The following is a 222,779-nucleotide window of genomic DNA, read 5'->3' as shown; positions in this document are numbered from 1 at the left end:
GATATACTATTTCCTTTGACTGAAGACACCATGGATGGCGCTGCATTCGAAAATCTTGACTGTAACTCTATACCATACTATTCAATATACTCTATGCTCTACATTATCCCAAAGGTTCATCCTTGAGAAAATGAGAAAGGTCTGGCGGCTCTGGGTGGCTAGCCGAATGGCACAATCGCTCACGAAACGCTCACGAAACGAAGCGCTAGTAGATATCTATCTCTATCGCGCTTGCGTATTGGCGCGACAGAGCCAGCGGCGTATCGCTTTCGTTTGGCGTCGGAGAAATGCCATTCGGCTACGGGGCCTGGGCTCTTAATCCACAAGGAAATATTGACGGTGATTACGTTAAGTAACAATGTTACTGTGGTCAAATAGCCCTCTGTGCGCTATCCTTGATGATTGAGGGAAAAGAAATACACAAGTCTTATATTAACATTTATTTAAAAATCCTGACTACATTCACCCCAAACCAAGTGCATACCATGTTAATACAAAAGTTGTTGAAAGTAAAAAAAAACAACATTAACGAAACATAACGTCGAAGTTTATACAAATGGAATGATTAGTTTCAACAGGGAACTAATAAAGAAATGCATGAGGAATTTGTTCGAGATGGGAATAGCCCAATAATTTAACGGTTTAAAAACAAGTAGTAGTCATACCAATTAGCAGTGATTTTTACGCTACGCTGGTGCTATTCAGCGTCAAACTTGGATAAACTTTGCACGCGGGCTATCAAAATCATTGCCAACTTATGGTGCTCCCACATTGACTGTCAGGTTTAAAGATCATTTATTCTCATTAAGAATTTTACAATTCACTTATTATGAGAACTTAAATAATTATAAACCATACTAATATTATTAATGGGAAAGTGTGTCTGTTTGTTTGTCCGCCTGTCACAGCAAAACGGAGCGACGAATTGACGTGATTATTAAAGTGGAAATAGTTAAAGGGATCGAGAGTGACATAGGCTACTTTTTGTCTCTTTCTAACGCGAGCGAAGCCGGGCAAAAGATAGTTGTTTTATAACACTGTGTGACAAGGACAGCGTAATGTCAATGCCATCGCGCTGTCCCTGTCACACGTTATATAACATTTCTAACAGTCAATTTCGGAGCACCATTAGCTTGGTCTGACTCTAAAACGTATATTTTCGACAAGATTTGGACAGTTTTAATATTTCTCTAGAATACCTAGTGCTAACCTACAGTCTGGGTTCACTTGACAGATATTGTACTGCTTTCGTTTACCATTTAAATAGATAAACAAGAATAAAGTGCTAAAATAACAGCTTAAAACAACTCTGACCAAAATCGTTGACTCACACTTAAGTAAGATTAAACTTAAAATAATACCTTAGTTTGTCCCATTAAAATACTATCAATACAACAGTTTGATTCAATATAAACCAAGTTTTAAATAAATATGTCAGTGTAGCTCACAAGTGGACACACAAACGTCATTTACATATTTTGACATTGACATGTCACGTGACGTGACAACACAGATAATATAACATGATAGGACAGTCATTTAAAACAATATTTGCGACATTCGTAAAAAAGAGGAAATTAAAAAAGTTGCAACACTGTAATGTTCCTTTGAAATCAATTTGCGTGACAAAACAGGATTACAATGTTGCCACTTTTTATCTCCACAAATTTTTGCCATCTGCACAGTGCGATATAAAACTGTAGAAAAGAAGAGAGGGCGCTACTTTCTTCATTTTTGACGCAAATTCGTAAACATGGCAACTATTTATCATTAAAAAAAGGTTTATCGTCCCATAGGAAATTTGAATATCGCGCCTTTTTTCAGTGACAATATTTGCTTGATCGTCTATGTTTTGAATGATGTTTGTTTAATTTCCTACTATTTTATGTTGCACTATCAATCAATATGCCACTAGAAAATACATTCGATTTTTGAAAATTCTCTGCCATTTTCTAGTGGCATTCAGACATGAATACGCTCATATAGAGCCGTGCCATTCTTGCTTGTATCGTAGCCGTGTGGTAGAAAGAGACAGATGTTTGGTTGAGTTCTGGACACGGAGGTATAGTGTGAGCGCGCGACGAAGTCGCAGATGTCCTTATGTCCTAGTGACGCCATCAGCGTTATCTGGAAAGAGAAATATAAGTAGGTGAATTCTAGCAGTTTCTTACTATTTATACATTTTTCCTGGGGTCTATTTCTACTCTACTTTTCATATAAATGGGTTCAAAAAAATGTTCAGCTTGCACCGTACAAGAGCCCATACAGATGGACCCTCCAATAAACAAGCGGGTCGCTCTGCCACAGTAAATTAGACCACCGGCCACGGGGCTAGCCATCCCTGATGATACTGTGGCTACATAGGTCCTAATTTCGTATCACGCAGAAACGTCTGCAACCGATGTTATTAACCTCGGAAATAAATTAAAAGTGGAATATTTCACTGCCGTTGGTGGGACTTGAACCCACGACCACTGGATCGCTAGTCTACTGCTCTCCATCTGAGCTACCAAGACGCCAACCTACACAGTGAATTTTTGTAGAAATATAAGGAGCGAAAGCTTTAAGTATCAGAAGTGCACATATAAAAGAAAAGATAGGTGGCGCTGCAATCGCAGGTGCATAAGGATTTGACAATCTCTTTGCCTTTTCGGTAGTGACCCCGCCTACAGAGCAAGAGGTCCCGGGTTCAAATCCTGATGAGACCTTTTTTATTTTTTTCTACTAATATTTTTCTTGAATTATTTTATTTTTTTAATGTCCAAAAAAACTTTTCGAAATTTCATTCGCAAAACTTACAACATTACTGAAGAATCCTAAGATGGGGCAAACAATGTAAAAGGGCTTAAGTTAACATTTGTATGAGTAAAACAATAAATAAACACAAATAAAATACACAAAAAGAAAATTTATGTATAAAAAAAAACAAAAAGCAAAAATATCGTTGTCAGAATCGAACCCGAGAACATCTGCGTACGAAGCCAGCGCACTGCCACGGGACTACGTCTTGACTTGCTTAGTCTGACGAAATCAGCCTAGAGAAAAGAACGTCTAATGTCATCTCACATCGCTGATCATTGAGCGAGACATGCGCTCCAAGCGGAGAGATTTGTAACTGCAATTACAAAGTCTCAGCCGGTCATTTTTGCGACTGTTCTACTTCGACAGACTTTCCTCCTTATCTCTAGTCTCCCTGCATCTTACCTTCCTTTATGAAATCTAAAATGATGTCAAACAATTTCGGATCTACATGTCAAAATTGTGTTTATCTTCTCATCATGAGTCACCTCTAAAAATAATAATTTCCACTTTTTGATACAGACTCACTATACTATACCATACGCTCCATCACCACTCGCAGTTTTCGGAAAGTATCGGAGTCGTGTCTTGAGAATTCACTTTTTATCGTGAATTTCACAAGGAATGCACCAAATAGACTCAATTTTTTACCTTACCAAATGTTCACCTCTAAAATACTACTTTCACCTACAATTTGAGTCAACAGGTACCAGGCATGCATGAATTGTAAAGAGTAACTTACTGCGCCTGCTGGTCCATGGGCGGCGCGAGCCGGCACACGAGCTGCACGCCGCTGTTGATGGCGTTCTTGAGCGGGGCCGGCAGCCCCGGGCAGGAGGCTTGGCGCTCGAGCACCACTCGCAGTTTCGGAAAGAGTCTTACCCCCTTATTCATAAACGTACTCTAAAGTTATCAAGCAGATAAAGTTCGTTTGTCCTTTTCTATCACACTAATACGTCGGAAAGGGACAAACGAACTTTATCGGCTTGATAATTTTAGAGTACGTTTATGAATAAGGGGGTTAGTGCGTTTTCACATTATCAGATCAGAATCTGATATCGGATGTCGGAAGGATTTCAAAGGCAAAAATCAAAGATGGCGGCTCAAACGTATGGAATATCGGTCCTACATTCGGTATCGAATCGGATAATGTGAAAAAGCACTTATTGTGCTTTGAAATTTCACTTTTTAAAATATCGTAAATTTCACAAGGAGCCAAAGAGACTCCATTTCTTACCAAGTCGATGATATCTCCTTTAAAAACACAAATTTCTGCCACGACTTGAGTTCGATGGTACCAGGAGCTCATAACTCGCGAAGAGTAACTTACTGCGCCTGCTGGTCCATGGGCGGCGCGAGCCGGCACACGAGCTGCACGCCGCCGGTGATGGCGTTCTTGAGCGGCGCGGGCAGGCCGGGGCGCGCGGCCTGGCGCTCGCACACGACGCGCAGCTCGCGGAAGGTGTTGCGCGTGTAGGGGTTGCGGCGCGACGCGTAGCGCCACGTCACGAAGTAGTAGTACACGAACGGGGTCATGAGGCCGCAGTAGCCGCTGGAATGGGAACGGAATGATATTAGACACGACAATAGTACATTGTGCAACAAGGGGAGGAAGTTGAATATTACTAACGAGAGTAAGTTAAATCGCGACGGCTTGCCGGAGCGATTTAAAGACTCGAGTTTGTAATATTCATACTCCCCGAGTTACACACAATGTTTTTCATCACACTCGCAATGTAAAAAATATGTAAATAGATGTAAAAAAGTTAAGTACGGTACAAGAAATTTCATTATTCCCTTGGGAGAACGATTTTTCTATAACTCACGCTCCGCCTGCGCGCAATGGCACATTTAAAGTGCGGGGGTGATGAAAAATTACATTGTACGTAAAATTACATTGGATTACATAAACTATGGTTCGTCGGTCACTTAAGGGTGAGCATTGCCGTACCGAATAGGTGTTCCTTTAAAAATAACGACCGCCAGCTTAAACATTAAGCGGGTCCTTGTAATAAAAATAAACCAGCAAGTTTATTGCTGAAAATCATTCGCCATAAGTCCAGAACAAACTGTAGGGTTAGGGAAATATAATTAGAACTATCTCTCGAACTCGTTGTTGTGTCAGTTCAGATTATATTTCGTCGACTTGACTTCAAAGGCCAAGTTACATCGACCACAGTTAACAAACACATCGACGTCATGCAGCTGAAGTCTATGGAAATTTTAATACAAAAAAATGAACGCTAAATCGGTGAGAAACGGTTTGTTGCATTAGATCCTTAGGGCCGGTTGCACCAAACCGTCTGTCACAGTTAAAGCATTTGTTAAACTGCATTGTATGGGAAGTTCCATAGACCTCTGCTGCGTAGCGATGATGTGTCTGTCAAATGTGGTTGATGCAACAGACCCTTAAGCCCCATTTAGATGGTACGAGTTTCTCGCCCGTCTTGGTCGAGAAACTCGTATGACATAATCGTATGCGATAATCGCCTGGCGAGTATCGTACGAAAACGTTTACATTAGTGCGAGAAATAAAAACTCGCATACGAGTATCGTATGCGAGACTCGCCAGGCGATTATCGCCAGGCGAAATAGTTTAGACGGAGAGTAGAATTTTCGGGAGATATTTCCATAACATTTCTCGACTCGTCTAAACCGGTTCTCGTATGACATTTTTTCTCGAACGTGCGATTATCGCACGAATCGGAGCGAACCGATTTTCATACGAGTTTTGCCTGTCAACTTGCGTGCCTAGTTGCCAATTAATTAATTATATACACATATATTATATGCTTTTTTATAATATTGGGTATAATTTACCTTGGATTTATTTGAATTTAATAATATTAAAAACACTATAAATGATTTATGAAGGTCTCAATAATATACAATAGGGAAAATAATGATTTCGACCGTAGCGTTACCTAGCCTAGCTAATAAAATCTTGGTTGCGATACTTGCGATTATTAAACATAGAATATAAATAACATTTTTAAATTATCGTAGGCATTTTGCCCCATAGATATATGGGGTAAAATGTCAGTAGGTAAACATTAACTGTATAATATTAATAAGCCGAATTTATTTTTGGTTTTAGAAGTTAGCTATAGCAGGTAGCTATAAATATAAAAACACCATGTTTTACATGATTTCTACTGAATACATTTCGACTGAGTAGCGTATAAACTCGTATACGATTCTCGCATATGTGTTTTGTTTACACGGAGACATACAAATATCAAAGGCGAGGCGATTATCGCCCCCTCTCGTGCGATATCGTACGCATAGTTTACATGATACGATATTTTTTCTCGTACTTCGATAATCGTACGTTCGAGGCGAGAAACTCGTACCATCTAAATGGGGCTTTAGTATGAAATAGTGTCGTTACACGTGTACTCGTACTTACAAAAGTGCCATGAAGACCACGAGCGGGAACAGGACGATCTCAGCGAGCGCGGCGGCGCGCAGGATGTTCCGCGACTGGAACTCCACCAGCGAGATCAGGAGACGCGCCACCCATAATGAGTTCTGGCCCAACGTCTGTAGTGCAACAAGTTATAATATTAGTAGGAATGCCGATATTTATGAACTTGAAATTAATAATACATTGCGACATATAATTGAATGGCTTGAAAATAATAATTTATTAATTAACTTAAACAAAACGAAAATTATCCATTTTAACCAACGATCACCAATCAGCACCATTAATTGCGCTTATCAAGGATCTATAATAGAAGCAGTGAGCCAAACGAAATTTTTAGGGCTTCAAATCGACAGTGGGCTGTCATGGAGATCTCAAACCGACGCCATTTGTAAAAGATTGAACCAATTTGCTTTCGCCTTATATAAGCTTGCCAAGCGGGCAAGTGTTGAGACTGTCATGACGGCTTACCATGGGTTCGTGGCATCGATCTTACGCTACGGCATTATATATTGGGGGAACTCTACAAACAGAAAGACTGTCTTCAAGGCTCAAAAAAAATGTGTAAAAGCAATTTGTGGACTCAAACGTGAAGACAGTTGTGAGCCACATTTCAAGGAACTAAAAATATTAACGTTTCCATGCCTCTATATACTTGAAGCTGCTCTCTTCGTCAAAGCAAACTTAGGCCTCTTTAAAACGGTATCTGAAGTATTTCCCAGAAGTACAAGGTATGGTAAAAACCTATTCACAGAACGCGCAAACACCGCGTTGAAACGTAAAAGCGTATTTTGGTTAGCGAGCAAAATCTATAATAAATTGCCAGATAGAATAAAATCATTGCCAACACCACAATTTAAGCATAAGCTAGCACAAGTACTTGTGGATAAATGTTTTTACTCAATCACAGACTTCTTTTCGTGTGAAACACTATAGGTAATTAAGAATGAAATTATATGTATATATATAAAAAAAAAAAAATGATCTTGACCCGTGAATGTTAATAATTATAATAAAATTTTCTGTTGTTTTAAATTATAATAAAAATTTCTGTTTTTTTTTTTTAATGAATGATTTTATGAATATTTAAGACTGTACATATTTTTTATGATTTATTTTATACTTATTTTCTGTTTTTTAATGAATGATTTTATGAATATTTAAGACTACATATTTTATGATTTATTTTATACTTAGTTAAGTTATTATAAGAATTATCTTAAGGACATGTTTTTGTACGCCAAAAGGCAAAGCATAGTGATACCATTATTTATAATTTTATCCACCACTGTATACTGCACCTATGTTTTACAAATAAACACTTTGAACTTGAACTTGAACTAGTTCAAAGCTCATTACTGGACTTGTTATGTGTCCTTGTAATGATGTAGTTTTTTTTTATATTTTTTGCGAATTGTCCAGCTAAAATGAAACTTGTATCTTAAAATTGTAACTTGTATCTCTGTCTCAAATTTCTCATCCGAACCAACGGTCATCCGAGATCTCCACAACTTAGCTATAGTGACTCTCGGCCTTTGTTGGAGCACGCTTCAAGGGCCATCGATTAAGCCTCTAATTCAAGCAAAACCATATATTATTATATTTACATGGAAGTTATCCTACGCCGAGGCAGACGCCGCAACGGAGCCATACAGTTACGTCGTCGCCCAAACATAATGTTTAATTTGAGTCTCTTTTTATATATTTTTGTATTTATATTCTGTTTGTGTCTAATAAGTAATATTCAACTCTATTGACAGTATATTAAACGTTTACTTATGAATGACAGTATACTCACGTCGAGGATGGTGAGAGAGTAGGAGGCAGCGTGCAGCAGCGCGAACAGGAAGATGGGCGTCAGGATCACTGCGAGAGTCAAGGAGTTCTCGTAGTTTGTGGATCATACAATTAGTTACAGATGTAGTGCTAAAATGGTTTCCTTCGTATTTTTTCGGAAACGTTCGTATTTGTCACGCTAGTTCAGTCTATGTCAGTACATCTTGTACTGAGACTGACAGAAATAGCATGACACGTTCGTACGTTTCCGAAACAATACGAAGGCAAATCTTTTCGCACTACATCTTACTAGGTATTACTAATGAAATGTATCAATGATTTATTTGCATGTGAAAATTGGGTTTACATTAACAGATGTTAGGTGCCATTTTGTATATTTGAATCTCCAAGATTCTACCTACACAGGTGTACATGCACTTGGCTTGGCTAGCTACTAATAGTAGTAGAGTTTCGCCATATTACAGAAAACTCACATACAAAGAGACTTATGATATGAGAAGTTAGAAAGTTACCAATAGGCTAGTTTCCTATACTTAAAATAAAATATTTTATGCAGTGCACGAAATAAAGCACCACATAATTAGAAGAAAAATATGGACAGTAGTTATTTTTAAACACAATTTCTATTTAATAAGTCAAAGAGAAAGATATAAAGTAAATGAATTGACCGTGACGTCACTCCTCACTATTTCATAGTAATTCCATATTAGCAAATCGTTTTGACAGTTCATAAAAAGAAGCTGATTTAACTAGTAGGAAACTAGCCTATTTAAATCCTCAAACAACCCTAAACTAATGTACCTACAGTCAAGTGTAAAAATATGGGTGTACAGTACACATCTTACTCAAAAATATATCCCATAGCATCTTAGTCCGGTGTAATAAGAGCGTAGTGTAACCATATTTATGAGAAGATTTTTTCGATACATATTTATGCACTTGGCTGTACTATTTTTTCTCATTGCTTGGCATCACCGTGGAGTGATCGTGGTGGTATACATCATACCAGGCTTGGTATGGTTAGTGGTTAGTATGGTATAGGGGGCTCGCTTATCGTTAACATTATTATTGACATTTATAATACGGCTATATCATGTTATGTTCAATGTATTGGGCAAAAAGTCGGAAACAAACGGTTTTTTTTAATTTGTGTATCTTTATTCTTCACTACAAATAAGTCGTAATTAGAGTAACAGAAATAGCTGCTAGTAGCTTAAGAACTTAGTTCGATGCGTAGTTTAAGTGTAATTGTAAGTGACCTGACATGAATAACAAATCAAAGCAGGCGCAGTGAGCCGGCGATTCCGACGTAACTAACGAGCCGACAAATGGCCTGTTGCTGTCTAATGCCACGTTGCGAGCTACTTGCCTACTTGTTGACTCACAGTTACAACTAACAGCGCTATTAAATCTCAGTAATAGGTTTAAGTTAAGACACGAATTCGTTTTCAAGACTGTAACTTAAGTTGCACCTTGATATTTTTTATACATAGCCGGTCAAGCAAATAACGTCACTAAAAATGGCGGCAAATTTTAAAAATTAGCCCCCTTGCATAAAAAGCCTGCCTTTCTAAACCTTGACTTTTGTGGAATCATCGACGAGCCATAAGCACTTAAACATTAATTGAAAACTAGCTTTTGCCCACGGCTTCGCTCGCGTTAGAAAGAGACAGAAGTAGCCTAGCCTGAAGCCATCCGAAGTGAAAAGCACCCAAACAAATTTAAAACTATGCTAAAAAAACATTTCCTATATATATTACAATAATTTATATTATCTATTATTTAAGAAGTTTAATGATTTTTCTTTAAGTTAATTGTTTATGTAATTGAGAGACTGTTGATCCCACAGACAAACTCGTTCTGTTCCAGAGTTTTGTGGGACTATGTGTTAGACATAAGTTTGTCACTGTATATTAATAACAATAAATAATAATAATAATATGTCAACTATCTCACTTAAAAATCACGACAGTTCGTCCCTCCGTTTTGCCGTGAGGGACGGACAAATAAACAGACACACACACTTTCCCATTTATAATATTAGTATGGAAGTATGGATAAAGTTTAAAATTCGAATTTCGCGCCTTTTCTTGAGACCAGTGTCTTTCGTAGGGACTTCGTTTTGAATCCAACCTTTATCAAGCCATTTTTACTTCAGTAGAAAATGGTTTGGTAGATATTAACAATTAGGTATGAAAATAACAGCGTTTCACTTTCGCACCTAATACATATTAAACCAGTGTCTTTCGTGTGGGAACTTCGTTTTGAATCCAACCTTACTGAAGTAAAAATGGCTTGATAAAGATTGGATTGTACATAATTTTAATTATGTCTTCGTGACGCAAACCAAAAGGAACCTTCGTGCAACCTTCACAAACTCTGACAAGCGTAAACAGCGACCGGTTCCTAATGTCAAGCCGACGCGTGACGTCATAGCGTCGACGCATAATACATAATTGTTATTCACTACGAGAATTACTATCAATGCCAGGATAGTGAAAATACACTCTATAATACAAACATAGCCGGCCTAGCCGATGTGAGAATAGGCGAGACGACTAATAAAACTAAATAGTCCGTCAGTTAGATTATCAAAGAATTTTAGACACGTATTTTTTCTTTTTTTTTTCGTAAATGAAAAATGACGACGGTACAGTACGTTGAAGTTTCGCGTGACGTCACGCCTAGGTACAATTTTTACTTAGAAGTGACGTCGAGCCCCCACTCCGGAACTTTGATGCTCTATATCTTTGTATTTTTTCATTAATTAGAAAAAGCGAAAAATAAGTGTTCAGTATTTTTGGACGATCTAACTGACGGACTAAACAGAATGCCATTTTTTTTATGTGGTCGTCATCCCTATTGTTGCCGCTGCGTGGTGACGGAAACGCAGTCTGGCTCTGTCGCGCCACTATACACCGTGGGCTTAATAACCCGAAATATTTTAATAGTGTATTCCTGACCACATTTAGAGACTATAATGTCATATAAACTTTTCTGCTTCAGAGTTATTACCATATGAAAAAAATATCTTATCTTTACTCAGTACAAAAGGCCTTTTTAACGGCGTTGATGCCATTATGGAGTTTCACTACTTATCCTCATTGATACATGTCAAAAAGTGGGAATTTAGGTATTTAGAAAAAAAACGTTAAAACTCATTAAATGGGAAAAATGTTAAGTGCCAGTTTTCATGTGAAAATACATTCAGAAATAATAAAAAGCACAAAAAAAAAATTTTTTTTTTTCAAAAATTACAAAGCCATATCATATTTGTTGTTTGTTTTTACATCAAAAATGCGTGGTTTAAATCCTTCGGGTTATTCAGGGCCACGGTGGCCACGGTGCAGAGCGATAGTGAAGGCTAGCTACGAAACGGCTACGAAGCGTAAGCGTGATGTGATAGGTACCCTGGATGTTATACCTCCGTGTTATCTTTACGAATTCTGTAGCTCGTAGAAGTCGTAGATAAACACCGACCGGTTTTTATATCAAGACGCGCCGTGACGTCATAGCCTCGACGCATAATTACTATGAGAGTTACTATTGATGCTTAATGGGAGGCACGCGGGGAAATAATGATAGCGATTGATTCACTGTGATTTGTGTATCAAATTATTAAAAGTAGGTATATTTTACGCGTGGCCATTAGGTCTAAAATGGAAAGGAGCCCCCCTTTCAATTTGGTAATTTTAGTTAAATATACTCGAGTTATTAACTAGGTTTATCGAAAAAAAAAATCCATTAAGAACAACTCAGTTAAAAGATATTCCGAAAAAATCTTTAAAATCGAGGTCCCGCTCTCGACTGTTTCCTCCTCCAAAACGTAATCAATCGGAACGAAATTTGAGAATCTGATTCTGAATAACAATGAAATAGTCTGTGTCGGACCGTTTGTTTTTTCTTTTTGCTAATTGTTACCAATTTTGAATATCACACCTTTATGCGCCATAATGAAAAAGGCCGTTTTTGGAATTCTTTGATAGGCTCTAGCGTCTTTAAATATTTATCTAATAAATATAAATAAATATCAAAAAAATCAAAACGGTGCGACACAGGTAAAAATAAACTGTGTTGAAAAAATCATTGCTCTAGCTTCAAAAATAGCCGGGAGCGTTTGTATGGAAGAGTGTCCCCTCCTTTTGCGTCTTAAGAATAGTTTAGTTAGACGGTAACATAACGGTTAATCAAGTAAGATATTACTGGCCGCTAAGATGGCCCGGTTCATAAGTATTCCCACTTTTAAAAAGTTATACTTAAAACTGCAAGTTTATATCAATAGTTAGAAAGATAATAAATAAAAGGAAAGATGAGCAATATAAAGCGTAGTCGAGTGTTCACGAAACGCGTGTCTTCCTAAACCTGGACGTTGGCGGAATCATCGACGAGCCATAACACTTAAAAAATGATTGATAATGTGGGGGCAAAGATGTAATTCCTATAGAAAATTTAAATTTCGCGCCTTTTTTAGTGCCAAGATATAGTTGGCCGTTTATAGTTATACTAGCTTTTACCCGCGGCTTCGCCCGCGTAATAAAAGTATTCTTATTGAAACGTTTACAAAAAATAAGATTTTCATTTGGATCCGTAGGTTTCTTTGTAGGTACATCTGTCCGCGATTATTTCGATTAAGGTAAAGCGGGGCAATTCTCGACTGGGGGGCCATTGTAACTGATCTATTTGCTGTACGGTCAGCCAAGAACCTTACACTGCTTTTTGGCTGACTGTACCTTACACATATTGTTTTAAAAGAAATTCTTGCAATGATTGTAGAATTGTTACACAGCGACCACAGCGTAGGTAGTAGGTACGAATATGTATGTATTTTACCTATATAAATATTTATACTGGGGAAACTTCATACAACCCACATAGCCAGTATCTCGACGCTATGGTCGGTAGGGTAAAAAGTACTTCCTTGCATTATCGCTTACAATTTTTTCCATTTTGCTTATACTTATTGCAAACGTACACTTATAAAAGGCAAGCAACGATCTTCTTACAGCACATTGAATATAATAGTTATCACGGATGCAGGATACTCGCCGATGCCTACTTACTAATCCCTTCCCACTGAGCCACCTGCATTTTACACTGCCTAGATATCGATTGCCGACCGATTATTCCGACCCCAATCCCTATTCTTATCCCCGTCCCTATCTCTATCCTTGTCCTCGTCCCCGTCCCCGTCCCGTCCCTGTCCCCGTCCCTCCCCTATCCCTATCCCCATCCCCGTCCCCTATTCCTATCCCTATTTCTATCCCTATCATCTATCGCTATCGCTGTCGCTGTCGCTGTCGCTATCCCTATCCCTCCCTATCCCTATCCCTATCCCTCTCCCTCTCCCTCTCCCTCTCCCTATCCCTATCCCTATCCCGTCCCGTCCCTGTCCCTGTCCCTGTCCCTGTCCCTGTCCCTGTCCCTGTCCTTGCCCCTGTCAAATTATCATGCTAGGAGGTGAAAATCCTTTCTTAGTGCTATATCCTCTTATGGCTATTTTGCATATTTTAACCCTATTGCACTACGACAGGGGACAAAATTTCTTTTCCACCTCATTAGATTTTAAAATCGTTGTATTTATCGTAATCAACGACCCGATAAACAATAAAAACGATACCCATATTGTGTTTTTGACTTTACCCCCTTTGCACCCCTTTAGGGGTCAAATTTTCAAAAAACCTGAAACATGTATTTAGTCATATGTCTTTAGGAATCCTCCTGTGAAGTTTCGTATAAAATAGTCAAACTAATCTTGTTTCCCCATACAAACTTTGAACCCCCATTTGAGTCCCTTAGTAGGCGAATTTTGAAAAATCCTTTCTTAGTGCTCCTCTACACTATAGAAGGAACCTACGTGCCAAATTTGACATCTCTAGGACCAGCGGTTTCGGCTGTGCGTTGATATGTCAGTCAGTCAGTCAATATCTTCTTTTATATATATTTTTGATATTTAAACCCCATTGCACCACAACAGGGGAGAAGGTATTTCACTTCCGCCTCGTTAGATTTTAAAAACGTTTTATTTATCGTGATCAGCGACCCGATAAACCATAAAAACGATACCCATATTGATTTTTTGACTTTATCACCCCCTTTTCACCCTTTTAGGGGTTAAATTTTCAAAAAACCTGAAACACGTATTCAGTCATATGTCTTAAGGAATCTTCCTGTGAAGTTTCGAATAAAATAGTCAAACTAATCTTGTTTCCCCATACAAACTTTGAACCCCCATTTGACCCCCTTAGGAGGTGAATTTTGGAAAATCCTTTCTTAGTGCTCCTCTACACTACATAAGGAACCTACGTGCCAAATTTGAAATCTCTAGGACCAGCGGTTTCGGCTGTGCGTTGATATGTCAGTCAGTCAGTCAGTCAGCTTCTTCTTTTATATATTTAGATTTTTATTATGTAGAAATATTTGACACACTTAAAAGATGGTCAGTAACGATGGTCAATAATCGATAAACCGGCAGGTGACACGGCCTTGGCTAGACGTGGCCGTCGCTTTATTGACATTTGCATAAATGTGTTAAAGACCTACTTAATGATACTGGAATATCGAATACAATCGATGGCTAGATTATAGCGCGGTCTAAACTGTTGTTTGATGACAGGTCTGGCCTAGCGCGTGCGTAGTGACCTAGTGACTCTGCCTGCTAAGCCGCGGTGATGGGTTTGAATCTCGGTAAGGGCATTTATAAGATGAGCACAGATGTTCCTGGGTTACGGGTGTTTTCTATTTTCGATTCCGTGGGACTCAGCCAATCTGTGTAAGAATGTCTTATAATGTTTGATACTGTTCCTGTTTTATCTTATTATATATTTTTTTAACTATACCTACAGATGTAGTGCAAGAAGCTACGAACGTGTCATGCTATTTCAGTAACTGTATAAGTACAAGAAGTAAGTAGCATGACAAATACGAGCGTTTCCGAGAAAATACGATGGTAAACTATTATGCACTACATCTGTACTTGGGTGCAATGTCAATCGATTGAGTACCTAGTTGTTTAATATTTAAATATTTGGCCTCCACGGCGTTTGCATAGTTTCATACGAAAGAAAAATGTGATAAAAAGTTCGTACCGTTCCGTATCGTACCGTTCTACGGTTTAAATATGAAAAGATAACAGACAGACAAGAGTTATTTCTAGATTTATAAAATTTTAAGGATCGGATTCTATTTAATGATTTAATATTCAGTTGCATAATTTATAAGAGAATAATAGAACATCAACTCAACCGAGTTAGCAATAAAATAAATGGAGGTCATATGTGGTATAATTACGCCACTAATAAATTAAAAATGGATAAAATATGTTCTAGACTGTGTTCTCATAGGCAGAATGTCGAATCAATTCGTTATTAACTACAAATAGAAGTCAATTTAATCATGTGTGGCTGTCGCCGCGGTAGTAGGTATATTAGAATTATAATCATACTTAGGTATTTTAAAATATGTCTACCCTTGACAATGACCATAGAATTTTAAGCAGGTATTTAAGCAATTTATTTGTTTAATAAACTTGTTTATTTTCCCAAAACATGCATTTTACTTAACGCATTCACTACCAGCCAAAAAACTATAAGGGTCCTAGTTGACTACGGAACCCTAATGGCTCAGCCACGACATTGGTCTAAGCGCGACAGCGGTGAGCGGCAGCCATACGTGCGAATGAAAAGTCCCATCGCTGTGTTTCGCTCCAATGTATGGCCGCCGCTCCCCGCTGTCGCGCTTAGACCAATGTCGTGGCTGAGCCGTAAAAATGGCGCACGTCAGGAACCTGTCGTAATCTATAACCGCCCGCTTGTACGGCGATAACCGGCCCAGCGGGTTGTATGAGCAAAGTTCACGAGTGCCCACCAGCCCCTTTAACACAACTTGCCTTGTTGTACTTGAAGTCGCGCTTGATGTATGGACTCGCGCGCGACAAGGCAAGTTGTGCTAAAGGGGCAGGCGGGTTTTTGTTTGCGAAAGTGTTAAGTGTAACAGTGACGACTTTACCTACTAGTGTCTGTACAGTAAGACTACACTTTCCCTCCTAATTCGTCCGAATAATCGGCAGGTACATTAAGCACATGCATGGTAATGTGCTCATTATGAGTAGTTATTGCTTACGAGTGCAGCCAACGACGGCCAATGTCCTTACAATTACTTCAGCGACCGAATCGATATGTTTAAACTGGCGATTAAAACTCAATTCAAGTGATGTAAGATACCTAAACGAAATTGTGGTATTTTTTCCGATAAGTCAAGAACGCAAACAATAAATAAAAACTATGTGACAAAGCTGAAAATTGCAGGAATTAGTATGATAAAATTGAATTACTGATACGTAAATTAATTGGTGTATTATAAAACAGAATCCCGCCAATGAAAGCGATAGGTACTGGACGGACGAATGAGTCTTAATATTAAGTTGAAGTACGCAAAAATACCTGCCATGCCTAATAAAAAACTTAAAAATGCTATAGTGGAGTTTCGGCATTGTGAACACCTATAATTTTATATCTTACATTTTTGTCTCATTCAAGTTTACAATACAACCAATTACAATGAATTGATGTGCACTAACTTCTTGACTTTCATGAAATAGCTGTCTGCCTTGACCTTCTTAAAATAGCAAACAGCAAACAAAGGACCCCTACGCATGTACATTCGAGTTCAGATGTGATATAATTTCCTTCCTTTACCGTTAAAATAATTTCTAACTTTTATCAACCAAATGTAACCTATGTAAATATTTATTTATTTATTTATTTACAAAACATGTTAACAGCATAACAGTCTTCTAAATCACTTAACTACATAGAATAAAACATACAACACAGAAAGTAACAACAAAAGATATCTAAACACAATTTATTCATTTTAACTGTAGTTTATCAACCAGAACTTCAGACACTCATCAACAACAAAATATTTATTTAAATATGTAAATATATTGTTACCTGTAGTAAAACCACAGAACTAGATTTAAATAGAAGAAACAAGTTCATCTATTTGTATGGCGGACGAGCGTGTCAGATTTTGTACTGAAGTTTTTACTTGCCCGTGATTTTAAATATCCCAGGCAATTGAGTGTTCATTATTTTTCTGTTCTTGCAATTAAATATCACGTAGGGATATTTGTGTGAAAAAAGAGCATTTTCATTAATGTATTTATATATTATATATTTTGTTGACTTCAACTTACTGTGTAAGAACGTCCTATAATATTTATTTATTTATAACTTACAAAAATGGATGCCCGAAAGCTGCAAGCTGTGATTAAAGACGGACAAGTCAGTGGATTTTACCGAGTTCATTTGACACGCTAAGTAGATACGTTTGCTTGATCTATGGTATATATGACATCTGTGGGTAAAATGTTTATCAAAGGATACATAAATTGGGCGCCACGTTCATGAAGATGAGCGAATAGAGCAGATAGTGGGCCGAGTCCTCGAGGAAGAATCTCGCGAGGAATTCTCGCGACGGCCGGATCTCGCGCGCCGGGATTCTCTGGTGGAGGCGCAGCGCCGAGACCGCCGCGTTGCCGAGGAGGGCTTTGTAGAACGCTGATACCGGGCTAGGGGAAAATAATACAGACAATCTTACTCATGTCCCATAGCATATTCAGAATAAAGTATATTTATGAGACGATTATTTCGATACATATTTTTTCGAATGCAGAATTTACACATATGTATATGTATAGCAAGTGAATACATTTATTTATCGGTCATAATTTTCCCAAAGTCGATCCGAAGACAATTGTGTCAAGTGTCAAAGTCTAAGGTCCCCCTTTGTCGCATAACACGAGATTTGCTTGTCACTGACATAGTAGGACTTTTTGCTTGGAAACTACACAATTATAGAAGAAAGTACCTAAGGACTATATTACAAATGAAAACCATTTGTGCTTCATTCGAAAAACATGAACATTTCTGAAGTTATATCGGTATGCTGATGATGATCTCATGAATTGTATCGAAGTTTAGGTAATCAAAGGTACTAGGCACCCACTTTGTAGCTTACTCTAGAACTGCATTTGCTTGCATAGAACGTGTCATTCAAGATGACGCGTGTACTGGCTCGTATTGTCATGGCTTTAAAGGTTAAATTTGACAAATTCGCGCGCCTTCATTAATGACAACATCCATAACTTAATACGAAAAAACCGACCGGTTGGCTTCGTGAAAAAAAAAACGGCTTCGAAACGACACAATTGAAAGCATAAAATGGTAATTATTGAGTTGTCAACGAGAGCGTGTACAAGCCGTGAATACAATAAATACAATGTCAGCGGGTCACGGATAAACCAAAGCGCTCGTTGTCAGTGAGCTGAAACTAGTTTTACACAGGCGCGATAAAATATTTACCTTGTGATCCATAAAGCGCGACTTTATGGACTTTACAAAAAGTTGTTAGACTGATATAAATATTTTAATTTACAAAAATTACGAAAGATGTAAAAGGTTAGCTAGAGTAAGAATATCAGTACAGTGTATAATACCAATACAATACATATGTGTCGCTTAACTTTAAAACTAGGTTAATCCATTCTGCTACAAGGTTGATTATCTTTCAGATCGTATTATATTTTTTATATATTCAACCTTAAATCTAAACGGATTTTCCCTAATGTTTGAAGTTAAGCGACAAATATACGAAACCTTTTTTTTAGTTATAAATGGGCTTACTCTTGGCCACAGACTAGCCAAAGGTAACGAAAGAAAGGGAACGTGGCCTACGATGGAGTGAGCTCGCCCACAGAAGATGCCTGTTCACCCTAGATTTATTTAGAAGCTGGAACTAACTCTTATGAATTTACCTAAGCACACATATCTCAAAAAACAGAAGACAAAAAAATAAGTCATCTGGATCAAATATTGAAAGAGAAATTAGAATATATGATTGGGCCAACTTAAGAATTCAATAGGTATCTTGTCCAAGCGAGGATCCAGCTTCCTGCCCAGGTGGTCTATTTGTATGGCCAACCTAGGCTCCAGGGGGGGTCATGACCCCACCCCCCTGGATCCGCGCATGATCTTGTAATTTTTCTGCAGTCGCGCTACGGGATATTTTTTTTTTTCATGTTGCCGCCTCTTTTTCCACTGTGCTTCTCCAGGTGGTACGTGGGCGACCTTGCCCTCTTTTTCCGGGAATTTTCCAGGTCAACCCTTGCTTGGATAGGTGGTTGTTTGGCCTTCGTAAAACATGACCTATCCAGCGCCATTTCCGCAGCAGAATTTCTTTGTCTAAAGGGTTTTGACCAGTCAGTTCCCATAGTCTGATATTGGAGATGGTCCGTGGCCAGTAGACTCCTACGATTCGCCGCAAACACTTGTTTACAAACACCTGGAGTCTACTGGTTATCTCTTGCTTGACGGGCCATGTCTCGAGGAGGACCGACTTTATGTTACAGTTGAAAACCCTTAGCTTAGTGCGGCGAGTGATGACTGTGGAAGTCCAGACTGGTTTCAACTGCGCATATGCGGCGCGGGCTTTGTTGATGCGAGCTTCAACATCCGCTTCTGCACCTCCCAGGGGGTTCATGACACTTCCCAGATATGTAAATTTTTGTACTTCTTCCACTGGCTCCCCGTTTACTAGCAGTGGCGTTACATTCGGGGCGTGCAGACGCATAGCTTTCGTTTTGGCACAGTTGATACGCAATCCCTCTCTTCTTGCGACAGCAGCCAGGTCATCGGTCTTCGACTGCAGATGGTCTTGTGATGTAGCGAGTAGGCACAGGTCATCAGCGAAATCAATATCTTCAAGGGTTTTGCCATTGACCCAGGGCAGCCCCCTTTCCTCTTGACTGGTAACTCTGCGCATCACATCGTCCAAGACAGTTAGGAACAGCAATGGTGATAGCAAACAGCCCTGTTTGACTCCAGCGGTGACGGGTATCGGATCTGACAATTGGCCCCTATGCATTATTCGACAAGTAGATCCCTCATAAAGGCATTTGATTATTTCTATGACCTTGACTGGTATTCCTCTTTGGCTACGGGATATAGGGATAATAATAAATAGAGTTACAAGCCAAGTTGACAATGTGATACCAAGCATGGTTTATAGCTCGGCCACACATGCGCGTTTAGAGAGCGTAGGCGGAGCGTTAGCGGAGCGTAATGATAGCGATGCGCCGGATGAACGCTGGCTTTGCGCCCAGCGGACGCCGGTGGGAACTAACGGGCGCGGAGTTATTTTAATGAAAATGAAAATGAAATATTTATTTTTCAAGTAGGCATATTACAATGCGCATATGAACGTCAAATAAAGCTACGCCGGCTCTAACCCTACGCCTCAGCCTCGAGAAGATTTCAGTCCCCCCTCAGTTGGGAGGGGGGTATCCACTATGGGACCGGCAAGAAACTCGGCGGGCAACTTCTTTTCAAAACATTACATCTTATAACTAACATGCATTAAATAACAAGATACAATTTAACATGCAAAAGTATTCATCAAAGAATATGAACAGACTAGGTACTCTATGGAAATTAATTTCAATAAATTATATTATTGCTTAATAATACGTCGTTCTTCTTCAGAGAAAACATATCAAATTGTCACAGAAGAAAAAGATAATATGAACTTCTACCAAGTTACAACATTTACTTAAAAAAGACTATCAAAAAAATTATTTTGGCACTTACTTGCAGAAGAGCGGCAGCACGTATCCGAAGGTGCACAGCACGGTGAGTAAGCGGATGGCCCAGAGGGCCACGTCCACTTTGTTGGCGATGACGTGCGCTTTGAGCGCCGGGATGCCCTTCGGCGGGCCCTGGTCTCCGGCTTGTCCTGTTGTGTCGGCCATGTTTTACTGCAACAAATATAAAGGTTATAATTATCTAGTTGGGAAAGTCAGTCAATTCAGGCAGTCAATTTTTAAAACTGGTGCCAAATCAAGAGATTAGTTGGCAATTGGCATTTTCAAGTTTCAATCCCCAACAGAAAAATCTTAAGACCCTTGCTGGTCTAATCAAAGTGTATATCAACATACACTTTATGTCTCTCTATCTAGTGATTCCATATTAGTAAAACAGTGACATTTGCATTTTGTAAGCATTTGGCATGTAGGCATGCTCTGCCTGGTCTTGCTTGAGGCTATGTAGTATCTCAATAGTTTACCAAAGATTCACAGGCAATAAAATCACACAAAAAGAAGGCCATATTATTTCTAGAACCATAAGAGTTTGTCAGATATTTATGCAATCTTCTTTCTAACCCCCAACGCAAAAAGACAGGGTGTTATAAGTTTGACGTGTCTGCCTGTCTGTGTGTGTGTCTGTCAGTGGTATCGTAGCTCCCGAATGGATGAACCGATTTCGATTTAGTTTTTTTTGTTTGAAAGCTGAGTTTGTCGGGAGTGTTCTGAGCCATGTTTTTGTATGATGTTATTACCTGTGACTGTATACAATGGTCATAAATTGAGTGAGTTAAACAGCAATATGGCCTAGACTGCATGAAACAATTTGCGTGAAGCAACAGTATGACTAAAATTAGTCCGTTTTAGTAGTACCTTACCCCTAACCCCATTGTCGTGAGTTGACAGGGTGCCAGGAGGCAACAAGTGAAGCCCAACAGGTAGCAATAGGTGCCAGAAGAGTTGAGGTGAATGGTTAGGGGCTACACACACAGCTGTTGTAGAGCTGAGCAGCTGATTCTAGTGGGCGAGAAATAACAATTCCATGTGCGGCCGGGTGAACAACCATTTATTTTATATACTCACATCAACATATAAATCAAGAAGGTAATTAAGAAGACATTTTTTATATTGTTACCAAACGTTTCCATAGCAACCGCTACATAGACAAAAATAAGGTTTAATTTCTGTTGGATCCTCCAACACAGCTAATAACAAAAACTGTATTTAATTATAGTAACTTCAGTGCTTTGGGTCAACTTGGTAATGATTAAAATAATGCTAATTTCAGTTTTACGGCGCATAATACTCATTGCAATATGGCTATATTTTATTTTAATAATAATGCCATTGGACTTCATGTCTATCACTTCACACATTTCTTTGTAACAATGTATTTCTTGTGGTTAACCATGCTTTGTTTAAGGTATTTCAACCTGGTACTGCAATGAATGTTTTAAAAGTAGATTACTCTCTGTTTGAGATTAAGATGTTTTCTAAAGACAATGTGAAACTAAATTGTACCTATAATTTAAAAACAAGTTATTTTATGCTACAATTGGTTTATCCTAATTATTCATATTTTATGAATCTTTAGAATATCATTAGCGGCCAGAGCATCTCAATTTTTAGACATTCACTTACAGCAAAAACTATATTCAAACTGTTGTGTTACAGTTACTTGGACACAAGGCTGCAAGCAAGGATTTTAATTATGTAGTGTTATTATTATTCATGGGTAATGGACTTTTTTATAATTCATTGTTTTCATTAACAATGATTTATTTTTTATCATAAATGTAAAATTGGTAAATAAAAATCTTATAAGTATAACATTGATGGACAAAAAAACCAATTCAATAAAATTAATTCAGGTAGAACAACACCAATGGCTAAATTTATTTACTGAACTCATTAGTATTCTCAATGTAAATTGGCATAGACTGGTTGAATATTAGGCACCTACAAAATGTATTTTAGAGTCATCTTTGGACAACTTTGCAACTAAATAGGACTGTAGTTGTTTTTTCTGTTGTTTACACAATTTACAAAAAATGTATGTTATTTTGGAACATTGAAAATATCACAAAATAAACTTGATTTCAAAATTGTCTTACTTTGATGACTTTTTGCGTCGTAATTGTATTTTTTGCGAGTATGTAGTGAGATGAAAGTACTTTTCACTTTCTACAAAGAACTAGGTCAAACTGTGGAAAGTGCTCCATCAAACTGTACATAACTGCTGCTGGACATTTCGCAGTAAATTCAGTAGAAAAGTTTACGCTATAGTTACTGTGATTATAGGTCCCGTTATCTACAGATTAGACTAGAATAAAGAACTGATAACAGCTCTAACAGGCTGTAGTCTGAGAACTTTACAAATGTTAACAAAAGAAATAAAAATATAAACGATAGCTAACAGGAAGAAAAGGAGAAATAAATAATAAACGAATACGGAGCAGAAAACCATGGGAAATGTAGTCTAGTGGGATTAATAATTAAGAATTTACTTTTTGAGAACAGTTACAAAATCTGATGAAAAAAAACTTCAGATCAATCCCAAAGGAAAGACAAGAAAAGTAGTTAATACTTACGGAAATTATAAAACTAATAATAAATTAATAACAATTAATGTTCTAAACTATTTTAACAGCACAATTATATTATTTTCACAACGCGACGAAGTTGAACATGATTCGACAAATGACCACAGATTACTAATATGTAGCTAGCTACAGATAGGACAGTGGCCTTCTGTTAGTTACCTCTCTTGCAGTTGTGGCGCTGTTCAATTATATAATCTGTGGCGCTGAAATGACAGCTCTAGGGATGTGAACAATTCGATATACAGAGATCGATATTCTTTAGTGTTGTACCTACGATAGAATAGCACGATAAACGGCCACATTCATAGGGAAATGTTATTTTACTAAAGGTAAGAAAAAAAAACAAAAGATTTTTTAAAATATTTATTCGTCTGATTTAGTACATTTCATTTTCAGGCGGTGCGCTTTATATTTTTTCAATGCGGCCATATGAAATGGCTGCATTTTCGATACGTATTTTTCCTCAACCTTGCCTTTTAATATTTTATTAACTATGTTTGTCCAATTGTGAACTTGTAGGCGAATCACTAGGTCAAGGAAATACTGGGTTACCGGTATCTGGTGGTCTCTGCAACCTAACCAAGACAAGTTAAATCGAGATTTTATGATTTGTGTTATTGTCTTTTTCACATTATTCAGATGGCACGACTTATTTAAATAATCATGAATTATTTGGGCACACTCCCTATACACTATCAAAAATTTTCCATTGGGATAACTTAAATTATGATTTTTTAATCTTTTGTATTCCCTGTGACGTATATATTCATGGATCCCTTGGTGTTCTTTGGTGGTATAAGATTTGGAGCAAGCATCACAATTTATCTTTTTTGTTAGTTTTCTGCATAAATACCCTGCAGTGTATGCAGATATTTGGACTTTCATTCTTTCCGTGTTCGCAGATTCTCTTGTAAGTGAAGACGACGACGGCGTAATTACATTTTTTGACGCATTTTCAGTTTCGCTTTGAGCTGGGCTTTTCGGTTTTTTAGTTGTTTTAAATAAGTAATCTAACTTAATAATAGTATCGCCGTCATCGTCTTCACAATTCATTGCTTTTGATTGTGGAGCTATAATGTTGCTTAAAACTAAAGACTTAAAGCTATATATAAAGGTGTTGGCGTCTGGATTAACATTTCTATAATTAAGAGCTCTTATACGACCAAAGAAGTTCTCCAGGGGATCCTGATTCAGGAATCTGGTATAAAAGTACTCTACTTTGTGTTCGGTAAATAGAAATTTGGATAGGCCCAGAAAACTATTCAACGTCGTGATCCACCCTTCTAAGCAAGGAACTCTCACTTGTCTTGGTTGAAGAAACCGTTTAGCCAGCTTACTATTCTCGTCTATGAACGTTATATTTTGTAATATGTGTAACGCTCTTTCCCAAAATTCTATATGATCTGAATTTGCTTTGACAGCGCATCGAAGTTTGCCTTTTCCTTGCCCTGGTGATCCATTCACAGAGTCAAACAGTTCGTCAAAAAAGGTTACAGCTTCAGCTGTAGTCTGCATGGTCTCCATCGGCATATTCATTCGTTCGTCTGAAAAATTAAACATGATTTTATTATTCTCTTTATTTATTTTGACTATTAATTCATTAATTATATAATAGTTATTTGTTATACAAAGGGGCAAAGTTGTATTTTAACGCCGAGTGTGGAATTGAAAAACGAGCAAGTGAAAGGATTCTATAGTTGAACCACGAGCGAAGCGAGTGGTTCGAGAATAGAATCCTGAACTTGCGAGTTTCTTAACACACGAGAAGTAAAATACATTTGCACCCGGGTGTAACAAAACTTTTCCCCTCGCTACAGTGAAGAAACTACAACGCAAAAAATGCGTTTATCACTGCTTCCAGTAGTTCCACAGGTGGTAAATCATCTTTATTACTAGATTCACCTACTTTTATCAATTTTAAAGCAGTTAATTTAACTTTATTCAAGGTAAATTACTTTACCCACTAGTGGATAAAATGCATTTTTACCCGCTGGTATTAAAGGACAAAACACGTGTTTCCGAGCTAGTGAGGGGAAAATATTCATATTCGTACTTAATATAATTATATATTATATTTGAGTGAGTTTTTCTAAACTTATGTTGCGAAATGTCATTTGATATTTGCTAGTCGCTTGTCGGCGAAGGAAAATATCGTGAGGAAACCGGACTAATTCCAATAAGGCCTAGTTACCCTTCGGGTTAGAAGGTTAGATGGCAGTCGCTTTCGTAAAACTAGTACCTACGCTGAATCTTGGGATTAGTCGTCAAAGCGGACCCTATTTCGTGAAACTTAGATATAATTTGGCAAACTTACGAATACTGGCTGTATAATTGAGCATGGCAGCAGTTCGGGCGCTTAATACTTGAGCGGCCATTTTCACCTTCATCTTTTTAATTCTCTTCGGTTCTACGTGTTCTGCCGTTAATGCTGGAAGCGCTCTGGTGTGGCCTGCTTGCATATCCGTATCGTACACATACAAAATGTCTTTCCATGAAGCCCTTTTCCCTTCAAAGACAATATCCTTATCCATGAAATTGTTCCTGATGGATTTTAACAAATGCGGCGGATCGTGAAACATAAACAAGTCATGTCCAGCCACATGCACTGTATCTGAAAAATAAGGAGAATAGTATTAATCATTGTACGAACTAAAATATTCCTAATTTATTTATTTATTTATTTCAACTTTATTGCACAAATTATCAATAAAAAGTACAAATGGCGGACTTAACGCCTTAAGGCATTCTCTACCAGTCAACCATTGGGCAAAACAGAGATAGTTAGTTTGGTGCACAAGATTATAAAGCCAGTATGAGATTTTAACGATTAAATACAAGTCGATACCTACTATTATAAAATAAACATACACAAATACAATAAGTAAACCTACATATATATTAGTATAATACATATATATGAATAAAATACACATATACATAAATAAATAAATAAATGTACCTAGTGCGAGAGTCAAGACATCAAGTAGACTTTAATCTCGAATGTTTGCAAATAAGTGCTTACGCACTTATTATCACAATCAAAGGAATATTTCGAAGCGTAATTGCGTCGTCCTGTCTTATATTATTAAACAATTATGAACTATCACATAAGAACAATATAATTGGGAAAACACTGCCCACGCCAAATGTCATTATTGACGTTTTTTCGTCATTATTGAAGTCAAATAAGAATTTCAGAGTATAGGTTATAAGTATCTACGTCACTAGCGACGGGAAGCGTGATTTTTACCGTCGGATAATTAACCCGTCGTCTGTTTCCGTCATTAAATTGCCATAAAATAATTAACTTTGACATAATTTTTTTAAAGTCCAACGCCATATGTTAAAATCCTTATCAAACACAGACGAAGAGTTAAGCCCAGTTTTAATTACAATGAAGTGAAGAGGGATCATCTGTTACATCCGGTTATCACATGAGTCAAAAGTAAAACAGCGCCATTTTAAAGTAAAACTTACCGTATGGTCTTTGATCCGGAGTTTGTAACCGTGCTGTTGTAGCTTTAAGGTTTTTGAAGCATGATCTAAACGTTGAACCCTGGTCACATACCAGGGCAACAGGTTTCAAGCCAGCCTCAGAAAGCCTTGGAATTATTTGTTTGAAGATTTTCTCCAACTCTGGCGCAGAAACAGTTCCAGCACAAAAATAGTAGGCAATGCTTTGTCTCCATGATGAGCAAATGCCTCTGACCATAAAAACCAAGGCATGGTCGGCAAATTTTTGTTTGCGCTCTTCAGCTATTTCTTCAAACCCGTTTATAACATCTTTACTCTCATTGTATATGAGATGTGGCGTCAAAGCCACTTCATCAAACACCAACGAGCACAATCTTTTCTTGGTGTCCCATTTTTTAGTGCTGTGTTTGATGTAATTGAAAACATTTTCATTTATTCCACATTCGAAGACAATTTTTTCTGCCATTCTTGCTAAAGTTCTCTTTGATGGTAAGGCAAAAATATTTTCCAACAGCTTGTATCCTTTGGGGCTTTGTTTCAGCAAAGTGAGCGCAAATAATTTATCTTCTTCTGAATACGTTCTTGCCATCTTGTTCTCCCTTGCAAGTCTTAATTGCAATAATAAAAAGTTCCTGGCTTTTTTGTTGAGGGATTCAAAATTCAACATAATATCTTGGCTAGCAAGTTCATGTGCATTTTTTAACCTTTGCGCTGCAGTTTGACCAACACTGTCTACGGCAATTTTCGTAGTCTGCCTTATGAAGCGCCGCGTTTTTGCACTTAATTGTTTCATGGTTGAAGTGCCTGAAATAACATTGAAAATATAAGAATAGTACTGCCTAGTTTTTTTTTTTAAATAAGAGGTCTGTATCGTTTGTTGAAAAACAAATAAATTCTAAAAGTATTCAACTGGGGAACAAATCAATTTATTTTATTGAATATTTTTAGATTTGTTCTTTTTTTTCAAGTAGTCTAAAAGTATAGTTTTGTATTCTGAGGATATATAATAGTGTTTTTTTTTAATATTATCACAGAATATAATAAAAGTACAAGTACAGAAGGCTCACTGTCAACTGACTCCTACGACATATTGAACAAAATAAAGTAGTAATAATACCTAACCTACATTGCGTGCTGATTTATTTCGCATGAAAAAAAAACTAGTATTTTTTTATTAAACCTTATCAAAATACAGGGTGCCCGCTAATTAATGGAAAACCTTTTTACCACCAAGAGGGCACTTCATACTGGTCCAGAAAATCGATGTAAAGGTTTAGTAAAAGTCGCCTGGTTTTCGAAATTTTCACACTTAAAAATTTTAGGTTTTTTGATTTCCAATTTCACTCTAATGATCGTAGAGGCCACAAATAAAAAGATTTGTATGTTCTGTTTTTTGAAAACTATTCCCAAATAGTGCTTCTAACTAACTGACATTAACATCTCATCACAATCACTGCATTTTTTTTTGTAATTAGGCCTTGATTAAAAAAAATAACTCTTAGACTAACATTTTCTGCAAGTTCAATCGCCTTTGGTGAAAAAAAAAAATGTATAGAAATTAAAGTGGCCAACTTCCAGGATAATAGCTTACTTAATACTGAATCAGAAATGGTACAATACATGAAAGCTGTTATTGCACGAAAATGATTTTGCCGTTAATAATCATTAAGAGAAAGTTTTAAGTATCAGGACATACCTTTAGGAACGGTGCGGGGTGCCGCACTGCGTTGACTTGTAACTTTGACGTTGTATTCATGGCTAATGTCTTGTAGTGGTTTCCTTGTGCAAGAAATTCCTGCAAACAAAAAATATGAGTGTAAGTAAAATTTTACACAGGACATAAATGTCATAATTATAAGTCTCAGTATGCTATAGTGTAGTGTGGTTTCTCTTGAACACGATTCCATAGTGGATACCCCCCTCTAACTACGAATGCTTACCATTATGTGATTTGGAGTTACTTATATTTTTCAGTAGGTACATAAGGTTTATGTTAACAATAATTATAGAAACTTTCTCCAGTTAGTTAAACGAAAAATTTAAAAGTCAATACAAACCTTGAATTTTACGTTTGGCAGGAACTAATCTGGGATGTTCAGGTGAGACAGCATCATCTGCAAAGTTTACATAATATTATAACTCTATAAAAATATTCTTATATGTTGAGATAATTTGTCCTTGAAATAACAACATTGCGGAATTTACACATCTTTTTGCATTTGGTACTTCATAGAGGCATACTGTACATTCTAACAAGACATGTAATGATGTACGCTAATTTCTGATTTCTAAATTAGTTTTCTTATCAATCTTCCACGTTAGTTGTATATAGATAAAATGACTGCTGGCCTTAAATGTCTTCTATTATTTAATTAACACCTAAACACCTTTAGACATCCAACAACTAACAAAAATATGTAGTTGCTAAAGATAAGAAACAAATTACAATTAATTAAGAATTTGGAATTATTTAATTAAAAACTTATATACCCACCTTCAGGTCATTTTTATGACCAATATTAGAGGTAATATGTATTATTTTTATTTATAGTATGTCTCCAAATTTAATTTTAAGGGAATACTACTGACCTATGATGCCATGATTCCCGGTAGATGTTGGCAGCGCTGATGTTGAAGGAACTGGGTTTTGAAGTTCTTCTGGAGAGACATCCGCTGCAAAATAAATTTATTGCTTATTGAAACACTAGAGTCACAGCAACATGTTTCACATGTTTATGAAACTGAAGTTTCCAGAAATAAAGTAATATTCTTTTTAAACAATAAACATCATTTTTGATACAAGCTTTTATTGCTGACTTTACTTTTTAGGGTTCCGTAGTCAACTAGGAACCCTTATAGTTTCGCCATGTCTGTCTGTCCGTCCGTCCGTCCGTCCGCGGATAATCTCAGAAACCGTTAGCACTAGAAAGCTGAAATTTGGTACCAATATGTATATCAATCACGCCAACAAAGTGCAAAAATAAAAAATGGAAAAATATGTTTTATTAGGGTACCCCCCCTACATGTAAAGTGGGGGCTGATATTTTTTTTCGTTCCAACCCCAACGTGTGATATATTTTTGGATAGGTATTTAAAAATGAATAAGGGTTTTCTAAGATCGTTTTTTGATAATATTATTATTTTCGGAACTACCTAACTTTTGAACCATATGTTTAAAAAATATGAAAAAAATCACAAAAGTAGAACTTTATAAGTACTTTCTAGGAAAATTGTTTTGAACTTGATAGGTTCAGTAATTTTTGAGAAAAATACGGAAAACTACGGAACCCTACACTGAGCGTGGTCCGACACGCTCTTGGCCGGTTTTTTAAGAAAAGTATTTGCCAAGACAAATCAAACAAGATCACACTTGGCCCAGGTCCTATGGCCATCTTCCAGGTCCATTGTCAGATTTCATAATATTATATTATTGTCACACAATATACATATGTGTATACATGTTTGTGTCGTAATCATAATATTGATACTAGCAGGAGCGGCTCGCTCCGCATTTCTTTCATACATTCCAGCGGCCGACAGTACGCGGCCAACAAAGTTTGACGACCTTCTCGCTATGTAATAGAACTCAATGTTGCACGCAGTCCGTTGACATTGAGTCTTCTGTACTTATACTTTTACATACTCTGAGATACTAAGTAGGTATTTTTTACCTTTAACTAGTAGAGAAATACTAACAAATAATAAAAATATGTAGTTACTAATGATGTTAAACAATTTTTTTATATACCCAGATACCCACCTTCAGGCCATAACTTATGACCAATATTAGGGGTAGTATGTATTATTTTTATTCATGGTTGGAATGTCTCCAAATTCAATTTTAAGGAAACACTACTGACCTATGATGTCATGTTTCCCGGTAGCTGCCGGCAGCGCAGACGTTGAAGGAACTGGCGGGTTTTGAAGTTCTTCTGGAAGGACATCCCCTGCAAAATAAAGGCTATAAGTAGTCGGCCTTTCATACATTTGCGACCTTTGATTGTAGTTTATGCTTGGCAGTTTCTGACTTAGGTATATCACTTATACGGTTTTAAGAAAATAATGATTTTCTCAGAAACAACCAAAACAATTTTTTTGAAATTATTAGTCCATATTCTATCAACTAAGACCCATCTTTACAGAAAATATTAATATCACTTGTTTAAAAAAAGGAGGAAATAAAAGTAATCGAAAAGTTAAAACTTTTTTTTATGTGTTACGAGCTAGTTACACCTACAGCTTTTGTTCATAAGTGGTTGTCTTGTAGACAAGTATAAAGTTTCAACTTTTTACATTTGGTACTTCATACCTAAAACCTACAATGTCTGTGCATTAGGGTTGCAAAAAAACGGTTTTTTTTCTGGCTTGAAAAAAAATATAAAAAAAAACCGTGAAATAAACCAGTTTTTTTTCTGGAGTGTGTTTTTTTCCCTAAAGTACGAAATCTCAAAATTTGCAAAACAGTTAATACTTTTATATGTTAGACTTAATGTTAACTATTAAACGAATTTAATCAAATAACTTTAAGTTCTGATTTTATAAAAGTAACATTTACGAAATCTGTAGTTGGTACCTATAGTTATCACTATTTACTGTTGGCAACACCACCGCCTCTCCACGCTGCACGCAGGCTCGGGGATTCCCCAATAAACGTTTGTATACTGAATGTTAATCGAATTAAAATGTACGTTATTGTTATTGAAACACGTTACAAGTCACGAATAACCGTTATTGTCGAATTATTTGTTCATCTCAAAAACAAACCATATTTAGAAAAAAAAACATGGTGTTCGGTTTTTTTCATAATTCTGAAAAAAACATTTGTCTTTTTTTCTATTTGCAACCCTACTGTGCATACATACTGTACATTCAACAAGACATGTAATTATGTACACAAACTTCTGATTTCTTCTTAGTTTTCTTATCATTCCTTCACTTTAGTTGTACCTCTATATAGATAAAGTTACTGCTGACTTTAAATTAAATATCAAATTAAATTAAATATCATAGGACATTCTTACACAGATTGACTGAGCCCCACGGTAAGCTCAAGAAGGCTTGTGTTGCAGGTACTCAGACAACGATATATATAATATATAAATACTTATATACATAGAAAACATCCATGACTCAGGAACAAATATCTGTGCTCATCACACAAATAAATGCCCTTACCGGGATTCGAACACGGGACCGCGGCGCAGCAGGCAGGGTCACTACCGACTGCGCCAGGCCGGTCGTCAAATGTCTTCTATTATTTAACACCTTTAGACATCTAACAACTAATAAAAATATGTAGTCGCTAAAGATAAAAAACAAATTACTTATATACACACCTTCAGGTCATTTTTATGACCAATATTAGAGGTGATATGTATTATTTTTATTCATGGTATGTCTCCAAATTGATGACCTGTGACCCTTGCTTTTCGGTGAAGAAAAACATCGTGAGGAAACCAGACTGATTCCAATAAGGTCTAGTTTACCCTTCGGGTTGGAAGGTCAGATGGCAGTCGCGTTCGTAAAAACTAGTGCCTACGCCAAATCCTGGGATTAGTTGTCAAAGCGGACCCCAGGCTCCCATGGGCCGTGGCAAATCTCGGGATAACGCAAGGAGGATGATGACTACTGACCTATGATGCCATGATTCTCAGTAGCTGTCGGCAGCGCTGATGTTGAAGGAACTGGGTTTTGAAGTTCTTCTGGAAGGACATCCGCTGCAAAATAAATGTATTGCTTATTGAAACACTAGAGTCACAGAAACACGTTTCACCTGTTTATGGAACTGAAAATTGCAGAAATAAGTAAAGGAATATTTTTTTTTAACAAAAATCATCATTTTTGATACAACCCTTTATTGCTGACTTTACTTTTTTAAAGACAAATCAAACAAGACCAAACTTAGCCTGGGTTCTATGACCATCTTCCAAGTCAATATTATATTATTGTCACATGATATACATTTGTGTGCAAAGTTTTAGCTAAATCAGTGGAAACTATGCTTCGTAATTGAGTTGCAAAATGTCACCCCAGCCAATATAAAAATATTCTGTAACAAACCTTTGTCCATAGACTTTGATCTGACATCTGTTTGACTTGGCGAAGGTAGTGCATAAAGATGTTCTTGCAGGTGAACAAGACCTGCAAAAAAGGTAGTATGTAATTATTGTAGAAAAACCGCATTCACTTAAAGAGAGGCACATCATGAAGCATTGTGCAAATGTCCAATGTAGAAGTTCCTCGGGGAAGGCGGGTTGCTCAGCCGAGCAAAATGTGCTCACCTCTTAGCCGAGGCATGTCTACATAGCATGTTTGCCGCCCTAGGAAATTGCCTCATGATGTGCCTTGCTCTGCGTGGACCCCATATTCAGATCAAACAGTTGGTGTGTATAGAATAATATATTGATTTTATTAAATCTTCCAATTGTTTTCTTACCTGACATGCCCATTAGCGTAACTGGCTCTTGTACTGTGGTGTCATCCCCTTCTTCTTGATTCAAACAGTAGTTATGTTCTTTAAGAACATTGTACTCTGAAATGCATAATAGGAATTTATTGCCAAGCTTATTAATAGTAACTTATTACATTCAGTAGTATAATTAAACACCACGCAAAAGATTATACGAGTTGCGTAAACTTTACAGGTGTTAATTAACTTGACAAATGTAAAAAAAATACCACGCTATAAGTATGTGCAAACTTTCTGTAAAAAGAAACTTACCTTCGCAAGAGAGAGGTACACCATGTAGAATTTCCTTTTCCGTAAAAAGGCAAGGGTAAGAATAGCGAATTCGGGTCCCTTGGCTAAATTGTGTTTTGTCAAAATGTTTTTCACAAACACGTTTAGTCATTAACTGTCCCTTTGAAAGTCCCAGTAAATACGAACTAACTGGTACTAGTAACGACATCCACAAATTGCGCAAATTATCATTCATGGGCATGCAAAATAGTCTTTGTGTTTCACTGGTAGAGTCACAACCGAGAACACAACACCTTACCGGTGCCATATTCGGTAGTCAGAGCTCGGCCGCTACAGGAAGACACTATATCGTTATGCAAATCAGAGGAGAAGGCTTCTAGAGGAACTCAACTCAACCAAGACGGGAGGAGAAACCAAGATAACCAGTGCTCGACTCGATGATCACAAACCGACAGCGGAAGAAAAGTTTTAAAATTTACTTTGACACTTTTGACAGCAGTAAGACCACAGATTCGCTAATAAGTGACACGACAACAGCGCCAATACCATAGTAATGGAACTAAGGTGTCAGACCCCTGCAAATGACAGATTCACAGATAGCACAAAATGAGCCACCTGCGTGACGTACACTGACATGAACCGCCCTATGGTTAATGCTGTCCATTGGACAAAAAACCGTTATACGATTTTTTACGGTTGAATCTAAAATCTAACGCATTTGTATGATCGTGTAATCTAACTTTAAAAAAATGTCTATGCCCAGACTGATAAACACTGACACTTGACATTGACAGCTGATCACACAACCTGCAAAGTTCAGGATTTTCTAATTTGTTAATCGTTATGAAAATTATAACAGAAAATGTCGTTTAAAAACCTGCTCATACTGAGAAACCTCTCCAAAGTTTCAAATAGTTCTAGACACTACACTGCGATTGCTTCCGTTTTAGAGAAAGCGAATGTTGGAGAACTTGCCGAAGTCAAGGTTAGAAACAATATATAAATTGTTGTAATTTATTTAATTATGTGTAATACTAAAGTTTTATATTTCTAGGGGTGGGTGAAGAACCTCCGAGTGCAAAAGGAGTTAATATTTGCTGATGTAACGGATGGCTCCAGCGCTAAAAGACTACAAATCGTAATACCGAAAAAGTTGAAAACAGAAGCGCTGACGTACGGCAGCTCGGTACACATCACTGGCAAGCTGTCCTGCAGCCCGCGGGGACAGCTTGAGCTCGCAGCCGACAGTGTTAAGGTCCTCGGGGAGTGCGTAGTGGCCGATGGCTACCCCTTCAACCCGCGCACCACCCATCCCCCTGAGTACATCCGCCAATTCATGCACCTACGAGCGCGCACCAACTACACATCCTCGATCTTACGAGTCCGCAACGCTGTCACCAGGCACATACATGACTTCTACACATCTAAAGACTACATGCATGTTCATACTCCCATGTTAACTTCAAATGATTGTGAAGGGGCAGGCGAAGTGTTCAAGGTTCAGCCAGATAATGAGGAAACGGTTAAAGCAATGATGCAGGAGGGGAGAGATAAAGACACTGTTTACTTTGGTACTAAGACATTTCTGACAGTATCAGGCCAGTTGCATTTAGAAGCGGTATGCAGAGGCATGGGGAATGTTTACACGCTAGGACCAACATTTCGAGCAGAGAACTCCAGATCCCGGCTGCATTTGTCAGAATTCTACATGTTGGAGGGAGAAATAGCATTCTGTGATAACATTAAAGATCTTCAGTCACATATAGAAGAGTTACTCAAGTATGTATTTAGAAAGACTAGAGACACTAATGAAGCAGACTTGTATTCTCTTGACAAAGAGAATAAAGCACCTTTTGGTTAGACAAAGAGTTTATAACAGTGAGTTATGATGAGGCAAGAATATTATTAGAGAAGAAAGGAATGAGTGTTACGGAGGAAGGTATAAATAAGGAGCAAGAGCTGGCATTGGTAGACTGCTGCAATGGTGTACCGGTGTTTGTGGTGAGATGGCCTAAGGATTTGAAATCGTTCTACATGAAGGAATGTGAAGATGACCCAAGCAAGGTATATTCTGAGTCTAAAACAAAATTTCTTTACTAAGTTATTTGAATAAATTGTCTTGCACTCATTTTAAACTATTCAAGCACTGAAATTTATCATTGTCTGGTTTATAATTATTGCACTAAGGATAACTGGAAGAGGGCCCTTAACACCTTCGCTGCGGCAATTAACGTAGCTCGTAAATAACCATACTTTGTACGAGGTCTAAAGACCTCTGCAGTTAATGTGTTAAGAGGCATAAAAGTGAATTTTCTACCAATTCTAGTCCCATGATTGTACCATGGTTATAATCATGTTTCTATTGCACTAATTGTTGATAAGCTATAATTCATTTTTATTGCAGGTTGATGCATTGGATCTCCTTACATCAATAACAGGGGAGCTAGTAGGTGGCAGCCTCAGAGAGGACAACTACGACAAACTAAAATCCAAACTTCCCTCCGACAGCCTAGAGTGGTACTTGGAACTGCGAAAGTTTGGCAACATCCCCACTGGGGGCTTCGGTCTGGGACTGGAGAGACTCCTGCAGAGTGTGTGTGGTGTGCCTAATATTAAGGATACTCTACCCTTCCCTAGGTGGCCTCATAATTGTACCTTGTAAACTTTGTTAGATGTGTAGGCAAATATTTAATTTTGTTGTTAATAAATGTAATCAATTTACTATTTTGTTACTTATTTAGCCCTTAAACTGATACTTTATTATATTAGATTTTATAATGGGAAATATAATGTCTTTGCATCAGTAATTGAAATAATAGTACATTACGATACAAGTGCGAAAAAAAGGAAGTTCGAAACGAGTGGCGATAAATTAAAACACTACCAAGGGGAGTGTTTTAAATAGACACGAGTTACAAATTTCCTTTTCGCACGTGTATCGTACGACGTTTTTCAGTACAGATGGCCCTCCGAAGTCCTGACATATAATGAACCACTTCTCGCACTAGTGCGTATAAAAAACACCATGTACTGAAATAAGGGATTTATATAACAGTAATTCAGAAATAAAACACTGATATATCATTGTGAACTTTATTTACAAATTAAAATCTAAAGGAAACAAATCATGTTATGTAATTCTTAATTTAACAGAAAATAGAAGAAACAAAGGCATGCGTGCAATAAAAGAAAACCATATTTTTTAATTTACCAATTTTTATTAAAAATAGTTTGAGCAAAAGCTAACTAGAACAGGTAACAATTTCATTAAACCTAACATCCTGTAGTTTCGGATGAAACATACTTCAAACAAATATACACAAGTAAAATTGGCTACATGAAAAGAGATTCTAAATCCTTTTCAAAATTAAAATGAGAGCTTACATACAGGTAAGAAAAGAATAACAGCATTTTATTGCAATAAGAAAGACAGTTGTATGATGTAATGTTAACAATATTTACAGAATAACCCACTACTTGAGAAGCACACATCCAGCTCTCAAACGGAACACAAAAACTTAATTATAATATCACATTTTGTTTAAATTATAATTATACAATCACTACTCATTTCGTGCACACATTAGTACAAAAGTAAATTCCGTTGCAACTTCTATATAGTATGACTCTAACCGTGAAGTAATCCGGTCCCTATTTAAATTCTACATGCATATATACAAAATAGGAGTGGAACAAAGTAGTTAGTTACCACTAAATTATTACATAATAATACCGACAATGTTTTATGAATGTGAAAGTATACACATTTTACTTCCTAAACTTATTCACAAATTGATTTTGAAATTTTACGTTCGTTATTAAACGAATCAGTTTTTAAGATTAATTTACTTTAGAATTTATACATTAACTGTACATAATATGAAGCCAAATAATTTAGAATTTAAAGTCCAATTGTCAAGTTTTAGTTCAACGAAATCAAAGTCTAAATAAATTAGTTTTTATTAATTCCTGGGACAACACAAATTCCCTCATAACGTTTCTACCATCAAATAAAGCTCAGAAACAAAATACCAAAGTCTATTCCTAACCGTTCGAAGTATACACAAAAGTCACAGTCACTCGTAGATGATCAAATTCACTTCCATTTGAAACGTAACCACTTTACGCGCACAGCAAACGGTATCATATTTCGCACTCGATAGTTCACTTTCGTTTAACACTTTCGGAACCGAGAATCCGCCGGGTACGCACTCGTGAAGTTTTCTCAGATGCCGTATAAGAAAATTACGATCGGTTTCTGACGAAGTGCGCCACTTTTTGTTCAGGGGCGAACGTGTTGAGCGTTTTCCACGCAACTCGCATCACATGATGGAGCAGAGGCCGGAGAGCTCGGTTCCCCGCACGACGGGGGGTTGGCGGGCGAGCGCGACGGCCCGGAGCGCGGGCTTGAGCGTGAAGGCCAGCTCCGGCTCCTCGCCCGGCGGCGGCGGCTCGTCGTCGCTGTCCGCGCGCGGAGGGGAGCGCGCGCGCGCGGGCGCGGGCGCGGCGCTGGCCGCTGCCGGCTGTGGGGAGAAATGGATATTAGTTCAGAGTTCTTGGTACGTTAAACTAGAACGAAATACTCATAAATCTTAGTGACCGCTCTCAAAAGTCAGTGATTTTTAATTTTATAGATGGAAAGGAATGGACGATATTTTCAATGTCGCCTTTTGGATCGCGTCTCACTGGCTTCCTTAACCGTGATGATTACTTGATTAACTATGGGTCCCTAATAGGTATTAATCTGCATAATAAATAAATGGCTTTCCGCTATATTTGCCTAATCTATACATATGTGTGGTGACCTGAACTAAACTTACGCACATCGATATTAATTGTAATAGACGCAGTCAAACAGTAGACGTGACCGATTTGGCATTGTCATCAATAGATATTAAACACGACGAGACAAAGCACACCCGAGATTACTAAAACCGACCTTGTCTCATCTATAAGTTTGAAAACACCTTTGCAGTAAGTCCTAGTATTTACACAGAATATATAATAGTACAAATACAGAAGGCTCATTTCTTTCATATGCACAACATGCCGCCATTCTAAATTCTTAGCTTCAGTAACAAACGGCTCGCACGTCAACAGCCGACATTGAATTCTATTGCGCCGCGCGAAGGTCGTCACCACTGAATCCACAAACTCGCGGCCGCTGGCATGTTCTTGTAACGCGACGATAGAATCGCGGAGTGAGCCGCCCCTGGTGTTTATTTAAAAACCATACAAATGGCATTCTCTATTATCGAGTTGTCTGTAAATTACCTTGGCTATGGGAGCGCTAATGTTGATCCTGATGGGCGCGGGTGGTGGTGCGGCGGGCGCGAGGAGCTCGGCGTTGCCGTCCAGCGACGACAGCACGCCGGGCCGCGACGTGTCGGGCGCGGCGCGGATGGCCTGCTCCTCGGCTGTTATTATTGGCTCGTCATCTGGAAATTAAATGTTGATCAATTCAAATTCTGTATCAGCTACCATAAAAAATACTATGGTTTCCCCTAATAAATAACATAACTGTAAAATTACTAATCACAAATTATAATACTGACCAAAAATTATGTTTTTATTTTTAAAAAATCCTCAAGCTGTAGCTTGGCAAGAAGATCCCTTTTTAACCCCCGACGCAAAAACGAAGGGGTGTTATAAGTTTGACGTGTCTGTCTGTCTGTCCGTCTGTCTGTCTGTCTGTCTGTTTGTCTGTCTGTGTGTGTGTCTGTCTGTGGCATCGTAGCTCCCGAACGGATGAACCGATTTAGATTTAGTCTTTTTTGTCTGAAAGCTGAGTTAGTCGGGAGTGTTCTTAGCCATGTTTCATGAAAATCGGCCTACTATGTCGCAGTCGGGGGTTTTTTCAAAATTTTAATTTTGTGGTTAGGTTATTTATCAATATGTGTGAGAAAATGAGATGACTCGACGATGTTGCCACTTCTTAATTTCTACTCTTTTGCCAGGCTGTGCTTAATCCCAATATTCATATTAATTTATTTCGTAAATGCACAGATACATTACACGTCAACAGTTACAGTTCATATATACAAATTCAAAATTTGGAATAATAATTAAATTTTTAAATTATATTAAGAAATCACACAATAATAAAATAATAAGAATAACAATTGGATACGTAATTACATTAATATTTAAATGACACAAAATTCTTGTACATCGTAGAATAAAATTGTAATAGACTAAACGCAACATACCCGGATCGACAGGTTCCTGCTTGATCTTGATGTTCTCGTAGTCGATCTTGGCCTGCTCGTCGCGCTGCAGCCGCTCCGCGCTCGTCTCATCGTCGGTGTCGTAATCTTCCACCACCACTTCTGGTACTGGCTCCGCCTGAAAAAAGTACGTATTATTATGACAATGAATTTCTTCTTCTTCATAAATTTTGTCCCATTTATTTAGGGCCTTCCTTGTTCCCTTCTTCCATTGTCCACGGTTTAATGCAGCTTTGCGTCACTCATCCCTTGCTCTTTAGGTTTTTCTCCGTCGTTAACTATTAGGCAAGTGGTGGATCACGTCGTATCGTACAATAAAATAAAAACGTATTATGAGCATGCTCAATTGGCTACTTGCCCCCTATTCAAATCAGCTTCTTTTTAAGAACTGTCAACGAATTTGAAAGACTTGCTAATGTGGAGTTTGTATGAAATCGAGTTGAATGACGTCACGGTCAACTTAGTTACTTTATATATTTCTTCCTAACTTATTAAATTTATAGAAATTGGATTTAAAAATAACCTCTCGATATTTTTTAATTATTTATAAAATAGTTTATTTTAACTACAATCAAGTTCCCTTGATTATAAAATAAAAGATATAGGGTTCCTTAAAAATCACGCGTCATGAGACTCGTGAGTTTCGTACGATGTACACACGGACAAACTATTTGGAACACTACTTTACTGTGGCTTCGGACGCCTTCAATATCAGTGTGCGTAGCCGAATGCACAAACGCTCACGATAATATCTCTTTCGTAGCTATCTATCTCTATCGTATATGCGTATTGGGTATTGGCGCAACAGAGCCGGACTACCTTTCTGCGGCGTTTCGATTTCGTGTCGCGTCGCAGAAATGCCATTCGGCTAAGGTGTGAATGCGCTTTGTCGATCCTAACACAAATAGGTACCTATTAACAGTATCCTACACCGGGGCAAACGACGCAACGGAGCCACGCTGTTACGTCATCGCCCAAATCAATTTGTTTAGTCGTAAACTTTATTGTTTTTTTTTTTCTTTTTCATGTTCCTATTTACTGTTTTTTTTTGTTTTAATTTAAGTTTCATGACGCATTGGATTTATCTGTAATGTCAATGAAATATGTTTTCAAATAAATAAATAAATAAATTACCTTGAAGACCACGTCGTCCTCGTCTCCATCTTCGACCTCCTCGGGCGCTTCTTCCTCTTTGGGCGCCTCGGCCGCGGGCTCCGGAGTGTCGTCCAGGTCATCGATCTACAACATTGCGGTTTTAAAGCTCAGATGTCCATTGCTTCCATTTATCAAACGATCTGTCATTTTTAGGGTCATAGCACCAAGTACCCTTCTTACTACAACTACTCTTAATAGCAATAAGCAAAAATATTTTTTTCGTTACTGTTAAATATAAGATCTAAAATGCGAGGAAACGATATTAAACTCTATCCTCCAACGACCGAATATCCTACCTGCAGTACTTATTCAATTCGATCACATCCAAATCATATCAAATTGTAACGTTTTCTTGCCAAATTTTTAAAAGAAATAAAATAAACTCTACCCTCTGCACTATATGTTAAAATTTCACTGGCAAATATTATACATACAGTACCGGTCAAAAATTTAAGTTCACTCCTTGTTTTCAGTACAATTGACTGCTTTAGAGAGATAGTTTTTTGTAGTTCAGACATCAAAATTTGTTTCGTAAACAATTTATATTTTTTTAACATCTGTTTCCCTCAAATCTTATAGGCTAAATAATTATTTGGCCTATATTATCTGGCTAAAACTGTGTTTCGTGTAAAGATGTGTCTCAATTAATGGCAAAGACAAGGCCATAAATATAACTAGCATTTTGCCGTCATGTTTATTAGATTTTAGTGAAAGAAAGGTACGTGAATTGTGTCTAACTAGTAAAACAAATCTCCACAAAACAATAAATATAAGTTGAAAACATATTTCGACTACCAAACCGAAGATAATTATCGTACAAAAGCACTCATTTGTACCGAAATCAAAGGGTGAACTCAAACTTTTGACCGGTACTGTACATATAATCACGCCTGTATCCCACAAAGGGGTAGGCAGAGCACATGAACTAAGTTTCAGTGCCACTCTTGACAAAAAGGGATTGAAAGGAATCCAAATTGTGACATTACAGTGACAGATTGCCAGCCTCTCGCCTACGCCAGAATTTAACCCATAACCACAGTCGACTTCTACGACACCCACGGGAAGAAAGGGGGTGGTGAAATTCTTAACCCGTCACCACACGGGGCAAATATTAGATTTTTCATTTACATGGTTGTGCCTTAGGAAAGCTTGTTGATTTGCGGGATATAACATAATAAGAACATAATATAGTTGAAATAATTTGGATTTTTCATTTCTAAGATGATGCATGATACTTTAAAACTTTTAACTCACCTCGACAGGTTTGTCGTTGTCGACAACCTCGACGACGGACTCGTTGTCCGAGTTGTCTATGGTCTCGTCGACGTCCCTGATCTCGATGGCTGCCTCCATCTTTTCCTCCTCAGGAGTTTCCTCTTTGGGCGGCTCTTCCTTTGTGAGTGACGCCTGTGAATAGTGAATATTATAGTATGGCGAATCGTTGTATAATGAATATTTCAGTTTAACTGTGTTATGAATGAAGTATCGAACATTAAGATTTTATGGTCTTATAAAAAAAGGAAAACTAGATGAATGTAAACAGTGACGTCAGACGACAGAATATTTAAAAATACTAACATTAATTTTATTGTAACTACTCATTAACATACACACAATCACGCTTGTATCCCATAAAGGGGTAGGAAGACACATGAAACAATTCAAATTTCTGCGCCGCTGTTGGCAAATAAGGGTTTGATTGAAATAAAACTAAAACTGATTGAATTGAAAATAAACCTAGTTTGAAACAATTTGTTAGTATAGTTTATGAAATTGTCTAGTAAGTTGTTGACGGAATGTTATTGCTAAAAACAGGGCGAAATTGAATGGAAAATGTGACTCATCGAGACCTCGCAAAGCTCAGGCAATCTCTGTTTGCATCTGATTTATAATGATTTTCTAATTCAAGGAAATAAACTCACCTTGTAATCCTCGAGGCACAGCGGGTGGTAGTTGTTGTCCTCGTGGCGCACCGAGTTCCTGAGATGCCACTCCTCCTGGTCCTCGTTGTAGAACTGTAAGAAGGCGTCCCCGCAGAGAGCACACGACGCCCGCGCCGGCGCCCCGGCCGCGACAGACGGCGCTTCCACTTCGGCCACCGGGGGTTCGACGCCGGCCTCGGCGCCACCCGTCTCGAACCAACTCTTTTCTGTAAACAGACGTTATGTTTAGCTTTCATAGTAGTTTTGTGGGATCGGAATTTACCTTAGTTTGTATTTTTGTAATAATCTTGTGTAATTTCCGTAGTTAAGTAATTCGGCGCAACAAATAATGTATCAAAATTTCAGTATACATTTCAATTTAATTACTCGCGGACAGACCGACCTTTTTATTATATAGATAGCCTCCCGCAGGCGCAGTCGGTTCTTATGGTATCTAGGATACCGTTGTTGACTTTTTTCCATGTCAAACAGATAGATACATATAATTTTCTTCTCGATGTTTATAATCTCATTTCTCCTTCTATAATATTTTGTTGATGTGTAGTAAATAATAAACCGCGCTTCATTCAAGATATTCAGTGCATATTATTTACCCTACCGCATCTGCAGTTTCATAAAATATCCTCAATCTTATATTTATTGTTATCCTCGTAAGACCCTTAATTAATTTTTCCGATTTTAATATTGAAACTTGAGTAGTTTCATGTGCTCTGCCTACCCCTTCATGGAATACAGGCGTGATTGTATGTATGTATGTATGTAATATTGAAACTTTATTTTATGACTGCTTCCCATCAGGCGGCTCGCCTGCTCGCTTGCTGCCTATTTCATAAAAAAATCTATAAGAAAAACTCGAATATAATTTTCTTACAAGTACGCCGGGGAGGAAAATCGAGAAAAAGGTGGATAGACTGTGTGAAACGTGCATGAAACGAATGCAAGTGAAAGATGAGATGACGTCCGATAGAGATACCTAGGGAAGAAAGAGACATTCTGCGCCGACCCCAAGTAATTCGGATAAGGGCAGGCGAATGATAATGACAAGTACGCGAGAATTACGAGGATATAACTCTTTACTTTTTAAGATTACCTTTAAACATCCCTTTTTCGGTTTGAATACTCTCAAACGACCTACCGACTGCGCCAGTACTAAATATAGGACTCAGGCAAATTGTGTAAAAAGTCCTTTAATTTAAAGTGATACACATTAATACTGACTACTTATTGACATGTGTTAATACAAATCACAGACCAACCCCTATAGACATCTATTACAAGACGACTCGCTGTGGCCAGCCTTCCTAGTATTTGCACTGATATAAGCGCGGGCGCTCGCCGTGCCCGATCAGTATCGACCAAGTAACAGACCCGAAAGCAGCGCGTGTTTTTCGCACAAAAAAATTGGAAAAGGGTATTTTGATGCCTTAAAGATGTCCACCTGTAGTGTGAAATGGTGTGGAAAGGTAACAAGAAGCTCAAATTTAAAAACAGACGGCATTACATTCCACAAATAAGTCATATTTATAATTTATTCAGAGCCGGCATAGGTCAACTTACATTGGCCACTTACGCGTCAGTAGAGGGACAGTCATACTTCTGTCCCTTTTCATCTGGCGCGACTGCCCGCCGTCCTTGAAACGGCCAATCACAGCGCGCTTAACACATTCCCCGCCCGCTCCTCGCACCCCAAACACTGGTGACTCGTATCGCGAACCAAATATACAAGACTGCCACTCTATAGGAGGTTCTCTGTGATACAAATGAAGCGCCTCGTGCTGCACCAAATCTCCAAATAGTAATGCAACAGTGTTATGAATGCGTACTCCTTGCCAAGTTCCGTTATCTATAATAAACGACGTTGACTAGTATCGAACACGGACATAGATTAGTCTAAGTACAGTTAATAGTACAAATAAAAAACGCTCACTGTCAACGGACCGCACGCGAGCAGCCGACATTGAGTTCTACTGCGCAGCGCTATGGTTGCCAAACTGTATGGGTCGGTACAAAAGAAACGCGGAGTGAGCGTCCCTGCCCTGGTGCGTCCGATATCTTACCTCTCTCCTCCAAATCCTCAAGTTCCTCATACTGCACCCAGTCAGTCAGGTCAGGTCATAATGCCAGTGCCTTGAATGAGGCCTGCTTGCCGAATCTCTTTTACTTCTGTTTTTAACCCCCGACGCAAAAACGACGAGGTGTTATAAGTTTGACGTGTCTGTCTGTCTGTCTGTAGCATCGTAGCTCCCAAACGGATGAACCGATTTAGATTTCTTTTTTTTTTTGTCTGAAAGCTGAGTTAGTCGGGAGTGTTCTTAGCCATGTTTCATGAAAATCGGTCTACATTGTCGCGGTCGGAGGTTTTTTCAAAATTTTAATTTTTGTCTGAAGTGCCAGTCGAGATGCTAAGTACAAGTGACAGACAGTGTGTCAGATATCTCTTTCTCTCCTATTCTGTCTCAAGTGCCAGTCAAGACACTACAAATAAACAAGATTTGTTCTATTTTACTGTACCTCTTTCTTCCAAATCCTCAAGTTCCTCATACTGCACCCAGTCAGCAAGGTCATAATGCCAGTGCCTTGAATGTGCCCTCCTGGCTGAGTCTCTCTCTCTCCTGTTCTGCCTGAAGTGCCAGTCAAGATCCTACAAGTGACAGATATTGTGAGATCTTACCTCTCTCCTCCAAATCCTCAAGTTCCTCATACTGCACCCAGTCAGCAAGGTCATAATGCCAGTGCCTTGAATGTGCCCTCCTGGCTGAGTCTCTCTCTCTCCTGTTCTGCCTGAAGTGCCAGTCGAGATGCTGCGAGTAGCGGACGGTGTGCTCGGGCGGGAAGCGAGCGCCGCAGCCGCTGCACTGCATGCCGCCGTACAGTTTCGCTACGAGGGCTGGTTGTTTTCTAAAGAACAAACAAAAATAAATTATAATAATTATTTCATAACAGAAGACAAATCACCAAACAAGTTTTACAGCAATTTACAAACTACATCCACAGCGCAGGCTCCGTCAAAGTATGTTATACGTGAAAAACTTAAGAAAGTCACTTGTTGTATGTGTGAGTGACGTGTTCGAATAGAGAACACATATTTAAAATTAGTAACACAAACAAAACAAACGCCTATTCGAACACGTCACTCACACATACAACAGGTGACTTTCTTAAGTTTTTCACCTATACCTTATGTCAAATGAGTCACTAATACAATAAATTTTAATACCCTAAATAATTATTCAGCCGTGTATCTCTCTCTCGTCCACAAAATTAAAATATTTGAACCTCAGTTTTGACACTTTGGACAATTTGAAATTTGACATACTTTTTTGACGGAGTTATGAAGGGTCTTTTGCAAAAAAATAGACATGTTTTTTTAATACTACGTCGTCAGTGGCAAACAAGCATACGGTCCGCCTGATGGAAAGCGGTCACCGTAACCCATGCACGCCTGCAACTCAAGGAGTGTCACATGCGCATTGCCAACCCATTAGAAACCTGTACACTCCCTTTTGCTGTGTTAAGTACACAGCAAAAAGGAGTGTACAAGTTCCAAGGAGGATTCGGGTTGCCGACGACTCAAAGGACAATAGACGAAAACAAATTAGTTCCGTAGGTCCTTCCGTCACCAGCACACCGCACCCTCGTTGAGCTCTGGCAGCCTGACTCACCGGCAGGAACACAACACTATGAGTATAATATAAAAATAGAACTCACTGTCTCAAAGTCTCCGGCCTGGTCAAATCCACTCTATGAATAACATTCTTATCCTCCCTCGGCTTAACTTTCTCCTCCACCCGCGGTTCTTCCTTCTCCTTCGTCTCCTCTTTAACCTACAACAAACAAAACAAAAATGTTCAAACACAATCCAAGAAATCAATCAAAAAAATCTGAAATAGGTGATTTATTAAGGGTTGACATTGATAAGATATTTATTTTTGTTTCTCTCTTAGCCGGGCAGCAATGCACCCTTTGCTCGGTAGATGGACGGTAAAATAACCTTTTTTTTTGAAGTGTGCTGCGGGAATTTAGTGTTGGACTCTATCCTATCCTCGTTATGTATTTGACGCCGGAATGTCCCGAATGTTCCCCCGTGGACGGTAAAATAACATGGAATTGGCAGAATACTTATACAATTCTAGCCTCGTGGCGCCCAAATCGCCCAATGTACTTTCTAAAGTGCATAATGGTTTCAATGAAATTTTAACTTTCATGTAAACAAATAAAATATAATTCACCGCGATGTAGAAATTGGTACGGATGGTACGGTACAGCGACATCTAGCGGGATTTTCTTACACTTTACTATACTAGTTGTACAAACCTCCTGCGACTTTATGATCCCCGTGGCTACCAACTTGGCGAACAGGTCGTCAATGTTGCCAAGTATGGGGAAGGCGGGCTTCTGTTCAGCGGTGGGGGTGGGGGTGGGTGTCTCCAGGCCGGGGATGGTGTGGGGGCGGTTGAAGAGCGGCTCGGCGGAGGTGTAGTCGGAGGCCGAGGCGGGCGCCATGCTCGACGGCATGAGGCTGGCTAGCATGTCGAGGCCGCCTGGGGAAAATACACGATTAGGAGTTTCTAACAAAAATAATGGTTAAGTTCAATGCATTATTATATGAATTTCTGTTAGAATTTCAGTAAAATTATTTCGCTTAAAGTATAAGGACTCTTCTGCCATTGAAAGTCACAATGGTCACAAATATACTGTACGCAAGTTTCAAGAAATACATTAATAAATGGAAGGGTAAATCCGCCTTGGCTGAAACTATTTCTCAATAAAGAGCGTGCATGAACGGTAGGGAATAGCACAAAAGCCTCATGTTTATTGGCTAAGAGCACAAGTTAAAATATTCTATTTAGGGCTTAAAACGCTCAGTTATTGGCGTTATCGATCGTGTCAGTAACGATTATGCACCGGATTGATAAAATATAACCTTTACTAGCAAAACAACACAATCAGTTCAGTGAGTTTTCGTGAATGAAACAATGAAAAATAAGTTTGAGAGACAACCATAGTCAATTTCTAAATAAAGATGACTCACCTTGGTTAGACATTTCATTCTCGGGACTGGGCGTCTTATTGGGCCTCGGCGGTTCCGGATCCGTCTCCATCTTCTCCACCCTCGCCGGCGCCCACTTCAGCCGCCTCCGAGCCTGCATGCCGGGCGGCGGGTTGTGTCCCGGCCGCACGTGGCGCGGCAGCACCGAGAACCTGATGAAATGCTTCTCGTTCCCTATGAAATAGGCCGCGGCAACCCGCCAAACTCCACTTGGAACGGCTGCTCATTGATTAACACCGTTCTGAACGCGTCGACAAACCGTATAGTAAAGAATTGGTTGTTAATACTGAACTTTTGCACTTTAGCGTCTAAGAATACGGGGCACATCTGCGTAGCGTCCACTATTAAGTTTATCTTCCCGCCTACGAGATCAGTGCGCTTTAGTTTTCCTATATCTACTTGAGGTAGCGGGCCTTCGAGGTGGATGAGTCTGGGTTTTCCGTCGATTATGACCCGAGCGGCGCGCCGCCGAAGAAACACTCGTGCCATCTTCCGTTTATGAATAGTTCTCTCGTCGGAGCTCCAAATCTGATGTCAAACACTTGATCATCGATCTCAACTTGTTTGTAATCGTCGTTGAAGTTTAGGACTATAGAATCTTTATTGTCGAACGTGACTCGTCTGCTTCCAGGAAGGAATTTAATTTCTCGTGGGTCATCCCAATCCATCATGATAATAGCGGTCTCTCCATAGAACCTGATCTCTCGAGGGATTCCATCGATTTGGATAGTCTTCACCGGATCTCGGTCGACGTATTCCAAAGCTTGTATATTGGACGGCGGGATGATGACGCCGGGAGCGCCGAGCGGCGGTGGGGTGCAGGCTCGCTCGTAAGGTTCAGCGGGCACTCGCCCTGGAAGTTGCCCATTTGAGGGGTGGGGAGTTGCATCTGCGGCGCGGGGAAAGGTAGGCGCGACTCGAAGGGTACTCGAGGCGCTCGCTTATCGAATTTTCCTCTGAAGAAGGGCGGGACGACGCCTCTGGGCCTCCTCGCGAACTCGTCCCCTCGGGGCCGGAAGGGTCCACGCCACGCGGGCTGCGGGCCGGGGCCGGCGAACATCGGCATCATGGGCGGGCGCGGGAGCAGCCCTGGTGAGGGTCCGTCCATCATCCTCATGTCGGAATCTTGCATGAACTTCATTTCTGGCGGTCCGTCCGGCTCGACGAAAGGACCCGGTATTACCCTCTCATCGATATCCCCGAAGTTATTCCCTTTCGGTGACGATTTTGGACTTGGGACTTTATTGTTTTCTACGGCGTGTAATTTTCTTTTGGAAATCTCAAGGGATTCCCTCTGTTTCGCTTCCTTAAGCTTGAGCTTCTCATTGAGCTGTAGAACTTGGAACATGAGTGTGTTGTACTGATTCTTGTCTAGTTTGCCGTCGCTGAACTGTTCTTTGGCTTGGTTCATGATGATGGAGATGGTTTTCTTGTGGTCTTCGCAGTCGAATTCCTCTGAGTTTTCAAGTCTTAAGTCTACGTCTTCTGAGCTGATTGTTCGCCGCCTCTCTTTTTCTACACCTAGAATTAAGAAAACAAATTAATAAATGTCACATTGTCGACTTTTAAAACAACTATCGAACGAATGATTGAAGTAGAACTGTAACAGTGAAACTTAACTAGCCAAGTGGACCTATCTTTGAAATATGCATGTATGTAGTTACATGTTTAAACAATAGTCCATACAAGGATAAAATGTAACAAATGCTTACTTGACGATTCTGAGACAGTCCTTCTTAGGGGAGACGAGAGTAAGTCTCTTTAGAAGACACTAGTTATAATTCAGCTTTCAAACAAAAAAAAAACTAAATCGAAATCCGTTCATCCATTCGGGACCTACGATGCCACGGACAGACACACATACAGACAGACAGACAAACAGGCAGACAGACAGACACGTCATACTTATAACACCCCGTCGTTTTTGCGTCGAGGGTTAAAAATACAGATTACTTACTTGGTGATTTGCTGAACAGGAACGGTCTTCCCAATCTATCTTTTCCCTTCGTAGCTTCTGCCAGCTTCGCCCTGACCAGATCCAGTTTCGAAGGAGTTTTCTTGGTCTCCTCCTTCTCTTTAACCTCATTCCAGTCTTTTTTGGGGGAGACGTGGGGGGAATCTTGGTGAAGACTCCGCTGTCCGCTTTGGGGGAGGCGGCGGTTTCTTCAACTTGGGGTAGTTGGCGGAGATCCACATCCTCGTTGCCGAATAGTCTGGTGGAAGAAAACAGATCAGGACGGGCTATGGTATGTCTTCAAATAGATGCTTAATCGCTCATATTATTACAGTTATATACCCTTACCCTTTTGATACGATTACTCTTTTGATAACTTGTTCATACTTTTTTACCAGTGCTCTGATCACTGATGGTGAATTCATCCAAAAGTAATGTTGTGTTGATAAAATAGCACTAAATGGCATAAATGGGCCCAAATAAATAAATCTCTTAGAACAAATTTAGCAAAGCAAAATAAAAAAAAAAATTGACCGCAGACTCGAACTCGCAGCTCTGGGACAGCCTGTTTTTTTTTTCAACTTTGAACCATGAAAGAGAAGAGTAGTTTTCAAAGCTCATATTTATGACGGCTACGAAGAGACTGTTGATATGTAGGTACCTATGTTACCAGGACCTCCAAGTGAAAACGAATATATACCTGTCAAACTTATCAATCTTGTTCTTCTTAGGCTTTCCCTCTAGCAGTTCCGTGGACGATCGCTTAACCGCCACGGGGGCCGCCTTGGTTTCCTGTACCGTCGGCAACACGCGCAGGTCAACGTCCTTGCTCTCGGCTGCGTCATCTGCAAATTTGACTGTATTGTTATGTAGGGTCGACATTTGAATGCCTTTGCCTGCTTACCGGCGACGCGGTGGTTTTGTCCCGGCGGTCACAATCGATATTTTGATTTTGTGCCCTTTTTGGAGCATGAGAAGGTTTGCTTTAACTGATAGTAACATTTTTATAAAAATTTAATACTGGTACACATTTATAGAGGTATTTAAATGTATTACTAAAATTCTCTTTCTCTATTTAGTGCTGGTAAAATAATTGTAACTGATATAATCAGTACTGCTCAAGACATTATTAAATACAACAACTGTTTGCCAGTTTCAAAGCATTTCAGTTTAATTTTGAAGACAATTCAAGATTTAGATTAGTGAAAACAAGTTATTTATATTAAATCTAATTCTAATGCCAATTAAATCAGCACTATAAAAATTCTACATTTGCTCTACCTAATATAATTTTTAACCCTTGAAGACCCGCCGGCTCCCCAGGGAGCCAGCTTAAAAAATTAAATTAAATCTTAACTAATTTGGGCATAATTAAAAAATGGTTGTTCCTATATGACGTATGGGTTTCGAAAGGTTAAGCTTTCGTATGCGGCCTGTAAATTTTGATCATTGAAATGGTGACCTTGAGTAAAATTTTGTTGTAAACTTTCTCCCAGGGCCCACTATTCTACTATAGGTTTTTCCAAAAAATACAAATAATTAAGTTTTGATAATTCATTTAAACATAAATGATTCACGACCATCGATCTAATTTGAGCCTTACGTGAAATCCTTAAAGTTGATAATCTAATGACAGTGTTGTCGATAAATCCTAAGTTCTATGTTTGGAAAACGGTTAATTTAAGTAAATAGTTTTGTTCTGTTTACTCATTGATGATTATAGAGAAAAACAATTTGTTTTTTGAAAAAAATACTCCACTTCTTCGTCATAGTGTATATCACTCTTTGAGAAAAACAACTCTACACCTTAGATAAAGTAATTTTTGGGAAAAATTACCACATCTAAGATATAAATGCATTTTTCCTAGAATGATCTTATCTATGATATGTTTATATGCATTTATGCCGTTTTAAAACTATTGTGTATTTTTACTAACACCAAAATCCTAACTAGTCTACTTCTGAGGCTAACATAACGAGTAGGTACATATTATGTTAAAATTCTCAAATACATATTCTTTTTACAGTGTTATTAACTTATTATCGTTGTATGTATTCATTCTAGTTACTTGCAACCTCTCTCAAAATGATGAAATTAAGCTGACAAAATTAACTACAGTAGACCGCCATGAATTAAAAAAAAAGAAAACCAGCAGATACTGGAAATATATGCAGGATCAATAATTGAGGAATATATTTTAAAAAGAGCTTATTTCTCTATGAACATCGTATAAAAATAAGCTCTTTTGAAGAGATATTCATCCAATGTAAATCATATCAGCCAGAATATTAAATGAGAGAAAAATAATAATCAACTCTGGAGGGAAAACACCTTAAAACCCTAAGACTGATTGACAGATTCATCAAGGCAGAGCCGAAGCTAGACATTCTAGAAAGTTGAAATTTACACAATAGGTTGCATCTATGAAGTGTACAAGAGATAATAAGTGATTAAAAAAAAACCCCAAGGGGGTTAAAAAGGGGATGAAATATTTAATTTTATTACGAATTGAATCAGCTAGGTGATAGAAAATAGTGTTTTTTTAACGGAAAACTTATCCTATTCAATTCCTTGGCGAGATAAGCAAACTAAAAAATATTTGTAATGCAGTTTGGTTTCTATTTAAAAATAAATAAATATTTCCATTCGGTAAAATTACCTAGTTCAAAAGCAATATCCCTCCAGAGCCCATTTCTCCACCCTGTACTTTCCGAATCAAACTCTCTTTATACAAGCACTTTCTTAAAATGTACAAAATTTAACGCCAAATTAGCAAAAATGTATGTTACTACGTCAGTGGCAGCATACGGGCAGCCTTCGCCGTTGCCTATGGACGCCTGCAACATCGGATGAGCTAGGGTGTTACTACAATAGATCGATGGCGGCAATATATCGTAGAAATTATTGGTCGATAATTTCTCACCCAACACTCACACTCACGAGACTTACTTCGAAAAGCCCTTAAAAAATGTAGTTTAAATATATTAACATTTTAAAAAAGTGTGTCTAAAGAGAGTTTGCTTTTTGAGAAAGCAGACATCACAGAAAAGTGAAAGTATGCTTTCCGAAAAAGCGCGCGAGATCTTTACTTAGTGCACAGTGGGAAAAATATATCCCAACCAAGTCAACAGTAATACGAAAAAAGATTTAGGAAATATGGACGGTGATTCTCCTCAGTGAAGGTACTTGCTTTGATGACTCTTCGCCATATACTTACCAGGAATCTCAGCCCATGGGAGCAATTTCTTAGATTTTTATTTAAAATATTAAGATAGTACTTAGGCTACAACGCGGCACGCTGTTTTAAATAAGTGGTATGCCTCGCATAAAAATCCTAACTATTTGATGTATTTTTTTTGTGAAATTCGTGAAAAAGTATTAACTAAATATTATCTTGGTTGTCTGTGAAGATATAATCAACCATTCAGATAAATATGCATTATACTGCCAATTGAATTTAATAATTACTCATGCCTACCGATGTGGTGCGAAAAGAATTGCCTTCGTATTGTTAAGCCGCGTATCGACTGCGCGCGGCAAACCATCGAACATTGGCTCGCGCGGCGGCCGCGCAATATGGGGACGGGTCTGCCTCGCGCGGCAGCTTGAACATTGGCGCGCTCGAACGTGCCGCGCGGCGAACCAGTTCGTGTCGGTTTTTGGTGGCGCGGCAAAGGAGCGTCAGTGTGTTGTGCGTGCGCAATTGGGACGGACCTAAATGAATGTTTGGTCACGGATCGCCTGCCGCGCGCCGCTGCCGCGCTATATGAAAATGTTGAGCTTTAAATTGGCTCGCGCACCAAAACGCAGGTTTGGCGCGGTCGAACATGGCTCGCGCGGCAGCCGCCCGCAGTCGATACGCGGCTTTACGGAAACGTACGAACGAGTCATGCTATTTCAGTCCGTCTCAGTACAAGATGTACTGACATTAACTGAACTAGCGTGACAAATACGAACGTTTCCGGAAAAATACGAAAGAAACCCTATTCGCACTACACCTGTATATTCATGCACTGAAACTCCACTTCCCTTCATGTCAAATATGGACCGTACATCTGGCTCGTCTAATTCGTCATTACGACGTTTAACATTTTACTTAATCTATGAACTTTTACGAAGTCTCACCACGCTAAAATTATAGCACTTTCACAAGCAAATTAAGAAAATTAAATTCTGCCCGCATATCCTTCCCCATGCACAAATATAAATTATCAATTTTACAGTGCTGTTTTGTGCTTTTCAGCCCTTAGTTGAGACTATCCAGTGTAGCACATAAAATAAATTATCTTTAACTTTACATATCGTACTTACTATGAGTTACTACATAAATTGTAACTCTAATTAAGGATCCTATGCATTTTAAATATGGACTAGCATCAGTTCGTAAGTTGCGTACTGTTCGTGGTTTGAAGATAATTGGTTAATATGAATCCAAGAATTTGTGCATAATTTCAGTACATTCTGGAATGCAGATGCTTTTTGTGTGATACGTAGCTTCTACTTATCCAATGGCGATGTTCAAACCACATAGCGTCGCAGTCGGCCCAACATCCACGTAGCCACGGGTCCCCTCTTCCAAGCGAAATATGTCCATCTTGTCCACACAACTCCAAAAGATCTTCATCCCAGCACAATGGTCACTCATTTTTTAGTCCCTAATTGTACACTCATTAAGAGAGGTTGCAAGTACTGAACGCCCCATTTTGTTAGTTACATTAGCGTAAAACCCATTAGTTCCCCGTGTAGTGTCGTGCATTCGAAACGGTGAAATTCATGTGTACAGTGCATTATAAAAACATCTCAACGTCACACCTAAAGCTGACTTTTAAAATCGAACTTAAAACTATCGCAGGCTTATATTAAAGGGTACGCTATTCGTAAAACACGTAATATGAATACTCCAAGAGTTGAAAAATCTTTTATTTGCACACTTGTCCCGCTTATAACTATGATCACAGTGTCCACTCGCAATCGGTTAACATGGGATATCTTACTTGTGTCGCGGGGCTCTGCGGGCGCGGGCTCGGCGCTGGGCGAGCGCGCGCGCGGACGGTACCGCTCGGGGTGGTAGTTCTTGAGCTCCTTGAACGCGACCACCTCCGGCTCCTCCGGTTCCGGCTTCTCCTTCTTCTCCTTCTTGTTTTTAGGTTTTTTCTCGGGCGAGGAGCTCGCCGAGCTCTCCTTGCTGCTTCCGCTCTCGCGCTTTTTCTTTTTCTCGAGGCGCACCGCGTTTCTCTCCCGCTTCTCGTCCTTGTCCCTGTTGTCCCGTTTGATTTTGGGGATCGGGGGGAGTTTGCTGATCTTTTTCGCGTCGGCGATCTGGAGCTTGTCGATGTCCATCTCTGGATATTTGTCTTCGGGTTTGTCTTCGTCCTTGGGTTCATGTTTGCGCTCGCGGCGCGCCTCGCGGGCGGCGCGGCGGCGGAGCTCGTCGTCGCGGCGCGCCTCGAGCCGCAGCTGCTTGTCCCGCCTCTCCGTCCGTTTGTCGAGGCGGGGGTCGCGGCGCGCGGCGTCGGGGCGCACGTCGATGGTGATGACGTTCTTGCGCTTGGTGACGGCGCGCTCGAGGGGTTTGATGTCGAACACGTTAGGCGCTATGGGCGCGGGCAGTGTGACCGGTGCGGGTGCGGGTGCAGTGCAACGGGCACAGCGGGCGCCGGTTGTGGTTGGTGGTGGCGGCGCGCGAGGCGCGGGTCGCGGCGCGCGGAGGCGAGCGCGGCGCTGACGGGCGCGATGCGCGCGCCGGAGGGCGCCTTGTTCACGGGCTGCAACAGAACATCCACGTCACCCGTCTGTCCACCACCACATCGTCCAAATGATAAATCATACTACTCATATAAAACCTAAAACCGGTGTCTTCAAAATTTTAGTTTACACTGATGCATTGCACATTTTATTCGAAACGTGGTCAAAAGCTGTCTGCTCGACGTGAACGATGAACGACACTCAAAATCCTTAAATATGAATATGAAAATGAATGAATGAAATATAAGAAACAAAGTGATGTTCGTCGATTGTACTCTGGAACTTTCTAGTAACATAGTTCGATACTAATAGATCTCAAACTCAATGCCAATCATGCACGTCATCATAAACCTTGTCAAATAGCACGAAGGTTAATTACTACACTGTTGATGCGTGCATCGAGTAGCTTAGCACAACTAGCGCTCTCGCGCGCGAGTCCGTGCTTTTAGTCGCGCTAGATGTATAGACTCGCACGCAAGAACGAGAGCTACGCTACCCCGTCAATTGTCTTTGGCGATCTAAAACTTAAAAATAAACTTAACTCAGTTTGTCGGACAGAAAGGTGTACTGAAATTCACAATTAGCACCTACTTCAATGTATAAAATTAAACTCACCGGGCCCAAGCGCTGCTTGACAGAGACCAGCGGAGCCTCGGGTACCGGCGCCATGACGGGGTTCACGAGCGCGACTGGCATGTTCGGCACCACCGGGGGGATCGCTGGCATCTGTGTACAAAAAACAAGACTGTTAGCATGGGCGGAATTATAAACAACTAGCTTTTGCCCGCGGCTTCGCTCGCGTTAGAAAGAGACAAAATGTAGTCTGTCACTCTCCATCCCTTCAACTATCTCCACTTAAAAACTCACGTCATTTCGTCGCTCCGTTTTTCCGTGAAAGACGGACAAACTATCAGACACACACACTTTCCCATTTATAATATTAGTATGGACAGGGGCGGCTCACTCCGCGATTCTATCGCCGCGCTACAAGTACATCCTGGCGGCCGCGAGTTCGCGGCCTAATCAGGGGTGGCACGCGTTCTCACGGAATGCACGTTCGCACTTTCCGTTGTTACTTTACGTCGCGAGTTTTTTAAAGGTTTATATGCGATGTCCGCGTGTCGAATGGCGAATAATACTTAGTTAAATAGACATTTAGTTAAATAGACATCATGAATAAAATAAATACCATGGGACATTTTTACGCAGATCTACTACTAATTAAGTCCCACGAAAAAGTTCAATAAGGTTTGTAATGCTGGAACTTGAACAAAAATATATAAATACAGTATATACCTAGAAAGTGCCCAAGACTTTAATATAATAGTATAACATTTTGTGTGAGTATTAATTCGTTTTAATCCGTAGGTAACCCTATCGCCGGACGTCGCGCACGTGCGGCTCGTTTCTTTGTAAGAATTTTGTAGGTATTTAAAAAGGCGGCATTTCGTAAACATCAAAGCAGTGGGCCTTCTGTACTTGTACTATTATATATTCTGTGGTATGGATTGAAAGTAGGAGCTTAGCCAAGACGACGAACGTTGATAGAAAATTTAGAAAATATAAATTTAAATATTATATCAAAACTTTATCCGCTAATGAACCGAAACATGTTTTCGCGCACAAAGGGTTCCGTAGCAGCAAATATAATAAACTTATTATGTCAATTATCTCAAAAACTATAAGAGATACTTTGATCAAACCAAAAAAAAATATCAATAGATAACTATACCATTTGTAAACCTTCTTGCACCAGGCCCTCATTTTACTCTCGCATTTAACTTTGCACAAACATTTCGTACAGAATGTAGTGCGAAACGCTTTTCCTTTGTATTTTTCCGGAAACGCAAACGTTCGTATTTGTCATGCTAGTTCAGACAGTGACAACACGTCTTGTGCTGAGACTTAGGCTTGTGCCGTTTCGTTCGTTGATCGGAGCGCTCCGATCTCATTCAATCGCTCCCACGAACTAGTTCGCTCTTTTAGGTTTTTTGCTCATTTAGTTCAGCCAGACCAGCGACCACTGCGGTCGGAAAGATCAGAACGAATGGGACCCAATAGTGACAAAATGATACGAATAGTCCACAGATAGTAACATTCCGGGTCGAAAGGTTGTAAGTAACCGAAGTTTAATATGAAAACTTGATGATTTTGTGTTGCTCTGCTAAGTCTAGATACTTAGCTCTCGCTCTCAGTCGGCGCAGTCACACTCTCGTTCTCGATGCTCGCCGATCCTATACTGAACTAAATGAGCAAAGACCGCTTCTCAGAGCACGGATTCCTATATAGATAGACAACGATTCAGTTCATTTCGGTCATTAATGGGATTTTATTCCTAACAGTTCATAGTTCGTGAACGACGCTAGCCTACTGAGACTGACTGAAATAGCAGCATGACACGATCAAAACGTAAAAATACGAAGGAAAAGCTATTCGCACTACACCTGTACATGTAAAATGCTATTTCCTGTGAATGTACAGAGGGCTACTATCAAACTCTAGCCTACTGACAGGCTAGTGTTAGCGAAATCCTCCGACATAATGTTGCACATCTTGGCAGTAACACACCTCATGGAGGGAGGTATGCACGTAGGAGTTTATGTGCACTACTATCCGTAAATCACCTATGTGACTTTTAAACCGACACTACTCTAACAATAGTTATTTGTTTTACGAAGGTTTGGCACTTTGAGTAAAACACTACATTTTTCACCACACGAACACGAATAAAATAGTAACTGTAAAACGTCAAAAATCAAATCATATTCTAACAGCTAGCTTAGGACATCATATTAAAATTTATATGAAATTACTCTTGTGGATAGTGCAATTTTACTATATTATCTGTTTTCGAAGAATGAAATGAGCGTTTACGAGTTGATATGGTGAAAAAATTATTAAGTCAGGCCACTAATAGGATTTTAAAACACAATTACCTGTACAGTCCTAGCAACAGCGAATCGCTTGCAACATTACCTTCAGAACTAGAACTATAAATCACTAGCTTTTGTCCGCGGCTTTGCTGGTATTAAATTCAAAAATTTCGAAATGCTACATACAAACTTCCACCCCCCATTGTAGGTAAAGGGGTGTTAGAAGAGACAAAAAGTAGCCTATGTCACGCTCCATCCCTTCAACTATCTGCACTTAAAAAATCACGTCCAGTCATCGTTCCGTTTTGCCGTGAAAGACGGACAAACAAACACACACACTTTCCCATTTATAATATTAGTATGGATTACAGTTGCAAGCCCTCTCATCGTTTATTATTCGTTATTTATATGTGTAAATATAAATTAGGTATAATTCGTATAATGCATCATAAAAACAAGATTGAAAAATATGATATTGACTTGCTATATTCCAGTGCATCAGCACCCATGCGTGAATGCAATGTTATTATTATCTTCATCAATATTTATCATATCATTTATTGTTCGTTATAAAAGCCTGTCTGCGGTTGGTATGAGCATTACGATTATTATACTGAATACCTATGTATTAATGCGCGTCACAAGTAAATACATATATGTATACACAATAAGATACACATTTTTTCTTTAACATTTTCAACTAATTGTCCCAAATTATATTGATTTAAAACCACACTTTCAAAAGACAAGTTTCAGTTTAAAACTTATCTACTTCACACTATAATTTTCATTCCATTATTCAGCTTCCAAGTAGAAATATTGCAATTTCCATTAAAGTAAGTTGTAATTTCATAAATACCTACAATGATTTAATAATCGATAATCATTAAGCAATAGGTATATGAAATTCGTTGTTATCGTAAAAAGTGGAAACGAATAACGATAATGTAATGTTGAAATAATGAGAGCCTTGGAAAGTGACGTACAGATCATTACTGTTATTATCTCTCAAGGTGACGCTGTTGTTTACCAAACGCGGCTAAAATATTGTCACGTTAATGTGAACATTTCGTTTCAATTTTTGTATTTCTTGTATATTGTCACAACTTGGGTATAAAAAGTAACCTTTAAGGCACTCTCTGTCCCTTCTACTATCTCTACTAAAAAATCAAGTCAATTAGTCATTCCGTTTTGCGGTGAAAGAATTACAAACAAACAGACACATTCCCATTTTTAATACCAAAAGAATGGATTATACCAACCCCAATCAGGAAAAACGAAGAATAATATGTGTTATAATATTATTTCTTCGTAAAGACTACGAAATATAATATATCTAAAGACGGCCGATCTGGTTAGAAACATGATGACATGTCAAATAAACTAAAATAAACAATTTTTTTGTAATTATTTACAAAAGTATAAGGTCCGTTCTTTACCTAGTCGGGGGGTCTAGGGATCAACGGACATATTGACAAAGAAATATACACGGTGTAACCGAATAATTTTGACAGCGTATTCCTCATCATATTGAGTAAAAAGGCATATAAACTTTTCTAGATTTTGCCTACTTTAAGAGTTATAAACATTTAAAAAAATAACAATTACTTATTAGTTCTCAGAATACATCGCTGTTTTGATGGCGAAGATGCCGTTATCGGACATAATCTAACTATAACTATCCTCATTGATAGATATCAAAAAGTAACTAGTGAAGTAGTGACACATTGTCAAAAAGTATTATTTTTTTTTACTTTAAGTGCCAGTTTTACGAATAACATTTACTTTTTATGTGAGAATACATCCAAAATATACACAGAATAAATTTGCTTGACATCACAATTATAACATTTTATCTATATTTTGCCCTCGGAAATGTGTAGTTAAAATCTTTCGATTTCCTTATACTGTTACACCGTGTATAATATTTACACAATTTATTCGTCTAAATTCATCATGTAGAATAAATGTTGTTAAATCGCCTTATGTCAAAAATAATAAACCCACTCGTGTACTACAGTTCCAAGTGCTGTGGGAGGTAAAAACCCGGTGTTGTTGATAACAGGAAAACAACAAAGTACTGTTTGAATACCGGGTATTTACACATTCTGGATTGATAAAAAAACGGGTCAGTACCGGTTTCACATCTTTAATTTTATTATAAAGATGCTTACGATCTAGTTAAACGTGGTATTTTAATCAGTATAGATCCAAAGCTATTGTATATCCTATCTTTCGAGTATACCTACAATAAACAGGTATCCATACCGTTCAGAACGTGGTATTTTAATAATCTTGGAGAAACAAAAAATGTGTTTGTTTCGTATTAATCATAGAGAACAATGAGGATTATTTTAACACTACTCCTATCCTTTTGTTGTCTAAGAGATAATATAACACAAAAGCTAAAATAACCTTGGATTTTCTTTTCAAATAGGCGATTCTAATTATGCTATTATGGCCTAAGAAACTGTGTGGAACTTAATGTTTTCGGGTAATTCTGAACACTTTCAATTTACTTTGAAAATTGGACTTTACAACAATGGAATTATGGGTGATTTCTTAACAATTTTGAATTTACCCAAATAGTTATAAGTATATTATTATACATTCCCTATTATATTTTTCTCTCTTTCCAAGAATCAATAGTAGTATAAGACTATAAGTAGTGATTGTCCTTCCAGTCTAGTGTTTACTAAACAACTAGCTAGAGTCGCTATAATAAGAGATCTCATAGCATGATAGTTCATTGTTTGATATCCTCATTAACAAATGACCATGCGATCAACTGATTAGGTGACTAACACTTTGGTTAAGCTGGGTGATCTTACTTCTAATGAAGGTTCTAATCAGCTAATGACTGAATTTAATTAATTATTTAGACTACTACTGGCATAAACGTAGGTGAATGGTCACGGACTTTAATTGTTGATCCACTTCTATGATACACTTGATACATATGTGATGATTCCAAGCAAAAAACGCACCATCATGTATTGTTTTACTTATGTATTTTCTCAATTAAAAATCTCTTGCTTCTTTTGTGCAACTAACTAGTCACACATTATATTTGCTTAATTAATAGCGCATTTTTTACTGGAAATAATCACAAACATGAGTAAAATAGCAACATACCTTAGTATTAGTAGCGGCTGCAATCTCCAGCGCCCGCCTCGTCTTCTCTAGCTCAATCTCAATCTTCTTCCTCTGCAACATGAGCAGCTCTTGCTCCTTCTTGGCGAGGATCATTTTCATCTTCTCCTCCTCCTCGGCTGAGGGGGCGCTTGTGGTAGCGGAAGCAGCAGGCTGTGGAGGAAGACGGGGATTAGAATCATGTTTTTATGTGAACATTTATGTTTGTTTATATAAAATGTTTTAGCAAATATTATTTGAAAGAAACTTATGAATGGCCAGAATAGTATGTTTGATGTTTTAGAAGGCACTTGTGTAAATATTTTGAAGTAATCATCATTTTTCCTAGTTAAAATGTTATAAGTACAAAGTGTCTGACTTGGCAAATATGAAATCATACATATTGAAAAAGCTTGATGATCAAGGTTTTTTTACTGTAAAATGAATTTGCAACCAACATAATGAATAAGGTACTAATTCTCTGTATATACTCAAAATGAGCTGAACTTGGATATGTTATCATATAAATGATATCTGAAAAGCTACTCAAATACATACATACTTTACTAAAGCTTATAACTTAACTATATCTAAATCAAAACAGAAACAACTAAAAAACACCTTTTTCAGAAAATTGGGATTTACATGGATGGTTGACTGCTGCGGCTGCGCCTGTATCGGCCACGCCGGGTCGATCAGATTCACTTTAACATCAAGCTGGTACAGCTTTGTGGCTGGGAACACATCATGCCACGTTTCTCGTAGCTTGAACATTTGTGATCTGACTTTCTCATCCACCTGCCGGAGTAAAATGTATTAGTATGTTGAATAGTTTTAGGTAAGTGGTAGTAATAAAGAAACTCAGTTCTCAATGTATGATCACAAACGAAAAAGTTGGAGTGAGTTATGTGTCATAAAAAGTATAATCTAAATTCAAGAAACTTTAATATCTAAAAAATAGTCAGATATTTGCAACACCTATATTACATGTAAATAAAATAAATTTGAAAACTTGCATGTGGTATTTTCTAATAAACATGGTATGACATGGTATGGCTTTGAAACATGTTATAACAATGTGGTAATTTTATAAGATTTATTTTAGAAGGGTATTTTATGAAGGAAGTATTTGAAAAGTTAGCCACAAATAAGACCAATTAAATAAGACATTGAGAACAGGGTTTGAATATATAGGAACAGTATAATCACCTGTTTGAAAGTCCTAGTGAACATGTTAACAATGATCTGAGAGAACTTCTGCACGTAGGCGCCGCCCACATTCTTGATGATGGAATCTACTAAATAGAGCACGGGCAGCTTGATGTCCGCTTGGACCTGTACGGAGGAAACAAACTCTAGACTACTAGGCCCGGCCCCACCTGGCAAACCAGCCGTGGTTCGTCCGAGGCCGCCTCCACTTGTCTTCAGTAGAAATTACTATCAGTTAACAGTATGGGTAGGAATAATACAAAACATTTGCTTCAAAAACCCTTTTAATATCCGGCGCGTATAAATAAATAAGGACGAACTCAGTTTTAAAAAACTTTATTTCAACATTTTATACAACTGAAATAGATCAGTTTATGAAATTGCCCAGATAATTTAAGTGGCACATAGATGGTAATATCACTATGAACAGGTATCTCCGTTGTAATGTTGAGCAATCAACTTTCAAAATTAATTGAAACAGGTTTTCACTTACAAAACATTGCAAAATTTCATATTTCGTTTCATCATTCCCAAATTTCAGTATTTTAAGCACATTAAAGTAATCTTATCTCATTTCAAACAAATTTTAACTATAGGTAGAGATGTTATCTGGCTATTGGAAACATTTTCAAGTACTATGCGGGTTTTGTGTTATCACGATAAGCGACAGTTGTACATACGCGATTCTGAACAGAGGTTAAATGACTTGTATTAATGATAATTAGTTCTGATAGTACTAATAGCAGTTGGAGATACCTGTTTTTGAGCCAGACCAGTACAAACGAGGTCGGCCGTCACATCAAAACGTAAAGCACGCCACACAGGCGTGCGTCAACGCAAGACACTTTCCCTGTCACGTGACATAATTTCCGCGAATGCCCATCGCCTAACTTTAAAAATGCAAATTCACCTTCTCCAAGTGCTTCTCCACGGTTTCAACGATAACCCCCGCGTGGTCGATGTTCTCCTCGGCCAGGATGGTCAGCATGTTGATCAGCGGCTTGCTGTTCACAGTCAGGTCGGACAGACTCGACGCGTACTCGTCCGCGATTTCCTTCGACATCTTGCTGCACGACACTTGTCGCTTTTTTCAGCATACCACAATCTTCAACCGCACATCACTGCAAAGCACAGAATACTGAATTTTAGCTCGCTATTACGTCGGTCGCGAGATTTCAATATGGCGAGATAGTTTAAGGCAACACGTAGCAAACTTACATTAACACCGATAACACGCAACGGTTGATGATAATCTGAAGTTTGAAGGCAATCACCTCACGTACGAATACGAGCACATAGTTATGAAAAACTTTGGTCACGTAGCACTATCAGTGCTTTATAAAAATAGCTGCTAACGAGACGTTCGATTCTCAGACTGGCTCGATGTACAAATACAAAATGGCGACGACAGCGCGAACCGCGATCCCTCCCTTCACCCCACTCCACCTCGCTCCTCGCACGACCAAGCACATGCGTCACCATAGAGTATATTGAATAGAATGGTGCGTCACCTCTAGGGTAGTCCGGAATCCGCACCGACATTATCGTTATCGATATTGTTATCACAAAAAACATAGTGAAAAGTCTTTTTCTCCTCACTAGCTCGGAAACACGTGTTTTGTCATTTAATACCAGGGTAGTCCGGAATCCGCACCGACATTATCGTTATCGATATTGTTATCACAAAAAACATAGTAAAAAGTCTTTTACATAATATGGTGCTTTTTCCGCACTACTGCGCATAAAGTAATACATTACTTGTCATGTCGAAACTTCAAAGGTCCATATGCCATATGTACTGTAAAATTTCGTACGACACACGTGCAAAGACGGAATTCGTAACGTTTAATTTTCGCCACTCGTTTCGAATTTCCTATTTTCCCATTGAGGTAATGATCAAGTGATTGAAATTAGCATATTATTGTTAGGGTAACCCCATGGTCCTAATCATATCTATTGTTTTGGGTTTTGTTTCAGCTTAATATGATGACCTCGTGCCAGACACGTTGTATAATTAAATAAAATACGTAAAGATGTTGATGGGACATGTTATCCATACTAATATTATAAATGCGAAAGTAACTCTGTCTGTCTGTCTGTCTGTCTGTCTGTCTGTCTGTCTGTTACGCTTTCCCGCTTAAACCACGCAACCGATTTTGATGAAATTTGGAACAGACAATCTTTAGACCCTGAGACAGAACATAGGCTACTTTTTATTTCAAAAAAAAGGGATGAAGGGGTTGAAAAAGAGGTTGAAAGTTTGTATGGGATTTCTTAATTTTAAATGATAAAACCATGAAACTTTATATTTTAGCACTTGATAAGAAATCATTAAACATATATTTAAAGTCACATACAGGTCGAACGCGATTAATTAACATTATTTTTACCTTTAAAATAAACATGGTGGGAAATAAACATTAACTAAAAGCGGGTAGATTATATTTATTTGTCTACCCCGAACATTTATATAAATTAATATCGGGTAGTTTTGTGTTGTTTACATCTCCGGTGACATTTTTCTGGGACGTCAGTCTTCCGCGACCACGGCCAGTGCAACCTGGCCGAAACGTTGGGAAAAAAGGTAAAAATAATGTTAATTAATCGCGTTCGACCTGTATGTGACTTTAAATATGTGTACAAAGCGCGAGAACTTAAAGTGTTATATCATTAAACATCTTGATAAGGGATAGGGATAGGGATAGGGATAGCGATAGGGATAGCGATAGGGAAAGCGATAGGGATAGCGATAGGGATAGCGATAGGGATAGCGATAGGGATAGCGATAGCGATAGCGATAGCGATACGGATACGGATACGGATACGGATAATATGGGTATCGTTAGCGGGATACGGATAATCGGTCGGCGGTCTCTTACAATCAATGTGCTCTAAGACGATCGTTGTTTGCTTGCTTGAAGATTACGTTTGCGATAAGTATAAGCAAAATGAAAAAAATTGTGAGGGATAATAGAAAAAAGTACTTTTTACCCACCGATCATAGTGTCGAAATACGGGCTATGTGGGATGTTTATAAAGGTTTCCCCAGAGTATATAGAATTACCTACGCTGTGGTCGATGTGTAATATTTCTACAATCATTGCAAGCAAAAGTATTATGTGCAATCGAAATAATCGCAGATAAATATACCTACAGAGAAACCTAAGGATCCAAATGAAAATCTTAATGAATACTTTTATTACGCGGGCGAAGCCGCGGGTAAAAGCTAGTTATCATTAAATGGTAGTACATTACGATACAAGTGCGGAAAAGGGGAAGCTCAAAACGTGTGGTAATAAATTAAAACACAAACGAAGGGAGTATTTCAAACCGACTCGAGTTAAAAATTTCCATTTCGCACGTGTATTGTACGACGCTTTTCAGTACAGATGGCCCTCTTAAGTTTCGCCCTGACAAGAAATGAACCACTTCTCGCACTAGTTGGCAAAAAAACACCATCTGTACTGGAATAGTAATTCATAACTCGTGTGTCGATTTAAAACACACCCTTCGGTCGTGTTTTAACTTATCGTCACTCTCACTAGTTTCGATCTTCCTTTTCGCACGTGTATTGTAATGTACTATTTCACGCAAGCTACGACGACTGTTTAATATGTAGGTACCTACTAGGTACTTGCTCGGACATGCAGAGAAGGTCAGTTTTCAGTTCTCTTAAACCGAATTTGTACGATGAATACAATCCGTCTTATGGAACTAAAACGAGTTAATGATGAGACGGCGAGTGATAGATCTGTATGGATGAGAAAGACATGCTGCGCCGACCCCAAGTGACTGGGATAAGCGCAAGAGAATGATGACGAGTAGCTGTATTTTTGTAGTTCAGGATCTCAGGGAACTCAAGAACGGACTACGTTGGTGATACGGAATTATGGAATTAATGAAAATTGGGTTTAGGGAGACAGCACAAATCTTAAAAAATAAAAGCGGTGAAAAATGTGGAGACTATTAAATCCAGAAACTTATCTTAAATTAGTCATACGAATTACATGGACATCTCACGAGTTTCTCATAGTTTTTATGTGAAGTGCCTCACGTGTTAATTTAAAAAAACTCATTCGACCAAAATGCAAAATACAAACCACGCTGCGTTAATAACTTTAAGTTGCTGACCAATTATATATAATTATACATAATTATTTTTGCTCATCAAAATCGGAATATTCAAAGAGTATGTCATATATCCTTACTCTTTGTATGTCATTCTTTAGATGATCTCGATATCGATCATCGATATTCTTCGTACAGCAAAAAGATGTCAAATTGGCAACAAAAAGACATTTCCTTTTTTTTAGGGTGCGCGCACACGGGCGACAAAGTTGCTCGGCGACTTTCGTATTTGTATGAAAAGTTGCGTCGCCTCGTGTGCGCACCTTCATACTAGCCCATAGACCGAGCGACGGAGACAAAACAGTTTTGTCTCCCGTCTGTGGGGGGCCTAAGACTGTCTGTTGCCGGCCTAATCTTGCGTTTTTTACTGTGACTGAAATATAACCAAAGATAAATGACATGCGCGTTATGACGTTTTTTCCTTACAACATCATATCATACGCCTGTATGTTTTACTTTATTTACTTAAACTGTGACTAATATTTTAAAGAATGTCCTCGATAAAGACAGGGGAGCTACTAAACTTTCAAGATTATTCACCAGAACACAATGATAGGAGTGCACGATTAGAAGTAGAGGCAGTGCAATCGCATCAATACACTAGCTCGATGTCAAACCCGAATTACACGTATGATGAACCTAGATTAAACAATGAAGAGCCTGAAACACCTCCACAAAGTAAGAAATTTACATAATTTATAGCTTAACTTACGCTACATATAGTTTTAGAGTAGATTACAAACTAATTTTTTTCTTATACATTTACAAAGTTTTACATGTTAACTTTGTTTATGATAATATTTAGCGTAATAGTAATACCATCTAATCTATTGACTGTGACCGTTTTACCTACCTTTAATTGCCATGGAATATTTTTATTTGGTTTGGTTTCTACAAACCAATGAGTATACAGCTAGTGCCCATTCTGATAATGTTTAAATACTTTTTTTTTCAAAGCAAATCACAATTTCTGGACCATAGAGTATTATCAGAAATACTTTGATGTCCACACACATGAGGTGGTGGAGCGGATAATATCTTCAGTGGTGCCGCAGAAAGTGTCCCGTGACTTTGATGAGAGGATCAAGGGCAAACCCGACTTGTATGGGCCAATATGGATATCTGTTACTTTGGTAAGTTACATTTTTAGAATGAATGTAGCCACAAAGGGTACCACTATTAAAATAGTGTCTTGTGAAGTAGTGGAATGGTGCGACTAAGGTCAATCACTGGCCAGTTTATAATTAAAAAAAAAAAAAAAGCGTTTTTTGGCTGTGTAAGCCAATACAGACTTTGTAACTATTTTAGTCTTCGGTTTCCCTTTATGAATCTAGAACCGACCATGAAATCAGGGAATTAGGTATTGGTTTATTAGGATCAGACACTGAGTTATAATAGTAGATTAGTTAGTAAAGTATTGTACAATGTTTTTCAGTAAAGTATGATGATGATGATGCTATTTGAAGTTTCGACACCAGCACATAAAATACCACTGCATATTAGTGTAATTGAACTCTGTCAGTAAATAAGAACAAAGAAAACTATAGGTATCCTTTTCTCTAGCACCCTAAAGAAAAGGATGCATATAGTTTTCTTTGTTCTTATTTACTGACAGACTTGTTTGACAGAGTATAAGTAGTACTTAATTACTTACTTACTATTGAAAAAGGTTTATTTATTAACCTCTTGCATGTCACAATTTTTTTTTTTCATATGGTTTCCTCATATGCGGATCCACTTTCCGGCTTATGAGAAGTTAAGCACTAAGCTGAAACTTGTACATAATAAACAATTTTTTGTAATGAGTACCTTATAGTCTCTGAGAATCAGTTTAGCCACACATAAACAGTATGTGAGTGTGTTTAGTAAAACATCCCACTTTGTCAGTTACCATTAAGGCCAGATTTACTTGTATCTTTATATGAATAAATTGCCAAAATGGCTTTATAACAATCGACAAAGTGGGACATTTTCCTGTTCAAACTACCATATTCTTCTGAATAAGATAAGATAAGAAAAGTTTTTATTGACCAAATAGTTCCATTTTTCAAATTACATTTATATTCACATGTAATTTTTTCCTTAGATTATAATTTTTCTTCTTAAATACTTTAAAATAAATATGTTCTAATAATACTGTCGTCTTGTTACTTATTTAGTCTGCCTTCTTGGCATAGGCCTCCTCCAGCTCTCTCCATAGTTCTCTGTTCTGAGCCTTCCTGATCCACTCCTCCCCCGCATGCCTCCTGATATCGTCTGACCACCTCATTTTCGGCTTGACCTCTCCTACTTCCACCTGTAGGACGCCATTCCACTACCTCTCCGCCCCACTTTATTTTTCCTTCTCTTGCCATGTGTCCAGCCCACTTCCATTTTTGCGTTTTTACAGCGAGTGATATATCCTTAATTTTTGTTTTCTTCCTAATTTCTATGAGTCTCACCTTATGGATAAGATCGACCTTTCCATGTTGTGTTGGTAAACTTCTAATTTTTTAAGATCCTTTTTTTTTCTTCTGAATATGTGACCGTACTAAACAAATAATTCAAACATTTTCAGATCTTCACAATAGCAGTAAGCGGCAACATAGCCAGCTACCTCCAATCCGCCAACAAGGCCGTTCACTGGCGCTATGATTTCCACCTTGTCTCGTACGCCGCCACGGCTATCTTCTGCTATGTGTGGCTGGTGCCTATTGCATTGTGGGCCGCTCTCAAGTGGACCACGGTGTCAGATGGACAGGATGAGATTGAGACTCAGGTATACATATTGTTGTTATGACTAATGAAGTCATATTAAGTATATGGGCAGTAAATTATGTTATGTATAGTTAAAGCATCAGTACCTTACCTACATATTTGTAGTCTTATAGATACCGAATTGGCTGTTTTGACTTCAAATTCATGAAATAAGGTGCCTGTTTAAGAAAGTCTAAATAATAATGCATTACGATACAAGTGCGGAAAATAGGAATTTCCTTTTCGCACGTGTATCGTACGACATTTTCAGTACAGATGGCCTTCCGAAGGTTCGACCGTACAAGAAATAAACCACTTTTCGCACTAGTGCGTAAAAAAAACACCATCTGTACTGAAAAAAATATGTTTAAACATAATTTCTATTCAATAAGTCCAAGAGAAAGATATAAAGTAAATGAATTGACCGTGACGTCACTCCTCAATATTTCATAGTAATTCCATAATAGCAAATCGTTTTGACAGTTCTTAAACAGAAGCTGATTTGACTAGTAGGAAACTAGCCTATTGTTAATGCCCTAACCCATATGTGCCCAACACATATATTTTTTCCCCTATTTTTTGAGGTGACAACGTTATTCTTTTACTTATTATAATGAGTAGTAACGTGTTTTCAGCAGTGGGTCGAAAACGATCCTATGGGCATATATGGGTTAAAATAAACCTATGATAAAATTTCTTTTCCAGACCTCAACAACACCAACCATGATGTCTCTCTTCTGTCTCTACGGCTACTCCCTCTCCATTTACATCCCCGTGGCCATCCTCTGGACCATCCAAGTCTCCTGGCTGCAATGGCTCTTCGTCCTCATGGCCACCTTGGTTTCCGGAGCAGTCCTCATCTTCTGGCTCATGCCCGCTTTAAGAAAATCCAAGTACTACTTATTGTTGATAGGATCGATCATTGGATTTCACTTCTTATTGGCCACTGGGTTTATGCTGTACTTCTTTCATGTGCCGAGTGCGCACGTGGTGCCGACGGTCGCTCCGTCGACGGTGGCGCCGTAAGTTTGTGATATTTGACGGGTTTTGTTGTAAATTTAAGTATAGTCTGACAGGAAATTGTAGAAATTAAAAAAGGAATTGTAGTGTCGATGTCGTCCCGTTTTCTTAGGCCGCCTTTACACCTGTAAGTTACTTACGTAAATCTTTCGTAAGCAACTTATAGTTCCATTTACGCTTATGAAAAACTTCTCGTAAGTTTTGATTACGGAAGTTTTGTAATTTTCAATTTACCGAAAGTTTACATTGTTGGAACCAACAAAAGTTGAAAAAAAAACCGGCCAAGTGCGAGTCGGGCTCGCGCACAAAGGGTTCCGTAGCAGCAAATATAATAAACTTATTATGTCAATTTATACACCTGCCAAAATTACAGTTAAATCAACCTATCTCAAAAACTATAAGAGATACTTTGATCAAACCAAAAATCGTTGAAAGAGTTAATTAGCATGCATCACCTCTATTTTTTTTAGAATTTTATACCCCGTAGTTATAAAAATAGAGGGGGGGGACATACTTTTTACGACTTTGAGAGCTGATATCTCAAAAACCGTTCACTTTAAGAAAAATGTTTTTTAGAAAACTTTATATCATTTTAAAAGACCTTTCCATTGATACCCCACACGGGTATGTACATCGAAAAAAAAATTTTCATCCCTCAGTTACATGTATGGGGGCCCCACCCCCAATTCTTTTTTTTTACTATTTAGTGTCATAATTTTGTAGCGGTTCATACAACACATATTCCCATCAAATTTCATCACTGTAGTACTTATAGTTTCCGAGTAAATCGGCTGTGACAGACGGACAGACGGACAGACGGACAGACGGACATGACGAAACTATAAGGGTTCCGTTTTTGCCATTTTGGCTACGGAACCCTAAAAAACTACCGCCCTAGTTACTTATTCGTAAGTCCAAAACTTATCAATTTATTACGATAACCTGTTAGTCGCTTCCGTAAGCAAACTCGTACCCATTTACACTTGAGGTTTCAGCTTACGAAAGTAGTCAAAACTTACCGTAAGCTGCTTACAAAACCATTTGCATTTGAAAGTTATGCATAAGTCGCTTACGTAAGCGGTAAAACTCACAGGTGTAAAAGCGGCCTTACATGATATTAAGTAATTTGATAAGGATTATAATCATGATACAATGTAATTCATGCGATTTCTCGTCGGACTATATATATGGTAAATGGAAAATGATAAGAGTGAGATCAAAAGATAACACCTCTGGCAACCATAGGCTATGGTGACTTATTAGGATCAGGTATGCTGAATGCTTGTCACCAGTATCGAAAAAGCTAAGTAAGAATCAATGTTGATAGCCCATCCTGTGAAAATCATATAAAATAAATACCTTATCATGTTCCATGAACCCGTTTCTACCATAACATTTCCGATTACTGAGTATTTGTGTGTTAGATTGAGTCAGATAATATAATAGATAAAAGTAAAGTACACACTGTAACTTTTATTCTTAGATTATTTTCAAATACGGTTATTTAAAGTGTTCACTGGTACTTTTACGTTATAGGGAAATGCTTACCCTCTTATTCATAAACGTACACTCAAGTTATCAAACCGATTAAAATAGTTTTCACCACACCAACTGATAAAGGCTTACTTTGCTATTCGAAAACAGATAGCAAAATTGCATTTTAGGGATCATCCACATATTACGTCACACCAAATTTCAGGTTTTTGGACCCCTCCCCCCCTCCTATGTCACGCTTTTTTGTATCCCTTTAACAGGGATTGTCACATTTAGTATGACCCCCCCCTCCCCCTTACACTGTGACGTAATATATGGATGACGCCTTATCCACAAGAGCGCAAAGTAATATAATACAAATTTTAACTTGATATCTTAAGCTGGCTGATAGAAATTACCTATAAATGATGATGGTTTTGAATTATTATCGAACAAATTGATAGATTTGATTTAGTTTGATGTTTTATAGTCAGTATTTTGTTCGTGTTGGTGTGGTGAAATTTTTTGTTTCAATCGGCGGCAGTTTGTTTAACCTTCGTGCCTTGAAACCCTCGCAACGCTCAAGATTCCACTTTTTGAACCACTCGCTACGCTCGCGGTCCAAAATTGGAATCTTTCGCTTGCTCGGGCTTCAATATTTGCACGTGCGGTTAAACAACAACTTTGCCCCTTGTAAAACAAATAACTATTGTCCCTTACAGACGATTTTTATCGGAGTGTTAACTTTAGTCGACGTTTATTAATACGGGGATTAGTAAACTATCGTAGTCTAAAATAATAAAATAAATAATGTATTATTTCACTCTTTTACAAGTCTTTTTGAGAGGTACTGATATGCTGTGCTAATATTAAGCATTTATCTTATTATTTAATACTAGCTATGTTGCTAAAAGTTTATTTTGAAATCCTAATTTGTTTTATAATAATTTAAGTACAGATTTATTAGTTTGCACAATCGAAAGTAGAGTATTTACAAAATAATTTATAGTATTTGATCTTTTGGAGGTTAAACCGTTTCTAGAATATTAGATGAGGGGGTTTTGAAGTATTTTCTATTTCCACTACATTCCTATTTATAGATAAAATAAATGATGTGTGTAAAAATAAAACTTATTTATCATGAAAATAAATTTAATTATCGAAGAGTATTTTATTTATAAGTTTAAATTATACCCTTTACGTTTAAAATACTAGCAAAATGATATCAACTTTACTTCATAATAATCTAACCTTTAAGCCTCCGCGATAAGCCTAAGCGATCCACACATGAGCGTTTTGAGAGCGTGGCGTGAGCGGGGCGCGGCGCTGGCGGTACCTACGCTCTCATCGCGTCCCGCTCACACCACGCTCTCAGTGACCGGCCACACCAGAGCGTCGCGTGTCTCGGGGCGCGCAACGGGCGTCCGCGCCACGCCGCTTCAGTGTAATTCAAAAAACGTCTCCTCAGTACATTTTGTATAGGAAAGACGTAAGACGCGCCCCAGGTGGCGTGGCGGCGGCGGGGCGCGCCTTACGTCCTTCCTATACAAAATGTACTGAGGAGACGCTTTTTCAATTACACTCAGGTGGCGTGGCGCGGACGCCCTTTGCGCGCCCCGAGACACGCGACGCATAAGTGGGAACGCTGCCTCAAACGCTCATGTGTGGCGGAGGCTTTAGTACTTATGACTTTACGAAACACATCAGACGTCTTAATGAAAGGACCTATAATATGGAAATAATAAAACGCATCAAGGCATCACGTATTAAACATTTTAATCAACTAAAATAAATGTACAATATTTACAAGATAAATAGACAACTACTATTCATTACATTCAGTAGAAATTAAGAATTACCAAAAATAATTTCGTACATCAATAGTTAGTTTAAATTTAATTTATTTCATTATACTTGTACTTTTATATATTCTGTGATTATACCTCACTAAGGGTTCCCCCACATCTAGCGTAGCGTCGGGCCATCTATATGAAAAAGACGCCGCGTCGACGTCATACAGTTGACCCGACGCTAGGCTCGCGAGACGCTAGATGTGGGGGGACCCTAAGTAACAGGTTATTTTCAAAAGGTGCAGGCACTATCGGAATGAATAAATTTATGATTGTATGAGGGACACCTGTATTAGAGTCGTAACTATTGGCTACGTGCACCACAATTACGCCCACTACCATGTGAACTTGAAGTGGAAAATGTCAAAAAATGACATGTAAACAAACATTATATTTTAACGATTTTTCGTTAATTTTAAATAAATCGAATAACAAGAGCTACAATTTCAAGTGTAATTTAGGTAGATAGATTATAAACACATGGATATAATACCAAAAATCAGTTTCCAAAGCATTACTCACGGTATAAACTTCCAACCCCAGACTACAGAAAGAGTCAATAAATTGGTGCTGGCAGGGCATATAAGGAATCTTGAAGAACATAGGAGTAATGGTACAAGTTCTTCGAGCTAGTGATATGGTATTCGCTAAACCTCCGTCCCATTAATGCCATATATAACAAATCTAAACGTAAGTACCTAGTCATGTCCGCGGCCGCAGAAATATCCGACACGGACCTATTCCCAGGCTAGGCCTGAATCTTTAAGCATAATCTTTTACGGTAGGAAAAATACTAACAGCGTATTGAACAATATTAGGTAAACAAAGCTTAAATATAATTTATTATAATGGTTTGTTTTGACATGTCACTTACGTTTTCTTTTCACCGTAGCTATCCATTTAGTTCTTTGATCCAATTTCCAGTGTGCTCTAAGAAACGCATAGAACGTGCAACGACTATTTATGCCATTATTTTTACAATTAACAACGAAACAACATTGATGCCCCATATCAAACATTACACATTGTATTATATTTTATGAGTTTTGATAGATGACAACCACAATCAGTGTCGATTTTGACCACCGCAAGCACTGCGATCGCTTTGCTTACCCCCTCCATGCACTTCGCACGAAGCCAATAACTGTCAAGAGCTACCATTTTTAACCGACTTCAAAAAAGGAGGAGGTTCTCAATTCGACTGAATGTTTTTTTTTTTTTTTTTTTTTTGTATGTATGTTCCTCGATATCTCCCGAGAATTGTGGACCGATTTTCAAAATTTTTTTTTTGATCGAACGGGTATAACCCCGAGATGGTCCCATTGGCACCAAGTCAGGGTCTGATGATGGGATCCTGGAGAAATCGAGGGAACTCTTCAAATGTTATAGGCACATGTAATGTTTTTAGTATATTTTTCAAAGGTAAACCAGTATTTACGCCTGATGGTAATAATTTTATGTGGCTGAGCTGATGATGGAAGGTCAACTCCTCAATGGTTAGGAGTTAAAGGATAATTCTTTCACTAGTGTACATGTATTCGGACTGATACATATAATATCAATAGGAACCACTAAAAATCAACAAATAAATAAACTTTTTTAACAAAAAATAAAACCGCCTTCAAAAATAAGCGCGTTACAAAACACGGAGAAACTAAAAAGCAAAAAATAATAAACCTTTGAATTCAGATTTCTTATCGTATTGCAATAATCTAAATGTAGTAACTATGAGGTTACACACACTATAAATAAACGATCGAATAAGTTTGTCAATCAATTTAATTAACACTTTACAAAATGTTGTATAGTAAGTCTTATTACAATTAAGCACTATATAATTATAATATTTAGGGCACCGAGTCGTTACATCAAGTAGGTACTTAACATGCGCATCGAGCTGCGTGGTCGCGTGGTATCGTAATGGCGGGCGAGCCAGGACTGGTTGTGCGGGAGAGCGGGAGAGGCGTTCCCGGCGCGAGCGCCGCTCGCCGCCATTGCTCTGTTTGCGGCGCCGAACGTTGACGCTCTTATAAAACATAATATTTAACTTTAAAATGGAAATGTTAAGTTTGTGATGTATGATAATTTACATAATATATTATTATGATTTTTACATAAGTAAATAAATAAATGTGTATCAGTTAGGCCACACTACTCCCCCCCAGAGACCGTCAAGGGCGATAATAATCATTGTAATGATCTGGGAATCTTACCCGACGACCGGAACGAGTGACCTTATTTTCTGCTGTTACTGTAGGTGTAGGAGGCATTACCAGCTGATCAGGTTGCTGAGGTGAAGGTCTAAGGTTACTATGCTGCTGAGAGTCCTGATTTGATATCGTAGGCGGCACAGTAGGGTGATCGCTTCCAACTTCTGGAGATAGTGTGAAGGCCGGCTTAAGTCGGTCTATGGACACTGTCTTCTCTGTGTTGTGGAGAAGAATCTTGAAAACTTTGTCATCTCGAGATATTACCTTATGAGGTCCCGAGTATGCTGCTTGCAGTGGGCCTCGTGACGGGTGCTCTCTAAGAAACACGTATTCACAGGTTGAGAGATCTTTGTAAACAAATACCTTAGGCTTTATGTGGCGAGAAGCTGGTATAGGTCTTAGCTTTTCGGCGAAGCTCCTGAGCCTGGCGGTGAATACAGACATGTCTGTTGTACCTGCTGTTGAGTGGAAAAACTCCCCAGGAAGTCTTAGAGGTTCTCCGTATACCAGTTCGGCTGAAGATGACTGTAAGTCTTCCTTGAAAGCTGTTCTTACGCCAAGTAGGACCCAAGGTAATGATTCAGTCCACTTCTCATTCGCGTGACATACGATAGCGGATTTAAAATGCCGATGGAAGCGTTCTACTAACCCGTTGCATGCCGGATGATAGGCTGTTGTTCTTTTGTGTTCGAATCCAGCCAACTTTGACAGACTTGAGAACAACTCAGATTCAAACTGGCTTCCGCGGTCGGTTATGATGTCTGTTGGGGAACCGAATCGAGCTATCCAGTTTGTGACTAGGGCTTTAGCGACAGTTTCTGCAGTAATGTCCTGGATCGGTACTGCTTCCGGCCACCGGGTGAACCGGTCTACGGCTGTTAGGCAGTACCGATAACCATGCGAAGGAGGAAGTGGTCCTACTAAGTCAATATGTACCTGTTTAAAACGGACGCGTGGTAAGTTGAAGGTACCAAGCGGGGCAGTCACGTGTCGATTGACTTTGGCCCGCTGACACTGAATGCATGCACGCGTCCACTCTCTACAGTTCTTCTTGACGCCGGGCCACACAAACCTTTCAGCAACTAGCTTAGCTGACGCGTTGGACCCAGGGTGACTAAGAGAGTGCAAACTGTCAAAAACTTGCTTGCGAAAGTACTTACTGACATATGGCCTGGAGTTTGGGGTACTGACATCGCAATACAGAGGTACACTACTGCCAGGTACATGTAGCTTTCGCAGCTGCAACGATGAACCTTCGCTTAGGAGTTTCTGCAGCTCAGGATCAGAAGCTTGACCTTCGGCTAGAGCCTCGAGACTTACCGGTGCTCCCAGTTCTTCGATACGTGACAGGGTATCGGCGACAACATTATCCTTTCCGGATATGTGTCGGATGTCCGTTGTGAACTGGGAGATGAAGTCTAGATGCCTGTATTGACGCGGCGAGCAGTTTGTTTTTCTTTCATGAAATGCGAAACTGATCGGCTTGTGGTCTGTATATACGACAAAATGTCTGGCTTCAAGCATATGCCGAAAGTACTTTATGGCTTCATAAATGGCTAACAGTTCTCTATCATAGGGAGAGTACTTAACTTGAGCAGGTGTAAGTTTCCTCGAAAAGAACGCAAGGGGTTCCCATATGCCTTCGTTTAACTGCTGCAGTACCGCCCCGATCGCCTTGTCTGATGCGTCTGTGACTACGGCAAGATTTGCTGAGCAGTCGGGGTGAGCCAGCAGCGCAGCATTGGATAAGCTCTCCTTGCACTTTTCAAAGGCTGCTAGGGTATCTCCTTCTAGAGTGATGGACTGCGAACCCTTTACCGAACCAGTCAGTAAAGCGTGAAGAGGGGCCTGGGTCTGAGCTGCTCGTGGGAGAAATCTCCTGTAAAAATTTAGCATGCCCAGAAAGCCTCTAAGCTGCCGGACGTTTGTCGGAGGCGGGAAATCCTTAACTGCTTGAACCTTGGAGTCGAGCGGTTTGCAGCCTCTCTCTGAGATCCGGTATCCTAGAAATGTTACCTCTTTTTCGCCAAAAACGCACTTGGCTGCGTTTACCATGAGGCCGTAGTCCTTGAGCTTCTGGAAAACAATGCGGAGATGTTCCTCATGCTCAGCTTCACTTCGTGAGTAAATGAGGAAATCGTCCAAATAGGCATAAACAAAATCTAGACCTCTGGTGACTTCATCAACGAACCGCTGGAAAGTTTGTCCAGCGTTTCTGAGGCCAAACCCCATATACGGAAATTCGTATAAACCGAAAGGAGTTGTTATAGCGGTCTTTGGTATGTCTTCAGGGCTGACAGGTATCTGATTATACGCTTTTTCTAGGTCAATTGTGCTAAATACATTACAACCTGTAACACTATGCGTAAAATCATGAATGTGTTTAATCGGGTACCTGTCAGGTACTGTGCGAGCATTTAACTTACGGTAATCGCCGCAGGGGCGCCACCCGTTGTTTTTCTTCGGCGCCAGGTGAAGTGGTGATGACCACGGGCTTTCCGAAGGTCTAGCTGTGCCATTGGCCAGCATAGACTGGAATTCCTGTCGCGCGATCTTAAGCTTGTCGGGGGCTAAACGGCGGGGCGGGGAGGAGACTGGAGGGCCTGGCGTTGTTCGTATGTGGTGTACTGTGTTATGTGGTACTGTGTGGTGTACGCCGGCTGGTCGTGTAATTTCTGGAAAATCATCTAATATTTTATGATATTGAGACTCGCCGGTCACTACTTTTACCGATGCAATATTGCACCCGTGGGCTGAGATGGCGGCAGCCGTCAGTAATGTCGTATTATCGATTAAACGTTTGCGTCTACAATCGACAAGGAGATCATAGAAATTCAAAAAATCTATCCCGATTATTGGTTTAGTAACGTCTGCCACCACAAAGCGCCACGGGAACACTCTACGCAAATTAAGATCTAATGCTAAATTCACATAACCATATGTACTTATATTAGTGCCGTTAGCGGCGCACAAATTATAATCAGTTTTAGAGCGACGCTCGCGAAGTGCTAACCTTGGGTAGACGCAGAGGTCGCTACCTGTGTCGACCAAGAACTGCGCCTTCGAAGATCGGTCAGTCACGAACAGGCGGCCTCTTGATGGTGGAGGGCAATCGTCGGCCGCATTTACAGACCGCCCTTCCCGTTTTCCGCCGCGGCGTAGTCACACGGCCGGTTGCACTTGGTCGACTGGTCTCCGAATTTGCTATGGTACCAGCACACTGGATACTTCCTGTAGTTGGACTGGGAACGACGTCTAGAGGCAGAGCCGCTGCGGTCGCGTCGCGATGATGATGACGCGCGGGACCTGGGGGCTCTCGTGTGCCCCATCTTCATCTCGCGCAGCTCTCGCCGAAGCTCCGCGACCTCCCGGGCGAGATCACTTAACGCCGAACCGGGGACTGGGTTGCTGACGGCGGCGACCCTCGGCGCGGCGGTGGCCAGGTCGTTGACCCGGTCGGCCAGGTCTGCGAGGTCTTCCAACGTCGAAGTGTTGGGCTGCCCGGCGAGCACCGTCTGGATCCCGTGCGGCAGGCGGCCAATCCACAAGTTCTTCATGAAGTCGTCGTCCACGCTGACGCCAGCCAGCCCCTGCAGGTGTCGCAGGAACTCGGACGGCTTCCTCTCTCCAAGCTCCTCGTGCATCATTAGCTGTTTGATCCTCTTTTCCTTCGAGTCACTTAACCTCCGTATTAATTCTGTTTTCAGCTTTTCATATTTTCGCTCTGGAGGTGGCTTGACGATAATATCTTTCACAGCTCGCGAATGTTGGTTATCTAAGTGGCTTATAACATAATTGAATTTCGTCGAGTCACTTGTTATTTTCTGCAAGTCGAATTGGCCCTCTATTTGGGCGAACCAAATGTCCGGTTCCTCCGGCCAAAATGGCGGCACCTTAATGCCCACCCTGAATACATCGCCGGTATCCCTCGCCAAGCTTCCTTCAGATGCAGGCGTTTGTGCACTTGCCTCGTTAGAAGGCACACTTCCACTTGATTCGTCCAGTTTCGGTCCCATGTTCACGTCGGATTTCACCACTGTAGTAACTATGAGGTTACACACACTATAAATAAACGATCGAATAAGTTTGTCAATCAATTTAATTAACACTTTACAAAATGTTGTATAGTAAGTCTTATTACAATTAAGCACTATATAATTATAATATTTAGGGCACCGAGTCGTTACATCAAGTAGGTACTTAACATGCGCATCGAGCTGCGTGGTCGCGTGGTATCGTAATGGCGGGCGAGCCAGGACTGGTTGTGCGGGAGAGCGGGAGAGGCGTTCCCGGCGCGAGCGCCGCTCGCCGCCATTGCTCTGTTTGCGGCGCCGAACGTTGACGCTCTTATAAAACATAATATTTAACTTTAAAATGGAAATGTTAAGTTTGTGATGTATGATAATTTACATAATATATTATTATGATTTTTACATAAGTAAATAAATAAATGTGTATCAGTTAGGCCACATAAACATCCAAATTATAAACAAATCAATTATTTTTGGAGTCGGTGCCAGCCTGCGTATGGTTGGGTGGGGCAAACAGGCAATAGCAAGGCGACGAACAGGTCTGGTACCGACTGCGAAAATAATTGATTTGTTTATAATTTGGATGTTTAGATTATTGCACTACGATAAGAAATCTGAATTCAAAGGTTTATTATTTTTTGCTTTTTAGTTTCTCCGTGTTTTGTAACGCGCTTATTTTTTATTGGTTAATCTGTCAATTCTGTCACACACGCATGTTTTCATTCACCTTTTCGTTCCGTTCGTGCCAGCTCTTGTGAATTGACCTGTACAGGATATTTTACAAAAGCTGATAAGAATGGAATGAACGAAACTATATCTGAGTTTAGACCAGCAAGTTTTGAGACGCAACTATAGGTAAAAGTGAGTGGCAAATATCTGCATCTCTTTCTTGCACTTCTGTCTCAATGCTTGTAGCAATAACATGCACGTCTAAACTCACCTTATCATTGTATGGGATTCTAATCTAACCTAATCTATATTTCTGGCAACATTTCTTTTGAGTAACTATATAGTGCGTGATAGACTTACGAGCAAGTATCTAAAAAGGTCGTCGCGCCATAAGTACCTACGGCGTGATTGCTTATCAACCTAATAACATAACACGGTCAACCTAACACGCTCCTCCTCGCTTCGCTCGTCGTCGCACCTAAACCGACTCTGTGACGTATACGATTTCCGAGTCGTGTGAGTATTTTGTGTGGATGGAGTTCTAATCTAATGTACATTTCTGACAACATGACAAAATAAATTCGGCGGAACGTCTATTCGGCGCAAGATTACAGTCAGCAACATGAGTATTATGCGACATAAATAAAATGCTGCAAAATTAAAGTCGACGATATTAGCAGTATGCTATTACTAATTCGGTGAAATGTAATGTACACTATATACAATTCTTCTATATTAATATCGACAATATTAGTATTCTGCTATCCAGAATTCTGCCAAATGAATGATATGCGATGTGACAGTTATGCTATTAGTATCATTTGAGTAAAAATTAGGGATGTACCGACTAGTCGGGAAAGCCGACTATCCGGCCACATTTGTAGTCGGCGATTAGTCGGCAAAAAGGACCGATTAGTCGGCACTTCATTAGTGATAGAAAAACAGTACAAAAATAAATTACCAGCTGAAAATTATGGTTGTATTATGTAGCTATTAGTAATTCCTTTTTTTGCCAAAACAATAAATACCTGTTATCACCACAGAAATAAATTTCCTACCTAGGATTATCGACTTCATAGGCAGGGTCTACTCTACCCACTAAGCCAAGCCGGTTGTTAAAAATGGAAAATGTATATAAATATTGTCATAAACCTTTGAACATCTGTAAAAAATCATGAAAAGCGCGAACGAAGGACCAAAAATGACATTCAAAATGTGAATTTATCGAAAATTATGTTCTGGCCGACTAGCCGACTAATCGGCCACCCAAGCGCCGACTAGTCGGTAGTCGGCCTAGTCGGCCAAATCAATAGTCGGTACATCCCTAGTAAAAATGTTTCTGCGAAAGCTGCTATGCCAAATGTATTTCGGACAATCGATATTCTGCAAGATAAAGGGAACCCCTTATGTCAAAGCCTACAGGAACAGAACACTTCTTACACTGTAAGTACAAAAGTTGTATATTTTTTATTATTAATCACAAACATTAATCGGCCAGAGAGAAGGCGTCGAAGCTCTTGACCCAGGCTTGTCTATGGTAAGATGGCGGCGAGTCCTCCGCCGCGCATTGGAATGTCCCCGCTAACTCTGTCAACATGTTTTCTGCAACAATATTAAATCTTAGGTAAGCTTCGATTGACATTACACATCACACAATTAAGGACATTTATTTGTGTGATGAGCACAGATATTTGTTCCTGAGTCATGGATGTTTTCTATGCATATAATTATGTATTTATCTATTTAAGTATGTATATCGTTGCTTAGCACCCATAGTACAAGCCTTGGTTTGGGGCTAAGTTGATCTGTGTAAAGTGTCCCCAATATTTATTTAATTATTATATAAATAAAGATTGGGGGACACCTTACACAGATCAACGTAAGAAAAGCTTATCCACGGCCTATGGATCGATTCCCATTCCCAGCAGCCCCACCATACTTGTAAAATATTCTGGTTATCACATTTACCAAGGTTAGCGCAACGGACCTAGTGACTTTCCGACATAATTTGGAAATTCCGTTGCCATTTGAGAAGTGAAATGTTTTTTACGGTAGATGTCGCTACAGGTCTGATAGACCTAAATATATTATGATGAAAAGTTCTACCGATTATTGATAATAAATTATTGTCTTTTCATCGGCTTTGTGGCTATACAAAGAGGATCGAGTATTATAGAGAGTTATTGACAAAGTAAAATGTGTAATCACAGTGCATAGACTGCCATCTCTCGACACAAGCTTAAACCTTTTGAACCTCAGTTTTGACAATTTGGTCCATATTCTTAGCTTTATATGCGTTAAAATGTCAAATATTAATATAAGCGCCATCTAGCCGAGCGTCCCCGAAAGGTGTATCGCCATCTAGGTCATCGTACCTATTTCTGTATGGTATTGAGGTACGTTTTTTTTTTTACACTTTATCTGTCTATGCGGAGTTACATATCGTCGCTACTTTTAAAAAAACTTAAACGTATCTTCGTCTGTCAATGAAAAGAAAATTGTAGTAAGTATGTATGGAATGCATAAAGACTTACTGCGTTTTAACTTTGAGGAACAGCGTGAGATACGAGATTTTTTAAAAGTAGTGACGATATGTCTTTGTAGCTATATAACCCAATTTGTGATCGGCATCTGTGTATTAATAAATAAATAAAAAGGAATAAAGCTTACCAAACATCTCAGACTGTTTAAAGCCCCTCATAGTTTCAATAAACTCCAACGCAGGACCCTCAGCGCCCCCTAGCGAGGAGCAGAACTCCACGTCACGCGACGCTCGCTGGTGTAGAACCGCGATGCCGCCGCGACACACTGATGCTAGCTCCGATGATACATTGTTATCTGTTGACGATATGATTATTTTATAGGCGACTTGCCTCCTAGTCAAATCAGCTTCTTTTTAAGAACTTGCAAAACGAATTTGAACGACTTGCTAATATGGAATTAATATGAAATCGAATTGAGTGACGTCACGGTCAATTCAGTTACTTTTTATATTTCCACCTGACTTATTAAATAGAATTTGGATTTAAAAATAACTTCTGTCCATGTTTTCCTTATAATTATCTGATGCTTTATTTCGTGCATAATATAAAAATATTTTAAGTACAGTCAAGTTCCCTATTACAATTATAGTAAGGTCATAGATTAAGTATAAGAAAATCATACCATCGAATTACCTAGCAACATTGTTTGTAATAACCGTCTCTGATTGGCCGATAACGCGATAATCATACCATCCCATACATTAAACGCGCATACACTACACCACACATAGATGGCGCCACAAAAAAATCCTTGTTGTCATCGATTATTTGTAGATTGGCGTTAAGTGTCACTTTCGAGCCATAAATCTATGTCAAAAGTGACACTTAATGCCATCTACAAGTATAATCGAAAGGTACAAGACATTTTTTTGTGGCGCCATCTATGTATGGTGTAGTGTATGCGCGTTCTTAGGCGGTCGCATTTTAAGAGCGCTTTCAAAAAATCTGCTTGCTCGCATTTCGACGCCGGCGGCGCTGGCGTGCGCCTGTGTGCAGACGCACACTATAACCAGAAGCATAACGATTGTAGCCTGCGGTACAGACATAGCGTGCGATCCTCTTCGAACCAACCTTACGTGCGGCTAGAGCGAAAGGGATAGCATTCATGGTCGGTACCGCCACGCCGTCAGTGGCGTTGCGGACTAACCATTATTGATACTTGCGTAAAAACTCCACCATATATATTACATATTTGCATACATGATTTCGTGCATAAATACTTGACCTTTTAGTTTAATTATTAAACTTATCACAGTTTTTTTTATTAAAACGTGTGTAGCCTTGGAAGAAATAAATTAAAAAACTTTTATAATATAATAAATTGTGTATATAATATTGTCTTCTGTCACCGCGATAGTTACTCATGAAATAAATTTATGGAATCAGATTATATCGCGTATAATGAATATAATCCGTTTTCTTAGTTTTATTTTATTTTGTATATGATATGTTTTCTAGGTTCTTTTCGGTGAAGGAAAACATCGTGAGGAAACCGGACTTATTCCAATAAGGTCTAGTTTACCCTTTGGGTTGAAAGGTCAGATGGCAGTCGCTTTCGTAAAAACTAGTGCCTACGCCAAATCTTGGGATTAGTTGTCAAAGTGGACCGCAGGCTCCCATAAGCCGTGGCAAATGCCGGGATAACGCAAGGAAGATGATGATGTTTTCTAGGTACATATACAGAGTGGGGCCTGTAACAAAGGCGAAGAATTGAACTCTAGCCTATTCTTCTTAAGCCGTTTTCACACTATCCGATCCGACATCGGATGTCGGAAGCATTTCAATAGAAAAAATCCAAGATGGCGCCTGTAATGTATGGGATATCGGTCCGACATCCGATATCGGATCGGATAATGTGAAAACGCACTTATACTGATCAACATTTGTTCGGCGACTTTTAAAAATAACTTGTATTTTGATTTTTATCACCCTTGAAAGTTTTTTCTAAGAGGTAATGTATTGCGAATTTTGTTAAGTCTAAAGTGTGACAGACAACGTCAATGACAACAATAATGGCGTACATTGAAGCTAATATTTATTTTGTATGAAAAATTAAAAATTTAAAGACTTCATAATTTTTAAAAGTCACTGAATAAATGTTGATCAGTATAAGGAGAATAGCCTACAGTTCAATTCTTCGCCTTTGTTACAGGCCCCACTCTGTATATAATGGAACTAAGATCGGTTTTCTTTAATTTTAAGTAGTTTTTTTTTTATATTTAAAATCTAAGAGTTTTGAATGATTCACGGTTATTTTCATTAGACTTATATTCACGGTCTATATCCCGGTCAATATAAGTTTAATATTTAAAATGTGTTTTTAGGGTTTCGTAGTCAACTAGGAACCCTTATAGTTTCGCCATGTCTGTCTGTCTGTCCCTCCGTCCGTCCGTCCGTCCGCGGATAATCTCAGTGACCGTTAGAACTAGAGAGCTGAAATTTGGTACCAATATGTATATCAGTCACGCCGACAAAGTGCAAAAATAAAAAGCGGAAAAAATGTTTTATTAGGGTAAAACGTAAAGTAGGGAGTGATTTTTTTTTCATTTCAACCCTAACGTATGATTTATTGTTGGATAGGTATTTAAAAATGAATTACTGAAATCGTTTTTTGATAATATTAATATTTTCGCGAATAATCGCTCCTAAAGAAAAAAAGTGTCCCCCCCCTCTAACTTTTTAACCATATATTAAAAAAATATTTAAAAATCACAAAAGTAGAACTTTATAAACTTTCTAGGAAAACTGTTTTGAACTTGATAGGTTCTGTAGTTTTTGAAAAATATGGAAAACTACGGAAGAGCCGAGCGGCTATTTACCAACGCGGCTTTAAAAACCGGCCGAGAGCGTGTCGGGCCACGCTCAGTGTAGGCACTGAGCGTGACCCGACACGCTCTCGGCCGGTTTTTAAATATTATGTTGTTTTAATTGCATGGAGCACAGGAAGGTCTATCTAAGATCTATGTATTGGTTTTTTGTAAGGAAATACAACTCTACGCTACGCCTACCTGCTTTAGTTGACTGTTGACACACTGAGACAGTGGATGCGCCAGAGTATAAAAGAGTGATTACCATCTCTTGTCAAAGATCTTGTTGAGACGAATCAAACGAACCCAAACACGAAGTGGTTTCAAGACCTGGTCGTGGAATACTCTTGACTACCTTCCAGCTTCATCATCAGATCCTGGGTACCATCTCTTGTCAAAGATCTTGTTGAGACGAATCAAACGAGCCCAAACACAGAAGAGTTTCAAGACCTGGTTGTTGAATACTCTTGACTACCTTCCGGCTTCACCATCAGATCCTGGGTACCATCTCTTGTCAAAGATCTTGTTGAGACGAACCAAACGAGCCCAAACACGGAGTGGTTTCAAGACCTGGTTGATGAATTCTCTTGACTACCTTCCAGCTTCATCATCAGATCCTGGGTATCATCTCTTGTCAAAGATCTTGTTGAGACGAACCAAACGAGCCCAAACACGATATGGTTTCAAGACCTGGTTGATGAGAACTCATGACTACCTTCCGGCTTCATCATCAGATCCTGGGTACCATCACCTCTTGTCAAAGATCTTGTTGAGGCAAATCAAACGAGCCCAAACACGAAATGGTTTCAAGACCTGGTTGATGAGAACTCATGACTACCTTCCGGCTTCATCATCAGATCCTGGGTACCATCACCTCTTGTCAAAGATCTTGTTGAGGCGAATCAAACGAGCCCAAACACGAAATGGTTTCAAGACCTGGTTGATGAGAACTCATGACTACCATCTGACTTCATCATCAGATCCTGAGTACCATCTATTGTCAAAGATTTTGTTGAGACGAGTCAGTAACCTCAAATGATATTCAATAATAAATAATACTTACTAAAAATATTAGTCAAGTTAATTAGTTAGTTACCAAAGTCGTCAACCCAAGGATCAAAGTTTTCGGTCGCAGTATACATGCAACAGTACAGCCAAACACGCACACAAGTGCGGTTTTGGACACGGCGGGTGCCGCACACAATGACAAAATAACTTCGCGATCGTCGAGCCGCGTGCGGAGCGGACTAACATACGTCCTGCCTCTACAAGCTCTGCCGCGGTACTGACATCGCAAGCGCGCGTAACCGATAATAAGGAGGCATTTTTAAAAAATCGTCAAAAATATTAAATTGCAATTAATAGAAAACTTTTGCATAAAATCTGTTTGAGTAAGCGTTGCAGATTATTTTTATATTAAAACTACTTCAAAAACACGTAAGTTTTCGAAGAAATTGACACTTATTCTGAGGTGATTTCTGAAACAAATTGGATTCATCATATCCTCATTTACTCTATTCTAAAGCCTTATAACAAAGAAGTAGTCTCAGATGATTGTAGTACAGGATATACATAATACAAATTTACCACTTGAAGCATTCAAAACTATCCAAATTTTACAAATTAGACGGACTAAGTCAGCACTTTTCGCGGGTTTTCCTAAACATGCACCAAAAAAAATCATAATTTATTAAGTGAGTTAGTTTTTAAAAATCCAGTCTCACAACATGTAAGTTAAGAAGATGTCCTAATCGAATCCTGAACTTAATAAGTCTTTTAGATGACGGAAAGTGTAGCATTTTGCCGACTAAAACTATCAATTTTACATTATTACGACGTTTTCGTTGAATGCCCTCTTAATGTATGATCTTATATTTAATCTATGGTAAGGTACAGCAAAAAAGAGTAGGATTTAATACATTCACTATTCACTACCACAAAAATTGCGCTCTACGTCAGGGACCGGTCGTAATTTATAACCGCCCGCTTGTATGGCGAGAACCCACCTGGCGGGTTCTCTGGAATCTGATAAAAGTTCACGAGTGCCCAGCAGGCGGGTTCTTGGTTGCGAAAGTGTTAAAGTGTCAACATCGTCTGTCATCCCCTTCTTCTGATATGTGTGAGAAATGAGACGACACGACGATGTTGCCACTTTTTAATTTCTAGTTTTTAGCAATTATAGGAAACTTTACTGTAGTTAAAATCAAATCAGATAATTATAAGAAAAACGTGGACAGAAGTTATTTTAAATACAATTTCTATTTAATAAAGTCAGGTAGAAAAATATAAAGTAACTGAGTTGACCGTGACGTCACTCAATTCGATTTCATATAAATTCCATATTACCAAGTCGTTCAAATTCGTTTTGACAGTTTTTAAAAAGAAGCTGATTTGACTAGGAGGCAAGTAGCCTATTCGAGCGAATTTTAGCGATTCTTTTCGACCATAAGCTAGTTTTTATATTGAGCTAGTAACATGTTCAGTTGCGGTGCGCGAATTTATAAATAAGGATACAGTAAATATCAAATTTATTACAGAAGGGAATCTCATGAAAGTTGCCATTAAAAAAAAAAACATGGTTTTACCTTTAGATGACTGACAAGCCTTCAGCATGACGGAGCATATCCTCAGAGCGATCACTAGTACTTGTATCAGCAGAAGTTGACAATCACACCTGAAATTATACAAAAAGCTTGACAAATATCTGCATGTATGAATTATTAAATAGTTTTCCATGTATAGGGAACTTGACTGTTGTTAAAATAATAGTTATTTGTTATACAAGGGGGCAAAGTTGTATTTTAACGCCGAGTGTGGAATTGAAAAACGAGCAAGTGAAAGGATTCTATAGTTGAACCACGAGCGAAGCGAGTGGTTCGAGAATAGAATTCTGAACTTGCGAGTTTTTTAACACACGAGAAGTAAAATACATTTGCACCCGAGTGTAACACAAAACTTTTCCCCTCACTGTAGAGAGGAAACTACAACGCCAAAAATGCGTTTATCACTGCTTCCAGTAGTTCCACAGGTGGTAAATCATCTTTATTACTAGATTCACCTACTTCTATAAATTTTAAAGCAGTTAATTTGAATTTATTCAAGGTCAAATTACTTTAACCACTAGTCACTAGTGGATAAAATGCGTTTTTACCCGCTGGTATTAAAGGACAAAACACGTGTTTCCGAGCTAGTGAGGGGAAAAATATTTTATACCATGCACGAAATAAAGCATCAGATAATTATAAGAAAAACATGGACAGAAGTTATTTTTAAATCCAAATTCTATTTAATAAGTCGGGTAGAAATATATAAAGTAACTGAGTTGACCGTGACGTCACTCAATTCGATTTGATATAAATTCCATATTAGCAAGTCGTTTAAATTCGTTTTGACAGTTCTTAAAAAGAAGCTGATTTGACTAGGAGGCAAGTAGCTTATTAATCTTATTATGATGCACAAATAGTTGCTATGGAAGCTAAGTAAGGTTTTGTGCTGTAATCAGCGCTTCTGAGATTAAGATCTGTTTCTCTATCTCTATACACTTGGTCTATTCGATTGGATAAAAAAACATATAATAGGCTACTTTCCTTCTAGTAAAATCAGCTTCTTTTTAAGAACTGTCAAAGGGAGTTTTCCAAAATAAATCTCGAATATCGAATTTCACCAGATCTGGACGTGTTTGGGGGCTCATTCTTCTCAGAATCACGAGGTGATTCGATCCCGACGATAAAAAAATGTGTCCTATTTTTTTTCCTTTTACGTCAAGATTTTAGTACTTGGTCGAGGCGCCAAACTCGGCCATTAGCCCGGCCCCTGGGGAAGTAGAGCTACCTTCTCTGCTTCCCACTTGGGTAATTCTTGCTCGGCGCGTCCCAGCCGCGGGGGTGGGCACCCTTTATTTCAGTAGGCCGGAATAAAGAGGTGGCGAAGTTCGAGCGAGGACCCAGTGCCGTGGGGTATATCGCGGCCCCGTGCCCAGGGCTACGGGTGAAGACTTCAACGGCTGCGAAGGCGGAGACAAAGGGATGTCGGTACGGCGGAGCAGGCGGAAGAAGCACAAACCCCAATGAAAAGCTGCCCTTACATATTAAGGTACCAGGTGGACATTGGAGCTGCGCTGCCAGGCAGGGCAACGCAGTAGGGATGGCGCGGAAATCACTCCTGGTGTGACCCCGGCTCCCAAGCTCTTCAGAAGAGTTACTGCCTTGGCGTCAGGTGGCAACCGGCCGTAAAACCCCACGCCAACACAAATATCTCCTCACATGAAATGCACAAAGAAATGAGAAAGGGCAATAAGGCTAGGGCGTACCCCGGAAGCGACGCAAATGCGAATACGGAGATTCTCGATGCAAGTACCTCTAGGGCGTTCCCCCAAAGCGACGGACAACGAGACAAGAATAAAAATTCGCATTTGAATATAAGTAAGATAAGACTCGCAACCTGGAACTTGGGGTCTCTTACGGGAAGAAGCCAAGAATTGAGCAATACACTTAAAAGAAGAAGCATTAATATCTGTTGCCTCCAGGAAACAAAATGGAAGGGCTCAAAATCAAAAGACATCGGCAACGACTACCAGGTTCTGTATCATGGTACAGACAATAAAAGAAATGGGGTGGCGATTGTTTTGGATAAATATTTTAAAACCCGCATAATCAACATCACGCGGAAAAGTGATCGGATACTGGCCGTTAAATTGGCTTTGGATGACCAGCAAGTTACCAACATTATTTCAGCCTACGCTCCACAAACGGGCTGTTAAGAAAAAGCAGAATTCTGGGAGGACCTGGATGATGTGATGCACAACATACCACAAAACGAACTAAAAATAATAGGAGCAGACCTAAATGGCCACGTAGGAGCTACTAACACATCGGCGGCCCACGGAGGTTATGGAATAGGTGAAACCAACACGCAAGGGGAATATATCCTGGAATTTTCTACTAGACATGCCCTATCAATTATAAATACCAATTTCCAAAAAAAGGAAGAACATCTACTCACCTACAAAAGCGGGGGACGTAAGTCACAAATAGACTACATCTTAGCAGATATGGTGGTTAAGACGAAATTCAAAGATTGTAAGGTAATTCCGGGTGAGCCCCTCGCAACACAACACCGCCTTCTGGTTGCTGTCTATACCTTGCCAAAGCCGATAAAACACATCGTTGATAGAACACCAAGGACGAAATGGAAGGATCTGAATGGCCCCAAAGGCATACAACTAAAGAATGCAGTAATAGAATACCTCGAAACAGACATTAGCGTAAACTACAGTAGTGCTGAACATATGTGGTCTAAATTCGAAGCAAAATGTAGAGCTACAGCCGGAACCATCCTCGGAATTTCTAAAGGACCTTTCGGAAGCGGTAAAGATCCAAACTGGTGGAACGACACGGTAAAAGACTCCTTGGCCAGCAAAAAAGCGTGTTTCAAAAAGTGGCAAAGATCGCAACTTCAAGAAGACAAAGACCAATACATAGAAGCAAAGAAGAACGCAAAAAGATGCGTGGCACAACAAAGAGCACAAAGCAATACAAATTTCTACAATAGTTTGGAAAATGCTAAAAATGCAGACGATGTAATTAAAATAGCGAAATCGAGACACAGAGCAACAATGGATATAAAAATAAATAAATATATAAAAAATAAAGATAGCAAAATTTTAACAGATAATACCCAAATTAGAGAAAGATGGTTCGAGTATTATGAACAACTTCTTAACGAAGAATTCCCAAACGAAGACCCGATGCCATGCAAACCCACATATGGACCAGTGCCCGAAATAGAGAGTGGTGAAGTTAAACATGCAACGATGAAAATGAAAAGTAAAAAGGCTGCAGGGCCAGACGAGATCCCGGCGGATCTTTGGAAAGCTCTCGGACCGATAGGCGTAGCATGGCTTACGAAGCTATTTAATATCATCCTGGCCACGAAAAACATCCCGGATTCATGGCGTCAAAGCTTTTTAATACCGTTCTACAAGAACAAGGGCGATGTCGCGCAGTGCGAAAACTATAGAGGAGTAAAACTAACCTCACACACGCTTAAGATATGGGAAAGAGTTCTTAATAAACGAATTTCAAACATCTCTCAGACCTCTCCAAATCAGTTCGGTTTCACGGCTTCCAGGTCAACCACTGACGCAATACAAACTGTCAGGATTATGATGGAAAAGTTTCGAATAAACAAAAACGATTTGCATCTGACATTTATTGACCTAGAAAAAGCCTTCGACCGTGTGCCGCGGAAGCTAGTATGGGAGGCTCTGCGTGCCCAGAATGTCCCTGAATATTACATAGAATTAGTAAAAGACATGTATATCAAGGCCAGCACGAGAGTGCGAACACTAGCAGGCTTAAGTAGAGCTTTTGAGGTCAAGGTCGGCGTCCATCAAGGATCCGTGCTCAGCCCGTTGCTGTTCAATCTAGTCATGGACTACCTTACGAGAAATATACCATCTCCACTGCCATGGACCATTTTGTACGCGGACGATATAGTCCTAGCCGCCGACACCGCTACAAATTTGCAGGAACTTCTGAATCTGTGGACACAAGCACTTGAGAAGCACGGCCTGAGAGTTAGTAGGAGTAAAACGGAATACCTGAAATGCCCTTTCAGCAGATCTAATACACCGGAAACCATCTATATTGGAGACGCGCCGGTTCCATCTGTAGAAAAATTTAAATACCTAGGCTCCATACTCACATCCGATGCGAATGTCGACGATGATGTGACACATAGAATAAGCGTCGCATGGCAAAAGTGGCGATCGCTGACAGGTGTACTGTGCGACCCACGGATCCCAATAAAAATCAAGGGAAAAGTCTATAAAACGGCTATTCGTCCCGCGCTACTCTATGGATCAGAATGCTGGACAACAAAGAAAATCCATAAACAAAAGGTACATACTAACGAGATGAAAATGCTTAGATGGGCGGGAGGTGTAACCCGGCTAGACCGAATCCGAAACGAATATATACGTGGTAGCTTCAAGGTTACACCAATCGCAGACAAGCTCGACGAAAACCGCCTTCGTTGGTATGGCCACGTTAAACGACGGGAAAACGATCACATAGTCCAAGTAGCACTCAATCTACCAGAGACGCCAAGAGGTAGTGGCCGTCCCCCAGATACCTGGTGGAAAAGCATAGAAAGAGAACTCAAGAAAGCCCAGGTGCCCCAACAGACAACCCAAGATCGTAGAACTTGGCGCAGGACTGTGAGGAGACCCGACCCCAAATAATGGGATCAGGAGAGGATAAAGAAGAGACGTCAAGATTTTAGTATGAACTTACTACGTGCGTGACGTATTGGAAACTCAAATTTTGTATGGAAAATTTGGGACAATGAGCCCAGACACGTCCAGGTCTAGTGATATTCGAGATTTATTTTGGAAAACGCCCCAAAACGAATTTGAACGATTTGCTTAATATGAATTCGTGTTGAGTGACGTCACGGTCAACTCATTAACTTTATGTCCTGCTATCCTACTTATAAAACAGAATTGTGGTTTAAAAATAACTACTGTCCATGTTTTTCTTATTATCTGATGCTTCATTACGTGCATGGTATAATAATTTATTTTTAGTAAGGGCAAGTGCCCTATTATTAAGAGCGCTATGACAAAAAAAGGCGATATATTGTAAAATGTACAATATTTATCGGCAAAATTGTGCACTTTACTCATACTAAAAGACAGTAAAAGTACTTGTTTCAGTTAGAAAATCTAATTAACTGTCGGTTTATTAAAAAACATATGGAAGAAAAAGCTTTTTCAATTAGTAATGATTTTTTTTCTGATGCTCGTTTAGGAAAAACCGCGCGAAGCACAGATTTCGGAGCTCTTATTATGTACAATTTGATAAGCTCACTCTCATAAATGCGGTAAATTTAAATTCCTAATATCTTGTACTTTAGGCCCATTAAACAATATTTATCATTTAATCCTTTGAAATTGAGAAATTTAAAGTAAAACGAACTCAATTTTGTCTTGAAAATACATCGAAACAAGTGATCATTTCTCCGAAAATCTACATGTTATCGAAGTTATTTTAGTATATAAATAATCTGCACAATGTGCTTAAATTGCTGTTATCCACTTGTCGTTATAATATTTTATCATGATTTTTTGCCAATTTTTTGAAAACTAGCCTTCCTGTCGCTATTTTACCGGCGACGGACGCCTGCGATTTCAGTGCCGCGCCGGAGCTCGAGAAGGTGAGACGTATGTCGCTTCGCTCTCCGAGTTTTCATCGCAAACATCGAGAATATTTATCGTTGTGTGGGTCGGACGCCTTGTTTATACACGGGCTATCCTCGCATTGTGTGTGTGTAAACAGCGACCAACGAATTTGATCCTAGATCCGTAAATATTTGCTTTTGTAATATTTTGTTATGTTTGAATGTTAAAGTATTACAACGTTATGATGATAAATATGCGAAAATTACAATACGGTCAAGATGATAAGACACATCAAGATGGTACTCGGGATCTGATGATGGAGCCAGAAGGTGGTCACCAGTACCAGTGAACCATGTAAGTAAACGACTTCGTGTTTAGGCTCGTTGGGTTCGTCTCAACAAGACCTTTGACAAGAGGTGGTACTCAGGGTCTGATGATGGAGACAGATGGTTGTCACCAGTACCAATGAACCATATGACTAAACCACTTTGTGTTTAGCCTTATTGGGTTCATCTCAATAAGACCTTTAACAAGAGGTGGTACTCAGGGTCTGATGATGGGACCAGATGGTGGTCACCAGTACCAATGAACCATGGAACTAAACCACTTCGTATGTAGGCTCATTGAAATCGTCTCAACAAGACCGTCGACAAGAGGTGGTACCTACTCAGGGTCTGATGATGGAGACAGATGGTGGTTACCAGTACCAATGAACCATATGACTAAACCACATCGTCTTTAGGCTCATTGGGATCGTCTCAATAAGACCTTTGACAAGAGGTGGTACTCAGGGTCTGATGATGGAGCCAGATGGTGGTCACCAGTACCAGTGATCCATGTAACTAAACCATTTAGTAATCAGGCTCATTGGGTTCTTACTTCTTCTTAATAAGACCTTTGACAAGAGGTGGTACTGAGGGTCTGATGTTGGAGCCAGATGGTGGTCACCGGTACCAATAAACCCATGTAACTGAACCACTTCGTTTTTTTATGTTATTCAAATATGCGAGTTGATTTTTGGTGACCACAATCTCTCTCCATCATCAGACCCTGAGTAATGAGAATTATATTTGACTTATTTTATCATCATATTAATATATACTTTACTCTAATACTTATCATATAACAAAAGCAAACATTTGGGATGGGATCTACTTAAATATGATCACAGTTTATAATTATTACTTTAAATTTTTAAATAAATTTTAACGTAATTAATATTATTTTGCGCTATATTCTAGTCTTTTCGTACAAAATAATGTTTATTAGAAATCAAAAGTTTATATCGAGATAGTAGATTGTGGTTGTTATCAAAATTCCATAGGAAGGATCAAGATTGTTTTGTCCATTATTGTAGTGCGAGCGAGTGATAAGACGTGCTAGAAAGGGTCGGCATATTGGGCTCGCGCGGCGGGTAAAATACCTAATTTCGCCCGACGCCGAAATGTTATAACGCTCTTAATTACTACCTGTTTGCATGCCTAGCGCAACAGTTGCTATGTAATCCAAGTAGGTCCTGCGCTGTACTGAGCGCCTCTGAGACTGTTCTGTCGCACTATACATTTTAGCGCTACTTTAACTTGATTATATATCTTTTTTATGTAAACACTAATATAATCACCTGTTTTCTTGTGCGTTATGCCTAGCGTTGCAGTTGCTATGTACTCCAAGTAGGTCCTGCGCTGTACTGAGCGCCTCTGAGACTGTTCTGTCGCACTATACATTTTAGCGCTACTTTAACTTGATTATATATATTTTTTTACGTAAACACTAATATAATCACCTGTTTTCTTGTGCGTTATGCCTAGCGTTGTAGTTGCTATGTACTCCAAGTAGGTACTGAGCGCCTCTGAGACTGTTCTGTCGCACTATACATTTTAGCGCTACTTTAACTTGATTATATATATTTTTTTATGCAAACACTAATATAATCACCTGTTTTCTTGTGCGTTATGCCTAGCGTTGCAGTTGCTATGTACTCCAAGTAGGTCCTGCGCTGTACTTAGCGCCTCTGAGACTAAGTTCTGTTTTTCTATACATTTCAGCGCCACTTCGATTTGTTTCAAAAGTACATGTAGATGGCACGAATCTGAAATGTGGATTGAAAGATATTATTTTTGAAATGGTTGTTAGAAAAAAAAAAGGTACAGTCAACCAATTGGAACCCTAGGCCACTCTACAACCATGTCAAAATGACAAACAGTAAGAGATTTCTTCCAATCTGATTTATAACGTCACTATGACATAGTTCTATAGTGGCCTAGGGTTCCAATTGGTTGACTGTACCTACTGGTGAAAAGAATAATGTAAATTTGTAAATCAACTAGTAATTTTTGTGTCGATATAGGTCATTTTCTTTCCTTATTAAATCTGAAAGTGTTCTTGTGTCATAAGTTTAGGTACCAAGACAGTTTGGAGTTAGACTTATATTGACTGGGATATAGACCGTGATTACCTTTCTGATTTTTATTGAGGTCCCAATATTTCGACGCGACGCAGTTGCATGCATCACGATCACGGGAAACTAAAGACAGGTAAAGGAAAGGTAATCACGGGCTATATCCCGATCAATATAAGTCTAATGAAAAATCATTTAAAACTGTTACCTTTGGAGTTGTAACTGTCCACAGGATACTGTGTGTGCTTGCTATCAGCCTTATATGCTTGTTTGCTACCGACGCAGTATAAAAAAGTTTATCTATAGGTTTACCTTTCTTATAAAGCAGCACGCCCTGCTCCAAATCTATCCTCATATTCCCGCTGCCACCACAAATATTTTGTTGTGTCCTCCTCAAGACTCTCAATATCCGACACGAGACGAACGGAGAGGGCCGGGACGAGATGAGCGGCTTGAGGAGCGCGCGGAGGGGTAGGAGGGTCGCGGCGTAGAGGAGCCCGTTGTATAGGGTGCCGCAACACTACAAGTTACAAAAAAGCATAAAATTTCATCAATGCCTTTCGAATTATACATATTATACTTGTTTAACATTAAACTTAAAACTATAAACGCTTTAGTACTCGTACAAACCAATAAACTGTATCTCCTTTATCATACTTTGCAGTTCTCAATTAGTGGGAGGAGGGATGTTGTTCCTACATCCGGTAGCCGCGTAACGAAAATGCCTGGAAAGTCAGCAGGAGATAGCCGCTCGTACAAATATGTAAGAACCTTACACAATAAAGAAGCACGAAGAAGTTAACAGTCGTGATGCATATAAAAAATATCATCCATATTCTATTTTAGGTCCTATTACAAGAGAAATTTGATAAATACCTTTGTAAAAATAAAATTAACAGAATTTAAACGAATAAACATACTAACCGTAGCGTCCAGTAAACTGCATACATCATTTAAAGCTTGTAGAATTCCGTCGTGCACATTTTGAGTGACTTTTTTGATTTGTTCCATTGGAATTATCTTGGTTGAGCGGTCGAGTAGGAACGCTATAGTGGCTACCATTCGTCGCGCTAGTATGCCTTGTTCTTCTTTGTACAGCGCTCTAAAAATAATATATAATATATCATTACAAAAAAATATTCTAGTAAAGATGAGATCAACTAACATAAAAAAGTTTGTCTGTTTCTTTTAACCCTTAAATGCATAGTGATGTATATATGCATCATGCATTTTTGATTGACAGCATGTCAAAATTCAATTTGAATAAATCTTTGTCAAGGTCATGCATTTAAGGGATAACACCTTCGCAAGCAAGAACCCGCCTGATGGGCACTCGTGAACTTTACTCAGATGCCGGAAAACTTTACTCAGATGCCGCTGGACGGGTTCTCGCCATACAAGCGGGCGGTTATGGATAACGAAACGACAGGTTTCTGACGTAGTGCTCCATTTTTATTTGTCTAGTAGTGAATGTGTTAAAATCTGTGAACGCTAATCTTCATCAATTTGAAATGGATTACCATTATCTTGCATAATTTTTTTTGTCATATTTTACCTTCGCATAACAACGCTTGGCAGAATCCTCTTTTCGCAGAATGACTTTTTGCTTAAATTTCTTGGCATACTGTCATTTTGCAGAATTATTTAAGGCAGAGTAATACAATGGCATTTTGTTAAATTGTATAATAGTCGTATAATCGATTAATTGTTTTGTCGAAAATTGTGTCGCATTCTATTGACTTGGCATACTGTCATTTCGCACAATTCTCTTAGGCAGAATAATACATTGGCATAATGTTGATGCGCAGAATAATGTCACTTATGTTTTATTTAGTTTTTACACTTAAAAGGGTTTTCTGGTTTACTCACTGTCAACCTAACACGCTCCTCCTCGCTTCGCTCGTCGTCGCACCTAAACCGACTCTGTGACATATAAGATTTCCGTGTCGTGTGAGTATTTTGTCTGGATGGGGGTTCTAACCTAATGTACATTTCTGGCAACATGACAAAATAAATTCGGCGGAAAGTCTATTCGGTGCAAAATTACAGTCAGAAATATGAGTATTATGCGACATAAAATGCTGCAAAATTAAAGTCGACGATATTAGCAGTATGCTATTACTAATTCGGTGAAATGTAATGTATACTATATACAATTCTGCTATATTAAAATCGACAATATTAGTATTCTGCTATCCAGAATTCTGCCAAATGAATGATATGCGATATGACAGTTATGCTATTTGTACAATTATGCAAAAGTATCATTCGGGTAAAAATGTTTCTGCGAAAGCTGCTATGCCAAATGTATTTCGGACAATCAATATTCTGCAAGATAAAGGGAACCCATTTGAAATCGAGGGATGGCCTCCTAAGACTATTTTCCCAAAGCTGCACAGAATTCAATGACTCGATAATAAAATACAGACCCGTTGAAAGGCGGTCGTCGCTCGTGACTGTATTTCCTTTAGCTAAAGAATACGCCGATGGAGATTGTTTTCTGATTTCTATGAAATATTTAGTGTACTCACAACAAAAGGTCTCTTACGACATTTGAAATTTTCATTATCGATATGCACAGCGTACATTGCAGATTCCTGATTAATAGGAGGGATGTTGTTCCAACACCCAGTAGCCACGTCGCAAAAGCTGCTAATAGAAAACCGCTGATGTTGATATAAATAAATATTGGGGGACTCCTTACATAGATCAACCTAGTTCCAAACTAAGAAAAGCTAGTACTATGGGTGCTAGGCGACGATATACAGACTTATATAGGAACCTATACCTGTTTACATTCCAGAAGAAAGTGTTAAGTCTCTTCTGCTTCAATGCATTCTTCCATGTTCTATTCTTTGTCAGTATTTAACCTAATACAGCTACTAACCTGCCAGAGAGCAAGCTCCGCTTCGGTACAAAAGTCCCGGACACGTCGATGTACCGCTGGTCCATGTCCCGTTGGAAGGCGGTCGTCGCTCGTGACTGCACTTCCTTTAACTGCTGTTGCACTAACGAAAAAGCTGGTAGCGATTTTTTTCTGATTTCTATGCATATTTAGTGAACTTACAACAAAATATCCTTTACGACATTTGAAATTTCCAGTGTCGATATGCACATACTTTGCCGATTCCTGATTAATAGGAGGGATGTTGTTCCAACACCCAGTAGCCACGTAGCAAAAGCTGCCTTAGAAAACTGCCGATGTTGACATAGGAACCTATACCTGTTTACATTCCGGAAGAAAGTGTTTAGTAGTCTCTTCTGCTTCTATGCACGCTCTGCACATGGGGCTACCCGTTATACCTATGTTATTGAGGTGTTTGTTCAGTGTGTTATGTCATGTAATTATTCCTACTATTTTGCGAAGTTGGCCTGGTTATTTTCTTCGGCAACATTTAGCCTAATACAGCCACTAACCTGCCAGAGAGCAAGCTCCGCTTCGGTACCGGTACGAAAGTCCCGGAGACGTCGATGTACCGCTGGTCCATGTCCCGTTGGAAGGCGGTCGTCGCTCGCGACTGCACTTCCTTTAGCTGCTGCTGCACTTGTGTTAGCACAGCGCATGTCGCTTTCACGATCTGCAATCCAATGAAATATTACATTGGACAAATATTTTGACAATTTAGAAATAATATAATCACAGAATATATAATAGTACAAGTACAGAAGGCCCACTGCTTTGATGTTCACGAAATGCCGCCTTTTTAAATGCCTACAAAATTCTAACAAAGAAACAAGCCGCACTTGCGCAGCGTCGGAGGATAGGGTTGCCTATGGATTAAAACGAATTAATTCTCAGATAAAATGTTATACTATATATTCAAGTCTTGGGTACTTTCTAGGTATATATACAGTATTTATATATTTTTGTTTAAGCCTTCAGCATTACAAGCCTTATAGATTTTTTTCTGTGGGACTTAATCAATAAGATCTGTCTAAGATTGTCCTTGTCCTATTTTATTCATGATGTCTATTTAACTATGCATTATTAGCCATTCCACACGTGGACATCGCATATGAACCTTAAAAAAACTCGCGACGTAAAGTAACAATAGAAAGTGCGAACGTGCGTTCCGTGAGAACGCGCGCCACTCCTTATTAGGCCACGAACTCGCGGCCGCCAGCATGTACTTGTAGCGCGGCGATACAATCGCAGAGTGAGCCGCCCCTGATATAATAACAATCAAATATCCGTTTTTTTACATACATTACGAGTATACTGTAGTTCTTAAAAAATAAGGTTACATGACTTTCAAGGGTCAGTAAAGCAGTGTCCTTAAGCTTCGGTAATAATTTTCTGTCGAGTCACTTTTTGCCATCCACTTGATATAAAAACAATCATAGACTTAGGTAAACCAGTTTTTAGTATTTTCTTGCACTCTATCAAAAGGACTAAATACCCAACAGGGTGCTATGATTGGTCCATCTGTTTGAAGCTTACTATATAAATTACCTTGTCAAATTTCTCCAGAACATTTTCACCGTTAGCTATACTAGTCAAGTCCTCATGTATACACCCAATAGTCATCTTCCCATCTCTCGGCTTGGACACAGTAGTGGCAGGGACTCTGTGAAAGGTGCTAAAGACCCGACAGGGGCGCTGCGATTGGTCCAAGTCTGTTTGCAGCTTCTCGTTGGAATCGAGGAGCGTTGACTGTTCTGTTGTGGGCTCGAGGATTGCAGGGAGGAGGCTGGTTAGGTTTGGCTTTGCTGGAAAGAATATGAAAAAGTTTAAGATGCATCCAAACTTTGGACAAACTTGGCAATTATACTGGTATTTTGATACACTTTGGACTCCAAACCACCACCAATTACCACCACCACCAGTATTGCTTGAGTTGTGCTAATTAGAGAAAGAGCTTTGAGAGACACGGAAAAGACAAACTGAAAAATCACATGTATTTGATGGTTATCAATTTCGAATTCACAGAATTTAGAAAAGGTTTAAATGGGTAAGTAGCTATTTCCATAATTTTTCATTATTTTCCTTCATAACTGGATTTTAAACCATTTCAGTCTATTCATTTCAAATTAAAGTAAGTAAATCTGAAACACCTTTTTCTTGTATGGTCCACAAATATGGCCCATAGCTAAAACCTAGTGTTATCCATACATACCAGAATTGTGAGATTTGTGTAGCTTCAAGAAGTGTGTCTTGCTGTCTGTCTGAGCGGCAGCGACACATGTCTTCACTCTCCTCTGGGTTAAAGACATGTTGTGATGGGAATTCATATTGTGTCGGTGGCTGAAAATATATATTCAATGATTAGAAATACCATATTTGTGGTATTTAAATATCTGTCTTCATCACACAAATAAATCCTTCCTTGGAATTTTTTATGTTTTTGTTGACTTCAAGTTAATTGATACCCATAAGTTGCTAGCTGTAAGCAGCTTGGGTAAAGACAGGACAACCCAATTATTTTGATCTAGTCTTTGTTTTACACTCAAAGTAGATACATTGCCTGATATATGAAATACAGATATATGAAACGGTATATATGAAATCTGTAAGTTTGAATCAAAAGGAAAGGAAGAAAGGATTACCTTGAGGATATGTCATTATTTGGCACTGTGACTTGAGTTAATTTCACTTTTGAGGATTCCAGCATCCTACATCTCTCCTTGATGCTGATTATTTCCAAATTCTGTAAAAAATAATTCATGAGTGGTACAAATTATCAATTACTAACAAACTTATGGACCCAAGTAGTCCGAAATAAATACATTGTATTTTTATTTATTTATTTTATTAATTTTAAAAGATTCAAAGATTTTTTGTTCATTTGTTCAACATAGGCAAGTCCATAGTATGCCCACTCTGTATTTAAAAATCAAGAACATTTGCATGCAAGTCCTGAAATTGGCTTGTGTTTTATAAGAATTTGTATATTAAATTTGTACATATCATATTCTTATCTCATACTCCCATCCACTGAGATATTTTGTTTGATTACCCTTCTGTGCAAGAACTGGTTGAATAAATTATACAAGTGACAGTAACAGAAGACAGTTACCTTAAAATCCAACTGTGTCCTCAAATCATGCATTTGGCCATTCACAGCCGATAGTTTCTCAGTCCACTCCATCTGCACCTTCTCTTGAGCTTTTATCTTCTCCATCCTAGCACTATCCACCGCCACCTGACACGACTTGAGCTGAGTCCGCAGAATAGAAGCCTCACCTTCTTTAGTCACACACTTATCCATTAATTTACCATTCTCTGACTTTAATTTGGCATTCTCTTCTTGTAACTGGAGAAGTTGTCGATAAACATGGTCTGGGTCTTGCCCTTTACACACTTTGTCATTATAAATCAAATCATCATTGTATTTCATTGTCTCTCCGTTTGATATTACTTTTGAAGACATACCAGGTAGTGGAGAGGATATTCTAGTACACTTATCTTTTAAATGGGTAGATGTTAGAGCGGGGAGTTAACGGTGGGTTTTTTAAACGTGAATTCTTTACTAGGGCCTGGTTGTGGGAACATTTGGGTGCTGGTAGCACCTGGCTGCATACAAAGGCTGAAGTCGGGAAGGGTGGTGTTGTTGCCGTAGGCCTGCTCGCACGCCTGGCTTGCCATGAGCAGCATTTCGTCGTCATTGTCATCTCCCCAGTTGTCGAAATCTTGAAAGCAATAATATAACCTATAGTTCTTGAGAAAATCAAATCTGTCTAGCAAAAAGCCGTTAGTATTTACAACGTTGGGAAACAAAAGCTACAAAGTACAATTACGATCGAAGGTACATAAATTATGTGTGGTAAATATTTATTTGACATACCATTATTCGCTGCTGCATTTTGACTCAAAGGAAAATTGTGATCTGATATGGTAATATCTAACTTCGCCTTCTTTCTTTCGCCAGGCTGCTGAGGAAAAAATCTTTTTGACATTGTTATTTGAAATAAATTATTTAGTTCATCGTTTATACAGGAATTAAACAATAAATAATATTGTTTTCGTTCAACTTTGGCGGCACAAAGAATTGTCAAAACAGCTGAAAATGACTTATCTGTTTATGTTGAAGCTAAACACGCTTATATTGTTGACCAAATAAAACAATGATTGAATAAACTAGCGATTTAAATGATTACTCAAATAGCTTTGTTCGAACCATAAACAATTCCTTCATTTTTAATCATACGCTTAGTTTACACTTCTAGATTCGGTCCGGTTTTGGTCCGGTCGTGTAAGCTCGTTTCTCAAAAGTCGTGTATGTAGCGCGTAACTCAAGCGTGACATTACCGGTTTTTGGACAGCAACCATAGATACAATAGACGCGCAAAACGGCAAAACTTGCCCCTTTCCTTCAATTTTTTAATTTAGTTCGTCGTGGAAATTCAGTTTGAACAGTCGTGTATCATGTCTATCGAATATAAACTTGGTGATTTAGTGTGGTATGTACCAAAATAAGAGACTGAAATGAAGTATTAAAGTTAATATGCTGTCTACAGTTTAATGTAACTGGTTCTGTGTTTGTTTCAGGGCAAAAATGAAGGGTTTCAGCCCGTGGCCCGGCCGGGTAAGTTATCCTGATATTTCTGAAGACCTATATAGTAGAACGTTCCCATTAAAAACATGTATGTACTTGTTGATTGTAAACAGAATTTTCAAAGTTTGTTGATCACTAAACCCGGAAATTTTCTGTAAGAGTAATAGGCGGGAAATCTATTATTACGTGTAAGCTTGGCCAATCAGATTGGCGTTGGCGTCCCCTAGACTCTGTTTTGATAACGCCGTAGAGTATAAGCTTGGGAACTGTAACTCGGCATGTTATGATTCTTTGGTTAAGAGGTTAACCTCTGTCAGAACTAACAGGAAATTATGGTGGTTTCAGGTAGCCGTCCCCACCCCTGAGCTGTCCAAGCCTCCGAAAAAGTCGGCGGTGCAATGCATCTACTTCTTCGGAACCAATAACTAGTAAGTATCCTATAAATATTTACATTATACAACCATGTAAATTGCCTATGTTGTTATACTCATTGATATTTAGATCAGGTGTTTGATGACATATGTGTCAAAGACATTTGCTATCTCATTTAATATCATAGGATAGGGCCATCCTTAGCTCTTACAGACACAATTCGACGACAACAACGTATAGGGTACAATCTGCTACCTTAGGTGCTATCTGCTACAAGAAAAAATCGCAGATTGCACTTTGTACGTTGTTGTCGTCGAATTGTTTTAAATGAAAAATCTTGCTTAGAGTTGTTAAGAAACTTATTGCAACCAATAAATATCCATCTTGTGAGCTGGCAACATCTGCACCATAATAAAATTACCATCCTTATATAAACACCACTTAAATATTTGAAGTTTTAAGAATATATTTTCGTACCTTTTGAAATCTGTCCTAAATCTGATCAATTATGGCAATATATTATTTTGAATATTGCTTATAAGATATAAGTGTTGCCAGTAATAGTATGCAGCTGTTAATTTGTTGACATATTTTAATGTTTACATTTGTTGTTATGTTATTTAGATTGGACCTAACCAGGTTCAATAATCCCAGTTCACTTTATAATATATTGAATATATGCTCCGAAATAGTTGTCACACAATGTATCCACTGTACATACTTAGGTGTTGACTAGTTTTCTGATTCTCATAATTAAATTATAAATAACTATAAATGAACAATAATATAAGCCTCCATTAGAGATGGCCCGAATATGGACTTTGCCAAATACGAATATTCTGCCGAACATTCGGTTCAGATAATTGGTGCGCTATATTTTTAAAGCTGATGTAGAATTTAAAACATTTTAACGAATGGTAATGAATACATAATGTTATTAATGTTACTACGGCGCCTACTGTTCTTATTAGAGTTGGGCCGAATATGAGCTTTTACGAATACTCCTTAAAGATAAAACTTAGTAAACAATAATACCTGATATTGCTTCTTGTTAAGTTCGAAATATTTTTTAATTAAAAATAATAGAAAACTATAAAAACACTCTGTAGACTTAGACAGGACTAGAAAGAAAATGAGTTCAGGCAGGCATATAGCTGGAGCTCCATGGTTGACAGGTTCAAGACTGAGACGTGGAGAAATATGTGAGAGGCCGATGCCAAAGGCAACCAGACGAAATATCTGCCGGCCTAGTAGCCGAAATGACAATGAAATCGTTGACGCTAGACGCCGATTGAAATCTGTCGCGCCAATACGGAAGAGCGATAGAGATAGCTAGCTACGATAATGATATAATCGTAAGCGTTTGTGCATGTGGCTCTGCAGAGAAAGGCTAGCCGTAAAGAGTAAGATGGGACAATTTGATTGTCAAATAGAGTAATGGCAGGTGAACCTGACCTAAATGCTAATGGATTTTTGGCCGCTTTCAAATGAAAGAAGCATTTGATTTGTTAACTCATTAGGGGGATAACATACGGAAAATCGCAGAGCTCTGGATGAGGCCACAGAGAAATAGTTCTTATTTACGTACAGAAAGGACACTCCTAAACACCGAAGTTTACCAGCAGTTCAGGATCTAATCGTGTTGTCCCTTTCTAATGCATTGCGCTCGTATCCCTTTCCACTATTTAGGGTTGTCTAAAATCACGTAACTAGTACTGTACCTACGTCGTGGCAGAAAATCGCAAAGGGACGTCAAGTTGTAGCAACTCTAATAATTGCTACGTAGCAATGCGAGCCGAACGTGTCGGAGTCGTGTCTCCCTCTACATTACGATGTAAAGTCACTTGGCCTAATGGGTACGTAACCTAATGATTAATTCGCATTACAGTTACTTGCCATAGTGTAATGGCAGGGCTAATATTCATTTATTTATTATTTGCTATACCTTTGTGCCCTAATATGCTGTCAACATTCTATTCATTGTCTAACATATTAATTAGACCAAGCAACTTTACCGTAACAACCTACTAAGAGTCTGTTCGGAAAGAGAACAGTCCTGGAATGTATGGGGTCCAATATCATTCCACGACTGCACTTTCCGAACAGATTAGTTATATTTTGTGGGCCAAATTTTTAATAACTGCTGCGAATTAGGTAATGAATAACTATCGTTCGTATCGTCGACGTGGCCTTGAGCGCACGGACGTCCGGACGTCATCTGGCGCGCTGGATGTTTTAAGACTGCACACTTATGGGTCGCGGTCGTCAGGCGCGTCCGTGTGACGCGTCCCATAATTTGTTCCTAGCTTAATCCCAGCAGTACTCCAAAAAATGACTGAACTCGTAGGCAGTGGCGTATCTAGAGGGGGTTAGTGTTCGGGGCGCTGGCCAAGGGGAGTGCCAAAATAGACAAAAGCCGTGGTTTTCAAATTCATCCATGTAGATGAAGAATTGCGACAATTTCTGGCTGCGGCTCCCATTCGATTGTAAGCTTCGAGTGTTTTCACATACACGTCGTCCCTGTAAGATATTTCTTTTTTAGGGTTCCGTACCTCAAAAATGAAAAACGGAAACCTTATAGGATCACTCGTGCGTCTGCCTGTCCGTCTGTTACAGTCGATTTTCTCCGAAACTACTGAACCGATTAACTTGAAATTTGGCACGCATATGTAAACCTGTGACCCAAAGACGGACATGTAATTTAAATTAAGAAAATTTAATTATAGGGGCCACTTTTGAGGGGTAAAAGTGCAAATTAAAAATCGAAGTTTCTAGAACTATATTGTGTTACATATCATTTGAAAGAGGTTTTTATAAGTATTTCAAAAATATTTTTTTAATAATTTTTAGTAAGTTCATTTTCAAGTTATTTAAGAAAATAGGCAAAGAATTAGTTTTCAATCTATAGATTACAGGAAAACCTATTAGAAATCTACAGTAAAGCGCAAGTCGGACTTAAAAGAAAAAAACTCCAATTACGAATTTCACTCACTGCCGCTGCAAGGAGTTACCAAATCTCTTGAAATTGTGTGAGCGCGTTTGAATATTACATATAAACTTCAACTGTTCAAAATATCGATTTTTCGCAAAAATGACTTAAGTTCCGACTAAAAAGGAGGCGCTTAAGCCCTTCTTGTAGTATACGGAACCCTTACAACGCGAGTACAACTCGCACTTGGCCGGTTTTTTTTATATTGATCGGCGATTGACCGCTGGTGGCCTAGCAGTAAGAGCGTGCTACTTACAATCCGGAGGTCGCGGGTTCGAACCCCGACTCGTACCTAACAATGAGTTTTTCGAAACTTATGTGCGAAATGTCATTTGATATTTGCCAGTCGCTTTTCGGTGAAGGAAAAAAACGTGAGGAAACCGGACTAATTCAAATAAGGCCTAGTTACTCTTCGGGTTGGAAGGTCAGATGGCAGTCGCTTTCGTAAAACTAGTGCCTATGCCAAATCTTGGGATTAGTTGTCAAAGCGGACCCCAGGCTCCCATATGCCGTGAATGCCGGGATAAGGCAAGAAGGATGATGATTGATCGGCGATTGACCCTAGTCACCCCTGATGGAAAATAAAGACATTCGGAGCACAGGCAGCGCCCCTCCTCCATTAACTCACATCATAGGATTGGTAAACCGGATATATCATGTCTCCATCCATGTAACATTGAAAATGTATGCCTGCGGGGCCTCTTTTAATATGGGGCTGGGCGAAACCCGACATTTCTTGCTTTAAATGTCAATGTGGGGGGTTGGGGGAAATACAAGGGGCAAATCCACAAAATAAGCAGGGTTACTTGCACATGATTGCCGCGAGAGCTTGTCGCCGTATAAATCACACGTCTTCTAATTGTATTAATGACATAAGAACGGGAAGTGAGTTAGGTTAGAATTAGAACTGAGCCCCCACAAAACCATTAGGTACCAGAGAAGTGGGTAAGGTAAAATCGGAAATGCGTTTCATATAGAAACGAACTGATACCTAAAAAGTGGATTAGAACACAGAACTGCGACCTATACAGAAACGATCTGCTTTCAGAAAAGTTGGTTAATTTAGTACATATAATTGCGATGGTCGCATATACAGAAACCAACTACATACTATGCGAAAAATGGGTTAGGGTTAGGTTAGAACTGCCACCTTCACAGAACCGATCTATGAAATATGAGTTAGGTTAAAAGTGATCCCTACAAAACCGAACTATATAAATAAAGATTGAAGCAGAAAGAAGCTTACATGTAACAATTGTACGATTATATTATAGAGTAAGAATAATCGTATAGCATACTATTACAAGAGCAGAATTATGACACGCTATCAAAAAGGAGATACTGTCCCAGAGGCCCCGTTAGGTACGACGACGAGCGAAGCGAGGAGGAGTGTTAGGTAGCTGCATTTCCAACACATCTGACTCGCTATCAAAAAGCAAATTTCAACTTTATGCCGCCTAACTATTATGCACAAATATTATCTGCGAAAGTACTATTCGACTAGAACACTATTATGCTCATCAACATTATGCCAACGTAAGATTCGGTATTATAAAAATATGCGAAATGATTTATGCCAAAGCATATTCTGCGTAAGGTGTTTCTGCCAAGAACTATTATGCAAATCAAATATATGCGAAAAAAGTTTCTGCAAGATAATAGTAAACCGGGTATAAATGATAGAACTTTCTCTCTTCCCATACCTTACCATATTATCAGCCTTTTATTAAAATCTAGTTCACAAACAAAAAGACGGGAGAAGTGCATCCGCGGCGACTTGCGAACCTGTACTGACTTGTAATGTAACACTCAAAGGGATTCGCGTAAAAACCGACAGCCGAGTGGAGCACGCGGTGCGAGCGGCGAGCGGCTCTGCTCGCTGCACTGACTGCTGTAATGCTCAGGTTGTATCATGTTACACTACACCGAAATGTTACAAGTCAATCACCACCTTTACAATATAAGTGAGAGGTTAGAACTGATTCTTACGAAATCGAAAAATATCATGAAAGTGGGTTAGGTTAGATTGTAACTGCGACCCATATAGAAACAACCTGCTATCAGAAAAGTGGTTAAGGTTAGAAATGCGACCCACACCGAAACCGAACTGTTACCCGAAATTTGGGTTAGGTTAGAATACAACTGCGACCTTCGTTTTCTTAAAATCTACTTATACTTATACTCGTGCGTCTGTCTGTCCGTCTGTAACAGCCAATTTTATTCGAAATTACTAAATCGATTAACTTGATTTTTGGTAGACATATGTAAAACTGTGACCCAAAGACGGACATGTAACTTAATTTAATATTTTATCATTAATAATTTAATTATTTCATTTTTTTTAATATTTTAGTCATTTGTTGGGCAATGCATTCATTTTTATAATAAGTTACCTGACACTGCTTTGAGATTACCCCTCCCAGCTCTTAAGAACTACTTAAAAAAATCATTGATGTTAAAGGCTTATTACAGAGTCGAGGACTATTTGACAGACAAACATGCATGGCCCGAACCAGAAACTACAAAAAACGAATAGCAATTAAAATAATTGTGTTATGTATAGAGCTAGGACACAGTTCAGATAAGAAAGCAGATCAAATATTTTATATTTTATGTTGTGTAGGTAAATTACATATTTAATGACATTGAGATTCATATTATCTTTTTCTTTTGTGACAATTTGATATGTTTTCTCTGAAGAAGAACGACTTATTATTAAGCAATAATATAATTTATTGAAATTAATTTCCATAGAGTACCTAGTCTGTTCATATTCTTTGATGAATACTTTTGCATGTTAAATTAATTGTATCTTGTTATTTAATGCATGTTAATTATAAGATGTTAATGTTTTGAAAAGAAGTTGCCCGCCGAGTTTCTTGCCGGTCCCATAGTGGATACCCCCCTCCCAACTGAGGGGGGACTGAAATCTTCTCGAGGCTGAGGCGTAGGGTTAGAGCCGGCGTATCTTTACTTTATTTGACGTTCATATGCGCATTGTAATATGCCTACTTGAAAAATAAATATTTCATTTTCTTTTTCATTTTCATTTTATTTATCATAGGGGTCACTTTTGAATTATGCTGTGTTACAATATCAAATGAAAGACAGTTATGACAAGCATCTATAAACTATTTTTTTTCATAATTTTGATTTAAGTCGTTTAGAAATAATTGTCTTACAGAACTAACTCCGAAACTACTAAGCCTAAAATTATCAAAAAAAAGACGAGATAGTCCTATACCTGTAGATGACAGGGGAACCTATAAGAAATCTACAATCAAGCGTAATCGTGAATAATTTACTTTACTTTTCAAAAACTGCGGCCTTCACGGAGTCGAAGTTTAACCTGAAGAGGTTGGCTGGTACTGCTACCGCCCTAAAAGTGGCTTCGGTTGTGTTAGAACAACGAGCCACACAGAAACGAACTGCTGGTTAAGTTAGAACTGCGAAAAGTGGGTCAGGTTAGAACTGCGCCCTTTACGGAAACGATTTAATCAGAAAAGTGGGCTAACCTAACGTAAGGTTAAAATTTCTACCCTCACAGAACCGAACTATCACTGTAAAATATTATTATTTCATTTGATATATTTACCACACGGTATATGATTAGCTCGCGATTTTAGTGCAGAGCTTTACGTTGACGCCGAAATGTGAGAGCGCTCTTAAGGCCACTTGCACCAACGAAATTGTAGGGTTAATCCACCATTTTATATGGAATTTGACAGTTGACAGCCCACTAATCCTGAGTTAAGTGGTTGGTGCAAGTGTCACACTTAAAAAAAAGAAAAAATGTATTTTTTCCAATTTAACAATAGGTGATAGTAAGGTTCTGGACATATGACATTAAAATGTTTCGCGAACTTTTCGGAATGAAGGGATCAATTATTTTTGACGCCCTTTCCCCTTCTCGGTGAGAAAGTAAAACGGACTATGCGGGGTTCAAGTTTGAGAAATGTGAACGTGAGCGATAGGCACACTACGCATAACAGGGAATCATATTCGTATTCTCGACACACACATATTTATCAACTCAGGGTCTGGACGTGAGGTCTCTAAATTTTTTTGAAGCTAGACTTTAGCTGTCATTCTAATTAATGCATAGTTTCTTGCATCGATTGACTTTTCCATTGCATTGGCCGAATCCACGTCAAAAACAAGAATTTGCTGAAAGGAAGTCCATTTATCACCAGATTTTCGTTTTTCTGATTGTATCCATTGTCAACAGTGCTTGGATCGAAGACAATAACATCAAGCCGTACCAGGAGTTCAAGGAGCAGCTCATCAAGTCCTGCAAGACTGTTGCCTTCAAGGACGCAGTTAGCCAGATTGAAGAGTACATCGTCAACCCTGAGGTAAGTTCCATTATCACCAGATTACAATACCAAAACTACCATATGCTACCAACAGCTTTAGTATGCTTGGATCGAAGACAACTCCATCAAATCGTGCCACTAGGTCAAGGAAGACTGCTTGCCTTCAAGGATGCTGTCAGCTAGATTGAGGAGTAGGTACATCGTCAACCCAGAGGTAAGTCTACCATCACCAGCTTACAGTACCAAGTACCAATACTACCGACAGCTTCGGCTGTATTTTTTCAGCGAGACTTCAAGAAGGTGCTTTCAGCCAGATCGAGGAGTCATCGTCAACCCTAATAGTTTACAGTGATCAGGACAATAGTACCAAGACTTTAACCAGCTCAGCAAGCTGTTGTGACTGTTGTCTTCAAAGATGCTGTGAACCAGATCAAGGAGAATCTTGATCTCGAGGCAACGATGAACAGGCGCGATGGAGGGGTATATGTGCTCCGAGAAATTGTTCCAATTAATCCTTGTCACTTCTTTCCGCCATTGCCCTACGCGACAACAATTCCATCTCCATCCTTCGATGGCTGGCAGTTTCCAACTGTGCTTATTCTAGAGACTTTCTGCCTTGCACTGTTAAATGAAAACGTTAGTGTTAATAGAAAACATAATGCTGATTGGATCTAACATGCATTGACATCCAATGAGTAAGAGGGCTATCAACCCTTTCTGCGATCACCCTCAGGAGAGAGTTGGTGCTGTCCCTTACGCGCTGCCACAATGACGCCACCCTCTTACGCAACACTGCGTGGAAACCATCCGTGCTCCACTTGGCGAACATTCCCGACGCGCTGCAGTTAAACTGTGGAACGAAATATTAAATAAATGTCATATACAAAGAAAAAATGACCAATGCCTCCAAGTGTTCCACTGGACAGCTGGAAGCTGGACATGGAGGCATTGGTCATTTTTTCTTTGTATATGACATTTATTTAATGTTTATAGTATTATAGTAGTGAAACTGCTTAAAAAATAAAAATTAAAATATTTTCTATGAGAAAATAGTTTAATTTGATCTAAGATTATGGAGCGAAATGTTTCCGGCGGTATTTCCGGACCGATATGACATTCAAACCTTCAAGAAAAGAGCGTACACCCTTAAAGGTCGGCAACGCACGTCCAACCCTTAGGTGTTCCGGGTGTCCATGGGCCCACGGCAGTGATCGCTTACCATCAGGCTACTTGTTTGTCTCCTATCGCATGAACAACATTTTTTCCTATCAGCTGGCTACGATGTGGAGATACCCTAATAGCTAGTGTATCAAAATAACCGCCTTCTCCATTGTCCAGAAATTCGGCGACATCGACGGCCCCCAGCGCAATGCCGAGGAAGAGTTCGACAAGCTGAAGGAGGACATCGAGAGCGAGGAGCAAGACTCGCAGCCCGAGGAGCCCGAGCCCGAGGTCAAGAAGAAGACCGCCACTCCCAAGGTATGGAATCATTACGACCTAATATCGTTCTTAAAAAAAAATTGGAACAAGGTTTACTTAAGGGGCTGACAACACCCAATAGCGGAAAATTGATGTTACTTGCGCAGTTTTTTAAGACAAACTATTAGTCTTAGTAAGGCAAGTAAATTATATGTTATTATTCATTATATTTCAAAGAACATAGCCGTACTCGATACACGATTTAATGAAATCGGCTCGATAGAAAAAAATTGCAAAGATTGGTCTCGAGTTCGTCATTAAACGGTTGTGTGCCGTTCAATTATTCACTTAGTTGTCTTTAGTTAATATTATAGTAACAAATATATACATATCTAAAACACTAACGAAATATTTTGCACAAATAATGCTTCTTTCTATTTTATTTTAATATTTTTCCGCACTTTTCGTACCTATCCGCCCTCTTTTAGTGACATTGCGCTCTCTTTTGCTCCCATACGATTAGACAGTGTACGCTAGCGTCAAAGCCATTGGGTGCTGTCAGCGTCTTAAACTGTAGGTAGGGATATGTGCAATGCAATAATCCCTCGAACAATTATGTTTTAATGAGTTTGCTGTATGTTATGGTCCCTAAAATAAATATTACACGGGCTTAGAATTAATTTAAAAGTGTAAAATGTCTCCCTTGGGTGCGACTTGAACGCAGGACCTCTCGATCGGAGAATTGGGTGCTCTGCCAACTGAGCCACCAAGACTTCAACCAAACCGGTGTAATTTTCCACCACTTAGGTCAATGTGACCCCATAGCGTTTAGGAAGTTTAATACTAAATACTCTAAGGGCCACTTGCACCAACGAAAATGGAGGGTTAACCCAAAATTTTATATGGAATTTGACAGATGACAGCCCACTAACCCTGAGTTTAGTGGTTGGTGCAAGTGGACCTTACAGTTAGAAGCGATTTTTTGACACATTAGTAGCAAAAAAAGAAGCCAACAAACCTGTTCCAGTCCATCTGTATTGTTCTTTAGATTTCCACGCCTGCGATTGGCAATATTGGCATGTATTCGTTATACCTACCTAGACGCCTTTAGTTCCATCTTGATGTTTAACCGCGAAGCCCTAAGAATATAATGTGGCATATAAATATGCAGTCTAATTTGCATGGCGTGACATACCCGGGCCATTTTTTTCTAATTTGTCCACCCCACTTCTTTTGTAACATGGGTATTTTTTACGAAGTTTTTCGATCCTGATAGGAGAAAAAAAATGTCAAGATTTCCATACATTTTTCAAACCTTCCATTCCGTTACCGCCATATAAAAATGTATGAAAAAATGGTAACGAAATGGGGAAAAGCCTTGGGATACTTTTTTCTCCTATTAGGATTGAAAGAGCTCGCGCTTCTGAGTGGCAACCACATAAAAATATCCAAATCCAAACAAAATTGGGGTGGACAACTTTAAAAAAAATGGCTCACCCACTACGACCGGTCTGGCTCAGTCGGTAGTGACCCTGCCTGCTAAGCCGCGGTCCTGTGTTCGAATCCCGGTAAGGGCATTTATTTGTGTGATGAGCACTGATATTTGTTCCTGAGTCATGGATGTTTTCTATGTATATAAGTATGTATTTATCTATTTAAGTATGTATATCGTCACTTAGCACCCATAGTACAAGCTTTGCTTAGTTTGGGGCTAAGTTGATCTGTGTAAGGTGTCCCCAATATTTATTTATTTATTTATTTAATACTAATCCACCACTCACCCTTCTAACTATTTATAGATACGTTTGGGTTCAAAGGTGAAGCCAATCAAGCGGGCCTCCTCCGCCGGCGTCAAAGCCCCCGCCAAGAAGAAGAGCAAGAGCAGTCTGTCTCGCTCTTACACGGATCCCGATGTTGACGACAAGCCGTCGATGCTGAACCATTCCTTCTCGAAGAAGTCTAGCCTGTTGCACCGCCCGTCGAATATATTGAGACCTGTAAGTATCTAACCACCGCCTATTAACATTTCTTATAGGTAGATGTCGCTATACGCTACTCTAAGGCGTTTAGGAATTGCGCATTCTCGAAAGAGCAAGAGCAGTCTGTCTCGTTCTTACACGGATTCTGATGTTGAATTTCCCGAAGGTACGCAATCGAAAATGGCACGCAACCTGTTTCACAAAATGACAAAATGACTTATTGTATCACAAACATGTTTAATTGATAACAATTTTAATAATATCTTTAAAATTCAAATCAAATACATGTCATTAAAATTCTACAGGGGAAAGTTACAATTATGTACATTTAATTACTTGGTGAAATGACAGGTGTTATCTTGACTTCTAGACATTATTTCATCCGTACTAATATTATAAATGGGAAAGTGTGTGTGTCTGTTTGTTTGTCCGTCTTTCACGGCAAATCGGAGCGACGAATTAACGTGATTTTTTAAGTGGAGATAGTTGAAGGGATGGAGAGTGACATAGGCTACTTTTTGTCTCTTTCTAACGCGAGCGAAGCCGCGGGCAAAAGCTAGTATAATGTAAATGAGATTATTATTGTACAAGTCAGAGTAATGTACTTAAGCATTACAGTGACTTAAACCCTAGGGCGTCCTTTGGTTAAACGACGATTATTAGAGTTATACGAGTTATAATGCTTATGTCCATGGGCGGCGATGACTGTTTCCCATTAGGCTGCAGGCACCATGCAGGCTTTCCCATTCCCTAAAAAAAAGATGGATAGGGCGCTCTTATATTTGGCAAATTGCGAACGAGGCGAGCGCAAGTGTGTCTAGTATTTTCGAACGAGTTCATCGCGCAATCGTGTCGAATTCGCTGCGAGCTCGCCTCACTCGCAACTGGCCAAATGTGATAGAGTTGATAGATGGTCCTTCTCCTCCATTTTTACCTTAGTGTAAGGCCTGAGCGGACGCTTAGAGGGGAGCGTTCGGTGGGCCTTACAGCGGACCTGGTCTCCCTATGCAGGGTCGACTCAGGACACTTGTATGAGTGTCAATTGTTAGACATGCACGTCCAATATGAGCTTGCACTCCGGCCTTACACTTAAGGGGCTGACAACACCCAATTGCGTAAAATTGATGTTACTTGCGCAGTTTTTTAAGACAAACTATTAGTCTTAGTAAGGCAAGTAAATTATATGTTATTATTCATTATATTTCAAAGAAAATAGCCGTACTCGATACACGATTTAAGAGGCCTTATTCCTAAAGACGAGCGTTTTTTGCAAAATAGAACCTTTTCCATTCAAAATTATAAAGAAACTATAAATGATTATTAAAAAACTGATAATGTTCCTAAAAGTACATATCTTAAGCTAGAAAGTCAATTGGTACTACTTTAAAATATGTCTTTTTATACTTCCGAAAAATCAGTTTTTTCGGAAGACGTTTTCAATTTTCATAGTGGGATAGCTCGTTTAGAATCGTGATTGTGCTGTTAAAAATGTTATTTGGGGTAATATTTATTACCCCAAATAACATTTTTAACAGCACAATAGGATTGTGATCATTTGATCACAATCCTATTTGTTATATCCTGTACGAGTTAGCTAATACTTTGACATTTTAAGATTTACTTGAAATGGTGGATAAATAACCTTCCGTATCCTCCCCATTTTTTCGATAAAAAGAGGTTTACATTATGTATTTTTCCTGCGATTCTTGCATTTTTTGTAACTCTTAAATAATATTATCCTAAACTAGAACTTCTTATTGACCTATAAGAAAAAAATCATACATATAAGACATACCTTTCTGTCGATAGATATGTTTTTAAAATACCTAAAATTCGAATAAAAGACACTGTGCTAACGCGAGCCCGCTCAGTCTGCGCCGAGCGCTCGAAGACAACGGACCTGCGTTTGATCGTCCGGCGCACCTAGCTTTCGTAAGCAGCTCGATAGTTCCGAGAAGTGCCGTAAACTGCGACTAAACAAATCTTGATCCTTTTTACACCTTATGCAATTTTAGTATTCGACATGCTTTTCATATGATTTTGGATTTTAAGTTATACGTGAAGTTTGTTGAGAGTTTGAATTATTATTATATTTTGGGACCAGGATGAGGTTCTGGTTCTCATGATGATGGAGTCAGGCAGGAGATGTTCAACAGAACTGCTATTCTACTTATTATAACTCCACCATGTTTGGGCTCATTAGATTTGGGCTGATGAGCACCATCGATCTAGATGAGGTCCAAGGTCTCATGATGGAGTCAGGAGGTGGTCAACAGAACTGCTATTCTCCTCATCATAACCCCATCATATTTGGGCTCATTAGATTTGGGCTGACGAGCACCATCGAACTAGATGAGGTCCAAGGTCTCATGACGGGGTCAGGAGGTGGCCAACAGAACTGCTATTCTCCTCATCATAACCCCATCATGTTCGGGCTCATTAGATTTGGGCTGACGAGCACCATCGAACTAGATGAGGTCCAAGGTCTCATGATGGAGTCAGGAGGTGGTCAACAGAACTGCTATTCTCCTCATCATAACCCCATCATGTTTGGGCTCATTAGATTTCAAGATTTGGGCTGACGAGCACCATCGAACTAGATGAGGTCCAGGGTCTCATGATGGAGTCAGGAGGTGGTCAACAGAACTGCTATTCTCCTCATCATAACCCCATCATGTTTGGGCTCATTAGATTTGGGCTGACGAGCACCACCGAACTAGATGAGGTCCAAGGTCTTATGACGGGGTCAGGAGGTGGCCAACAGAACTGCTATTCTCCTCATCATAACCCCATCATGTTCGGGCTCATTAGATTTGGGCTGACGAGCACCATCGAACTAGATGAGGTCCAAGGTCTCATGATGGAGTCAGGAGGTGGTCAACAGAACTGCTATTCTCCTCATCATAACCCCATCATGTTTGGGCTCATTAGATTTGGGCTGACGAGCACCATCGAACTAGATTAGGTCCAGGGTCTCATGATGGAGTCAGGAGGTGGCCAACAGAACTGCTATTCTCCTCATCATAATCCCATCATGTTCGGGCTCATTAGATTTGGGCTGACGAGCACCATCGAACTAGACGAGGTCCAAGTTCTCATGATGGAGTCAGGAGGTGGTCAACAGAACTGCTATTCTCCTCATCATAACCCCATCATGTTTGGGCTCATTATAAATATGTGGAAGGTCGTTAATAATAATAAATGTTTTATTAGGGTACCCCTACATGTAAAGAGGGGGCAGATATTTTTTTTCATTTCAACCCCAACGTGTGATATATTGTTAGATAGGTATTTAAAAATGAATTAGGTTTTACTAAGATCGATTTTTGATAATTTTCATATTTTCGGAAATAATCGCTATAACTTTTGAACCATATGTTTAAAAATATGAAAAAAATCACAAAAGTAGAACTTTACAAAGACTTTCTTTGAAAATTTGTTTTGAACTTTATAGGTTAGTTTTTGAGAAAAATACGGAAAACTACGGAACCCTACACTGAGCGTGGCCCGACACGCTTTTGGCCGGTTTTTATTTTATTTTAATACTTTTCTGTGCTATTCATACAGCCACCCTAGGGGATTCAGTATTGACAGCTTCTTTTTTTTTCTTTCTGCATATATTTGTTTCCGCTTTTAAGTTTATTGTAAATAAGACTGCTTGCACTTACATTGAGATTATAATTACATAATGCTATTAAATTAAATCTAATGAAGCGTTGTTTTATTTCCTAAATCTCAAAACCCTTTAAATCGAATATGTATAGTAATGAGCAAAAATTTTACCGCAGGCTTTCCAAACCGACGATGCTTGATCAGCTACTTTTAGAACGAACATGTACACCGTGTCCAATAAGTCCGAATACTCACATTTTACCTCAGTTCTAAAGATATAGGGATCACAGGCCATCAAATTCTTATTTAAACTGAAGAGTATATTCCTTTTAATAAAATACAAGCACAAAGTTCATGAAATTTCCGAAGTGTCTAAGAAAAACAAAGAGGTAAAGTGCCAACAAAATACTTGCTCGGCACGCAGGTGAAGAGTTATTTTTTATAAGCAGAATCTGTATGTGATAAAACAGACGCCACGTGTCCAAAATAAACTATTATGGGTACCGAGGATAGATAACGTTCCGGGCAACTAGAAAAATGTGCTTATAAGAATACCAAAGTCACTATAAGTGTTCCGTTCAGATTTGAGAAGATCGGTTCTGATCTGACCATCATCAGCAGTTCCACTGCACCAAATGTCACTGTTCTGGACGAAAGTGCATGCTGTTCTTATAAAAATACCAAAGTCACTATAAGCGTGCCGTTAAGATTTGAGAAGTTCCGTTCTGGCCATCATCAGCAGTTCCACTGCACCAAATGTCACTGTTCCGTACCTAAATGCATGCTGTTCCTTTAAAAACACAAAAATCACCATACGTATGCCTTTCAGATTCGAGGAGTTCCCTCGATTACTCCAGGATCCCATCATCAGAACTGGGTTCTGAGAAAAATGGGACCAATCTGTATTCATATACATTCAATATTTTTTTTTTAATCGGTCCAGTAACAACGGAGATATCGAGGAACAAACATAAAAAAATGAAAAAAATAAATAAACATACAGACGAATTGAGAACCTCGCCTCAAATCTCTCAGATTTGAGGCGACGGTTAAAAAGTGACACATCATGAGCAGTTCCAATGCACCAAATGTCACTGTTCTGGACGTAAGTGCATGCTGTTCTTATAAAAATATGAAAGTCAGTATAACTGTGATAATTTCCGAAAATATTAATATTATCAAAAAACGATCTTAGTAAACCCTTATTCATTTTAAAATACCTATCCAAAAATATATCACACGTTGGGGTTGGAATGAAAACAAAATCAGCCCCCACTTTACACTTTACACTAATAAAACATTTTTTTCCATTTTTCATTTTTGCACTTTGTTGACGTGATTGATATACATATTGTTACTAAATTTCAGCTTTCTAGTGCTTACGTTTACTGAGATTATCCGCGGACGGACGGACGGACGGACGGACGGACGGACGGATGGACAGACAGACATGGCGAAACTATAAGAGTTCCTAGTTGACTACGGAACCCTAAAAAACAGAAATCACTATTAAACTATTCTCTAATTTCAAGTTCCTAACTAAAATTTTCCTAATAAAAAAAAAAACAAATTGATCCCGCTACAAACTTTCACCCCCTTTTTCCCTCTACTAGGGGTGTAAATTTTCATAATCGATTCTTATCTCTTCGAAATTTTGTTAATGCAATCTATACAAATTTCGACTTTCTAGCTTTCGTAGTTTCGGCTCAGCGGTGTTGGTTGTTGAATCAATCAATTAGGAAACCTGAATTTATATATGTACATGTAGACTACTACTGTACTTTTACTACATTCATATACCTTATTTACTACTACCATACCATGAATATGAAATTAAATAAAGAGTCCCCATATAAAATTGAAAATTATGTTATTAGCAATTTAATTCAAAACTATCAAGATTATTCATGTCTGCGTTGAAACGCGCGTTGAGTTGCCGGTGCTCGCGTACCGAGCGCCAACGCCATCTATCGATGGCCGTTTCGTGAAATTGATGAGCGCTCTAAGGAGTAAGGGGTCTTAATGAAATCGGCTCGATAGAAAAAAATTGCAAAGATTGGTCTCGAGTTCTTCATTAAACGGTTGTGTGTCGTTCAACTATTCACTTAGTTGTCTTTAGTTAATATTATAATAACACATATATACATATCTAAAACACTAACGAAATATTTTGGACAAATAATGCATCTTTCTATTTTATTTTAATATTTTTCCGCACTTTTCGTACCTATCCGCCCTCTTTTAGTGTCATCGCGCTCTCACTTACTCCCATACGATTAGACAGTGTACGCTAGCGTCAAGGCCATTGGGTGCTGTCAGCGTCTTAACCAGACACCTAACTTATCTATACAACAAACTAATTTCTCATTTTCCACAGGAAACTCCTCCTTTGGACCTGGAGAACGTCTCGGATACGCTCCTGGAGAAGAACATCAAAGCCAGCCAGATGAAGTTCGGGTTCCTGGGGCTCGGCATCATGGGCAGCGGCATCGTCAAGAACCTGCTCAACTCCGGCCACAAGGTCGTCGTGTGGAACCGGACTGCGGCCAAGGTAGGTGCTCTGTTATTCTCTAAACTGGTGTTTAAAGGCACTTCTGGACGTCTTTAGGGCTATGTGTGCTTTGCCACCGCGCGGTGGGACATAAAACGCCGAGAACGATAGACGTTACGGCTCAGCCACGACATTGGTCTAAGCGCGACAGCGGCGAGCGGCGACCATACATTGAAGCAAGACACAGCGATGGGACTTTTCATTCGCACGTATGGCTGCCGCTCGCCGCTGCCGCGCTTAGACCAATGTCGTGGCTGGGCCGTTAGGGCAAAGAATTTCTGACGATCCTTTTGACCGACCGGTCTACGACCGTTGTGCAGGTTATTTTATAATCTTTCTATCCACGCGTCTGGCTTTGAAAATAACACTAGGGCACACCTGGACACCGAAAAAGAGGCGCGTTCCTAGCACACATTCTATGCTCGTGTAGGTGAACGCGTACTACGCTACGCTTGTATGAGTGAAATATGACATGTCGACTGTTCGCGTTTTTGACAGGCGGTAACAGTGAGATAACTGAGAGGGGGTGGGCGGCAATTTCAGCGGGGAGCGAGAGTGGCCATACTGTACAGTACTCTTTATTATACTGTGACTAGGGTTGGGACACTTCTGTACTTCTAAACGTCTTTAGGGCTATGTGCTTTGCCACCGATGTGAAAACTCTTATAGATATTAGGGCAGAATCGTTGTGCTTCTAAGGTCTGACAATCCTTTTTGACCGATCGTTATGTATTGTAGGTTACATTCGATTTTTTTTTAATTCTTACATTAGGGCGAGGACAAACAAGTACACGTGCTTGGCGATTTTTGCGCTTCCGTCGACAAGAGGTTGACAAAACCGCGTGGTTGTAGTCTGTGTCTGTCGACTGTAATAATGATAACCTAACCACAAAATTAAAATTTTGAAAAAAACCCCCCACATAGTGGGCCGATTTTCATAAAACATGGCTAAGAATACTCCCGACTAACTCAGCTATCAAACAAAAAAAAACTTAATCTACGAGTAAATCGGTTCATGCGTTCTGGAACTACGATGCCACAGACAGAGACACACACAGACAGACAGACAAACAGACAGAAAGACACGTCAAACTTATAACACCCCGTCGTTTTTGCGTCGGGGGTTATAAAGCCAGAGGAAGTTCGGGTGCTACTGGGCATCGAAATACAAATGGTCATACAACCTTATTACCCTATTGTATTATATGTCATTTTATTAACCCCCGACGCAAAAACGAAGGGGTGCTATAAGTTTGACGTGCCTGTCTATGTGTTTGTCTGTCTGTCTGTGTGTGTGTCTGTCTGTGGCATCGTAGCTCCCGAACGGATGACCGATGACCCGCTTTGGATTTAGTTTTTTTTTGTCTGAAAGCTGAGTTAGTCGGGAGTGTTCTTAGCCATGTTTCATGAAAATCGGTCTAGTATGTCGCGGTCGGGGGTTTTTTCAAAATTTTAATTTTGTGGTTAGGTTATTTTACAGTATTTTTATAACATCGGTTGCAAAGCACGCAGCTCGTCCTAGCGAAGCTTTACTGTAACTTGGGTCAACCAAGCGAATTACAGATGTGGGTGAAGTCCTACGTCCCCGGCTAAGCTAAATATGCAGTACTGCACGCGTGTTACTGACGTTACTATGTAATACGTAAGTTTGATTCTACCAGTGGCAGGTTTTGTATGACATATTCCAAAAATGTTTACTTTGGCATACCCTTGAAGAAAAAGGTAAGTCTGATTTAGTAATTATTGCATGACGACATCACTTAGCGTCTAGGACATTTTACTAAGCAATAGAAGTCGTGTGTGAGGTACACAAATTATCTCTTTTGTATGTCTACTTGACAAAATCACAAGATTTTATCTAGCGCGACTTGAGTCTTCGTAGTCAATAGTCATGCTAGACACACTAACTGTAGTCAAGAGAATATACAATTGCGGCTCTATTCCTGAAACTACAAGATTCAAACTATCTGAATGTTTCATGTAGATTTGTTTAGACTAGTTGTTTGTCCAGTTAGTTATCGGTCTAACAATGTCACTACTTGCGTAAGGTTGTGTGGTCAAAATGCAGGAACCAGCTCAATGTGGTCTACAGAGTGGGGCCTGTAACAAAGGCGAAAAATTGAACTCTAGGCTATTTATTCTCCTTATACTGATCAACATTTGTTCGGCGACTTTTAAAAATAACTTGTATTTTGATTTTTGTATTGCGAATTCTGTTAAGTCTAAAGTGTGACAGAAACGTCAATGACAACAATAATGGCGTACATTGAAGCTAATATTTATTTTGTATGAAAAATTAAAAATTTAAAGACTTCATAATTTTTAAAAGTCACTGAACAAATGTTGATCAGTATAAGCAGAATAGCATACAGTTCAATTCTTCGCCTTTGTTACAGGCCCCACTCTGTATACGCTTTCACATTCAGAAATGTTTTTGTCGAATATTGTTGTTTTTTTATGCTCCCATTTTAAATATCTGTGGTATATATGCAGTTAGATAGATCGGATCAGTACTAGTACTAAAACTACAGTAACGCTCTTGTGAGTGCGTATTGTTTTGAATGATCCGTTTTGCAGTTTAGCTGTGTCATCTTATTACAACAACTTTAAACTTTCGTGAGACATATTCAAATAAAATTAAAAGTGGAAAATGTCTGCCCTGGGTGAGACTTGAACTCATGGCCTCTGGATCGATACTCCAGCGCTCTGCCAACTGAGCCACCAAGACTTCAACCAAGCCAGCGAAATTTTCCACTACTAAGGTCAATGGGACCCGTAGCGACATCTACCGTAAGAGTGTTAAACTTCTTAAACGGCAACCGGAGTTCCAAGTCATATTGGAAATTCACCAGTTACGATGCGCTAACCATGCTAAAGGCCATGCCAGGATAAGCTCAGTGAATCTGCCCCCAGCGAGTTTTGGCTTGAATTTTTTTTTATTGATTCGTCTTTGTATTAGTATCGAGTATGCCAAATTTCAGCTCCCAAAACTTTATAGTATAGTAATTTAAAAAAAAAACGAAATTTGAACTTTCTTCGATATTTTTTTTTCTGGGCAGTCGATTTCGACGTGCGTCACGTATATTGTGCATGTAGGTAGGACAATTATATTATATTAATTTTGTGTTATATTGCCATACAAAAACTTAAAAAAAAAGAAAAAAAAAATGACATTTAAAAAAAGGATGTACTCACGTTTTTATACTGCGACGTCTGTGACTGTTGTGACATGTTTCGAGTCATTTTGGAGACTGGTCATCGTGGCATCAGGCATGAATGCTCGCATATAATAACGTGAGTACATCAGTATGCGTAGCCGAATGCAAACTCACGAAACGCTCACGATATTAATATGTCTTCGTAGCTATCTATCTCTAACGCTCTTGCGTATTGGCGCGACAGAGCCAGACTACATTTCTGTGGCGTTTCGCGTCGCAGAAATGCCATTTGGCTACGGGGCCTGTTTCTTTAAATACATACATACAATCACGCCTCTATCCCATAAAGGGCCAGGCCGAGCACATGAAAGTCATGAAGCTACTCATGTTTCAGTGCCACTCCTAGCAAATAAAGAGTTCAAAGAAAACGAAATTGTGACATTGCAGTGACAGGTTGCTAGCCTCTCGCCTACGCTACAGTTTAACCCAATATCTGGGCGACCGAGCTTCGCTCGGTTCTGTTTCGTATCCTTGACATGTGTCGCCATCTAGTTCAAAAATGAATAGTACCTACATCGAGCGAAAGAATTCTCAGCCTTAACAACACAACTACTCCACACGAGATGGCGCGCATTTCGCCACAAAAACTCAAATAGTGTATTTTTCTATTCGTTTTAGCCTTGACCTGTGTCGCCATCTAGTGTTTGCAATAAATAGTACTTACATCGACCGAAAGAATTCTGTCTTAACAGTACAACTACTGCACACGAGATGGCGCGCGAAGAAAAACGCATGAAAACTCGATAATTCGCGTTTTCCGGGACCTAAGGATAAGTTAGACCGATTTTTCACCCCCAACATAACAAATTCAGCGAAATCGTTAGAGCGGTTTCCGAGATCGTCAGTGTAAATAAATATATAAATAAATATACAAGAATTGCTCGTTTAAAAGTATAAGATATCCCATAGGTAGTCGACTTAAAACAGAATATTTTATTCCGAAATCCATAATAAGCTAGTTTCCTACTAGTCAAATCAGCTTCTTTTTAATCACTGTCAAAACGATTTCCTCACAGTCAATTCATTTACTTTATAATTTATATCTTTCTCTTTGACATATTAAATAAAAATTATGTAAAAAAATAACTACCTACTGTCCATATTTGTCCTCTAATTATGTGGTGCTTTATTTCGTGCACTGCGTAAAATATTTTAGTTTAAGTATAAGAAACTAGCGTATACTTAGTCGTTGGCGTGCACGACAAAGGTATAAAGCTACACGTCATGTGTGTTGAGTGTTCTGTGATCGGCGATGTGTGCAGATATCGAGTTTCGCCGCAAAACGCCGACGCGTCAGTCATTCGACCAACACACTGACTAAATATACATACAACTATATGCGTAATAATTGCAGTTTATGGAATACTAAAAATTAAGACATATATTATCCTTTAGCTAGGCCTCCATTAAACGACCGGTCTGGCTCAGTCGGTGTGACCCTGTCTGCTAAGCCGCGGTCCTGGATGCGAATCCCGGTAAGGGCATTTATTTGTGTGATGCTGATGAGCACAGATATTTGTTCCTGAGTTATGGATGGTTTCTATGTATACACCGTGTTTCCGGTATCACTCAAAACCTCAGACACCCTAACTAGGGTTGCAAAAAAACGGTTTTTTTTCTGGCTTGAAAAAAAAACATGAAAAAAAACCGTGAAAAAAAACAGTTTTTTTTCTGGAGTATGTTTTTTTTCTAAAGTACGAAATCTCAAAATTTGCAAAGTAGTTAATACTTTTATACGGTTTTTTAGACTTAATGTTAACTATTAAACGAATTTAATCAAATAACTTTAATTTCTGGTCTTATAAAAGTAACATTTACGAAATCTGTAGTTGGTAGTTATCACTATTTACTGTTGGAAACACCACCGCCTCTCCACGCTACACGCAGCATCGGGGATTCCCCAATAAACGTTTGTATACTGAATGTTAATTGAATTAAAATGTACGTTATTGTTATTGAAACACGTTAGAACTCACGAAAAACCGTTATTGTCGTATTATTTGTTCATCTGAAAAAAAACCATATTTAGAAAAAAAAACCATGGTGCTCGGTTTTTTTTCATGTTTTTTTTTCACAATTCTGAAAAAAAACATTTGGTTTTTTTTCTATTTACAACCCTAACCCTAACTGATTTATATTTTTCTAAACGTATCTAGAATATTCATCTTTTAATCTGATGATTATTATTTTTTTAAATTGAATTTTTAATTTTCTGTACAGCTCTACTCGACTTTTAACTCTACACCCAATAAAATAATTGCTAGCTACCATCATAAACCTTAAAACTATTTATTTGTGTACGTTACTGCAACGACATAAGGTTTACCAATAGACAACTATGTCACTGTAAAGCAAGCTTTGTCACAGTAAACTTCAAATTGAACAGGTGACGAAGTAAGCAAATTTAAACCCAACATTCAAAGTGACAAGGTTGTAATTAGGTACGAGTTCAATTTGTTATGACTTATGATAAACTTTAAAATTAAACTGACAAAGAAGACGACAAACTCGTAGCGGAAAAAATAATCGTCCAAGTAACCAGCCAGTATTAATACCCCAAAATACAATGCAATATGCACAATGTTGTATTACGAATTTGTAGAATGGACACGTAAAAAATAACTAATAATACAAATTAAAAAACAGTTTTCAGGTTTTTAGTGTTAAGTGAAACACGTTGTATAAGTATGTATTTATCTGTTTGAGTATGTATATCGTCGCTTAGCACCCATAGTACAAGCTTTGCTTAGTTTGGGGCTAGGTTGATCTGTGTAAGGTGTTCTCAATATTTATATTTAAAAAAAACTTGAGAAAAGTGCAATTTTGAGTTATCAAAAAAATTGTAAGGTACAGTGGGTCTATTACAACTGGGGGCAATTTTCAACTGATCAATTTTCAATCTGTATCAACTGAACTCGCATGCAAAGTCAGGACGGGACGTTATGTACAGTCAACCAATTGGAACCCTAGGCCACTCTACAACCATGTCAAAATGACAAGCAGTAAGAGATTTCTTACAAGCTGATTTATAACGTCACTATGACATAGTTCTACAGTGGCCTAGGGTTCCAATTGGATGACTGTACATATACTATAAAGATACGTATAACATTATATATTATATAAAGAAAATTAATTTAATGTATAATTTTTTATCTTGTATTAAATAGAAGTTTATACTTTCATCGAGTGACAAATTAGAGTCCCGAGGAAGAAAAAGATGCTAACTATAGAATCACGAGCGTGGCGTTTTTTTCTATTCTATTAATTACGTTTTATTTTTATTTTTGACAAGTATGGTTATCATGAGTATCATGACATCGATATTGACTTATGGAACTTTATAAAAATAAGGTAATAAGATTGACTTATTATTATTACATTACATTACCTTACATCTGTGCAACTTATTTTCTATGAATCGCTTGCACTAATTAATTGACCATTACGAAAATGAATAAAACGCAAGTTATGCACACGCTAACGAATATTTCACCATAAATTAAATATAACAAGATCATACCATCCCATACATTAAAATGCGACCGCCTACGAACGCGCTTACACTCCACCACACATAGATGGCGCCACAAAAAAAAAATGTCTTGTAGCTTTCGATTATACTTGTAGATGGCGTTAAGTGTCACTTTTGACATAGATTTACGGCTCGGATTTGACATTTAATGCCAATCTACAAATAATCGGTGGCAACAAGGCATTTTTTGTGGTGCCATCTATGTGTGGTGGAGTGTAAGCGCGTTCGTAGGCGGTCGCATTTTAATGTATGGGATGGTATGATCTTGTTATATTTAATTTATGATTTCACTGACAATCTTGTGTTAACTTCTCCTTAACTGATAAAGTAATGAAGAACAATAAAAACGAGAGGATTAACTTTTATCCGTAGATGAGAATACTAAACGTATTTTTTTTTCATTCTTTAGTCATGTGGCTACTTATTATGAATGGCAATTCACCCCTTCCCTCCCTACTTCGTTTGTCGTTGGCCTCTTGACAGGCCTTAATCCACTTATGGTCACTTCACACTTTTAGAGCTAGTTTGACATTTTCATTATATTTGCCTAGAGTCTTCACGACGCGACGTCTTTATTTTTTTACATCGTTTTTTATTATTAGTGCATCGTTTTAAAATTATAAAAAATGGGACAGTTTTTTATGTGCTGGCACTTGTTTACCAGTAGTTTTTATTTTTGAGCCAAATCTTTTCAAAAGGACTTATTTCTATAAGTATAATGTTGATATAGAAATAGTCCTTTTAACCTTATATATTATCTATATATAGTATAACCACATCTCGGCCACTGGCGATCAAATATTATGAATGAGGCGCGTTCCTAGCACACATTCTAAGCTCGTGTAGGTGAACGCGTACCATGCTTGTATGAGTGAGATATGACAGATCGACTGTTCGCGTTTTTGACAGGCGGTAACTGTGAGGTAACCGAGAGGGGGTGGGCGGCACTTTGTAACTCGACTCGACGAGAAATTACAGTTCCGTAGTGCCATAGTTACAGCACAGTAGTGCCTAATTTTGACAACTAAATAAACAGTGTATGAAGTAATAAAATAGTTATTTTGTCTTTTAAGTTATATTAAACACCTACATTTTCATCTAATCTACTTAGTCGTCACGACACATTACGAACGACTGCTGAAATAGTAGTGTCTAATAAATAATAATCTACAAATCTTTTCTACATATATGGAATTGGCTATCTAACTTTTTGTGTTAGGTTTCACCAAAGTACAGCTATAGAGAGTAACATTACAAATATAATATGTTAAATATGTGCATGGATGGATATACTCTATATGTGTTGATGACCGTGCCAATAAATTATTATTACTAACATAGCGTTTCATTTACGCTGACTTAGCAGTGACCCAGTAAGGCAATTTATAAGCCATTATATTAATTTACGTCTAAATACATCACAAGTGTCAAATGACTAGCAAAATCTATGCATTTAATTCTATTATTGCAAAGCCATCTAAAATTGAAAGTGGCTTTACTTCATTGCAGAAAATTTACTTTAAATATATAATTGATTTAACTATAGATAATCTTCGTATCTCAGTAGGTTTATCGTCGAATAAAACCACAAAAATACATTGAAAAATATTTTTTTATTCTTCACGATTAGCCGTTTACTCTCGTTTATATATTTAGAAAATGTTCAACAATATTTGTATATTTTCTATTAAGAAACGTTATAATTATAATATGAATCGTCGCCGGATCGAAGTATTTGGCATATCACCGTAGGACTCACCGTATACCCCGTACGAAACGTCACAAAATAGAATCATCACTTTAACTTTATCACTTACGAGAGATTTGCTAAGCGCGGACGCGACCCGGAGCGGCGCGCGCCCCACACTTCCCTAAATACATCAAAACGGAAACAATAGAAACGGAGACTTATTTACACTAGAGACCCGAAGGCTACTTTCAAATTTAGTCTATCACAGCTCACTTAGAAGTACTCGAGGCGGCCTCGGCTCGGGGGCGGCGGCTAGCGCCGCGGCTTCAGCTCCAGCTCCTCGGCGCGCGGCGGCGGCGGCGGCAGCAGGCGCGCCAGCAGCCGGTACTACAACCGTCCCGCGCACGCCTCCACCGCCAGCAGCACGCGCGCCTGCGAGTGCGTCTCCGCGCACAGCTCCGGCGAGCTCGCGCTCGTCGTCAGCCGCGGGCCCGCGCCGCCGCGCTGTCGCCCCAGCAGCGGCTCGCTGGCCGGCTTGGCGTCCCCCGAGCCCGAGCCCTCCCCCCCCCGCCCCGCGCCACTCGCGCGTGCGCACCGGCAGCCCGCACCGCGACGTGGTCGGCTCCGGCTCCACCGGCGGCTCCAGGCTCGCCAGGAAGCTCGGCGGCGGCAGCTCGATCATGTTGATGTGCACGTCGGGCACGGGCGAGCCGCGCCGCGACGCCACCGAGCGCTCGGTCGGCGTGTAGTACACGGACATCTTGCTATCGGCGTCGGAGGAGAGCGGCGGCAGCCGCGCGAGCGCCTCGATCTTCGTCTTGAGGTACATGTCCATGTGCTCGATGTCCGGGTCGAGCTGCGTCGAGTCGCTGCGGCCGCAGGAGCCGGAGCGGCAGTTGTCGAAGTACAGCGACGGCAGGTTCTCGAGCACCTTGTTGAGCGTCTGCTGCTGGTACTTGTAGCTCTGCCGCAGCCGCAGCACCTGGTGCGCGCTGAACTTGCGGATCTTGTTGCGCTGGAACACGTAGTTCTCGCGCACCCAGTTCAGTTGCCCGGTCGAGTACTCGCGCACCCGTCTCACCTGCACATACACAAATACGACAACTAAAAATCCGGTCGAATACCTTTTGAAAATAATTACACTCCGAGATAAAGGACCGGGCTATTTCCGATAACTTATAGTTAGATCTTACCTGATCATGGTACTGATCCCTCATCGACGAGAGATGATTACTGCCGATGTCTCTAATATTGCGGAGGTGTGTGGCTTGTGACGAATAACTGTTCTGTATCCAGTCCATCTGCTGCGTGCAGTTTTCTTTTATTCGATGCACCTGTCGACAAAAACGGTCACTTTTAATAACTCGGAAGTTTAAACGAGGCGATTTATTTTATAGAATTTACGACGTGAACTCTTGACCCGAATGAAAAAGTCAATCTTACTTGGGTGCGATGTACTTATGAAGGCCACGCGAAGTAGATTTATTTATAGGCTGTTAAAAGGAAGGATAGATAATTGCGCGTCGCGTAAGATAATGCTCTCTGGGGAAACGAGCCATAATAGGACAGTAGCGTCAATGACTTGACGGTTACTTCCATTGAATATAAAACAAACGATGACCCAATAAGTTCTTTACGGTATTTGAGTACATGATACATTGATAATCTAAAGAGATTTTAAACGTCATTTGCTTTGCAGTGCAACTGTGAAAAATAGGGAATTTAGCAAACATGTGATGTTCCTTTTAATTTAATTTAATTTAATTTATTTATTAAAATAGGTAATTTAGCAAACATGTGATGTTCACAAAATAAATATTACATTATTAAATATATACATGTAGACTGCTCCAGTGTCTAGCTATCAGGGAGTAACGCTGAGTATAGTTCACCCACAGGCAGCACGAATAAAATGATTGGCAGTATGCTTTAAATAAAGTAATCTTTACATCCTTACTGCATCGTGCAAACCTGCGAGCCAACATATTTCCCCGAACAGCCAGCGCCCTGCGCTCCCTCTCTATATCCATATCATCAGAGAGGCACTCCGTGACCCAGTGACCCAAGTACTTAAAACTAGTAGCTCTTTTTAAGGGTACTCCATTTAACATAATACTCGGGACCCTGTCCACTTTAAAACCACGAGACTGGAATACGAGCACCTCACTCTTCGTCGTGTTGTACTTAAGTCCATGAGCCACTGCGTACCTCTCACACTTTCCAAGCAGCCTACCAACTGCGCAAGCAGAAGGCCCCAGCAGCACCATATCATCGGCGTAGCTAATGTTGTTTATCATTTTACCAGCTATACAACAGCCAACCCTGGTACTGCTGAGGTCCTCTATCAAGGCGTTAATATACAGATTGAAGAGCCGAGGAGATGACAAACCCCCCTGCCTCACTCCACTCTTCAATCTGTACTCCCCCGATAGTGAATCTGCCCACCTCACGATGTTTACCTGATGTTTGTACCAATAATCAAAAATACCAACCACTTCCTCTGGCACATTAGTTTCTGTTCTCAGCTTATGCCATAAAAGGTCATAGGACACCATATCAAAAGCCTTGGACAAATCCAAGAAACACGCGTAAACGGGTGTTTTTCGGTCTGTGTAGTACCGGACAGTATGCTTGAGACTTAAAATAGCTGCATCAGTTGACAGTCCAGGCTGAAACCCAAACTGCGCATCATTCAGTTTAATGTACTTGCTAAGCTGTCGATCAAGCATACTGTCAAGGACCTTGGCAATAGTCGTCGCTAAAGATATGGGCCTATAGTTGGCACTATCCGAGAAATCACCGGTTTTATTTTTGATTATTGGCACCACCACCGTCCTCATACATTCATCTGGTAAGTAAGAGTGCCTAATACACAACGTATAAAACATGGACAATACGCGCGGCAAATGGACACCTGCATGTTTAAGGTGCTCAATACTTATGCTGTCGTGACCTGGTGATTTTCCCTTAGTCATACTGCGTATCACAGAGGTGACCTCACTGGCCGTAAAGCTAATGAGTGGATCTGACGAACGCCCCAACCTAGTCTGGACGGTAGGTGAAACGACATGCAGCGGCTCAACTTTAAAGCTATTTTTAAACATATTAGCTATTTCAACTGGCTCACTGATACCATTAACACTAAGAGGGGCACTAGGCCTTGGGTTGAGATTGTTAGTCTGTTTCCAAAAATTGCGGAAATCCTTTTTAGCATGTTTCTCTGCCAGGATATCCATTCTTATCTGTTCGGCATTATCCTGGCACCACTTCAGTCTCGATTTAAATATACGCCTCGACTCTACCATACGAGCGTACCAAGGCCCTGACAACGGTTTCCCATACATTAACCAACACTGAAAATGGTGCCTAGCATCCTTATGTGCCAGGTAAACATGTCTATTCCACCCAACCACACCACGTTTCCGTCTAGGTATCACGCAACTACTCTCCGCCGCCGCACCCCTCAACGACTTCACTATATCTACATAAAGACGATCAATTACGGCTCTGTGACTAAGATCACTACACAACCTATCGCAGCAGTTAGACAGATCATGTGGGAAGTCAATCTCACGAAGCTTCTCATTACAAATACTCCTATACATTTCGATTTGTGACGCATTTCTAAACCCCCACCGTACTCTATCACAGACCGGTACTCTAGGGGCATGATGAGGTCTAAGAACATTTATGTCACACTCGACTTGTAATGCTAGGTGATCCGACCACGCTGTCCCATAGTGCACCTCTACGCTAGTAACAGACTGCACAGCGGCCTGTGTCACCAGACAGTGGTCGAGCCAACGTGTACTACCATGGGCATCACTGATAAACGTAAAAGTATCTGAATTAGCTCCCAGTATGTCCATATCCGCACAAGTCCACATTTGATCGTCACAAAATTTTAACATTTCACGGCCAAATAAACTATCGGGGTGTGCATTATAATCTCCCAACATAAATACAGATGAAACCTGACTATTTTCCACTATGGCATTCATCTCACTTAAGCAATCGGTAAATTCTATTAAATTGTCAGCCAAATTAACCGGCATATAAACAGAAAAGACTAAGAACGACCTGCCCTTCACCTTCACATTAATAGCCGCCAGACGATTACTCGCACAGTGGATCGCCGAAACCGAGTCAAACGCACTTTTTCTCCATAAAAGTGCCACCCCACCATACGGCCTCCCTTGTAATAGGCCAGCTGAGGTATCCATGGCAGACGAACCTATATACCCAAACTCACTGTCAATGCTTCCCAAAAATGGTAAACTGTGTAAATAAAGCCACGTCTCCTGTAATGCCAAAATATCCGCCTTCTGACATAACACTCTAATGTAATCCACCGAGCGAGTAACCGACTTGCAATTATAACTAATTAGTTTACATTTAGAATTGTTCATAATTGGATCTAATCTCAAATTTCAATTTCAATTAAATTTACTACTGAAATATCAAATAAAATAAAATATATTAATCAATTTTTTTTTTTTTGATAACTACAACTTTTTATATTTATTTATTTTACTATTTACTTATTTTTATATTTAAAATCTATAAAACGTCTGTAAGTCACACCCGTCGGCCACACCGCACTATCCATAAAGGCCGCAAACAAATGTCTAGGCACAAACACTTTATAAGCATCATACGATCTTTCATATTTTCTAACAATCTTTTCTAAACGGACTGTGACCCGCAACCGGTTCTCTATATGCTCCACTATATCACGCTCAGAAACGTTCTTATCTACAAAGTTTATAAATAAAGGAATCGTCAGGTCAACTCCTTTGAATCTAGATCCAGTGTTAGACAACGCGGTGCCCGAATTTCCGATAAAACGATTTCTATATCTCCTACGTTGTTCTTCAATAAAAGCTGCATCCTGTACATTTTGTTTTGGTACGACCTCCGTTCGCGCAACATCCGAAAAGCTCCTAGCCAACGTTCCCGTATTAGCGCGCGGTGACGTCAACCGATCTATTCCGTCAGTTATCTCCGTATTACACGTGCCGTGCGAAACCGCAGTGCGCCTCCCTAGATCCACCGTCGTCGACTCGCGCCGCGCAGGTAATAATTGCAACTCCACTGGAACGTCCGGAACCGCAGTCGGGGCCTCCTGCCTATCTCGATGCCTGTCGTGGGAAGAGTCCGGCCCTATCGATGCAGTGCGGTCGTGCGAGCGAGACAGGATTTCACCACTAGACGTAGCAACGCGGTCGATCACCTCGTTTTTTGCACCGTTCTTATCAGTTACCTGGTGCGCCTGACAACCGTCGATACTGACCATCTCCGTGTTTATTTCACTACCGTTATTTATTATCGACATGTTATTTAGGCTCACAGGTCCACCATCGTAACTAAAATTTAAATTTCCAGCTCCTCTACGATAATTCACTTTCTGTTGTTGTGCAGTATCCCAAAGCGGGTGATTACGACCCTCTTCAAATAAACTGGCACTGTTTGAACACATCATCATCTCGGTAGCTTGCCGAAGTTCGTCATGTGACACATAAGCTTCCTTAATAGTATCCAGGTCTTGTCTAATAATGGTAATGTCCTTCAACAGTTTTGAAACATCCAAATGATCCCAAGTTACAGGCGGTAGCCTATTTAAATCCTGTGCTACGAAAATAGGCACTTTTTCCACATCCGTGTGCTTAAAAACTGTGATAATATCTAATAAGTCTTTGTAGTTCTTCCCTTCCTTGCTATTAACTTTTCTTTTAATATTCCGCAGAGTCGTTTCAACCGACTGGAACAGAAGATTTTTGGCCAATTCTATGTCCTCTGTGGTAAACGCGGATAAGCATATTTTCACTAGGCTGTCATTTTCCATAATAACATGTTTATTTTGCACGAAACATAACAATTCACACACCACTATATTACATGAGTTACATTTTAGCAAGTTATTAACAGACATCTTGTCACGAAAGCAGCGTTAACCGCACCACGACCGGTTGCGATACGTGCACATTAAGTAGATGCGCGCGGTCGACTGTGACTTTTACTTTTTATTTTTAGCTAGCGTAGCGTGTAGTTATTCTCTATTAATTCTTAAAGGAACTGGTCTGTGGTGAGTCCCGATTCAGGCGTCTCACAATTCTGGACCTTCAAGGTCACTTGAATTCCAAATAGTTGTCAAGCCGGCGATGTTCGGTGAAGTTTACCTGCACCGCGTAGTTCTCGCGCAGCTTCTCGAGCTGCTGCCGCTTGTATTGCTCGATGTTGTCGAGCATGCTGTAGATCTGGCGCGAGCGCGGCGCGTCGGCGCGCACGCATGTGCAGCAGCTGCAGCACGTCTCCATCAGCCGGAACCTGCAATCGAGATGACGCCACGTCAATACCGCCAACTGACAGACTAACCAGGCTGGGACAAAACATGACGGTCAAAATCTAGCTAAAGACTAACTTTGCTAATCCGCGAAAAATGTTTATCATGGATTTTACGCAAAATAACGACTGATTCCATTGATTATTTGAAAACATGAGTACTTTTTAATAGGATGTCAAAGAAAAAGCCAAAGACAGGCCTGGGGACTGGTTGACAACTTGACGTTCTTTGATGTTGGGGTAATGCATAATGTCAAATACTAAAATAAAAAGTGTATGTAATAAACATGTTGTGTCTTTAAACTTCATGTGCAAGAATTACCTATTTGTCAGAATTTCTGTTGCAATCAAATGGACCCTTTAATTAAGCATGAAATGCTACATATTTAGTAAATTGTAAATAGACAGTCGGGAGTAAAATAAACGCACTACAGTAGGTATTTGTGTTACACTTGTTATGAAGTTGAAATGACGTCTCAATTGAAAATTGTATCCGTGGGTGTTACTTTCATTTATCTTGTGGATTGTATAATGTTTTGACCAATAATTGTCATGCGCCTTGCAGCTTTAAAGATTGTAGATATTCTAGTTCTCTTCGTGTTCTAAAATCAGTAATATTGTGGTAACGATTTAGAATAAATTCATCAAGCTTTTGACATGTTACAAAAAAAAATAGTAAAAAAGATAATGGCCAAACGCACAGATGCGTTCCTTGCGTTTGGCCATTTTTTTTATTTTTACTGATAGCCTCAATAAGTAAATTATACTAGTTTATAAAGCGTTTAAAATAAATATGATACCTAAGATTTTGTAGAAATGGATATATTATTCTCACCATGGTATCATTGTTGTGGCGAGCTATGAGTAATACATATGGATTAATATTTCAGTATGTGTGTTAGTTTATGTTTTCCCTATTGACAACAAAAACACAGCTATGAAAAATAAATCAAAGAAGTTTCTTAATAGAAAATGTACGAAGTCGTTGATTTGGCTTGTCTGTCGTGTCATTTATTTAAAATTTCATGCAAACCTAATTTGAATAAGTACGAAGGCGCCCGGCCAGAATAAATACTGCCCCGCGGTTACCCGAGAAAATAAACAAACACAAAATAAACTTAGAAATGTTTACTAAATTAACAATATTTAGAAGAGCGAGTAACTTTATCTAAATGATTAATTACTAACCTGCGGAATATGTAACGCAGCGCCTGCACCAGTAGAGTGATCGCCAGAAACGCCGCCGCGCTGAACGCACCCCACATTAAACTGTAGATTTTAATTTCATACATCGTCACTGGATCTATGTTTAAAACCACTTCCACAGACACGTTCGCAGACGGGTTCGAGGCGAAGCAGAGGTACGTCCCGCTGTCTTCTCTGTGAATGTCCCCTATCACTAGGGAACCGTTTTCGAGGATTCTCACTCGAGATTTCGTATTGTCTATAGTTTTATAGTGCTGGTCGTGTGCTATCCCGTGCTTGTGGAATATGTCCGGGATCTGCGGCTCCGGGTTCCAATGGAAGACTGTTCGTGTGGGTGTCACCCAGGTTATGGAAGGTTGCGGGTTCCCGTGGAACTTGCATTCCAGCATCGCATCAGTTTGCAGCCGGTACAGCATCAGCGGCGAGGCCGATATCAGCTGCGGCGCCTTGCAGTTTGTATTGTTCAGTATAATCAACATCTCATTCTTATACGTATTTCTACAGCTCATGTCCGACTTGACGATCCCCTTCCTCTTGTCCGCCCAGTTCGCGAACCACGCCATTCGACAATCGCACGCCCACAAATTACCCCCTATTCTAAAATCTTCTAATTTATCTAACATTTTCAACGATAACGGCAAATTAGTCAAACTATTGAAACTTATATCCAGATGTGTCACAGACGGGGCGTCTTGAAACACGAATGGTTCTATTTCTCGTAAATAATAGTTATTTCTAATGTAAAGTCGCTGTAGTCCGCTTAAGCCTTCGAAGTTTGTGTTCTCTATGACCGATATCTCTGTGTGGTCGAGGTAGAGCGTTCTCAGGTTTTCGTTATTCCGGAAGAGCTTCGACGGCAGTATTCTCATCCTGTTGCCGCCCATATTTAGCCACTTCAGATTCCACAAATTCTTAAAAGCATCGTGTGATATGTTTTGGAAGTGGTTGTAACTCAGATTGAGCCCTCTCAAGCTTACAAATCTATCGAAAAAGAATTTCGGAAAGTAGTCTAATTTGTTGCTAGAGATATCGAGCGTCTCCAATTCCTTGAGATCGACTAGAGCGTTAGATGTAATTTTGACTAGGCTATTATTGTTTAGGAACAGTGATTTCAGTTGAAGATTAGGTCTAAAGTAAAAATCTATGAAAGTGGCTAGCTTATTGTAGGAGAGGTCGAGGTACTGCAGGCGGTGGCAGGGCCCGAATACCTGGTAGGGGATCAGGTGGAGCTCGTTCCTCGACACGTCGAGCACCTCCAGGCTCTCCAGATCCGCGAACGTGTAGCGCGGGATGTCCTCGAGCCGGTTCCGGGATAGGTTGAGGTACCGGAGCCGCGTCAGGCCGGTGAAGAGGCCGTGCTCGGTTCGTCTGAGTTCGTTTCCGCTCAGGTCTATCTGTTCTAGCTGTTTGAGTTTGTGGAAGACCTCGCTGTCGACGCCGGAGAGCTGCGAGTCGGTCCAGGAGAGGTTCTGGAGGGTGTCCGGGTGCGCGGGCAGCGCCGCGGGCTGGAGACGGGCGTCGGGCAGCGGCGCGGCGCGGCAGGCCAGGCGCGCGCCGGAGCACGAGCACCCCGCGCGGCAGGCCGCGGCCCCCACGGCGCAACTTATTGCCAGCGCCAATAATTTAACCAGGCGCTGCATTATTTTATTACAACCTGCATAGTCTTATTTACTGAAACAAGAAAAAATATTTGCTGTATTACGTGCTCTCGTTAGGCTTATTTACGCTGATTAGTGACACGTGTAAACATACATACCTACTCGCATTCATACATATCTTACTTGTTTATATTCATTAGTGATATTTTTCAGGTTGGAACTGTTTACAATCGCAGTAGGTTAAACAATTTTAAAGATAAATAAAATAGTTTAGATATTAAACACAATGGGAGATCAGAGATAATTATTTTCATTGTTTTCACACAACTATTTACAAGGGAGCTGTAAAAGTCCATACCCACAGAGTGGAGTTTTAAGTTATTTTGCACTTGCTGCCTGGTTTTCTTGAAATTACTGTGAAAGCAGCTGCTAAGGACCTAGGTCCTTGTCCTTATTAATGGCTCTAATCTGAAGTGTAATTAAATTACTTAATTACTACCTATTATGTTATGCAACATTTGTCTTAACATTTTCCCATTTAGTGACTCAATTATGTATAACTTGTCTTTGAACTCATTTTATGCCAAATGATCACATCATATGTTCCGAAATTTACATTGCTTCGAGAACCTATACTTAAAAATCGCATGTAGGCATCTACATCACAATATGTTAACTCTCTTTGTGTAATTAGTAATTAGACATAGCGCTTAACGTAGGCCGTTGCCAACGGCAAAGTATTTGTCATTCATTCTTGTGCATGTTTCGGAACGGCAAGGCAGACCCATAGGCAGGTATCTCAGCTCTGCTGACTTGCTCACCTTTCTACCAGAACATTCCTACCCCCTACCGCGCTAATATCACTCAATATGTGGACAAAACGCATAGAAATGTGTATTAAATACGACATTTACCTAAAAACCGTCCACATTTTACTCCAACTTGCATAATCCTCTTTATTTTGTGTTGACAACGAACACTGTTAAACCAGACATACTTCACTGCGAACGAATCGCATTTACGCATTCAACACTCGCGTAATCATTGTAAATTCACACTCGTTATTTGTTCACAACACTTTTTATAACCGTTGCATACTATTTAATATATAAATTTCACAAGTAAAACGAATTTTAGCTCTCGCGATGTTGAAGTACGCTGTCACTAGGACGGCTGCGGGCACTGGAAAGAAATTAATGGCGGCGTCGGGAGTTGCGCGGCGCTAGGTCCTTGTCTCGCGTGCGCGGCGCCACTGTCGCGCGCTCGCTCTGGCATTGGCCCAGTCAGCTGTGGGGGGCGAAGATAGCCGATGCGGCCCGAGTGTAGGCGAAAGTGCTTTCGGAAGCGCGCCGTTGTCCACCGACACCGCCGTTCATTTCATTCTTGCACTTAGAATTTTCTTGGATCGGCGCGGCGGCGATCCACCAAATAATGTAATGTTTTTGTGTTCTAGTTTTTTTTAATTGTGAAATGCAGCATACATATTGAATCGCGAGAATTTGAAGAGCCTTTTAGTCAACATAGCGATTTAAAAACTATTTACGTTTTGTTACCAATGTTATCGAGGATTTCTTCGTATTTTACGATGCGCGAATCGTAAAAATATGATGTAACTTATCAAAACTTTAGTATTTACTAACGATACCAACTAGACGTAAAAACCACTTGTGGTTTGAAAAAACGGGTGGTTTGCAAGTCATCGTTCGACCTATGTACATGGCAATTTTTACTTAAATTTTAATACTTGTCGTCCTGTCCCTCTTTATCTTAATTAATAAGAAAGCGACAACCAGATGCCCAATAAAGCATTACCGTAAGTAATATAACCTTGAATTAAGTTAATTCCTAGCGGTGCATCCCACTACCTAAACCTACTACAGATCGTGTCATCCACAAAGACGCTCGCCTTCACTCCTAATGTGTTATTATTAAAGGTTAGATCTGACCAACCTGGATCTTGTATAACCACAAGGTAGAGTGATCTAGAAGCGAGCGATATGTGATACGAGGCATATGTAATGTAATGCAATGCTGCCGTCCTATCGGTGCCGTATTAATTACATTATCACGTTTTCTAAACACAGACAGGTTTTAACATAGAACGGTATAAAACGTATGAAAAACTTTAAATATGACCTTCCTTCTTCATTTAGATTAGACGTTTGTATTCGACATATTTTTAGAGTAAATAAATACCTATAAATCTTGGCTTCAAGTTCTGATGCTATGGTGAAAAACATGACATAGGCTCCCTAGATTCTCTTGTGCCCTAGTTACGTACTTACATGTAAATCCTAGATTTTTTCGTATTATCTATCAAAAATAATAAGAAGAAAACAAATTACTTTACAGTTCAAGTTCGACATTCAATCACAGTAATAATCGTTTTTATTAGAAAATGTGATTAAAATATATTTTTTAGAAAACTACGACCATTTGAAAATGATCAAGTGTTGCTTTGCAAACATTTGAAATACGAGGATATGTTATCATGTACTTAATCTGATTAGAATCAGTAACTTGTCTTTAAATAAACGCTAATTTGTTACACTACATATTATTATCAACAACACAAGCACAACAAATCGCACGTTTTTCGTTATCAGTCCCGACTCCCGATATTCGTTATCACGACAAACCACGAACCGTTCGACTATTCATATAATTAAATTGGCTCATTTATTGTATTGGTTCGTAAATTAATCTCGCGAAATCAATAATTCAATATTGCACTCTGATTTTTGTGAGATAAGTGCACAATTGCACATAGTTACTACATTCCATACATAGTTATGTGCTACATTTTTTTTTCATAGACAGGTGAAGATAAGTACAAGCGTTCTCAAGGTAGCGACGATTTTTCGTTATTACTCTTGATGGCCTTACAACGAGCCCACATCTTATCTGCTTTGGGTAATGGTTGACTAGTAGAGAATGCCTTATGGCATTAAATTCGCCTATTGTATTTGTGCAATAATGATTAAACAAATAAACTAGTTTGACACTTTGGCATGGCTTGCGTAACTTTGACACGTAGCATTTCATGTGCATTGTTCTTTGTGATGAATGAATGATAATCGAAATAAGATAATTTGACAAAACAATAATTTCGTCCTTTTCATGCGTTTTTTTTTTCATAATATCTCTTTTTAATATATGGGTGTGTGGTATATGGGTTAAATTGTGACGTAGACGAGAGGCTGGCAACCTTGCCATTGTCACTGCAATGTAAATTTCGTTTTCTTTCAACCCCTTGATTACCAAGAGTGGCACTAAAGCTTCAGTAGTTTCATGTGCTCTGCCTACCCTTTATGGGATACAGGCGTGATTTGTGATGAATATCTATGTTTTTATTTGTTATTTAACAAATCTAGATGGAGCTGAAAAGAAGAGCCCGGAGTTTCTTGCCGGTCCCATAGTTTACCCCCACCCAAAAATGAAATTTTCGAGGCTGAGGCGTAGGGTTACCGGCAGCTTTATTTGACGTTCATATGCGCATTGATATAACGTTCGTCATGTTTCGATCCATTTCCGAGGATCTTCATGTCGAACGTTACATCGTGTCAAGTCCATATACGTTCGTCATGTTTCGATCCATTTCCGAGGATCTTCATGTCGAACGTTACATAGACTTAACACGTGAGTAACCCGTATTTAAAAATTCCAGAATCCATTTTCGAGGATCTTTCTCAAGGGTAGGATAGTTAAAACGCGAGTAACCCGCTTAAAATATTTTTAAATATGTTTGAGTCTCAGGGGAGTCTTACAGTTAAGAGGGACGGTGTATGTCGTTTGTATTATATTATATTGTCGACGGAGTATTTTTTCCTTCTACTTTCCTTTGATCATCCATGGCCATTAGCCTCGTATTCGATAGATGTTGTTTTTCTTTCTTATAAAAAATGTTTTATCTACATACCGTCATTTCATTGGCCTCTTGTGCAAAACAACAGTTTCTGATTTTATTTAGTTGAGTCTACGTTCTCGTAGTCTCAACTTTTCTATATTTACACCCTGATGCCACGTCAGAATTGCTTATTCCGAGAACCAATTTCTTTGTGCTAAATTAAATCGCATTTCGTGTAGTGATGGGTAGGACATCATATTAAAATGAGTTTGTATGAGTACCTCATTTTCAAAAATGAGGTGTTACAATGTCTTACTTCAAATGAGGTGAGGTACAGGTACATAAAATTTTACAATCGGCGATTTGATAGACTCAATCGGGCAACAAATTCTAGTATGTATATGTATACTATGTAATAACATCCTTTATACCTATTAAATTTTATTTGCAAATAAATGTTAAGAATAGAACTTGAACAACAGAAGACTGAAATATTATTTAAGAATTCCAATCTTTGTAATAAGAAACTACATAAAAAGCAAATTGAGTTGATGGTTCTATGAAACTTTTATTCTATTTTAGCTGTTGATTATTGTTATTTATCGTATGTTATATTCTTGATATCATGGTTTCATTTACAGTTTAATAATTATATATGTCAATTGAAATTGTAACCTTAAAAACTGCATATTTTTAACAAACGTGAGTTCATATTGTTTTCTAATTAGATACAACTTTTGCGTAAAAAGAACCAACTTACCGCTGCGGATATTCTAACAGCAATATTATAGTAAATTAAATGAACACCAACATTCTCGACGCCGCCGCCGATCATACTTTTGACTATATTTTTGCACGTAAAAGACACCAAAGCAGAGCCACAAGCGTATTAAATCATGTATAAAATATCACCATTATTGTATTTTGGTGTATTTATTAGTAATATCACTGTATGACACAAATAAATTTGCCACTGAACTTTGGAAACAACAAACAACTTTCACAACTTACTTTTTTCTGTCTGTGTCAACTGACAACGTCAACTGTTTAGGAATTACGTTTCGTTTCACGACTCACGTTTATTATTCGATAATGTTGTCAAAATGTGTACATATTATATAATAAACAATGTTATTTTTATTAACAATGTTTATATACTCCGCGTCATAAATACCTTTTTATGGATAATATTAACCCATATTGTTGTCTCAAGGAAGGCTATAACTATAACGTAAAAACAAAATAGAAATTTCTCTTCTTTATCCGTTGAACATGCAATGCGATATGATGTTAAATATTATCCACCTTAAAATATTTTCAAACTTTTAACTTAGACAAAACAACCAACGAAAATTTAACGGATATATTATAGAAATAAGTAAAAATTGCAAAAATAAAATAAACATTTGTCACTAAGAAAAAGGAGAGAAATTCAAATTCAGTGAGACGCTTACTCTTCATGCTTACAAAGTTCATATTTTGTTGCATTTAAAATAACAACTACACCTACATAAGAATGTAAATTTAAAAAAATTGAATAATTTAAATAATATTTCGGTCATTAATCCTGTAATGTTGTCAAGCAAACTTCATAAATGCACATTTTGAGTCGTCCTTGGTATTCAAAACGCTTCGAAAACAATTATGTCACCGTCCAGTATAAGAGAGCTCCCTTATTACAAGTGACAACAGTCATACAAATCTGTTGGTCCGATAGGTCACCTTAAACTGGTCAAGTCGGTAGCTCAAGTAATAGCATCGAAACTATCGAATGTCGAAAATCGCGCGCCATTTTGACGAGATGCTTGGATCACAACGACGCAATATGTATGAAAGCTTGCGGCGCTTAAGACTGTTTTCTTTCGAGTCACGTGTAACGTATTTTGGCGAGGCAAAATTTTGAGGTATAGCGCGTGTCTGTCTCACTCACTCTTACGGTAAACCTAACTAACTGTTTCACTTTGAAAGGATTTTTGAAGTAATGTTGGTAATGTGACATTGTCGCGATGAGGTCTTCCGGTACAAAGCGATTTCCGGTACAAATCTATCGGTGGACCTTTTGTCTCGGCAATAAAGTTTGTAGTTCGGTGACAGCCTTTGAGGCTTGAGGAGCGCGAGGCGCGCGTGTGACAGATGAGTTTTTGAATGATTTGAAGTTTGTGTGTATTTGTGTGGCATGAGGTGTTTGTGTAGTGTCGACTCTCGCGAGGGAGTTTGAGAACCGCGAGGCGCGCGTGTGACAATGAGTTTTTGAATGATTTGTGTGGCATGAGGTGTTTGTGTTGTAAGACTTGCGCGCGAGGTTATGAGTTTTTACTCATTTTTGAGGTGAGGTGAGTTGAGGTGTGATGTAATACATTTTTTCCGTGTGAAGTGCTGCGACAAATCAACAATATGAGTGGTACAAATGAGGTGCCTCATGAGTGAGGAACTCAACACTAATTTCGTGACCAATGTGTCGTGGACTTGTGAAAATTAGCAACACATTAAACGTTTATGGACGTTATTTTGTAATACTTATTATATCAACCAATTCTCGTTAACCATGTGGACAAATAGTTTGCCTTCAGATATTTCATTTGCTCATAAAGTCTGGACACGCTTTTATGTCAAAACTTCGGTTTCTTTCAACCCTTTAATTGCTAAGAATGGCACTTGAACTATTAGAGCAATTTCATGTGATCTGCCAACCCTTGTATACACTATACAGGCGTGAGTTTACGTATGTATAGGTATATTGTACCTTTATAGTCAAGGAATACCTGTCCAGCTATTTTGAGCACCTCGGCTGCTTCGATACTTTTGATGGCGACTACACCCTTACCAAGTAATTATACTTGCTCAAATAAATTAAAAGTAGTAGGTAAATATAATACCCGAGTAAGGACTAAATACATCATTCAGTGACGCATAAAATTGTAGTTATCGCTATAGGATTGTATTACGTAATCTACTCAACCGACTGGCGTTCACAAAGGCCACCAGCCGCAGGACGTGACATTTAGTTGTGCAAAAAATATCCCTAAATGTAGCAAAAAGGGTTCTGACGCACTTTATATCACATTACGCGGTCTTCGTATTGGATGGAGATGTTTTAAAGCCGCATGTCGCTCCGAGGTGCGAGCGAGATGTTGCTTTATGTCCAATAAGGAATTTCTGTTGATCAGATAAATTACGATACACGAGTGGAAAAGAGGAAATTTGAAACGTGGCGATAAATCAAAACACGACTGAAGGGAGTGTTCTAAATCGACACGAGTAACAAATTCCATCTTCGCACGAGTACCGTACGACGTTTTTCAGTAGCCCTTTGTAGTCTCAAACTCGACCTGAGAAGAAAGTACTTAGCGAACTAGTGCGGGAAAAAACACCATATGTACTGAAAACGTACTTATTGAATGAAGTTAAGAATCCCTTAGGCATGGGATGCCGCACCACACCACACCACACTCGATATATTAATATAGTTTTTGCTAGGCAGGGTTGAAGCTATTTTATCCTAACAAGGACTAAAATGTAGACACAGGCTTTCACGATGACAAGGCCTAAAAGTTTCACTATCGCCCATTACTCGACACTAATGTATGTCAAAGGTCGCCTTGATATTCGGGGGGGTGTATAGTCGAGGCTATTCTGTTAGAGGCACCAATACCATTATCAGGTATTAGCTATAATCTATATTCCATCAGACAGTAAGAAAGTACTTACATCAATTTGTGTAGCAGCTGCTGGAGAGTCTAGAATTTTATTCTAGATGTTAACGTCACAACCATGTGTAGATGAAAGTTTAGGTTTTACATCCGCTAGCGTTCGTGTCTGTTTTTGTATAATAAACACTCGATAGAGTTTCCCCAAATGATTACACCATACGTCATGAGCAATTGGAAGTGAGTACAGTAGACCGATTATAACTGTTGAAGTCTCCATTGTCAGATACGGCAAGAAGGTACTGTGAGCTTGCAGACCGTGCGATAAATTCATAAAATTTAGAAATAATTTGTCTATCCCATCCCAGTGAATTCACAATAGCCTTAATTGCCTCACTCGTGTAAAAACCGCTAGTGTTTATATATTTCTGATCATCTTTGTACACATTTAGGAAGAAACCTTAGGGCTCACTACACGGCCTTTTGTGGACGCCATGATTGATGAAAGACTCGACGAGGCATTGTGATCGGTACGCTTGTATTAGTCGGATGATGGATATAACGATAAAGCCCGCTTCTAAGCCTAGGATGTTGACATATAGCTGGTGACGTCACAGATTGGTTATATGGTTAGGTACTTGATCTCGCTGCGAATGGAATGGCCTCACTCCATATGGTTTGACAGAATTCTTACTTCTCTCTAGTCTTGTCTATTGTAAAATTGAATTCGAACCGCAACGTAGGTACAATGTCAGTGTGGCTGTGGGTAGTGTAAGGTGGATGCTACGATCGAAGGCCAGATTATAGGCATTGTGAATCGGTACGTAAATTCCATATAAGTATTAGCTATCGGACGATGGATAGGATATTAGCAATACGCAGCATACTTATTAGCAATTTTACTTTGTAAAACAACGCGATTAAATTGTTTAAAAGATAAACCGACGGAAACGAGTTATGTGAATGATGCCACGCGCCGCTATTTATCATTATTTTCATTATACATAGCAGAATAAAAGCGATATCTCCCGTACTTGTATGTAATTAATTTATAATGAATGATAAACTGAAATAGATACCATACACTAAAGAAAAAGGCGGCTTTGACGGCATTGAATTGGAATGCGTCCCCACTTTCTCACTCCTCGGCATCACTATTGACACCCATGTAAATTGGAAAGATCATGTACAAAAAATAAAAACCAAATATAGCCAATTCAATTATGCTCTAGGACAACTAAAAAGGACCACCGACCTACAGACTGCCTTATCGGCGTATTATGCGTTTGCTCATGCATGGCTTAGCTATGGCGTGATCCTATGGGGCAACAGTACTGACGCACCAGATTTATTCATCTTACAGAAAAAGTCCATCCGTATACTCTCAAACACGAAACACCCAGAAAGCTGCAAAGTATATTTTCAAAACCTTGGCATCCTGACCTTGCCTTGCATCTATATCTTAGAGTCGTGTAAATTTGTTAAAAATCACCCAGATAAGTTCATTAAAATCGGAGATGTACCACGTCGTTTTGAGTCCCGTTCTAAATGTAATTTAGTGCAAGTGTCGTCTAAACTAGCGATACATAAAAATGGACCATATCCTTCTTCGATAAGGATCTATAACAAATTACCGAACTGCATAAAATCTGAGCCTAACTACAATAAATTTATACGACTGTTAAAACATTTCCTTGTCGAAAAAGCCTTTTACACCGTCACGGAATATCTACAATATGATGACATCCAGGATATTTAAATCAATACTTATAACATAATACCGTCACCTCTCTAAATAATTATATATTATATTATAAACATTGAATGTAATTATGAACGAACTAAATGTAATTAAATTATTTATCAATTATTTATTAAGGCTAAATTGAATTGTATTCTTTACTAACTTAAAATTAACTTTAACTGAAATGACATTCGTTGTGTAGAAATATTAACTTTAAATCTAGTTTTAGATCTTAGCTTTAGATATATTGCAATACCCTCACAGGGTGTGTTGAAACTATTCACATGTATACTTATTAAGACCTTTGTAACACACATTGCAAAATAAATGAAATGAAATGAAATGAAATGAAAGCGATCAAGCCCACTGGTGGCGAAGCCGGGAATCGAACCCGGGTCTCCAGCTAACGCGGCTGACGTGATAAACCGTTACACCACCGCGATCGCTTCGCCACCAGTGGGCTTGATCGCTTTTTCTTTAGTGAATGGTATCTATTTCAGTTTATAATTTATATGTTACTACTTAAAAAAACAAATCAAAAAATATTTAATAAAATAATTTGATTTGTTCCCTACATCGTTATAAATTATAATGAATGGTTCTATGTCTACCAGGAAACTATAATCCAGTCAGTTTATAATCTTGTTACACTGAGTACGGCCACAGGTACAGCCAGGCATGATATATTATTGTAACAGCAGGCTTACTAACGGTACCTCGAGCCTGCAATACTTTGTTTACTGTTTGTTTTCTATAATTATGTTAACATTTACAAACATTGTGTACCTTAATAATAGTGTACCATATTGACAGTATGTCAGTACGACTGAAGGATAATATTAAGAAGGCTATATTTTGTTAGTACTCAAGATTTCTTTCAAATTAGTGAGTGTGTTTAGTAAAACGTCCCACTTTGTCTTGTAAACTGTGTGAGGTGTGCAATAAATTCGATATTGTCGGTTACGATTAAGGCGAGATTTAATTGTATCTTTATATGAATAAACTGACAAAGCGGCTTTTATAGCAATCGACAAAGTGGGACGTTTTCCCGTACACATTCACAAATATACATTTCTGTTACTATTTGTAATAAACTTTCTTTATTGGCTTGTCTTCTCTTCTAGCGAAATTCCGAGTTTCAAACTTTTAATGAGAATGAACTGTAGAAAATCAGAAACATAAAATACGCCTGCGATTTACGAGAATAGTTAATACTTTAATAACTTAAACTGTCAGCAATTTCAAATACTAAAGCTATAAAGTATCGTTCGTTCACCCTATATTAGGGCGAAGCGTAGATCGCTGGTCTTAACTCTAATCCCTGATTTTAAAATCTCGGTTTGATTACCCTAATTCGTCGGCGCTGTTCATTTTAGTATTTTTTAGTACAGAGTGGCTACAAAAAGCAGGACAGATTTATTTAACTGACCGGTCGAATAATCAGTTACAATAGAACATGACATATAAATAATTAAACATAGGGCTAGACCGGAAAAAACTGGAAAAATGTGACACATTGGCACACCCAACATATCAGTCTGAATGAATTGTGCCAGTAAGTGCTCAGTTGAGTCCAACGTTGCAAATGTTGAGTTTATCGGCAAAACATCCTATAAACGCGACTATTGGTGAAGTTTTTTTTTATTAAAAAAGTCAATATCAAGAATATTGATCTCTTTTGAACAGGGTTCGAGGATATATATCAATGGATATATATATCGGATATATATCCAGCGGGGTTCGACGATATATATCAATGGATATAAATATCCGATATTTATCATTTGTTTATAAATATTGCAATACAAAAATGGTATAAAAAAAAACATTGTCGAAAATATAGTTTTTTGTGTTTGTTACTGTTTTTCTACTAAATGTTCTGTTTTTTAGTAGAATTTTCCTTATCTGAATTTGTATTCATAAATAATGCAACAAAATACTGCTATGCCTTCCATACAAAATGGATATATATCAAAGTTGATATATATCCGATATTATATCATAAATATCCGATATTTTGATATTTATTATAAATATCGGATATTTTCGAACCCTGCTTTTGAAATAAGGACATTTTATTGTCCTTGTGACAAGGTATGAAGAGTTATTGTAGATGTTACCGTAGATGACTTGGCGGTCATCGTAACGCTTCATAAAGCATCTATTGTGAGTAGTCGATGAGTCAAAACGAAGCACGAACGAAGTTAGCTAATTAAAAAAGTTAGACGAACTAGACGCAATTATCTAATGACTAGACTTCATAAAGAGTTCATTTACTAATGCTATATCTACTGGCAGGTGGCTCCATTTATTACCGTTTTCGATTTAGTCGCAGCTTCACTTACCTTCATTAGTATGAAAGCACAGTATAAATAAAAGAGTACTATCGTACAGTAGGGCCACTCCCGCTCCCTGCTGAAAGTGGCCCCCACCCACTCTCGGTTACCTCACAGTTACCGCCTGTCAAAAATGCGAACAATCGACCGGTCTATCTCACTCATACAATCATGGTACGCGTTCACCTACACGACCTTAGAATGTGTGCTAGGAACGCGCCTCTTTCATATATTTGATCGCCAGTGTCCGAGGTGTGGTGAAAGTGTGACTATGAGCCGATCTGATGATGGACACGGGATGAACATATGAAATAATTACTTCGATAAGTATTATTTGCTGGATGAAAGAAAATAACAGTCAGCTATAAAAGATGATGTCAAAAATGTGAGTTATTTTGTGTCAAGGTGTTCAAGCCACGTTTCAATTAGAGGGTTTTTATTATTAGATAGTCTCGCTGGGTACTTGGGTAGCAAATCGTTAAATTAAAAAGACATTATTGACGATGACATATTGACATGATTCACTATCATTAATTATCAGTTTTTTCTATTACGACGAGTAATATTCATAACTATGTAAATATTGTTGTGTAACATTAACTAATTTGACCTTACGGAATCTTCGACATATACTACCTTTACCTATTCATCGGCTTCGGAGATAAAACTCTTTATAACTTATACACATACGACACAGGCGTAACATATAATCACGCATGTATCCCATAAAGAGGAAGGTAAAGCACATGAAACTACTCAAGTTTCAGTGCCACTCTTGGCAAATAAGGGGTTTGAAAGAACAGGAAATTGTGACATTGCAATGCCTCTCGCCTACGCCACAATTTAACCCATATCCCACAATCGACTCCTGACACCCACGGGAAGAAAGGCGTTGGTGAAGTTCTTAACCCGTAATAATTTCATGTAAATAAAATAAAAATCGGTCGCATTGTATATGTATACCTACAGCTTCCATGACATATGTCCTGAGCAAATTATATTTATAACTCTCATCTTATCAGGCTAGAATCACAAGGCCGTTGGTTCTCCCAAGAATTCTCGCACTCAGTACACGGCCAGCTATTAATACAGTTGCACGTGACTTTTCTTCGACACGAGACTTTTTATTATCTACTTAGTTAAATTTATCCGTCTTCGCCTCATACAGTTCACAAAGCTTCATCTTTGATAGCGCCAATATAACATGAGCTCGAGATTCTTAAACAACTAAGGCGTTTGACAACATTGGATGCCGATTTAAAAAGTAAGGATATAGGTAGTTCATATCATTTCGACTAGAATAAACGAGAATTCGTTTGATGCGCCTTGTAGGAAGTTGGAACTCTACAACGGGATTTATCAATGAGTTCGCACCACGCGCACCATATACAGGATGAAATATAAAAGACCATTCGAACTTTGCATAATGACTTTTGATTAATAAGATTTATTATAGGACCAATGCTTTAATCCCAAAAAAAATTTTGCTGTTTTATACAGTTCGACTGTCGTAATGCCGCTCTTTTCTATGGGACAGCCAATTTTTTTTTCGTGATTTCAGCATTGGTCCCATAATAAAAGTTGTTCATTATGACCTCAAAAGTCACTATGCAAAGTTTGAACGGTCCTTTTTGTTTCACCCTGTATTTATATGCATGCACTGCATTGCATCAGTCTGTGCGCCATGCCACAATCTTAAAAAAGTAAGTAATAGTACATATGTACAAGATCACTATTCATAGTATATATATTTGTGTATATACATCAGTCGCCAGATAAATAATGATCACTAATTCATAGTATAAAGACAATGACAGCCAACATATATATTTGTGTATTAATAAGTTTTATAAACACAATTAACACAAAGTACAGCGCGCTGGGATTTACACTTTTCTAACAACCTTTGAAGTCTTGTTGAATAGCACTCCGTTCACAATACACCTCCCATCCCTCTCTGACTCGTAGTTCACATGCTGGTTAGAGCAGCGCAGAAAGACTGCATCGACCACCCATAACGTGCACGTTGTGAAACAGCTAGCCTTGCCCTGCATTCGCTAGGCTTCTCGGCTCAGGTAGACGAGTTAATACTAAGGATAGTTAATCCAATACTGCGGTTAAGAAATACTCTTTAGTGACCGACCCAAAACTGCACCATGATGGCACTTGTGCATTGTATCATAATATTTCGGGTACTCACTTTCGTGCAACTAACCATTTGTATACTACCCAAGTACCCATCCCTCTAGTTGCAGGTGTCTATGCGTGGCAGTAATCGCTTAGGGCCTCTTGCACCACCCGCTTAACTCAAGTTTAGTGGGCTGTCAACTGTCAAATTACATAATAAGACCGAAAATTGTGCAAGTGCCCATTAGTATAAGGCGATCCGTCTGCTCGTTTGAGTCTCGAAAATCTCATTCGAGTCTGACTCTTTAGTAAAATGTCGTCTAACGGAGAAGGAACTATACCTACCAATACGAATCGACATTGTTTTCTGGTAACTGGTCTCTAAGGATATTACTTTGGGCGCTCTAGTTGTTTATTACATCAGTGTAACAATATGTATGTATAGTATAGGTTACAGACTCATACTTGGCTATCGATCCGTATCGCGAAACGCCTACGTCCTGTTAACTGGAACAAAATTCAACAAACTTTTTTATAAAGCATACTTTACGTTTGCAAACGATAAGTATTATGAGAGTTTTGAATGATTCACGGTTATTTTCATTACACTTAAGTTTTCCGTGATCTTGGTCCATGCAACTGCGTCGAAATAAAGAAGGAAATATTATGAGAGTTTTGAATGATTACGGTTATTTTCGTTAGTTTAGGTTGAGAGGGGAGCTATAGATATTACATAGCTCCGTCCCAACTCTCAACCTAAACCGGAACGAGGTTCGCACGTCATGCGAGTACCCCCTGTTCTCATCTATGGGCAGGGGCACCTCAGTACCAGCTTCTCCCTCTGGACCGCATCCAACGACGAGCGAATCGAATTGTCAACTGCCAGCATATCTCTGATCGGCTTGACCCCTTGGCGCTGCGTAGAGATGTGGCCTCGCGCTCTGCAATCCCTACCGCTTCTTTCCGCCATCGCCCTACGCGACAACATTTCCATCTCCATCATTTAGATGGCTGGCAGTCCTCAACTGTGCGTTTCTCCAGAAACTTCCTGCCCCGCACAGCTGAACTGTAGAAAGAATTGTCGCCTAACCCGACAAAAATCAAAAAGGTAATCACTGTCTATATTCCGGTCAATATAAGCCTAATGATTAGTATTATATTTAACATGATGGTAAGATTCAACATGAGACGATCTGGACAACGCAAAGGTCCAGTTCCTCTGATCCACTTGACCTACCGATACTCATCAGAATCTTGCGATTTTTTACAATAAGGATTTGGTTCAAATCAACATTTTTCACTAATTTTCACTTCACTAATTTTCAAAATATGAAAGCCTTCATTCTCTCGTAATTCTCTCATACATAATTCTAATTTGTCTTTTTTTTTCATCAAGCGAAAATGAAATCATGAATTTACCGTTGAGTTACTAATTAATTAGGTACCTAACTTAATTAAGTTTGTCTCATAAGTTCTTCTTTTAGGTGTGTTTAAAAGTCAACTTATAAAATCTGCGATGATCTCCACTCTGGCTCTGGCGTCACCTTACGCCTTGGAGAGTTTTCTAAAAATAAGCAAGTAATAAATACACGGCTATTTATATATTCCAGGCTTCTATGAAAATCGTTTGAACTTCGAGACTCCCACATGCGTATTATATTCTAAACACATACATATTCTGATATAACGTATAGACCCGTGTGGCGTTATATTTTACTTGTAACTGCCGGACTTTCCTATATGTATTCTGAACATTTTGTAACAAACTATCGAATATATATTTATCGTAATAATAAATGAATAACCATAAATTAACTGTGTATTATGCTCCTTAAATTAATAACAACGACTAATACTATATTGTTAATTTTAACATTGTATAAACCATTTCAAATGTAAACGCATAATTATTTTTATCTTTTAAAAAAATATCACCACTAATCCCTAATGTGTATCCCGCCTTATAATAGTTGCAACAACCGGTCGACCGCATGCTCGCCGCGCGTTATCAGCTCAGCTGTGTCGCTAACCAAAATGCTCGAGTAGTTTTAAGAATTGAATTTAAAAATACCGACATCCATTTTTATTAAATACACAAATTGATGAAATTGTAAATTTTAATTTTAGTATAATTAATGTTTTGCTCGCTTATGGCTTACTTGTAATTTATGTAATTACTTAAATGTTGTTTGTTTCTCGCTTAAGTGATTTGTAATCTTAGAGAAATAAATATATTTGAACTGAACTGAATATACGAGGGGCGTTCAATAAGTAATGATAATGAGTATTAAAACATAAGAATGTAAGTATCCCTATATTTTTATAATTAAAAGTAACTCTTTTGTGATTTATTTACATAATTAATTTTGTCAATTATTATTTTTTTGCCCCCTTTAAAAATTAAAATCTTAACGATAGTCTAAATACCATGTCAGTAAGCACTTCACTTCATTATATTTCAGAGTAGCGATTATATTACAATTTTATTTAAAGGTCGGGTATAAAATGGATGGTGATAAGCAATAATGTGTCAACCCACACGCCAACCATTTTGAGAAAATGGCGTCTAAAGATTTTTTCTCATTTTTTTGTGTTTCTTTTAAAAAAATTGTTTTTTATATAGATTGTTATGTTTTTCAGCTATAATACGTTCAGTAGTAGTGATTATTGTAGCTTAATTTTAAAACAAACTTCAATTTGACGAAATAATGCCCTTTTCTTTTATTGCGAATTGTTCGACGACGTCAAACTTTTTCAAGACTGTGTTATGATACTTAACCCACTTTTGCTAATTGTTTAAAAATATCTATGAGTCTTACATAAACATGTTAAAGCACATACATTGTTATTGTAAAATACTCTACCTATGCATATTTTTAACTTTATAAGTGTTAAGTAACATATCAGTCATGGTCACTTATGTTATTAGGTATAAATAATAAAATAATAATAAATATTATAGGACATTCTTACACAGGTTGACTGAGACCCACGGTAAGCTCAAGAAGGCTTGTGTTGTGGGTACTTAGGCAACGATATATATAATATATAAATACTTATATACATAGAAAACATCCATGACTCAGGAACAAATATCTGTGCTCATCACACAAATAAATGCCCTTACCGGGATTCGAACCCGGGACCGCGGCGTAGCAGGCAGGGTCACTACCGACTGCGCCAGACCGGTCGTCATGTAGGAATCAATACATTATTTATTAATCAAACCTTTTAATGATTTTTCTACTCCCGAACTGTTATTCGTCATTTACAGGATTGTGCGTATCGAAAAAACTGAAAACGCATTGTTTGGTTCTGTAATCATGGCAACGCATTGCATTAACGATACTGCGTGCGTGCGCGGGAAGGCTTTGGGCAGCTGAGCTGACAGTGCAAACCTTTGCAATACAGGAAACAGTGTGAATTTCGCGAGAATTATTTAAAAAAACTATTAAAAACTAAGTGCATGGTCGTTGTAAAAGTATTGTATGCAATGGTGTTTAACTGACTCCAAAATACTCGTGGAAAGTACGCCACTCATATTTCTTGACCTCCTTTAAACGCCTGTTGAATAAAATACTATAAATTAACTATTAGAGTAATGATCATTTCTAGACACATATTTAAATTATCTGTGCTTTTTCAACAAAAAATCGTTACAAAAACCAAATAATCATCTTTAAAAAAAAACAAACTACTTATCTAAAATATACAACAAAATATTTTTTTACGCTAAGAAATAGACTAAGTCATTTAAATTATGAATAACTCATGACTTGTACAAGAACAAAACATAAAATATCTTTAACAAAATAATAAACTACCATTCAGTAAGTATTCAAAAATCAAACAATATTTTTATGCATACATTAACACGTCTTAATGTAATTAGTAATTATAAAAAAATAGTAGCTTATATTAGATTTTTATATAAACACGTACTTGTAAAAAATGTTTGCAAATTATAATAACGAATATGTATATTCATGACTTAAAATGTTCAATTTCGTACTGAATTTACCATTCATGTGCAAAAATATACTAATGGACTAAGTCATAACTTATTCAAACATAAATTAATATGAACAGTTATATTTTACAATATAGTGTCATGGTACTTACACCAAAAACGAACAATTTATGACCCGAATATAATTTAACAATAATGACTTATGTTTTATAACACGGGTCGTAGCATAAAACAACGAATAAAATATCATTTTGCAATAATCATTCAAGTCTCATAGTGGGTAACTATGTCATTTTTTGCGTTTTGCAAGAATGAGTCAAGTGTAAAAAAATCGTTGAGTCAACCCTCATAACACATTATTGTAATTTAAATATGTCTTCTGCCAATTACTATAATAAGTTAAGGTTCTTGACACATTAATGCAAAACAGGCAACACACGATATAGGATTTGTGTTAACCTATTTTTTTACTTTTGGGATAGTAAAAATTTTCAAAATGAAAAGGTCATTTTTGCAAATAGAAGTTTAAAAATCCAGCTATAACATGGCATTAAAATCTCATTTTTTTAGTTTTTGTGGGTTGACACATTATTGCTTATCACCATCCAAATATTAATGATCCTTATATTACCTTCAATATTAGGTATGTCACTTGTAGCTTTAAATGCACTAACTTGAGCAGCACCCTCGGCAATTTGGGGGTTCGGCCCTGTCGACTGTCATTTTGAAGGCCAAAAACATTATTATTTGTTTGTTTAAAATGTTCTTATTGTAACTAATCATTTTTTAAATATTAAAATTATTGTATGTTCTTCTTTAATACTACCGTAATTTTGTTTCTAATCTATATTCTCAATTTTCGTGATAATCTGTAAAAATCGTGAACATGACCCAAAACAGCACCTAGATTTTTTTTGGATACCATACCGTTTGAAAATGTATCTATACGAACTTTTTTTATTGCTGTTACTAACAAAGGATAAACCCAGCTTTAATTTAAAGTATGATTATTTTTGATATTTATGTCAGAAATGAACTCATGACATGTCAAATATTCATGAAAACATGCTCTTATTTTACTGAAAATGTTCATCCCCCACCTTGTGTCAATTATTTACATATCAAAGAAAAACAAATGAAAGTAGTAAAAATTTGAATTATGCAATTTCACTTTAATGAGTACTGCTACATGGACAAGTTAAGAAAAATTAAATCAAGATACAGGAACATATCCATTCTCATTACTTTTTGAACGTCCCTCGTAAAATACTGTGGTGTGGGCACGGGCCGTGCGTTTTCTTTCAACTCCTTTAATTGCTAAGAATGTCACTCAACTTGGAATCTTGGAAATAAGTGCAGGTGTGAGTTTATTTATGCTCCAAGTACAGACGATAGGACAGGACGTAGTTCTGCAAACGGAAACTCACACTCAATATTCCTGGCCGAAGTGTACGAAAAAGTCAACGCTATAACTCCATGAAGTACTGAACTGAACTTTCCATGTTGTAGGTATAGTTACTTACTATACGTTTTCATTGATCTCGTTTGTATTAGTGTACTTATCGTAAAACTATCCAATTTGGTCCCGTCTGGTACTAACCGTGCCCATTGCGGGGACGTTAAAATACCTATTTAGGGTTTAGATGAGGCTGTTGTTAATTATACTGTTTAAGCATACAAACTAATTACATTGAGGTCGTTTTCTAAATTCTCCAATGGGCAATTTTAATGTATGTGGACTTTATTTGAACCGTTTACATATTATAAGTTTATAACATAGGTATACAACGTTATGTGTTGCATTCACGTGTAATTTTAGTCATAATATTGGAAGTTCATCTAGGTAAGGTGGGGGAAGATTGAAGGGTTTTTCTTACGGGATAAGATGGAAAATCACCGTGGTGCTTCATTACCTACACGGAACATATTTCATCTTAACCCTCAAGAAAAGCCCTTCAATCTTTCCCCACCTTTCTAGGTAGAGGTACCGATAATGCGCTTCGCGCTTGGGTCGTGAACTTTCCTTTCAATTGTTTATCCACTGTTGCTAGTAGCAACTTTGTAAGCGAAAAAATTGAGTCATGCATTGGGCCAAACACAAAATGATTCTAACACACTTCTCTTAATCATTGACGTCATAAATGTTCGCAACCAAAAATGATGTACCTTAATGATCACGGTGAAGTCCTTTGCGTCATTCATTCATGCGAATCATACGTTAGTAGGAATAGTAGGGGTGGGTCTGTGTAGGCAAAAACAAAAACCAATATGAACATGTCACCCACGCAGCGGCGCCTGTATTGCCAACGCTGTGACGAGTATATCCGCCGTGTCGATATATCGTATCGTAACATTTCGGCTGTATTTCCCGTTTCGGGAATATCTATTTGCGAGTGATTTACTCTAGCAACTCTATAAGGCAATTTTCTTTATTGAAATAAATTCAGTTGTTAGATGTTGAGAGATGTCGGAAAATGGGAAGTGGCAATCCCTACTATGACATAGAACAATATAGGTAATGTACTCCTACATGTCAGGTACTGAATAGGAAGGTACCCGACACTAAAATATAGATAACGGTTCTTGATGGATCCGGTTTTACACAACTCTGAAACGGGTTTCATGAAGTAAAAAACAAACTCGTTTATTCACTGCATTTCAGAATAGCCTACTAATTTACTAAACTGAAACATAATGTTATATTATATCATATAGCAAATGTGACCATGGCCTCCAGTGCCTGATATTAGTGAAATAATTTGATTTGTCCATCCATAGTTAATTTTGCATCATAGCATGTAATGATCTTTGTCTGCCCAATTTTGTGATCATACGAACGTGATTTTATCGTAAACATTATTTTCTCAACGTGCGTATAATCTAATTTTAATACACGTTTTGTATCGTGAATTAGGTAACCTAAATCGATATCATATTGTATTAAATTAAACGTTAGCTCCAACTTGTTTTGTCATTAGTATTATTAAGTTCAGTTCAGCTTCGAAAGGTCGACAGATAATGAATAGGTCATCGTATGTATACTCCATGTAGTACATTTTTAATGTTTACGTTGTTTTTATAACAAGTACCTATGTTTCTTTTGTATTTAAAGATACGACCAATAAGATAGGTACGACCAATAAGTTCTGTTGTTCTCATAAACAGTCAGCTCAGAAAATTCAAACCTTTCCCTATTGTATAAAAATAATACTGATCAACATTTGTTCGGCGACTTTTAAAAATAACTTGTATTTTGATTTTTATCACCCTTGAAAGTTTTTTCTAAGAGGTAATGTATTGCGAATTCTGTTAAGTCTAAAGTGTGACAGACAACGTCAATGACAACAATAATGGCGTACATTGAAGCTAATATTTATTTTGTGTTAAAAATTAAAAATTTAAAGACTTCATAATTTTTAAAAGTCACTGAACAAATGTTGATCAGTATAAGGAGAATAGCCTACAGTTCAATTCTTCACCTTGGTTACAGGCCCCACTCTGTATACACACCCAGTTGTAAACAATCAATCAATCAAACATTTCTTTCAGATTTTTTACATTTCATAGCGTGGTTAGTAACAACATAATTATAAGATAATTTAACAGAATTAGAATTACAATCCATGGTTAGTAGAAAATAAAATAATTACAAATGCCATTGCCTTTTAAAATGTTAATTTGCATAGAGTAACAAACAAAAACAGAGTCACTCTAATGACAAACTTTCTTTTTTACAGGTAATTCAACTTTTATTAACACTATTTGTGTTCTGGATCCTTTTCCCTAAATAAGGTACGTTCATATTTCATATTCGTCGTTGTCACCGAGTTTCTTAGTAGAAATTTCCTTTAGGTCCCACGAGCTTAAGTCTTACAACGAAAATCGATAAGCTGTCTGCGTTTAGAGTCAGGTAAAACTAAGTTGACAATGGTTTTGCTACCACAAACTGCAAGGGTTATTCTAAACGTGAAACTTACGAAAATATGAAATTATGTCTATTACCTTTACATATACAAAGTGTGATATGTGGTACGTGCTATCAAACATGTTATCAACGTAGCTTGGTCTGACATCGCTGTTACGTCATTCAATAGGTTCAGGGCTAAGGCAGGAAGGTGAGCAAAACCCACCGAGCTATATACGTAGCGGACGACGTAAAACGTTAAACGACCCGTAAATCCTCGAATGTCTCGCTTGTGGCCAGTATCTTCCTCTAAACTGTTCACTGACAAAACGTATACCTTATTACAATGGCATACGGTCTATCAACAGTTATATGTGTCGCGGAATATAATCACTGTCGACAGTTTATTGACTTCACTGAGTCTTTGGTGATAAGTAATCGGATTGGATCCGGTCTCGAATAGATATAAATTTTCACTTCGGTATGACCGAGATAACGTTAGTTTGACTGGGATAAAGACGGTGATTAGGTACCATTTTTTTGTGAAGCTCCATAAGTCTACCAACTTACCAAGTAAGTAAGTTTTATAAGTCTAGTGCAACTAATTGTGAAATGTGAATAATTAAAAACTGAGGTAACGATATGTACACCAAAGCATTTTCCTGCATCGGTGGGATAGCTGTCGGAGGTTTATCTAGGTAAATAAGATATCACTTTCTGATATCTCTGACAATCTTTTCCTATTTGTTAAGCTTTTTAACTTAACACGTGTATTATTATATTAATTTTGTTATTATCTTATCTAATCTGCTGGAAAATGTTTTACGTTTTTATAATATGTATACATTTTTTAGGCAATATCTCTGACTGCTCAACTGTTTTAGTGAAAGTTCAGAATTATCTGAACATACCTTTTTTTAACAGTTTTTCTAGGTGGTTACTATCTATCATACTGTTAAAAATACTTCTATTGTGCCAGTCCATCGTTGGCCATAGTAATATTTTAGACATAGACGATTACGGTACCCGAGGTGTTTATTAGGAAATACGCTCGCCATAAACAAATCACTCTTGAGACCAGAGGATACTTCCTACAGGATTCTCGTTCACTAACTAACAAATCAGTTGTTACGTATGAAAGTGCTAGTCAGCCGGTCACGATAAATTTGGTCAAAGACACCTATCGCTTAGTTTTTCTAAAGCTGAATTTACACCAGCGAGCTATTGCTGCAAGTTTTGAGACACAACTACCTATGGGTAGACGCAAATACCTTTGTTTCAAAACTTGCGTGGTGTAAATTCAGCGGAGGATCATTATAAACTTACGTGGGGGACAGTAGTGGTCTGAGGCATTAGCAACGAAGACCACAGATCGAATCAAATCTCGGTCACTACCACTAGATTATGATGTCTATATAGTTAAAATATATTAAACAAGCGATTCATTTTGTCCCTCTCTAATGCACTGGTTTCCCGCTCTTGTATTCAAAACAATTGAATGAAATTCTACACCCGAGACAGGGCTAGTCAACTGCAGTGCTCCAAGCCAAGGTGCAGGCGCCCTACATTCAAGATGAGCCGCCGACCCATTATATTATGCCCCATTTATTCAAAAAACCTGCACACGTTTTCAATCCTTGTTTATAACTTGTAAAAACCGTTGCTTTAGACCTTTATTAAAATTGCACAAATACTGAATTGCTTTTGTGTTTGTCGTAAATGGGACAGGCAAACGGAACGAATATTCAGAATTTCAGATGTAGAAGCTCGCATTGAATGCGGCTTTTAGTTTTAAAATTGCAGTCATTTTATTACTTTCTATTTTAAAATTCGAAATGCAAACAGTAAGCGATCTATCCTTTTAAAAGCCCGATGTGTTAAAGCCTGATACAAGTAATATATGAATCTTTGCGCTGAGAGAATTCAGTTCAGGGTGGGTGTTCCGAAATATATGGAAAACCCGTTTTCAGTTTTCAATTTTGTTTAAATGAGAATACCTACTCTGCCATACTCTGGGTAGTGTATTAAAAGGTTATACTAATATTCTTTATTATGGAAGCAATGCCGAAATATCGAATACAAAAAGTATTTGTCATACATTCCGGCTAATGTAATGATGCCACGGATTTCTACGTTAGAACCAAGGACGATTATAAAGGACCAGCAGAGTCCATACTAAATACCGTACCCCGTTGGCAGCCGTAAATCTATGTCGCTAGATGTCACTAAGAGTGTCATTTGAATAAAAATGTCGTTTTTTTTTTAAATACGCACGCGGTAGTTCAACGGCATTACAAGTGATACAGTGAAAAGTATATAGATGACGCTAGGGGCTCGTGTCATGTTTCAGTCCCTGTTTACAACGCAAGCCATTGTTCTTATTTTGAATTATGACAATCATGCAAAAGAGTACCATACTGTCAAATTTTCTATCTCTTTCATTTTGAGCGTGACGTCAATGATTAGTAATATTACTTTCAATATATTTAAAATTTAGATTTTAATGAGGCCATTTCGAACGGTGTTTATGATAGATATCATGTTGACAATCAATCTCCTGACCGTCTCGCTCACACTAATCCTATCCTATATTTAAACGAGTGCGACCGAAACAGTTGAGTATTATTGAAGATTTTTGAATGTCTGAAATCTTATTGGTAGTTGTCGAAAACCCGCTTTTTCCATAAAGTGTTGGCGCGACGTCAAGTGGGTGATAGGCGTACGAGCAAGTACGCGTTGGATGGTCGACTACTATGCGCGGCGGTTTTTACGCGTACTTAGACCGTTTTCACATTATCCGATCCGATATCGGATGTCGGAAGGATTTCAATAGAAACAATTCAAGATGGCGCCTGTAATGTATGGATTATCGGTCCGATATCCAATATCGGATCGGATAATGTGAAAACGCACTTACGGTGACACACAATCGAAAAAGGTCGTCGAGCCATAAGTACGCATACTTGCTCGTATCGTACGTCTATCGCCCACTTCAGACTGCGTTTCGTTTCGATCGGCGTTTAGCGTCAATGATTATAAGCTCGGATTCATGGCTTTACGAACCTTAGCTCGGACCATCGAATATGAAACTTATAAATTTCTTTATACGCATGCAAAGGTATAAAGAAGTTTATAACCAGGTGCTCCATGACACCATTGCACCAATCTGTCGCCAGCACCGCTACACTTCAACGGCCAAGTCACACAACATCCATACTAATATTATAAATGGGAAAGTGTGTGTGTCTGTTTGTTTGTCCATCTTTCACGGCAAAACGGAGCGACGTATTGACGTGATTTTTAAGTGGAGATAGTTGAAGGGATGGAAAGTGACATAGGCTACTTTTTGTCTCTTTTTATATCCCCCCACTTCCTTAGAATGGAGGATGGAAGTTTGTGGAGAGATTTTCGAATTTAACGCGAGCGAAGCCGCAGCAAAGGCTAGTTAACTATAATAATAAAGAAATCGCAGTAAGGAACTTTATGTAGATTTCATTACTTTTTAGAGATAAACAAACAGCTCCATCGAGACGGCTATTTTTTACAGAATGTTTTTGGCGGGATATACATAGGCATAGGTATATAACACTAACAAGGTATCTATTGTCTTAGTCCGTTTTCACATTATCCGATCCGATATCGGATGTCGGAAGGATTTAAATGGAAAAAATCCAAGATAGCGTCTGTAATGTATGGGGTATCAGTCCTACATCCGATATCGGATCGGATAATGTGAAAACGCATTTAGTCTCATTAATTATTACTTATGTCAGAGTTTCACTAATTATTTCTTTTTATTCATTTATTATCTCAGTTTAGGTTTATACGAGTACCAAACGAGTAGTATACAAGTAGAAAATATATTACCAAAACAATACAAACTATCATTAATTTATTATATTGGGTTGGTAAGAAAGTAATGTGCGAATCATAACCAATATTGTAATTTTTATTTAATTTATTATTTTAATCAATTATCAAAAATATAATGGCCTTCGTTATCTACTACTTGTCTCCCTCGTTCTGGTAAAGAATGAATAGCATCGGCGAAGAAGTTCATAGGTTTAGATTCAAAAAACTCAGCTATGTACTGTCGTAGATGGGCTTGATCATCGAACTTTTTTTCATTCAAGGCATTGCTTAGCGATCTGAACAATGCGTAATCCGTAGGTGCCAAGTCTGGAGAGTACGGTGGATGAGGTATCACTTTCCAACCTAGCTCCAATAGCTTTAGCCGAGTCACTTTTGCAATGTGTGGGCGAGCATTGTCGTGTAAGAAAAAACTTTAGCATGCTGTGGACGATTCTGACAGATTTTTTGGTTTAAATTTTCAAGCTGATTACATTATACTGATGCGGTAACAGTCATTCCACTTGGTAGGAGTTCCCAGTGAATAATACCATGAATATCCCACCAAACGGACAGCATAACTTTTTTCGGGTGAGGCTCTGTTTTTGGTGCCTCTATTCCTTTTTCGTTTGGAGCTAGCCACTGACGTTTGCGTGTGTGATTTATATATAAGACCCATTTTTCATCTCCAGTGATAAGATGGTCCAACCAGTTGAATGTGCGGCGAAAAGACAGAAGTTGTATGCAGATATCGGCACGGCGGTTTAGTTGATCTCTATCAAGTTCGTGCGGTATCCAAACACTGTATTTGTAGTTTTTTCCCAACTCGTATAAATGTGTTTCTATGGTAACATGAGAACAGCCTAACTCGGTAGCAAGAGTACGACTCGTTAGCCTCGGTTCTCCTTCAATTAAGGTTTTTAATTTGGCTACATCAATCTTCACCGGTCTACCAGACTTAGGTTGATCTGATAATGAAAAGTCGCCACTACGAAACCGCTGGAACCATCGTTTCGCCGTGGCCTCAGACACAACTTCAGGAGCAACACGCTGACATATATTACGCACTGCTTCGGCGGCTGAATGGCCAGACTGAAATTCATATAGTAAGCAATGCCTTACATGCACTTTTAATTCGTCCATTTTATTCCTTATATTAGCTCGGCGACAGTTAGTGAATGACTGACGAGAAACTGTGCGACTCGCCCTTTATATACTTTCGACCATAGAAGATTCTAGAACTCTCTCAAAAATTTTATGTGGAATTCAATCGATCGCTCATTACTTTCTTACCAACCCAATAAATACGTAATCCAAAGTGCCACACCTAGTCGGCCAGTGCATGGCCTACGCTGCCGATGGTTAAGGGTGCTCGGAGTGACATACAAGAAACGCTGAACTATCCGCGTTGTGTCCAAGACGAAGCCTGACCGATGAAGCTAGCAAGTCTCTCTACTTGTTAGCTGAAATACTGTCAAACCGTTCACTGTGATTACTCAGATTATTATAAGCAAAATGATCTTCGAATGAACTTTCTGGACAATTGAGATGCATGGGCGCAGTCGAAACCAGCTCGCCCCTTCAGCCGTGTCCCGTTGAAAATCGGAAAGATTATTTTCCTTAGCACATTTAATGTTTACAAATTGGATTCGCCTTCTGTCACCTAAACTGGTAAATTTATGTATGAGGTTATTGGTCATACAATTATTAATTTATACCGTTATTAATTCTGTATCTCTACTCGCATTGCTGCTGCGATTCTAAAATATTTAATATCCATATTATGAATATTCAATAAATCATACAATGACATTTGTGATGTGATGGATGTCACATCTGTTGGCACAATGATTGCGTTTTGTTGAACGTATTTGAGTTCAACATATAGGTTTATTATCACTAAGTATATTATATTAATGAACAACGAAACGGATGTGACATTTTCCTAGTCCACCAACGTCATCTAGTCATTTTATTTGGCAATAATTAGACAACTTGCGAACAAACTTAGCCAGCGAAGCGATCACAACTACGTCGAGGACGACCAAAAAATATAATTTGTAAAAATTGTGTTTTGAACCAATATTTTGATATTAAAATAAAGTTTTTTGATAGTTATTCATAATATAATATAAAAACAAGTAAAAATATGGGTGAAAATATGTTTTTTTCCACTCCCGGGTTGCGAAACAACGCCATCTAGTTTTAAAGCAAAAATTAAGCTTTTTTCAGGGGTACGCTTTTTTGTATGGGCTATATCAGTCTAGTATTAAATGGTCCTTGGTTAGAACATTGTTTCTTTATTGTTGTGGCATTCGCCGCATAAAATTTGTTTACTTCATTTATAACAAAAACTATTTACCTGCCTATAAACGGCAAACGAAGTGCTTGAATCAGCATTGCATTGCCAAAACGCAATGACGTAAGCAAAAACAACTGTATTGTATTGATTATCGCCACAAACTTTGCGAATGTCACTTGTTTTCTGTACTGCTGCATACATAAATAAGTAGGTACCTAACGTGTTTACCTTGTCAACTTGTTAGTTACTTTTCTAATTGCTTTATAAACACGGCTCTAGTGTAAACTTATACTATACAATTTAAGCCAACTTAAATGAGAAATTCTACTCGCTCGCATTTTCTCAAGAAGATTTCTCTTGTGGCGCCTTTGACACCAACTTTCGAGAAAACGCAAATGAGTCGAAGCAGCACCGAGTTAGTAGTTTCCTCGGGTGCTTCCCAATTTTCAAATTCTGTTGGCACTGACTTTATGGGTGAATCAACTTTTTCTTGCTTTTTGCAAGAATTACCCTTACTTATTATTAGGTCTACTTTTGTGATTTTTAACCTTACCATCGTGAATAAAGATCCTTATTTCACGTATACCAATTGCGGAAAAATTTAAAAACGATTCATTTTTAATTAAAACAATATGTGACCCAGTGGAAGAGACACTTTTTTCATACAAAAGTGAGGGACAGCTATGTCCACTGGGTCACTGCTCGAAACAAAGTTATAAAATAGGAAATCCTATAATTACATGTTGTATTGCGTAGCTATTATATTTGTCTTTAATATAATAATTATACATTAATTAGACTAAATCCCAATTAAATTTTCTGACCACATGTAGTCGAAGTATGCGAAATTTTCCTGGCAAAGAAAAGTTGATTCACCCTTATTTGTTCCACAATAAAATTAGTTCCATGACGTCTTATATATGATAAATAGCGAATGGCAATGACCCAACATCTCCATAGTATTATTAAAATGATTGCAGCGACCGTTCAGAAAGGTGGGACGAAGTAGACGGTGACTAACACACGACGCGATAACGAAAAATAATCTCTGTCCCTGACGGTTCTTTCGCTGTATTACGCCACCCTTTATTTGTCATAGAAGTACACGTAGGTATAATACTGCCTGCACCTTTCATTTCTTTATCGGGGACCGAATTAGGGAAATTTAAGGAAAGAAAGAAAAGTACCACAAACGAGTATGACCTTAATATCACAGGGAGACGTTGACTATCGAATGTTAGATGTTACGAATTATTGAATTGAACGGAAGCCTAAGAATTTTACGATTTGGTTGCATCCTGAATAAATACGTGATGATACTGATGATAGCGTTCAAAAACTAATTATTTTATAGTTTAAAAAGCAATGATCAATGTTTCCCTGCAATTCTACCGATTCTACATAACCTCAATTTGTTGGAAATTTATTTGCTATAATAGCGGACAGACTAACAATCGACTAAAAGAATAAAATAAATTACTAAAACTAATTGTACCTACAACAAAACTGCTCAAGCTCAGCATTTGCAACAGCTCGGTGGTTGATCTTTTTTGATTTTGATAATTCTCCCTTTCTCTTGCCCTTCTCCACATTATGTGATTTCGGCGTATGTTTTCTCATCTTTCTTTCGTCACCTCGGCACTAATTCCTTTCTTTCTCATATCCTCTTTATTATCTTATTTTTCATATTTCTATTTTATAAAATCCGTTTTGGTTATACATATATATTCCTAACATTATTTCGTTCACAAGCAAATTAAGCAATTCGTTCCTCATTTCATTACATTATCTGTTTTGTTGACTTAATTTGATCCCAAATGTATTTGGTATCTTTTTTTTAATGCGATCCTCTTTATAGTATCAAATTTGCGTACAAATTCGCGCACAGCACGCGACGCGTTCGCGCCACATCATCAAGTTGTGACACCGAGTACAGCGCACATTGATACCGAATGTAGGCTACGTCTAAGCGTCACTGGCCATGTGGGGCGTCAAAAGCAAAAGTAGACGTGGGCGCAAATTTGCAAGGACGTTGCTTTGCACCAGCGTACCTATTTATAGTTATTAAAGCGGATATATTAAATGGAAAAGACCGCACGCGAAGAATTGGAGCAATTCGGTGATCTTGGCTTCAGTAATGGGCACACTACGGTATTTTTTGTTTCGAATGCGTTACTATATTGTACGTGTTTTTGTATGTGTAGAACTGTATTTAAAAACTACGAAGTTTTCAAATGAATTTTAGTATGTACTAGTCTCGAAATTCAACGAAAAGTGTCTGTTGTCCGGAATTTTGTCACTAGGCTGAAAAGGGAAGGTTTTAGCCTTTCGACAGACCCAAATAAATGTGACGCATTTCTGTGAACAAACATCCTATGCCAGCTCAAGCATCGGCTTATGTACCTACAGTGTTTTGTACCCATAACAATAATTGAAGCAAAAAAGACATTCTTTGATTTACACTAAATACCAATTGTCAGACCACGTCGGCCATGGCGGGATAACTTGGACTTTTTTTTGAAAGACTGGCCAGATATTGGTCTAAACAGGGATGAGTGGAAAAAGAGGGGTGAGGCCTTTGCCCAGCAGTGGGGTGGGACACATGGGGCTCTAAATAATAATTCTTAACCAATTGTCAAAAAGGAGGAGGTACCTGCATTAAGGAGTTACGTATCTTGTAACCAGTTTAATATCTTTTTTTAAAACTACGCTAATGAGAGTAATGAGTGTTTGCGAAGGCATCCTAAAGTTGAACCGCGAGCACACAGCGATAAGAGCCGTCTTACGCGTGATAACGAACAAACAACAGATTATGACGCGCGCCGCAGCCTCCGGTGCGTCAGCATTGTTGGCAATCAGCATGCTAATTTATTCTCACACTGTGCCTTTCCGAAAGATAAAACACTCAAATGCTGCGCTTATTATCAAATAAAGTAAATCCTGGATTTACAGTAAAGTGAGCGAAGAAATCCATGGTCAGGTCTTGAGTGAAATCCAAAATCGTAGAGACTATTATTGGTCTCGATGGGAAGATCAGCGCTCGAAGTCACCAGCAAGATGGCCAATAGGCTCAGATTCCAGACACCGTTTCGTGCACTTAATTGTTTCTATGATTCTGTTATAATGTGTAATTTGTTTTGTCTGTGTTCACGAATAAAACATATTCTATTCTACTGTTCGGTGGGCGTAGCATACTAGTTCGATAATTTTTATCGCATCGGTGCGTCCCTATCGCAATTACAACTAGTGCGAAAGGACGGCCTGACGTTATATCGTTTATTACGCGACCATGCTTGCCTGCCTGGTTTTGTTTTGTCAATTTTGCCGATAGGGTCTTTGTTTGAAAACCTCTATAAGCTATTCCTCTACAAAGCTCATGCACTTTAGTTAATTTTCGTTCAAGTTTAAATTCGCTCTCGCTCTTAAAAATGAATAACTAATTAGGTTCTCGCACCTGGAAGCCGGCCAAAGGAGCGAAGGTGCGAAATTACGAACTAACCTGAATAATAAATTAGCAGACCCATTTGATCTCGTTAGCCAAACTTTGCAGGCCATTGCCTAAGTGGAGGCTTGACGGGTGAGCATTTTAGCTGTTTCCGAGTGCTAGAATTCCTAGAAATAGTTATTGCTATATTTTAAAAAACGAGAAAAAGGCATTTCATAATCACTCACGAATATGGCTTTCACACTCCTGAGTCCGGAATATGGCCCGCAAAACATTCATGTACGCTATTATCGACTAAAAATTCGTTATTTTATAACATATTAGTTATATATGCAGTATAGTTGTTCGTTGTAATTGGTCATTTTCTGTAAGTAGACAGCCACTATTTTGCGTGAAAAAACAGGACAGCACTACTCTTACCACCCCACTGCGCCGGCCATACCTAGGGTATACCTATACATAGCTAGAGTACAAAATTGAGTTTCCACAAAAAATGGGTTAGGTTTTGTTAATTATATACTCGTGCCTGAAGGGCTAACCATGTGAAAACAGGATCTCCGGTCTACTTACAATTTGGGCATAATTACTGAAACTGGTTTTCTTACTTGGTAACGTCCTGAGAATAATGAAACATATTAGCAGTATGTCTTATAGATAAACTTTTTTTTTTTTTTTTTTTATACTACGTCGGTGGCAAACAAGTATACGGCCCGCCTGATGTAAAGCGGTCACCGTAACCTATGGAGGCCTGCAACTCAAACAGTGTCACATGCGCGTTGCCACCCCATTAGAAACGTGTACATTCCCTTTTGCTGTGTTAAGTACACAGCAAAAAGGAGTGTACAAGTTCTAAGGAGGGTTCGGGTTGCCGACGACTCAAAGGACAATAAACGGAACAAGTTAGTTCCGTAAGACCTCCCGTCATCAGCACACCGCACCCTCGTTGAGCTCTGGCAGCCTTACTCACCGACAGGAACACAACACTATGAGTAGGGTCTAGTGCTATTTGGCTGCAGTCTTCTGTAAGGCGGAGGTACTACCCCAGTTGGGCTTTGCTCTAGATTCGAGCGAGACGATATCCGCTGTGCTGTGCCCTACCACACAAAGCGGAATATCATTCGCTATGCCCTACCTCCTGTAGAAAACTGAAATTAAACCAGTTATATACATACTATAGAGATCGACCGTGCCTGATTTTATTAAAACATTTTGATAAGGGCCTATACTATACAGACAAACTGCATCGCACATCGTGACTACAACTTGTATGGGCACTACGCGCCAACGTTGTAGTTTGCAGTTGCTAAGCAGTCCTTCTGTCGCCCCGAACACCAAATATGCTAAAGAACGCTAAAACGCACACTTTATAGAAAAATGTATGTATTTATACAATGACCCATTTGATTCTCGAGTGCTATTTTACTCCGGCATTGTGAACGCTCGCGGTAATCCCTTGAAGACCCGCAGTCTAATCCCAGTTTACAAGTCCTGTACTCGCGAATTCTCGTATCATATGACAAAGATCACTCTTGTAGCGTAGCGTTGGTTGGTGTTGCCAGCATGTATACAAGATTTTGGACGATGTGTGGTAAATAGGGACAGTTTTTATTACAGGACTAAAAAGATTTCGGCAAGCAACTATAACAGGCTGACTTCTAGTTGACTTCTTATTGTTCCTAATTCCTATAGAAAATTAGAATCTTGTTCCTTTTGCTATTGACGGGTAGGGCGTGTTTCACCATAAAACAGAATTTATGCTTTGACACAAGTCACACCCACTTTGTCAGGAGATAAGGCGGCAACTTTGAAAATGACGGAAAATCGTCAATTTTGAGACGATCTGACACCGCTTTTGCATATTTTATTTCAAGTTTGTATCACGTGTGCGTCTCTAAAGACCGGTTGGATTCACGTTTTTACCAAATTAGCTTCACAAACATTACCGTGTTATTTTTGTTTGAAGTCTCGACTCGAGACCGCTCGCTCTTCGTGAATATTCATGGAAATACAGTCACAGCACAATATATCACTTTACGTATAGCGAGAATATCTTTTTGATGTAAGGTACAGCGGGGCAAATCTCGACTGGGGGACAATTGTAACTAATCCATTTTTTCCACTATTACACTATGATGTTGAGTTCTACATGTATCCACTGAACACGCCTACCATAAATAGCCGGTGGACACTCTATTTAATAATGCAAACATTGTAAAACATGGAAAAAACGCTGTACCTTATGTAGTAATTTAAACCCCGTCTCCATACGACTGAGTCCACTCTTTTTAGTACACAAAATGAGGGAGAAAAACTAAGCACTTTGGATTCGACAGAAATGAATAAGATAACACAATTTTATTATTATAATTTCGAGGGATAAGTGGTCAAACCCTGCAATTTCAGCAACTTATTTGAATGAAAAATAATTTAGATTTATGAGTTGGGTTCGACCACTCACTCCTCGAATTTTATAGTCGTTAAACTGCCCGCATTCACTCCCACTTATTAATCTTATGCAGCAGTGGCCTATATTATCAGATTATTACTACTATTAGTAGCATGAAATGCTATAATCCCTCGTTCTAGAAAGCAAGTAGAGTGTAAACACGTAAACATTGTGTTTTAATCAACCGGTCCGCACTCCTCAGAGGGCCTATTCGCTTCGTTCGCTATTTGTGTGCAACTTTTTCTTATACTCAGGTTCACATGCCAACACTGATATCTTAGGAAACCTGAAGAATGTCATTCGGACATCGTGCATTTCACTCGTAGTTATATTGGCGCACGATGAAGGAATGACATCTTTCGTATGTCGTTCTGTGGCCTCTTTCACCACAGTAACGCTTCCCCGTTCATTGCCTGTTCAACAAAGAAATATCAACCCAGAAATAGAATTGTCAGTGTCAAGTTTCAATGTCACTGTGGAGAATAGGCCACTGGCGTAAGTAGTAAGTAGTTTGAACTGGCCTGTCAGGCATTATTTTACAGAGTGGCAGAGATAGGTATCTTCTAGTTGCGATATCGGTATTCGCGGTAGGCCCTCTGTTTGGAAGAAAGACTTGGCAACGCCTGTTACGTCATTAATATGGACCTTTGGTTTCTTGTAGCAGTATTGTTTCTTTTTGCCTTGCTCAGCCCCTCTAGCACAACTTGCCTTGTCGCGCGCGAGTCCATACTTGAAGTCGCGCTTTATGTATGGACTCGCGCGCGACAAGGCAAGTTGTGCTAAAGGGTCTGGTAAACTAATTAGTTCGGCTTCTTTAGTTTATTAGAGGTGGCTATTACATTTAGGGAATATCGAAAGGCATTGGGACTATCAATAAACACGTCAAATGGACGAAGAACAAAATATACCAGAAAAACTACGTTTACTTCAGGTAATTATGGTGCTGTGAGGAATTGAATATCAGTAAAACTTAGATATTTATCAACAGTGTTATAAGTGGCCTTGAAGGTCATTTTATTTCCTATTAATAACAACCGCGTTGTATACATATCCTCTGATCTTTGGCAACAATTAGCAGATGGTTGCCATCATAATTCATCCCTAATAGCTTTCTTGACATTTGTACAAACAAATATTACATTTGTATAGGTATTTATTTACCTTTCGTTTAGCACCTCGGAGGAAATAGACTTTGCACTGGGCTTTCTTTCCCATTTGTGCAAGCTTTTGGGCAGAGGGGTAAGTAACCGAAAGGAGTCTCCTCTTTTATTTCCTCTGAGTTTACCACAAAATCGGCGTGAAGGAAAATCTGCGTTATGCTTTATTTGGTTAAATTGGCATTAAGAAAATTGTGAAGCCATATGACATCGGTGCCTTTATAAATATTCTTACGATTTTTATGGTAACGCAACATCAAACACGGCACAATAATATACAGATTAGCTGGAAATTTGTTGGAAGTCGAAAACCACAATGTATAATAAAGGACATTTAAATTTGGTTTTCCTAGTAGGTACCTATTCATTACACTTTATGTAGGTAACTACTAACTACAAGGAAACGTACACAAATGTAGTCCAATTAACGGACAAGGATATAAATTCAGCTTTGAATTTGATATTATTAGACACAATATGAGCAATATATATGTACCTAAGACCTCGTCCCGGACTGTTTTTTTTAATCCTATATAAATAAATCCCACTGTAGGGTTTAAAACAAAAATAAAGTATCTTCTAACAGTGCCTAGAGCAAAGGTCATCAAGCATGTTTGCGGTAATTATTTTACATAGCTTCCTTAACCCGAGAAAATCAATTTACACACATGTTAAAAAATTTTGGTTGCTAGCTCACACGAATCTCTTCAAAATAATATCCGGTTTTATTTTAACGAGTCGCATAGCCAGATGTGCGCAAGCAGATAGGCAATATGACTGCCAAGTTTTGGATAGCAACGTGCAGGCGCAGCCGGATGTTTGTGTAATTGTCGCCAATGCAGCATTGTGACCTTCAACAATGCACTTTTTACCAATAACGGGCTTGTCTTTTGCAGTGCGTTGCCTAACTACTACTACGCATCCTTTACATATTATATTATTTTACTGTAAGGGTCGGTTGCACCAAACCAGAGATTATGGATATAGTAGATATGTCCACCCCATACAAAAAAATGCGACCGCCTAAAAGCACGGCAAATGTAGATGGCGTTACTACAAATTTCTTGTTGCCTTGAGATCACTGTTAGATGGCGTTAAGTGTCACTTTTGAGACATAAATCTTTAAAAGAATATAATGTATGCAATAAGTTTAAAAATTGTTTTTCAGTATTAGTATTGATGGAAGGTAACCTAAGGTTCAACATCGTATCCATCGTACCTACTAACAGCAATACTCTGTTTTAGCTAACCATAGACGTTATGCCCTTGTAATAAGAATTACAAATGTACAGTGACAGTTGTCCAGTTGCATGTACCACATTGAAAGTTAGTCTAGATATATTAATATCGACAATTACAAACCGTCAACAGATGTTGCTTTATAATATAATTAATAAATAAAATATAATATAATAAATTAAAAAGATTTTTTTTGAGTGTAGGTGGATATTGTCGATTTTGGTTTCGCTCAAGAACCTTTGCGTATACGTTACAGACTAAGGTATAAATTATTTACGCATTTTGTTATGAAAAAGATACAATATACGCCTTAAACATAACGCGGAATATAAATACATAACAAAAATTGCCTTGTGTTGCTTAATTCCGTGATTCAATATATGTATTTTACAAAAGCTTTGCCGCCATCCACGTCTTACTCAGCTTTGACATAAGACTGAAAATCACTTAAACATTAGTCTTTGGAGTCAATATCTTTTTACTATTACAATGAATGAATGACAAGTCTAGCTAGGAGGTTTTCCACGAACACCAGAGTTTGCGCTATGTGGCTATATATGTCACTCTATATGCCTGGATAGGAGTAAAAGAGAAAGATATCCGCAATGTGTTAACCCAGGTGACAGCAGTAAGCCCTCAGTACTAGTACTGTCACTGGCTGTCATGGCCAACATACTGCGTTTCGATACTGGTAAAATATCGAAGTATCATTCATTATGTTCTTTTTGTATCTAGGTTATTAATTATATACGAATATCAAAATATCAAAATGATGATAATTGGTGAATATCAAGATGATTTTGAGTTTAAAGCAAGAAGATAAAAATATTTTCAGAAATATGTACCTACTCTTTTTATATAACAAAACGCATCCATCAGTCAAGCGCCGTATAGCCATCATCTTCTATTTCTGAATTGATTTTTAATAATAATTTACTAAGGTCTAAATCAGTTTACGACTAAACTAGAGTTATGCGACGTTGCAGTCAGCAGTCTGGCAACGTTGCATTTTTAAGTAACAAAACATTTAATATTCATTCAATTTGTCGTGAAAAGTCTTCATGACTTACTACTCATATTATACCTATAAGTTACCTAATTTCGTCACTCTGATTAAATAGAAGTTTGGTGTGGCGGTCAAAGATACTGCTTTTTAGCTGCGATAACTTGAGCAACAGAGGTTCGAATCTCGCCGGAGACCTCTTGCTTTTTTGTGAATCTTTTTGTATTTTTTTAATACTTTGTGTTTGATTTATTTTTATTCATTATATTTGATGGGAAAATAACTACTACTACCTACTAGTACTAATATTTCATATCTCAGATTTGACATGCTTTTACACCCCGAAATACCAATATTCAATGTTTTATCAATCTGGACCAACACTTAGTATGGTAATGGAGAAACTTTTCAAAGAATTTGGTGAATAAAATTGGCCTATTAACATAATTATTGTTTTATTCCCCAATAATATACAATATCTATCATTTTGACAACTTTTGTCTCATTCTGATCATAGTGCCGTCTGACTCTGTCGTGCTGATATTATGTAGTTGTTTGTGGTAAAACATTTTTATACTACTAAAAATGAAATAATCAGAAAGTAATACTTCCGTCTTAGTGCGTTTTCACATTATCCGATCCGATATCAGATGTAGGACCGATATCGATATCCCATATATTTAAGCCGCCATCTTTGATTTTTGCCTTTAAAATTCTTCCTTCATCCGATATCGCGGATAGGATAATGTGAAAACGCACTTAGAGTTGTAATATTTTACCTAGCATATTTTGGTTTTACTGGAATGTACGTTCAAGATAATTCAGAATTATCGTTAAAACTTATGCAAACAAAAATCAAAAACCATAAAATAAAAATAAAACAAAAAAACTGTTATCTTCACTTGTGTCTCTCCGCCGGGATTCGAACCCGTGACCTCTGGCTTGAAAAGCAAACCAACTTCAACCGAGACCATAACGTGTCTTGACAATTGGCCCGAAATTAGCCATCATCTAGCTTTCACTAATGTGTCAGGCGTTTCGATGTTCCTGCTGAAAAGTAAATACTTAAGTTAGTAAGTTGCACCTGTCAAATGATTGAAGAGAAAAACGTGAGACGGATGTATGGGATGACAAGTCTGTACTGTATTGGCAAGGTGCAGGGTGCAAAGCGGGTGGAGGGGGTAACTAAAAGGATGACAGCGCTCAATATGGCCAAAATTGACATTCCTGTCACTGACTTACGCTGTCAAATCCATAAATTGCAGTAAACATTTTCGAGATAAATTTAATATGGGCCTAGTAAAATTTGTTATGGTGAATTGTAATAACACTAAGAAAAATAGCGACTAAATTCTAGCTATTTCCAAGACTGTGGTGGAAACGAAACCACCGTTTAAGTGGATAATTGCCGTAAGAAGAAAAGTGTCATGTGTGTGTGTAACCTCTGAAGTTTTATTTAAAGTGCATAATCATTTGATACAAGTATTGAATTGAATTTACGGTGAATTTGTAATGCAAACTTTATTGGAGGTAGAAAAGCCGATGTGGAAGCCAATCCCAGTTACGAGTATGTTCCAAAATCATTTGAGTTGTTTCCTCATGTCTGCTCCTGTGTACAAATCGAAACGGATTGACAAAAATGCGTAAATATCGAAGTTTCAATGGGATGAAGGAGCACGAAAACAAGAAAAGCAGAAGCAGGCCATCCACCAAAGGCTTATCACATTTTAAATAAATTTCCTGAGAACTTATTTCATCGCATTGATGATTACATATTTGTTGTGATATGGTAAACCTCTAATATTTTCAAGTAAATGAAACAAGTTTTTGTAATGTAGATTATAATTAAAAGTTATTATAGTTAGTTTCTTTTTATTTTACTATAAACCCTGTACCCTGTCCCTGAATGATATAATATATTACCTACAGTTAGCCTATGAAAATGACATATCAACAATTTCAAACACCAATGATTTATTTATACTTTATTGCACATAAGTTCAAATGGTGGAATAATATCTTCAATCTCTAGAAAATTCCCAGCTAGAACCAATTTCTTGCCTTTATTCATTGACCGATATCGCATATGTTTAAGTCGCCATCTTTGATTTTCGCCTTTGAAATCCTTCCTACATCCGATATCGCGGATCGGGTATAATGTGAAAACGCACTTAAGGTTGTAATATTTTGCCTATTCTGGAATGTACGTTCAAAATAATTAAGAATTATCATGAAAACTTACGCAAAAAAATTCTAAACAAATAAAAAACCATAAAATAAAAATAAAACCCAAAAAACTGGATATCTTTAAGTGTGTCTCCACCGAGGCTTGAACCAGTGACCTCTAGATTGAAAAGCGAACGAACTTCTGATGAGACCATAACGTGCCATGACAATTTGCCCGAAATTCGGTATCATCTAGCTTTTACTACGTGTCAGGCATTTCGATGTTCCTACATAAAAATAAATAGTTAGTCAGTTCCACCTGTCAAATGATTGAAGAGAAAAACGTGAGACGGATGTATCGGATGACAAGGCTTGCAAATTTATTAAATATAGATATGTGCCAAATGGGACTATGAGCGACATCTATCAATTTCGGCTTCAAACAATAGTTTCGTTTTGACAGTCGCATTTTGTGGTACGGGGTGGCTTAGTCTGTATATATGTGGTTTGTGACCAAACCGTCTGTTACCGATATTAAAAATGTTTTAAGCGGGTGACTCACGTTTTAATCAAGTCAAAATAACGCTCGTCATGTTTCGATCCATTTCCGAGGATCTTTTTCAGTGAGTAAACGTCCCCACGTTCACTCGTCTAATACGCGGCGCTAAATTTTTCTGTGTGGGTATTTCCATCTTCTGCCCGACGTTGATATGTCTGTTAACTGTGGTTGATGCAACTAGCCCTAGGCACAGTATAATAAAGAGTACTATCGTACAGTATGGCCACTCCCGCTCCCCGCTGAAAGTGCCGCCCACCCCCTCTCGGTTACCTCACAGTTACCGCCTGTCAAAAACGCAAACAGTCGACCTGTCATATCTCACTCATACAAGCTTGGTACGCGTTCACGTACACGAGCATAGAATGTGTGCTAGGAACGCGCCTCTTTCATATATTTGATTTGATCGCCAATGTCCGAAGTGTGCCCTAGGTGTACGTAATGGTAGAAATATTTAGGCGACTCGCTCAGATCTCAAAGTTGCTACGCGGAATTATACTACTCGTACATGTGTAGAGGGTGGTAGAGGTACAAACAGCAAAAGCAACACACTTAACTAACCATCGGTAAACTTTATGCCTTTGTAATAAGGATTACAAATGTACTTACAGCTAACAGTGTTGCCGATGGTACTTACATGGAGTTGGAAGCGTCAAACAGTAGACAGAGGTCAATTTTAGCTTTGAGTTCTAAAACTTCTGGATAGATAAAATATTCCTTTCATTGTCGTGTCTTAAGGTGAACTGAAAGATAATCGTAAGGGATAAGTGTCGGGACAATAATTTAGGCTCTTCAAAGTAGAGATGGGCCGAATATGGACTTTGCCGAATACGAATATTCGGTTACGACATATTTTTAAAGCGAATGTTAAGATTAAAACTATGAAATTATTGATAATGGTTATACATACTACATTATTTTATGTTCCTCTCATCTAATCTAAGGTTAGCCTAGAAGAGATTTTATAGCCGGATAAGTTCGAACCTTTGAACCTCTGTTTTAAAGCTGTATATGTTAATCTGTTAAAACTATGAAAGTGATTGATACTATACTACTACTACTACTACTACAACTATGTTCTTATGATTTAGTGGATAACTAAAACTTAGTTAAAACAACTCTGAACTCTTCTCAACTCTTGAACTACGGTTTTTAAACTTTTTACAAAACAATTGTGTTTATATTTTGACGCATTGTTAGGTAGTTCCTTAGAAAGCTACTAACATAGGAGCTTATTATCCAATGGAATACGTAAGATCTTAATTAGTTATTTACTTTGTTTATTCGGTTAAATATTCGGCAATGCAACCGAATTATTCGGCCGAATACGAACATTGAAAAACTTGCCGATATGCCGAATACCGAATATTTACCGAATATTCGGCCCATGTGTACTTCAAAGAATTGATTATGATGAAACATGAACCTGTCATTTAAATTAAATGTAATTTGTTTGTTTCACCTAGACAATCTATTCTAGATCTCAGTCTATTTGTCACGTTACATAACACAAATTAAGTTAGGTAAGCTGCCTCGCTCCCAGCTCGGAAGTAAGATCAATACGAGAGACTTACGTAACACTAATCTCATAATTGTATGGACGTTAGTATCATCAGGTGCTTGATCTAAACGATCAGTATTCATCGGGGCATACTCGTATGCACCTACGCAGTATGAATCGCTGGGTGATGACGTAAACACAGGCACAGCTGAGCATTTCTTTTTTTATGAAGTGTGATATTTTTGAAAAAAAAAAATGCTATTTCTACTCAGAAGTACTAGCCTTTTCAATCCTAGTATTTAAAAAAATTGTCCCATACGATTTTTTCTTATTTTGTTACCATTTTCCGTACATGTTCTATGGGGTAACAAAAGAGGAAAGTAACAAAAATGTATGGAAATTCTGGGACACTTTTTGTCTCCCAGTAAGATTGAAAGTACTCGTGATTCTGAGTACAATTGACCTAAAATTCCCTAAAACAATAAAAAAAAATTATTGGCAAAAAAAAAAGAAATGCTCAGCTAGTAAAACTTTGAGATAAAACCAGGTCTATGATAACATTGATAACGGGAGATAACGTTGCTGAAAGCATGCTGTATAGCTATTTAACAAACATTTAATATTAGATTCACATCTCGCTGATGAATCATTTCAATGATCTTTAAGACTTGATTTTGATGAAAAACTTGTCTAGATAAAGTATAACTGTATCTTGTACATAATATATTTAGGTGTATGGATACTTAGCGAAGCCATTTTCTATAGTGGCTTTCTACGTCACCGCATTGATAGATTGAGTGGATACATGCGAACTCTGACTGCGTAGACAAGATGTTAAATGGTATGCTCCGCAACGAATGAAACACAACTGTCTCTTGCACTAATGCTAGTTACGATACGCTAAGGAGAGTGAACGATTGGTAACTTGTCTACGCGCCCTGATCAGTAGCACATGGACTGCGTCGGGACTCCCGTAGAGAAGCAATTTAAACTTTACCCATCCATATTGGCATTATTGGCACAACGCTTTTATGTTCCATTTTTGTGACGAGTAATAAAAATAGTGCTTTTTCATTACAATTGTCGTGACTGCCTACATAGGACTTATCGGTCATGATTGACTTTGAGGGGTATGAAGGCATTAAAATTATTTGTTTTTGTGTGAAATATAATGTATTCGTCAAAATAGCAATTCATGGAGACTCTCCGCCTCTCCATGTTGTTTATGCATTAACACCGAATGAATCTCTGGTTTCAGGTGCCTAAATTCCTACATTTTGATAGCCTTAAAGAGCCGCTATCTCAGATCCAAAGTGCCCGCCACGAGGCTATCCAGTTGTTTACCAGCCGCCGCTCTCTTATTAGCATTAAAGTCTACTAGTTATCAATGACTGGGCCACGTCCGCAGTGACCCGGTCGCTCAGGTGTGCCCTATATTTAGCACCATCCTGTTTGGCGTATCTACCGTCTTCGATTGGATAAACGCATTCCTTCGTTCCGCCTGCGGCTGCGTCTAGAAAGTTCTCTTATTCTGTCGCTAGTATTTGTGGGGTGGCCTATTTTCAGGGTTTGATGGGTGCGTTAATGCGCATAAACCGTTTATTAAGAACAATGTATGTACATTCGATTTCGATTGCATAATAATACCCAGTAGTAGTAGTACAGTTCTTAATACAAGGAAGGAAAAAGACAAATAATCAAAATATACACTCGTACAAAAATGTTTAACCCCGAGTTAGTTGGGAAGCGTATATTCAAACAAATGAAATATTGTCTTTACGTTCCTTAAAATGGGCTGGGAAGTACAAACTCGAGAGGACTGTAAAGGGATTTCATATTATTTTTTAGGCCTAGGCCTGCAAAGTAACTTTTTTTTATAAAATATTGTCCTTTAGAGCATTTTTTTTTATTTCATTGTATGTTTGAGAAAAGCACTATACAGTTGAAAACGGATTCCCGGCCTCGTTGGCTCGCAACTCGGCCGTATATACCCACTTGGCGTAATATACTTATTGTAAAACAGTCAATTATTTTCTCTCCAACGTCTAAGCAATGGAACTATTGTTTACGATGCAGTAACCGCAAAGCTGTTGTTTCCTCTTAATTTTCCTCATTACCTCGAAGTAATTAGCGTAGATTACGACCCGTAAAAAATAACTCCACGAGGCTATACCTATAGCGGCTACATCCGTTAAAAGAAATGGTTTATGTCTGAAACGAATGTGTCTTTCGTACTGGAAAAACTTGCGGTATGGATTTGGCACCGTGTGATGACTGGGGGCCGAATTCAGAAAATTGTCACTGAAAATAGTAGGCAATTTCGGTGACAATTTTCTGAATTCGAACGCCGTGAGATTCAAAAATCGGCCTCCTGGTTACGAATTTCACCACCCCCTTTCCTCCCATGTATTTTACATCAACTATGGTATGTGATGTGATGTAGCTGCCTAATCATCCTATCTCTGTAATATCACAATCTCGTTTCCTTTCAACCCCTTAATTGATAAGAGTGGCACTGAATCATGAATCATAAGTTTCATGCGCTCTACTTATGCTTTTTAAGAATACAGGCGAGAGTACTTTTTATTGTTTTGATTTCGTTATTCGCGTACTTAAAATGTCCAATAAATATCTCTTCGAATGAAAATTTGCGGAGTTCTAAATCTTAAACATAAGATAAACCGCGCCGTTTGTTCAATTCCATCTTTTCCCACCGCATGTGTTTCTTGTAGATTGGCAATCATAGCACGATCGTCACGTGTGAAGTCTCACGCGACTGACGCCGCCGCCGCCGCCCGCTCCGAAATTGACGGGTGGCAACATGCTACACATTATTTTGACGATTTGCTTCAACACTTGGTCACCTAACCTGTGTGATTTTCGAAGTTTCATAAGTACTGTACTGGTCCACTGTGACTTTTGATTATGTATCGTATTTTATTTAAGATTGTTGAAACCCTCTAAAATGGAGGAGAAAAATTGGAAGTCGTGTTGCTTGGACAAAATTTGCACGCATTATGTCAGTTATGTTATGTCTATTAACGGTAGTATATGAATTCTCATTGTAGAAGAGAACAGATTGTTTTTAGAATTGTTTGGTTATGTAACAAACGTACAGAAACTTAACGACAGATCGATAGTAGACAGATCAGACAGCTTTTTAAATTATAAATATATTGTTAATGTTGCAAAAGTTAGAAAGGATTTTTGAAATAGAAACCCTAGGGGTATGAAAATATGGATCGAAGACCTCTTAGTAAACAGAGGCGAATACCTAAATGTATAAAACGTATTGTAAATTGCTTCGAGAACTCGCTTAGTCACTGACCCTGAATATGCATTATTTACAAAGTTCGAGTTTTTCAGTCTCGCTGAAACGCGGGAACACTGCCAACGGCAAATAGTTCGACGTATCAATTAATTCTGAAGACCTCAATTAAAACTTAATTACCAAGTAAATTATACACCGATTGAAGAAGAGATTAATCGGTATTTATTTATGGATAGGTTGTTAGATCGTATCCACAATGATGCGCAAATTTGTCAAACTTTACTTGTACTTTTGTACTACCAGCATTTTTACACGACTGCCCCAAAGTGTATTGTTTTGTATTACATAATTAGTGATAAAAAGTGTAAGATTGTTATTTTCGCCTCTCTTGGCGTCTCGGAAACTCCTCCACACCCATATCCTTCTCTTTATGGCTTGTTTATAACCCATCACTAGGAAATGATTTGACATTTTACAACTTTAAATATAATCTTTATTAAACCCACTTTGCTGTAGGTACATACATGTAGTGTGTTCTGTTTCAATAAGGTTATCAGAGGTCCCTGGCTATGTGTTAGCTGAGATCAGGCTTTACCCCAATACAAAATGTCGGGCTAGTAAAAGTTAGTAACGCTGGAGTGGGAACCATAAATAGTTTCAGTGTCCGTTTGCCGAAGGCTCATTTGTCACCGACGCGTGGTAAGAAAGCGTGTATCCCGGTCTAAACGTATTAGTGATATTTTATGCCATCGTGGACGGGCGCCAAAAATGGGACGAGCGTCTGTGCTGTGCCTTATTAATTCCAGCGTGTCATACATACAAATAAAATTACATCTTACGGTTACTACGGTTATTCAATTTTCATTTTAATACCAGTATTTAGTGGGGTTCTTTGATGAGGTTATCGTTATCGTTAGTCCTCGGACGTCGGACCTCGAAATAATTGAATCGGCTACATTTAAGATTACTTTTATATACAGCCATACCTGCACAGCTTTTCTCAACATTAAACTTAAAAATAGAATAGATGTCAAATACGAAAGAAAAACCAGAGTCTTCAGTGTCTAGGTAGGTAGGTATTAATCACGTAACACGTCAGAGTTATAACAATGCTCGGTCAGAAGTCAAAACTCACACTTGTCAGCTTATTCGCAATAATATAAATAAACAGAATCGTTGACAATAGGGTTGTGCCTCTATAATACCCAAGGACCGCGACCCCTCTTTCGATATGCATCACATTTATTAGCATTTTTGTGGAGCCGTTGCTAGGGAAACGAAAAAAAGAGCAGGTGCTTAGCGGTAAAGCGGTATATGTTGGAGTTGTGGGAGTCCTGCGGGTGTAGCACACGAGTTCGATAAACTTTATTGCATCGGTGCGTCCCTATCGCGCTTACAAATAGTGCAGAAAGGACGGCCTGACGTTTTATCGTTTATCGCGCGACCATGCTTGCCTGCCTGCAATCGACTTTGCCTATTGTTTGCAACGGTATATTCAGTACTTATTACAAGTATTACAACGACACAAGATACATAAAGTGTACCGGTAAAGGTCAGATACAAAGGGCCGAACGGCGTTGTGACAATATATTCTTGTTTAAAGGGCACCTTTGTCATGTTGTTTGTGTGCTACGATATTACGAGCAAGCGAAGCAAAAACAACCAATGTTCTGTTCTGACAGATACATTTGTTCATCAATTCTCGCATTTGAATTCCATCCTATAGAAACCTAATGCCTATTCAACAGTTAAAGTTAAAAATTTAATTGTGGTCTGACCCACGACCCACGCCTATCCTCTGTCGTTTGATATAAGTAGGTATGTTAGCTTTAACATCTTGAAATCTTCGACGACTGGTCTGGCGCAGTCGGTAGTGACCCTGCCTGCTACGCCGCGGTCGCGGGTTCGAATCCCGGTAAGGGCATTTATTTGTGGGATGAGCACAGATATTTGTTCCTGAGTCATGGATGTTTTCTATGTATATAAGTATATTTATATATTATATATATCGTTGTCTGAGTACCCACAACACAAGCCTTCTTGAGCTTACCGTGGGCCTCAGTCAATCTGTGTAAGAATGCCCTATAATATTTATTTAAGTATATTTATTTACAGTTGAGCAACTGCTTAAAAGGACATATACTAATTATGGGAACTCTAATAATAAACAGAATACATATTGCCCACTGACACAAACCAGGCCACGGAACATAGCTGTTTACATCGCAAGGAATCCTCGGAAATAATATTCTATTCATTATTCAATTGCTTTGTTTCATTGTCTAGCGACAATTGCCGCTGGGAGCTATGTAACAACTACGCGAGGTTTATCAACAACGACACCTATTATTTGTCAACCTGCCCCACTGCGGGTCATAGTTCCTCGCCCTTGATCGCTCTGAGGCCTTCGTGTTTTTCCGCTCCGTTGCTAAAGAAGGATACACATATTTTTGGGTTAAATGATTTAGTAAAAAAACGTCACTTGTCACTTCTGTGGACAATATTTCAAAAGAACGACTCTGGTACATTCGCAACCCGTTTTTCGTATTTAAGTCTCAAGAACTAAAAATATGTTTCCCGTCATAAGAATGTAGTCTAAATATTTGCACTAGATTTCCTTAACTTTTGTAATGTCCTTTTAACCTGTTTAACCCTTTTACTTGTTCCTTGTCTTTTTTAGCTTCCTCGGTTGCATCGTAAGAGTATCCGTGGTCCGCTTTTGGTTTCTAATCTGAAGATTCACATTGCACTTTTTTATGTATGCGATTCACACCTCTCCATATCCACCGCTACCTACCTAGGCAACCAGCGTTCATTGCTAAAATTGATTTAGGTACCTATTAATTGTATGCTCTCTCTTATAGACTTGTTGCTATGCGTTCAAAAAGGCACACTCAATATATTAGACATGCGAGAGAAACATGAACAGCGTTCCTTATTTACAGGGGCTATCATACATTATCATTACTTCCAAGTAATGACAGTGCTTTAGCCTATACGATACGGTGATCGATTCGCCGGCTGCCATTATGTACATATGACCTTGACACTAATTTCATGAATATTGTAGTCTTCAACTCGTTCTTGTTGCGAAGAACTCTTGTTTGCTATTTTTACAGTTTATTTAATGTTTCTGTAAGCTAGTGTGTCATCATACCGACTGCGCACCTTATTGCATTGCGTCTGTCTGTCTTCAAAATGGCCTATGATTAGTACCATAAATTATTGATAATCTGTAGTCCTTACTGGTTTTTAATAAAATTGAAAAATGGTCGGTTAACTGGTGTTGCATGGTTTTCCCTGGTGTGCCAACTTCCGTCGCCGGCCGCCGTGGGTTAACGACACCGCTGCTTGTTAAAATTATTCCTGATCATTTTAATGGCTGGCTTAAGTCAGGTTGTGAGCTCTTTTGCTCTTGCTCTACAGCATATTAAAAAGCTCATAACATCGTAACATAATATGTAACGAAACGTGCTTGTTTACATTTAAATACATTGGCATCGATATTAAATTTGTAAAAGCCGCTATCTTCCATAAACGGGCTTCGAAGGGCGGAAAAGGGGTTCATCATTAGGGTGGTCCACATTTGTATGGAAAAAAAATAAATATGACTAATCCTTTCTCCACATGGTTCCCTTTGTTCTATTATGAATTAGTAGTTTATGTACCAAATTTTAACCCATTTGCTCATTATTTACAGGTCGCTCAAGATACATTTAAAATTGGATATCTCCTATAATAAAATAAAAACCGAAATAATTAAAACATTGCAAACTGCCCGGTTCATGTTTTATTTAGCTCTAATGAAATAGGGAAAAATATAATTAAACCATTAAAATACCTCCATGTAAGATTTTTTCTTTAGTCAAGTTCATTTCATACATTTCAGTATGGCATTATTGCTTTATTTTGAGCGACCTCTAAATAAAGTCTGATTGTTCTCAACATTTCATGATGAACATCAACATGATTTTAATAAGTTTTCGTGTAGAAATAACCATGTGGAGCTCAAACAATAAAAAAAAATTTTTTTTGGACCACCCTATTCATCATGGTTTCAGGATAAATAGCTTCTCCTAGATTTCGATCGAAAACAATCGATAAATTAATTCTGCGTATCGAAAATGGCAATGTCTGTGACATAAGTATATACCTACAATATATATATATGTATAGAGGTTCAATACATTGTCGTAACGTAACGCCTAACATACCAACGCGGGTTAAACACAAATGTCAATTCACAACATGACAAGGTGACTTTTGCAAATGTATAAAGCGCCTTGTGTCTGTGAACTGTGTCCTTACAATGAACAGATCGTCTTCTGTTTCAACTGGTTTTCGGCGACCTTAACCAGGTCTTTGGTTTGTAAGCATCACTTTATGTAACAGATGCCATTATATTACTAAAGCTTTGTTAAAGTTGACATTGCATTGTTAAGGCGGTCTTCACATTGGATATGGCTAATAGGATCCATGAGTGTAAAGATCCCCATTTTTAAACATACGTTTTCCCCTAGAGACGAGACGAATGGTGGCTCGTTTATTTTCATCGGATTTCAGCGACCTTTTATTTAAGCCCGGTCAATCTGTCTAGTAAAGCCCTGTATTCACACTTCTGCTAACCGTAGGTACCGTACTTCTTTAACTAATTAAGCCTAAGCCTGCAAATTCATAGAGACAGAACTGTCTTTAGGTTTTTAGAATTTGCATGATAAATTTGTAAGTATTTTGGGCTTAAAAAGGTTTCTCTAACCGAGTAAGAATAGTAAGATTGTCCAGTTTCGGAAGGCAAGCTAACACTAACACTTGAAGGCAAAACACTTATATTTCATCGAGCAGCCACGGCATCTGTGCAAACATTATTGACCTTCGTTGACACCAGACGCAAACTCTTGTAAACGCCATTTTGTTGATCGTCAACTTGTTAACGATCGGCCTGATAGAACGTGATGTAAACATTTTGAAATACCTACGTAATCGCTTTTTAGGGAAATCGATATGTTCATCCTCTGATGAAATTACAGACAACCTGTGGCTTGGGAGTTGCTGAGCGAGATAAGTACCTAGTACTAGCTCGGGTTATTGTGTACACTTTATACCTCTACGACGATTCGAGGACATCATTTGCTACGTGGCCTTGAAGATAGACAGTCTAAAGCCGTCAACTTTTCTTGGTTTATTTCACCAATTTTTGTGCACACTAGGACGAGGAGAAACTGGTGGTCTTAATTTTGTCTGTCGTGCTCTCTTGAATAAGTCGTGATTCTTATTATACCTCTATAAAGAATGATTCTACATTATGGCCATTGTCACCGTCTTTATCCACAGATATTGAAGTCTGCTTCTATTTTACATTTTGTTTTCTCCTTTTGGCTTATTGCTTGATTTGCAAGCGACCGCTGGAAGTCACCAGCAACATGCTTGTTCATCAACTGGTTTCATCAGTTCGTGGCATTCCTTTCTTTGTGCGCTATCTTTGTGGAGTATGCTGTTATGGTCTTTACAAGAAGTTTGTCCTGTGGGTTCATGACACGCCGCCTCCCCTTATTCTCTCCTGACCCTGTGTCATTGATAATCACAGGTTTCGACGTGATAACGGCTCGATAGCTTGCCAGTCGGCTCGACACAAATCGATACGTTATCCTGTAATATTCGCGACGATAACCGCGACCTTCTTATCGGTACTGTACTACTAATATCTCTGTCTAGTCTCGCATAATGTATCTAACCGAAGAAACTGTAAACCCATACAACTGTAGTATTTACAAGAGGTATATGCTTATTATACGGTACAGACGGCGCAAGGCCTGAGGGACATCAATATGGTTGAAATGTGGAATAGATTGTTAAAGACCCCGAGTGCAACGTTTATTTTCAAATAAATTAGGTACATAGTTTTATTCTACATTATTTCCTACTCTGCAGCGTTATTTATGTACTGATACTACTGATTGAGGGGGTTTTACCTAATTGAGGAGGATACTGCATAGAATTAACTGTTTATGTAACCAGGAATTATATTTTTAGTTTAAATAGCTGCATAGCATTCCAACAAAGTTGTTTCGACTTGCATGCGCTTCGCATTGCGGTAAAAGCGGAAGATTCATCTTAATAATGGCGTGCCTTGGGATGTTTTTAATTTAATATTCTTACAGATTCATGTAGACACCTAAATAATAGCTCAATCGTCTTGAGTAGAATATCTAAGCGGCTAAAATAGTTCTAATAACAGTATCTATAAACGCTGTCACTAATATTAGTGAACGCTGGCAGGTCATCAAAATGCAAATAACTCCATTACTCCTGTCTGCTGGGCTTATAATATTCCTCTGTCTCGTGCCCGCTATTTCCGTATTATCGGACAGAGATAACAGACCATTGATACATAATATGTCGTAATCATTCATAGCCCTCGCGAATTCCGAGTTGAGTGCCGCATGCAAACCGTTACCACGCTTTCCAACAAACCTTATATCCTATCGCATTGTATTAAACACCTCAACCAAAAAGAAGTAACAACGTATGAATATGTAGGTTTATAACTCCTTTTGGAATTGGTAGTGTTGTACGTTTGATGACTCGTTGGGTTTTAGTGTTTCGCACGAAGCGGCCATTTTCAAGATGGCGTCTCTCGCGTGGCGGTGGCGGCGGCCGGGCGGTCGTTGACGTAGCCGGCTCGTATCGATTCGCGCCGCGGGGCAACGCGCGCCGACATCTAGCGGCAGTTTGGACAAACTGTGGGGACGGTTCGGTGTTCATAGATGGCGTGATTACCAATCTTATGGCTGTGTATGTTTTTTAATAAAAATATTGACTATTTAAAGTTGTAAGTCTTTACAAACATAAAAATATATAAGAACTGTGTATTTCGTTTTACAGATGACTTACAAAGAAACAACAACAGACGTAGTTAGAAAATATATAGTTAGAGAGTTCAGTTTGTTCAAAATCTCTTGATTATTTTAGACAGAATACGTACTTGTTAGATTTGTTAGGCAGATGTTTGAGATATTAACCATAATGTCTTCTAAAAGCTTTATCCAACCAACTTTTAAAGGTCCATTTGGCTCTAGTGGCCAGTAGCCAATAAACTCTCTTGCTAAACATGCTGACATTGTTATTATTGTTGTTACAGTGCAAGGACTTCGAGAAAGTAGGAGCCACAGTAGCGGTGACACCGTGCGACGTGGTCGAAGAGGCTGACATCACCTTCTCCTGTGTGGCGGACCCACAGGCAGCTAAAGAGGTACCAATAATTACATACCAAGCGCGGATCCAGCTTCGTGCCCAGGGGGGGGGGTCACGTGGTAAAGGCCCAGGCCCCCGGGGGGGGGTGTCAAGTGGTCTATTTGTATGGCCAGCTCCCAGCCCAGGCCATCGACATTTTTCACCACTAAGCCAAGTGGCATCGATTGCAGACGTTTCTGCTAATCCAAAGTTAAAAATGAAGGCGTTGAAGGCATTTTTAGGGTTGTCAACTAGAACCCTTATAGTTTCGCCATGTCTGTCTGTCCGTCCGTCCGTCCGTCCGTCCGTCCGCGGAAACAGTAACCAATAGAAAGCACATGTATATAACACCATTTTTTTCATTAAAAATTCAATGAATTCTAGAATAAATCGTGTAAAAAATAATCTTTGTAATTATCGAACCTGTTCTGCATTTGTATGAGCGTTTGTTCGAGAAGTAATGAGACCTGTAGAAGGGCCATGTCTATTTTAGACTAGCATTGCTACCGAAAGCTATCAGTCCTCTCTCAATTGGATGAGACTATCCACTATTGACCAGCAAGGAACCCACTAATTACCGCCGTTGACGCCGTCACAGTTCAAGTTTCCCGAAGTCCCAGTAACCTATATAGCGGGTAAGGTCGCCTCGCCGCTCAACCTCACGCTTTACCTTTCACATTACCCGAGACTGCGGGTCCGTATGCCGCTGCGGCGTGCGAGCGAGATAAAACTGTACCCCTACATATGCCCTCTTGCTCGTCAACATACTGAAAGTGATGAAATCTAACCTAGCTTAACATTGGGGCCATGACATATGTCTATGAATATTGACTTAGACTTACTTGATCCTGATCCCAAAGAGTTATCTAGCCGGCACAGTCAATTTGCCAATTTATTTTTCAATAATTCCAATTTCATCAGGTTTCCAAAAGTAAAATTACAAATTTATATAAATAGTGGAATTTACAAGCCAGTGCTCTTGAATTCCATTCTTACCTCACAGTCAAATTGTCAATTTCATCAGATTGTACAAAATGTTCTCCCAACTTGGCCTTCTCCACCAGAGTTCAAGTATCCTGAAGTCCCAGTAACCTATATACCGGCGCAGGTCGGCTCGACCTTCACCTTCACATTAGCTGGTTCGTTTACATTACGCATTTGCTTATTGTTATGCCGTGTAGGTATAACTCTTGTGTGCATTGATTGACATTATTACGAGTAGCCGCTCCAGTCACTTGGATGGATGGAGCAGAATTAGAAGCAATGCTCGGAAATAAACCCATCGTTCTGAAAACACAAGTAACATGACCCTTTTAAAGTTCAGCACGCGGAAAAAATAAACTTTCACGATTATTACACATGTCTTGGAAAAAAATCTCCGAGACCATGGGGACAACGTCCCTGAAACGTTGGAGGTCAGTTTAACCCTTAATTGGACAGTGTTCGCTGTGGCGAACATACATTTCAAAAAAATCTACTGGACGCATTTTCATCTTTGTTTATTTTTCTTTTGACTCAAATTGTAGATTTGTATTTTTTTAATTGGTAGAAAATTAATTCATTACTGTCGCAATATTTGTATGCCAGCAGTGCACGCAAAATCGCAGCAAGACGGCAACCGCGAAGTATCCACCATCACCATCAGGCGACCTGTCTGCTCGTTTGCCTCCTATCCCATAAAAAAAAAAAAAAAAATCATCTAGTTATTTATGACATTATATTAGATTTTTATGGTATCACTTTAATAAAAACGATATTTATCGGTTACCAATTAGGTAATGAATCGAACTAAAGAGTTTCTAGTTTAGTGTAAGTCTTAATTTAGTGACAGTGGCACTTAAAAAGTCATGTTCGAGGTGCCGAACACTGCCATCTTCACAGTCAAATAGTAGGTTGGTTGCATGTTCGGCGTGGCGAACACCGCCAGCTACGCAGTGTTTAAGTTCCAGGCTTGCATGTTCGATGTGACGAACATTGCCAACTAATCGGTGGACTTTATACCAAAATATTTATTTCGCAAAAGAGCACAAAAGTAAATTACATTACTCTTACATCTGAATACGTAAAATGAATAGCTAACTCTAACCTAATTACGCACATCCCGATGCAAAAGTACCTACCCGTGCTCTTACCGCGTTACGTGTTGAACCGCGATGGATGCCCTTTGCACCAGGAAGGTCCTACAGCGAGGATTTAGACCCCTCTTCATCATGAGGACAAAGTATTTTAGGGGAAGTGGGAAGATTCCCCAAAAATACTTTGGCCTCCGTACACCAGAACCCGCGCTGTGAGGCATCCATACCCGAGGTTCGCTTCACTCAAAGTATAGTTAGGCGTGCAATTTTTGTCCTCGATGTCAATAAGTCCAACGGGCCTGATGTTATACCAGCTATTGTGCTGAAAACGTGCGCTGCGGAGCTAATCCCGGTTTTAACGCATCTTTTTCGGTTTCATACTGTTCAGGTAAATGCCCGTCATCCTGGAAGACTGCTTGAGTCCATCCAATTGCAAAGAAGGGTGATCGCACAAACCCTGCACACTATCGGCCCATTGAGGCCCAGATTAGAGAATCTCTCTTCTCTCCAAGGTAATGGATGGTTAATAACCAGCTCTTAGCGTACCTGAAGAGCACTAGCTTATAGTGACCGGCAATACGGCTTCCGCCATGGTCGTGGCGCTGGTGATCTTGTGGTATAGTTTACTCATAGTTTGGCCACCGCCATTGATACAAAGGAAGAAGCTCTGGCGGTTAGCCTAGATATCGTTACCTAAAGTTTTTGATAGAGTTTAGCATAAAGACGCATCTTCCCTAGTTCCCCTCGTACGGGCTCCCAGTAAGGGCTTTGCACGTGGGTAGCCAGCTTTCTAACTGGGCGGAGCAATTCAGTTTTCATCGACGATCAATGTTCAGAAATCCGACCCATTAACGGTGGTGTACCCTAAGGAGCTATCCTATCACCGACCTTGTTCATTAGGGTGGAGCGAAAAAACACTTTTCTGGAATTAGCAAATCTAATAGTTATTAATCAATGCCCCTTAGTCTATGAAGCCTTTGTGCAAATTTTCAGCTTTTTAAATCAACATCTTCTGCCTCTGCATTAGGGTTGAAATTTTGAAAATCTCATACAAACCTAAAAATTCAACTTTCAGATAAAAAAAAAATTTCGGCAGTATTATGTCCAGTATACATTATTGATACATATAATTACAAGAAACTACCAATAATTGCGAAAATAGCGTTAAAAATCGCCAATTTTCAGTATTTTAGCGGCTATTTTGGCGAATGTACTGAAACTAGACAAACTTTGGCGATTCTTGACGCTATTTTCGCAACTTTTTGTAGTTTCTCATAATGATATGTATCAATAACATATACTAAACATAATACTGCCGAAATTTTTTTTTTATCTGAAAGTTGAATTTTTAGGTTTGTATGAGATTTTCAAAATTTCAACCCTAATGCGGAGGCAGAAGATGTTGATTTAAAAAGCTGAAAATTTGCACAAAGGCTTCATAGAGTAAGGGGCATTGATTGATAACTATTAGGTTTGCTAATTCCAGAAAAGTGTTTTTTCGCTCCACCCTATTGTTCATCCTTCATAACAATGATATGCTAGTAACTAGCAATATCTATTGTTATGCGGATGACATCACAGGTGATAGACAGTAGACAGGTCGTGAAAATGCCTATCGTGAGCAGATTTTGCTATGCAGAATGCAACTTGTGTCTCAAGTCGAGGCCTCTTTTGAGCAGGTATCCGAGTGGGGTAAACATAATCTTGTCGAGTTGAACCCCAGTAAGAAGTTTTGCACATTTTCCGCATATAAAACCCCATTTGACATAACATAGCGCCTAAATTCCAGGACATTCCCCTTACCGTCTCCAAGAGTACCGGGATGTTCGGTGTCAACATTACGAAGGAGGTCCAGTTTTGAGGTCACAAAGTACACAAAGGACACACAAAGTGTAAACAATACTTTTATGTTCATTTTCTACAAATAAATTTGCATGTTTCTTAAAATTTATATAGCAAATTATTTCGCACTTTTTATTCTTGATTAGCTGGCAGTGTTCGCCACACCGAACATAATTTTCCTGAAAAACTGAAAGATTGTGATTTTTTTCATTATTTTTTCGGGGCTCCTTATGACCCACAAAAATAGTATTCAACAAAAAAAACGGTATTTTTAATGTTTTCTATGTCTGCCAAATTAAGGGTTAACATGTAGTGATACGCGATTAAGTCCCGATTTAAAAGTAATTACGTGGAAAAATTTAAACTCTGAAAATTCTAGAGAAATTAAATATCTATGTCTATGTCTGTCCATAGACTGAGAACAAACATTTCCAGTTCAAAAATATTTAATTTATGTTTTCGAAATGACGGACGTTTTGCCTATTTTGATTAGAATCTACTTAATGCAATACAACTTCGATGAATGTAAATTGAAAAGAACTTGAAATGTCCACCTACCTACGCACTTTTTTGCAATTGAAATTAATCACAGCCTAACGAGAATGGAATATTGTACACCGTGTCCAATAAGTTTGAATACAGCACAAATAGCCAATAAAACAAAATGAACAAATAGTTACTACATTATTATTATATTTTATGAATGGCACTCTTATTTACTACATTCACATCAAATGTTTTGGAATAACTCCAGCATTAACTTGTTTACCAGCCTCAAACGCTTCTCAAACGGATCACACGCGGCACGCACCGTTTTCTTCACATTTCATCCCAAATACTCTCAATAATCTTTTTGAAATGATCTAGGTTTATGATTTTATAAAAATTTAGTCTTCAAAGCATGTATGACCATACAAAATAGTCTAATACGCCTAAACCTGGAGGCCTGGGTGGCCACTCCTGTTTCGGATAAAAAACTGCCAAATTAAATAGTCTGAAACTACGCTAGAATACCATTTGCCGAATGTGCTGGAGGTGCGTCTTGTTGGGGCACATGATACTCATTCCCAAGCATCCTTTTTATCTTTAAGGCATTTTTTTTCTCCAAAACCTTGGTTTTAAAGAAAAAAACGTTGATTTTAACGCTTTTATCTGTAAGTACTGAAGGTAGTTTACCTCGCTTACATACTGCATCCCACACCTGGGCCGATGGTGAGCTCTGGAACCTAGGCACATTTTTCTAGTTGTCCGGAACGTTATCTATCCTCGGTACCCATAATAGTTTATTTTGGACACGTGGCGTCTGTTTTATCACATACAGATTCTCCTTATAAAAAATAACTCGTCACCTGCGTGCCGAGCAAGTATTTTGTTGGCACTTTACCTCTTTGTTTTTCTTAGACACTTCGGAAATTTCATGAACTTTGTGCTTGTATTTTATTAAGAGGAATATACTCTTTTGTTTAAATAAGAATTTGATGGCCTGTGATCCCTATATCTTTAGAACTTAGGTAAAATGTGAGTATTCGGACTTATTGGACACGGTGTAAATGTCGCGTCCCACACTTTTTATAATTTTGATTGAGTTCTGCTCAATAATGGAAACAATGTTTTTTCTCCTTTATTCATACTGAGTAGGTGTTTCCTATCATTAATAAATTAAAAACATATTTATGTTATGAATAAGCATTCACGCCAATAATCGGAGCAACCAAGCGTCATAGTTGAGAGCGATGCAGGTATTATTTGTCAAACTTCTGTGAACTATGCTTCATAATGTTTTATAAATGCTGCTTATTCTTCTGACGTCAGTCTCAACTCTCAAAGTACTAATTATCATTATCAACTTTGTCTGTTGTGAGTGCGCACAAACTATAAATACCTTCAAGTGTACACAAGTTGTCAGCGCAACTTAATTGGCTTAGCAGTTGTAAAAGTGTAACTTACATGACAACGCGAGACTTATTCTTAATTGCAGAATAATTGTTGTGTTGCGAGTTAGAACATAAATGTGACATTATCTGGGTAAAGGGACCTTATTATCGATGGTGCTTACGGCGTTATAAGCGATGTTCGTGTACAAAAACGACGAGGCGGGACGTAAGCGCCACCGACAATAAGGTTACCCAGATAACGTCACAAATGTTTGTAACTTGGTAACAATTTATACGCGTAACGACATTTTAATGTGTCCATTCTTATTTCCCAATAGGGTTGAATGTTTTGTATAGGTAAATTGGATTGTCCACGCAGCGATAGTTTACTAAAACTCTACTTGCGTACAATATTCAAAGATATGAAAATTACTTCGCCCTTAGAAAATGCATTTAGGCACTAACCTAACCAACCCCCTTATTCATAAAATAAGTTCCTGAACTGATTAGTTAAGAAGTGTTTGGTCCCTTTCTAAGGAATACATTAGTCAACACGATAGATAAAGTATTATTACATAGCTAATTCAGGGTTATAAAGCGTTTATGAATAACGCCATAAGGGTCACCCGTTGAGCCACCAAAAGGGACAATATTAAAAAAACGGACAACATTAAAAAAAACATTCGTAATAGCTTTGCAACTAAAACTAGCAAATAAAAATTGATTTATTGTGACGTCACAAGCGTTCTCAAACGAACTTCACAGTGACGATACCGTAGCCGATTTGACTGTTAGTATATTTCCGTCCGTAGATATTGAAATGACTACCGCCAGGGAGTGCCTAAGCCCTGGGCTCGGCCGGCAGGGCGCCTTGCCCTATATCCGATAAACTAATGGCAGCTTTGTCCATCAGAATAACAGCTAATATCGTGACCGGGTAACCTTTCCGCCTATTTCCGGTATTGTGGACTAAATAACTATTTGGCGAAGTGGACTTAATCATATCTATTCATTCGTTATTGAACGAAAGAAAATGTATTTCAATATTTACAGTCACCGGCATAAATGTGTGATGATTTCTGTACCTTGTCGCTTTTAATCGATTACGAGTCCCATCTTCTGCTCTGCCGATTTGTTCGTCCGATCTATATTTTTTTGCTAGAGTCAGCACTGTGAAGGAGACAATCCCTGTCCTAATACTTACATATTTAATACATCCTTTACTTCTATTAAGAATGCCACAAACCAACACCTACATTAGTTTTGTTCGATTGAACTGAGACACAGTGGATGTGCACGACCGGACTCATTTTTTTGTATGTATAATAATTAGACATACAAAGGTTAATTATTAACCTTTCATTCACCCGTCTAGTATGTTTAATATCTCGGGCATAAAACACGGCTTAGTAGGCTATGCTATCTTACCTTAATAAAAAGTATATTGCATCACTCTCCCATAAAGTGTTATCTAAAATATAGTAATCGTAAAACCACTATATAATTTACATATAACGTTAATATGGCAAAGCGCATATTTTATGCCGTCTGCGATAAAGGCTCAGGTAATCTAGGTTAAGTGCTCTGTGTCTAGTCTACACTCGCCAGTTGTGTGTAGGAGTATGTCTCATTTGAGTTGTTAAAGCACGTGTAGGTACTCTCATCTTATATTAACGTTAAAGGCTCTCTGCAAATTTATTAGGTAACCTCTGCAAAGAATAAAAGATTGTCTTTTTTTAAAGATTCTTAAACCACTAAGAAATGCGAGCGTCTTCCCACTGTAAATGTTGCTAACGCATTTACAAGTCCCTCTGATGTTGCTTGTGTTCATGGGCGACGATTACATCCAGCGACCGTATACATATCGCTCAGAAAGCTCTTTAACTTTTTACCGAAATACCGAGTTATGTAATATGTACATGAAATGTATTTAGGCTATGAAAGTCCTTAAAAATATTATACATTTTTCAATATCTTGCTATTTTTATTACCTAATTAAGACACCACCTAAATGATGTGATAATGGATACCAGAGAAAAAAATAAGATTTGTGTTTGGGCTTATTAAAATTACGAGTGTCTCGGTACTTATTGGCTGTTGAAGGAAAAGGGATAAAAAATTGTATCAAAAATAAAATACTGGACTAAAAACTTGTCGTTTTTAATTACAGATGGTCTTCGGCAATTGCGGCGTCCTCCACTGCCCATCGCTCGAAGGCAAGGGCTACGTAGAAATGACCAGCGTGGATGCCGACACCAGCCACGATATCGTCGAAGCTGTGGGAGGAAAAGGTGGTCGTTATTTGGAAGCACAGGTGAATAATATTTACAATTCGAAGCTGCTGTCGTGCGATTACTAATTGGATCTTGGCGTCAGACACCGAAGATTGAGATGATTCTCTAGTTAAATGCTACTTTTTTGTACAAACGACGGCATGGAGTTGGCCAAGGTCTTTTTGACCTTCTCTGTCTTTCTTATTTACACACAGAGACGCACACACACAAAGCAGAACTTTTATATTGTTACCGGATCGATTTTGTAATTACCTACTCAAGGAGCACTTCTTGACAAAAAAATATTTGATAGCCCAATCAGACTGTCTAACTCTAATTTGAGCAACTATATTATAAATTTTAAATTTCGTTACTTGCCATCATTGCTTTTAGCATATTCACGCAAAAGGAAGACAATAATTTTTTTTATTAAGTAATAGACATGCTGTTTATCAATTTCTAACCCTAATCCCTGTTAATTTCAGATCCAAGGCTCAAAAACCCAAGCAGAAGAGGGCACACTGATCGTGCTAGCGGCGGGCGACCGGTCGCTGTTCGACGACTGCCAGTCGTGCTTCAAGGCCATGAGCAAGAACTCCTTCTACCTCGGTAGTGGTCCACGTCTCCGATGCGCGCCCAGGCGCTTGCCCGCTCACGGATTTGATGCCGCACTGTGCTTTACAATCGCTCTACTAAACCATTTAATCTTGGCCACACTACTAACTCTCCATAATGATCCTATTGAGTCGTTCTACCACACCATTCATTCTTGGCGTAAACATTGACCTCAACAAAAGACTAATCTCTAGGTTCGATTTTGACACGTATTCCATTGTAGCGTCAAAACTACGGAGCCAAGTGAAGCGTCTATCGAATCGGGGTGACAGGCTTTTAATTGAACTGGCATGAAAAAGATTTCGCTCGTTTTTGAGACAGTGCGGTTTGAAATAAGTTTTTCTAGTCATTGTAGTATATTTTTGTTTCGTAGTAGTAGTATTACTTTTTTTTTCTTTTTCACTGTTAGCGGGCAACGCCGTTGAGCCTAATTTTAAGGTTAATTTAAGCTTGCATGTTTATGTTTATATATTGATCTAAAAACTTGATTTACGAAACATGTTCAACAATACAGGAACGTTGAATAATGTTGTTATTATACTGGGCCCATATTTCTACATAAAGAGTTCATTTTATTCTATTTATTTTGTTTTTATTGAATAAAAGTAATATGTTAGATTTGAAGCATTTTATATGTTAAGATATTTTTTTTTACATTCAGATATTGTTTGATTCTCAACCGGCCTCACTTTAATATCTAAGTTGTTATAAACGGTACCGTAAATTTGTCCCTCTCCGTTCCAGGCGACATCGGCAACGCTTCCAAGATGAACTCCGTACTACAAGTCGTGGGCGGAGTGTCGCTGGCGGCGCTGGCGGAGGGCCTGGCCTTAGCGGACCGCGCCGGCCTCAACCAGGCGGATCTGCTCGATGTGTTAGCGCTCACCCCGCTGGCTAGTCCACATCTCATCCTCAAGGGCAGAGGTATGTGTTCAAATACAATCAACTCCGTATTGCAACTTGTAGGCGAAATCTCACCGGCGGCTTTAGCAGAAGGGCTTGTCTTTGGCTGACAGAGTTGGGCTTAACAAAGCTGATCTACTCGATGTACTGGCGCTGACAATGCCGGTTAGTCCACATCTTATGTAATCAAATCTTATGAACTCTTTACTGCAAGTTGTAGGCGGAGTGTCACTCGCGGTCTTAGCGGAAGGCCTCGGCTGACCTAGCCGGTTGAGGAATCAGGCGGATCTGCTCCATGTGTCAGCGTTGACACCGCTGGCTAGTTCACATCTCATCCTTACGGCTCAGCCACGACATTAGTCTAAGCGCGACAGCGGTGAGCGGCGGCCATACATTGGTGCGAGACACATCGATGGGACTTTTCATTCGCACGTATGGCTGCCGCTCACCATCGCGTTTTCGAAACTGAAATGTCGTGGCTGCAACTGCCGTTGACAAGAAAAGGATGACGCTATAGGAATCGTATAAAGAGATATATATTAAACTAATTAAAGTATTATGGACAGAGTAATTTAAGTCTTAGGCGGCACTAGCAGAAGGCCTGCCGTCTTTATTAACAATTTTCGGCTTCGCCTCAAATTGTTACCCACGCCACTCACCTTTTTTGACCTCTTTTAACCACCAGTTGCATAAAATACTATTTAATTTTATTTTATTCTTAAAACTGGAAAAAGAAACATTTAAAATATTTAAATGTAAAATTCACAATAATTACAATGATTTTGTGTAAAATATCGTGTCTTTTTGAACAAAACTATAAATAAATGATAAATATATATATAATAACAGTTCGTTAAAGCTTATGTTTAGAACATTGCGCCCTTGACTAGTAGGTAATTAATAATAAAGTTTTTATTTATGTATTTGAAGTGCTGTGCTCGGCTATAGAACTCGCAGTGTTTGGATGATATTTTAACAAATACGTAAGTCATTAGTATTTGTAGGTAGCTCACTCGTGTCTAAATTTAATGTATATCGCTAAGTTATGCTAGACCTAGTTGATTCCTTAGCCATCCTAGGCATAGTTTGTCGCAAGTGTTAACATGACTCCTTGCATATCGACTAAAAAAGGATCAGACTTTTTCTCGCTCTTTTTGATTTGGGTTTTTGCGAAAGAATGTAAAAACGTGTAGTTAGTTGGAATAGTTGGTCCGTAAATATTACTAAACAAAATCATAAAACTTTATATTTTACTAGCTTTTACCCGCGGCTTCGCCCGCGTAATAAAAGTATTCATTAAGATTTTCATTTAGATCCTTCGGTTTCTCTGTAGGTATATTTATCTGCGATTATTTCGATTGCACATATTACACATCGACCACAGCGTAGGTAATTCTATATACACTGGGGAAACCTTTATAAACATCCCACATAGCCCGTATTTCGACACTATGATCGGTGGGTAAAAAGTACTTTTTTCTATTATCCCTTAAAAAAATTTACATTTTGCTTATACTTATCGCAAACGTAATCTTCAAGCAAGCAAACAACGATCGTCTTAGAGCACATTGATTGTAAGAGACCGCCGACCGATTATCCGTATCCCTCTAACGATACCCATATTATCCGTATCCGTATCCGTATCCGTATCCGTATCCGTATCCGTATCCGTATCCGTATCAGTATCCGTACCCGTACCCGTACCCGTACCCGTATCCGTATCCGTATCCGTATCCGTATCCGTATCCGTATCCGTATCCGTATCCGTATCCGTATCCGTATCCGTATCCGTATCCGTATCGCTATCGCTATCGCTATCGCTATCGCTATCGCTATCGCTATCGCTAACGCTATCGCTATCGCTATCGCTAACGCTAACGCTATCGCTATCGCTATCGCTATCGCTATTGCTATCCCTATCGCTATCCCTATCGAGCTAGGGAGAGGGATAGGGATAGGGATAGGGATAGGGATAGCGATATGGATAGCCCTATCGCTATCCCTATCCCTATCCCTATCCGTTATCAAGATGTTCAATGATTTCATATCAAGTGCTAAAATATAAAGTTTCATGGTTTTATCTTTTAAAATTAAGAAATCCCATACCCTGCCCTTGGCTGACCGAGCTGGCCTGAAGTAAGCTGGCTTTTTGATCTGAAGGCGCTGATACCATTGGCTAGTTTACATCTTAGAATAGAATAGAATAATAGTACATTACGATACAAGTGCGTAAAAAAGGAAGTTCGAAACGAGTGGCGATAAATTAAAACACGACCGAAGGGCACAGGAGTGTTTTAAATCAACACGAGTTACGAATTTTCCTTTTCGCACGTGTAAGTGTATCAGCATTAGTACCAAGATTTGTCCATAAATAGCTGACCGAGCTTAGTGATGGGTCGTCGGTAAAATACTCGTTACCAGTATTTTTCCATTTGGGAATATTACCAGTAAAATACCAATCTTACCGGTAATATTACCAAAACCGGGTAATATACAAAATTTGTGATTTTTATGACACGCGATGGTTATTTTTTTAATTATGTATTACTAAGTCGCCATCATAAAACTTACAAAAACTCGTAGAGTGCCTCGGGGAGTAAATTACCAATCTTACTAGTAATATTCCCAATAATACCGAGTAAATTACCAGTCTTACTGGAAACATTCCTTTCCTATATTGTCACCAACTGCAAATATACTTCGTATAAGTTTGTGGTATCTTGTGGCTTGTGGCAGATACGAGTATATCAAATATTTGGATATTTTGTCCCTGTTCCATTATATATAAAAACTACATATTTTACTACTGGGGTTACTTTGATACTTGGGGTTACATTGATAAAAACTTCGTTTTATATTTAAACGCAAAATTCTACATGTCCCAAGTCCCAACGCATCTGTCCATTTTTAGGGTTCCGTACCAAAACGGTACAACAGGAACCCCTTATGGTGTTTTTAACGGCGTTGGCACTATCGATAGTTACTACCATTAGTTGCACTAACGCAGTGAACAAGTATGGTCGTGGGCAGTGCAAATCTCTTGTCAAAATGTAAGTATAGTTTATCGCTATTTATCATGTTCAAATAACTTCTAAACTAACTTAGTGGGTATTAAAGTAAAAGGTTCACGGTGAATATTAGCTTGCCATAAATATGTTTAGGAATATCATTGTATTGAGTTTTGTGTTAAAATTCAAACCAGGCATTTTATTACTAATTATTTAGTTTGTGGGGTGTCTGTGGTCACCTTTAAATTGACCATACTTACACAAAGTTGATTATTGTGTATTATGTCAAGGTACTTATTGAGGCTGACAATTTGATCTCTTTTTGTGATAAATATTGAGACAATCTTAAATAAAGTTGATTTTTCGAAGATGGTAATTTATGTCTTTGATCAAAGTAACCCCAAAATAGCATTAAACAGTTGTAACTTTTGAACTTGAGAAACGATTTTTATGTTTCCTTGAGATAAAATACTTCTGCAAGGGGTTACATTCGATTACCAAAAAAATCCTAGTTTTCGTCATTTTTTTCTCTCCGTACATTATTTTGTTAGCCTTTCTAGATTTTTAGCAGCGAAAGACTAAAAAAAGTTGATGTTCCCATTTTTTTTTATTCAATTTAGAAGTTAGAGAAGTTTAAACTATAAACTGATCAATGTAACCCCACTTTACGGTAACTATCTATTGTAATACTTTAATGCAAGTCTGCATTAGGTACCCAATAACTTTGTCTTAACTATGTGTTGTTGTACCGAATAGGTAATGTGAAAAAAAACACGCCAAGTGCGAGTAGGACGGCCGCTTTTTTTCTCTCTCTTTTGTACTCGGAGGTACAGTAAGAAGTGAAACTCCATTATCGGACCATTTTTCTACTATTTACAGTTTAACGAAAATTTGTTAGATGAGATTTAAGCAAAAATAAAATACTACCCTATTAATTTTCTTCTATTTACAATACATAAACTAATCTGTATGCCTACGGCTGTGTAACCCTGCCTTACCACCTTTTGGTTCTATGGTCCTGGTTCTACTGGTGATAGGAAATATGGAGTATGCAGGAAAATTTATATTATTTCGCCTTCCGGATCTGCGGCCCTGGTACTACAGGTAATCAAAAATATGGTTGCTACAGATGTAGTGCAAAGCCAGCGGCTTTCTAACCCCGCCTTACCACCTTTCGGTTCTGGGACGGGTTATTTATTGCCTCTTTTCTTAAATTATTTCTAAATTAATTAAAAACAAACATTTTTGAGATGCCTATAATTCTATAATAAGCTCTTTCATGTGATAGTATGTAAGAAACTTTCATTCAAAAATCTTTAATTTTTAATTTTATTTCTAATATTAGAATGGATTGCATTTTTTTCCATACGTACGTAAACGTGTGAACTCTATTTTTAACCCCCGACGCAAAAACGACGGGATGTTATAAGTTTGACGTGTCTGTCTGTTTGTCTGTCTGTGTGTGTGTCTGTCTGTGGCACCGTAGCTCCCGAACGGATGAACCGATTTAGATTTAGTTTTTTTTTGTCTGAAAGCTGAGTTAGTCGGGAGTGTTCTTAGCCATGTTTCATGAAAATCGGTCTACTATGTCGGTCGGGGGTTTTTACAAAATTTTAATTTTGTGGTTAGGTTATTCAAATAGTGTGGCAGAGCTGTGGCCGACCCGTATTCTGAAAACCTTTTTAAACGCAATTTTTTGATATTTCCAGCAATGATCGAATCGTCGTACTCGACGCACCAGCCGCTGTCGCACATGCAGAAGGACCTGAAGCTGGCGCTCGCGCTGGGCGACGCTCGAGCAGTCGCTGCCGCTGTCCGCCACCACCAACGAGATCTTCAAGCACGCCAAGCGCCTCGGCTACGCCAACCACGACGTGGCTGCCGTGTATATCCGCGCGCGCTTCTAGCCCGACAAGGACGGAGACGTACACTAAACAAATACCACTTTTGACGATGCAATACTAAGGGCCGGTTGCATCAAACCCTCTGTCACCGTTAAAGCATTCGTTATATTTTATTGTATGCGAAGTTCCATAGACGTCTGCTGCGTGACGATGATGTGTCTGTCAAATGTGGTTGATGCAACTGGCCCTAAATGTGAAAAATAATGTCAAAAATCCACTACTAAACAGACTCGGTCACCTGCAATGAGATACTCGAGTACTCCAAGCGTATTTACTACGCTAAGCATGATGTTGTCGCTGTGTATATACGGTGCGCGCTTCTAGTCGGCTACATCGTCAACTGAGATGCGATTCTAGACGTCGACTAAACAAATATAATTTATCACTAGACAATTGCAATCTTTATATCATTTCTAAAAATGACATTTAGCCGATCATCGATAAACAGAACGAGTATCGGTCAACTCGAACGAGATAATGCAAACACGCCAAAGGTCTCGGCTACACTAACTACGCTGTGTATTTTGCGCGATTCGAGCCCAACACAGGAAATTAACGATGTGACTCTAGCTGGAGACTAAACAAATCCACTCAAATATCTTCCGATGATGATGCAATCCGCTCCTAGAGTGAACCGGCCCCTACAGAACTAGACGTAGACAAAAAGGCTATCCGTAAAGCATGATAGATACCGGTAGCTTGTGTCGTTTCCAACAATGATATAATTGACTCAATCTCCGACATATAGAAGGACATAAATCGCTGTCTCTCAGATCTTCGATCACGCCTAGCATTTGAAAAAACCGACGCGTGTACTATTAACGGTAAGGGCAGGGGCGGCTCACTCCGGCTCCACCGCCGCGCTACGAGCACATGCCGGCGGTCTATCGGCGACGACCTTCGCGCGGCGCATTCTAATTCAATGTCGGCTGCTCGCGTACGGTCCTTTTGTTGATGTAGGCAAGAATTTGGAATGGCGGCATTTTGTGAACATCGAAGGAGTGAACCTTCTGTACTTGTACTATTATATTTTCCGTGGTGAGGGCTAGACGTGATCGCTCGTATCGACTAGGGGGCCGATTTTTGAGTCTCACTGTCACTAAAATACCGATTGAAAACGGTGAATCGCCTATTATTTTCAGTGACAATTTTCTGAATTCGAACGCGTTAGACTCAAAAATCGGCCCCTAGGCCTCATGATTTCCTCTTGTAAATATGTAAAGGCCGCTGCCGAAAGTATTAGGAACAAAATATCAAAATCGACTGCGTTTATCATTACTTTTAGTTACATGAGATATAAATGTTGTTATTTCTACATAAACAGCATTCATTTTTTTATGAATGTTCAATATGTTTTAAATTTAAGTCGAGCACTCGAATTTAACATTAGTATTTCGAAAAGATGATTATAAAAATATTAATGATTCGATTATTTTAAAGTTTAAGTGTGACTCGCAATAAAATCCAGAATGACTGCTCATGAACCTGTGACAATCTATAAAGTGGTGTACGGTCGAACAATCTTTGAAATTATGTAGCGTGCATCCAGTATCAATAATATAGGTTAGTCCAATGTCACGTGTGTGGCCTTAGTGTACAGAAGTGTGGGTAACAGCCATTTCCAAAATTGTACCTCCTACTTTCGAATTATTTTCATACTAAGCTCTTCATTTTCTTGGTTTATTCGGTTATGTTTTCTATGACCGTAAGAAATAGAGAAACAAAATAAATAAATGTATGAATTTTTTCTAATCTAAATTGGAAGTTGGAGGTACAACTTACAGAAATGCCGTAAAATCAATTCAAGTACATTGTATTCTCAACTTAGTTACTTCATTTTATAAGTTTTAAATATTTTGACTGTATGAAATAGAAGATTGCATTTAATATCGTAAATCCTTAGTAATAAAACCTAAGGGTTGTGATTTATAAGGACATTTGAACCATACAAATAAATTTTATTAATATAGGTACTAACCCTTATATTTTTCGATACGAACAGCAAATTTAATTCTGTAAGTTACGTTTTACATAATTGTTCAATATTTGTATATTGTTGATGAGAGAAAATCTGTACCATATGTATTCTATTCATGTATATTAGTGTGTGGCGTGTTCCTAAAAAAGGGTCCACAGCGTCTTCTGTAGATAAAGTCGACTTATTTGGTTTTTGATAATAGCACATTGACTACCGACTGGGCCCTTTTGCTTGAAACCGTCACATTGACCTTTTCCATATGAAGTAATTAAGATATTATTTTAGTCCATAGCTTTTATGACAATGAATTGAATCACACTGGTGACTTCGTGTCTTGTACACTTATTTTTAATTTTGGTTAAGTTAAGCACTCGTTTTAATGTTAATAATTATATGTCCAAAGTAAACAATATATTTGTATTTTTATTGTTTTTTACTTCACTGTAATTGTTCCATTGTCCCATCCTAGGTAGCTTTTGACATTCAGCATTAAATATAATTTGTAGAAGTAGTGATATATTGTAAAAATGCTAACAAGTTCGTTCACAAGAGCTGGAATGAATGTGTGAATGAAAGTGCGGTGTGTATGACATCCACTGATGGCGGCTTTGACTGTACACCGATAGTACCGATACTATACCACAGTAGTCTTATTTCTTTCATTTAATTTGTGCCAGCTTTCGTGAACTTACATTTTATTAACCATTCATACATGTAATGAAAAAAAATAGGATTAGAGCCAGTTGCATCAGCCACCAGACACATCATCGTCACGCAGCAGACGTCTATGGAATCTACTATACAATAAAATTTTACTAACGCTTTAACGATGACAGATGGTTTAATGCAACCCGCCCTTAATCTAATTTGGAATCGACTGAGCAGGTTAACCACACCTATGTAGGTATGGCCGGTAAACCTTCAGTAACAAGTAGCATAAAATATAGGCTTAGAATAAATTTAAAATGTCTGCCTTGGGTGAGACTTGAACTCACGGCCTCTGGACCGATACTCCAGCGCTCTGCCAACTGAGCTACCAAGACTTCAACCAAAAAAAAAACGACGACGACGAAGACGACGTAGAAAAATCGACCTATTTAGTTATGGCTTAGGCACCTGCCGCGTTAGCTGAGAAAGCTGGTTCGATTTCAGCCTTGGGCACCCTTGGTGAATTTTCCTTAGTCTATTGCATTCAATTTCATAATACCTACGGGTATACAATCTTTCCACGGAAGCTGACTGCAGGAGCGCTCGATAATGACCTTCGGCAGAGACAGTTTTACAAGAAAGCTAAAAATACGGCCGTGATTTACTTGCGGCCGACACGACAGCGTTTGCGTTACTGCGGCAAGACCGGTACATAACTATAAAAAAATATAAGAAAAGAAACTTTAAACTTATCTTTGGGGAGTAATGCTTTATTTTCCTGTAAATCGTAATAAAGTGTAACAATTATATATTTTTTTCACATAACCTATTTGAAAAGGGGTTTATTATGCCTCGTTAAAAGGGATCAATGTGAACTTTTTGCGTATTTCTTTGTTAACCTATTTGTTTGTATCTATTACATTTTGAACTGTAATTCTTATTGTAGTGATGTGTTTTTGTTTTAATTATAGTAGCAAGTATATTACCGCTACTGATTAAAGGGTTAAATAATATTTTAGAACCAAAATTCAGTGGAATCCTTTGATTTATTTAGCATGTGACGCTATCTACTATTTAAAGGAACCTTTATTTCATGTGCCCTTGCGTAAACAGAGCAGGGCGTCAAAAATTCGTGAAGAATTTCATAGATTAAATAAGTTGTCGATACGCGAGATGCTCGCGCAACCCCGTGGCTCTGAAAAAAATCATAACACCGCGATGCACAAATGCTATGCGGACGGTACAGCGCCATCTAGCGGGGAATGTAAATACTAAACGTTGCGTCATCATCATCATCATGCATACTCTGGTACTTCTATTTACCGCTGTAGGCTGTACCCACCGTTTGGTTAATATGTTAAATAAGAATAGTAGTAAACCATACTATTTTGAATCCTTGTATTCAATGCTCTTTGCATGCTTGGTTATAAATACTGTCACAATATTCAGGTTTTTAATTTTATTCATTAAAGTGCGTAATGCTTAACCACCGGACTATCCTAATTTTGATTTAATGATTTCTTAACGCATTAAGTGCTACACGTATATATGCGTTTTCGTTACTTTCACCCAGTGCCTTCAACACACGCGTTCGTAGTATGTAGTGACTTCCATCCAGTGCCTTCGACGCATATATGAGTTCTGCATTTTGAAGTGATCCTGTATGAATTAATATGAATATAAAAGTGCATGGCGAATTCATCTATGAATTCATTCATAATTTCTCCATGCACTTTTGCATCTGATAGTACGTTGAACTGACTGGGCAATAGGTTGAACTCACATGTGCGTTTGGGGCCCACAGCAAAGTGTGAAAAGGAAAAGAGGGTGGCAGTGACTGCGTTAAGAACAATGCAACGTGCAAGTTGTGGAATGAGCTTCCTTCTGAGGTGTTTCCCTTGCGGTATGACATGGGGTTCTTCAAGAAGCAGGTATTTAGGGTTCTCAAAGGTCGGCAACGCATAAGTGGCTCCCATGATGTTGCTTATGTCCATGGGCGGTGATGACTGCTTACCATCAGGCGGCTCGTCTGCTCGTTTGCTGCCTATTTCATAAAAAAAAAATGAACAGCGGTAAATAGAAATGCCGACGTACCTCTTATGAAATGATCATTTTTAATATCTGTCTAATGGAATAGTGTAGATTTTAGGAAATAAAATAACCTTGCAAATGTTTCATGTATTTCCTAAAAAATATAAATGTTCTTATCAGAATATTCAAAAAATTGTTAATATTGCAAATAATTTAATTTTACTACGGGGTTATTATTTTTTAATATTTTTTTTCTGACAACGTCTATGACCAAGAATTTCCTAGATTTTTTCATTACACGTCCATCTTTCATGAAGAGCCAATGCCAAGTGATTGGTTCGCCAATGTGTAAACAGCGGCTCTTATCTTGGCCAAGGGGTTTCACAAAGGGCTGGTGGAACCGTTGGCCATGTGTGTACAGGGGCCATAAAGGCCCTCACCTAACACGCGTACCGTACCGGGCCGTGCCAAGGTCTTTTTTTTTTTTTTTTATTCTGTAACTTCTGATTCCAGTCCCCGCGAATGATACGGGCGGCTGAATTCAATTAATCTTTTTTTTTTAATATGTGAAATAATGTAATGATGAATTAATGAATGATAATGAGTTATGTACCATTAAATTTTTTGAGTTTGTTAATTACGTGCCAAGGTCATCTCATGGTGGGAGCAAAAAATTTATAATTATCGTCCACAAGTTCGGGGTCTCAGGCCCTGTAATCTTAGAGCTACTAGAGATGTAAACGAGTTAAAAGGGTTCAGCTGGGCTGTCGTACGGATGCGGTCGGTAGTCAGGCGGCCGGTATAAAAATGGTACGTCACGGGACGAGAGACCGCTGCAGACTTGCGGGTGTCGACAACCTTCGGCCACTCAGTTTGCTTTTGGTAGCTCTAGTCTAGTTATTCTTTATTCTTTCCATGGTAATTACAATATGGTTTTTACATGCGAAGTAGTCAGTACCTCATGGACCCAAGATGGGTATGGCAATTTAAATCTTAAAATTTAATTGTATATTAATTAAAGTTAAAACCAGCTGTCACCCTTATTTAACTTGATTGAAAATAAGAGCAATTAAATAAAAAATGCTTTTATTAAGGAATCAATAGCTCTTGTGGTTTTTCTTTGCGTTACAGGGACGTTATAGTGCACCGAATTCCAAAATAGACAAAAGGAAAATAAAAAAAACACAGACAAAAATGATAAGAAATGGGGTTAAACTATTCCTACCGAATAGATATTTTACGAAGACGTGTGTGTGCTCGTATTGTCATGACATCAAAAGTTCGATTTGTCAAATCTGCGCGCCATCGTGAATGAAGCTTTGTATTATTTTCATTATAGTAAACCATAGTAGACCCCACAGTATGCCAGAGTTGATGTTCAGTGACACCATAGACTAAAGTGACACTGACTGAATGCCGTACAAATTGATTTACGTACGATAAAAGGTTAATATGTCGTTTACATAATATAAAACGGTGCGGTTAACTTATTTAAAGATTAATAAGCCCAGCTTGTAGGCAGGGCGTCAAAAATAGAGTTTAGACTCATTCGAGTGTTCCCCTCCACGGAAATCTTTAGTAAAAGGCGAAAGATTTATTCGTTTTGAAGGGAAACCAGAGTAACGGTACGAGGGATGCCTGCGCGACCCCATGGTTCTGAGAAAAATCTTAACACCGCGATGTACAAATGCGACGCGGACGGCACAGCGACATCTAGCGGAAAATTGAGAACTTAATTTTAACGTTCCCCTCATGAACATGATTGTTATTATAATTGTAATAATATCTGGGTGACCGAGCTTCGCTCGGTTCTATTTTATTATATCACGTCTTTATATAAAAAAAAACTGTTTTAAAAAAAATAAAAACAAAAACTTCTGGCCGAAATTCGAAACCCTGACACATGCGATCTGTCTGTGAACATTATTAAGTAGATCGACCTCATCGCTGAGCTAAGCGCAGCTATATGGTCGTTAATTTCACCGCCCGAGAATTCTCTCTTAACAATACAACTACTCCACACGAGATGGCGATAAGGCTTCGCTAGATCGATTTTTCACCCCCAAAAACCCCCACATAACAAATTTCATCGAAATCGTTAGAGCGGTTTCCGCGAACGTCTATATAAATAAATAAAGGAATATACAAGAAATGCTCGTTTTTACTTGTTCATAGTTCTAAAATAACAGTACTTGCTAGTACGGATTACAATTAACAGATGGCGGTATGTGCCTATTATTTCCGGATAATTCTACAATGCACTTCTGTTTGAAGTATTTAATTTTAAAAATACTACTGAGATAACGGAAGAAGCTTAAAATTCGTAATAATAATTAAAGCACTTAATGAATACGCAAGTTTTGTCATCCGCGAATCATAAGTTAGTCAATGTTTGTTGTTTCGTATCCTTGACCTGTGTCGCCATCTAGTTTGATAATAAGTAGTACCTACATCGATCGAAAGAATTCTGTCTTAACAATACAACTACTCCACACGAGATGGCGCGCTTCCGCCACAAAAAATGTCATTAAAAAAATTTGTGTAATTTTCTATTCGTGGTAAGTATTTTTTTCAGTAATATGAAATGACTTGAAAAAATTATTACACCTCGCCCGCGATTCATAAGTTACTCAATGTTTGTTGCTTCGTATACGGGGCCTTGACCTGTGTCGCCGTCGCCATCTAGTTTTTGCAATAAATAGTACCTACATCGAGCGAAAGAATTCTGTCTTAATAATGCAACTACTCCACACGAGATGGCGCGCGAAGAAAAACTCATGAAAACTCGAAAATTCGCGTTTTCCGGGACCTAAAGTTAGATCGACTTTTCACCCCCGAAAACCCCCACATAACAAATTTCAGCGAAATCGTTAGAGCGGTTTCCGAGATCGTCGGTGTATATAAATAAATAAATAAATAAATAAATAAATATACAAGAATTGCTCGTTTAAAAGTATAAGATTGATAATCGGGAGATTTTAAAATATTAAAATAGTACTCTACTAATACCTTTAAATAATGGTCGGTTATTATAGGGTAACAAAGGGTTATTATCAATTTAAATGTTTAGCGATAGACCGCCTCTTCTTTTACCTCTTAAGTTGTAGTTTATACTTACTATGTTGTTTCCTGTATTGAGGTGTGAAATAAAGAGTATTTGTATTGTATTGTAATATTGTTTAGTTGTCAGGCCCCGTAGCCGAATGGCATTTCTCCGACGCCAAACGAAAGCGATACGCCGCTGGCTCTGTCGCGCCAATACGCAAGCGCGATAGAGATAGATAAACGTTTCGTGAGCGTTTCGTGAGCGATTGTGCCATTCGGCTAGCCACCCTGATGTTAGCGTGATAAAACGCGTCTTAAGGCATATTTTGCCCGTTTTCCAACAAAAAAGACAATCCTAATACCTAATACTTACATAACAAAAAAATAAAATGTTGAACACGCCTGTGTCATAATCGTGCAACATGCAAAACCGCGATAAGCCTTATTACGAAGGTAAAGTTCAAGAAAAACTCATGTCGTGCCATTACAGTGCGCGGGCCGCCGCGTTGTCAACCGCTGGTACCAAATTGCGATCACTTGTTCCATCGTAAATCGTGATCCATAAGAATATGGTACAGGGGGCCGATTTTGTAATTTTTAGTGCTTGATTTTGCCTTTCGAAAGCCTGCGGAAAGTGTGGAAAACGGTGAAATGGGTTATGGCGCGATATTTCCGCACTAGTTAGGTAATGAGTTTATTACGCAACTATGTCAAAAATTGAAATGGCTATAAATATGCACTGTAAAACGTCGTTCGTACGACACTCGTGCGAAGAGGAAATTCGTAACTCGTATCGACTGAAAACACTCCATTTACATACATACATAACATTCGTATCAGAGCACATGAAACTACAAAAAAACACTCCATTTAATTCTACTAATTATAGTTATATTGAAATATAAGACTATTATATTCCCAATTTATATCGCTCGCGTAATTCGCCGTTTTCAGCAGCTTTTCTTCTTTCGAGTGACGTAATCCTGCGCTAGAAATTAAAAAAATCGGTTACCGTTTTTTGTCGGTTGATTGTACGGGTTGATATTACCAAGATGAAGAGCAATCCAAAGAGCAAATTGAATCAATTTGATACGTTTTAGATTTACGTTATTAAGACTAATTGGTTGCTAATTAGTTAGTAATCTAACTCGCCCAATAAAAACTTTTGTGTTATGAATGTTATGATACTCGACCTCAATGACCTCACATGTTTGATGACATTATTATGACTTGGAACGTCAATAGGTTTACGGCTAGATTATTTCGTAAATTAATTACTATAATTTAACTAGTTTTTCTATTTATAAGCAAAATTGTGAGTGAAAATGTCTTTCCTAACTGAATATTTCGATGAGTACCGCGCGAAACCTATCAGAAAGACTAAAATGTAAGTATACATTCATATATCTATTCTTAACCCATACAAAGTACTTCGCCTAGGATTTTGTATATTTACAGTCAACCAATTGGAACCCTTGGCCACTGTAGAACTGTGTCATAGTGCCGTTATAAATCAGATTGTAAGAAATCTCTTACTGCTTTTCATTTTGACATGGTTGTAGAGTGGCCTATTGGTTCCAATTGGTTGACTGTACCTACAGCGATGGCTCAGCGACATGAAGTAGATCTTGGCCTCCGACACTTAGACTTCGCCATTGGATCCTGTCCTGTGCGACCTGATGCCATTCCATGGCTTGAACGTCACACAGGTCTTTTTGAACCTCAAACTTAAGATTTTTTATAGGAATACTCACAGTATATCTAATATTTATAGATATGTGAACTGTTTCCAGGTGTCGGCCAGAGCTGCGATGGGCGAAGCTCGAAGGCAAATGGTTGGATCCTAAAAAGGGTGGATCTGAAGAGGTAAGCACAACCTAAGCCTGGCAAATGTTAGACAATCAGGTAAAATAGAAAATTGTCGGTTCCCTTGTTTGAACTTTGAAGGCCAGTCACTCAGCATTGTGTTTGTGTCCTTATGGAATTCAAAACAAAACTTCCTTGAAAAAAAAACTTTTGTAAAAATTCCTTAGATGGAATAGAATAATCCCCGACTGAATAAAGAAGAGAACCTATTTACGATTTATGATTTTAGAGAGTGTGGAGTGATGAAGAAATCGAAGCTTTCATTAAGAAGACAATGAAGAGTCTTCGAGGACGATCTACGTATTTCAACGAGTACTGCGGACATCTCGACCCAGGTTAGTCCGTCAGTTCGGTTCAGTGGCTGCAAATTACTGCAAATAGGTATAGCTGCAAGATAAATAGTGTACTTACGCACAGAAAGGACACTTCCCACAAAATGGAAGTTTAGTTTCAGTGTCAAATCGTGTTGTGTTGTCAATGCATGGCACTATTCCTTTCGGCTATTTAGGGTTGTCAAAATAATTGTAATAAAAAATATCCGGTTTGCCTCCGAGTCTCCGACATATTACCTAATACACCGTGTTTCACTTAACACTAAAAACCTGAAAACAGTTTGTTCAGAATCGAGAGTAGAATCGATTGAGCTATATCTTGATGGGGGTAATATTTTTATTTAAATTAGTATTATTAAAACGTAAAAAATACGTGCCCATTCTATTGTACTCGTAATACAACATTGTGTATATCGCATTGCTAAGAGGTTGTTTACCTTTTTTCAGTATTTAGGGGTATTAATACTGGCTGGTTACTTGGACGATTTTTTTTTCCGCTACTAGTTTGACGTTGTTTGTCAGTTTAATCTTAATGTTTATCATAAGTCATAACAAATTGATCTCGTACCTAATTACAACCTTGTCATTTTGAATATTGAGTTTATTTGCTTACTGCGATTACCTGTCCAATTTGAAGTTTACTGTGACAAAGCTTTAAAGTGTTTTACAGTGACATCTTAGCTGTCTATTGGTAAACCTTATGTCGTTGCAGTAACGTACACAAATAAATAGTGTTATGGTTTATGATGGTAGTTAGCAATTACTTTATTGAGTGTAGAACTAAAAGTCAAGTAGAGCTGTACAGAAAATTAAAAATTCAATAAAAAAAAAGTAACGATCAGATTAAAAGATGTAAGTTCGGTTCAGTGGCTGCAAATTACTGCAAATCAAAATACTCTAGATGAGTTTAAAAAAATAAAAATCAGTTGGGGTGTCTGAGGTTTTGAGTGATACCGGAAACACCGTGTATACTAGCTTTTCCCGTAGCTTCGCTCGCGTCAAATTCGAAAATTGCGGAATGCTCCATGCAAACTTGCACCCCCCATTCTAGGGAGGTGGGGGATTAGGGAGAGACAAAAAGTAGCCTATGTCACTCTCCATCCCTTCACCTATCTCCACTTAAAAATCACGTCAATACCTACGTCGCTCCGTTTTGCCGTGAAAGACGGACAAACAAACGGACACACACACTTTCCCATTTATAATATTAGTATGGATTCTTGTTTTGATTTGTGGGTAGTATTTAAGTAGAATTAACACAACTAATTGAGGAGTGTCTTTTCAAAAGGACTTATTTCTATAAGTCTTAGAGAAATAAACCTTGTTGACTTATAAAAATAAGTCCTTTTGAAAAGACACTCCTCAATTGAATGCTTCCAGCCATCGCCACTCGCCCGTTCATCCCCCGCGTAAAGAAGCTGCCCCTCTGCAGCGAGCTTGAAAAGGGCAAGGTGGAGGAAGTGGCCCCCCCTCCGCCGGCGCCCAAGCTGGCCCTCAAGGACACGGAGGTCATGAAGATGGCCAAGGAGCTGTATGAACAGGACATGGACAAGCCCACCCTGGAGCCACTGCAGACGCATTTGAGAAGTACTGTCGCTTATTATCTTTGAACTTCTAATACCCTCGTAAGGCCCAATGTACATTACAATGTACATAGTGTTGCAATCTAATTTGAACCTTCCTTGAACTGAATAAAGTAGAATTTCCATTGTTACATTAATTTTTGAAACAAACGAAAATCTTACTAATTTATTTACAGAATAAGGTTCAAATTCAAAATGGGAAAACTAACTATGGTGGGCCTTACGAGGATACCAAACGGATGTAACACTTCGGAGTTACAAGCCTCCTTAGGATATGGAAACTCCTTAACACCAGGCGGACCGTATGCTTGTTTGCGACCGACATAGTATTAAAAAAAAAAACTACAAAAAATATTATTTACAGAGGCGAGAGTAGTCGATTATAGGCGAGATATATGTATTAGAATTATCTATATCTTCGTTCGAAGCTTCGCTTGTAATGCGTTCAGCCTTTTTCCTCCCTAGCATTTGGAATTCCAAAAAGAAATAGTTAACAAACCCTAAGAATTATCTTATCTTCGTTCGAAGTTATGGCGTTCAGCCTTTTTCCTCCCTAGCATTTGGAATTCACAAAAATAAATGCCTAACAAACCCATTTGTGATGGCACCAGGGCTGACCTTGAATAGTTAGTGTTGGAGATATCAGACTAATGAAGAAAGTAGGTTCATATTTACCTACCTATGTCGTCTATGTATTGCAATAAGAGGGTTAAGTACCTACATATTTTTAAGCAAGTAAACTTAATGACAATGTTTATAAATAGAAGAATAATCTAAGTACACTACTCAATGGAATTTGAATAGAATTGCAAATTCAAATGAGGCTTAAGTTTCTTATCTATGCGCTTGAAACTTTCTTCACTAACGCTAAGTTACGGCATGGCGTAGAAGTTTTCAAAGTAAAGCGTTGGAGCCCTTAGCGTAAGTGCGTTTTCACATTATCCGATCCAGTAGAAGTAGGAAGGATTTCAAAGGAAAAAATCAAACAATCAGGAAGTACTGGGGATGAGCAACTTTCATAATGGGGCAACACTGAATTGGCTTAATTGATAAAAATATAAAAAAAAAAAAAAAAAAAAATACTTAATTGATAGCTAATTATCAATTATAATTATGACTTAATTGATGATTAATAACTATCAATTAAGTCATAGTTAAGAAAAAAAAAAATCAATTTAGTGTTGACATTATGAAATCCAGTACCCTGTTCACTGTCACGACTCATGATCTGTATAGGATAATGTCCGACATCCGATGTCGGATCGGATAATGTGAAAACGCACTAAGGCCGGAGTGCCCAATTTGAGCGTGCAGCAAGCGACGCATGCGGCGTGCATGTCAAACAATTGAATCTTATTCAAGTGTCCTGAGTCGACGCTGTATAGGGTGTACGCCTCGCCCGCTCCGCTGCCCGCCCCGCCGATCGCTCCGCTCCGAGCGTCCACTCTGGCGTTACACTTATTTACTGTTATTCAAAGTTAAATAATTCCTCGAAGATTATCATAAAATGCTCCACAGTCTCACATTTATTATTAAGATGTTAAGTTTATTTGAAACGGTGTCAACGAATTAAATGATGTATCAATTTGTTATGCGGCCGGAGGCATGAGGTGAGTGATGAAAAGCCCTTAGCCAAGAGTACTATCGCTGACGCTCCGTAGCCACCGCTACGCAAATGCATGCATACATAAGAGCGATAACTATGATACTGATGTAGTGCATAATACTTTTCCTTCGTAATTTCAATGCTATTTCAGTCAATGTTAGCAGGTACTTCTTGTACTTACCTACTCGTAAACGATTTCAGCAAAATCGCATGACACGTTCGTGCGTTTCCGTGAAAATACGATGGAAAAATATTTTGCTAGGGTGCACTGGGTTAATTTCGAAGCACAGAAATGCTCGGGTAATTTCGAAAGTAGAATCTTAATATGATGGAAATAATGGTGATTATTATGATATGTGACTTTCGAAATGACCCCAATGCACCCCACTACTACGATACAATACGGACCGTGACTGATAGTTCTTTTGGCTACAGGTTCTGATGAACAATCGTTATAAAGTAATGGAAATAAACAAACGCCAGGTTTAGTATAAATCAACGCGCGATCTCAATTTTATGATCGTAATGTAAATCATGCTCGATATTGACGCGATTATCGACAAAGAAAACAAAGGAGTGTAAACATTTGTATTATTACTGATTTATCGCTTCGGTTTACTATAATGTTGGATTTGGAAAGCGATTTGAAATAAGGAGCGTTTTGACTTTAATGAATCAACTTTTCCTTGTCATTGCCATTCAAATAATAATATAAGTAGGTGTAGTTATGTAGGCAGGCACTTACCCACCTGCTGTGCTTTTCATAATGATTGACTTGAACCAGTTATTATTTTGGTAGAATACGTAACTATCTGCAAACTTTCATATTATATTTGAAGTGAACTCTCTGTCGGATGTCATTTTATTTTAGTTAGGCCCTTGCCACTTCTGCCAGTAACAATATATGATTTATAACTGCCTAACATTTAGTAGCAAGATATGACATTCACAGCTGCAGGATTTTTTCATGAAGCCTTTATCCTATACCTATATATCACTTCCCTACTCAAAATTATAGACGGTCAACCAAAAATTGACGTTGACGTTGACGGAATCATCGATGAACCATACCACTCAAAAAGATTTGGTTGATCGTCTATAAAAGTATAACCTGATACGAAAATCATGAAATAAAACTATGGAAACGGATTAAATCGCGTATAATGAATTTAAAATACATCCCGACGTTTCGAACTCTTTACAGCGTTCGTGGTCAACGGGTGACTGAGGAAAAATTAAAATGTGCAAAAACTACCCACTTACAAGAAATATTAACGAACCATGACCACAAATAATATAGATTTCTAAGTTAGTTCCATAGTTTTATTTCATGAGTAACTATCGCGGTAACCGAAGACAATATTCTGATACGAAAATGTTCATTTCAACTTCCAGTATACGGCTACGTGCGCCCCTGTCTCTGGAAGACGGGCATCAGCGACTACCAGGGCGGTGTAGCGCGACTGGCGTATGAGATGGTGCGCGACAACCGGCTGCCCCGCTACCACAAGCACAACGGCTGCCGGCCGCGCTGGGGGCTGCCGCCGGAGGGCACGCGGCAGCCTGAGCTCGACGGGGCGCCGTTTGACGGCGAAGACTGTATTAGGGAAAATGGAATTAAGAATGATGGTATTTTCGGAATAAACTGTACTGGATACTGACATGGGATTTTTCTTAAAAACCTCCATTTGTGACGTTTTCTAGGAATATAATGTAGAATTTTTTGTGACGTTCTCAAGTAAAATGTACCACAATGTAGCTTTTCGTTCGTGCCACAAACTCCAAAAAAAAAAACAGGTACACTTTATCTGTCGGTCCGTCTATCACAGTTCGTGTCTTTTCTATGAAAAACGCTTTCAGAAAATTATATGCCAAAACATGAAGTAGGTACCTCTATTCTTCATGTGCCAAAGCATAATTATTGTTTAATTTTTTAAATTTGAGTTAGGTAATGGATAACGAATAAAAACTATGCTCCGAAATGCTAAATTAAATTAAACGACCTACATATTTTAATTTTTTGTTTATTCAAATTGTGTTTGTAATAAATAAATATGACCGTTAATCATACTTCGTTAATTAATTTATAAAAAAGTTATAATCGATACATTCAAATTTAAAAGTTAAAGTTAATCGTTAATGTTAACACGTGAAAAAAATGAACTTTTCTTTAAATATTTAAGCTTAGGATTCACCGAATCAAAGTTAGTAAAATCAAATCCACGTGAAGAATACTTTTTTAGGTAATATTTCGGACTTTTAGCAATCGACATCGGTAAAACCTAGGATTTAAACCGGCATTTCGCAGCGCAGATGGCGCCTGTGCCCTACTAGATTAACGATTAACGGACTCGGAGAAATTTAACGGAAGTTAACGAGTCCGTTAACATTTTTTCAAGTTAACTTAAAAGTTAATCCGTCACCTGTGTGGTGACGGGTTAAGAATTTCACCACCCCCTTTCTTCCCGTGGGTGTCGTAGAAGGCGACTATGGGATATAGGTTAAATTGTGGCGTAGGCGAGAGGCTGGCAACCTGTCACTGCAATGTCACAGTTTCGTTTTCTTTCAACCCCTTATTTGCCAAGAGTGGCACTGAAGCTTTAGAAGTTTCATGTGTTCTGCCTACCCCTTTATGGGATACAGGCGTGATTGTATGTATGTATGTATGTATGTATGTTAATCCGTTAATCGAAATGTTAACTTCGTTAATTAACGATTAACGGATTAACGAGTTAATGCCCAGCTATGTAAATAACATTTGTAACAGATTTCCATTACACATATTCAACGTGATTTTTAAAACAGAATGAACTGAAAACGGATGTCTATTTTAATCCCGTCTAGGACTAGGCTAGACCGGATCGTAAATTGTTTGCATTAAGGTGAGGTGAGACCGAAGTAAAGGAATTTGTGTTTTAAATCTTACGTTTCTAGTGTGAACGGAACACCAATAAATTAACTGAAAATGAGGTTTAAAGGGTTCATCGTGGATCTGCACGTGAGGGATCCGTGAAAGTATTGTTTGTGTTGTGTTAATGTTTTATTTTATTTGTACTAAATTAGTCTAACATAGTTATTAAGTTTTAGAGCTACTAACCAATCTAACCATATTATGGAACCTGTCTTCTGAAATAAATGAATTTTATTTTTATTTTTTATTTTTTTTTATTTTTAAAGGGATGAACGTAACATTATTTTTTTCACCACACCAACTGTTAAAGATCAATTTTGCTATTCGAAAACGGATAGCATAATTGCATTTTATCCACAAGAGTGCAAAGTAATTTCATACAAATTTTAACTTGATGCCTTGAGCTGGCTGGTATAATTTACCTACAAATAATTATTTTAAATCTTAAATATGGAATAGATTGCTGGATTTGATTTAGTTTGATGTTTTATAGTCAGTATTTTGTTCGTGTTGGTGTGGTGAAAAAGTTTGTGTTTCACTCGGTGGCAAAGTTTGTTTAACCTACGTGCCTTAAAACCTTCGCAACGCTCAAGATTCCAGTTTTTCTCGCTACGCTCGCGGTTCAATATTGGAATCTTTCGCTTGCTCGGGTACCAATATTGGCACGTGCGGTTAAACAACAACTTTGCCCCTTGTATAACAAATAACTATTATTTGTAACAGCAACAAACAAATGCTCTTTCTGTAAAAGGATTAGCAGCTTTTGTTATTCAATACCCCGCGCGTTATTCTAGAGTGACATCATAGACATGAAATTCTACTTATTATCTTTGTTTTACATCAATTGGAATGTGTTGCAAACATGGGATCGCGCTGAAAAAAAAATCATCAACACGAGTCTTATAAATTGTGCTGGGATATTACTGATATTAACTAATTTTATATTCATCTAACATTAACCAAATCGTTGTTATCAGTTGTTACTGAAAGTTTAGTATTCAACCTTTCTTTAAATATATTCGTATTAGCGTGGCTACTGGGAGACAACAGTTTTTGCAACAGTTACTCTTCCACTTATATGTCAAAATCACTCAAAACGTAAACACAACCTTCAGTGTCAGTAGTGTCAGAAGCAGGTCAGAAGATTGTACCAGTAGGACGTAAAAAATCCATATTCATACTATATAAATATTATAAATGGGAAAGTGAGTGTGTCTTTGTTTGTCCGTCTTTCACGGCAAAACGGAGCGATGAATTGACGTGATTGTTTAAAAGTGGAGATAGTTGAAGAGAAGGAGATATAACATAAAGTGTGAATTAAATGGAGCGGAAGAAGGCGACAGTGATCAGAGTTCTGAGGCCTCAGTATATACCGAGGAGCGGAGCTGCAGCACACAGCGGTAAGCCAACGGTAAGCTTAGTTATTGCCTCTGGCTTAGCATAAAA

At 38.5% G+C, this 222,779-nt stretch overlaps 9 protein-coding genes and 1 non-coding gene across 10 annotated transcripts; 4 read left to right on the top strand and 6 right to left on the bottom strand.

Moving 5' to 3' along the window:
• Positions 1-425: 425 nt before the first annotated feature.
• On the bottom strand, positions 426-23,368 carry LOC125235815 (Krueppel homolog 2). Its single transcript, XM_048142404.1, has 7 exons — positions 23,255-23,368; positions 20,671-20,837; positions 17,410-17,594; positions 8,025-8,092; positions 6,209-6,342; positions 4,130-4,351; positions 426-2,127 (listed from the first exon to the last, which is right to left on the bottom strand). The coding sequence occupies exons 2-7, from the start codon at positions 20,829-20,831 to the stop codon at positions 2,124-2,126; spliced, it is 774 nt and encodes a 257-aa protein (XP_047998361.1). The 5' UTR covers positions 20,832-20,837; positions 23,255-23,368; the 3' UTR covers positions 426-2,123.
• Positions 23,369-34,089: 10,721 nt separating this feature from the next.
• Positions 34,090-36,179, top strand: LOC125235814 (probable asparagine--tRNA ligase, mitochondrial). Its single transcript, XM_048142402.1, is given in 4 exon segments — positions 34,090-34,425; positions 34,495-35,290; positions 35,293-35,504; positions 35,845-36,179. Coding segments are annotated over 4 exon segments (1,389 nt in total). The 5' UTR covers positions 34,090-34,302; the 3' UTR covers positions 36,103-36,179.
• A 1,583-nt stretch (positions 36,180-37,762) lies between these two features.
• LOC125235807 (pre-mRNA cleavage complex 2 protein Pcf11) lies at positions 37,763-64,194 on the bottom strand. The gene is given in 23 exon segments (XM_048142396.1): positions 37,763-37,963; positions 38,715-38,878; positions 39,650-39,785; positions 40,802-40,906; positions 42,077-42,229; positions 42,745-42,971; positions 45,437-45,663; positions 46,474-46,589; positions 47,080-47,306; positions 47,798-47,987; positions 47,990-48,279; positions 48,282-48,675; positions 48,678-49,336; positions 49,773-49,957; positions 50,470-50,614; positions 54,765-55,324; positions 55,366-55,535; positions 56,131-56,241; positions 61,524-61,694; positions 62,142-62,318; positions 62,730-62,855; positions 63,640-63,850; positions 63,948-64,194. Coding segments are annotated over 22 exon segments (4,887 nt in total). The 5' UTR covers positions 63,793-63,850; positions 63,948-64,194.
• A 3,076-nt stretch (positions 64,195-67,270) lies between these two features.
• Positions 67,271-70,885, top strand: LOC125236014 (protein YIPF2). The gene is made up of 4 exons (XM_048142695.1): positions 67,271-67,535; positions 67,815-67,990; positions 69,415-69,615; positions 70,299-70,885. Exons 1-4 carry the CDS (start codon positions 67,349-67,351, stop codon positions 70,617-70,619), a joined length of 885 nt encoding a protein of 294 aa, XP_047998652.1. The 5' UTR covers positions 67,271-67,348; the 3' UTR covers positions 70,620-70,885.
• Positions 70,886-79,271: 8,386 nt separating this feature from the next.
• On the bottom strand, positions 79,272-80,162 carry LOC125235806. Its single transcript, XM_048142395.1, has one exon. It carries the CDS (start codon positions 80,160-80,162, stop codon positions 79,272-79,274), a length of 891 nt encoding a protein of 296 aa, XP_047998352.1.
• A 2,120-nt stretch (positions 80,163-82,282) lies between these two features.
• LOC125236020 lies at positions 82,283-103,733 on the bottom strand. Its single transcript, XM_048142702.1, has 12 exons — positions 103,562-103,733; positions 102,794-103,406; positions 102,324-102,424; positions 101,894-102,021; positions 101,230-101,486; positions 100,194-100,354; positions 97,701-97,878; positions 97,089-97,296; positions 96,314-96,467; positions 88,782-88,870; positions 83,517-83,684; positions 82,283-82,448 (listed from the first exon to the last, which is right to left on the bottom strand). The coding sequence occupies exons 2-12, from the start codon at positions 103,145-103,147 to the stop codon at positions 82,333-82,335; spliced, it is 1,914 nt and encodes a 637-aa protein (XP_047998659.1). The 5' UTR covers positions 103,148-103,406; positions 103,562-103,733; the 3' UTR covers positions 82,283-82,332.
• Positions 103,734-104,063: 330 nt separating this feature from the next.
• LOC125236197 (putative oxidoreductase GLYR1 homolog) lies at positions 104,064-207,731 on the top strand. Its single transcript, XM_048142908.1, is given in 14 exon segments — positions 104,064-104,177; positions 104,266-104,302; positions 104,618-104,700; positions 111,862-111,988; positions 113,288-113,428; positions 115,168-115,365; positions 121,337-121,510; positions 190,748-190,858; positions 198,801-198,944; positions 199,389-199,512; positions 200,263-200,442; positions 205,139-205,220; positions 205,222-205,390; positions 205,521-207,731. Coding segments are annotated over 13 exon segments (1,551 nt in total). The 5' UTR covers positions 104,064-104,142; the 3' UTR covers positions 205,337-205,390; positions 205,521-207,731.
• LOC125236195 (leucine-rich repeat and immunoglobulin-like domain-containing nogo receptor-interacting protein 2) lies at positions 130,203-140,306 on the bottom strand. The gene is given in 7 exon segments (XM_048142907.1): positions 130,203-130,499; positions 130,502-130,602; positions 130,605-131,034; positions 131,147-131,287; positions 136,133-136,280; positions 137,484-139,172; positions 140,014-140,306. Coding segments are annotated over 6 exon segments (2,637 nt in total). The 5' UTR covers positions 139,142-139,172; positions 140,014-140,306; the 3' UTR covers positions 130,203-130,340.
• A 3,764-nt stretch (positions 207,732-211,495) lies between the features above and the next one.
• On the bottom strand, positions 211,496-211,613 carry LOC125236199. The gene has a single exon (XR_007178184.1). It is a non-coding gene; the product is annotated as a U5 spliceosomal RNA (small nuclear RNA).
• Positions 211,614-214,267: 2,654 nt separating this feature from the next.
• LOC125235805 lies at positions 214,268-220,083 on the top strand. Its single transcript, XM_048142393.1, has 5 exons — positions 214,268-214,422; positions 214,829-214,901; positions 215,131-215,236; positions 216,614-216,820; positions 219,818-220,083. The coding sequence occupies exons 1-5, from the start codon at positions 214,361-214,363 to the stop codon at positions 220,081-220,083; spliced, it is 714 nt and encodes a 237-aa protein (XP_047998350.1). The 5' UTR covers positions 214,268-214,360.
• Positions 220,084-222,779: the final 2,696 nt, after the last annotated feature.

Source organism: Leguminivora glycinivorella, chromosome 18, assembly GCF_023078275.1.
Source record: "Leguminivora glycinivorella isolate SPB_JAAS2020 chromosome 18, LegGlyc_1.1, whole genome shotgun sequence".
Taxonomy (NCBI): domain Eukaryota; kingdom Metazoa; phylum Arthropoda; class Insecta; order Lepidoptera; family Tortricidae; genus Leguminivora; species Leguminivora glycinivorella.
This window is presented reverse-complemented; position numbering and strand designations above follow the sequence as displayed.

What these genes read in the sequence shown, in the direction of transcription:
- LOC125236020 (XM_048142702.1), bottom strand. Translation starts at nt 103,147, where the DNA reads ATGTCTTCAAAAGTAATATCAAACGGAGAGACAATGAAATACAATGAT. An exon ending in GGACACAGTTGGATTTTAAG is followed by an intron (nt 102,425 to 102,793) that starts GTAACTGTCTTC and finishes TATTTTTTACAG; the next exon opens with AATTTGGAAATAATCAGCAT. An exon ending in AATAATGACATATCCTCAAG is followed by an intron (nt 102,022 to 102,323) that starts GTAATCCTTTCT and finishes ATATATTTTCAG; the next exon opens with CCACCGACACAATATGAATT.
- LOC125235806 (XM_048142395.1), bottom strand. Translation starts at nt 80,162, where the DNA reads ATGGGACCGAAACTGGACGAATCAAGTGGAAGTGTGCCTTCTAACGAG.
- LOC125236014 (XM_048142695.1), top strand. Translation starts at nt 67,349, where the DNA reads ATGTCCTCGATAAAGACAGGGGAGCTACTAAACTTTCAAGATTATTCA. An exon ending in GCCTGAAACACCTCCACAAA is followed by an intron (nt 67,536 to 67,814) that starts GTAAGAAATTTA and finishes TTTTTTTCAAAG; the next exon opens with CAAATCACAATTTCTGGACC. An exon ending in TATGGATATCTGTTACTTTG is followed by an intron (nt 67,991 to 69,414) that starts GTAAGTTACATT and finishes AAACATTTTCAG; the next exon opens with ATCTTCACAATAGCAGTAAG.
- LOC125235805 (XM_048142393.1), top strand. Translation starts at nt 214,361, where the DNA reads ATGTCTTTCCTAACTGAATATTTCGATGAGTACCGCGCGAAACCTATC. An exon ending in CCTATCAGAAAGACTAAAAT is followed by an intron (nt 214,423 to 214,828) that starts GTAAGTATACAT and finishes AACTGTTTCCAG; the next exon opens with GTGTCGGCCAGAGCTGCGAT. An exon ending in CTGCGGACATCTCGACCCAG is followed by an intron (nt 215,237 to 216,613) that starts GTTAGTCCGTCA and finishes GAATGCTTCCAG; the next exon opens with CCATCGCCACTCGCCCGTTC.
- LOC125235815 (XM_048142404.1), bottom strand. Translation starts at nt 20,831, where the DNA reads ATGGCCGACACAACAGGACAAGCCGGAGACCAGGGCCCGCCGAAGGGC. An exon ending in GTGCTGCCGCTCTTCTGCAA is followed by an intron (nt 17,595 to 20,670) that starts GTAAGTGCCAAA and finishes ATTTTCCCCTAG; the next exon opens with CCCGGTATCAGCGTTCTACA. An exon ending in GTGGTCTTCATGGCACTTTT is followed by an intron (nt 4,352 to 6,208) that starts GTAAGTACGAGT and finishes TTCCCATTCCAG; the next exon opens with CGGCTACTGCGGCCTCATGA.